Source organism: Oreochromis aureus, linkage group 5 (assembly GCF_013358895.1).
Source record: "Oreochromis aureus strain Israel breed Guangdong linkage group 5, ZZ_aureus, whole genome shotgun sequence".
Lineage (NCBI taxonomy): Eukaryota > Metazoa > Chordata > Actinopteri > Cichliformes > Cichlidae > Oreochromis > Oreochromis aureus.
In genome coordinates this window covers 19,936,613-20,176,579 of record NC_052946.1, presented here as the reverse complement: position 1 = coordinate 20,176,579, position 239,967 = coordinate 19,936,613, and the positions used below count along the sequence as shown (strand labels likewise).

The 239,967-nt window shown below is 41.3% G+C and overlaps 21 protein-coding genes and 2 long non-coding RNA genes across 42 annotated transcripts; 13 read left to right on the top strand and 10 right to left on the bottom strand.

Annotated features, from left to right (window-relative positions):
• Nucleotides 1–4,385: 4,385 nt before the first annotated feature.
• Nucleotides 4,386–10,005, bottom strand: LOC120440122 (proline-rich transmembrane protein 3-like). Of its 3 annotated transcripts, none has more exons than XM_039611817.1 (3): nucleotides 9,928–10,005; nucleotides 6,746–7,239; nucleotides 4,386–6,412 (listed from the first exon to the last, which is right to left on the bottom strand). In XM_039611817.1, the coding sequence occupies exons 2-3, from the start codon at nucleotides 7,221–7,223 to the stop codon at nucleotides 4,773–4,775; spliced, it is 2,118 nt and encodes a 705-aa protein (XP_039467751.1). In that variant the 5' UTR covers nucleotides 7,224–7,239; nucleotides 9,928–10,005; the 3' UTR covers nucleotides 4,386–4,772. The 3 variants fall into 3 exon arrangements, with proteins under 3 accessions (XP_039467751.1, XP_039467753.1, XP_039467752.1); XM_039611819.1 differs by lacking the exon at nucleotides 9,928–10,005 and adding an exon at nucleotides 8,431–8,501; XM_039611818.1 differs by lacking the exon at nucleotides 9,928–10,005 and adding an exon at nucleotides 7,882–8,101.
• LOC116336002 (glutamine-rich protein 1-like) lies at nucleotides 9,771–18,020 on the top strand. 4 transcript variants are annotated; one of them, XM_031759795.2, is made up of 12 exons: nucleotides 9,771–9,895; nucleotides 11,039–11,298; nucleotides 11,382–11,450; nucleotides 14,265–14,402; nucleotides 14,492–15,298; nucleotides 15,644–15,803; nucleotides 15,985–16,139; nucleotides 16,262–16,376; nucleotides 16,856–16,964; nucleotides 17,058–17,209; nucleotides 17,298–17,388; nucleotides 17,475–18,020. In XM_031759795.2, exons 1-12 carry the CDS (start codon nucleotides 9,889–9,891, stop codon nucleotides 17,662–17,664), a joined length of 2,253 nt encoding a protein of 750 aa, XP_031615655.1. In that variant the 5' UTR covers nucleotides 9,771–9,888; the 3' UTR covers nucleotides 17,665–18,020. The 4 variants fall into 4 exon arrangements, with proteins under 4 accessions (XP_031615655.1, XP_031615659.2, XP_031615658.1 ...); XM_031759799.2 differs by lacking the exon at nucleotides 9,771–9,895 and adding an exon at nucleotides 9,928–10,031; XM_031759798.2 differs by lacking the exon at nucleotides 9,771–9,895 and adding an exon at nucleotides 9,986–10,137.
• Nucleotides 18,021–18,829: 809 nt separating this feature from the next.
• On the bottom strand, nucleotides 18,830–22,268 carry LOC116336004 (mitochondrial RNA pseudouridine synthase rpusd4-like). Of its 2 annotated transcripts, XM_039611820.1 has the most exons (7): nucleotides 22,250–22,268; nucleotides 21,602–22,056; nucleotides 20,726–20,933; nucleotides 20,546–20,639; nucleotides 20,206–20,356; nucleotides 20,019–20,116; nucleotides 18,830–19,252 (listed from the first exon to the last, which is right to left on the bottom strand). In XM_039611820.1, exons 2-7 carry the CDS (start codon nucleotides 22,011–22,013, stop codon nucleotides 19,052–19,054), a joined length of 1,164 nt encoding a protein of 387 aa, XP_039467754.1. In that variant the 5' UTR covers nucleotides 22,014–22,056; nucleotides 22,250–22,268; the 3' UTR covers nucleotides 18,830–19,051. The 2 variants fall into 2 exon arrangements, with proteins under 2 accessions (XP_039467754.1, XP_031615660.1); XM_031759800.2 differs by lacking the exon at nucleotides 22,250–22,268 and having other exon boundaries at nucleotides 21,602–22,211.
• Nucleotides 22,269–22,377: 109 nt separating this feature from the next.
• Nucleotides 22,378–25,790, top strand: LOC116336006 (WD repeat-containing protein 82-like). The gene is made up of 9 exons (XM_031759803.2): nucleotides 22,378–22,782; nucleotides 22,920–23,020; nucleotides 23,106–23,172; nucleotides 24,273–24,372; nucleotides 24,750–24,866; nucleotides 24,969–25,124; nucleotides 25,227–25,296; nucleotides 25,372–25,514; nucleotides 25,614–25,790. The coding sequence occupies exons 1-9, from the start codon at nucleotides 22,622–22,624 to the stop codon at nucleotides 25,644–25,646; spliced, it is 948 nt and encodes a 315-aa protein (XP_031615663.1). The 5' UTR covers nucleotides 22,378–22,621; the 3' UTR covers nucleotides 25,647–25,790.
• An 11,831-nt stretch (nucleotides 25,791–37,621) lies between these two features.
• Nucleotides 37,622–38,967, top strand: LOC120440123. The gene is made up of 3 exons (XR_005612985.1): nucleotides 37,622–37,717; nucleotides 38,004–38,030; nucleotides 38,670–38,967. It is a non-coding gene; the product is annotated as an uncharacterized LOC120440123 (long non-coding RNA).
• Nucleotides 38,968–76,481: 37,514 nt separating this feature from the next.
• Nucleotides 76,482–86,860, top strand: LOC116333904 (twinfilin-2-like). The gene is made up of 11 exons (XM_039611821.1): nucleotides 76,482–78,748; nucleotides 79,538–79,615; nucleotides 79,719–79,897; nucleotides 81,187–81,282; nucleotides 81,360–81,464; nucleotides 81,546–81,560; nucleotides 81,659–81,700; nucleotides 81,815–81,940; nucleotides 82,124–82,274; nucleotides 84,123–84,244; nucleotides 84,340–86,860. The coding sequence occupies exons 1-11, from the start codon at nucleotides 78,724–78,726 to the stop codon at nucleotides 84,505–84,507; spliced, it is 1,107 nt and encodes a 368-aa protein (XP_039467755.1). The 5' UTR covers nucleotides 76,482–78,723; the 3' UTR covers nucleotides 84,508–86,860.
• Nucleotides 86,861–87,945: 1,085 nt separating this feature from the next.
• On the top strand, nucleotides 87,946–89,832 carry LOC116333855 (cytokine-inducible SH2-containing protein-like). Its single transcript, XM_031757131.2, has 3 exons — nucleotides 87,946–88,298; nucleotides 88,865–89,021; nucleotides 89,135–89,832. Exons 2-3 carry the CDS (start codon nucleotides 88,883–88,885, stop codon nucleotides 89,638–89,640), a joined length of 645 nt encoding a protein of 214 aa, XP_031612991.1. The 5' UTR covers nucleotides 87,946–88,298; nucleotides 88,865–88,882; the 3' UTR covers nucleotides 89,641–89,832.
• Nucleotides 89,833–93,535: 3,703 nt separating this feature from the next.
• On the top strand, nucleotides 93,536–98,055 carry LOC116333806 (rho-related GTP-binding protein RhoA-B). The gene is made up of 5 exons (XM_031757067.2): nucleotides 93,536–93,656; nucleotides 94,599–94,756; nucleotides 95,025–95,145; nucleotides 96,781–96,911; nucleotides 97,006–98,055. Exons 2-5 carry the CDS (start codon nucleotides 94,601–94,603, stop codon nucleotides 97,177–97,179), a joined length of 582 nt encoding a protein of 193 aa, XP_031612927.1. The 5' UTR covers nucleotides 93,536–93,656; nucleotides 94,599–94,600; the 3' UTR covers nucleotides 97,180–98,055.
• A 95-nt stretch (nucleotides 98,056–98,150) lies between these two features.
• Nucleotides 98,151–105,170, bottom strand: LOC116333804 (transmembrane protein 43). Of its 2 annotated transcripts, none has more exons than XM_031757065.2 (12): nucleotides 105,028–105,170; nucleotides 103,223–103,357; nucleotides 102,985–103,119; nucleotides 101,310–101,404; nucleotides 101,178–101,227; nucleotides 101,023–101,092; nucleotides 100,874–100,944; nucleotides 100,653–100,780; nucleotides 100,463–100,537; nucleotides 99,256–99,357; nucleotides 99,050–99,167; nucleotides 98,151–98,962 (listed from the first exon to the last, which is right to left on the bottom strand). In XM_031757065.2, exons 1-12 carry the CDS (start codon nucleotides 105,043–105,045, stop codon nucleotides 98,760–98,762), a joined length of 1,200 nt encoding a protein of 399 aa, XP_031612925.1. In that variant the 5' UTR covers nucleotides 105,046–105,170; the 3' UTR covers nucleotides 98,151–98,759. The 2 variants fall into 2 exon arrangements, with proteins under 2 accessions (XP_031612925.1, XP_031612926.1); XM_031757066.2 differs by lacking the exon at nucleotides 105,028–105,170 and adding an exon at nucleotides 104,850–105,015.
• Nucleotides 105,171–105,250: 80 nt separating this feature from the next.
• zgc:112334 (uncharacterized protein LOC619199 homolog) lies at nucleotides 105,251–109,699 on the top strand. Its single transcript, XM_031757209.2, has 12 exons — nucleotides 105,251–105,476; nucleotides 106,042–106,143; nucleotides 106,707–106,814; nucleotides 106,907–107,003; nucleotides 107,094–107,228; nucleotides 107,312–107,510; nucleotides 107,595–107,726; nucleotides 108,351–108,450; nucleotides 108,540–108,711; nucleotides 108,812–108,956; nucleotides 109,045–109,099; nucleotides 109,196–109,699. Exons 2-12 carry the CDS (start codon nucleotides 106,099–106,101, stop codon nucleotides 109,337–109,339), a joined length of 1,332 nt encoding a protein of 443 aa, XP_031613069.1. The 5' UTR covers nucleotides 105,251–105,476; nucleotides 106,042–106,098; the 3' UTR covers nucleotides 109,340–109,699.
• Nucleotides 109,700–110,224: 525 nt separating this feature from the next.
• On the bottom strand, nucleotides 110,225–115,173 carry ndufaf3 (NADH:ubiquinone oxidoreductase complex assembly factor). Its single transcript, XM_031757111.2, has 5 exons — nucleotides 115,016–115,173; nucleotides 112,862–113,057; nucleotides 112,686–112,752; nucleotides 111,218–111,318; nucleotides 110,225–111,100 (listed from the first exon to the last, which is right to left on the bottom strand). Exons 1-5 carry the CDS (start codon nucleotides 115,105–115,107, stop codon nucleotides 110,981–110,983), a joined length of 576 nt encoding a protein of 191 aa, XP_031612971.1. The 5' UTR covers nucleotides 115,108–115,173; the 3' UTR covers nucleotides 110,225–110,980.
• A 437-nt stretch (nucleotides 115,174–115,610) lies between these two features.
• Nucleotides 115,611–127,211, top strand: LOC116333885 (NCK-interacting protein with SH3 domain). Of its 2 annotated transcripts, none has more exons than XM_031757167.2 (13): nucleotides 115,611–115,921; nucleotides 116,769–116,881; nucleotides 116,965–117,175; nucleotides 119,440–119,515; nucleotides 119,652–120,256; nucleotides 122,689–122,859; nucleotides 123,353–123,439; nucleotides 124,185–124,323; nucleotides 124,421–124,501; nucleotides 124,720–124,848; nucleotides 125,052–125,141; nucleotides 125,247–125,419; nucleotides 125,661–127,211. In XM_031757167.2, the coding sequence occupies exons 1-13, from the start codon at nucleotides 115,751–115,753 to the stop codon at nucleotides 125,883–125,885; spliced, it is 2,271 nt and encodes a 756-aa protein (XP_031613027.1). In that variant the 5' UTR covers nucleotides 115,611–115,750; the 3' UTR covers nucleotides 125,886–127,211. The 2 variants fall into 2 exon arrangements, with proteins under 2 accessions (XP_031613027.1, XP_031613026.1); XM_031757166.2 differs by having other exon boundaries at nucleotides 119,649–120,256.
• Nucleotides 127,212–128,328: 1,117 nt separating this feature from the next.
• Nucleotides 128,329–143,683, top strand: LOC116333846 (mitochondrial carnitine/acylcarnitine carrier protein-like). 2 transcript variants are annotated; one of them, XM_039612651.1, is made up of 17 exons: nucleotides 128,329–128,514; nucleotides 128,590–128,703; nucleotides 131,597–131,689; nucleotides 131,789–131,916; nucleotides 132,024–132,114; nucleotides 132,281–132,398; nucleotides 134,518–134,596; nucleotides 139,919–140,178; nucleotides 140,298–140,333; nucleotides 140,407–140,546; nucleotides 140,977–141,083; nucleotides 141,747–141,900; nucleotides 142,001–142,102; nucleotides 142,200–142,274; nucleotides 142,362–142,427; nucleotides 142,555–142,693; nucleotides 143,142–143,683. In XM_039612651.1, exons 2-17 carry the CDS (start codon nucleotides 128,599–128,601, stop codon nucleotides 143,264–143,266), a joined length of 1,818 nt encoding a protein of 605 aa, XP_039468585.1. In that variant the 5' UTR covers nucleotides 128,329–128,514; nucleotides 128,590–128,598; the 3' UTR covers nucleotides 143,267–143,683. The 2 variants fall into 2 exon arrangements, with proteins under 2 accessions (XP_039468585.1, XP_031612982.1); XM_031757122.2 differs by lacking the exons at nucleotides 139,919–140,178; nucleotides 140,298–140,333; nucleotides 140,407–140,546; ... (5 more) ...; nucleotides 142,555–142,693; nucleotides 143,142–143,683 and adding exons at nucleotides 134,684–134,793; nucleotides 135,117–135,241; nucleotides 136,987–137,624 and having other exon boundaries at nucleotides 128,354–128,514; nucleotides 134,518–134,590.
• An 819-nt stretch (nucleotides 143,684–144,502) lies between these two features.
• On the bottom strand, nucleotides 144,503–161,859 carry si:ch1073-335m2.2 (msx2-interacting protein). Of its 4 annotated transcripts, none has more exons than XM_031757175.2 (15): nucleotides 161,611–161,859; nucleotides 160,210–160,524; nucleotides 157,387–157,863; nucleotides 157,078–157,232; nucleotides 156,312–156,512; nucleotides 156,014–156,165; nucleotides 155,801–155,926; nucleotides 155,575–155,688; nucleotides 155,372–155,485; nucleotides 155,154–155,254; nucleotides 147,729–154,920; nucleotides 147,326–147,391; nucleotides 147,011–147,205; nucleotides 146,772–146,930; nucleotides 144,503–145,592 (listed from the first exon to the last, which is right to left on the bottom strand). In XM_031757175.2, exons 1-15 carry the CDS (start codon nucleotides 161,691–161,693, stop codon nucleotides 145,461–145,463), a joined length of 9,582 nt encoding a protein of 3,193 aa, XP_031613035.1. In that variant the 5' UTR covers nucleotides 161,694–161,859; the 3' UTR covers nucleotides 144,503–145,460. The 4 variants fall into 4 exon arrangements, with proteins under 4 accessions (XP_031613035.1, XP_039467765.1, XP_031613036.1 ...); XM_039611831.1 differs by having other exon boundaries at nucleotides 157,387–157,860; XM_031757176.2 differs by lacking the exons at nucleotides 160,210–160,524; nucleotides 161,611–161,859 and adding an exon at nucleotides 158,596–160,183.
• Nucleotides 161,860–164,268: 2,409 nt separating this feature from the next.
• Nucleotides 164,269–170,865, bottom strand: LOC116333899 (filamin-binding LIM protein 1). Its single transcript, XM_031757186.2, has 8 exons — nucleotides 170,677–170,865; nucleotides 169,994–170,375; nucleotides 168,332–168,498; nucleotides 167,426–167,513; nucleotides 167,171–167,340; nucleotides 165,368–165,546; nucleotides 165,081–165,201; nucleotides 164,269–164,968 (listed from the first exon to the last, which is right to left on the bottom strand). Exons 2-8 carry the CDS (start codon nucleotides 170,349–170,351, stop codon nucleotides 164,858–164,860), a joined length of 1,194 nt encoding a protein of 397 aa, XP_031613046.1. The 5' UTR covers nucleotides 170,352–170,375; nucleotides 170,677–170,865; the 3' UTR covers nucleotides 164,269–164,857.
• Nucleotides 170,866–173,360: 2,495 nt separating this feature from the next.
• LOC116333918 (transmembrane protein 82-like) lies at nucleotides 173,361–176,117 on the bottom strand. Of its 3 annotated transcripts, none has more exons than XM_039612034.1 (6): nucleotides 175,987–176,117; nucleotides 175,780–175,852; nucleotides 175,502–175,694; nucleotides 174,962–175,385; nucleotides 174,517–174,701; nucleotides 173,361–174,430 (listed from the first exon to the last, which is right to left on the bottom strand). In XM_039612034.1, the coding sequence occupies exons 1-6, from the start codon at nucleotides 176,060–176,062 to the stop codon at nucleotides 174,341–174,343; spliced, it is 1,041 nt and encodes a 346-aa protein (XP_039467968.1). In that variant the 5' UTR covers nucleotides 176,063–176,117; the 3' UTR covers nucleotides 173,361–174,340. The 3 variants fall into 3 exon arrangements, with proteins under 3 accessions (XP_039467968.1, XP_039467969.1, XP_039467970.1); XM_039612035.1 differs by having other exon boundaries at nucleotides 174,968–175,385; XM_039612036.1 differs by having other exon boundaries at nucleotides 175,780–175,843; nucleotides 175,987–176,083.
• A 243-nt stretch (nucleotides 176,118–176,360) lies between these two features.
• slc25a34 (solute carrier family 25 member 34) lies at nucleotides 176,361–184,795 on the bottom strand. Its single transcript, XM_031757130.2, has 6 exons — nucleotides 184,448–184,795; nucleotides 183,290–184,052; nucleotides 179,714–179,779; nucleotides 178,088–178,240; nucleotides 177,857–177,991; nucleotides 176,361–177,555 (listed from the first exon to the last, which is right to left on the bottom strand). The coding sequence occupies exons 2-6, from the start codon at nucleotides 183,830–183,832 to the stop codon at nucleotides 177,385–177,387; spliced, it is 1,068 nt and encodes a 355-aa protein (XP_031612990.1). The 5' UTR covers nucleotides 183,833–184,052; nucleotides 184,448–184,795; the 3' UTR covers nucleotides 176,361–177,384.
• LOC120440284 lies at nucleotides 179,794–182,389 on the top strand. The gene is made up of 2 exons (XR_005613139.1): nucleotides 179,794–181,384; nucleotides 181,665–182,389. It is a non-coding gene; the product is annotated as an uncharacterized LOC120440284 (long non-coding RNA).
• A 1,159-nt stretch (nucleotides 184,796–185,954) lies between the features above and the next one.
• Nucleotides 185,955–193,020, bottom strand: fbxo42 (F-box protein 42). 2 transcript variants are annotated; one of them, XM_031757103.2, is made up of 10 exons: nucleotides 192,788–193,020; nucleotides 191,608–191,890; nucleotides 191,371–191,487; nucleotides 190,658–190,792; nucleotides 189,486–189,639; nucleotides 189,274–189,384; nucleotides 188,942–189,038; nucleotides 188,723–188,779; nucleotides 188,527–188,643; nucleotides 185,955–187,593 (listed from the first exon to the last, which is right to left on the bottom strand). In XM_031757103.2, exons 2-10 carry the CDS (start codon nucleotides 191,882–191,884, stop codon nucleotides 186,559–186,561), a joined length of 2,100 nt encoding a protein of 699 aa, XP_031612963.1. In that variant the 5' UTR covers nucleotides 191,885–191,890; nucleotides 192,788–193,020; the 3' UTR covers nucleotides 185,955–186,558. The 2 variants fall into 2 exon arrangements, with proteins under 2 accessions (XP_031612963.1, XP_031612964.1); XM_031757104.2 differs by lacking the exon at nucleotides 192,788–193,020 and adding an exon at nucleotides 192,574–192,737.
• Nucleotides 193,021–194,561: 1,541 nt separating this feature from the next.
• LOC116333858 (SUZ domain-containing protein 1-like) lies at nucleotides 194,562–199,301 on the top strand. Its single transcript, XM_031757134.2, has 4 exons — nucleotides 194,562–195,024; nucleotides 196,626–196,675; nucleotides 196,846–197,115; nucleotides 197,197–199,301. Exons 1-4 carry the CDS (start codon nucleotides 194,974–194,976, stop codon nucleotides 197,306–197,308), a joined length of 483 nt encoding a protein of 160 aa, XP_031612994.1. The 5' UTR covers nucleotides 194,562–194,973; the 3' UTR covers nucleotides 197,309–199,301.
• A 752-nt stretch (nucleotides 199,302–200,053) lies between these two features.
• On the top strand, nucleotides 200,054–206,118 carry necap2 (NECAP endocytosis associated 2). Its single transcript, XM_031757159.2, has 8 exons — nucleotides 200,054–200,215; nucleotides 200,956–201,056; nucleotides 203,178–203,282; nucleotides 203,513–203,594; nucleotides 204,034–204,142; nucleotides 204,716–204,860; nucleotides 204,963–205,047; nucleotides 205,178–206,118. Exons 1-8 carry the CDS (start codon nucleotides 200,121–200,123, stop codon nucleotides 205,221–205,223), a joined length of 768 nt encoding a protein of 255 aa, XP_031613019.1. The 5' UTR covers nucleotides 200,054–200,120; the 3' UTR covers nucleotides 205,224–206,118.
• A 1,725-nt stretch (nucleotides 206,119–207,843) lies between these two features.
• Nucleotides 207,844–233,986, top strand: LOC116333862 (rootletin). 5 transcript variants are annotated; one of them, XM_039612285.1, is made up of 37 exons: nucleotides 207,844–207,992; nucleotides 212,676–212,802; nucleotides 212,879–213,021; nucleotides 214,284–214,475; nucleotides 214,556–214,633; nucleotides 214,726–214,817; nucleotides 217,813–217,978; nucleotides 218,079–218,185; nucleotides 218,273–218,500; nucleotides 218,728–218,818; nucleotides 218,898–218,984; nucleotides 219,069–219,254; nucleotides 219,495–219,694; nucleotides 219,792–219,974; nucleotides 220,291–220,435; nucleotides 221,268–221,414; nucleotides 221,706–221,936; nucleotides 222,764–222,957; nucleotides 223,037–223,164; nucleotides 223,259–223,428; nucleotides 223,519–223,698; nucleotides 223,901–224,035; nucleotides 224,150–224,293; nucleotides 224,646–224,884; nucleotides 224,968–225,127; nucleotides 225,249–225,416; nucleotides 225,518–225,941; nucleotides 226,210–226,373; nucleotides 226,474–226,594; nucleotides 226,806–226,969; nucleotides 227,372–227,587; nucleotides 228,641–228,865; nucleotides 228,949–229,098; nucleotides 229,239–229,439; nucleotides 230,027–230,158; nucleotides 231,368–231,541; nucleotides 232,655–233,986. In XM_039612285.1, the coding sequence occupies exons 3-37, from the start codon at nucleotides 212,887–212,889 to the stop codon at nucleotides 232,751–232,753; spliced, it is 5,856 nt and encodes a 1,951-aa protein (XP_039468219.1). In that variant the 5' UTR covers nucleotides 207,844–207,992; nucleotides 212,676–212,802; nucleotides 212,879–212,886; the 3' UTR covers nucleotides 232,754–233,986. The 5 variants fall into 5 exon arrangements, with proteins under 5 accessions (XP_039468219.1, XP_039468217.1, XP_039468220.1 ...); XM_039612283.1 differs by having other exon boundaries at nucleotides 207,986–208,081; XM_039612286.1 differs by lacking the exon at nucleotides 207,844–207,992 and adding an exon at nucleotides 208,297–208,385.
• mfap2 (microfibril associated protein 2) lies at nucleotides 233,514–239,493 on the bottom strand. The gene is made up of 9 exons (XM_031757147.2): nucleotides 239,349–239,493; nucleotides 237,645–237,706; nucleotides 236,282–236,329; nucleotides 235,871–235,897; nucleotides 235,711–235,776; nucleotides 235,558–235,599; nucleotides 235,389–235,476; nucleotides 234,664–234,737; nucleotides 233,514–234,213 (listed from the first exon to the last, which is right to left on the bottom strand). The coding sequence occupies exons 2-9, from the start codon at nucleotides 237,673–237,675 to the stop codon at nucleotides 234,110–234,112; spliced, it is 480 nt and encodes a 159-aa protein (XP_031613007.1). The 5' UTR covers nucleotides 237,676–237,706; nucleotides 239,349–239,493; the 3' UTR covers nucleotides 233,514–234,109.
• Between the last annotated feature and the right edge of the window lie 474 nt (nucleotides 239,494–239,967).

Genomic DNA, 239,967 nt, shown 5'->3' with positions numbered 1-239,967 from the left:
TAAATTGTGCCAAATTTGTAAGGAAAACTTCTCTCCCAATGCCAAACAGCTTATTCTGCTACTGACTCCTGTTTGGTGTCATTTATTGGATTGGATGATTGAAGGTTGAAGGAAGAGTTTAGTAATTTATTCATTTAACAAATTGGGGCAGAACTGTGAAAGAACCATACACAGCTACAACAGCCTGGCATCATTAGCTTGGTCACACACTGCTGTGGGATGGCATCCCATTCTTCAGTCAAGTCAGCCAGTGTGATTCTGTTGGTCACGCTGGCATGAACAGCACACCCAAGCTGATCCCACAAGTGTTCAATGGGATTGAGGTCAGGACTGCAGGCAGGCTACTCCATCCCTTCCACTGCCAAAAATCTGAAGGTAGTCTCCAATCAACCCGGCTCTGTGGGAGCAAGTCATCTCAGAGGATAGAATTTAATCCCAGACTGTGGAAATGTGCGATTGCCATTGATTGGAGATCTCATCTTGATACCTCTATTGTTCTGAGAAAACCCCAAGAATCAGACGATCTCTAGGAGCTACCTCTTTGCAAGAGTGGGAAGGAAAAACATTTTACCAGGACATAACCTCAGGCAGGGGAGCGGCAGCCAGTTGGGGAGTGAGGGGAAAGAGAAAAGAATAAAGGAGAACAAAGCCAGACAAGGACCAAAACATACTACAGGAGACAAAAAAATACAGTTTAATGTCACGCAGTAGTGGTGTATAAACACAGGTTGGTGTGCAGAGGTGAGTGGAGAAGAAGTGCTCAGAGTGTCATAAGAGGTCTCACAGCAGCCTAAATCTATTGTAGCAATTGTTCAGGGTCACCTGATCCAGTCCTAAATGGTTTATTGAAAAGAAAGTTTTAAACCTAATCTTAAAAGTAAAGGTTGTGTCTGTGTCTCAAATCCAAACTAACAGCTGGTTAGAAGGGAGACGGGCCTGATAGCTGTAGGCTCTGCATTGAATTCTACATTTAAAAACTCTAGAAAGCATAAGCCTGTAGCCTGAGAGCAATGTATTCTGTTGGGATAATGTGGTTCTATGAATGTACCCTGAATGTGAGAGTAAAGATTTTAAATTCAGCTCTGGATTTAACAGGAGTCAGTGAAGAGAAGCCAATATTGGGTAAATATTGTGTCTCTTTCTATCCCTTGTTTGAGTGATGCTGCTAAACTAATAGCTAATACTAATAACATTAGTGAATCTCTGTTTCTGCATCTCATACCATCATCAGGTGAATGTTTGATTTGATATGATAAGAGCACTGTGTTACTGCCGCAGATATTAGGACAGGCAGACATGTTTATTGGTTATTAAAATTAAGACCAAGCTAAAAGACACCATATATAAGTATAATTGTCACTTGTTGTAATTTGTTTTAATTGTGCTTTTAACAATTAAAAAGCATCTTGTAGTGACAGGTTTTCGTGACTAATTGTGATTTTTTTTTTTTTTTTTTTGATGGAAAGTTAGATGTGGTTTGCAGCGCTCAACTAGAATGACTTTTGTGACACTTCTGTTGCTATAATTAAAAAATAAATAAAAACAAAAAATACAATAATTTTCTTGCGGACAGACCTGGCAGCTTGGCAGCTGTATGCTATTAAGTTAATGTAAAAAGTATTTACAGTAATTTTACTGCAGTTATAGCAAAAATGTTGCTGTATTTAATGTACTGTAACTTAAACTACAGCAACATAGTTACTGAAAATAATTTACTGTCATCCAGTTGCCAGTAAGTAATTGTAAAATGTGCAGCAACCTGTTCACAGTATACAGATGAAAGAAAGCAATCCTGCATGTTTACTTAATGTACACATTAAGGAATGCCGAAGGATAGGTGATGGACTGACTGAAAAACAAGACAAAACAGTTGAGTATGAGTGTTTCAAACAAATTCACTCCAGTTTTGGCCTCTGATGATAAAGGAAAGGGCAAAGAGGAAACACAGCAGACAGGCTGATACTCTATCTGAGCAGATGGAGCTGTGCTGGTAAGAGGTGTGGCTGAAGGATCAGGAAATACAGGCATGGCAGCCTCACAAGGAACATAATGTCATTACCTGTAAGGGTGTGGATAATAAAATGTTTGAGTCAAAGGCTTCTGAGCGGTGGCAACACTGTTGTTGACATGGTAACAGCAGTATGTTGAAGGACACAACACAGCCATCTGGTTAGTCTGAGTGTTCGGGTATTGTGGTGTGGGCTTCTGGATTACAGGTTTAAGATGCTCGGCAGTTTGAGTTTGATCCGTGGAGATACGAGCAGTTTGTTAGGGAATGGCAGAAAAGTATATTGAGAAAATACTAGAAACAGACAAGTGGGGAACTTATTGGACTTGTGATCATTTGTGGCCACAGGTATGGTTACAAAAACCACAATCGTGGAGGAGGGGCAAAAGGATGAGATGGGGTTGTGGGATGGAAAATTCCAGGTCCCACAGGGAATTGTGAGAACAGAGGAAATGGATATTGTGGATACTATGGAGAGGCAGTTCACGTCTGGGAAACAAGACATGAGGCCTAAATGAGAATGCAGGGTAGTGAGGTGCAGGCACTTCTTAGTTTACAAAGCCTGCAACAGTACCTGAGGGAAGCTACGGATGTAGTAGGGAATACCATAAACATGTGTGATAGGGAATATTTGTTGGTATGAGAACTGCGTATTGTGGAAACACTGGGAACTGAGGGTACTGAGTCTGCTGCAGGACCTGACCACTTTCACCAGGAGGTGTGATTGGTGTTGTAGTAGAGTTAATGTTGGGTAGCGAAAGGCAAGTAACCAAAAACTCACCATCCACCCATAAAGGAAGGAGTGAATATTCTTTATCCTGCAAGGAAATAAACTGAGTAAATGTTTGTTTACAATGTTTGACCACAAGAGGGCCCATCACACCTTGATCTGTGAGCACATGCATCAATTAGAGGGTGCAGTAAATGTCAACTGTCCAGAAAACTATTTAACAATAAATCCACAGATGCTACACGTGTAAACACTCCAGTAGCTTTAATATCTGATCATTAGCCATTAATCATTTTTTAAATCTAGTGAATCTAAACTCAGTATTATCAATGCATATTCAATATTCATACACTAAATGAAAAGTGTTTGATTTAGATTATTTAGAATATTACGTCTTCAGACTTTTTGATTTTATCGATGTGGTCTGCTGGGTTTTGTATGATCTATTCCAAATAAATAATTTACATTTTAAAATTAATCATTAACAAATCTTTTGTTTAAAAGTAAACAGTGAGTCAGACACAACACACTACGATTAGTTTCTTGAACATAAACTTTAATAAGACAGATGTGAGATGGTATTTAGGCTATTGAAACTTACCATGAGTCTAATTTAAGTCACTCTGATGGTCACATTTGAATGTCAGCAAAGTTTTAGGTTAAACTTCAACCACACTGCTGCAGGTGTTTGCACAGCAGCCAGTGCATCATCACCATCATCACAAAGTTTGAAAAACGGTTAAGAAACTGTCACTGCAACATACGGCAAATGGAGGCAAGGCATCACACCTTTAATTATTATATTACAGTGCTTTTGTAAAATGATTTCAAAAGTAATCTCCAGAACACCCCCCCCCCTTTTTAAACTGTTGGCCAATCATTCACTGCCATGTCAACCTGTAGTCTTTGTTGTGTATGATAAGCATGTACTGGACTAATCAGCTCTGTTATTCTGTTTTTTGTGTTTGCGTACCGCTGAGAAATACGACATTACGACATACACATTAGTGGCACTGAAAGCAGAAATAAAAAGATTAAAATATTTATGAGAAAAATAACCATCAAGTTTGGATTAAAAAGAGTTTTTTTCTTGTAAATGTACCTTTATTTCATCCTGAATTTACCACTTTTTCTCTGTACCATTTTTTTTCTTGTCAATTTATGACTTTTTAAAAATGTTGAGTTCTTCCCAATAATTCGCCCGTCACGGAGTAGCCTGTTAAAGACATTTTTTATTTTCCACTTTTTTCTAACATTGGTAGTTATATCAGTCAATTCAAGCTAAATAATAACACAACTAAATGCTACTAAGTTTAATTAATTCCCTTTTATTTGGGGTAATTACCCACACATGTCTAATATCTAATGTTTAAATTCTATTCCTTTTTTCACCTCTTCTCAAAATCTTCTGTTTCTCAGTTTTTCATCTTTAAGTAAACCAGTTTTCAGTGATCTGAACATCTACTAAAAGATTACATCCTTACACCTCCATGCTGACTGCCATTATTATGATTTGAATACAAACACACACACACACACACACACACACACATGTCGATAAAAGTAAATTTGGTATGATGGAAAACATGGTTAGCACAAAATGTATTCTTTCAATTTCTAAATTTATTGTTGATCATATTACTCATATAAATTCACATTTATTTACAAAGAAGACGGTAAAACCATCCAATCGCTGTTGGTACACTAATCAGATGCCAACAGATAAGAGATGGTAACTTGCTGAACTAAAGGTCATCTGTCCTACATACACAAATAACACTGGCATATAGAACGAAACATATTAGAACTTTATTATTATTAAATACTCATATTATTCACTAGGAGAAAACAAATCTGACTCAACAGATTTATTTAAGTGAAAGTACCATCATCTTCTCAAAAACATAAAGATCATATAAAAAGTGACAAATTTCAGGTCATACTGGCTGTATTTTTGCATTATTAAACCCACCCATGGTAAACAGCTTTTTACTAAAGGAAATATGATAGTTTATGTAAAAGCAGTTTATGTCCTTAGAGGTCTGTGATATCATCATCTGACCAGTAATGCTGATGCATCACTGCAGAGAATTCCTCTCTCATGTATGCAGCAGCTGGAGACTCACTGCTGCCATCAATTTCGGATGCAGCACTGGGTGACTGTACTGGTTCTTTGGCCTGGAAATGGTCTAGAGATGCTGAAATGGACTCTGTGTCCATCCAGCCGTAGCTGATATAAGCTGGAGGGAAGGGTTTTAGACCACCGTCTTCATCATTGGTGCCCATTGTCCATGAGGGAGGCGGAGGTGTGAACAGACTCCCTGCTACAAGCTGTCCGTGGTGAAAAGCATTGTCAATGCTGCGCCTGAGGTTAATAGGAGATGGGGGCCGCATGTCAAACTCTATAAGTGAAAGAATACACTCACGTTCACCAACTTTTTGCCACAGCAATGCCGCCTGAGAGTCCGAGCTGATACTACCAGGATCAGACTTGTGCTCTGATATTTGGGTGGATGTTCGATCGTCATATGGGGACATTGTGTTGTTGCTGACACCTGCTTTTGACAGGTTATATTTGGTCCAGTTATTTGGCATCAGATCTTCCCAGCTTTTCTCTGATTTTTTTAGTGGGACTTTCCACACAATGGATAACACCCGCTCCCAAAAGCTTTTGTCCTCCATTCTTTTGGATGACTCCACTCTGCTCTGCACATGATCACCCCTTGAGTGACCCTTAGATGGAGTCCAGAAGATCCAAGATCCCAGGACAAGCAAAGAGAATCCCCAGGCTAACTCAAGGAGTCTCGCCCAGAACTGACTGAGCCACCAGCCCCAGCCAAAGCGCCTCCAGTTTCCCAGTAGCCCATAAAGCCAGAAGAGACTATACATCTGAAGGCTGCAGCATAGCACCCCAAGGAAAGCGCACCCTGCTGTGACTCGCTTTCCACGCCTCTCGGCCCTCTGTGAAGGAGCCCACTGTGGTAAAGAGGACCTGAGAAAGGGTTGCAGATTGGAAAGGGCCTTTGTGAGGATCCCCAAGCAAAATGGGAGTCCCCAGCAGAGGGAAAGGGTCTGTAGCAAAAGAGGGACAGCAGGGGTTAAAGTTGAAGAGTATAGATCGGCTACAAATAATGCAGAGCAATGAAATATACCAAGCCCTCCAACCACCCATGGGTGCTGCAGCTTTACTGGGAAAAGTAATAAATTTAACCCTTTGAGTGTGACCAGAGCGAGAGCAAGCTGCGCCCACAGAAGAAGCTGCAGAGGAACATTATGTAGCGCTGCCAGGGTGGCATGAGACAGAATCTGACGGGTACCATAGGGGTCAAGTATGAGGAGGATGGTACGCAAAGAACCACCCATGATTAGGAAGCTATTTGCCAGGGTCAGGGTGTAACAGTGGGGCCGAGGAAGCGTACATGCTCCAGCCGTCCCCAAAACTGCCAGGGAAGCCATCAGCGAGAAAAGGCTGGCAGACCCAAAGACGTGCAATTCCCAGGCAAACGCCAGTGTGCGCCTCATGTCATCCCAGAGCAGACTGGTGCCATTAAAGTTTTTAAGAACAATACATGGGCCAACACCCAGCACACAGGGGCCTCCAGGTTCTGAAGGTTTATAATTTATCATGGAAGTAAATGCACTGGTATGGAAAGGAAGTTTAGGGCGGTCTCCACCTGAAAGACAGAGAAGATTTTATATTTTTTAATTAAAAATAATTTGATGGTGAATTTTACATACTGTTAGCCTGATTAGTAGCATAGTTGCACAGCACGCAGTGTCACAGACAGCTACATGGAACCAAAAGATCCAATATCAATCACTTTTACTTTATTTGCTTTTTAAATAGATTTCAAATTGATTTTTCATACAAAAATGTGAAAAGACAGATATAATTTTACACTGGATCTCACAGTGACCACCTGACAAATTAATGCATTTTTTTTTTTAAAAACGTAAAGTAATGCACTATGTTTGCTACTTCACTTGCATATCACAGTTTTACTTACGAGTTGGGAAGTTGTGTTTCACAGCAGAGGTATGACTCTCTGGTAAGCGCTCTGCTGTTATGTGGCCGCCTTCCAGCAGAGCTCCCTCTGAGATTACGGGTACACTGGGGTGAGTGTTTCCTGTAATTGAAGTATTAGCTTTGTCAGCTCTTTGGTCCAGAGGCCCTGAGTGGTGCAGGCTGGGTTCTGTCCCCACTATGATTCCATACCCAGAGTGGGTTTCTTTGCTCAATGGAGTGACAGTCTGATTGATGAGTTGCTGCAACTCCGTGCTGCCAACACTATACCGGCTGCCTTCTACAGGACTTTCTGATTGAAAGATTACTTCCCTGGCCAAGCTGTCCAGGCTGCTGTTGTTTCTGGCTCCACTTTGAGTTATTTGGACTGAGCCAGAGTTGGACGGTGAATGCGAAGACTGAATAAGGCTTCCAAGTGAAGAGAGGGACACGGTTAGTGTCACAAGGAGCAGACGCCCCATTTTTGACAGCCAAGATCTGTAGAGAAGAAAGAGCGAAAGCACTGAAACATGTTTCCATGCATTTAGGTTCCTAATGTCCCCAGAACCAAAATCAACAGTCTAAAAATGTGCTTTACAGTTTTTCTGAAGCTAACACAAAAGTTCAGCCATACAAGATAATGAAAAGCCCCCTTTAATAAAAAGTTCCTCTTTTGTTACCACCCTTTCACAGCAACTAAATAATCAAAAACTGCTTTGGTGAACACAAAAATATGTACTAAAGATATTTATTGATGTCAAGATGGCTAAAATTTGATTTTACCTTGAAATAAACACTGAAACACTTTCTTCACAGGCATTATGGGGAGGAAAATGATTATGAAGTTAGTGCATCATGTGTTAATGGTAGAAATATAGTTAGAACTTTGGAAAAACTGTTGACAATATGAGTCAGTCGGACCAAAAATATAAAGTAGCCATTTCAGTGATAAATCACGCATGGTAAAAATTGGTAAATGCAATTACACAAACTAGAAAATGCTGTGAATCCAGAAAAACTCTGAAAAACTGAAATATTTTACCCGTTCATAGATCAGTTGTGATTCAGGCAAACACAAGTATAAAACAGACATGACATAACATCATTCAGCTGTCAAATCGGTCTAACTCATCGGCTTACCTGTGATCAAATCTTATTTTCTGCTTTCTTTTTAGTGCATCACGGGTTGTGCTGCATCTCTGGTAAAAGTATGTCTAAAGCCTGGTTTCTGAGGTGCTACACAAGGTGCATCGCTGTGAGGCTTGAACATAGTGACTGGCGTGCTCACAACTAACTAACGGCTTATTGCACCTGCTGGTTACTTGGCAACCTTCCATCACTATGTCACTAGTAAAACAAAGGCCTGAATACCATGCCCCATTTCTGGAGAAAAAGAAGTTGAATAAATAACTCCAGTTTACTGTTTGCAGTGTTCATAAATGAGGGATTTTAAAATGAAAATCAAAGTGGTAAATTACCAACTGTTAATAACAACCTACAAGCCTTCTGTTTTGTTTTAACGGCAGCTGTTTAAAGGTAAATCCTTCTCAAAAGGATTACATTAAGATTCTTAGAGTGGCATAAAGTCACCTGCAGTGATAATGCAAAGCCAGTAAGTCACGAGCCAAGTAAGCTGTTTCATGCCAACTTACTCGTTATTTTTCCAGAGTATGCATGTGAAAGACTTACGCTTTATGATCAAATTAGGAGAGTGTTAGTCACCACTCAGATGAATCCTGTGGTTCTCTATCAATAATGGATCAGCTTTCTTTCCTCTTAACGTCCACCATGGTGATAGTGTTCGGGCTATATTTTGCTAAACAGACAGATTTTCAGAAACTAGAAGATGTTACATTTCAAATAAAGATCCACTCCATTGTGGCTTTCCTTTTTTTCCCATGAACCCTCTTAGGTCCAAGTCATCTTTGCTGACAGCCCCAGTGTAGCCTCAAACCATAAACGTAACCCTGTAGTTTGGAGAAAAGCCAGTATATATTATACTGGAAAAAATAGTTCTGTTGCATACATTAAAATAATTTTGTCCCCTTACTGCAAAGAATTTGGACGTTTTCTTTTAAAATTACATCTTCTAGGGTCATTGCTGGTGATGAGAGACCTCACAGGGTTAATTATGATAGATTTAGAATTTGGGTGTTTTAAAGTCTATAATCAGGGGTGGACACTTAACCGGACCTTATCCTTAACCCTAGATGTGTTGCCAACACCCTGGAGGATGTTAAGCAGTTAAAGAAAAATGTACACATACTGCATAAACGCTGCCATAAGAGAGCCCTTGTAGAGTCAGAGAGAGTCTGCAGCGAGTGTGGGAATTAACTCTTTCCTATCCAGTGTGTAGAGGACACAGCCTATGCACACAGCGCATCTGTCCAGGTCCACCTTAAGAAGGGCAAGAGGCAGTTTGTTGTGGAGGGAACAGGGGGAGGCCCTCAGTAGCACATGCCTGGCTCTTTAAGGCAGACTGGGGAAGTTAGAACAAGTTAAAGGCACATGCATTCATGTTTACCAAGCTTCAGGAGAACCATCCTGGAAGAAAATGTTTGTGTTTATTTAAAGTCACGCATCTTGATTTCCAGAGTCAGAGGAAATAAATTAAACAGTTAATAATAAAATAAAATAATAAATCAAAAACAGAGCTATCGTAACATAAAAACGGTTTGACTGAAAATAATAATTTTAGTAAGAAATCCCTACTAAAATATTTTAAAATTTTTTTAATCATAATTATTGAAAAAGTGATAACAAAGGCCAATTAACCACATAATGTGGCCAATATCTATCTATCTAATTTAAAACCATGCAGATCCTATTTTTCTGTAATATTAGAACAGATATTGTTCTGATAGTATGACAATGATAAGTCATTATTTTGTCATTATTTTGTCTGATTTTTTTAATTAGTCCTCAATGAAAGGAGTGGTATTGTAAAAAAAAAAAAAGTGTCTATTTATTACGATCATTCAGACTGGAGATCTGTGTTTATAGATTTTATCATTTCAATGCAAATGACCCTGTTTTAATCTGAGACACTGTGATTATCTTGCACTGCCAGACTACAGTTGACCCACCGTTACAGATGAGACATGCCCTACCTTTAACTACACAAACGTGGTTGCACTTCTTGTCCAAATGTCATGTAAGTTTTCATAACAGTGCTGCTCTTCCTACCGGGATGGGAGCTGCAGTTATCAGCCCGTTGGTTGGCAGAGCAGTGTGGAGAGCAGCCGCGTTGTTTTCGGGGCCTATACTTCCGTCATTTTATGTCTCACTTGGTAAACAGTGTGTGGGGTTTTGTGCGTGTGTCGCTGAGTGGTGTTTTTTTTGAAGATACGACGTGGGATTTCGCCGCATAAATAAACCTGCGCTTTGCTGGAAGTGGTAAACTTTTAACACAGCCCGGAGCTCAGCATGAAATAAGCAGACGTCAGAGAATCGGCCAGTGGTTAAATTTTATCTCCGTGTAATCACGGCATTGTTTTGCGGGATTGCACAGCTGCTAAAATGTGCTATGTAGCCAAGTAAATGGTATGCTGGTGGTAGCTGTTAGACGTTTATCGGCTTTTTGGTTTTAAACACCGTGCCTTGGCGGAAACAAGAGGATTTCATTTTATTTAAGGTAGCATGACAGGATCCAGAGCCGCCGAGCTAGCTCGCTAGCTAACGTTAGCACAGTGGTTAGCCAGCGAGGTGTTGCTGTATTAAATAGAGTTCGATAGCCTCTATTATGAGTAAAACTATAGTCGTATTATATAAGTTACTGCATAAATTATATTGGTATTCAACAGTGTAGAATGCAGTCGGCGGTTGCTACACAGTGAACTATCCATATGGGTTGTGGCAAAACAGCACCTAGCTAACATTGTTAAGCTAGCATGCTAACAACTAGCTGTCACATAAACTGTCAATATAATTAAACGAGGCACTATTGTTGGTGCCTTGCTTCATTACTTCATTGCTATTTAATCCAGTTAATCACTCATAGTAAACATTTAGGTTTACCTTTCAGCTAACCTGTGATTGCAGTGTTTTTTAATTGTAGGAAAAGTTGATTTAAGCAAAGCACAGTCATTGTATTAGCTCCAAGCCAAATGCATTTAACATAGTAACCCTAACGTTCCCAACCTTACTGACAAGCTTTTAAACTGCATCATTTTACTTGTATGTAAGAGAGAAAAGCTGTCTCTCATCATTTTACATGAACATTGCAAATGCAGCTTGTTTAGGATGCAATGGCTGTAACTGTGCTCTTAGAAGTTTAAAAGAAAAATCTTCTTTCCAGGTCCAGTGACGATGAACGAGCAGGAGAGTGGGGTGGTCTCCTTTGACGAATATGTGCGGCAAAAGGCCCGCACTGTGCCTCAGCACAGGATGAAGGAGTTCCTGGAGTCTCTTGCCAAGGGCCCAGAGGTGCTGCAGGAGTTCAGCCAGCAGGAAGGGGCAGCCACCAGCACAGCCATGGTGTACCATCAGCAGGGTGCCAACTGTGTTTACACAGACAGCACGGAGGTGGCAGGATCTCTCCTGGAGCTGGCCTGTCCAGTAAGACACTTTATACTGGATGTTAAATTATGTTGTTTCTGTTGTTTGGTGGTTTGCAATTACATGTACATGCTTTATAACAGGTACAGGTGACCTCAACGGAGATGTCACCCCAGCTGCATCAAGGATCTGAACAGCAGCTTCAAGTGCAGGTTAGTTTCTTCTTGTTTCAGCTACTCTTTTTATTGGTCGGATCATCTACCTCCATCTCACCCTATCCCTAGCATCCTCCTCTGTCACAGAAACTCTTAAAGTTTGCATCCACACTGCTCAACCTGAATCACATCCATCCTGGTCACTCCAAATACAAATCTGAGCATCTTCAGCTCTGTGACCTGCAGTTCCACCTTGTCTTACTGTCAGTGCCACTGTCTCCAAACTGTACATCAGAGCAGGTCTCACTACCATCTTTTCAACTCTTGTTGCTATCCTTCTGTCACAAATCAACCTGCCATTTGTCTCCATGTTACAAATTATTAGTTACTGTTTTAAAAAGCAGTGCATTATTTTTGCATTACTCCATAGCATAGCCTGATACACTGTCACACATATGAGAATGCATCTATGTTGACATTAAAAACCTGAGGCTACTAAGGATGTACCAATCCAGCTTTTTCCCTTTCTGATCTGACACCACTGCTTTGACTGAGAGTCTCTGCTGATGTACTGATTTGATCTTAGCTGCATTCCTCACTGTGAGGAAGAGATTGAAATAAGGGTGGGTGATTATAGATTCAAAATTATGTCATTATGTTTCATCAGAAACTTTGTGATAATTTTGGTGATATAGAAAAAAAACAATAGTACATTTTTTTTTAAACACTTGCAGTCAGCAGCTTTTTTTGTAAGTGTAAGTAAATGAAGTGCACTTTTTTACTGAAATGAAATTTGAAATGTGAATCTGTTAAAACAAGGTGGCAACAGCATTACATTCAGTGACTCAGCATACGTCAAATGTAATCACAAAAGTAGCCGAGGTAGCGTTTTCATGTAAATTTGTATAAAAGTATAAAATAACTGCTTAACATTTGAGTTTATCAATAACTAAAGTAGCTTAACCTCCTCAAACACCTGCGCAGTATTGTCACATAATAAACCTGAAAACATTTTTTTTTTTTTTTTACCTGGGATGTTTTATGTTGTTTTTTTTCTGGTTGAGCTGTTTAATCACCTGCAGGTGATTAATTCGGTAATTTCTACTCACCATTGGCTCTTCCTGTCGTAGTGATGCTTCGTTTGAGGCATTTGTTTACTTTTGGGTTACACATCAGCAGCTGCTAGCCTCTCCTCAAAGTTTGTCCACCTTTTGCAGGAGTGGTTTTCTGGAATATTTTTACTAAATCTATCAGAGGCTGACATGTTGCTGTTCCTCTCAGATATGCCTGGGTTTTTCTCCTAGTCCTACATTTGAAAATGTAAATGTGAGACATTGCTCTAGCAAAACCATCAAAATACGGCACCCTTATAGCACATAAAATGTGTACTGGTGTTATCTTTATCAGCTATAGATGTGAATCATTTGTATGAAATGAGGTCATACTCCACTTAAGTTTTCATAAGTTTGTAAAACAAAATAAACAGGTTATAAATTTACAGAATTTATGGTATTTATTATTGAAAAATGACAAAGGGAGGATAAATACAATGGGGAAAATAAGAAATGCATTCCTGTTCATATAATCTATTTGCACTGGACTGGAGTCATTAGGCTGCAAACTGGTGTCATTTACAGACATTCTACTTTCTTCATCGAGAATGAGACAGCTGGAGTGAAATGAACTTTAATTGAGTTGATCACATTTTAAATTATAATTATATCATAAGTTTAGTAAACACTCCTAAAAAGTGTTACACAAAACTTTCCATCTTGCATGACTGGACAGAGCATAATGAGAGTGAAAGTGAACAAGAGGAAATTAAGAGAGAGAAAGTGATAAAGTATCACTGTCATCATGCAGACTTTTCAGTCGTGTCTCACTTTGACCACAGTTTCCATTTAAATAAATGCTTCTGCAGATGTACAGATAGAAGTTGTTGGTGTAGCAGCATGAAATGCCCCCAAACCTCCTTCATGCTGTGTTAGCTGTGGCGCTAACTGCTGCTGTTATCTGGTAAAGTAAACAGAAAACATTGTAGAACTCAAAGGAATGGATCGGCTCATTGTAACCAATGCTCGATCCAGCTTTTTGGGTCAGTATTGGACTGATATCCAATCCAAATATCAAAGCAGTGCATTCTGAGAGGCTACAGTCAGGCTCACTGGAAGGAATCCCTTTCCTACTGTGTACACACAGAAGATCTTTCACTTAGTATTTAAGTATGCAGACAGAGCCAACAGGAAATGTGAAAACCACGCAAAGGAGCACTTTACAGAAAAATGTTGTGGCCACAATGATTCTCCTGTAGGAAAATGTGCAGGTGGAAATGGAGGATACAGGTCTGACTGGTTATACTGATTTGTACCATCACATTCTAGTCCTTCTGTGCAATAAAAATTAAAGTAATTTTCACATCTGCACTCCTCTAAATGTAATTAATGTAACTGGGGGAAAAGGGTGTTTGCTTTTTGTTTGCCTGTTGTGCAGATAATTAAAGACCTTGTAGCACAACCAATGAAATATCTGTTTGATTAGTAGCCGAAGTTAGAGTTCTATGAAGTATCACAAGCCAAAAAAAATGATCCATTTTCTCTCAGGATTATGGTTGCTGTTTCATGCTTGTTCAATTCACATTAATGTCATTAAACAGGATCGGTCACCTCAGACATGGGTGTATCATACTGAGACTTTAAACGTATAAACGTGAGACTCCTTATGGCTTCTGTGGTTGAATTTTGACTTTGATGACTGTTGTGCTGTTCATAGCAGAAACACACTGAAAAGTATTTCAGTGTGTTGATGATACTTCATTTCTTCAGAAGGTTGCTTACAAGTCTGTTTGTTTTTCACTCTCTCCCTCTGTGCCAGGTTCAGATCCAAGAACAGCAGGGCCAAACAGTTGGCCAGGTTCTTCAGGTGGCCTCCCCCTCTCAGCAGGACATACAGGGAATCTCAACAGCCCAGCTTGTGCAGCCGGGAGAGCTCACAGAGGAGCAGCAACAGCAGGTAGAGGATTAACTTCAGTTACGTCTATCAGGTTTTTCCATGTTTCCTCATTTTAAAAAAACAAAAAACATGTTTACTGTGTTTCACAGATTCAGGCTCAGTTGGTTGCCGCCGTAGCTGGAGGACAACAAATCCAACTGTCAAGTGGCCAACAAATCCAGTTGCAGGGAATGCAACATATTCAGCTGCCTGGGGGACAGCAAATTCAACTTCAGGCCGGCCAGCAGATTCAGTTACAGGGTGGGCAACAAATCCAGATCCAGACCATTGAGGCCATGACTCCTGCTCAGCAGCAGGACTCTATCAGGGAGGCAGAGCGGAGGCCCAGCACTATCCCCACTGTTCTCCAACCAGCCAAGAAGCGTAAGATGGATGTCCCACTAGCTGTTTCGTATGCTGTTCCACAGGGGCAGCAGGTGGCTACAGTTTTAGCCATCCCTCAAGGGCAGCAGCAAAGTTATGTGTCCCTACGACCAGATTTGCTCACAGTTGACAGTGCTCAGCTGTACAGCACTACAGGAACAATCACAGGTCCCCAAGGTGAGACCTGGACCATCCCTGTGTACTCCACTCCACAGCAGCAGGGTGTAACTCACATTGCTATACCACAGGAGACGTATAGCACAGTGCAAGTAACTACCGCCAACGGCAAGGACAAAATGTCCCCAAATTCCACATCGAGGTCTGCCGATGTGCATTCGGCCACCACTGCAACGCAGGAAGAGATCGTGCAGACCCTGTTCCCAGCACAGTTCATGAACGGGAACATTCATATCCCCGTGGCAGTGCAGACCGTAGGAGGGACATACAACACTACACAGTCAGTGCAAATATGGGACCCAAATCAACAGCAGAGTCAAGAGGAAGATGGACAAGACCAGCAGCTCCATCTGCAGGTTAGAAAAGACTCAGTCTTTACAGTTTTACTCTGGTCCTCGATGATTATGGCTGGAACTAAACTTTCCCTGTGCAAATCTAACAGAACAGAACTGATAACTGTTGCTTTGGTCATAATCATGATGGTGTTTTCAAAAGTTCATGTTTATTTTTAGTCTTTTACTGAATTAAGAATGTGAACTAGTTTAACTATGACTAGTTAATACTACTAATAGTAACAATACTTATCACACTATTATGCAGCTGAATTGCCATCATGTAATTAATAAGGTGTGTTTAACTCTGCTGCCATCTTTCTCAAAAACAACCTTTTTTAATTTTTTTATTTTGCTCTTCTACTGCAGGGTCAAGTAGCCACTGAAGCTCAGGGCGAAGTACCCACAGAGATTCTGGTTCCTGTGTGTCTAAAGCCAGAGGAAGGGCTGGAGGTTTGGCGCCTTTGGGTGAAGAGAAAAAATGCTGAACTAAGCAAACGGGAAACAACAAAGCTTGCGCCCATAGGACGTAAGTAGGCCTGTCACAGTTGTCTCAGTAACAGTGAGCTCTTGCTGAAACCAGAGGAAGTCATAACATTTTGCTGTTAGTACTCTGTGTAGTACGTACTGTTATTCTTGCTCACTGAGAAGTAAAGTCAGTTTTACACTGCCTCTCCAAACGTAGTGTTTTCTGGTATTTCTGCGTTCAGGTCGTCAGCCCCTGCGTTTTCAGGAAGATCTGGTATCCAGTGCAGTGGCGGAGTTAAACTTGGGTCTTTCCCTGATGACTCAGGAGGCACGAGGATCCGAGGAAGAACAGTTTGCTCCTGATGTCCTGTATTATGTTTTCTTGTGTATACAGAAGGTTAGTATCCCCATACTTAACCACAAAGAGGCAGGAAGAGTAAAACTAAGGCTGAAATTGCTTAATAATCTTTAAATCTTTTCTGTTTTTTTTTTTGTTTGTTTTGTTTTTTTTTTTAATAGTATCTGTCTGAAAATGGACGTGTGGATGATATTTTCAATGATCCATATTACACTCGATTTTGCGAAAGTTTACACAAAATCCTGCACGACTGGAAACCCACTATACATCCTTTAGGTAAGGCAGAATCCACAATTTTGTAATTCTTTTCGATATTCAGGCAGCATTTACATGTATGTAAACACTCAACAATGGGCATCTTTGACATTTGGGATCTCTTCTAGCATGATTGTCATAGCAACCACCATCAGTTATTCACAAGATTAAAAGAGCTCCAGTTGCCTGTTTGCATTAGCCATGCTAGCTGCACTTTACTAACCTTATACATATATAACGAGCTTATTGCTCACGGCAATGATCAGCTTCTGCATTAGCAAAATTGATTGATTAGAGGATACTGCATGTGCAATGTTATTTGATTGGCTGACACGTTGTCAGAAACAGTTAACAGCATTTCTTTGGCAAGCACGAGCTAAGCAGCAGATCGACGATTCAGCTCGGCATCACATCATCCTGTTCAACGTGACGGAGATACACTGAAGCCTGAAACACATGCATGTGAATCCTGCCTTACTCATGGTATGTTTCCCTCTTAGGTTATATCATCCCAAGTCACGTGACAGAGGAGATGCTGTGGGAGTGTAAACAGCTTGGCGCACATTCACCTTCCACATTGCTCACAACTCTAATGTATTTCAACACTAAGTGAGTAACCATTGAATGGCCTGATAGTCTTTTATCCTCTCTCTAATCTCTGAGTCGAATACCGAATATGGTACAATGTTGTATTTGTTGCAGGTATTTCCGCCTGATAACACCTGAACAGCACATGAAAGTAGCTTTCTCTAAAGTCTTAAGACACTCAAGGAAGAACCCAACTAACGCCAAGGACAAAGCAACCAGTATTCGCCTTCTCAAAGGGCAAGGCCTACACAGTGCTGGACAAAAAGGTACTCTCTTGCTCAGGTCGTGATTAGCTCAGTGTTGGATAGCAGAAATGCCCATTGTTGACCTGTTGCTGTGTACTGCGTCATTTAGGAACCGACGACATGTATGAAGAGCAGATCGAGGATCCTGCGAATCCTCTTCGTTGTCCCATCAAACTTTACGACTTTTACCTCTTCAAATGGTGAGCAGCACTTCAGCTTAGTAGGATTTATGTGATGATTACTCTTCAGTTTACACCCTCAGACACATGCTTACTTTCTTTTCCAGCCCACAGAGCGTTAAAGGACGTAACGATGCGTACTACATGACTCCAGAGCCTGTCGTTGCACCAAACAGCCCGATGTGGTACTCCTCTCAGCCCCTCACAATTCAGCAGGTGGAACAAATGCTGTCTCGCATCATCGTGGTCAGAGAGATCCAAGAGATCATCGGTGTTGTTCCAGAAAACGTGAGCTAGATTGAGGACTTGGCTCACAGGAACTTGTTCTCCAGATTGTTGACTATGCAGTATCCATCCCGACTATTATCATCGATGGCCATTAAAATAAAGTGGAACAACTTCTGAGGAGAGTATCATGATTATGCTCATCAGATTCATAAATTCTTCTCTTCTTATTATCTCTGTTTTTGGCCGGTGGGTTGGACTTCTCGTTTTCTTGGCTGCCTTTGTAAGAAACCACCTTTGTAACCTTTGAACCGGCAAGTGAGCAAGATTTTAGTCTCTTCTCAGCTGGGCAGAGATGATACACGTTCCTGTACAAAGTCAGTCTTATAAATGATTAAAAAACTGTAATCTTTTCTTTCTTAACCTCACAGGCTGTTCACGTCTTAATTCTCTAGTCCAACTAGTAATAATCTTAAGACAGTTACAGGGACCAGTGCTCACAACTTTTTTAAAAATACATTTTGGACCATGTATGATAAGTTTAAATCTGAAAAACTTGTGCCTGTTTTTCCAAAACATAATTACATGATATTGCTTGTGGAATAAGTTTAAACTCAGTCATTCACGTGGTTAAGTGCTACAGATCGGTGACAAATTGAAGGCAAAACCAGGGTGTTTCAGTAAGATGGTTGCCTGTGCTGTGCTGCCTCTTTAACGCAGCTGTAGTGAAGGACACAATTTTTCTTTATCTAGAAGATATCCTCTAAATGGGTGTTTTAACCATGTTAGTGGCCATGATGGCCCAAACACCCCCGCAGGGCACTTCTTGTTTAAGATCCGGTGACTACAGGGATCATAGCCTGTTTCATAATTTCATAGCTCAAGTATTTCAACCCCCTCCTGCATCCTGGGAGATGCCACTCGCGTCAAAACTGAAGCATTTTAACATAGGATAAATGTGAGCTGAGACGTACTCCCTCCTTAGCATAACAGAGCCACCATATACTGTTGGATCTTTCCTTTAATTTGTCACCTATAACTGTATATTGTAGTCATTCAGGAGATTTTTCTCAGGATAAAACTAACATCTGAAACACCCATCAAGGATTTTTGCCAACGTATTCCTCCATGTATGTGTGTATAGTAGGTTATTAAACAATATATGCAGATGGAATCTTTGTAGTAAGAGTCATGTCAAGCAGAAACATAATGATTACTGTCTTCTAAAAAGAAAAAGTGAGCTGTGGGTCTTTTTAATAATGACACATTTGAATGTTTCTTATTCAGTTCCATAGCATCAGTTTTTTCATAATTAACACATTCTGTTCCACATCTGTCCACTATCACACGTATCAGCGCTGTAGTTACACGACCTGGTGTCTATTCCACATTTAAATTACATTCCTGTCACAACCAGACAGGGTTGGACTGTAAAACGCTGAACAAAGCAAGGAGATGATCACGTTTGTTTTTCATCTGGGAGCGTTATATGCAGTCGGCCCAGTGTTTGGGTGAAGTATTTCGGTAGCAGGCAGGACACGTTGACGTCAACTTGGCTGCTTCCTGGCAGCGTCAGCTGTCGTGCATGTAAATGAAGAGGAAGGTGCCGAACCTTGCTCTGTTCAATTCCAAGTTTTCCCAACACACGTTCTGGTAATTTCTGTGGAAGAAAATGTATTATTTAGTCATCATTTGTGACAAAATAGAAATCAAACTGGTATACATATTAAAAAAAAAAGAGAGACTGATCATCAGCCTACCCAACTGAGGGTCAAACAAAAGCCATGACTGTAAATGTGAACAATAAAACATAGTCAAAGTGATCTGGGAGGTGCAGTCAGAAAGCCTCTCAACCCAGTGTTATAGTTAAAATTACAATTCAGTAACACAAACAACCACTATGGATATCTCAATGTCGTTCAAAGTTTTTAAAAAGTGACGATGGTTAAAAAGCATATGCACCAACATGTCAGCAGCTAACAGTGATTAAGCTGTGGATCCTTAATCACTATTCTTTATTTTTCTCTTCTGGGATTCCCAGCAAAACATGCTGAAAAGTATCTGAATCCATTCATCACATATTCTCATATTTCAAACTTCTACTTATGATAGACGCCATATTCACGCTTTTTCAGACATGTAGAAGAACCCCTTCCCGCTATCATGCCCATCTGAGCTCACGTTATGAAACGTTATGTATAGCATTCAGCTTGACATTATTATGGATTTTTTATGAATATTATGGATTTAATCACTTTTGCAGTAAAATGTTTTCCTACAAGAAATCATTGCACGTGAGAGATCTTTGAGAACATGACAAACTATGCTGTACTTTGTTCTACCTTCGGTAAGGGGTTGCTCAATAATTGAGGTCCTTTTGGAGGTCTTGCTTCATCCTGTTCTCTGTGGGACTGTAAACATCTTACCTGTGGTGCCAGTTTGCTCCAGTGGGAATATTTGTGGTCACCAAGAATGGGACACCCCAGAGCAAAGGCCATATGAACCCTCAGCTGGTGCTTCACTCCTGTGAACACAATGAAGCAGAAAAATACCGAACATGTTTCCAGGCAGGTATTTGGGATGATTTCCTTTTGTTCGCATGTGCATTCTTACCTGTAAAAGGCTGGAGCTCCACAAGGCTGCAACCGCTGCTGCTGTCCAGGACTCTGTACTTGGTCACTGCTGGATGAGCTTGGCGATGACTTCGGACTTTGGTTACACCATCACCTTCGTCGTTCAGTCTGTAAAGAGGACTCAGAGCCATCTGAAATCAAAGAAGTTGTTATGAGACTGTGGAAAATACACACCAGTATTTAAACAATAACTAGTAATTTACTCAAATGCCCTGGACAACAAACCCAAACTAATTTAATGTTTAATAAACATACTAACTACTAAGCTAAAAGCAGTGCATACAAGGATATTTACAGCAATGATACAGAAGAAGAGGCACCTTGTAGTGTGGCTGAGGACCTGTGACCTCTCTCTCTATGATGGGAATATCAATCAGACCTTCAGATGGCACAGGAACACCAACCGTGATAACCCTGAAGAGGAACAATGTAACTAACATGCAGTGGGAGTACAAGCATGTACATTATTTCATTAATCCTTATCAGCGCCCCCTACTCACCAGTACTTCCTCTCCACTTTGTTATTTCTATTCAGAGCGAGTACGTGCTCCACCACTTCATCCCTCCTGGCCAGCAGGAGAGTTCCCGTTGAGTCCTTTTCTAGACCCAGACAGGGAATGAGCTGAGAATCAGACTTCATCTTCATCCCATCCATCATTTTGGAGAGAACAGGAAGCACAGAGGTGATGGATGTGACGTCGGAGTCATCTGGGCGACAGCAGCAACATTACATTTGTGGTGCCAGTTAGACATCAGTGTGCTTCAGTGTGATATCTGACATTTTTCATGGTCATTCCAGCTGTTCTCAGTAATGATACTGCATGTCTCCTAACAATAACAATGATGATAATGATAATGATAATAATAATAATAATAATAATAATAATAATGAGCCTGTTTAAGAACACCTTAATATGTACCACAATAAAATATATAATCATATAATCACATTCATTTTGGCATGTAGACATCAATAATGGTCAAAATAGTTCAGAGTCATGATCAGAATGGGAAAGAAAGGTGATTTAAAAGACTAAATGTGGCATGACTCTTGGTGTCAGACAGGCAGGTCTGAGTATTTTATAAAGTGCTGTTATGCTGGGATTTTCCCAATCATCTTTCGGGTTCACACAGAACAGTACACACTCTGTGCCCTTTAGTACCATCGTTTAAACACCACAGTCTACCTGAATATTGTTGCTGACCATGTCCATTGTAAAACACCATATTACAAAGATCTCAAATTGGTTTTTTGAACATGACAATGAGTTGATATTTATTTTTATTTGATTTTTATTTCAAACCCAAAATAAAAACTTTTTCAAACTTCTTGTCAGTGTAATCACATTAAAGAGGACAGCCCAGTGTTGGTTTACCTGCCACAGGGACACCGTAGGGTTTGTTGACGATCACTACATCCTTGTCCTGGTACAGCACGCTTCTGTGGAGGTGTTTGGCGAGCACGTTGGGGTGCACATTTTGTAACTGTACACTGAACCGTTTCAGCTCCATCACCCTCCTCTGCTGGGCAGACATGGGAGGCGCTGTCTCTCGGGTCTTTGACTTCTCTCCTCGGATCTTACGGGCCAGGTCAACGGCTCTAAGCCGGGGTTTGTCATCTGTGTCGGAACCTGGAGTATGGTTGGCAGCGGTGCTCTGACCCCGGGCGAGGGGCGGTGTTGTCTGCGGACACTGGCGGCAGGTTGTCCGGGGTTTGACCCGACAGAAGAGCAGATCCAGGCCGGAGCTCCGGTCAAACACACGCGCTAGTCTCCCACAGCTGTTCATCACGGCACCGTGTGAAGCTCACAGACCAGACGGCGCACACGAGCTTCAAAACACAAGCATGAACTCTGAAGCTATTAAAACATTTCCGGGCCAAGCCTTTCAGAATAAAAGCATAATTTAATCCATTCATTCGAATTAAAATAATTCCGACATATTAGAAAATAAATAGATAAAACCAAGCGAAAAACGATATAACTATCCGTTTAAAATGCTCTTAAACATTAACAAATACACACTGCGTAAATGTAAAAAAGAATTCCGGTAATTTCCGCCTTTCTTTCAACGGGTGTTTTTGTTAACTACGCTTACACCGGCCGCCAGGTCACAACTGCAAAATATTGTAGCTTCTGGAAAGCACCGCCCGCCTGGGCGATGAATAAAACTAAGCCGATCATTATTTCCGGTTGTTACGATGTTGCATGTTGTCTGCTGTGGATTTTTATGGTCATAATGCAAATAAATACAAGCACCTTAGTGATCTAATGGACAGCAGATGCGCATAGCTCAACCAAACCGAAATAATTACCAGGCTTCATTAAATCTCAAACAGGAAGCTGGTGGAGTGTTTTTTCTCCTAAGGTATGCGTTCTTGGTAAAAGCCTGCAGCTATGAAGATCACAGACGGTGTGTTACGAAGTTTCAGGGTGGCCAGGACTCATCGGAAAAACGAAGAGAAGGTCAACTGCGTGGACTACAGCCCAAATGGTGAAAATGTGATAACAAGCAGCGACGATGATCGCATACTGCTGTATGACATGCGAGATGGAAAGTAAGTGGGCAGCCACTATAGACAGTATACTGTATATGATAAATAAGATCATTAACGTGCATCAGTGCTCGGTTTTCATGTCATGTCCGTACAGGTGACTGCATTGTGTTAATTTGTTGTCCTTGTGCTTTTCTCAGGTGCAAAAGCAACCTTTTCAGCAAAAAGTATGGAGTAGACCTCATCCGCTACACGCATGGAGACACAAATACAGTGGTCTACAGCTCCAACAAACTGGATGGTAAACACTTGACGCCATGCACAGCAATGCAAATACAGTTAGTGGTCCATTTGGAAAATGAAATATATTTTGGAATATTTTTTAGATACCATCAGATACCTTTCGCTCACTGACAACAAGTACATCCGATATTTCCCAGGTCACACTAAGAGGTGAGTAAAGCAAACACACAACCTTAATCAACCACAGCTGTAAACATGTAGACTGGTATTCAGCGAAAGCAGACAGTTATATAGTATGCACCCTATATGAAGACATGCCTACTAAGTAAATGGACATGCTTTTATTTACTGTAACCAGACTAAATAGAATAAAATGTAGTTCAGTGGAATTCTCATTTTCTACCTTTCTGGAGCTCTTTGTCCAATGTGCTCATAAAAATACAGAAATATACAGTCAATGGTGACTTTATTAGCTAAACCTGTTGAACTGGATTTTAGTGGAAATATCTAATCAGCCAGTGTCAGGGCAGCAACTCAATACATTTAGGCATATAGACATGGTGCAGGTGATGTGCTGAATTTCAAACTGAGCATCAGGATGGGGAACAAAGGTAATTTCAGTGACTTTAATATGGCATGGTTGCTGGTGCCAAACAGGCTGGTCTGAGTACTTCTGATACTGCTGATCTGCTGGGATGTTCCCACACAACCAACTCCAAAATTTACAGAAAATGATCTGAAAAAGAAAGAAATGTCAGTAAGCAGCACTTCTCTGGGTGAAAATGCCTTGTTGGTGACAGAGGAGAATGGCCAGACTGCTTCGATCTGAAAGGAGAGAAATAGTGACTCAAATAACCACTCGCTATAATCAAGTTATGCAGAAGAGCATCTCTGAATGCTCTCCAGACATTTCTGTGGCAGATGTGCTAAAGCAGCAGAAGATCAAGCTGGGTGCCGCTCCTGTCTGCTAAGAACAATAAACAGTGGGAACAGTTTAAATCGCTGAAATTAGACAACAGAAGAAAAACATTGCCTGATTGGATGATTCTCAATTTCTCCTGCAAGTTTGAGATGTTAGGATCAAAATTTGGATTAAACAAAGCGCTTCACTCAAATGGCCTCCAGAGTCACAGATTTCAGTCCAACAGAGCACTTTTGGATTGCAGAGGAATGGCAGATTCTCATTATGGATGTGCATAGTGTGCATTCCTGAAAAGCTTGTTCTTGTCTGTCTTTCCTTAAGGTAATTTGCATTCAATAAAACTTTGGCTCAATCCTGATCAGTTAGAACCAGTTTGTTTGTGTTTCAGGGTTACTGCTCTCTCCATGTCTCCGGTGGATAACACATTTATCTCTGGGTCGTTGGACAAGACTATCCGGATCTGGGACCTCCACTGTCAAAACTGTCAAGTAAGTAGTTTGTCAGTTGATTGGAAATTTCCATTTCTTCTGCCCTTTGTACACATTTACAAATGTGTAATAACAGCTACAGCAATAGAATACTGTGCTTTACATTGTGACACAAAGTACTGTTGATTAGTAGTCACTGAGTAGTCGTGACCACCAGAGGTCTCCAAATCTCTCTTGGATCTGGTCAGGCATAATAAATCTATGGGCAATGCCAGAAACATAACCTTGCAAAAATATAAGGAGTAAATAAACACCAAATGGAAAATAAACACATAAATATGAAAACATGTGATGCAGAAAGTGTTCATTATTGAGGACTCTTTTGCATATTTCTTGAAAGTTAAGAGTTTATGTTGCACGATCTCTCTGATTTTCAGGGTGTGATAAATCCACTGGGGACACCTCTGTGTTCGTTTGACCCTGATGGGCTGATATTTGCTGCAGGAGTGGATTCAAAGACGGTTAAACTGTACGACTTTCGTGCTTTTGACAAGGTACAGCTGAGTCCATCAAGGGTTTTCTGTTTGTGTTCACGTGCATTCTTTCCAAAAGCCTTAAATAAAATTTTTAATTATCTGACAATCTTCCCGTTGAAGGGCCCGTTTGCCTGTTTTGAAACGAGGTTTAATCGCGTTTGTGACTGGACTGGACTCAAATTCAGTAGTGATGGGAAGCAGATCCTCATATCTACAAATAAAGGGATTATTGGAGTCTTGAATGCTTTCAATGGATCTGTGCTGCACACTTTTTCCGTAAGAGACATATTGGAACACAAATACAGAATTGCATCTGTTTTTATCTTAAAATAATTATTTTTAGATTACCTGCTGAAGCCTATCTTTCCTGATTTTAAGGGCTACAACAACAGTAAAGGCATCTCACTGGAGGCCTGCTTCACACCTGACTCGCAGTTTGTCATGATTGGTAAGCTAAAAAACCTCAGACTTTAGATTTGAGCCTTTTCCTTTAAGCTTCCTGTTAACACTCTGGTTTTTCCAGGTTCAGAAGACGGGAGAGTTCATGTTTGGAGCACAGAGAGTGGAATGAAAGTGGCCGTGCTGGATGGGAAGCATCCAGGACCCATCAGTGCGCTCCAGTTCAACCCCAGATTCATGACGTTTGTTAGTGCCTGCTCTAACACGGTGAGTGCAAGCCTGTCTTACCAGTGTGTCATTGATCTCCTGCTGGAAAAACTGCTTATTGTTCTCATTTTGACTTTTTAAAATATATTTTCTCAACAGACTTTTTGGCTCCCGTGTCTTGATGACTTTTAAAGGCACCAAAGATCACCATCATGGAGTGAAGTTGGACCCTCCTTTACAAACATCGTGACCCAGGAATATTTTGGAAAAATGTTATGTTGTTTCTACCATTTTTTTTTTTAAAGATGTTTCATTAGCTTTTATTAGCCTGTTTTTTTTTTTAAAATAATAATTGTGCTTTTATTGATGGTTTTATAATAAACTGGTTTAAAGTTCTATATTAAAAAATCTTGTATTTTAAACGTTGTCCCTCATCCCTCCTCAAAAGTGCTTTTATTATTATTTTTTTTCCTATTAACCAACAATATTAGAAGTATAAAGATAAACTGACAAAAACTAACAAGTGAGAGTTTTCTCTGTCTGTGTGTGTGTGTGTGTGTGTGTGTGTGTGTGTGTGTGTGTGTGTGTGTGTGTGTGTGTGTGTGTGTTTACAAATCCCATGCTTCTTAACACTAGCTTAGATCCTTGTGGCACAAATTCAACAAGGTGCTGGAAACATTTCTTAGAGATTCTGGTCCATATTGACATGATAGCATCATACAGTTGATGAAGTTATATCAGCTGCAGTTCCATGATGTGAATCTCCCATTCCACCACATCCAGAAGACGCTACGTTGGATGTCAGTTGGAGAGGGTTTAAGCTTCATGCCATGGCACATTATCCTGCTTGAAGGAGCCATCAGAAGACTGCTACACTGTGGTGATAAAGGGATGGACGTGGGCGCAAAGTGTACCCAGAAAATGTCCTCTTCACCAGCAGCCTGGACTGTTGATACAGGGCAGGATGGATCCATGCTTTCATGTTGTTTACACCACATTCTGACTCTAGCATCTGAACATCACAGTAGAAATCGAGGCTGATCAAATCAGCCAACATTTTTCCAATCTTTTATTGTCAAAGTTTGGTGAGCCCTTGTGGACTGCGGCCTTAGTTTCCTGTTCTTGGCTGATTGAGTGCCACCTGGAGTGGTCTTCAACTAGTGCAGCCGATCTGCTGCACAAGTTTTCATGTGTTGTGCATTCAGAGATGTGTTTCTGCACATATTTGTTGTAACAAGTGGTTATTTGAGTTACTCTTGCCTTCATATCAGCTCAAAGCTGTCTCATCATTCTCCCCTGACCTCTGGCATCAACAAGGCATTTACACCAGGAGAACTAATGGATTTTTTTTTGTCTGTAAACCTTAGAGATGGTTGTGAGATTTTGAAAGCAGTTGTAAATGACTGTGACTCTGGAGATCCACAAATCAGAGGATTGGTGAGTCAATCCTCCTTCATCCTGCATGTTGTAGCAAGTTGCCCTTGATGTGAGTCTGTGAATTTTAGGTTAAAAGCACTTTGGCATAGAAAACAGCACTTGTGTGAATGATGCTTGTTGTAGTAAAAAAGCGCTTTGAGTGTTCAAATTTAGTAGAAAAGCACCTTGTAAGTACCAGTCCATTTCCTCAGCCTGTCTGAGCCTGTCTGATGCTTGATGTCATCATGTAGACTGTGTATACATGTCTAAATACATGGAATTACTGTTATGTGATTGGCTGATTAGATATTTGAATGACTTCATTCAGAATAATGAACCATTTCATCTTCTTTCTCAGGCACTGTTTCTGCAGATTTTTGTTCTGAACTATAAGGTCTGTCATCTCTCTGAAAAGTGCTTTATGTTGGACCTCAAGTTTCTTGCACCTTTTCTCTTGTTCTTTTAGTGTTTTTCTGCTTGTCTTCATGTTTTTCTTCCAGTTCTTTATTTTTCTCCTGCAGTTCTTTGTTTGCCTCACGCATGTGTTTCTTTGTTGTTCTTTGTGATGGATGGCTTGTAACTCTTCATGTCTCTTCTGTAGTCCTTGAAGTGAAGTCTGTATGTCTTTATGACTTTTCTCCTGTCATTGCTTCTGCTGCTGCATTTTGGTGTTTGCTTACTGGACTTAGTTGTAGAGTGCTTGTTATTGGCTGTTTTTGGTCACCACTTCTTGGCTTCTTCATTCTATATCTCTGCATATTTTCTCAAGTTTCTCTTTCTCTTCCTCAGGTTCATTTTTGTTGTCCTTTACTTCATTGTAAAATACTCATAGTTCTGTATTTTTTGTTTCAAAGTCTTGAAGAATGTGCTCCATCTCTCTTTGGGTTTCTTCCAGTTGTTCCTTCTCGTTTAGCAGGTCTGAATTTTCTTTGAGTGCTTTATCAATCATTTCTTGTAATGCTTCCATTTTTCCTCTGTGTCTTTGATTTTGCACTGCATCTGTTGGTGGACATATTGCATATTTCTTAGGAGGGCTTCACTGAACATTACTTTATGTTTTTTTTCTCAATGTCTTGAAGTGTGGATTGCATCTCTTGGTGTGTTGCTTCCTGTTGCGCCTTGTCTTTAGGCATTTGTGTGTTTCTTCTCAATGCTTCATCACTTGTAGGCCTTCATTTTTCTTCTCTGTGTTTTGGAGCTTGCACTCTTTTACCTCTTTCTGCAGTTTTGTACTTCTTTTAAGTGCTTCATCAAACATTACTCGCAAGCCTTCATTATTTTTCTCCATGGCTTGGAGCCTGCACTGCATCTCTTGGTGTTTTTCCTCCATATCTTAGAGCTTGTACTGCATTTCACTGTTGTTCTCTTCCAGTTGACTTTTCTCCTCTTGCATTTCTGTGGTCCTGTTCTCAATGTCTTGCTTGCTACAATTATTGAAATCTCTTTTGAGGGCTAGAAATTCACTCCAAGGAGGAGCGATGAGGTGATCCGTTTATCTTGGATGTTGTCTCTGACACATTTTGGTACCTTGATGCAACGACTCAGTAGTTTTCTATTTTATTTTATTTAGGTACAAGAATTAATGATAACAGTAATATTATCTTTAACATTACATTTATTTTTACAACAATATAACAGAAACAATAATGCAAACAGATATTTGTTTTATAATATATAATTATTAGTACTTTTTGCTGAGGACATTTTTAATGAGTATCTTTATTGTTAATGTATTTTATTATTTAATAATCAGTTTTAATTCAAATATTTATAAAAACCAGTGTATTTCATTAACCTACATAATAAAAACTGTGTAAGCCACTGGAAGTATTCTTTATTATTTTACACATCTGATGTCATTCCAGCTCATTAAATAAGAGAAACATAACACTCTTGTTCTCCATAACCTGAATACTGATGATTTTAGTAGTTTAAATGTGCTGGTATAATGTAATATAAATTCATTCAAATATGTTTTTTGTGAAAATAAATAGATATATAAACACACACACACACACACACACACACACACACACACACACACAAAACAATAACACAAAAAACATCTTAATAATCTTATACAATGTGTCATAATTGAGATGTACTTTTAGATCAGTTGTGGGTAACTGTTTTCGGTCTTCATGCTAACTTGTTATTTAAACACAAAGAAGCAAGTTTCCTTTTTAGGGTACCATATTATGACATCTTATGACTGGATGCACATTTATTTTCAGTGATCAACACATCATTATAACAGCAAATATACAATCACCGTTCAAATCTGATGAGAACAGGTAAAATGTGACGTTGGTTTAAAAGGTTTTAAAAAGGTTTTCCCGTCCTGAAGTTGTTTTGATTCCACAGCAGTAGTAAGTAGTTTCAAAGGGTCATTCATGACCGTTTGCTCTGCTTGTGTTAAAGTGGTTCCTGTGGTTTTACTGTGAAGTTCCTTAAAATAGAACATCAACCTTTACAAAGTCAGACTTTGTTCTACACAGTCACAGTAATCCGCTTCATCATGGCTGGACACCTTCTGTTTGTCATGTTCATGTGTAAGTTAAACGTCCTGTAGCTTTATGATTGAAGAGGTTCACACTGTTGGCTTTACATTTTTCATGGCTGAAATGATTCATGAAGCAAAAACTCGGGTGTGGGAGGAGTTCAGAGAGGCCATGGAAAAAGACTTTCAGACTGCCTCGAAGAGATTCTGGCAAACCGTCAGGCGTCTCAGGAGGGGAAAGCGGTGCTCTACCTGCACTGTGTATAGTGCTGGCGGAGCGCTGCTGACGTCGACTGAGAAAATTGTCAGGCGGTGGAAGGAATACTTCGAGGACCTCCTTAATCCCACTGACACGTCTTCCGAGGAGGAAGCAGAGTCTAGGGATGAGGGGAATGACCCGCCAATTTCCGGGGGCGAGGTCACTGAGGCAGTTAAACAACTCCTTGGTGGCAGAGCCCCTGGTGTTGATGAGGTCCGCCCCGAATTCCTGAAGGCTCTGGACGTTGTAGGGCTGTCCTGGTTGACACGCCTCTGCAATGTTGCGTGGAGATCAGGGGCAGTACCCCTGGATTGGCAGACCGGGGTGGTGGTCCCCATCTTTAAGAGGGGAGACCGGAGGGTGTGTTCCAACTACAGGGGATCACACTCCTCAGCCTCCTGGGAAAGTCTATGCCAGGGTGCTGGAAAGGAGAGTTCGTCCGCTAGTCGAACCTCGGATACAGGAGGAACAATGTGGTTTTCGTCCTGGTCGCGGAACACTGGACCAGCTCTTTATCCTCTCAAGGATACTCGAGGGTGCATGGGAGTTTGCCCAACCAGTCTACATGTGTTTTGTGGAATTGGAGAAGGCATTCGACCGTGTCCCTCGGGTGTCCTGTGGGAGGTGTTGCGGGAGTATGGGGTGTCTCGCCCATTGCTACGGGCCATTCGATCCCTATACAACCGTTGCAAGAGTTTGGTTCGCATTGCCGGCAATAAGTCGGACTCGTTCCCGGTGGGTGATGGGCTCCGCCAGGGCTGCCCTTTGTCACCGGTTCTGTTCATAATTTTTATGGACAGGATTTCTAGGCGCAGCCAAGTGGCGGAGGGCTTTCGCTTGGGTGGCCTCAGAATCTCATCTCTGCTTTTTATGGATGATGTGGTTCTGTTGGCTTCATCAGGTGAAGGCCTCCAGCTCGCACTGGAACGGTTCGCAGCCGAGTGTGAAGCAGCGGGAATGAGGATCAGCACCTCCAAATCTGAGGCCATGGTTCTCAGCCGGAAAAGGGTGGAGTGCCCACTCCGGGTCGGGAGGAGTTCCTGCCCCAAGTGGAGGAGTTCAAGTATCTCGGGGTCTTGTTCGCGAGTGATGGGAGAAGGGAGCCGGAGATCGACAGACGGATTGGTGCTGCGGCTGCAGTGATGCGGACGCTGCACCGGTCCGTCGTGGTGAAGAGGGAGCTGAGTGTAAAAGCGAAGCTCTCAATTTACCGAGTCGATCTCGTCCCTACCCTCACCTATGGCCACGAGCTGTGGGTAGTGACCGAAAGAACGAGATCGCGGATACAAGCGGCAGAAATGAGCTTCCTCCGAAGGGTGGCTGGCCTCTCCCTTAGAGATAGGGTGAGAAGTTCGGCCATCCGCGAGGGGCTCAGAGTAGAGCCGCTGCTCCTCCACATCGAAAGGAGCCAGTTGAGGTGGTTCGGGCATCTGACAAGGATGCCTCCTGGGCGCCTCCTGGGTGAGGTGTTCGGGCATGTCCCACCGGGAGGAGGCCCAGGGCAGACCCAGGACACGCTGGAGAGATTATATCTCTCGGCTGGCCTGGGAACGCATTGGTATTCCCCGGATAAGCTGGAGGAGGTGGCTGGGGAGAGGGAGGTCTGGGCTTCTCTGCTTAGGCTGCTGCCCCCGCGACCCGGCCTCGGATAAAGCGGATGAAGATGGATGGATGGATGGATGGATGGATGGGTTATTTTATTTTATTTTATTTATTTTATTTTGTGGTGCTTCCTTGTTTATATTTTTAACTGATAAACTAACGTGAGGAGTCCAAAACTAAAACTTTCTCAGCAGGACAATTTCCTGTGATCTTGAAAAGACAGTTTGTTTGTATTACTGAGCCATTAATACATAATAATATTAATGGTTATTAATACGTGCATTCATGATATCAACATCTTTTCTTTTCAACAGCTTTTGTTCATGAGATTCAAAACTTAATATTTATCTATGAAGAACAATCATGCAAGAATATGTATACACAATCTGGATTACATACATAAAAACACCAATATATGACTCATAAGACAGCCAGATATAAGGAATGAATGTTACAGATAAAACAGTGACCCTCTACATTTTTGATGATTCACTGTCAAAGTGACAGAGACAACACTTTGCCTGCAAAGGTTCACCCTTTAGCATAACACCAACACAGTTGGTTTCCTTTTTTTAATTATATGAAAAAAACAACAATAACAATCATAAAATAAACTTTTTCCATATTATTCTTTTAATTTGAAAGTATCTGAGCACTGAAGACTCTTAGATGTGCACATTTCTAGGAGTGAAATGACACATTTGTGACATAAAGCTACAAGACAATGTTTGTAAGTTTTTTTCTAAGATTTATTTTTGACTTTAGTGAGAGGGGAATCACATGCAGTGAATGCATCTGTATCTGCCTGACTAAAAGTAATTTTAGGATGTGATCCTCTTACTTGCAGGTGCAGAGAAACTGAACAGAGAAGAGTTTAAATATTTAAATTCTAAATATTTAAATAATTTAAATATTTAGAATTTAAATATGACAATGTAAGTGACACCTGAGGTGCAGAATATCTTTTCTGAGCTTAACTGATGCCGCAGACTTAAAGGACTGTCTGTTTTCTCCAGTCTGATGTTTATCATGTATACGCCACCATCTCTGAGGAACGAGCTACACCAGTCCCACAGGATATGACGTACAGCATGCTGCAGGCACACTGAAACATTTAAACCTTTCATACTGTGCTCTAGCAAAAACCTGAGATGCTGATGCCTTCCTGTAAACTTGAAGCAGTCTGGCCATTCTCCTCTGACATCTGGCATCAACAAGGCATTTTACCTGAGAGAATTGAAGCCCACTGGGCATTTTCTCTTCTGTGGAGTGTACAGATCAACAGTTTGAACACTACTCAGAAAGGCATGTCTGCCACCAACAACCATGCATCCTGTTCAAAATCACTCAAATCCCCTTTCTTCTCCATTCTGATTCCCATTTTGAACTTTAGTGGGTCATCTTGACTGTATAAAAAAACCTAAATGCACAGTTTCAATAATCAGTTAAACAGCGGTAATTAATAAGTATACCTAATAGCTGCACCTAATAAAGTGTCTGTTTACTGTATACAGAAAATACATTGAAAAACAACAAAGCCAGAATTAATAAACTTTAACATAATGAGAAGTGTAAACAAGAACAGAGACTATGAACATTTAACAGAATCATGTGAAGATAAACTGTTTGGCTGATATATGGTCAGGGTATTGTGGAAATTAATGCCGAATTAAAACAAAATATAATTTTACAAAGTTGTGTGTGTGTATGCAGATAGCGAGGCCTCTTACCCAGACACAGCCAAAGCAATATGCTGCAATGTACAAACACATTCATCTTATCTTTATTTCATCCTCCCTGTGGTTCTTTTTATCTCAGTGCAACATGTATAGAAATTTACGAAAAGCTGTTCTTTGTGCATCTTTGTGGCCTTAATGTGTCAGTGCTGTTGTTTCCTGTGGTTTTTAGTGTGAATGGGTTTTGAAAAGTGTATTGAAAAAGTATTGAAAAGCTTCATCATGGACAGCTGCTGTTGTCATCTTCAAGTGTCAGCCAAACCTAGGGTGAACATATTTTGATTTCCAAAAAAGAGGACACTTGGCTCAGTCATGAAGAACTTGCTTAAAGAAACATATTTAACATATTTAAACTATGCCTTCTCTGCGCGGTTAATGAATTGTGAAATAAAATATGTCATATAGGCTTTTACAAGTCAACAAGTGCAAAAAAATAACTTAAAAGCCTCTGAAATAAAATAATAAGAAAAATTACCAGTACTGGGTCGGTACCAGGTCTGGACTGGCACAAAAAAATCGGCCCACCAGGTATTATAGGAAAAGCCATAAAGCCTTTGAATGAAAACAAACGCTGTTGTGACAGTGATGCACACTGTCTTGTTGTTATATGTATGATTTCTATACATTTTAGATCAGATAAAAACTTTGGTTGTAAGATTCAGATAATTATTTATTAAAAGCTAGATATTTTAAATGAGAATAAGAAAGAAAAGTATTTCTTTGTGCCCCCCTTTCGCTGTTAATGCCCTACCTGGCTCCCTGGCAAATCTTTGCTAGACCCGCCCCTGCACAGTTACCAGCTGTCAGCTACTTAGAAAAGGATCCTGGTGTTATTTGTCTCTCAGAAACAGTTCATAACTTCCCTTCAACTCATTCATGTCACCTAAAAGGTAAACCTGTTTCTCCATCACCTGTTCAGCTCTGATGATTCAGTAAGGACATCTCCTGGTTTCATCTTCATGTTTCCCTCTCACCACATATACAAACCGACATCATGACCAGCAGCTTTTACAGCTGTGGCTCCAGCAAACATCAGCTGATACTAGAAATTAATATTAAATAAATTATAACAACAGCTGATCAAGCTTAAACGTGCTGCTGTTGTTTAGCGCGACATCCGGCAGTTTCCTCTTTCTGGCGCAAAGTGGGCGATAAACAAACACGAGAGAAAAGCCGATCAGCTGATCATTGATCAGTTTCAGGATTGAAGTAGCAACAGGAGAGAGAGGGGAGAGAATGACAGAAGAGGCAGCTGTGCAGCGTAATGACAGAATAAATCCAGCTTTGTGTCTTTTTCCATTGAAGCTGACAAACTTTGTTCCTTTTCAGCTCAATATGAAACGCGTAATATTTTCTCTGAATTCCGATTCCGTTTTTTACGGGATGGTTGGCAACAACAATAACTAACCTTATGATTAAAATAAAGTTCACTATCAGTAACATCATAGCACCCACCCAGCTGTATAGAAACTCCATCATGCTAGCTAGCACGCAGTAGGAGTTATTGTAACTGACTGTAAAAAGTCAGCACAATGGAAATAAACTCCACCTAAACTTGGTTTATATCTGACCCAGATAGACTGCAGGTCATAACTTCTTACCTGAAGTTCAGTTCACCTGACACTCGGACCGGCGGCCGCCTCGGGTCGCTCCTCCTCCTGCCTCCCCTTTCCCTCATCCACCTGGTGGCCTCTGTGAAAGCTCCGCCATTGCCCCCACCAAACAACTGACATCTGGCCAATCCACCACCTTTCATTGTTGATATCGTTACAAAAAAACCCCATCGGCCCATAAAAACGAAAAATCACCATCGGGCATACCAAGATGGCCAGTCCAGTACTGGGTCGGTACGAGGGAAATTTCTTTTGCAGTTCATCTGAAAGATGCACTTGCGCTTTAGGATCTTTTAAACATCATTAGGCGCGTTGCTGCGCGCTGTCTGTCCCGTCTGTGAGCGCAGAACAAGCGCTCACAAAGCAGCAGTTTGGGGATGACGTCACACATATGAGTCCTCTGTAGGAAAACCCGGACCCCCTGGACAGAATGTGAAAAGTGGACATGTCCGGAGAAAAGAGGACGGTTGGTTACCCTAGTCTACACGCCCAGCCTCATGTGATGACAGTACGCAGACATTTGAAAGATTTGATACGACTGACTGGCACCCACACTCCCCTCACCTAAATCCAACAGAACACCTCTAGGACATTATGTTTCAGCCCATTGATGTCCACCATCAGGTTGCACCTCAGGCTGTCCAACAGTGCCCTGGTTGAGATCTTGAAGAAGATCCAACAAGACACTATCCGTCTTCTCATTCGCAGTATGCCCCGATGTTGTCAGGCATTCTACAGCAAGATAATGGCCCAAAACATGAATCCAAGCTATGCCAGAACTACCTCAGGAAAAAAGAACAAGATGGGAAGCTTGAAAACATGGAGTGGCCAGCACAGTCTCCAGACTTAAACCCCATTTAGCTGGTTTCGGATGAACCGGACAGAAGAGTGAAAGCAAAGCAACCTACAACCTGCTATCGAACTGGAGGGTAACAGATGTCTCTGCTGTTGTACTGGCAACAAAGCCCCTGCACCCCACTTCCACCGGGTGCACCTTGATCTTCCAGCCTCTCAATGACGTACGCAAGTTTTTGGGAGTTAGACCAAAGGACGAGGTCTGGTCGCAGAGTAGTTGTTACGATCTCTGTGGGAAAAATTTGCCTCTGCCAAGTCCACTTGCATCTGCCAATCCCTGGCAACCTTCAGCGTGCCCAGGCCTGGAATTGAAGGGATAATCCTTGGCTTGTCCCCCTCCCGGACAAATGTTGATGAAAACTGCCTCCTCTTGGTTCATGAAAGGTTGAGTGTTGGTGGATTTTCTTTTGCACTCAACTTTCTCAGCTAGACACCTGAGGACCTGGTTGTGTCTCCATGTGTATCTGCCCTGAGTAAGGCTAGTCCTACAACCAACCAAGATGTGCTTGAGTGTGGCTGGGACTGTACACAGGGGGCAGGATGGGTCCTTTCCAAACCACAGCTGCAGATTTATTGGGGAAGGTAGCACATCGTATGTCGCTCAGATGATGAAACTTAGTCTATTAGACTCCATGCCCCAGATTTCACTCCATGAGAGTTTCCTCTTTTCAACACTCTCCCAATTCATCCAGTGACCCTGCTCGGCCAGCGCTACGGCTCTGGCATGTCTGGCTGTTTCCTCCTGTTGACGCACCTCCTCCACCACCATTTTTGGATGTGTGGTTACAGATGCCTGTTGCCATCGAGGTGTTACTGCTCCAAGAACAAATCCTCCTCTGCCCTGTTGGACATGACCCACCACGTCACGATGCTGAAGAGCAGATTTGGCCTGTAGCAAAGATGTGGGGTCCACTTCCTCCCCGTTGCTAGGGTGGGAGCAGTGCCTCTCACTATGGGGTCCCGGGAGTCCGTGAGTGACATCTCAAGCCTAATTTTTCCACATTTAAACTCCTCTACCAGACTAGGGATAGGCAATGACAGTATCCTGTCGCTATAGACTCTGACGCTGCTGAGGCATTTGGGAAGTCCAAGCCACTTCTTAACGTAGGAGCTCACTGGCCTCTCTAGTCGATTGGCATGATTGAGTGAGACCTCGTACATTGTCAAAGGCCACAGTAGTCTAGGTAATAACCCAAACTGGAAGCACCAGAGTTTCAGTTTCCCTGGGAGTGCAGTGTTGTTAATCTGCTTGAGGTCATTAGCCAAGTTCTGTCTTAGTTGTTCTAGTTGCCACGTATGATTGAGGTCTGCATTATACCACCGTCCCAGGCTCTTTATGGGCTTCTCTAAGACTGTTGGAATTTGTTCTCCACTGATATAGAAATATATGAGTGGAGAACAAATTCTGAAATGACAGAAATTTTGGGAGAGAGTGAGGGGAGACATGCAAGGAATGGCCTTCAGTAGATGAGGAAGTACATCAGGTCATATTTATACAGGAACAGAATAAAATTCAGATTGGTTTAATTCATGTTGCACCTGTATCTGCCTGACTGAAAATCATATTTTAGGATGTGGTTCTCTTACTTGCAGGCGCTCAGAAATAAAGCAGGGAAGAGACTGAACATGAAGACATAAGTGTGGCACGATATAAATAAAATTAAACTGAATTATTTTCAGTCACTCAAATCACCTTTCTTCATCATTCTGATGCTCGAGCTGAACTTATGCAGGTCGTCTTGATCATGTCTACATGCCTAAATGAACTGAGTTTCTTTATTTTGATTAGCTAATTAGATATTTGCATTAACAAGTGGTTGAATAGTTGTACCTAATGTAATGGCTATTTAGTGCATAAAAACAAACAAACAAAAAATCTAAAAGACAAAAAAGTAACAGCACAGAGACTATGAACCTTGACAGCTGTTGTGGAAATGAATGCAGAATTACAACAACAACATAATTACACTAAGCTTGTGTGCGTGCATGTTTTTACCTACAGAAAGCCACAGCAACAGAAATGGTGTAAAACATGCTCTCCTTTTCTTTATATCCTGTGGTTTTACCCCAGGCTAACATCTATAGGCACTTTCAAAAGCCACTGTGTGTTCACTGTGTAGCTTTGTGGTCTTTATGTGGGAGTTTCAGCACTGCTACTTCCTGTGGTTGTACTCTGTGTAAGTTCTGCAAAATGATTGATTGAGTGTATCAGTCAGGCTTCTGGACAGTTGTAGTTTTCAGCTTCATCATGTCTGGACTCCTGTTATTTGTCATCTTCGTGAGTAAGTTAAACATCCTGAAAGTTTTTGCATTTTATGTAGCAATAATTTTTGATGGCTGGTTTTCTGTTGAGTGTTTGTGCAGTGTGTGTTTGTTTTGTGTATTTGTATTTTTCTTTGAATTGAGAAAATTCAGTATGGAGTCCAAAACGAATTTCCTTGCGTTAAATTAAATTGATCTTGACTTCTCTCTGGACTCTGATACAATAAAAAAAAAGTGTCTACATTTTGTTGACATTTTTTAAAATTATTAATAAATATTTTTAGCTTTTCATTATTTTTCTCACAGTTTCCTCACCTGAGATTCAAGGACAAGGTCAGTCCACAATTTACTATTTTAATTTCAAGCTGTTCTTTAAACATTTAACATGGTTTTCTTCTAAAGAATTGCTCCTTACTGAAATCATAATTTCTCACTGTCATATTTAACAATTAGATTTTTGATAAAATGCCTCTTTACCTTTTATTGTTTAGTGTGTTTTGGACCAATGCAACAGTGATCTCAGAGACAGACTCAGTCACATTACACTGTCAGCCACCATCATCTGCTTCAATATGTTCAGGTTATTTTATACTGGGGAGCAAGAAACTATCACAGGTTTATCATGTTTACAGACAGACAGGAACTGAACTGCTGTTAGTGTCACATCAGAGGTCACCCTCTGAGGGCAAAGTGAGATGTTTTTACACTGTGCAGTATGCAGATGTGAATTCTCCCTCTTCACACAGTAACACAAACTTTGTCAGCGTACGGAGTGACAGACAGTTTCTCATTTCAGTTTAGATTAAACTCTCCTAACATTACACACAGGTATGTTAATGTAAATTATAAAACATGATGACTGAGTGTTACAGTAGGACATCTGTGAATGTCAACACTGTTTTATTATTGCACTGTTAAAACATGCAGTGTTTGAGACTGATGCTTAATGACGGTACATTGATCTTCATGCAGGTCAGAAACCAGAGATGAGTGTTCACCATTATCATGGGGAATATGTTTTCATCCTTTGCTCTCTGCCTGGATCTGTGAAAGACGATACAAGATGTAATCTGTACTTTGGAGAAGCAGGTCGTCCAGTCTTAAATCAAGCTGTCTTAAAGAAAAGCAGCACAAAAACCAGTCAGAGGTTCTGCCAGTTTGATGTCTCAGTTGCTGATTTTTTGAGACATTTACATTATGTTCAACAAAAGGATGCCAGCTGTGATTACACTTTGGAAAATGAACACAACTCTTTGTCACCTCGCAGTGATCGATACAACATGACACGTAAGTTAAAGAGAAACATAGCCTGTTTTACTGTATATGATACTACTTTTGAAATTAATAAAACATTAAATAAATAAACTGCTACTGAACGTTGAAGTTGACATAATTTTACAAAGTGTGCCTTAGTTGCTGCATAATTATTCCCTCTTTTCTTGTAATTGATCTGATTAATTTGACTGAATTCTGTTCAGTTTATTGAATTTCAGCCTGTTTGTCCATTAAAATTAAAAATTAATAGAACTGGTGGTTATAAGAGTGCAGCTGTGCCAGAAGATGTGAATAAAGTCGCAGTCCAGCTATGGTTAAATTATGAGTAAGCCATTTTGTAAGAGTTGTAAATATTAACAGTGTTGAGCATTGAGCTCAGCATGTGCTAGTGGTGAGCAAGGCTGCAGCTGAGGTTGACATGAAATCATTAATATTCTACTTGGTCACAACCCTCTGACCTCCTACACAGATCTCCTCTGTTTTTAATATTCAACCGATGCTGTCATTTCCCAAGAAGTGATAGTTTACAAAGACATACAGTGGTGTAAAAAAGTGTTTGCTACCTTCCTGTTTTTCCTATTTTTCAAACACATTTAAATATTAGACAAAGAAAACACAAGTAGTGAAAAAAAGCAGTTTCTAAATGAATGTGTTTATTATTAAAGACTGCTGTGTATTTTTGTTAATTTCCTGTTTTATAGGTGTTTTATGAAAACCACATCTCTGCAGTCACTTAGTGTTTCCTCTGGCTCTGAAAAAGATCCTGAATTTCAGGATTTCACTGAATGTTTGTAGTTCAGTTTAACAAACATGACAGTTCTGTCTGAACAGAGAATTCAAACTGTCTGGAGGGGAAAAGGAGAAAACGCAGTTAAGCGACCTGTAGAAATGGAGCAAAGGAGTTACGAGAGACTGCACAAGGAATAAGTTAGAGCTTACTTGCCACACATTTACTAGACGCTTGGGAGAGGTACTTAAGGCTGGAGATTGAAGTGGGGACAACGTGGACCCCAGGTAGCGCAGGTGAGCAGGGAGGTAGCATGGAGAGTTAGGCAGGATAGCTCCAGACTGAGAATGGCTGGGCAGTGAGGGTCGCAAACTGTCAGGAAGCAGAAGAGACGACAATCCGTGAATGTCGTGCAAATCAAAGTAGTACATAGAAGCCGGTTGATGATTTACCACTCAAGGCCGAGACAACAATCCGACACCCGAGAGCTGTCACGCTGCTCCTTAAATACCCATTTGTTTTTTTAATTCTAGATATTTTGGAGAAAGAATCACCAACAACCAAAGTGAACTCACCATGTACCATGACCACAGGTAGGACAGGCTATACATCTAAGTATCATACAGAACATTGTGAATGTTTTCTTTAGATTAAAAAAAATACTTTTTATGCATTTATGCAACACAACTGAGTCTCAGCAATCCCAGTGCTTCCAATAATACCACTCCTGTAACCCCACCATCAGGTAACTAAATCACCGATGTGGTATGTGTGACGGTAATTAATCAGAAATAGAAAAGTCTGTTAATCTGAGCCCTACAATTAGTGTGACCTGAGAGCATGGCATGAGTACAGATGATAATGTGTGATTCTGTTACGAGTGCATGAAAAATGCAAAAACACGAAAAAAGTTTTTAATGTTTCTGTTTCACTTCAGAAGTTCCAAAACTTCAAAAGCCTGAATCAAATCATACCTCACAAAAGAAAACATCAGGTAAGTAAAAACAATTCAACCATTTATAAAGTACATACTATTTTCATTATTAATATTGTAATACTGTATGTTTTAACCACATTTTTTCTATATACAATGATACAGCAGCTGTGTGTACTTTGTGCACTGATTAAATTCTCAGCATGTTAACATTTTAAGTTCATTCAGTGTGTTCACTCTGAGTTAAGCATATCCATGATTGGAAAAAGAAAGTCATCTTTAGTTGAACTCCACAACAAGGACACGTCCTAGCAATGAGTATATAAAGCACCATGTGGCCATTTTAATTCTGATAGATCTGGAGAGGATTCATCATTAAATCTGTTTGTAAATAAATACAAAACTACTGTTTTTCATCCTCACTTCTATAGAGTATTTTGTGATTTCTGAAATAAAAATGCTTAATAAGATGAACAGAAAAGCACTGCTTTAATTTTCCAAAGTAAAACCATTAATAACTTGATAAATGAAAAATAGCAGCCTTCACTGAGAGATGTTGGCTCTTACAGCCATAACAGAAATATTTTACTTTTTTACTGATAATAAGAGATAAGCAACAGTAACTGTTTTACATGTGAAAAAAAATACACATCAGCTTTCAGTCTTTAATGAGTGTCAAGTTTTATCAGAAAGGAAATCATGTTATAAATAATACATGTTGGTCAGGTGGATATAAGATATTTTAGTATGATTTTTGATGGATGGGTCATTTTAAATAAGATGTACAGATGATGTGGTAATAAAGTCTTTTCCACAGTAAGATACAGCAAATGTTTCCTGTTCAAAGAAACTGCTCACTGTCCTCAGAGTCACAGTTAGAGAGAAGTAGACTAGATATTATTCTGAGCTGATAATAAATCCACAGTATCCACTGGCTCTGTCCTTTCTTTGATCACTGAATGATAATAAAAGGTCTCATCTTAGAGACCTTTTATTAGTAGAATAACAATAATGCCATGATTCCAATAATTTCTCTTCTTGGATTAATAATTAACTCTGTCCATTTCCAAGCACCAGAGAAATACAAAGACGAGAACGATAAATATTTAACAGACATATAAAACATTTTCAGTAAAGACTCAGAGTAAAGGTGGAGGTAAAAACTAATTTTATATTTTAAAACAGGTCCCCAAATACTCCAGTTTGAAACAAAGTGGGGGATTGACTGATTAACTTATTTTGCATTTAGGGTGGAAATGCTGCAGTACTGTGACAGTAAATTTGTTTTAGTCTCAAAATGTCTTCTTTTAAAATGACTGTGTGAAAGGAAAAAACTTGTCATGTTGATTTATTTGTCTTCTTTACTCTGTTGTGAAAAACAGAATCAAGAGCGACAAAGTCAACATCTACCACAACCACAGGCAGGACATAGAGCACAGATAAATATCAATCCAGATCACTTCTTTTTTTTCACACCACTTCTTAAAATGATCTTAAACGTGTTTTGTGGATTTATGCAGCAAAACCGCAGCAAAATACTTCCCTCTCTACCACTGTGAACTCACCGTGTAACTGATGTGTTTTGTGTGACACTCGTTAATAGCACATTTAAATAGGCTGTTAGTGTCAGTCTTAGAGTCGGCGTGACCTCTGCAGTTAAAACATGTGACGATTTTTGAATGGTAAGATTGTTATGTATGCATCAAAAATTCAGACATAAGCATAAACATTTGCTAAAATGTGCTTCTGAGCAGCTGAACCATTAATTCAGCAATGTTTTTTTATCGTAATTTGTAACTTCCTGCAGGTAAAGAAAGAGCCTGTTTGTGCAAAAGCAGAGGAACTAAGTAGAGTGACAACAGTTTTTTTCTTTTTATGGCTAAAATTACAAAATGTTTACTAAAGTAATTCTGTCCTCAGAGTTCGCATCAGTTTTCCAGTTAGACACACAGTGAACATGCTCACACAGTCAGGCACAGAAGTTACATTAACTTGATTTCTATTAAAATTACGACTGTCTACTGTCTGGTCTCGATGTTATTTTGTTCCTCTGAGGTACGGGGATTTCTAAAACTGAAATAACACAGAAAAAATAAAGAAACCAACACATTTTTATCAGAGTAAAGCCTACATGTTTTCTCTTATCTGTATAACAAAAGTTGTAATCACTATTTGGATTAAATTCTCTTAACTTAATCATTGTTCATGTGACTGCTGACCAAGAAAACTAAAAGTACTGTTTTGAGTGTGACACCAAAAATAACCACCAGAGGGACACAAAGACAAGAACTATTCAGCATCTCCAGACATTTACACTCATCTTCTGTCTGCACTAAATTTACAACAATAAACAAAATACTAGAAAGGGAAAATTTCAGAAGAAATTTTATGTGTGCCTATGCCGCTGGTAATCAGTGTAGTTTGCCATTCATACAGCTACAGAGAGCAAAACTCAGCAGAGCAGCCATTCTCCACCATGAATTAAGATAAAAACAAACACCGCTCGCGCCTCACAGATGACAGCTTACAGTTTTGGGTAAAGATGAAGTGACTTTGTACAGCCCCGATTTGCAGACGCTGTGCACACAGGTTCATGAGCAGAAGTCCCATTGTACCACGGCAGACCCAACAATGTTTGCATGAACACGCTTTGAAGCATTATGTTATGGACCACTTTTCACACATGGTTGGTGTACCCAGACAGGCAGCTGTAGCTTTTCAACTCATAGCCCAACACACACCCAAAAACAGCCAAGAGAGCACAGACTTTACACCCGTGGGTCCACCTCCCCTGCAGCGGCACTGCAGACCACGCCCGACACACACATCAAACACATAAAATAAATATATATGCACTTTTGCATTCACTTTTTGTTTTTTGTTATTTTTTACACAGTGTTCTGAATGATGAACAATGGTCTACAGCCAACCTTGTGTATTATTATACAAACTTTGGTTGTAAGATTCGGATAAGCATTTAATAAAAGCTAAATATTTTATATGAGAGTAAGAAAGAAAAGTATATCTTTATGTCCACCTTTCTCTGTTAATGCCCTACCTGGCCCCTGGCAAAAGCTTTGCTAGATCCGCCCCTGCACAGTTACCAGCTGTCAGCTACACAAAAAAAAGGAGCTTGGTGTTTACAGGGAGTGCAGAATTATTAGGCAAATCAGTATTTTGTCCACATCATCCTCTTCATGCATGTTGTCTTACTCCAAGCTGTATAGGCTCGAAAGCCTACTACCAATTAAGCATATTAGGTGATGTGCATCTCTGTAATGAGAAGGGGTGTGGTCTAATGACATCAACACCCTATATCAGGTGTGCATAATTATTAGGCAACTTCCTTTCCTTTGGCAAAATGGGTCAAAAGAAGGACTTGACAGGCTCAGAAAAGTCAAAAATAGTGAGATATCTTGCAGAGGGATGCAGCAGTCTTAAAATTGCAAAGCTTCTGAAGCGTGATCATCGAACAATCAAGCGTTTCATTCAAAATAGTCAACAGGGTCGCAAGAAGCGTGTGGAAAAACCAAGGCGCAAAATAACTGCCCATGAACTGAGAAAAGTCAAGCGTGCAGCTGCCAAGATGCCACTTGCCACCAGTTTGGCCATATTTCAGAGCTGCAACATCACTGGAGTGCCCAAAAGCACAAGGTGTGCAATACTCAGAGACATGGCCAAGGTAAGAAAGGCTGAAAGACGACCACCACTGAACAAGACACACAAGCTGAAACGTCAAGACTGGGCCAAGAAATATCTCAAGACTGATTTTTCTAAGGTTTTATAGACTGATGAAATGAGAGTGAGTCTTGATGGGCCAGATGGATGGGCCCATGGCTGGATTGGTAAAGGGCAGAGAGCTCCAGTCCCACTCAGACGCCAGCAAGGTGGAGGTGGAGTACTGGTTTGGGCTGGTATCATCAAAGATGAGCTTGTGGGGCCTTTTCGGGTTGAGGATGGAGTCAAGCTCAACTCCCAGTCCTACTGCCAGTTTCTGGAAGACACCTTCTTCAAGCAGTGGTACAGGAAGAAGTCTGCATCCTTCAAGAAAAACATGATTTTCATGCAGGACAATGCTCCATCACACGCGTCCAAGTACTCCACAGCGTGGCTGGCAAGAAAGGGTATAAAAGAAGAAAAACTAATGACATGGCCTCCTTGTTCACCTGATCTGAACCCATTGAGAACCTGTGGTCCATCATCAAATGTGAGATTTACAAGGAGGAAAACAATACACCTCTCTGAACAGTGTCTGGGAGGCTGTGGTTGCTGCTGCACGCAATGTTGATGGTGAACAGATCAAAACACTGACAGAATCCATGGATGGCAGGCTTTTGAGTGTCCTTGCAAAGAAAGGTGGCTATATTGGTCGCTGATTTGCTTTGGTTTTGTTTTTGAATGTCAGAAATGTATATTTGTGAATGTGGAGATGTTATATTGGTTTCACTGGTAAAATAAATAATTGAAATGGGTATATATTTGTTTTTGTTAAGTTGCCTAATAATTATGCACAGTAATAGTCACCTGCACACACAGATATCCCCTAAAATAGCTAAAACTAAAACTACTTCCAAAACTTTCAGCTTTGATATTAATGAGTTTTTGGGTTCATTTAGAACATGGTTGTTGTTCAATAATAAAATTATTCCTCAAAAATACAACTTTGCCTAATAATTCTGCACTCCCTGTATTTGTCTGTCAAAAATAGTTCATAACTTCCTTCAACTTATTCATGTCACCTAAAGAGTAAACCTGTTTCTCCATCACCAGTTCAGCTCTGATGATTCAGTAAGGACATCTGCCGTTTTACAGCTGTAGCTCCAGCAAACATCAGCTGATACCAGAAATTAAAAGCAAATGAATTCTAACAACAGCTGATCAAGCTTAAACGTGCTGCTGTTGTTTTGCGCGATAAACAAACAAGAGAGAAACGCCGATCATTGATCAGTTTCATGACTGAAGTTTCAACAGGCGAGAGAATGACAGGGAGGCTGTCATAAAGTTCAACATGCGCACACAGCTGTATAGAAACTCCGTCGTGCTAGCTAGAACGCAGTACGAGTTATTGTAAGTGATTGAAAAAGTCAGCATTAACGAAAATAAACTACACCTAAACTCGGTTTATATCTGACCGAAATAGAGTGCAGTTCATAACTTCTTACCTGAAATTCAGTTCACCTCACGCTCCTGCCTTCGCTTTCCCTGATCCATGATTGACCACCGCGTTAGCAATCGCCTGCCCGGCCTCGTATGTCTCGTTGGCGGCATGTCCTTTCTGTCACACACCGGTGGATAGCTGCCCTCTGTTGTAGCTCCACCACCAAACAACTCAGTTATTTTTTCCACATCGACCAGCATCATCGGCCCATATAAACGAAAAATAAGTCCAGCTAAGACACAGACCCTTGCCGAGCGATCGGGCGATTAAACAAATTTTAGCCACCTCACTATCAGCCAAGCCTGGGTGCTTTTTCACGAAGGGTCGCTAGCCGCTTAGCTAGCTAGCTACGCTAGCGGCGCTAGCTAGCTAGCCAGCCGACTATCAGCAACACGTAAGAGAACTGTTGCTAAATAAACTACACCTAAACTCGGTTTATATCTGACCCAAATAGAGTGCAGGTCATAACTTCTTACCTGAAATTCAGTTCACCTCACGCTCCTGCCTTCGCTTTCCCTGATCCACGATTGACCTCCGCGTTAGCAAACACCGGTCGCCTGCCTCGTATGTCTCATTCGCGGCATATCCTTTCTGTCATACACCGGTGGATAGCTGCCCACTGTTGTAGCTCCGCGTTATAGCACCACCAAACAACTCAGTTATTTTTTCCACATCCAGCTGTAACTCCGATTCTATGCGAGCATTTGCGAGAGACCAGGAGGTGAAACGACAGAGAGAGTCCCCTCGCTATCCATTTGCAGCCAAGTGCGGCAGCTAGCTAGGTAGCCAGCTAGGTAGCCGGCTAGCTGTCAGGCAGGACCGACGTAGTCAGAGCACTGTCGCTAAATATGGGATGTCTTGATAAAACAAGCAGATATTTGAAGTTTACACACCTACATTCTCGCCTGAAAATATCTTAAAAGCTTATTTTGTGACCTAGAAACACGAATAAAAGACATATAAAAAAGCGAAGTGGTGGCCGCCATTGTTCACTCTGTAGAGGCGTGCTATGAATTGTGGGATATTGAGTTTTCCACCAAGCATTACCGTAACTTTTGAATGATTTGCGCAACCTTAAAAATTCCAAGGGCTCCTGAAAGCAGCGACGCTGTGCGCACCGTTGAAATTGTCATCATTACGGTAATCCAAATAAGGGTCGACAGGCTGTACCACTCCCGGCATACCACTAGAGAGAGCCAAGACACCACAAATGAAGTCTGTTTATTTGGCGCCAAAAGATGAATTGGCCTAAATTTGTACTAAAATATTAATATTTAAAAAACTATAAAAGTCATAAACACCAAAAGTCACAACATAATAGTCCAGCTCCAGCCGCACAAAATGATCTAACATATGTAATCCTAATGTCAAAACTGTTTGGCAGAGGAGCGCGGGAAATTTTCACTAAAATATTAATATTTAAAAACTATAAAATTCATAAACACCAAAAGTCATAGCACACCATTCCAGATCCGGCCGCACAAAATGAGGTAACATATATGAAGCTTGTCTCAAAACTGCGGGCGTGATACGTGCGAAATTTAGGCGGAAGATGGAGAATAATAATAATAAGAACTAGAAAGCGAAAATTTCAGAAGAAATTTTATGTGTGCCTATGCCGCTGCTAATCACTGTAGTTTGCCATTCATACGGCTACAGAGAGCAAAACTCAGAAGAGCAGCCATTCTCCACCATGAACTATGGTAAAACAAACACCGCTCACGCTTCACAGATGACAGCTTACAGTTTTGTGTAAAGATGAAGTTACTTTGTACAGCGCCGATTTGCAGACGCTGTGCACACAGGTTCATGAGCAGAAGTCCCATTGTACCACGGCAGACCCGACAATGTTTGCATGAACACACTTTGAAGCATTACATTATAGACCACTTTTCACACATGCATTCACTTTTTGTTTTTGTTATTTTTACACAGTGTTCTGAATTATGAACAATGGTCTACAGCCAATCCTGTGTATTATTATACAAACTTTGGTTGTGAGATTCAGATAACTATTTAATAAAAGCTAAATATTTTATATGAGAGTAAGAAAGAAAAGTATATCTTTGTGTCCACCTTTCTCTGTTAATGCCCTAGCTTCCCCCCTAAAAGCTTTGCTAGATCCGCCCCTGCACAGTTACCAGCTGTCAGCTACACAAAAAAAGGAGCTTGGTCTTTGTCTCTCAGAAACAACTCATAACTTCCTTCAACTCATTCATGTCACCTAAAGTGTAAACCTGTTTCTCCATCACCAGTTCAGCTCTGATGATTCAGTAAGGACATCTCCTGATTTCATCTTCATGCTCCAGCAAACATCAGCTGATACTAGAAATTAAAATCAAAAGAATTCTAACAACAGCTGATCAAGCTTAAACGTGCTGCTGTTGTTTAGCGCGATAAATAAGAGCGAACAGCCGATCATTGATCACTTTCATGATTGACGTTTCAACACGCGAGAGAATGACAGGGAGGCTTCGTAACGACAGAATAAATCATAATGTTTTCTCTGAATGTGGGGCGATTCCGTTTGTGCGGCACGGCAACTCTATGAACTAACCCTAATGAATAAAATAAAGTCCAACGTCAGTAACTTAGTACGCACACAGCTGTATATAAACTCCCGTGGCATTACGATTGTAAAAGGTCAACGAAAATAAATTACACCTAAACTCGGTTTATATCTGACCCAAATAGAGAGCGACCGGTGCTGACACGAGTTTCACCCGCCTCAATATAAGCCAAGCCTGGGTGCTTTTTCACGAAGGGTTGCTAGCGGCGCGAGCTAACTATGCTAGCGGCGCTAGCTAGCTAGCCGACTATCAGCAACACATAAGAGAACTGCTGCTAAATAAACTACACCTAAACTCGGTTTATATCTGACCCAAATAGAGAGCGACCGGTGCTGACACGAGTTTCACCGCCTCAATATAAGCCAAGCCTGGGTGCTTTTTCACGAAGGGTTGCTAGCGGCGCGAGCTAACTATGCTAGCGGCGCTAGCTAGCTAGCCGACTATCAGCAACACATAAGAGAACTGCTGCTAAATAAACTACACCTAAACTCGGTTTATATCTGACCCAAATAGAGTGCAGTTCATAACTTCTTACCTGAAATTCAGTTCACCTCACGCTCCTGCCTTCGCTTTCCCTGATCCATGATTGACCACCGCGTTAGCAATCGCCTGCCCGGCCTCATATGTCTCGTTGGCGGCATGTCCTTTCTGTCACACACCGTGGGTAGCTGCCCTCTGTTGTAGCTCCACCACCAAACAACTCAGTTATTTTTTCCACATCCAGCTGTAACTCCGATTCTATGCGAGCATTTGCGAGAGACCAGGGAGGTGAAACGACAGAGAGAGTCCCTCGCTATCCATTTGCAGCCAAGTGCGGCAGCTAGCTAGGTAGCCAGCTAGGTAGCCAGCTAGGTAGCCGGCTGTCAGGCAGGACCGACGTGGTCAGAGCACTGTCGCTAAATATGGGATGTCTTGATAAAACAAGCAGATATTTGAAGTTTACACACCTACATTCTCGCCTGAAAATATCTTAAAAGCTTATTTTGTGACCTAGAAACACGAATAAAAGACATATAAAAAACGAAGTGGTGGCCGCCATTGTTCACTCTGTAGAGGCGTGCTATGAATTGTGGGATATTGAGTTTTCCACCAAGCATTACCGTAACTTTTGAATGATTTGCGCAACCTTAAAAATTCCAAGGGCTCCTGAAAGCAGCAACGCTGTGCGCACCGTTGAAATTGTCATCATTACGGTAATCCAAATAAGGGTACACAGGCTGTACCACTCCCGGCATACCACTAGAGAGAGCCAACACACCACAAATGAAGTCTGTTTATTTGGCGCCAAAAGATGAATTGGCCTAAATTTGCACTAAAATATTAATATTTAAAAACTATAAAAGTTATAAACACCAAAAGTCATAACATAATAGTCCAGCTCCAGCCGCACAAAATGATCTAACATATGTAACCCTAATGTCAAAACTGTTTGGCAGAGGAGCGCGGAAAATTTTCACTAAAATATTAATATTTAAAAACTATAAAATTCATAAACACCAAAAGTCATAGCACACCATTCCAGATCCGGCCGCACAAAATGAGGTAACATATATGAAGCTTGTCTCAAAACTGCGGGGCGTGATACGTGCCGAAATTTAGGCGGAAGATGGAGAATAATAATAATAAGAACTAGAAAGCGAAAATTTCTGAAGAAATTTTATGTGTGCCTATGCCGCTGCTAATCTGTGTAGTTTGCCATTCTTACGGCTGCTTAGGGCAAAACTCAGAAGAGCAGCCATTCTCCACCATGAACTATGGTAAAAACAAACACCGCTCACACTTCACAGATGACAGCTTACAGTGTTGTGTAAAGATGAAGTTGCTTTGTACAGCCCCGATTTGCAGACGCTGTGCACAGAGGTTCATGAGCAGAAGTCCCCATTGTAGCACGGCAGACCCGACAATGTTTGCATGAACACGCTTTGAAGCATTACGTTATGGACCACTTTTCACACATGGTTGGTGTACCCACACAACCGGCTGTAGCTTTTCAACTTACACACACCCAAAAAACAGCCGAGAGAGCACAGACAACGCCCGAGAGGCGTGATTGCAGATGCCGCTCAGGTGGGTCCACCTCCCCTGCAGCGGCACTGCAGACCACGCCCCGCCACACACATCAAACACGTAAAATAAATATTTATGCACTTTCGCATTCACTTTTTGTCTTTTGTTATTTTTACACAGTGTTCTGAATGATGAGCAATGGTCTACAGCCAATCTTGTGTATTATTATACAAACTTTGGTTGTGAGATTCAGATAACTATTTAATAAAAGCTAAATATTTTATATGAGAGTAAGAAAGAAAAGTATATCTTTGTGTCCACCTTTCTCTGTTAATGGCCTACCTGGCCCCTGGCAAAAGCTTTGCTAGATCCGCCCCTGCACAGTTACCAGCTGTCAGCTACACAAAAAAGGAGCTTGCTGTTTACAGGGAGTGCAGAATTATTAGGCAAATCAGTATTTTGTCCACATCATCCTCTTCATGCATGTTGTCTTACTCCAAGCTGTATAGGCTCGAAAGCCTACTACCAATTAAGCATATTAGGTGATGTGCATCTCTGTAATGAGAAGGGGTGTGGTCTAATGACATCAACACCCTATATCAGGTGTGCATAACTATTAGGCAACTTCCTTTCCTTTGGCAAAATGGGTCAAAAGAAGGACTTGACAGGCTCAGAAGAGTCAAAAATAGTGAGATATCTTGCAGAGGGATGCAGCAGTCTTAAAATTGCAAAGCTACTGAAGCGTGATCATCGAACAATCAAGCGTTTCATTCAAAATAGTCAACAGGGTCGCAAGAAGCGTGTGGAAAAACCAAGGCGCAAAATAACTGCCCATGAACTGAGAAAAGTCAAGCGTGCAGCTGCCAAGATGCCACTTGCCACCAGTTTGGCCATATTTCAGAGTTGCAACATCACTGGAGTGCCCAAAAGCACAAGGTGTGCAATACTCAGAGACATGGCCAAGGTAAGAAAGGCTGAAAGACGACCACCACTGAACAAGACACACAAGCTGAAATGTCAAGACTGGGCCAAGAAATATCTCAAGACTGATTTTTCTAAGGTTTTATGGACTGATGAAATGAGAGTGAGTCTTGATGGGCCAGATGGATGGGCCCGTGGCTGGATTGGTAAAGGGCAGAGAGCTCCAGTCCCACTCAGACGCCAGCAAGGTGGAGGTGGAGTACTGGTTTGGGCTGGTATCATCAAAGATGAGCTTGTGGGGCCTTTTCGGGTTGAGGATGGAGTCAAGCTCAACTCCCAGTCCTACTGCCAGTTTCTGGAAGACACCTTCTTCAAGCAGTGGTACAGGAAGAAGTCTGCATCCTTCAAGAAAAACATGATTTTCATGCAGGACAATGCTCCATCACAAGCGTCCAAGTACTCCACAGCGTGGCTGGCAAGAAAGGGTATAAAAGAAGAAAAACTAATGACATGGCCTCCTCGTTCACCTGATCTGAACCCCATTGAGAACCTGTGGTCCATCATCAAATGTGAGATTTACAAGGAGGGAAAACAGTACACCTCTCTGAACAGTGTCTGGGAGGCTGTGGTTGCTGCTGCACGCAATGTTGATGGTGAACAGATCAAAACACTGACAGAATCCATGGATGGCAGGCTTTTGAGTGTCCTTGCAAAGAAAGGTGGCTATATTGGTCGCTGATTTGTTTTTGTTTTGTTTTGAATGTCAGAAATGTATATTTGTGAATGTGGAGATGTTATATTGGTTTCACTGGTAAAATAAATAATTGAAATGGGTATATATTTGTTTTTGTTAAGTTGCCTAATAATTATGCACAGTAATAGTCACCTGCACACACAGATATCCCCCTAAAATAGCTCAAACTAAAACTACTTCTTCCAAAACATTCAGCTTTGATTTAATGAGTTTTTGGGTTCATTGACAACATGGTTGTTGTTCAATAATAAAATTATTCCTCAAAAATACAACTTGCCTAATAATTCTGCACTCCCCCTGTATTTGTCTCTCAGAAACGGTTCATAACTTCCTTCAAACTCATTCATGTCACCTAAAGGATAAACCTGTTTCTCCATCACCAGTTCAGCTCTGATGATTCAGTAAGGACATCTGCCGTTTTTACAGCTGTAGCTCCAGCAAACATCAGCTGATACCAGAAATTAAAAGCAAATGAATTCTAACAACAGCTGATCAAGCTTAAACGTGCTGCTGTTGTTTTGCGCGATAAACAAACAAGAGAGAAAAGCCGATCATTGATCAGTTTCATGACTGAAGTTTGAACAGGCGAGAGAATGACAGGGGAGGCTGTCATAAAGTTCAACATCAGTAACTTAGCGGCGCACACAGCTGTATAGAAACTCCATCGTGCTAGCTACCATGCAGTACGAGTTATTATAACTGATTGTAAAAGTCAGCACAACGAAAATAAACTACAGCTAAACTCGGTTTATATCTGACCCAAATAGAGTGCAGGTCATAACTTCTTACGTGAAATTCAGTTCACCTCACGCTCCGACCGGCAGCCGCCTGCTTCTCCTGCCTTCGGTTTCCCTGATCCACGATCTACCACCGGTCGATCGGCGGTCGCCCGCCGCCTCGTTCCCGCATGTTCTTTCTGACACACACCGTGGATAGCTGCCCTCGGTTGTAGCTCGCGTCAGCGACTACCAAACAACTCAGTTATTTTTTCCACATCGACCAGCATCTGGACAATCCACCGCCTTTCACTGTTTGTACCGTTACTAAAAAAAAACCCTCATCGGCTCATAAAAACGAAAAATAAGTCCAGCTATGACCCTGAGTCAAAAGACAGCCAGCTCGGGTTAGCTAGCTACCTGTCTAGCTCTTTGCAGGCACCGAAAACATCAGAGCTAATATGGGATGTCTTGGTAACACGAGCAGATATTTGAAGTTTACATCTGGCCAATCCACCACCTTTCACTGTTTATACCGTTACTAAAATGAATAAATAAATAAATCATCGGTCCATATAAACGAAAAATAAGTCCAGCTAAAACACATACTGTCGGCGACGACCGGTGCTGACACGAGTTTCACCCGCCTCAATATAAGCCAAGCCTGGGTGCTTTTTCACGAAGGGTCGCTAGCGGTGCTAGCTAACTATGCTAGCGGCGCTAGCTAGCTAGCTAGCCAGCTATCAGCAACACATAAGAGAACTGCTGCTAAATAAACTACACCTAAACTCGGTTTATATCTGACCCAAATAGAGTGCAGGTCATAACTTCTTACCTGAAATTCAGTTCACCTCACGCTCCTGCCTTCGCTTTCCCTGATCCACGATTGACCTCCGCGTTAGCAAACACCGGTCGATCGGCGGTCGCGGCATGTCCTTTCTGTCATACACCGTGGATAGCTGCCCACTGTTGTAGCTCCGCGTTATAGCACCACCAAACAACTCAGTTATTTTTTCCACATCCAGCTGTAACTCCGATTCTGTGCGAGCATTTGCGAGAGACCGGGAGGTGAAACGACAGAGAGAGTCCCTCGCTATCCATTTGCAGCCAAGTGCGGGCAGCTAGCTAGGTAGCCGGCTAGCTGTCAGGCAGGACCAACGTCGTCAGAGCACTGTCGCTAAATATGGGATGTCTTGATAAAACAAGCAGATATTTGAAGTTTACACACCTACATTCTCGCCTGAAAATATCTTAAAAGTTTATTTTGTGACCTAGAAACACGAATAAAAGACATATAAAACGAAGTGGTGGCCGCCATTGTTCACTCTGTAGAGGCGTGCTATGAATTGTGGGATATGGAGTTTTCAACACAAGGATAAATCTTTTCGGCTGTACTACTACTCTCGGTATACCACTAGAGAGAGCCAAGACACCACAAATGAAGTCTGTTTATTTGGCGCCAAAAGATGAATTGGCCTAAATTTGTACTAAAAAAATTAATATTTAAAAACTATAAAAGTCATAAACACCAAAAGTCACAACATAATAGTCCAGCTCCAGCCGCACAAAATGATCTAACATATGTAATCCTAATGTCAAAACTGTTTGGCAGAGGAGCGCGGGAAAATTTTCACTAAAATATTAATATTTAAAAACTATAAAATTCATGAACACCAAAAGTCATAGCACACCATTCCAGATCCGGCCGCACAAAATGAGGTAACATATATGAAGCTTGTCTCAAAACTGCGGGCGTGATACGTGCGAAATTTAGGCGGAAGATGGAGAATAATAATAATAATAATAACTAGAAAGCGAAAATTTCAGAAGAAATTTTATGTGTGCCTATGCCGCTGCTAATCAGTGTAGTTTGCCATTCATACGGCTACAGAGAGCAAAACTCAGCAGAGCAGCCATTCTCCACCATGAATTATGATAAAACAAACACCGCTCGCGCCTCACAGATGACAGCTTACAGTTTTGGGTAAAAATGAGGTGACTTCAGTACAGCCCCGATTTGCAGACGCTGTGCACACAGGTTCATGAGCAGAAGTCCCATTGTATCACGGCAGACCCCGACAATGTTTGCATGAACATGCTTTGAAGCATTACGTTATGGACCACTTTTCACACATGGTTGGTGTACCCACACAGGCAGCCGTAGCTTTTCAACTCATAGCCCAACACACACCCAAAAACAGCCAAGAGAGCACAGACTTTACACCCGTGGGGGTCCACCTCCCCTGCAGCGGCACTGCAGACCACGCCCGACACACATCAAACACATAAAATAAATATGTATGCACTTTTGCATTCACTTTTTGTTTTTGTTATTTTTACATAGTGTTCTGAATGATGAACAATGGTCTACAGCCAATCTTGTGTATTATTATACAAACTTTGGTTGTAAGATTCAGATAACTATTTAATAAAAGCTAAATATTTTATACAGGGAGTGCAGAATTATTAGGCAGGCAAATGAGTATTTTGTCCACATCATCCTCTTCATGCATGTTGTCTTACTCCAAGCTGTATAGGCTCGAAAGCCTACTACCAATTAAGCATATTAGGTGATGTGCATCTCTGTAATGAGAAGGGGTATGGTCTAATGACATCAACACCCTATATCAGGTGTGCATAATTATTAGGCAACTTCCTTTCCTTTGGCAAAATGGGTCAAAAGAAGGACTTGACAGGCTCAGAAAAGTCAAAAATAGTGAGATATCTTGCAGAGGCATGCAGCAGTCTTAAAATCGCAAAGCTTCTGAAGCGTGATCATCGAACAATCAAGCGTTTCATTCAAAATAGTCAACAGGGTCGCAAGAAGCGTGTGGAAAAACCAAGGCGCAAAATAACTGCCCATGAACTGAGAAAAGTCAAGCGTGCAGCTGCCAAGATGCCACTTGCCATCAGTTTGGCCATATTTCAGAGCTGCAACATCACTGGAGTGCCCAAAAGCACAAGGTGTGCAATACTCAGAGACATGGCCAAGGTAAGAAAGGCTGAAAGACGACCACCACTGAACAAGACACACAAGCTGAAACGTCAAGACTGGGCCAAGAAATATCTCAAGACTGATTTTTCTAAGGTTTTATGGACTGATGAAATGAGAGTGAGTCTTGATGGGCCAGATGGATGGGCCCGTGGCTGGATTGGTAAAGGGCAGAGAGCTCCAGTCCCACTCAGACGCCAGCAAGGTGGAGGTGGAGTACTGGTTTGGGCTGGTATCATCAAAGGTGAGCTTGTGGGGCCTTTTCGGGTTGAGGATGGCGTCAAGCTCAACTCCCAGTCCTACTGCAAGTTTCTGGAAGACACCTTCAAGCAGTGGTACAGGAAAAAGTCTGCATCCTTCAAGAAAAACATGATTTTCATGCAGGACAATGCTCCATCACACGCCGTCCAAGTACTCCACAGCGTGGCTGGCAAGAAAGGGTTTAAAAGAAGAAAAACTAATGACATGGCCTCCTTGTTCACCTGATCTGAACCCCATTGAGAACCTGTGGTCCATCATCAAATGTGAGATTTACAAGGAGGAAAACAGTACACCTCTCTGAACAGTGTCTGGGAGGCTGTGGTTGCTGCTGCACGCAATGTTGATGGTGAACAGATCAAAACACTGACAGAATCCATGGATGGCAGGCTTTTGAGTGTCCTTGCAAAGAAAGGTGGCTATATTGGTCGCTGATTTGTTTTTGTTTTGTTTTTGAATGTCAGAAATGTATATTTGTGAATGTGGAGATGTTATATTGGTTTCACTGGTAAAAATAAAATAATTGAAATGGGTATATATTTGTTTTTGTTAAGTTGCCTAATAATTATGCACAGTAATAGTCACCTGCACACACAGATATCCCCTAAAATAGCTAAAACTAAAACAAAACTAAAACTACTTCCAAAAACATTCAGCTTTGATATTAATGAGTTTTTGGGTTCATTGAGAACATGGTTGTTGTTCAATAATAAAATTATTCCTCAAAAATACAACTTGCCTAATAATTCTGCACTCCCTGTATGAGAGTAAGAAAGAAAAGTATATCTTTGTGTCCACCTTTCTCTGTTAATGCCCTACCTGGCCCCTGGCAAAAGCTTTGCTAGATCCGCCCCTGCACAGTTACCAGCTGTCAGCTAAATAAAAAAGGAGCTTGGTGTTTATTTCTCTCAGAAACAGTTCATAACTTCCTTCAACTCATTCATGTCACCTAAAAAAAGGTAAACCTGTTTCTCCATCACCAGTTCAGCTCTGATGATTCAGTAAGGTCATCTCCTGGTTTCGACCAGCCGCTTCTACAGCTGTGGCTCCAGCAAACATCAGCTGATACTAGAAATTAAAATCAAATGAATTCTAACAACAGCTGATCAAGCTTAAACGTGCTGCTGTTGTTTAGCGCGATAAACAAACAAGAGAGAAAAGCCGATCATTGATCAGTTTCATGACTGAAGTTTGAACAGGCGAGAGAATGACAGGGAGGCTGTCATAAAGTTCAACATCGGTAACATCGGTAACTTAGCGCGCACACAGCTGTATTCACCTCACGCTCCGACCGGCAGCCGCCTGCTTCTCCTGCCTTCGGTTTCCCTGATCCACGATCTACCACCGGTCGATCGGCGGTCGCCTCGCCGCCTCGTTCCCGCATGTTCTTTCTGACACACACCGGTGGATAGCTGCCCTCGGTTGTAGCTCTGCGTCAGCGACTACCAAACAACTCAGTTATTTTTCCACATCGACCAGCAACTGGACAATCCACCGCCTTTCACTGTTTGTACCGTTACTAAAAAAAAAAAACCCTCATCGGCTCATAAAAACGAAAAATAAGTCCAGCTATGACCCTGAGTCAAAAAGACAGCCAGCTCGGGTTAGCTAGCTACCTGTCTAGCTCTTTGCAGGCACCGAAAACATCAGAGCTAATATGGGATGTCTTGGTAACACGAGCAGATATTTGAAGTTTACATCTGGCCAATCCACCACCTTTCACTGTTTATACCGTTACTAAAATGAATAAATAAATAAATCATCGGTCCATATAAACGAAAAATAAGTCCAGCTAAAACGCATACTGTCGGCGACGACCGGGTGCTGACACGAGTTTCACCCGCCTCAATATAAGCCAAGCCTGGGTGCTTTTTCACGAAGGGTCGCTAGCGGTGCTAGCTAACTATGCTAGCGGCACTAGCTAGCTAGCCGACTATCAGCAACACATAAGAGAACTGCTGCTAAATAAACTACACCTAAACTCGGTTTATATCTGACCCAAATAGAGTGCAGGTCATAACTTCTTACCTGAAATTCAGTTCACCTCACGCCCTGCCTTCGCTTTCCCTGATCCACGATTGACCTCCGCGTTAGCAAACACCGGTCGATCGGCGGTCGCGTGCATGTCCTTTCTGTCATACACCGTGGATAGCTGCCCACTGTTGTAGCTCCGCGTTATAGCACCACCAAACAACTCAGTTATTTTTTCCACATCCAGCTGTAACTCCGATTCTGTGCGAGCATTTGCGAGAGACCGGGAGGTGAAACGACAGAGAGAGTCCCTCGCTATCCATTTGCAGCCAAGTGTGGCAGCTAGCTAGGTAGCCGGCTAGCTGTCAGGCAGGACCGACGTCGTCAGAGCACTGTCGCTAAATATGGGATGTCTTGATAAAACAAGCAGATATTTGAAGTTTACACACCTACATTCTCGCCTGAAAATATCTTAAAAGTTTATTTTGTGACCTAGAAACACGAATAAAAGACATATAAAAAAGCGAAGTGGTGGCCGCCATTGTTCACTCTGTAGAGGCGTGCTATGAATTGTGGGATATGGAGTTTTCAACACAAGGATAAATCTTTTCGGCTGTACTACTCCCGGTATACCACTAGAGAGAGCCAAGACACCACAAATGAAGTCTGTTTATTTGGCGCCAAAAGATGAATTGGCCTAAATTTGTACTAAAATATTAATATTTAAAAAACTATAAAAGTCATAAACACCAAAAGTCACAACATAATAGTCCAGCTCCAGCCGCACAAAATGATCTAACATATGTAATCCTAATGTCAAAACTGTTTGGCAGAGGAGCGCGGAAAATTTTTCACTAAAATATTAATATTTAAAAACTATAAAATTCATAAACACCAAAAGTCATAGCACACCATTCCAGATCCGGCCGCACAAAATGAGGTAACATATATGAAGCTTGTCTCAAAACTGCGGGCGTGATACGTGCAAAATTTAGGCGGAAGATGGAGAATAATAATAATAACTAGAAAGCGAAAATTTCAGAAGAAATTTTATGTGTGCCTATGCCGCTGCTGAATCAGTGTAGTTTGACATTCATATGGCTACAGAGAGCAAAACTCAGAAGAGCAGCCATTCTCCACCGTGAACTATGGTAAAAAACAAACACCGCTCGCGCCTCACAGATGACAGCTTACAGTTTTGGGTAAAGATGAAGTGACTTTGCACAGCCCCGATTTGCAGATGCTGTGCACACAGGTTCATGAGCAGAAGTCCCATTGTACCACGGCAGACCCGACAATGTTTGCATGAACACTCTTTGAAGCATTACGTTATGGACCACTTTTCACACATGCTTGGTGTACCCACACAGCCGGCTGTAGCTTTTCAACTGACAGCCCGACACACACCCAAAAACAGCCGAAAGAGCACAGACTTTACGCCCGTGGGTCCACCTCCCCTGCAGCGGCACTGCAGACCACGCCCCGCCACACACATCAAACACGTAAAATAAATATTTATGCACTTTTGCATTTACTTTTTGTTTTTTGTTATTTTTACACAGTAAATGATTAACAATGGTCTACAGCCAATCTTGTGTATTATTATACAAACTTTGGTTGTAAGATGCAGATAACTATTTAATAAAAAGCTAAATATTTTATACGAGAGTAAGAAAGAAAAGTATATCTTTGTGTCCCCTTTCCTGTTAATGCCCTACCTGGCCCCTGGCAAAAGCTTTGCTAGATCCGCCCCTGCACAGTTACCAGCTGTCAGCTACACAAAAAAGGAGCTGGGTGTTTATTTGTCTCTGAGAAACAGTTCATAACTTCCTTCAACTCATTCATGTCACCTAAAGCAGGGCTCGCAAAAATTCAAAATCCCTGGTAGCCCTTCGGGAGGCACTCTTCAGTTTTTGGTAATAAATTTAAGTAGCCGAATAAAAAAAAAAAGAGGACAATTTTTTGATTGATGTTTTGTTTCCTTTACAATATTATACATTAAAGTATAATATTGTAAAGGAAACAAAACATCAATCTAAAAATATTTAAAACACAAATTACAACAACAATTTCAATCATCAACTCAAATATTTGGTTCTAATTGAACAAATTTCTATGAACTTGTAAGAACTGTACAACAGGAATCAGTCTGTGTCAGATCCTTATTTTTGACATTTCCACTGAAATCACAGGTAAGAGGCAAGTGCAACCAAGATCTAGGCCATTTGCTTTTTGAAGTTTGCAAAGACTGCTAAATTTTGCCAGTGGTAGTTCACTCTTTGCAACATAGTAGGCTGTTCTAAACAGATTTTTCAGGACTTCTTGTTATGCTTGGTTTATTTTTAGTATGCTTTTTGCAATTGGTGTTTGTTCTGGGAAAGATATTGCAGACTGGGCAATAATGCATTTCTTGCATTTGTCATGGGTTCTGATGGGGTCTTTCTTAAAATGACTGGTCCCAGTAACAAAGGCGCTTGTCGACTCAGAAATCGAGGGAAACTCACAACACACCCGGCAGAACATGAGGTTATTTAGCTCGTCGTATTCCAGCCACATAAATTCTTTAGTCCATGAAACCATAAAGCTGCGCTTTCTTTTTCCTCATAGTCTGACTTGTCATAACTTTTCCGTTTTGTGGTTGGCTTTTCTTTGGCTGCCCCTTCTTCACCCTGACCTCTCTTGTTTGGCTCTGCAGAACTAAAATACCTGCTTAAATCCATCTGCTCTTACATGCATACTTACATAACGATCAGCAATTCTCTGCGTAATCAGCCTCTATCACGTTTAAGCTTGCTGCAGGAGATTTCACTTGTCATGTTTGATAGTAAGCTAACGATTGATAAGACGATGTCAGAGGAATTGGTGTACAATTAATCTGTGACTTACCAATTAGTGCTGTCGCTCTCTACACACAGTTAGCGCAAAGTGAAAGTGAAAGCAAAAACACAAGCGCCAAATTCAAACGCGATTTCAATGTGTCACATATTGACAGTGGCTCATCGATGCCGATGACATAATTACTCAGCTACATTTGCGAAAGAATGCAAAAGCATTGACATATCTTTCCTCCCATGATAGCCCGACGGGCAGGGCTGAGATGGATTTTGGTAGCCCGATTGGAAAAATCGCTAGCCCGGGACGTCGGGGCTAGCGATTTTGCTGCGAGCCCTGTAAAGGGTAAACCTGTTTCTCCATCACCAGTTCAGCTCTGATGATTCAGTAAGGACATCTCCTGGTTTGGACCAGCCGCAAAATTAAAATCAAATGAATTCTAACAACAGCTGATCAAGCTTAAACGTGCTGCTGTTGTTTAGCGCGATAAACAAGAGCGAAAAAGCCGATCGTTGATCAGTTTCACGATTGAAGTTGCAACAGGCCAGAGAATGACAGGGGAGGCTTCATAACGACAGAATAAATCGTAATATTTTCTCTGAATGTGGGACGATTCCGCTTTGTACGGCAACTCTACGGACTAACCGTTATGAATAAAATAAAGTTCAACGTCAGTAACTTAGCGCGCACACAGCTCTATAGAAACTCCTGTGCAATTCATAACTTCTTACCTGAAATTCAGTTCACCTCACGCTCCTGCCTTAGGTTTGCCTGATCCACGATCTACCACCGGTCGATCGGCGGTCCCCTCGCCGCCTCCTATGTCTCGTTCCGCATGTTTTTCTGACACACACGGTGAGATAGCTGCTCTCTGTTGTAGCTGCGCGTTAGCCAAGACCAAACAACTCAGTTATTATTTCCACATCGAGCGGCGCTAGCTAGCGGCGCTAGCCACGCTAGCTAGTTAGCCGGCAACATCGTCAGATATAATATGGGATGTTTTGACAAAACGAGCAGATATTTGAAGTTTACACACCTACATTCTCGCCTGAAAATATCTTAAAAGTTCATTTTGTGACCTAGAAACACGAATAAAAGACGTTTAAAACGAAGAGGTGTCCGCCATTGTTGAACTCGGCAGAGGCGTGCTATGCATTATGGGATATTGAGTTTAAAAACAAGCATACAGATTTCGGCCGTACTACTCCCGGTATACCACTAGAGAGAGCCAACCCACCACAAATAAAGTCTGTTTCTATGGAAATTGGCCTAAATTTGCACTAAAATCTAAATATTTCAAAAACTATAAAAGTCATGAACACCAAAAGTGTATACCATACTAGTCCAGCTCCAGCCGCACAAAATGATCTAACATATGTAACCCTATTGTCAAAACTGTTAGGCAGAGAGGCGTGGGAAAATTTTCACTAAAATATTAATATTTAAAAAAAACTATAATAGTTATAAACACCAAAAGTCATAGCACACCATTCCTGATCCAGCCGCACAAAATGAGGTAACATATATGAAGCTTGTCTCAAAACTGCGGGCGAGATTAAGCTGCAAAATTTCAGGCGGAAACTGGAGAATAATAATAATAACTAGAAAGCGAAAATTTCAGAAGAAATTTTATGTGTGCCTATGCCGCTGCGAATCAGTGTAGTTTGACATTCATACGGCTACAGAGAGCAAAACTCAGAAGAGCAGCCATTCTCCACCGTGAACTATGGTAAAACAAACACCGCTCGCCCTCACAGATGACAGCTTACAGTTTTGGGTAAAGATGAAGTGACTTTGCACAGCCCGATTTGCAGATGCTGTGCACACAGGTTCATGAGCAGAAGTCCCATTGTACCACGGCAGACCCGACAATGTTTGCATGAACACTCTTTGAAGCATTACGTTATGGACCACTTTTCACACATGCTTGGTGTACCCACACAGCCGGCTGTAGCTTTTCAACTGACAGCCCGACACACACCCAAAAAACAGCCGAAAGAGCACAGACTTTACGCCCGTGGGTCCACCTCCCCTGCAGCGGCACTGCAGACCACGCCCGCCACACACATCAAACAAGTAAAATAAATATTTATGCACTTTTGCATTTACTTTTTGTTTTTGTTATTTTTACACAGTAAATGATTAACAATGGTCTACAGCCAAACTTGTGTATTATTATACAAACTTTGGTTGTAAGATGCAGATAACTATTTAATAAAAAGCTAAATATTTTATACGAGAGTAAGAAAGAAAAGTATATCTTTGTGTCCCCTTTCCTGTTAATGCCCTACCTGGCCCCTGGCAAAAGCTTTGCTAGATCCGCCCCTGCACAGTTACCAGCTGTCAGCTACACAAAAACAGGAGCTGGGTGTTTATTTGTCTCTGAGAAACAGTTCATAACTTCCTTCAACTCATTCATGTCACCTAAAGCAGGGCTCGCAAAATTTCAAAATCCTGGTAGCCCTTCGGGAGGCACTCTTCAGTTTTGGTAATAAATTTAAGTAGCCCGAATAAAAAAAAAAAGAGGACAATTTTTTGATTGATGTTTTGTTTCCTTTACAATATTATACATTAAAGTATAATACTGTAAAGGAAACAAAACATCAATCTAAAAATATTTAAAACACAAATTACAACAACAATTTCAATCATCAACTCAAATATTTGGTTCTAATTGAACAAATTTCTATGAACTTGTAAGAACTGTACAACAGGAATCAGTCTGTGTCAGATCCTTATTTTTGACATTTCCACTGAAATCACAGGTAAGAGGCAAGTGCAACCAAGATCTAGGCCATTTGCTTTTTGAAGTTTGCAAAGACTGCTAAATTTTGTCAGTGGTAGTTCACTCTTTGCAACATAGTAGGCTGTTCTAAACAGATTTTTCAGGACTTCTTGTTATGCTTGGTTTATTTTTAGTATGCTTTTTGCAATTGGTGTTTGTTCTGGGAAAGATATTGCAGACTGGGCAATAATGCATTTCTTGCATTTGTCATGGGTTCTGATGGGGTCTTTCTTAAAATGACTGGTCCCAGTAACAAAGGCGCTTGTCGACTCAGAAATCGAGGGAAACTCACAACACACCCGGCAGAACATGAGGTTATTTAGCTCGTCGTATTCCAGCCACATAAATTCTTTAGTCCATGAAACCATAAAGCTGCGCTTTCTTTTTCCCTCATAGTCTGATTTGTCATAACTTTTCCGTTTTGTGGTTGGCTTTTCTTTGGCTGCCCCTTCTTCACCCTGACCTCTCTTGTTTGGCTCTGCAGAACTAAAATACCTGCTTAAATCCATCTGCTCTTACATGCATATTTACATAACGATCAGCAATTCTCTGCGTAATCAGCCTCTATCACGTTTAAGCTTGCTGCAGGAGATTTCACTTGTCATGTTTGATAGTAAGCTAACGATTGATAAGACGATGTCAGAGGAAGTGGTGTGCAATTAATCTGTGACTTACCAATTAGTGCTGTCGCTCTCTACACACAGTTAGCGCAAAGTGAAAGTGAAAGCAAAAAACAGCGCAAATTCAAACGCGATTTCAATGTGTCACATATTGACAGTGGCTCATCGATGCCGATGACATAATTACTCAGCTACATTTGCGAAAGAATGCAAAAGCATTGACATATCTTTCCCTCCCATGATAGCCCGACGGGCAGGGCTGAGATGGATTTTGGTAGCCCGACTGGAAAATCGCTAGCCCGGGACGCCGGGCTAGCGATTTTGCGAGCCCTGTAAAGGGTAAACCTGTTTCTCCATCACCAGTTCAGCTCTGATGATTCAGTAAGGACATCTCCTGGTTTGGACCAGCCGCAAAATTAAAAATCAAATGAATTCTAACAACAGCTGATCAAGCTTAAACGTGCTGCTGTTGTTTAGCGCGATAAACAAGAGCTTAAAAGCCGATCGTTGATCAGTTTCACGATTGAAGTTGCAACAGGCCAGAGAATGACAGGGAGGCTTCATAACGACAGAATAAATTGTAATATTTTCTCTGAATGTGGGACGATTCCGTTTGTACGGCAACTCTACGGACTAACCGTTATGAATAAAATAAAGTTCAACGTCAGTAACTTAGCGCACACAGCTCTATAGAAACTCCTGTGCAATTCATAACTTCTTACCTGAAATTCAGTTCACCTCACGCTCCTGCCTTAGGTTTGCCTGATCCACGATCTACCACCGGTCGATCGGCGGTCCCCTCGCCGCCTCCTATGTCTCGTTCCGCATGTTTTTCTGACACACACCGTAGATAGCTGCTCTCTGTTGTAGCTGCGCGTTAGCCAAGACCAAACAACTCAGTTATTATTTCCACATCGACCAGCATCATCGGCCCATATAAACGAAAAAATAAGTCCACCTAAGACAGTCTGTTGGCGGCGAACAGGTGATGGTCAGCAGTCTCACTGAAGGCAAGCCCGGTGTGCTCGAAGGGTCGCTAGCCACGCTAGCTAGTTAGCCGGCAACATCGTCAGATATAATATGGGATGTTTTGACAAAAGCGAGCAGATATTTGAAGTTTACACACCTACATTCTCGCCTGAAAATATCTTAAAAGTTCATTTTGTGACCTAGAAACACGAATAAAAGACGTTTAAAACGAAGAGGTGTCCGCCATTGTTGAACTCGGCAGAGGCGTGCTATGCATTATGGGATATTGAGTTTAAAAACAAGCATACAGATTTCGGCCGTACTACTCCCGGTATACCACTAGAGAGAGCCAACCCACCACAAATAAAGTCTGTTTCTATGGAAATTGGCCTAAATTTGCACTAAAATCTAAATATTTCAAAAACTATAAAAGTCATGAACACCAAAAGTGTATACCATACTAGTCCAGCTCCAGCCGCACAAAATGATCTAACATATGTAACCCTATTGTCAAAACTGTTAGGCAGAGAGGCGCGGGAAAATTTTCACTAAAATATTAATATTTAAAAAACTATAATAGTTATAAACACCAAAAGTCATAGCACACCATTCCTGATCCAGCCGCACAAAATGAGGTAACATATATGAAGCTTGTCTCAAAACTGCGGGGCGAGATTCGCTGCAAAATTTCAGGCGGAAACTGGAGAATAATAATAATAATAATAATAATAAATCCGACGAATAGTAATATGTGTGCCTCTTGTCATAGGCACACATAATAATAATAATAATAAATCCGACGAATAGTAATATGTGTGCCTCTTGGCATAGGCACACATAATAAGAATAATAAATCCGACGAATAGTAATATGTGTGCCTCTTTCCATAGGCACACATAATAATAAATCCGACGAATAGTAATATGTGTGCCTCTTTCCATAGGCACACATAATAATAAATCCGACGAATAGTAATATGTGTGCCTCTTGGCATAGGCACACATAATAATAAATCCGACGAATAGTAATATGTGTGCCTCTTGGCATAGGCACACATAATTAGAATTTGGAACAAAGCGGTGGATCGACTGAGTAACTAACAATACTGCTGGGAAAGAAATAGTTAGTTATTAATGTGATAATACATTTGATTATTAGTTCAAAATGACTTGATAACTCAATCACACAATCACTATAAAAAAGTCTTTAACATTTTTTGTGTATTTATGCAGCAGAATCAAGTCTCACAACACCCAGGGCTTCCACTTCTACCAGTACTGTGGACTCACCATCAGGTAACTAAATTACTGAGGTTTTATGCATTGTAGCATTATTTAATCAGAATTTATTGATTTTTCTTTATTAATGCAATCCTCCTCAAAGCAAAGACATGGAGTTTTGGTGTAATATATTGTTGTTGTTGTTTTTAAATAAATATACTTTTATTCTAAACATTGTAGAAGAAGTCTCAAGAAAGATAAACACAAAATCGTCATTTACCTTGACCACAGGTATGACATACAATTCATGTGAATATTAAGTCCTAAACCATGCTTAATATGTTGCAGCTTTAAGTGACTGAACACAAATATACACCTCTACATACAAAGCTAACAGGCCCAAATCAATCTTCTTTTCCAAACAGATTCAAACAAGACTGATACCACAGTGAAAGTCGAAGGTAATAGAGACACTGCGTAGACATCCATAATATTACTTATACTTTCACTCATTCCACTGTTACTGCTGTAACTTTGTCAGAGAGCAAAGTATCTTGTGTTTGAGTTACAAGTGAAATTTGTTTGTGGCTTTCAAAACAGAGTCATTATGGAATTTGGCAGCAGCTGTGACAAGATATGGAATAGTTGTGGGCTTCATCCTACTGGTACTGGGGCTTCACATATTCAAAAGGAGAACTGGTGAGAAATACGTTAGTTCATGTGCTTAGACAAACTGTTTTTCAACGTTCGGGTCACACATATTGAAGCACACTAATAGTATTTTCCATTTTATTTTGCCTTCAGTGTATCAAGCAATGTCAAAACATGTCTGGCAAATATATAATTAGATTGCTTCCGAATAATCAAAATTAAAATAAAATATGAAAAAGTCTCCACCTGACATCTTCAGAATGAATAATCGGGGCATTTCAAATTTTACCTTCATGTACTATAAATGGTTACAGGTCCTTGATTTATAGAGAGGTAGGTCAAAATGTCCCAGTTTTTAACTTGTGTACATTTTTACATAATTTTTGAGGCCTCATAACTTCATAAGTCATAAATAAACATTTAACCCCTTTTAAAACCTGCCAACAACTCAGTTTTATGCCAGCTACAGGTGCCATCATCAAAACTCAACAAGCTTTTGTTAAACATAATTTTTTATATTATCTCTGAGTATGATCACTATGGAATATGTCATATCTTCAGAAGCAAATTTGCATTTATTTATTATCTAGATCTAGAGTGACAAAAACAAGCACTGGTACCCTGGATTTTGAAAATTCAATTCAATTTTCTTCACATAATATCAAATCACAACAAGTCACCTCAATGCATTTTATATTGTAAGGTAAAGACCATAAAATAATACATAGAAAACCCTGACAGTCAGATGACCACCTATAAACAACCATTTGGCAACAGTGAGAAGAAAAAAACAGGAAGAAACCTCCAGCATAACCAGGGAGGGGCAGCCATCTGCTGTGAGCAGTTGGGTGTGAGGGGAGGAAGACAGGACAAAGACATGCTGTGTAAGAGAGCCACAGATTAATAATAACTAATAATTAAATGCAGAGAGGTGTATAAACACACAGTGAGTTAAAAAACAAAACAAAACAGTGAGTGAAGAGGAAACACTGAATGCATCATGGGAATCCTCCAGCAGCCTATTTATGTATAGAACAAAAAAGCAACATCAGCAGGTTATTCTATACATTTATCTGCCAGGCAGCATTACAAAAACTATCAATCCATTTATTATGGTTTTTATTTTAGGGATCTTTTCGTTTTTCTTTTGTTACAGGTGATTTTGTACGGATGAGAACAATTAACCATGGAGGATCGGTAATCAGAACTAAATGTTTCTGTCAAATGTTACATACACTTAATTAAAACAATTAAAATACCCAGGATATAAAGGTTAATTTTTTCCTGTTGTGTTAAGTTACCGGCAGGTAATGATGGAGGCTCCAGTGTGATTCTTTCAGTACCTGGTGACAACTGTCTTACTAGTGAGCTGTGTTTTTTCTGAACCCTACCTGATACTATGTGTACTAGATGGAGGACACTTTCAATATTGTTAATTTGCTTACATCTTCATTACAAATTTATAGCATATTTAGTTATTACTGTTGACTAACTTTCAGTAACATAGTTGATTATTTTCCAGTGTATGACGAACCAAAAAAACCCAACAGAAGCTTTCATTTCCATAATATTTTACTACCTCGTGATAAGGACAGCTATATATGCGCTAAAGCCTTAAATATGCACAAACTTAGAACAGCAATATGACTTATACAGTTATAAGACAATATTTATGAACCCACTACATTTTAGAAAATTTGATAGAGAAATAGAAACTTTGTCTTGCACCATGAATGTGTGTTATTTTTTTTTATCCTGAAGGAAAGCAATAATTTTTCAATGTCATTTTCTTACCTGCAGTTGAGGAGAACATAAACTTGCAGCAGATGAAAAATGAAAATGTAAGTGAGACCTGGTATACTAATAAATATGTTTACTATTTGGCTAAGTCAATGCCACGGACTTAAAGGACTTTAACATTACTGTCTTCCTTTTCTAGTCTGACATTTACCACGTGTACGGCACCATCTCTGAGGAAACAGATGCACCAGATTCACAGGATACGATTTAGAGCCTGCTGGACGCACACTGAAACATTTTTGGTGACGTTGTCCGTAAAGTGTATTTAAAGGGATTTAATTAATTTAAGGTGGGGAAAGTTTTACAGGTAGTAGATGTATTCTTGCAAAAAGTCTTGAACTTAAATTGTTGTAGATTCTTTTTTCTAAGGATAATTGGCGTGATCATGCAGTTTTCAGCTTTTGCATTTTTAATAAATGTTTTTAGATCTTCATTATTTTGTTTTAAGTAACTGTAATTTGGAAGATGACAGTCATAACATCTGAGTCATTCCCAAACTTAGAACTATGTATACTGTTGCCATATAATAAGACTGGCTTACTTTCAAATTATCCAACTTTTCCAAAAATCCAACAATTTCTCCTTTATAGAATTGCCTAATAGACTATATGTATCTATTTTAATGGTGTCATTTGCATTTCAGATTGTGTTTTTCAACTGTTTTTAAGGTGGGATGTATTTGTTTTGTGTTAATACAAACTAAAGGGGAAACAACATATTAAACATGTATCTACAAACTGTCAACTGACAACACAAAAAGTTCTTCCAAAATCTGCCTGGAAAAGGTCAAAGGATTTAACTTCATGTCCTTTTCAGTTTTCTCTTGGTAATAAAAAACAAAATCCTGCTTTTTTTTAAGGTTATGTTGACACAGTTTGAAGTAAAGGATTTTGTCTAAATATTAAAAAAGCCAATCTTGACTTCAATCACAGGTCTCAGAAATCGTGGATTTGAATGCCCAAAAATGTATCTTCCATTTAAACTCTGTACTATTGCCATGTCACACTTTCAGGAATGGAAAACCATATCCAGTGAAACAAAAATATTTGTTTGTTTGCAAACAAAAATAAACCTACGAACTGTACTCAGTAAGAGACAGAGTTGCTATTTTATTTTGTACCTGTTGTTTCTTAATTTTTTAAATAACTTTCTGCACCTGGATACTGTGTGTTCATTACATATTTAAACATGTATCACAAACACTTGCTACTCTATTATTGATGGAGATTATACATACAACAAATCTTCCCAGACAATCAGGTAATGCACAACACTTTTCATGTTTACATGCAGCCTGAAATTCCTCTTTTAAAACATCTGTCACAACATCATAATTAAAAGTTACAGAGAGAATATTATAATGTAGCTGTCACTACTAGTACTGTGCAGCTGCTGCAGTTTGCTTGCAGGGCACACTTGGCTACAGGAGGCTACATTACACCTGGTACATTATACATTTATTGTATTGTTGTTGATGATACTTAGTAGCAACACAAGTGACAAAGTAATACAGCAACAGGGAAATAACAGGGGGAAGACCTGACATTTACATTCAGCAAATACAGATGTAATTTTCTGGTCCTGGTTTCAGTTATAGGAAATCTTACTTTCGAGTATGTAATCTTTAATTTTGCAGTTCTCATTTGTGATTACTACATAAACTACCACAGCTGTTCCAGGTCCGAACAACTTGTACAATCTTGTTAACAAAATACTACGATATTACTAATTGCTTTTTCCCTCACAAGATGTTAGTTTCCACATTATTATCTCTAGTTTCTGCCTGTTAAACACAGCGTAGTGTATGGCTGTGGCCCTATAAAACTACAATATATCAGCCTGTGTATATGTCGATCTGTGACTCTTATCTTTAATAACTTTAGCAGTTAGTCTTTTTTTACGTGCTGTGCGGCCCAGAGGCTTGTAAAAATAGGCAACATGCAACATACAACTACACCCCACTTCACCAACCAGCTGCAGTTTTTTATAACCTCACAAGACCATTTTAGGTCAAAGAATATGATGGTGAAAAAATACAGGAACAATAATGTACTGTAGCTGGTTGCTACAAATACTGCACAGCTGCTACAGTTTGCTTGCAGGGCACATTTGGCTACAGGAGGCCATAGTAGAGCTGGTTAGATCTGACCAAGGTTGAACTGTTAAAGACACTCATATATTATCCAATGTCAAGCATACATTAGGTAATATATGACAAAAAGTAATACAGATTCCACAGAAACAGGGGGATGACCTGACATTTACATTTAGAAAATACAGATGTATTTTTCTGGCAGGTCAAAAACAGATTAACAAACAGCAACTGAAAGTCCAAATCTGAAATTTCTGGGTCCAAAACCCAGAATCATTCCCTAGTGAGCCCCCACACATGACAACACTCTCTGAGGAAGCCGGCACACAAGCCCAATTTGTATACCCTTGTGATTTTCTCTGTCCCTTGTGAGCCTTGTTTCAATTATTTTGTCCTTGTTCAAATTTCAGCTTTTGTCCCTGTGGGCTCGAGGAGCTATTCCATCAAACCTACCTGTTTAAGCACCGTGGTTGGACTCATCTCTGATGGAGATGACACAGCGTACACATTGGAGGTAGAGAATTTGTTGCTCAAAAAATAAACTGACCCTAAAGATCCTTAAAACAAAAGAACCCAGATTTTATTTTATACAGTGATTATTCGGTCTTAAATGAGGATACTCCATGTTCCTTCCACCTAACATCTTATGAAATAATTTACAGCCTGGTTATAGTGACTCCTACAGTATTGTGACCTGAGAGTTGACCACTTTGTTATTTTTGAAATGCCCAATATTTTTAAAATTGGTATTTTGCATGATGACCAAAAACCATTATATTTCAGCAGGATCATTCAATTTGTACCTGTGTTTTTTTTTACCTGTATTTGTAACTGGAAATTTATTGGACTTTTCAGAAATTAAATTTATTTTTTATTTAACTTTATGAATTGCTAGAAACTGTGGTCTGTTTTTACTGTGGTCATAAAGGGACTGACACGTAGCTGTAGCCCATCTGTTCCAAGGTCCAATGCGTTGTGACTTCAGAGGTGCTCTCTGCAGCTCTTGATTGTAACAAGTGTTCAGATCATCTTGACCATGCTTGCATTACTTGACAGGCGTGCCTAACAAAGTGGCCAAGAAGTGTATACAGATTGGAACCATTTGGTTTGAATGGAAAATGTGCAAAATGGAGACACAAACACAGTGGTCTACAGCTCCAACAACCTGGATAGTCATCTCTTGCGGCCATGCATAGCACTGCAAAAACAATTAGTGGTCTATTCTGGAAAATGAAATATGATTTTAGGATTTTTTTTTCCAGATACCACTCGATACCTGTCGCTCACTGACAGCAAGTGCGTCCAATATTTTCCAGGTCGCACTAAGAGGTGAGTAAAGCAAACACACAACCTTTATCGAACATAATGGTAAACATGTAGAGTAGTATTCAGTGAAACAGACAGAGCTACGTAGTATGCACTCTATATCAAAAAAACTTACCCAGTGAATACATAAATGTATTTACTGTAAGCATTTCAATCCCAGTGGCTCCATATCAGACCAGATAGGGTAAAATTCTCACTTTCTACATTTCTGCATCTCTTAGTTCAATATGCTCATAGAAATATAAAAATATATAGTCACTGGTGACTTCATTAGGAACACCTGTTGAATGAGTTTTTAATGTAAATATCTAATCAGCGAGGATACAGTTGGACAAATGGACAACAGAAGAAAAAGTGTTACTTGGTTGGATTCTCATTTTCTGATGAACATTCAGTTCAGTTCAATTCAACTTTATTTATACAGCGCCAAATCGCAACAACAGTCACCTCAAGGTGCTCTCTATAGTAAGGTAGATCCCACAATAAGAGAAAACCCCAACAACTGGAACTGGAAGAAACCTCCAGCAGAGCTAGGCTCACGAAGGGGCTGCCATCTGCTGCGACCAGCTGGGGGGAGGAAGACAGGACATAAGACATGATGGGCTCCTTAGTAGCAAACTGATCATTAAATTCCACAGGCTACCTGCGTATTTTTGCCAATCATGCTGTTATGAATACAGTGTACTCATCTTCTGTATAGCATGCCATGTCACAAAGCTTAAATCATCTCAAACTGGTTTCTTGAACATGACACTGAACTCACTGCAGTGAAAAGGCCTTAACAGTCAAAGATTTCAGTCCAACGGAGCACTTTTGGGATGCAGAGGAATGGCATATCCTCATTATGGATAAGCAAATTCTTCTGCTCCATGTATGCATGTACAAATGTGTAATTACAGCTCCATCAATAGATGATTGTTCTTTACATTGTGACACAAAATGCTGCCTGTCAAAATACTGTTGATTAGTCGTCCCTGAGTAGTCGGCAAACAGACTTTTCTCTTTAACAGATATTTGTCCTTTGACCACCAGAGCTCTCCAAATCCCTCTAGGAATACTACAGATACTCTTGGATCTCCTCAGACATAAAAATTTACACATAATACCAGAAATGTGACCTTGCAAAAATATGAGCAGTAAATAAACACCAAATAGAAAATAATCACATAAATATGAAAACACAGAAAGTAGTCTTTATTTATGACTCTTTTGCATATTTCTTGAAAGTTAAGAGTTTATGTTTTGCACCATCACTCTTATCTTCAAGGCTTGTCAAACCTACTGGGGACACCTCTGTGTTCGTTTGACCCTGATGGGCCTTTATGTGCTCCAGAAGTGGATTCAAACACAGTTAAGCTGTAAGACTTCCATGCAGGGTTTTCTGTTTGTGTTTACCAATCTAATAGTGTTAACAAAAAGATCAGGCCTAGATGAACAGATTTATGGCGTCCCTCAACAATGATGCACCATCTGGTGGCAGATGGCTGCATCACATTTAGGACACAATAATTTTACAGCAGTGGATATCAATTAAAATTTTATTAATTAGATTAAACGACTAGTTAGTCTGGTACTGACTAGTGATAACAGTGACGATTCGTTGGCCAGTCGACTTGTTGCACACATACCTACCCTGTAGTATTGCACATTATCTTGGGTGGGTGAGTATGTGTGTGTTAGTCTGTGATTATATTATTATGAACATGTTATTACCTTTAGAGTAGTCCAAGTGTAAAACATTAACAGCCCAAACAAGAGGCAAATTAGCTGAGGCAGGTTCTTAAGAATCCCATTAAAATACCTCTGTCAGAAATCATGTTAGTTGACTCTGAACTAAGGTAGAGAGGATTCTGAGAGGCTGCCAAAGTGTCATCGTTTCCAGTCAGTGCAGCCAGCAGACCTCAGGACTCCTCAATCTCAGAAGCCTTTCAAAAAGCAAACAAAAGCAACACATGATCAATTATTAGACAATTGTTCTCTTAATCGTCTGTTAGGATCATTGTCCTGCTGCGTAACTCAAGTGAGCTTCAGCTTCATGGCACAAACTGATGGCCAGACATTCTCCCTCAGGATTTTCTGGCAGAGAGCAGAATTTATGTTCCCAATCATTAAAAGTCATCCAGGTCCGAAGCACCAAAGCAGCTCTCACCTCGAGTACCAAAGTCTTGGAAATGACTTTGGTACTGACTTTGTTTCTCAGCTGTTTCTTTAGTTTCAGGGATGATGTGTTGCTTTTTGGGATCGTTAGGCCTAATTGATTTTGTCAGACAGATTCTATTTAAGTGACTTTGTGAGTCAGCAGTTCTGGCAGTAACCAGGGCTGCGTGTGGCTAGTGACATTTGAACTTGAACTCATTATCTGCATGGATGTTTGGAGGGCCAAACTGCAGTCACTGTGTCAACTTGAGCAGGAGATTAGTATTTACTGGAACAAATATAATATACTTTCACAGACCATGGTGAAGATAGATAGTGTTTAAGCGCCAAAACAAGCCTAAACACATTCATTCAGTAAAATTTTAAGTCAAACTGTGTGGCAACTATAAGCTAAGCAGTTAGCAATAGCAAGCTAACTTCAACAAATTTAAAACAATGTTGGCTGAAATGAAACAAATTCAAACACACACTCCTTATAACTTTTTTTTACCTACCTTCCTGTTTTTTTAAAGAGAATATGATCCTCCAAAAATTGTTAAAATCTAAGCAGTTAATGTTTTTTACTCATCTTTATCTTTTCAATGACAACAGGGAACATTTGAAGCAGGCTACTTGGCATCTGCAAACCCAAGCAGTTTTTCATTGTTTCAGCAGCCTGGGTAATGTTTAGGGCACCTTTTTTGTGCCACGGACCGGTTTATGTCTGACAATATTTTCACCGGCCGGCCTTTAAGGTGTCGCGGATGAATACAACAAAATAAAACCAGTACCGGTACCAAAAAAAAGAGGATTTATTCATAACACACTAGAAAAGATCCAGGGAAACTGAGTTAACGATAAAAACATTTAAAAAATAACGATAAAAACTCTGAAAACCATGAATTTCACACCCGAGCTTCAACTCTTGCGGACCTGTACCAAGCGACTCACGGACCAGGCTCGGGGGTTGGGGACTGCTGGTTTAGGGAACTCCCTCCTTCTACTACTGAAGTAATGTCATTGTTTCCTGTATTGTTACTTGATTGAAAGTTACAGGACTAAAAAATAACCACTACAATCAACAGTAACTTAACAGTTAACAATGTTTTTTAGCTATTAAAAAAAACATATGTTCTTCATTTCCAAGCAAAGTTAACTTCTTAGTGTAAGTCAGGAAAGTATGTGTGTGTAGTTGAAGGATTTCCCCATTCACAGCATTATATTTTGGGAGAATATTTAAATGAATCATACAAGAAAGATTTAGTAATATTTGCTGCATGCAGTCCAACACAAAATTTAACCCTGAAAAAAATATGGTATTTTGGTTGTGGGATCTGTGATAGTTGAAGTTTTTTATTTATTTGAATTCAGAGGGGGAAAGAGTGCATAATCAGAAAGAGTGCATAACTGATGGATAGATGGGTCAAAGCTTTGAGCACAGTGCTAAAACTTTGTTTACTCTTTCCTGTAACTCAGTCCTCATGCTCAGTGATGAGAGCTGTCCCCTCGCTCCTCATTAATAGTACTCGAATTTTATTGAAACTAAGCAGAACTGAAATGAAGTCTGTTTCAGTGTTTTAATCTCATTTTTCTGTACACATCTCTTCATGTCTCAGCAGAGACGCAGGGACAACTCTCGATCTGACAAGAACAAATGTATCTCATTAGACAATTTATTAGGTACACTTTGCCGGTACCAGTTTGGATCAACTTTTCTTTAGAACTACATTAATTCTTTGTGTCATAGATTCAGGAAAGCGCTGCAAACATTCTTTATAGATTTTGTCCATATTGGTGTCGCACAGCTGCTGCAGTGTATTAACTGCACATACATGATGACAATCTCCCATTTCAGCACATCCCAACGGTGCTCTAATGGACAGAGATCAGGTGACTATGGAGCCCATCTGAGTACAGTGAACTCACTGTCATATTCAAGAAACCAGTTTGAGACGATTTGAGCTCTGTGACATGGTGCATTATTCTGCTGGAAGAAGGAGATGGGTACACTATTGTCATAAACGGATGGACATGGTCAGCAACAATACTCACACAGGCTTTGGCATTTAAACAAGGGTCAATAAGAAGCCCAAAGTGTGTCCAGAAAATATCTCCCATACCATTATACCACCTGCTGTAATCATTGACACAACGCAGCATGAATGTTACAGCAGAAATCAAAGCAGGCAAGACTTTTCCAAACTTCTATCGACCAATTTTGGTGAATTTGACTGAATTACAGCCTCAGTCCATATTCAGAGTTTTCTTTTCGTCCCAGAGTGATAGCTGGAGTGATCTTCTGGTGCTGTAGCCCATCTGCTTCAGGGTTCAATGTGTTGTGAGTTCAGAGATGCTCTCTGCATCTCTTGGTTGTAAAAAGTGGATCCGATCATCTTGACCATCTCTGCGAGCTTGAATGCACTGAGTCACTGCTATGTGATTAGCTGATTAGTTATTTGCTTTAATGAGTTGTTAAACAGCCATGCCAAGTTATTATGTCTGCTGTTCTCTTTCTTACTGTCTTTGGACCAGTGAAAACTCTGATATGATTCTTTTATCCCTTTCTAAGGAGTCCTTGGCCCCCAGTTTTTTATGAAACCAAGAAATAATCAAATCATAACTGGAAAGAATGTATAAACGAATCTATATACTAGTACCAATAATTCTTACTTTTAGTAAGAGTAAGAGTAAGTAAAGAGTAATAATAAAATAATAATAAGATCCCAAAACTTGCTGTTTTATAAATAAGTATTGCATTACATAAAAAATTAATTTTCCCTTTTTTTTAATCCTTCTGTTGATGTTTATTTGATGTTCATATTGGAGATTTTAGTAATTATACAGCACTATAGTAATAAGCACAGACTTAGACACACTGGGGAAACTCAGCCACACAAGGGACAGGAAGAAAAAGAGATTTAGAGACATATTCGAAAAATACAGCTAAAAAAAAGAAAAATTGTGTCCAAAAAGGCAAAATTATATAAGATGTACAAATGGTTATTATATACAGTAAAATACACAGAGATTTTTATGAGTATATAAAGTGCAGTGGGAGAAGAGACACAAGCAGACGTTCGTGTTGTTACTCATTGATCTGTGAGAGAAATGCACTCAGCTTTTTTCTGTTTTTATAAGTGGGTCATTTTTTTTGTGCACATTAAGTGTGTCTTTCTGAAGTCGAGGAGGGGGGGTGGGTACTGTGCTAAATAATGTATAGATGCTTGGGTTCTGTACTCACCACTGAGTGAATAATGGATGATCCCATCACAGGTAACCTCACAGGTACACACTTATCTTTCTCTCACCCACCTCCGTGCATGCGTGTGTGTGTGGGATGCATGTGTGGAAGGCGATACAGAGGTATTAATGTATGATAGTTTAAGCATTTAACACAGTTTTTAAGACTTAAACAGCTTTGTGTGTGTGTGTGTGTGTGTGTGTGTGTGTGTGTGTGTGTGTGTGTGTGTGTGTGTGTGTGTGTGTTACCTTAGTGAGTTTGTTAGTTCCCACATCCTTTTGTTCAGACCATTCAGGGACACTTAATGTTTGGATCTCTTCAGTTTACACCTCAGGATACTTGTGTCTTCTCATCAGAAACCTCATATTCTCATGTTTTAACACTCGAGGTTGCTTTATGTCGCTGCCCTATTCTCCCTGTTCACCCTTTCATTGGTTTTTGAAGCTAACCTTGCAGATCAAAGGCACAAAATATACTGTGAACACCTGAGGCCCCCACCCTCTAAATACTTAGTCCAGGAAACAATGTTGAAGTGTAGCGGTCAGATTCTTGCTTGGTGTCACATTTCTGTGACCAGGTGGCTGGAATTTGAGATCATGCGTCTGCTGCAGCTGATCAGCCACTTTTTGATCGAGTTATCGGTTGTTATTACATGTGGCAGCATCTGAAAATGCGGCACCGACCCCCGACGTCATGTGTGGTGGGTTTCTGCAGAGCTCTCCCGCAGGGTACAGTACAGGACAGTATGTGACCTGCGAGAGGCTCCCCCGCCGAGACTAATAAAGTTGTGGTCATCGATACGCAAAGAGTTTTAGATCAGTGGTGAGGGTGGCATATCCCCTGACAGGCACGTTATTACTCATCAGCCACAGTTCCGCAGATTGTATTTCAAGTGTTAGGAAGCTCCTGAGTCACCCTCAAGGCGTTTCTGTCACTGGTGCGCGTGGGTCCCTCCGTCTGCCATCAGCTCAGCCTACCTGCTGAGCAAGAAGAGCGAGGACACACTGTGACCTGGACCTGGTCCTTGTTGGATGAGAGGAGTGTGAAGCGGTGAAAACTTACTGCCAAAAGATGTCTCACCAAACTGGAATTATTGGTAAGTTGTTTATTTTTTTAAATGTAAACTGTGCATTTAAGTTTTATCCCAGTTGTCCCTGAGGTCAGTTTGAAAAGCTTTTTAAATGCTTTTTTTATTAACAGACTCTGAGCTACACTGCTGCTAATAGCACATCTTCACAGGTCCACTGATGTTTTCCTGCAAAAAAATGAAAGATTGTTCTCAAGGGACCGCTTAGCATCCTCAGGCTAATTTATCCTGTGTTATTATAAAAGTATGTGCTCACATTTTTAATCTGTTTTGAGTCATTTAAAACGTTTCTTCACCTTTGTGATGTCAGTGCTAACAATGTTTAGCACATTCAGGCTCTTATAGTTTGATCTCATGGATACATTGCTTTTTATGTGTGTTATGGCTTTTGGTAATCGGAGCATGAAGGGGGGCCGGCTGACGGAAGCGAACCTCTCTCACCTTTCTCACCTGATCTTGCATCATTAATGAGAGCGCTGTGTTTGGTAACCATGGCGAGAGAGAAGGAGAGGACATAACAAACAGCCAAAGTTTGAGTTTTCTGTGATGACGCTCAATCCTTAGGCTTTCCGAATTGGGGGATTGATCAACGATGGTCGATCAGATCCTTTAGTGATTCTTGGAGGGCACATGTTAGCTCTCTGAGTCACTGCAGGTGATGGTGTGACCATCTGGCAGTGGATCAAATTTTCTCCCTGAACTAGAGTTTCAGGTTGTTACTTGGTCAGCTCTGTCTCACTGGCTTTCAACCACCCATCCTCAGTTTTGACTTGTCTGCCTTATATCTGGTTACTTAAGCAACATCTGAGCTGAAAGATTTTTTGGCCCGAGCGAGGGGAGGTGCCATCAGAATCCTGAAGATTATCATCAGAAACGGTAAAAATGTAATATTTGTGGCATTTTACAGTATTTGATATAAGTGAGCTTTCATTAAACATCTCCAAATCTTGACTTTGTTCACTTTTTTTTCTCTCTGCAGAGGAATTGGTGCTACATTCATACAAAGAGCCAGCCCGGAGCTGGGACAAGGATTACGATCAGTTCCTGCTTCCTCTGCTCACGCCTCTGGAGCCTTGCTACATCCTCTACCGCCTGGACTCCAAGAACGCGCAGGGTTATGAATGGATCTTCATTGCATGGTCACCTGACCAATCACCAGTATGTGTGCAGCACATTTAAGAAACCATCACTGTAGGCTGACATAAAAGTAGGACAGTGTCCTGTGGAAGAGTTAAACTAACTTCATGTTCAGTGGCAAAAATGTCTTAATATTAGTTTAAGTTGAGGCTAAAGTCAGATTGTGCTTATTGTTAGTGAACACACATTGAAAATAGAGTTTTATAAATATAATTTAAGATCAGTAACATATCTGATGTGTTGTTGCCTTCTCCAAAAAATATTAGAATCAGAGATATTATGTTTTTTTAGTTTGTTTTTACATTTTGTTTTCAATTCAGTTTTATTTAAGGTAGTTAACAGCAATTTATTTCTTGACTCTAAATTAAAAAGGAAAAAAACGGCTAACTATCTGATTTTATTCTCATTTTAGCGATTAAACTCAAACTATTATCTTTTATATATGTACAAATAATCATCTTTACATAACAATTTCTGTCCGATTTAATGTGATCGTGCTTTTGAGCCAAGATCTTAAACTCAAATTTAAACTGAACACAGAAAGACTTTGTTGCAAACTCATGCAAAAACAGCCTCTGCACATGCTGAACATAACCATTTGAAATACACAAAATTGTAGGTTATTATCCCAAAATTATGATATAATAAAAGGTTGGTATATTTTGTCTTATGGATGTGATTTTTTTCCAGTGGCAGAAACAAGCTTCCATACATAGACAGGATGTGTGCTACAGTACCCACACTAGTACTTCGGAGTGCTGCAGGAAATGTTTCATTTTTATCTTAATTTTTTTTAAATTTTCTAATAATTAATCATAATAAAAAAAAATGTTAACAAAATAATCAAATAAAAATAATATGATAATAATAACAAAAATCACACATGCCAATGCAGGACCTCTCACCCACATTAACTCTGATGAAAACAATACAATGGAAAAGAGTTTGATCCCTGTCCTTGCTAGTGTTAGTCATACAGATCCTCAGTGAATCAGAAACTCATGTTTCTAACAATTTAACTAGAACTTGTTAGAAAAAAAACAATTATAATGTCATTTTATTATTGTGTGACAATAAAAATGACACCGTTTAGTAATGGATTTCTTTTTTTTTAATTACAAATTGTAATCAAACTCAGTTATACAGGCTTTTTTTCCCCACTCACAAATACAAATATCCAAAACACTGCCGGTTGATATTTGGCTGAAACAGGGGTGTACTTTATTTTTAAAAAGAACCACTGCTACAGAAAACCAGTCCTAACTGTGTAAAGTTTTTTATGTCGCTGTGTCCGTCCTGGTGTTCTCCAGGTGAGGCAGAAGATGGTGTATGCAGCGACTCGTGCCACACTGAAGAAAGAGTTTGGAGGAGGTCACATCAAAGACGAAGTGTTTGGCACGGTGGAGGTCAGCATGGTTCTTCCTGCATGATAACTGATGGCCTGCCACTCACAACCAACCCATCAGTGTCTCTGTGTTTCTAGGACGACGTGTGTTTCCAGGGATACCTGCGCCACAGGTCCTCCTGCTCCTCCCCAGCTCCTCTCACAGCAGCTGAGCAGGAGTTACAACGAATTAAAATCACAGAGGTACAGACAGGCTGTCAAAGCTATATGACTCTTATAGTTAGTGAGTTATCTGTGCTCATCCTGTGTGTTTTTTCCTTGCAGGATAAAGTTGTGTGGGTATGTTGATTTTGTTTTCATTATGATAAAAGAAGTCAGGTATGTTTATGTTAAAACTTTATTGTTTAGTGATTTCAATACTGTTTTTCTGTCTCCAGGATGAACGCAGACGAATTGGGACTCCGACAGCGAGAGCAAGGGTTTGTGAAGTCTTGGGCAAAGACGTAGACTGTTTTTTGATTTTGTTTTTTTGGCTGATTTCGTTGCATTTCATGTGAGGAAGAAGCAGTGCAAATGTTTTCCCTCCCCTGCAGGTAACTATGGAGTTTGGCTTGGACAAACGGGCACAGACTCTTCAGGGTCTTGCGTTTCCTTTACAAGAAGAGGCCAAACGAGCTTTGCAACAACTCAAGTATAAACGCATCAACTACATCCAGCTGGTGAGCCCCCATAGAAAATATTTATAGCTCATTAAACAGTGAATATTTACATGTATACAGTAAAAAGTATACAACATATATTTTATAATACCATCTAAGGGTGTGTTTTTGCCAGTGTAACTGACTGCACATGACTTGACTCCTCAAAAATAATTACATTTGCTTGCGTATGTTGTGTTGCAGAGGCTGGATGTAGACAGAGAGACCATCGAGCTGGTTCACACTAAACCTACAGAAATCCACGAACTTCCCTACAGGATTCCCACAGATACACCTAGATACCACTTTTTCATCTTCAAACATTCCCATCAGGGCCAGCAGGAGGAAGCTCTGGGTCAGTAAAAACTCACTGAGTTCCCTATTCATCACACACTGTCTGTGACTTGCAAAGCACTAATATGATGCTATAAAAGTGAAGGGAAATCAGGGCAATGTATCTTACAGAGTTCACACATATTGTTTTAACTATCATCACCTCCACTTTTTTCAGGGTGTTAGTCTCTCCTAACTTCTTCTCATTCTTGTTGATTGACATGTGGGTTTCCAACCACAAGTTTGACTGTCCATAAAGACTGGCTATAGCTACTGTGACATCATCCATTGGTTTGGGGACCATTATTTTTAAGCTTTGAGGTCATCCAGGGGAATTTCTTTTAGCTAACACTAGCAAGTTTAGTTAGGCCTCAGTCACACAGGTCTAGAGACTGGTCAGTAACCCCACTGGCAAACTCCAGGAGGCTTGGGAAAAATGCATACTCTCCGACTGGTTGGTTGCTGGGTAAAATTGGTCGCAAAGTGGGTGCTACCTAAAAATCTCCTTGTGATTGCTTTGGTCCCCCATAGTTTGCATGAAAGATGCCAACTCATCTACAACCACTACCTATATTCCAGATTGATTGATTAATTGATTGAGTTTAAACACGAAAAATAAAAATTAAAAAAGAATTAACAAGTGTGCACTGTACACATATAAAAAAGGGCACTGAATTGCCACCAACAACACTGCACCACTCAGTTTATTCACCTCACAAATAAGTGTTTTTATAGATACTGACAAATCACATTTGCTGTGTAACGTGAACTCTGCAGTGTCCTCAAGTCTGGGGGGGATTTTATCATCTTTCACCTTGTTGTTTGGTTCTGTTGTTTATGTTCTCTGCTTTCACTGGCCTGATTTCCAGCAGCAGGCAGCTGTGAGGAAGCTCTGATAAATCCAGCACCAATCAGCAGACACAAACAGTTAGAATTATCAACATTGATGACCCAGCTAAAGATATAGCAGCTATTTCTGTCAGTGGCTGGGCCAAAAAGCTAAAAAGATTTGAGTGTTTACTTGGACTTGACTAGTCCAGTCTCCATAACAGCTCCAAATGAATGCCTGTTTTGTTCCAGTACACGTGTAAATGAATTACCACTGACAGTGACAGAGGAGATATGAGCTTGTGTGTCTCCTTTTCATGTAAAACTTATTTAAAGACATTGTTTGTTGTATATAATCAGCTGCTGAGCCGTTAATCTAGTTTGAACCTTTTGTACAAGTGATTTTTATTCTAAACAAATGAGCTGAAGACAGCTGGAATTATTCCGTTAATTAGCCTCATATGTGCTTAATTATAGGATGTTCCAGTAGGATTTACAATATGTAATGTTTGCAGCTGACTAGGTCCGTGTCTCTTTTTACGTAAGACCCACTATGGTCTTGTGCATTTTCATGTCAGGAATGATGCTTATGTACAAATGACGAAATCAGAGTTTGCACTAGAAGTATCATTTCTCAAGGATAATTTTTTAAGTAACTGTTTTTCTACTCTTGGACCAATAAAACAAGGTATCCTTAATATGGTCACATCTTAAAAAAAAAAAAACCAGCTTTGGCCGTGAGAACAGAAGCTCCACACACCAAACCTTCTGTTTGCAAGAGCCAGCCAATCACAATTAAGGCAGCCTTAAAGAGACAGGAGCTAAAACTTGTTTCAGATAGCTGATATTCCACAAGTCCTAGTTTATGATCAATACGAATTATTTTGAACTGAGAATCGCACTACTCTAGTTACTCTAGTAGCGTCCAGCGGTAAAAATATGAGCACAGTGCGTCCTCTGTAACAGAAAGTAGTGAAGTAACTATTGGAGCTGATTGTGTGAGGCAGAAAATATCAACAGATCAACTTCATCTTTGTTTCAGTGTTTATATACTCGATGCCTGGGTACACCTGTAGCATCAAGGAGCGGATGTTATACTCCAGCTGTAAGAACAGGCTACTGGACGAGGTGGAGAGAGACTACCAGCTGGAAGTCACCAAAAAGGTACAGCTCTTCCACAGAGATGGTGACAAATAATCTGTTGTACCACTGTCACTGTGTAAACTGTCTAATAAAGTCTACTCTCCATACGTGCTTAGATGGAGATAGACAGTGGTGATGGTCTGACAGAAGACTTCCTGTATGAGGAGGTCCACCCCATGGAGCACACTTTAAAGCAGGCATTCGTCAAGCCCCGTGGACCGGGAGGGAAAAGGGGCAACAAACGCCTCATCAAGGGTGCAGGAGAAAACGGGGAAGAAAATTAAACATTACACACATTTGCATAACACAAGCACACAACACGATATCTAAGAATTTACTTGTTATTTGATTTGAATTTATTCATGTCTAATTTCTTAATCTAATCAGTTTTTTTAAGGGGATGCATCATCATCATGAAACTGTAAATTCTTGTTAAAAGTCATTTAAATCATGTGGCAGATGTTATAAAACTTACACTCCATTGTAAGTTTTCACTGTGCAGCCTCATCTCTGTGTAATGCTCTAAAAATAGACAACAGCAACATACAATACCATGTAAAAGTCTTGGGCCACAAGTCATTTCTTTAGATTTTGGTTGAAGGAGTCAGGCTTTCTGCAGGTCTTTTTTCTTTCAACACTGACTGCTTTTTCAATTATTTTGAGTCCAGTCCTTGACCATTTTCAGGAGATTTTTTTTAACTTATTTGTTAAGACTCTTAACACTGACCTATGAATCATTTGAATCATTCTAATATATAATTAAAAAAAACTTAAGGGGTAAAACAGATTTGTTTTACAACAACAAAGAACTAATTTCTTTAGTTCAAATCTATGAAAGATGCCAGCTTAACAGGCATAAAGCAATCTGATTCTCAAATATCTTGGCTTATCTCAACATGGTGGGCAGTGTGTCTGTAAAAACTCTGATAAAGCGGGACAAGTGGGGGATAAATGTGGCTTAAAAACTACTTTAAAACTATCAACAGCAGATGATGATTCTCTGAAATTCATGTCCTGAAGAAGTGGGGAAAAATCCAACAAAGACCTGAAACATGACCTGAGAAATGCATCTGGCCCTTCAGCTAACCTGTTCACTAAAACCTCATTACAAAGGCTCTCAGTGGAGGGATGGCCATCAAGAAAGCATTCTTAAGGAAGGGACACAGGGAGAAACATATGGCACATTACACAAGAACTGGACAAAATCAGTGACAACAGGTCTAATGGAGTGATGAATTTAAATTTAATATTTTGTTCAAATCATCAATACGTAGTACTAATAATGAATAGCATTATGTTTATTGTTATTCAACATGCATAATGAAATTGGATGCAACAGATGTAGAGAGGAGGTCGGGAGAGAAGTACAACAGCTAAGGGTCTGCAGCCATCTGTAAAACATGGTGGAGGCTCTGTCATGGTTCAGATGTGTATTTCAACCAATGGTGTTATAGATCTTGTCAAAATGAATCCCAGAAACACTGGAGATGCAGTAAAAGCATACCTCGATAGAAAAACACACAGTGGATCACTGTCAGTCATGGATTGGCCTCCCCACAGCCCACACCTGAAAATTATTAAAGCAGTGTGAGATAATGTTGACAAAGAACAGAACAAACGTCAGCCAACAGAGAAAAAAGCTGAATGTCCTTCAGAACTATTTCTGAAGACTACTTGAGGAAAATACAGAAAAGAAAATATGAGAGTTTAGACTGTGCTGAACAATGTGGAAGTTGGTCACACCAAAGCTCATTATAATTACACAGACTTTGTTTTTGCCTTATATACACCATTTCTATGTACGATTGCACGTGTTTCAAATTTAGATACACCGATTTCCAAGCAAAATATAAAGAAAAGAGACTCGAGACTTTTACACAGTACTCTAACTGTTGGGGGTAGCCTCTCTGACATTGGTCATTTGACTTCAAAGTCTGAGCTGCTGCCATCTTGTTTTATAGAGTTTTTAAAAATCTAGATGTGTCAGTCTGAGAGGATATTCCACACTCATCTGATCGACTAATTTGTCGATCACAGGGTAACTACTCCCTACAGCATACTCTGCTTTATCGCCTGTTTTTCTCTGAGCAACGTGTAGTTTCAAAGCTTACTGTAAACTAGCAATCAAGATCAAAATCTCATCAGTGGCTGCAGATCAAGAGAGCAGTGAGGTCATTTTCTCATTCGGCTCTCTGTCGCCCCCTGCTGACCATTAGAAACAGTACAGACTATAATGAGCTGCCAGTTAAACCATATCCGTGTTGTTGCATACAGTATGAACTGGACTGCTCTGCTGGTCTCCAGAATACAGCTGGAGGGTTAAGGGTTAAAATTTTCTCTTACTCTTCACTCTTCTCCAGCCTTTTTCTTTCCATCTTTTTTTAATCGCCTGACTAATAATTAGTTCAGCTCATCAAGATCTGTGGGGGAAGTTACATTAATTTTTTTGCTTCAGGGTGGAGTATCCTTTACAGTACACTACCCAGGCATGCGCTGTGCCCACAGTCCACGCTTTAGCAGACACAAACTCATCCACATTATTTACAGTTGCCTTCATCAGTGACCTGATTGAGTTCTGACTAGGATCAGATGAGGGCTGTTCTTTTACAATGGTTCTACAATAAAATATTTTCTGTATTTTCTAGTGTGTGTGTCCTCATTTCTTTCCCTCTAATTGTGCACATGTGTTGGTGATAAAAGTCATGCGGCAAGCAGCAGCAGGGGTCACGGTTCAGCAGCAGAGGTCAGCTGGTTGTATGTGTATGTGTGCAGCATGTGTGCATGTGTGTGTGCGTGTGTGTTGGTGTTTTCCGGGAATGCGCTCTACTCGGAAGCCTTCAGCTGTGTGTTCTGCTGCTTTTGTATCTCATGGGAAACTGAGTTGATTTGAGCTTGTTTTCTTGGAAAACTGGTTCAGAGCTGAATAGCAGCTTTCATGAGGTCATTATCTCTGTACATGGAAACTCTGGGGTACATTAGGATGAACCTGTTTGAAGACATACTAATTTTAAGCACATTGGTTTATCTGCAAGAGAGAAAGGCGCCACACCTAATTTTCTTCATGATAACATAACACATTTAGTACAGAAATAAAGAGCAGAGGAATTAAATACTAACATGCTGCACAGTTTGGATTACTAGATAATATTCACCGAGTGTCATACAATAAGATAATAACTACAGTCTGCACACTTAAAGTCGTTATTGCATAATATCACAGTCGTGTGCAGAATAATTCTAGATAAACAATATTTCCTTCGAACATGACAGCAGTACTTATCAAACCCAGCATGGTTACCTGAACATTACCGGAAGCTTTCAAAATAAGAGGTTAATAAGTGTATTACAAAATACACTTAATGCTGGCACAGTGTATGGTTTCATGAAATCGTGTAAGTCAGTTAGTAAGTCAGATATACAAACAAATATGTGTTTTTCTAAATAAAGAAAAGAAAACGTCAGTGGCGGAAACAAACTTCTATAACTGTTATTTCTGAGATTTTATTTAATCTGGACCTCAGTGTTAAAAAAATTAACTAATTATAACAATAAAAATGAATCAAAACTAAATGAAAACGAAAACTAAATCCTGAAGCCGTGACAGCAAACAATGCGCTCGTCAGCTCGTTGCGGTTCCGCTGCCATTCATTCATTTAGTTAAAAGAGCTGAGCGGTTCTCTTACATCTTATTTTGAAAGGTGTGGCGGAAGTTGTGCTTATTGACGGAGTCCGATGTAGCGGTTGCCAGCAGCGGGCGGCTCTTGTGTCCCTGCGGGCGTTGAAACACAAAACCTTTCTTGGAAACAGATTCCGGGAACCTCGGTGAGTCCGGCTGAACCGAGCTGCTGTCTCCTCTGCGCCTCACTCAGGGAGGGGAGCGCTTCAATCGCACATCCAGCGCTCAGCACGCTTATACATATTTGAATCATTTTAGAGGACTGAAGCGAAAACTTTGGAGGAACGTTTATTATTTTATTTTTTTCTCGCTGTCAGCCCCTCTGCTTGGGTCCTTAAATACTCACTGCAGGGCTGTTTTCACGCTGGTTTCAATCCTTATGGTTTTTCCTGATTTGAGGTAAGATCATTTCTAATATGATTTCGGTAATTATGCGGTATGCATGATTCTTATGACACTCTTTATGTTACAAAGTAAGGTACAAAATAAGATGAAGACGCGACTTAGTATGAACTGGCGCAGTATAAATAAAGCTCGATTCAGCGTAACTGAATTGGCACATTTATTTGAGTTGTGTGTGTGTGTGTGTGTGTGTGTGTGTGTGTGTGTGTGTGTGTGTGTGTGTGTGTGTGTGTGTGTGTGTAAATATAGATGGGTGTCTTTTTTAACCCTGCGGTGAGGGGACCCTGTTTGTAACCTTAGAGGGAGGCTTCACTGTAAATAAGCACAAAGTTGTTCTGACTGGTCGCTTTTCCCGTTGTCCTGATGGGAATGGTCACTTTCATCATTATTATGCTTTCATCTGTGGGGTGGTGGAGTGTCGACAGATCTCCAACCAGTTAACACTTCTGGGAGATTTGGGACAGACATATTTGACATAAGCAACTCAATCCGCATTAATTAAGGGAATATCTTTCAGATGATCTCTTAGTTAATTTTCCTACATGTCATCATCGTCTCCACAGGTGCGCTGTCGGTCAGCAATGGTTGCTCGGGCGGTGACCATTTTCCATCATGAGGAACAAAGAAAGTCATCCTGCTCGGATCCTGCGCCTCCATCCTGGGACCCAGCAGATGACCTCCGCTGCATCACCACCACCTTCCAGTATCTGCAGACTTCTGGTACGCCAGCCGCCTGATTTTATTTCACATTTAAACACTTCCAGATTCAATGTCCATGTGGCTATTGAAAAACAAAACAAAAACACTAATAACTAAACTGTCTTTTTCCCCAGGTTGGTACTGGGGTCCCATCTCAGCGAGTAAAGCTCGGGAAGCTCTCCTCACAAAGTCTGAAGGCACATTCCTGGTGCGGGACAGCAGCCATCCACAGTACATGCTGGCTCTGTCAGTGAAGACTCGCTGTGGACCTACCAGCGTGCGTATAGAGTACAGCAAGGGCTGTTTCTGGCTAGACTCTGTCTCCCCTGGCCTGCCTCAGCTGCAGTCCTTCCCAGATGTTCCTAGCCTTATACAGCACTACACCAGCTCAGGCCACGCAGCACAGGACCAGACATCCAGTGACATTCACCCCCAAATGGAACCTGACCCTTCCCAGCACGCAGCTAAAGACAGTGGAGTACCCCTGAAGCTGAAGCACCCGCTTCACAAACTAGAGGTTTTCCCTTCTTTGCAGCACCTGACACGCCTCGCCATCAACAGGCACACAAACTGCCCCAACCAGCTGCCCCTCCCAAAGCCTCTGCTCTTCTACTTGCAGGACTATCCTTTCTCGATATAATACCTGCCCCTCAGAGACAGGACAATCAGACTGGAACATGGTCGCGCCGTTGAGCGCATACTGTGAATCGGGGACTCTTTGATATATTTATGTATAATAAACCACTCTTGACCTCACTGCTCATGAATGAGCTTATTCTTACTGCACTGCCGCTGGTATTCTTCAATAAATATTCAATTATTTACTGTGAAATGTGCAATGCCAATATGTGTTGTTTTCTTTCCTTCTTTCTTTTTTTTAATTTTGTGGCCCAGTAGGAAGAAAGCAGCTCCTAAACCAGCTGTTTCGAGTGTTCTTCAATAAGGCAGCCTCCACTTATAAATAATAAATCAGTGAAGAAAACAGCTACTCTGTGCTTTGATGCTCTAGCAGAGATGACAGGAACAATTTGGGGTTTCATAGCTTAACAAAAACTGTTTTTCTCTAAGCCCAGTGGAAGAGATTAAAACTCCAAAATATACACAAACAGATGTGTAAACTGCAAAAAGAGACAAAACAACATGTGAGACACATAAAGGAACCACGCAGAGTCTGTACCCAGAGTCCCGCCGTTCTGCTATAAATTCAGTGTGTGCATATAATGTAATGTGTACTTCTTTAATGTTCACAATCCTGACAGAAATCTGACATCTTTCATTTCCAGAAAGGAAACACAAACAAATCAAAGCTCTTCAACAAATGCAAAAGCCAACAAAGAGGGACTGTTTGTAGCTTGTAGAAGAGGATTATAAATACCATTTCTGAGAATTAAATCTCGGAAATGTTTGTTTTTCCAACTGTTGTGTGTTTGTGTGTCTTTCCCTCCCTCCCCTCTTCTGAATTACTGGTCACTTGAGCACACCGATAAATGAGGTATTACTGTTTTCATGGAAGCGCATCTGAGTTCGTTTCCACGAGTTGGAACTGAGCAGCGCAGAAAAAGCCTCTTATCGGGATTAGAGTAAGCGCTGCAGTTATTAATACACTGCTGCACTGCCAGCTCGCTCTCTGTTTGTGTGCCTTTCTGCTCCAACCTGCAGCCGAAAGGCTTAAATCATTTCTCAAGCCACAGTTAAATGATCGGGATAAGCAGAACAAAATCTCTATCGAGATCACATTTATATTTATCAGAATGACGCTCTTTCATTAGGATTTACTGCAATATTAAATGAAGCCATATGCCATTTAAGAGCTATATGCTGACACAGAAGGAGAGCTCAGGTTGAAGTAAATGTTGCAGCACCTCAGTGTAAAAATACTCCATTAAAATTTAAAATTCTATTTAAGTAGTGACTAAAGTAAATGAACTTAAAGGATCAGATACATTAATACTCATGATACAGATAAGTCATGTAAAATGCTCTGTAAACAGTATATTCTACAGTAAATTCTTACTGGCAGCTGTAAACACTTTTTACAGCAAAGAAACCTTCTGTAAATGCTGTAATTGCATTTACAATAAAGTTGCTGTAATTGGATTTTACAGTAATTTTTCTGTAATTTCTATATGCAGTAAAATTACTGTGATTGAATAAAGATCAGACTTCTACTATACTGTACTCTAAAATCCTTAAATCAGACTTTATAAGATGCTCATGTTTTTTGTAGTCTTTACAAAAGTGTATAACAGCGTGAACACAGTGCTGTCATGGAAAAATGAGACTTCATATCCACTGACATGAGAGCATTGATGGGCTGAACTTTATCTCTGGATCTCAAAGCTGTGAAGCAGATTTATTAGAAGTGATCGTATCACAGAAAACATTTTGGCACGTCACCCTTGGAGAACTCCATTTTTCCTGCTTCAGTTTCACGCTGTCAGGCTAACGGCGCCTGTAGCCTATTGAAAAGGATATTTAGTCGATCCATTGACTTTCATGTCGCGCACGCCTAAAATAGTTTAGGATTATTTAAAAATGCTGCAGCATTACCTATCAAAAATCAGTTAGCACACTAAATCCAGTTAATATTCCAGAAACAAAACTGAAACCCAGCAATTGATTTTTACTCGAAATCCAACAAAGTTAGATTTTTTCTAAGACTGATAAGGATACTGATATTTGATTATTTGAAAATTATGATATTCTGAAATATCAGCTTATATTATTTTCATTTCAGACTCACAAAAAATAAACAGATTTCCACAATGCTTGTCATGTGTAGTTATTATTTACTCATTATATACCCTGATTATTCTCCACTGCAGACATGAACACAGACAGCTGGAGACCCGACAGCCAACCAGCCATTATTTATTATATTTCTCTGAAGTCCACTTAAAAGTCCATGGCCTTGGGTGCATGCATAGTTGATGCGCTGTAATATAAACAAAAAACAGGCAGGCACGTAGACAACCACACTGACCCTCGTACTCACAGTCTGATGATGAAATTTACGTCACGCTGACCCTAGTGGACTCATGGACATGGAAAGTGTAATCCCGGCCTTACTCTTTGCCCCACTGCTCGGATCATTTTGTTGTCATTGTTTGCAGACTTCAAAACAGGTGTTTCCAACAGGAAGTTACCTCTGGTGGACAAACTATGAAACATCAACACTCAGAACCGGGTTGAAGGGTGTTTCTCTTGTCTGTCCTTTAATTTTTACAGTTTATCTATCTGCCATTATACATGCGAATACTGATAGATGGGTAATATCAATCAGTCGAGCTCGAAACCAAACCCCAAGGTTACCTTATTGGGCAGTGAACTGCTTTCACTGTTTTTGGCTCCTGCCTTTAGGGGTCGCCACAGTGGCTCATCTGGATCCATCTCACCTCATTCCCAGGATCCTCCTGTGTCATCCCAACCCTCTGCATATCCACCTTGACTATATCGATGATATGTGTGTGATCACTCTCTCTTTTCTTCCTGCCTCACATTTCCATATTCATTATGTTATGGAGTACAATATATTCACTATCCCCCCTTTGCACATGTCCAGAGTATCTCAGCCTTACCTCTAACTTTGTTTCCAAAGTGCTCAATCTCAGCTGTCCCTCTGACGTACTCATTTCTGATATTGCTCATCCATAAATACATAAAAGAGGTAGAGAGAAAATCCATGCAATATAAACTAATACACAGTTTTTATTTTACTCCCTCTAAACTTCATAGAATGAGTGTAACGTCCAACGACCTATGTTGGACCTGTAAACTAGACATGCAAACATTAGCACATGCTACTTGGAAATATAAGCAGGTATATCCCTTTCAGAAGTTCAGATATGGATAAATTTGATAACACCCTTATCACCAAAATTATGTGTATTGGTAGGCCAATCAGTCCCACCCGCAGCATTGAAATACAATTTTGCGGTGATGAAAGTAAGGGCAATCACAGTTGCAAGGATTCTTAGTGCATGAAAAGACACATCCTCCTCAAACTTCAAATATTGGACGAATTTTAAAAATTGTATCACATGAAAGAAAAATGTAAGGAGTTGATGATGATAATGACAACTCAGGCAGATCTTTGTAATAAAATGTTATTGACAATGTTGATGTTGCAGTTTGAAGACATAATTGCAGGTTTGAGTGTCAGTTCCTGCTTTTCTATTCCTATCACTCTGTCCCTACAGTCATGCAGTTATAATCAGTGGACTAATTGAAAATTTTATAATGATGCTGTCTGGTCAAGTTTAATATAGAAAATGTAAATTTCAATAACAGAAAGTAAAATACGAAAAAAACAATAAGAATATGGTACTCTGTCCCACCTTATATATAACATGCGTGTTTAATCTAATATATAAAAAGCTCTAAATTAAAAGAAAAATGTGTTATTTTTTGTTGCTGTGTACAAGTATTGATTAAAACTGTGATATTATTATTATTGTTGTTGCTGTTATTATTATTAGTAGTAGTATTATTATTGAGAATTATGTTGTTGTACTGTAGTGCATTGCTGTGCTGTCCCCACCCCCTCACTTCCCTCCTGTTAATCCTTCAGCAGCGGCACACAGTAAAGAAGCAGCGGCGGAAGCTAACAAAGCACTACTTGGGCTTCATTTGAGTAGATTTTAAACTAATAACTTGGTGAGTTGGAAATATTTTTGAGAATCCTGTAGCTGTTATATTTTCTAACACTTATTTTGGGTAATTATACTATTGTTCTCACTATAAATCTGTGTATCTTCACCAATATTTCTCCTAGCCTAGCTAGTGAGCTAACGGACCGATAAAGTCGTATAGACTTCCGTTATGCTAAGCTAAGTCTAGCTATCTAGCCTAGCTGGCTAAACCGGTGCCGGTTTGTTACTGAAAGGAGAAGCAACGATTCCGGCTCAGCAGCTAGAAACAAACCACAAACACAACCTGAGTACATTATATCACACGTGTTGTACGCATTCACTGTAGCACCTCCGACTAATATCGTAAACATTCAAATTGAGCTTACAGGACACACACATCCGGCTAAGCTAACGCTCGGTGATTAGCTAGCTTCAGTAAACACAACATCCTCCTAGACTAAATCTGGGTCAAACACCACTGCGGGGTCCTAGTTATATTTTGCTGACATACATTTACATGTTAATACGGCCAATGTTCTTATAGTGATGGAATAAGTGTTTGACGGGATATGTATGTGTATTTTTTTGTTCGAGCTTGATGCCGGGGTGGGTCAGAGACACCGGAGCGGAAACGTAACATCACGGTAGAGGGCTTCACTGTATGACTCTTAATTTGTAAGACAGCTATGTCGCGATGGGCCCTTCACAGTATATACAGTATGGCTGATCAGTGGACCATGAAAACCCGTGATGGTGATGATATTGTCGCAGAAAGCTGTACAGTTAGCCCCGGTGTTATTTTGTTTGGGCTTTGCCATTACAGCTTAAGGTTGCTGGCAGTTCATCGTTTATCACAGGCATAGTGTTAGAAAGTTGCACAATGCTTCAGTGTAATAAAATAAAGTTACCCACTCTGATATAGACACGTTCACGTGTTTTAATCATTTTCTATCTCTTTTTCCTGAAGCTATGGCAGCAATCAGGAAAAAGCTGGTCATAGTGGGAGATGGAGCCTGTGGGAAGACCTGTTTGCTCATCGTGTTCAGTAAGGACCAATTTCCAGAAGTCTACGTGCCCACAGTGTTTGAGAACTACGTTGCTGACATTGAAGTTGATAGCAAACAGGTAAGCAGCATTTATTTCTTCCCAGAATCGGTGTTATGTAACTGTAGGACTCTAGTGGCTGCACTCATGTAATGCTAAACCTATAGACCAGGGTGGGCAGTTAATTTTCCCAGAAGACCGACGTGTAAGATCTAGTCTAACCTGCACAAGTTTAAATTATTGAGCAGATTGAGTTCAGCTTATTGGCAAAATTAATTGTCTGACCTGCCCACCTACTATCAACTGTGCACTGCTCGAAGATATTTCAGCTTCTAAACACTTTTGGCAGGTCGAGTTAGCACTCTGGGATACAGCAGGTCAAGAGGACTATGACAGACTACGTCCACTCTCCTATCCAGACACTGATGTCATTCTCATGTGTTTCTCCATTGACAGCCCTGACAGTCTTGGTAAGTAAAAACAGAGGAGACTCCGCAATGTTGCAGCACGTTTTTAACTTTAAATTATTATGACCAAACCACCAAAGGCTTTGTGGGAGGGGAGGTTTGGTAGGTAGAGTGTTCGCCCCATGATCAGAAGGTCGGGGGTTCAAATCCACTGAACGGCTACCCTGATCAAGGTACCATCCCTACACACTGCTCCCTGGGCGCTGGATTGGTGGCTGCCCACTGCTTCACTGAGTGAATGGGTGCAGAGAGTAATTTCCCAACAGGGGATTATTGCAAAAAAAAAAAAAAGGTTTATAGAAGGCTCACCTTGACTTAAAAGCTCTGGAGCTCATTTTGAAATCTGAAACTCTTATGTGGGCCACTTCTTTGTGTTTTCATTGGTGGTTAAAGATGATTTTTGAACATCTTCTAGTTACTTCCACCATCTAGTTACCCCTACTCTATTAAAGGTCTTTCCCTTGTGTAGCACATAAAAGACAAATTCAGGATTCAAATATTGGCGTGAAAATTCAGAGAAAAATGTTTTTACTTCCCATTTGTTTGTTTTATCAGATCAGCTTCTCTTTTAAATGTAAATGTTTAAATGCAAGGGTTTCCATAAAAAAACTGTATCAGAAATAAGATGGTAATACAGAAGAGGGAGGAGTTATGCACTATATTATTACCATATATATATATTTGCTGCATTTCGTTGCCCTGTACCTGTGCATGTGCAATGACAATAAAGTTGAATTCTATTCTATTTAACAGTAGCAGCTGCGTTTTGAACCAGTACCAGGGTAAGAAGGAGTATTGACAATAATGTCACAGTAATCTTGCCAGGAATAAGACGAAGAGTACTAGATGCTACAGGATACTTATAGCTGCTCCTTTCATTCACATGGGGTCACCACAGCGGGTAGCCCCGCATGTTTGATTTGGCAGATTCACTGGATGTCTTTCCTGATGAATGTGTAAACCATAACACTATGGAGCCACTATTTTTAAAAAACTATATGTATATATTTATTGTAAATAATGGCTTGAGCACTTGCAGTGCCATTGGTAATGAGAAAAGAGAGTTTTTCACTGTAAAAAGACTGATGGAAATTCTTGAGATTTGGTCATAGCTTTAGTAATCTAATATTAAGAATGAGAAACATAGAAAACAGCTGTTGGACACGGAGTCATGTTATTACAGTCTCCCACCATGAGTCTCTGTTTGCTCTCCTCTGTACATCACAGTGGACGCACATTTATCATGTGATCTGTACCATTACAACACCTTGCCCTCAAGTTTCTCCCTCTAAAGTATCTACTCCTCTTTATTCAAGTTCACGCCACCTTATCTCGCATACAGTCCAGAGATGCAACTTTTACAAGTTAAAAGAAAAGTCACTGATAGTGATTTTGGTCATACACTAACTGTTTAAGACAAATAATCGTTTAATTTCTGCTTGCTGCCAAATATCAGCATTTTATTTATTTTTGCATTGTTTGCACAGAACAACATGTTAAACATCCTCTTAGCCTGTAGGAGTCTGTGATCATTAGAGTTTTCCTGCTGGGTTACAGAGCAACAGTAATCCATTAGGAAAATAATCAACAGCCATGTGTCTCTGCTTTGAATGCTGCTATATTTGTCTCCTTATTCAGAGAACATCCCTGAGAAGTGGACCCCTGAGGTGAAACACTTCTGTCCTAATGTTCCCATTATACTGGTGGGAAACAAAAAGGATCTGCGTAATGATGAGCACACTCGGAGGGAACTTGCCAAAATGAAGCAGGTAAAACTTAACGCCCTGAGCAAGAAAACAAACAAACTTTGTCAGTAAAAGATTTTTTCCTAACATTGCTTCTTGATCTTTATATTTATTTTAGGAACCCGTTAAACCTGAGGATGGGCGGGACATGGCTAACAGGATTGGTGCCTTTGGATACATGGAGTGCTCTGCAAAAACAAAGGATGGTGTGAGGGAAGTATTCGAGATGGCTACCAGGGCTGCACTACAGGCCAGGCGGGGAAAGAAGAGCAATAAATGCGTCCTACTGTAAAAGGAGGCATGAGGACTGCTTCCTGGAGGGGGAAAGAAGGAGAATTAGGTCAAACCTACCCCCCAAACACACCCACCCAAAAGACTGTTCTCCCCAGTTTTTACTAAAGGTGTAATGCTTTTACTTTTCTTTTCTTTTCTTTCTTTATTTGTTTTTGGTCTTAAGCAAAACTAGTCAGGTTCTGTCAGTATTCAACTTTGAAGTTATGGAAAATACTTTTTTTTGTACTTAAGCAAAAGTAAATTTGCCATAATAATCAAACTTCCTTTATCCACACATTCTGTGTAATTAAAAAGGTCAGCGGGGGAACCGTGGTGTCAGCCTGCCAATTGCAGTTAAGTGCTTAAGCCCTGCGAGCTGATCAGAGGAATGTTTCCACAGCCAACTAGGGTTGAAGTACCTGCTCACTGTGACCCGTAGTCCTTTAATTATTGACAAACTAATGCACACACAGTCAAAATTTGTTTGTGTGCTTCATAAACAAATCTGCATTATGATCACATGCACAATGCGAGACTGGAAAATCTTTTTGCTAAAATGCAAATGGAAACTTAGTGTTTTGTGTAATAAATTACTTTGTAAGAATCTGGATAACTTGCATCACTTGATTGAACACAGAATTAAACTGAACTAATGAATTAAAGCCCTACCTAGGGACAGAATTCAACTTTATGCAATAGTGAGGAAAATTGAAGGCCAGTCTATGCTTTAGGCTCCTCAGCTTATGGTGAACATTATGGATTGGGTTGAGCCTGAGTGCACACAAGCTTGTCAATGAATCCCGTTAATAGTTGTTAAAAACTGACAGCCAAGATGTTTACTGATCAGGACAGTGAATGTGAAAAATAAACCTGCCCAGGCTTTCTGGGGGTCAAACTGCCTCTACCATCACTTTTTGTTCAAAGCACATATCGGTAATCATCTGTAGTTGAAGGTGATCTTTTTTCCTGAATGGAAACATGAGCCAAAAGCAGTTTCAAACTTTTACTCAACATTTAAAGCGAACAACAGAGAACCGCACTTCTTTGGTGTGTTTTCAGTTTTACATGTAAGAACTGAATTTTTGATTACAAATAATTTTTGTTACTATTAAACCTACTGAGCTTTATATTAAAGCTATGTAAACAGTGAAAACAGAGGTATTTAACAAATATACAGTTAAACAGTTCATTAGATGCACATAGCTAAAACTACTGCAGTCTCACTTAGCAGTGTATTAATTCCAACCTTAATAACGCAAAGTTCTGAAGAGTGTTGAGCACTGTTTTGTGCAGGACTTTTGGATTCGACTGCATTTATTTTTAACTGGGTGAAAAACATTCAAGCTAAAAAAAACAACAACAACAAACATATAATGGAAGGAACAACTTTGGTGAAGTAAAAATTAATATATTGGAGTGAAACTGATGCATCCTGGATTAAATCTATTTAACCAAAATAAAACAAACCCAATACACTGTTTGTTTAAATCAACAACAACCCTTTGGGCAGGCTGTAACAAACTGGAAAAAGAAAAAAAAATGGCAGCACAAAACATCTGCAGCCCACCATCAGAAAATCTATAATCATCAGTTCAATAGTCATGCGTTCTTCTTGGCGGGAAGTCCTGAGCGGGCGAGAAACATCGGAAGAACAGCCAGCGCTCCTAGAGCTACTGCCACCAATGGTCGGTAAAAAAACCAGCCAACCCCAATAACGATAAGAGACAGCGAGCTGGAGACGCACAAGGCGAAGATCTTCAGTCCAATGGACACGAGCTCTCTAAGGACAGGAACCCAGTCCACTGCAGGAACACGGCACACAGGAAGTATGAATAATAGAAGCAAGGAAGGATGAAACTCACAACTTTACAGCAGCAGAGTTAATTTACCCAGAGTGTAGATGATTTGCATGCTCAGCTGGATACCAAGGAACATGAGGGCCCAACCTGCAGCCCGGAGTCCCCAAGTCTTCATGCTGTTAAACTGGTGCTCCCTCGCAAACACCTCCTACAGATAACACAGAAATACGCTTTACCCAGATAGACACACAGAAAGAGAATTTAAACCAACAAATGGAAATGAAGCCCACGCTGACCTCCGCAGAGAGCTCCTCCAGATAAAGGATCTCCAGAGTGTCTCCTGATTTGGTTTTAAATGGCAGCAGCTGCTCCCCTCTCTGCATGGCTACAATACTGACCTGAAAAACAGCAGCATGTGAAGCAGAGCTGTAGAGACTTAGTTTTAATCTAATATAAATAAATAAATGAGCAACTCTTTTGACAATATTTGTTCCTGCTCATATTTCATGGTAAACTGAACATTTGTTTGTTTTGGGCTTTGGGTTGGAATATAATAAACGGCACATTTGGCTGAAGAAAATAAATCTTTTTCCACAACAAAACAACTGTTTTTAATAATCCCATAAATGTGAGCAGCATGCCAAAGGAGACCAGAACTGTCCTCATGTTGATCTACTAAACTGTGTCAAAAAAACTGCTGTGAAAAGTTTTACCACGATTATTTGGTACTGTGTAAATTTACTAATTTAACAGTATAGTACATTCTATACATGTTTACAGTTACAGTTTTTTAGTTAATATGCAGTTTTATATTAGTACATGGGGTTTTTTTTAGATCAAAACAATCAAGAAAATATCCCATGTCATTCTGTTATGGATAAAACTTAAAAACAATACTAAGTTTCCAGAACTTAAAGACAAATTTTTCATTTTTTTTTCTATTCAAAGTCCAACAAAATATTCTAATACCTACTCACAAACAGTGAATGTTTATAATACTTTATCAAGTATTTGATTATCCAAATTCTATTTGTATTAATAATAATTTAAAACACTACTTAAACTGATTTTTATGCAAGTTAATGATAAAATATTTGATTATTGAATGTTATAAATAGCAACATAAGAACATCATGTAGATTGTGACCACAGACTGTACATAAAAGATGAGCATAGCTGTAGTGATGTCAACCTCAGGAATAAGGGTTAGAGTTTACTGAGAATACTGCATGCTCATGACTGTTCTACTGAAGATTTGATGTTAGCAACTGAGACCATAAACCTATTAGGAAAATATTTACTGGGTAACAGTGAAATGAAAAGTGGGGTCCCTCTTCCATAAACTTCTACACAATCAGACTTTGTTTTTAACCAGGAGTCTGAATTCACTAAATTCACTTTTCAGATCCAGAAGCTACATCAGTCTCCTATAAACAGACTACGGTCAAGACCCAGTGGAAATGTAGGCAGAGAATGTGTTGATGGGTCATTTGTAGCTTGTACCGTTTGAGCAGGGCCGTGGCGTGAGTTGTCACTGCTCAGTCCAGCGAAGGAGAACCTCACCCGCACGTCACCCACCTCATGAATTCAAACAAATTCAAAGTCAACAACTGTGGAACGCATAACATGTAACAGAGTGCAACACTGATTATATGCGAGATTATATGTGAGGCGTTCACAACTAGATGCTCACCTCTGGCCTGCGTGGATTTGTAGTATGATAGAAGTAGTCATCATGAATAGAGAGAAAAGGGTCCAAGTTAAAGACGGGAAAATCCCCCAAACTCAGTGTCTGGAAGTTATTTATCTGCTCCACCAGGCCTGAGGATAACCAGGAAATTAACCGAGTAGTAAAATCCAAACACATGAAACACAGCATCTGTGTAGTGCCTGTGTGTTTGCTTAGACACAAACCTTTAGACAGAATCAACGGTCCAGTTCGGACTTCAGGAGACACCACCATCACACTCTCCACAGCCATGGCACTGAAACACAGACTGAAGTGAGGATGGACTGGATGCACACACAAACACAAGTTGATCATATCAAATATGTTTTAGTACCTCGGGTTCTGGTGACCAATCTCCTTATCAAAATTACGACTGTTCACCAACTCTGACTTCCACTCAGTGTCTACAAAAAAGGAGTTATAACCTCTTTACACAGGCTGTGCTGTTACCAAAGATTACAGACTGCAAAAAAGAAAAATTAAACTCACTGTAGGTGTATGTCGTTTCTGTTTTGGTTTCACCGTTCTCCTGGTAATCCCTGAATTAAAACGTACAGTCAGCTGCATTCTAGCCAACATGTCCACACCCAGTCCCACCCTGAGTGCTGACAACAGTGTTACCTGCTCTCATGGTACTCCACCCACTGATACATCTCCACCTGCCGCTTCAGCTTCACTGCATGCACCACCACTTTGTAGTTGGGGTCATACAGGGGCTGCACAGACACAGACACATGAATATTTAACAGCAAAAGCAACAAACCATACGAAAACACTTATCTGAAGACAACAACATTTCCACATCTACTACTACTAATAACTATCAGCTGATGGTGCATACAAATTCTTAATGCTTAAGCATGACAATGTCAAAGTTTGACAATGTAGCAGCACAATAATGCATTAATATAAACACAAATGAAAGAATACAACTGAAACTATATGAAGCTTCAGTATACAGATTAAAAAATAAAAAATTTGCAGAATCAAAACAAGGAAGCCAACTGGTGGCACATTTATGTCCACAAAAAATAAATTAAAAATGGAATTAAATACTAGCAAAAATATTTATATGTTGTACAACTCCTGAGGTCGTGTATTAATTTAACATAGATAAATACAACACTATTTCTCACTGAGTCTCGCTCAAGATGACCTTCTTTTGTCCTCCTCTGCAATGATACGAGGGTAAACACTGCCAGATAACAGGCACCACCACCTGTTTATCTAAACAAACTAACTAAGGCAGCCCTGAACTTTTTAGACATCACCCGACAGAGATGCACGTGAGAAGGCAAACAGCCAGTGCAGAAACTCTTTAACCCGGCAGCTCCATGGAACAAAGTCTATGTGATGTCCAATAGGATCCATGTGAGAACAACACATGTAATCGGTCACCGAGTTCAGAGTGAGTGAGTGGTTGTCTGCCCGGGCTGATTCCTCACCTAAACTGAAAGGAGTATGTCCCGACCCGATTCCCCCAACATTGCTCAGTTCTCTGTAATGGATCGATGGATGCATGTTCTTTTATCAAATGTACGTACAAAGGTTATAAGATTTCTATTACATATTTACACAAATATGTAAAATTAGCTGTAGGTTAAAAAAATAGCTAACTGAAATAACAATGAAAACTAGAAAAAAAAAAACTAAAGCCAACTAAAATAAAAATAAAACATCTTCCAGAACTGTCCTTAGTTTTAGTCTACTTGTCAGTTTGGTAAAATCTGTTATCACAGAGTGCCTGATGAGGCATGAACACACATGTTGAGTTAGACTCTGGATGACATGACTGAGAGTCAACAAAGTGTTGTCTTTGTGTAATCCCTGCTCTGATTTTAATTCATCAAATGAAAAGATTAAAAACACTTCTAATCAGGAACTGATAAGAAGTGCGTAGCTCAAGTAAATACAGAATGATGGAAGTCCTTAAAATATCTGGATGTTTGATATCTGAACACCGTTTTGAAGGCCTACAGAAACCATAATTTTAGGGGTAGGGGACTCTAAAATTATACAGAAGGCACAAGTTTTGAAGTGCATCTTCCCCTGGAATTTTGTCATGCAAATCTGTGACAGTCGGGCTGAAGGCATTTGAAGGCTCCAGACAAATATCCTCCATATCATAATAAGTAAAAGACTGAAACTAATACAGAACCTTTGAAACGCTCTGTAAACTAACAGAAACTAAACTCAATTTTTAAAAAAGCCAAAACATAATAACAAATATACACATCAGGGACTCCGACACATACACGCTAGGACAGAATAATGTTCAAAATACAGGCGAGCTCACCTCTGCAGTATGCAGCTTCGCAGACAGGTGAACTAAACGGCCGTTATTTTGTGCATCGAAGCTGATATAGGGCCCCAGTGATACAACCTGGGAGAGACCTTCATCCAGGGAAGTTGCTGTTTGCAGAGCCCGTCCCTGCACAAAGAAACCGTTACAGAGACAGAGTGCTGTCTTTAGTCTGCTGTTAAATTATCGTGACCATGATGATCTGAGCTGCTTAGAAGGAACTGTTTCCTACCTCATTGGTGAAGAGAACATAAATTGAGAGGAAAAACAGTCCTACACCAACAACTGCTCCTCCTGTAGTTTCACTTAAACGCTCCAGAAACCCAGGGTTGGACTTTGCAGACACACGCTTGTGTTGGTCTGGAAACTGGAAAAACATAAGAACAACCTAAATAAACATGACATCAACAATTAAATCTATAGAAGAAATACAAGTGACAGAACCAAGCTTTGGTTTCTGATTAGTGTGTAGTTATTTTCTATAGTCAATCTTTAGTAATGACATGACCATAACAAGACATAACCAGTAACTTAACAATAAACTGTCTTTTTGGTTTATATATAATAATACACCAGGTGTTTATCAGAAAACACATGATGAATGATGAAAACACATGAATCTTAGAAAGCGAAGACACACATTCCTCTGATCGATTTATTACGACTAATCCGGTGAATGTACCAGCCAACTGCAGTTCTGGTGAGTAGTTTATATCCACTCATCATGGACATGAATGTAATTTTGGGCTTTCTGCTATGTATTTGAACTGTTCTGTTTCGAGGATGTAATCATTGTACAACATACATCTTTACTGACTTTAAAAAAAACAAGGATTGGGTGCACAAAGTTGGAATTTATTTGGGATTTTCTCTACAAGGTCAAAATATATACATAAACCCCCACTAATATTTGGTTAAATGTCTCTTAGCGTGTTGCACCTCAACTAGACACTTTTGATAACTCAATAAGTTTGTTATAATTCTGGCTAGGAATTTGACCATGCGTTTTGACAAAATTGGTAGAATTCATTTGAAACAGTCGGTTACCTGGCATGGACACGGTTTTTAAGCATAGACCGCAAATAGGGTTTAAGTTGCGGCTTTTAGGAGGCTATTTCATGAGATTAATATTAGCCTGCTTTATCCATTCCAAACAGTCTTTGATGTCTGCTTAAGATCATGCAACTGTGTCCAAGTTTAAACCATCTAACTGTTGATTTGAGGTAAAGGTAGCCCTCCTCCTTTATTATTCCATGTACTTTGAACCAGTACTGCTCGCAGCAAAATTTGTTGTTTAGAAAGGACTTCAAGAGGCCTTCTTAAGTTGTGTAAATCTGCAATTCTTCTTCTTAGATGATCATTGAGTTCCCCTTTCTTCTCAGTACTGGTCAATCCAATGACTGCTGTCCATTTTATGCTGAGAAACTAGCAGTTGTAGGTGATCTTGATTACCAATGTAAAGTTAATAGGCCCTGGTTTATCAATTTAACAGACACTGAAGAACCTTCAGCATCACTTACTAAAATACAGTGAGTGTATATTTATACTTGCGCCTGTAGAAAATCTAAATTATTTTCACGCTTGTGCACGCAGTTCTTGTTTTTAAAGTCAGCAAAGGTGTATGTTGTACAATCACTCCACCCTGGGGAAAAAAAAGGGTAGTTCAAAGAAATCATTAAAAGCCCAAAATTACTATGACGTTCATGCCCACGATTAGTGGATGTAAACTGCTGGCAGACCACATGCCTGTGGTCCCATGTCCCATCATGACTTAGGCGTGAAAGTGACACGCCCCTTTTACACTTCCTAATCTAATATTTATGTCTGGACGAAAAAATTAAGACTAAACGGCGACTCACCGCTGTTGCCATTGTACGTACTCAATTAAAGCATTAGAAATGATTCGTCAGATCAAACTGACTGGAAAAACGCGGCAGTTGAGGTGCTAACGCTGCAGCAAAGTTAACTGCACACCTAAATCCGGAAGGAGTTTACATTTTTAAAGTAGAACCAAAGACCATTATACGAGCCACCTACTGTCTGTGCTGAAGACATTTCTCTACTTTCTCGACCGTCAACTTTCAAGGAACACGAAGATGCTAGCTACCTTAAACTGACACGCCAACTGCCAGTAAGCTTTCACTTTTACTCTGGAGTATCCCGAAACTCGCCCAGAGAGGCGGACTTTGTGAGACAATATAAACTGTGGTTCCCGCCCAACTCACCGGTTGCTCAAGTGATATTAATCAATTGCTTTAAAAAAAAAAAAAAAAAACCTTCCCGGCACCGACCCGGAAATCTTTTTCTCGAGGCTTCATGGGAAATGCAGTTTTTGTGACAATTAATAATAGAGACGCGAGAAAGAAAAAAATACTAGAAATGTATTAGATATATATTGATATTTAATTTGTTTTAACAGTTCAGAGGAATTATTGTATTGCAAAGAAAAACAAGCAGGCTCACTGAAACCCACATACAGCATAAAGGTAAATATTTAAAAATATTTATTGTATTTTAGTTTTATACAGTCTTTGCAAAATCATGAAACTTCATAGGTGGATGTTGTTCATATTATGACACCTAGTGGTGATAAACCAAAGTACCTCAAGAATATGCTAATTTGTACTTTTTCTCCACCACCTGACATTTAGTTTCATTTCAAATTATAACCACAACAGCGTATCATTAACAAATATAGCTGTTTGTTTGTTGCTTGGTTGTGTTACGGGTTGCAATCCTATTACAAGAAAGCAGCATACTCTTTTTCCTTCAATAATATAATTTGTTTAACAAAATAAACAAACAACAGAAAAACAGGCACAGTAATTTGAAAATGTGGCTTGGTATCAATACAACAGTGTGCTATATATTACATGTTTAATAATACCTCAATCTGCAGTGACTGACAAACTCATAGAGCCAATCTCTCTCTCTCACACACACACACACACACTGCAAAGATGGGTCTTAAGAGGATTATTGCAAAGGGGAACACCAAGCAATTGGTCTCACCTATCATCATCACACCTGTTTCTGTCTTACTACACACAGACCCACACTCATAGACTGTGACAGGCTGCAGGAGCACAGGACTGGGACTCAGTGAGGATGGAGCAAGAATATGATATTATTGTGCTTGGAACTGGACTGAAGGTACGGAATTTATATTTATTGTAAAATCTAAAATCAAATAATATCTCATGAATCTCTATGATTCTGTTGGTTAACTGGATTTTACGCCTACTTTATTGTCACTCAGAATACAAAGCTTGAATCCCATGAACTAAGCAAGCCATCTTTTGTCATGTGGTCTTAGGTGGAAATGTTCTGAGCTGACCAAAACCAGAAACCCCGCAGTGACCAAGATATATATTTTCTGCAAGGTGCTAAAAAAATGATGCCTCACAACTTACCAAAATAATTCTCAAGCTGAGGCACGGTCCTTTTACTGAGCACTTACAATCATCACTTCTTTCATTTCCTCTCTTCGCTCTTGATTGAATAAGTAATTATAAAGTCTGTGAGTGAGTAGAGTTTCTGCCACGTTTTGTCGCTTTTACTAATGATCCACATGCAGACTTGTTAAGCTCTTGCTGGCTGCTAAAGGGGATTAATGGCAATTACCTCATTAGTCTAGTCCTGATCTGCATACCTTAAACTACCAGCTGCTGATTCGGACACATTTGCCCCTCTGTTTTCTTCCTCATCTCTTTCAGGAATGCATCCTCTCTGGTTTAATGACTCTAAGTGGGAAAAAGGTTCTCCACATTGATAAGAATCCTTATTATGGAGGAGAGAGTGCATCCATTTCTCCCCTTGAGGAGGTGCATGCAAACAAATACAAAACACATGAGCATGCATGCATGTATCTTCATTTGAACACTGCTGATAATAAGGTGTTTCCCTTTATTTGCAGCTGTACAAGAAGTTTAAGACTCCTGGTCCTCCAAAATCGATGGGCAGAGGGAAAGAGTGGAATGTTGACCTCATCCCCAAATTTTTTCTTTCCACCGGTGAAAGTTTACTGTTTGTTAGCAGTTGTCTTGCTGATTGTTTTGATATAAATGAGCATGCTTTAATTTTTGGGTGCTGTGTTTTTGCAGGTCAGATGGTAAAAATCTTGTTGCACACCGAGGTTACTCGGTATCTGGACTTTAAAGTTGTGGAAGGCAGCTACGTATACAAAGGAGGAAAAGTGCACAAAGTCCCCGCCAGTGAAAAAGACGCAGATGCTTCAGGTGACAGATCAAGTCATTCCACTTTTTAAGACAAGTTTCCAGACGGCCATACCTTTATAACGCTGAAATATACACATTTTCAGATCTGATGGGCATGTTCGACAAGAGGAGGTTCAAGAAGCTGCTGCTCTTTGCTCTGAACTTTGACATAAGAAACCCTCGCACCCACCATGATGTGGATCCTCACAAAACGACCACAAGGGAATTGTTCCATCGCTACGACCTGGGACTTGATGTCATAGAGTTTATAGGTCACGCCATAGCCTTGCACAACAGTGAGAGGTCAGTTATAGGAACTTAAGTGAAACAGCACTGAAAACAGATTAGTAGGCATGATTTAAACCTATCCACCTGCCGTCCTCGCAGTTACCTGGACCGGCCCTGTGTGGAAACCATCAGTCGGATCAGGCTGTACTGCGATTCGCTGTCCTGTCGAAACACCAGTCCGTACCTCTACCCACTGTATGGTCTCGGGGAGATACCACAGGGTTTTGCCAGGTCAGGTTCTCGCTAGTTCTTTGATTTATGTTCATCAATAGTTTAATTCGACTTCTCTAGGATTCAGTGCAAATATATCATCATCAGCCTCGAGCAAGCATGGCTTTAGTGGATCTTCTTCCACTGAAAGTTAAAAGTGGCCCTTTTTTTAAATTTCCAACTCCATATTATCAGTCAGTCAGTCAGTCAGCATGATTCACAATTCAAAATAAATCTTATTTATCCTATACCGAGCCCCTCAGTTCATCCTTTAACAAAGGCTCCCTTCCACGTCCCTTTAAGAAAGCTTTCTTCTGATTGGTTGCTCCTTGCAAACAAAAGGTTTGACAGCAAGTGGGTGGGGCTTACCTTCTCAAAGCTAAAGCTGCGTACCTGAAATGATCACATTAGGGAAATCCAGTCTTAATGACAACATTCAGAGTCAAGAGTGGGAAAAACTTTATAAAACCAAATGTTCAGAGATGCTGATGTCTTTCTTTTAAACTTCTCTCATGTTTAATGTGAGCATTTGCCATTATAGCACTTTTTAGTACACATAAAGAAAAGCATAATAAAAGCTGTTTAAAGGAAACGTTCATACATTCATGCTTGCACTTATAAGATCCAGTCCTCTTGGTGTTTCAGACTGAATGCAGAGCATGGAGGAACGTTCCTGCTGAACAGGGCAGTGGATGAAATTGTGATGGATAGTGGCAAAGTGAAAGCTGTGAAATCCGAGGGGAAGGTGGAGTAGACAAAATTAAGCCCTGCAGTCACTGTCCAGGACAGCATTTGCACTCTCACTGATGTGGTCTTTTTTTTCTCTCCTAACAGCTGTTCCACTGCAAACAGTTAATCTGTGATCCCAGCTATGTTCCCAATCGAGTGAGGAAGGTGGGGCGCGTTGTTAGGGCGATCTGTTTACTAAATCATCCAGTTAAACACACTCATGACACCAGCTCCTGTCAGATCATCATCCCTCAAACTCAGCTTAACAGGAAGTCAGGTACTAAGTTATACTACCACAATATCTAACATGTACAAAGTTGAACCGTCTGACCTGCTATTCCTGGATTTGCTCCTCTACTACTTCCTCCTCCATGCAGACATTTATATATCTGTGGTGTCCTTTGCGCACAACGTGGCCTCAGATGGGATGTACATCGCCACAGTCAGCACAACTGCAGAAACCAGCAACCCAGAGAAAGAAGTGCAGCCAGGACTCGAGCTCCTCGAACCCATCGTGCACAAGTTAGTGACACTCTGAAGACTTAAATCTTACAGTTTGTGTTTTTGTGGTGTGATTTAATTTGATGCAATTCCTTCTTGTTGAATTCAGATTTGTGTCTGTCAGCAATCTGCTAGTTCCAAATGAAGATGGAAAAAAGAGTCAGGTAATGATGGGGTTTCCCCCAAAACTAAAACAATAACACGACTGAAAATGGGATGGCGGCCTTAATTTTTTTTTTAAATGTCTTCTGTCCTTTCAGATATTTGTGTCCCGCTCGTATGACGGAACAAACCACTTTGAGACTGAGTGTGAGGACATCAAAGACATGTACCAGCGGCTCACAGGGACAGAGCTCAGCTTTGCAGGATCTCGGCACCAGTCTCATAACTCTGATGACGACTGAGGACGGCTTGATGTCAGCAGCTGGGAGACTGTAAATGTATGTGGCGTATAATCATCATTCATGGATGATTATATGCCACAGCTGTAAAGCAGAGGGTGTGATGTAGGGTGTAGACTGAACTGAGAGTGTGCTACGTAACTGCCTGACGTCTCTTTTGCCTCTTAATTTGTTTGCTGTAATTTCTCTCTCGTGTGAAAATCTGCTAAGTAATGATGTTGCTATTGTGTTATGAGGGAAGGTAATACATCAATATGACTTTTCTGCTGGATAGTTTTTACATTGGTTGTTTACACCAGAGTGAAACTTTATTTTATATTACTTATCAAGTTATATTGAATAAAATCAGAAAATGTTGTTAAAGTATTGAATCTAGTGTCTACCTTCACATTCAATGTTTGTTTGCTCTTCAAGTTCAATTATGTATGGCTGAATCATTTCTGCATAAGGAAAAGAGGTCGCCTAACTGGATGTCAAAGTTCATTAGATAGATTGTTTTTTTTTAAGTGTTGATCAGTGAGTGTGTTTATGAGCTGCAACAGGCAGCTTGTGAGCGATGAGGGTTTAAGTGTTCAGCCTGATGCTGGGCATCTTCATGATTAGCGATGAATCACACTGATGTGTAAAGGATTACTGGACTCTCTTATCTGTGGGGCTTATGTGTGAGAAGGACAAAGCCAATAAATTAAGTGCTGCACAAACAGCTCGTCAGCGGCAGCGTGCTGGAGGCAGAGGACGGACAGACGCACGGAGTAAAGAGGCTTATCCAAATGAAGGACACTGGCCACCAGCACCTCTGGTAGCCATATTAAAACCATTTCTTTAACATACAATACCCTTTAACTGCTGCCCAGATCACATTCAAAATGAAAACACTGCATGCTGAGGTGGTCTTACTACTGATTTATTGTAAAACATAAAAATACATTACACTTGTGCTGCAGTATGTAAAGCATTTATATTTTTATACAAGCAAAACTTGTGTTTATTTATAAGAACATGCTCACACTTTATTACAGTCTAATTCTGGTTTCCTTGACTTGAGTCTTCTTTTAACCTCATGCACACAGAGCTATATGCAGCTATAAGCAGAATTACAACAGTGATGTGAGACATTTTTATGTGCAACCACACGCTGACTGAAATGTGTGACAGGAAATCCAAGATCAGCATTCACTGGTACACAAACCTCACAGAGATCACTGGGTGAAGGTGGCTGCTACTGTGCTCATTTACAGCTCTGTATTTATAGACTGTCAGATAGTTATGTTACACTGGGCCTTTGTGCAGCCCTCAGCTGTATGAATTAAGCTTTTAGCATTTTAGCTCCTCACCCTTGAGCTAGCTTCTCCTGACTGGCTGATCCTTCCAAGCAGGTTTGAACAGCCAGAGGTGTGCGCCTTAGGTGACCACATTAAGGGTATCAGCTCCCACTGACATCATCCAGAGACAAAGTTTAAAAAGGAGTTTTAAATGAACATCCTCCGGTACGACACTATAAATGTCAGGAAAAGCGTAAAAGAGTCACTTAACTTTGCCTATAAGGAAATAAGTGTTGTAATAAAGTGTTGGAGCTTGTTACTACTGTAGCTTTGTGCACAGGTAGATCATCAGTGAACTGCTGACCATCTGCAGTGATCACTTCTACATGTTGTTGTTGTTCCCTTGGACTTCAAGTGCTGTGCTGGGTGATGGAGGGATCAGGCCGGCAGCTACAATTCTTCGCTCGCTCATTAGGAAGTTGAAGGTTGCACACGCGTTCGGCTGCAAATCAGAATAAAAGAATGAAAAAAGACATAAAAAGAGAAAATAAGAAGTATTTCAGTGTTTGTTAGCGCATGCCATGCTGTCAGAAAGAGAACAGGATCACTTGTATTTTACCGTGTCCTGCACCTCCACAGAGATGCCTTTACGCTTCAGAAGTGCGAGCACCGAGGGGTCGATTCGTTCCAGTCGTGCGCCTGTGCCCAGCACGAGAATCTCTTCACAAACCAGGAAGAACAGACAATGAGGCAGATAAATTCCCATTCAATGAGGGTCCAATAAAACCAATTAAAAAACCGGTAAAGAAATTATACCAAAATTTAATGGGGACATCATTTTGAATAGCGTTGATGACAAAATGAGAAATAAAATTCCAGCGGACACATAGTGCAACTCTGGCAAGGACATTAATGTACCTCACTCACTGGAACACAAATGATTCTCATGTACAAAGACTGAGCTGAAACAGACTGAGCGCGCTCGCTGCCCGACTGTTAAAACAGGCAGACACATGAACAGACGTTTGCCAAAAGGGGAGCGACTGTGCCAACAGTGTGGTGGAGCCATTATACAAACGGAGCTGCACTTTCTCACTGCCACGGCTCAGTTTCTCACACTTTCACAAGTGTTTCCACATACAGATGGTTAGTGGTGCTGACTAAAGAGCCAGAGCAGACTTTCAAGACTGGAACCATGACAAATATCCCAGCAAGTGTTTTGTTCTTTTTAATAACTGTTGACTGACTCACTTTTCTCAGTATTTAGTCTTGGTTAAAAACTAGCTTAGGAAAAAAATATCAAACAAACAAAACATCTGATAGTTTTGCTTCGAAACTGTTGGTCATGACATTTTAATTCAAAGCCTTCATGATGCAGACGGTTTAACAGGTCCAGTCCTCAATTGGTTTTCATCACAATGATGAACTTTATCTTACAATCTAAAGTGACCTGAGGTGACTGTTGTTGTTGGCTGTATAAATAAAACTGAATTGTATTGAATCATAGCTAAAGGGTAGAACTTTTATGTTTCAATTAGTAGTTTTGAAAAACTGGAACCAGGGGTTCCTCAGGGGTCTGCCCTTGGTTCTTTACCTCTTTAACCTTTAAATGTCCCTGCATGGTTCCATCTTTAAAAAAAACAACGACAACATAATATTTTCTATCATTCTTATGCAAATGGTACACGGTTGTACCTATCATTTCACTCTGATGATAATTTTACTCTGGAAATTTACTAAATGTTTAGAAACTTTTAAAACTAAACAGATGATGTGGTAATATTTGTTGTTGGTTCAGAAAATCAGAGATAGAAGATTTGTTCACATTAATCATCTCTGTGTCTGAAATACCTCAAACAAATCAGAAACCACGGCATCATTTTGCAATGAACTCAGCTTTGACAATCACGTCAAGGTTACCAGGACTGCTTTCTACCACTTAAAAAATTCTCATCTTAAACGGACTCTGTGAAATTGGTCCATACTTTCATATCAAGCAAGTTCGATTATTGTAACGCTCAATTTGCAGAATTGACAAAATCATCAGTCATCTGTATATTGGTCTGCTTTAGTGCGTATATTGGTACCTATTTTTGGTTCAAGCATGTGGAAGAGTGAAACACTTTCTTCTGTGATGTCTTTCGAACTTCCAATCTGCAGAGAGAGAAAAAACACACAGATATAGTTGTTAAAATAAACTACAAAAAAAGAGAATTTCATAAACTTTCACAAACTGCAAGGACAGACTGGAAAGCACTTTCACCTTCCACTGCAGGATAGCAGGAGGCAGCATGGCACAAGGCCCAAACACCCTGTTTCCATCGATATTGAATCCTGCAGAATTGTAGCTGTGGATGAGGACCCCATTGTCTACGTCCTTCTGCATGACAGAGACTGTGGTGCGCTGGTACAACTCATCATCAGAGGGTTCCAGTCTATGACCTCGGGACAGAAATGGGCTAAAGAAAGAAAACAAAACCCCCCACAGCAAATTAGAACCAGAACCATAAACAGTAGCAATCGTTTTCTATAGTACTGAAAAACTATGGGTGTGAAACAGTCTATGATATAATCTCTGCACATTCGCCACCACTTTAAATTTCAAAAAACAGGCTGCACCATGGAGCTGCTGCCCAACGGCCCACTTTACACGCCAACCCACTGATAAGGATGTGAGCCAAAAGCTTTAGGCCTCGTTCTGCAGCCAGGAGCCAAAATATCTGCTCATCTAAGGAGCTGCAGCAAATGTTAGCCTGCTGTCACACTTTCTTTCCAGGCTATAGCAGAAAACTGAGCTAGATCAGCACTTCTTTGATTCTGAGCTTCTCTGGTCAGATGGAGTCTCACCAGCTGCTTTTAGCAGTGCGACTGGCAATATAAGCCTGGGAAACAGCATGTATGACAGGTAGGTATGAGATAGTAATAGATGAGAGGTATGCTGCCTCTGTTGTGTGGAGTGGAGCGGGTGTGATGGGTTGTCCACGAGCAGTTTCTTCAGTGACCTCCTGTCCCTCACTGACTCAGACAGCTCCAGATTCTGACCAATGATGGTTCCAGCCTTGTGAATTTGTTTGTTGATCCTGCTGGCATATCTGGCACTAACGCTGCCAGCAGGCAACAGGCTGGGAGAAGAGCTCCAGCATGCTGTTGTACACATTGATCGTACCCATCTTGTAGAAAACATCAGTGTTGGCCCACCATATGATGAACAAACGCAATAAATAAATAAGAAGAATCTCAAATTTAAACCTGGGTGAACTGCAGGTTAGGTTGATCTAAATTTCCCCATCAGCTGCATAGTTACACTCAAGTCAAATGGCTTTATTGTCATTTCAATCATGTGTACTGGTACAGTACACAGTGAAGCGAGACAATGTTCCTCCAAGACCATGGTGCTACATATGACAGACAATCAACACATTTTACATAATAAACCCATTACATAAAGTGCAAGTGTGCAAAAATTACAAAAAAAGGAGCAAAGACAGTGAAACATCATCATCATCACCACCACATCCCAAAAGTGCTCTAATGGACTGAGATCTGGTGACTGTGATGTTTAAATGATGCTCAGCAGGGCAGCAGGTGGCCTAAAGTATGCCAGGTTCGACATGCTGTGTACTCACAGATGCCTTTTTGCATACCTCGGCTGCAGTGAGTGGTTATTTCTATCAACCACAATAAGTTGGCCATTCTCCTACAACCTCTGACATAAAGAAGGGATTTTTATCCAGAGAACTTCTAGTCACAGGATTTTTTTTTTTCTGGACTGTTCTTTGTAAACCTTAGAAACGGCTGTGTGGGAAACTCCCAGTAGATCAGCAGTTTAGCCTGACATTCTGACACCAAGTCACCTTTCCTCTCCATTCTGGTGCTCAGGTTGAACTTCAGGTTCAGGCTTCATGCTGTATAACTATAAAATATGCTGCCCTGTGATACCAAATGAAAGGTCCTATAAAGCAGTCAGTTCACTGATGACAACAGCTTGCATAATTTCTATTACCTTTTTTAAATCATTTTAGGCATGACAAACATTAAGCTGCTAAGCTTCTTTAATATGAGGATTTGATCTTTTACCTTATATATCAGATGGTTTGCGGGATAAAACAAACTTCTTAAAGAAACTTGGTGACTACTTGGTGTAGTACGTTTGTATATACACTACTATGTGTGCTCATAAATACTTTGATACTGTAAGTTAATGAGGTCATTCTGCTTAAATTACGCTTTTTCATGGAACGGCGATTTGCAAAATGACAAGACTGATGCTGCATAGTGACAATAACTTATTTTTTATGGAGACTTCTGCAGCAAATGCAGGTATTTCATCAAGGTTTCACGACTACAGAGGGAGAAGGAACGTTGAAATATAGGAACTTAATTGAAACGTGAGCCTGAAAACGAAACACCGCCCTACCTCGAGAAAGCGGGCACCGCTCTGGAGGAGAACAGAAAGCCCTGGGTTGATTTCTGAAGGAGAAATCTGGCAAAAACCGCGGCAGTGGCCATGTTAACAGAGAAATGACCCAACCGGTGACAAGCTGGGGAGCATAGATCAGTGTAACACCAGGCACTCATTTCCGGTGCTGTGTAACGCAAAGTCGAACCATCTTTAATTTATTCCTTTTTTTTAAAATTTATTCTTTAAAAAATATCGCCTTATCTTGTTTACATCACGCATTTAAGTTAATCAGATGCACAATAATAATAATAATACGTACTGAACAAAGGGGGGTGAAATGAACGGAATAAAGGCTAACTGTTGGTTACATACGCATGAACGTAACTCTTATGTAAAAGTCTAGATATTAAAATATTAATGTCATTTTTATTTCAGTTTTTGTCGCCTATATGTCGGGTGTTATCCGTATTTAGCTGAAATTTCAATAAAGTTGATGTAAAATAAAATACCGAGTCAGCTCTGTCTTTGATTAAAATGTCTGGGGGGCGTGTTCGGTGGGGTGTTACAGCGCCCCCCTACGGTGTTTACGACAACAGTCGGGTCAGATGATCCGAGCTGCATTGTAAATAGACATGCCTTCGTAAATCAGCCCCAGCAGAGCAGATTTCGGCACTCGGGCACCGCTTATCTTCAGATAACCCTTCTCTGCCGTTATCGGGTCGTTTCGCTATCTTAAAGTGTTATTAAAGTATGTACCGGTCTTTGTACGCCTTCCGATCCTCGGAGCCCAACTCGCTGCACTTCGCGGCCGGAGAAAGCTTCCTAATCCTGGAGAGGAGCAACAAACACTGGTGGCTGGGGTCCCGCTGCAGCTCGGGGGAAACCGGCTACATCCCCGCCTCGTATATCGAAAAAATCCAGGTAAAAACAACGTTTGCGATGCTCACTTTTCCTGGTTTCAGTGAATGGCATCAGTGACCGAGCTGCACCCTGGGGTGACGTGAAATCCAGGGAATGCGTAGTAAAGCGGTTGAATTGATGAGATCAGACGGATTCAGTGTACCGCTATATGTGCTGCAGTGCAAGACATGTTGAGGATGTCAGGGTGGGGGAATGCATGCTTGCGAAATAATAAGCCATAAATTATTGCGAAGGTTGCAGTATGTAGGGACATGGATGGCTTTTTTCCCCCTCCCTGCACTGCAGCTGCTGACTGCGACAGAGAGGAGCTTGCAGGAGGATGGGACAGGAAAAGAGTCAGGAAAGGATGAAATATAAGAGGATGACAAGGGGAAATACTGAGTAAGGATGAGAGAGCGCAGATTCAAGGCCACCACCTCTGCCACACAGAGCCATTGTTTCTGCTCAGATTAACTAATCTCCTCCTGTGACTGTGTATCATTTTTATGCTGAGGAATTTCTGCTCTCTCATTGTTTTCAAAAGTAGCTGCTCCCTCCACATAACTTTGGTTCCCTCTCAGTCACACCCAGATGAGCTCAGCAGTCTCCAGACTCATAGTGAACTTGTCAGAGCATGTTATTTAAAAAAGTGTATCACAGGAGAGGAGCGCTGGCTCCTGTAATTAATGACATTGGCCTGAATGTGCAGCCTCAGTGAGCATGTGTGACTCTGGTTAAAAGGCTGTTTATGTTAGATAACCGTCCCAGTTTGTCTCAGCCTCAGAGCCATATGGCTTGCCCAGTTTTGATCATTTTGTATGCCACTTAATATTTCATTCAGTATATCCCCCACGTCTCTCTCTGCCAGGCTCCGGAGCAAGATGAGGTACTGCAGTCCATCGACAGAGCGATCGAAGGAATCCACAATGTGGCCTTAAAGAATGGAGGCAAATACAATCTGGAGCAGCGGGATGTTCTGCAGTGAGTGAAGCTCTTTATGGAGATGGTACAGCTCAGTGTTTCTCTGTGCGCTGTGTTTGAATCGCTGCCCTCCTCTGTCACAGAAAGCTCATCCATCACAGAAAGGAGACCCTCGCTCGGCGAAGTTCCTCCTCCGCCAGTCACAAACAGGGCCTCCCATCTTCCAGCAGTGAGATATCGCTCAGTCAAACCCCTCCTCCACCCAATGGCCTTAGCAGAGACTATCAACGACAGGGAAGCGTGCCGTTATCAGGAAGCATGGACAGTATGCAAGGACAACAGGGTTTTTATCAGGTAACAAGCTCGTGCAGTTTTTCTTACCTCGTGCTCAGATTAATCTGTTATTATAAATGCGAATTATTAACATGAAAAAGCCTCGGTGCACGCAAGAGGTGCAGGGCGTAGCAATCAATCTGATATATACATATAAATATTTTAGTTTATTACTGTCTGCTCAGCTGGGATGCTGCTCTGGTGCATGTGCTGCAAAAAGGAGTTTAAAGAGTGGAGTCAGAGCCGCTCTGTGCCTGTCGGGTCGCATTTCTAAACAATGTTCTGAAAAAAACTGAAGAAAAGTTTCATACTGGTGTTTTTTTATCATACAGCACTGTGCAAAAGTCTTGAGCCACTCCTCATTTCTTTATATTTTGCTTTCAAGAAGTCAGACGAAGTTTTTTAAGTGGTCTTAAGCAATAGTTCTCCAGGCTGTCTGAAGGTCTTTTAGAGTTTCTCTTTGGACATTTGCTGTTTTGTTTTGTTTTTTTACTTATTTTCAGTTCAGTCCTTTTACCTGGACACTGACTGTGAATCATTCAAGCATAAAAAAGGCACCTAACTCAAGGGATGAACCACTGTTGTGTCTACATAAAACAGACAACACAGGAAAGAACCAGTTAGTGTGTATTTAATAAATATGAGGAAACTGGACAGGTGAAGCATAAAAGAGGAAGTGTCAGGTATTTTTATTATTATTTTTTTTATTATCTACAGCTGATGAACAGTATTTAAAAGTCATGGCCAACAGAAATGCAGCAAAGACCTGACACAGCACCTGAACGAGGCATCTGGCCCTGCAGTTGATCCATCAAAAATCAGTGGCAACAGCTGAGGGAGCGATGAATCCAAATTCAGACTCAACATTACTGAAGCAGTGTGCGATCACTTTGACAGAATGAAATAAAAGGCAGCCAACGTCCAAAAAAGAACTCTGAATGTCCTTCAAGAAGCCTGGAGAACTATTCCTGAAGACTGCTTAAAGAAACTAGAAGGAAGTTTGACTAAGAGAGTTCAGGCTGTGCTGAAGAGGCGGCTGTAGCTCAGGACGTAGAGCAGGTCTTCTGCTAATAGGAAGGTCGGTGGTTCAGTCTGCATGCCAGATATCCTTGGGCAAGATACTAACCCTGAGTTGCTCTGTGATGCCTTCATGGGAGTATGAATTTGTGTGAATGTTAGACAGAAAGCACTTAACTGTAGAAAAAAGTGCTTGTATGAATGGGTGTGAATGGGTCTGTGAGGCATGTTGTATAAAGCAGTGTGAGTGCTCAGGTAGCAGAAAAAGTATAAGAACCATGATACCAAATATTGACTTTCAAGCGCATTTCAAGCACATAACAAATGAGGCGTTCCTCAAGACTTTTTGCATTATAATGTGTGTCCCAGCACCGATCTGTTTGTGAAAGGCGACGATATTGGCCAGAGTGTAAATGAGTTTTCATGAAGCTCAGACAGCAGGTTGATCTGCTCATTGGTTCCTCCACAGCGTGACCTGCTTTCACTGTCTGTCTTGATTTTATGGACAACATTTTTTTAACCCAGCAATTTTTTATTGTTTTTGTTAGTATAATTGTAAGTACACTTCTTTGTGATTGTGCCATTAATCTTCTTTAGTATGTGCTGTTCAGGTTTCACTGAAATGTGGGAGCTTTGTTTGTGAGCCTGTTTTTTTTTTTTTGTTGTTGTTGTTGTTTTTGCTACTAGTTGGTAATTACTGTGTAATTAAATGTACTAATAATCGACAACATGTTAATACCAATAAACCGCATTAGTTACTTACTTTTATTATGTTCTGCTCCTTTTCTCATGCAGTGCCTCACCATCTGTTCATGGATAAACTTTGCTGTAAACAGATTTTTGTGAGGCATGTCTGCATGTGCAAAGATAAGCAGCAACATGAATCTGGATCTTTCTCCTCTGTGGAGAAAAGATGAAATGAAGTCAATTTGAGAATAAGAATAATCTGTGCACAAAAGAAAATATCACCACATCAAAAAAACACATTTTTAATCTAATTTTGTAGAAAAATAGTTGCCAGAAAAATAGTTGGCAGTCATTTAGTTTGCACCGCTGGGTGTGCAAAAGAAGGAACGTGAATACATTTTTTCTGTGGATATTTTTGAGTGTTTGATGAGATTATTTTACCAAACAGTGAGTGAATCTAAAAAGATTAGTTCTCTGAGCTCAATGTTAATGCTGAGCTGTGGAAGTTAAGTCTCCATCAGCCAGCTGTGCTCCTCCTGAACCACGAGCTTAATGTTTCTCGTCTCTGTCCCTTCCTTCAGGTGCCACCTCAGGCCCGGCGTGCTGCTCCGATCACTCCGCCTCCCCCTGAAAAGCAGAGGAACCACCGGCGTCCAGGTGCCTTTAAGCCCTGCACTCGTCACCTAAAAGCAGATTACGCTCTCGGTGTTTTCGCTCCTGCAGCTCTATTCTTAGTCATTCCTGTTTGCGCTCTCCTTTCTGTAACTGGAGCTCTCTCCCTCTCTCTCAGCAGAGCCAGAGGTCCCCTCCAGAGTGTCCTCTCTTCCCTCGTCCCCTGCTCCCTCCCTCTCGATCAGCACCACCTCCATAGACACGGGCTCCTCCCTCTCTCCGATCTCCTCTGAAGTCAGTCTGCCAAGTATTTCCAGCACCCCTCCTCCTCCCGTGCCGTCCCGTGTCAAGCCCCCCGCGCCGCCTCCGGACCTGATGCCCTCTGACTCGTCTCCTCAGCCGGCTCCTGCAAAGAAAAGCCCCGCACCACAGCCCCCCCAGCCTACCCCACCCTCCCAGCGCAACACCCCTCCACAGCCTGCTGCTCCTGCTTCTCCTGCTGCTCCTGCTTCTCCTGCTGCTCCTGCTGCTGAGGAGGACCAGCGGGAGCCTGAGTGGCCCGTCGCCCCCCCGTCTGTCGCTGAAAACCCTCCTGGCAGCTCCTCGACCTCTGAGTTGGTTCCCATGACCATTGGAGCTGAACTGATCGAGCTGGTGCGAAAGAACACGGGCTTGAGCTACGAGCTGTCGCGGGTCGCCGTCGGCGTGGTGGTCGCCCATCTGCAGACCGCTTTGCCGCAGGCCTCCTCCGCTTTGGAGCAAGTCCTCATCTCGTTGGTGGGCAAGGTCAGATTTGTTTTCATCGCATGGCGTGGCTCCAGCACGCTGGCGCCCGGCCAGTTTAAGAGCAGAACGCCGGAGTCGTTTAGAGTTTCAGCTCCCTCTGCATTTAGCAGCGAGGGCAGTTCACACAGTATCACTCACTCATCTTTAGATGCAAGTGTCACGTCACGCTTTTCTGTTTCCACTGCTGTCAGATGGAGATTGTGGTGGAGTGGGTAATGTGACCCCAAATCCCAGTAGCTGCCAGCTTGTGGCTCCATCCTGTGTTTACACGCTGACATGTGCGCACACATCCTGTCGAAGAGCTCGAATAGTCTGCGGTCTCTTCAGGGTGTTTTAATATGTAAGACACTCAACTTAGAGCTAAGAGGGAGCTGGAAAAGGAAAGAAGAAGTTCAAACAAAAACTAAATGAGAGTCAGCCACAGTTTTAAACAGCCTGCCTTGTGTTGCTATGGCAACTCCGAACTCTCAGGGCGTGAGTAGGGTGCTGTCCTGTGGTGTTTGGCAGCGGATCAGCTGGGCTCAAGGGGGTGGAGCCTTCGTGGGTCTGGTTTGTTCTACTGCATGGCTTTGATTGTGATCCTGATCGGGAATTCCAGAATTCCAGGAAGCAGGTTTAACAAACTCTGAATCAAACTTTTAAATCTGAGATGGGAAACTTGAGTTCTCAGTTCCAGAAAATCTTATCAGTCAGTATGTTCACCCCAAGTTAAGCACGTGCAGGATTCACCATGGCAACAGGTAGATGAAGAGCGTCCAATAGAATCCAGTGGAATGTTAATTTGTGCCGATGCGGACCTTGATGAAGAAAGAGCAGGAGCAGAGAAATGATTCAGTGTCAACGCCCAACTTAAATGTTCATGATAGAAGTATTAAAGCCTCAGATATCATTATTCAGCTGAGAGGCACGAAGAAAGTGGCAGACGAGACGCAGCTCATGTACCTTTGAAATCAGGAAGACTGATTTTGATGATTTGCAGTTGAAAGGATCTCAGGGTTTAAAGTAAATATTGTTAGATTTTTTTTATTGTTCTCAGCGGCGTTTAAAATCTTTTCTTCCAGCCTGTCATCTGTTTTATGATGAAATGCTGCCACAAAGGTTCAGACTGGCTGCAGCCTGGATTCAAAAACCCACTTTAAACCACATTTCTTCCAGTTTTGGAGTCTCAGCGCATCAGTGCACAATCTTGACTCAAATATTTGTATAAACTGTAACAAGATGCCATCTGTGAGCTGTGATATGAGCTTTGATGTGGACCGTGTGAGTGAGGAAATGAAACTGAATGTCAGACAGATGTTTCAGGTTCAGCAAAGGAGGGAGGAGAGGGGAGGGGAGGGGAGGGAGCAGACACTGGTTAGATTCAGAGTTAGCTCAGAGTTAAGTCTCATGCTGTATCAAAAAAACGAACACAGCGTTTTCACTAAACCTGCTTCCTGGACCAGGACTCACGCCCGTGCCATTACCACGGGGGGGATGGAGGTCAGTGCTGGTAAAATCCAGATAAATACCAGTTTAATTCATGTTGGCTTTAATGCTTTCTTAATGAACTGCAGAGGACAGCCTCTTTATAAGGTCTGGAAAACAACCGTCAATGTGCCCAGCTGTGCTGCCCGCACACATCCAAGATAATCATCATCATCTTCATCGGCTTCTTCTTTTAGGGGTCACCACAGCAGGTCATCTGCCTTCCTATCATCCTCCTCTGGCACACCAACCCTCTGCACGTCCTCCTTCAATACATCTTCTCTGAGGTCTTCCTCTTTTCTTCAGTGTCTTTTTCCCGGCGTATCCACTCTCTCTCCTCTGCACATGTCCAAACCATCTCTCTTGCCTCTATTTTTGTCTCCAAACCGACCTGAGCTGCCCCTCCGATGGACTCGTTTCTAATCCCGCTTACTTCCAACTCTGCCACCTCCAGCTCCGCCCTGTGTGTTTCCGTTAGCACACATCCGAGATGATTAACACAAACACCAAGAAAAACCTCTGGTCTTCTCCTTTAAAGCTGCTCTGATAAATGTTTTTATATTTAAGGATGACATAACTAATAATTGTTTGGAGATATGTAATAGTGATTGTTTTCTTTGTTTTACAGCGCAGTGGGGAATAGTTTTTATTTGGGTGTTTTTAGTCAAAACGTTCCAGTAAATTCTTTGCTCGTGTGTCTCTGATCAAAAGGAAGAAGGAGGTTTCTCTTTGGAAGGTTTCAAACGCAGTGAAACGATTAGAAAATAAATGTTTTTCTCTCTTCATGGAGAGAAAACATGAGAGCGAAAGCTAGGTGACCTGAAATACAACTCCAGACGTCCACTAAACAGAAAACAAAAGTGTTGTTTTGTCTGTCCTTTAACGTGAACCTGTGTGAGCCTGTGTGTTCGCTGTAACGGGTTAAACAAACACAGGTGTGTGCTGATGTTTCTTATCCGTCCCTGTAGGACCTGAGTGCAGCGCTGCCACAGGGCCAGGTGTGCCACGATGAACAGCGGCTGGAGGTGATCTTCAGCGACCTCGCCCGTCACCGGGACGACTCCCAGCAGCGTAGCTGGGCGCTTCATGAAGATCACGCTCTCATCGCCTGCTACCTCGAGGAGCTGCTGAAGATACTGGTATGCGTTTCTGTTAAACATGCCAATGAGATTCATTTATAAAACTGTAACAAGCAAGAAGAAGAAGAGCAAACTTCCGAGGAAACTGGAAGGAAGTGGATTTAGGTCAGGAGAGGGAAGCTTTTCAACATGTTTTTACATACCTAGTAGACAGGACTGATCTGTTGTTATGATTGTGATGTGAACATTTCCTCTGTGATAAGCCTGTGATGCAAACTCAGGACGCGTCCAGATGTTGTGTAGTAAATACCAGACGCGTCTGATAGGATCAGAGCGGCTCAGACGGCTCCCAAATCCAGCGACGCACTTAAAGACTGAATCTGGAACCGCTTCAGGCTGCTGAATGAGCTTTGTTGGCAGTTTGCGCTGAGCCACAGTGGGATGCCCAGATGAGCTGTTAATGGCGCTCCTGTGATGTGTGGGAGTCTGATTGTTTGGGGATTATGAAGTTTCATTGTTATGTAATGCGGCTGCCTTTGCTTTGTGTCCTCAGACCGATGCAGATCCAGAGGTGTGTAAGAGGATGTGCAAGGCCAACGACTTTGAGAACGTGCTGTCCCTGGTTTCCTATTATCAGATGGTGAGATGTGATGTGAACACAACAAAGGATTTGATGTTTGACTCATATAAAATAAAGCAACAGCGGTAAAATGTCGTGATGCCTCAGAAAGAACTGTGGCAAATATTGTGTGTTTGACATTTTTCATATTTGTGGTCAGAAGTTACATCGAATGTCATCGTAATTTTGGGCTTTTAATTATTTATTTGAATAAGAACTGGGTTCAATAAGTTTGAATTTATTTAGTATTTTCTCTGATCCAGAGAAGGTCAAAAGTATAGATACACCTCTGTAATCTTTTAATAAGCGGTGCTGAAGGTCCCACAGTGCTTTTTATCTTGAAAAGACCAAGGCCTAATAACGTGATTGTATCATGACTGATACGACTGGTAGTTTCTCTTTGCCAGCGTTAAAATGGATTCGTTTGACAGCGTTCGACAACCTAAAAGTTGAGCCCATGCCAGGAACCAACCAGTTTAAATGAACTTTATCAATTTTTCCAAGAAGAAGAGCCCAGAGTTGTTCCAGAAGCTTTTTGATGGCTTGCAAAAGTGTCCGATCTGTGCTGTACAATCATCTGACTCTGGACCAACAGTTCAAAGAAACCATTAAAAGCCCAAAATCACCACGATGTTTGTGTTTGTGTAGTTCGATATCTCTGTGTGAAGCATCTGTCAGAGCCTCCCTGTGACCTGACCTCAGTCAGAGCTTTACTATTGTTGTGCATGCTGTGTGATGATCGTGGCTCGTTGTCGCCTTCGTGCAGGAGCACCGTGTGTCTTTGCGGCTGTTGCTGCTCAAAGTTTTCGGGGCGATGTGCAGCCTGGATGCTGCTCTCATCTCCGCCATTCTCAACTCCATCCTCCCCATGGAGCTGGCAAGGGATCTTCAGACTGACATACAAGGTGAAAATGTCATTGTAGTTCCTCTTGTTCTGTAGCTCAGTTAAAGTTAGCCACGTTAGTCTGATTCACTCATTTTTTAAAACTGTTTTTCCTTCAGAGCACCAGAAGATGTGCTACACAGCTTTGCTACTAACTATGATATTCTCAATGGGAGAGCAGGTTCCATATCATCACTACGGTATGTCCGCTCTCTGATCATTGGATGAATCTGCTGTGTTGACACAGAGCAGTGCTTTGAGTTCAGCTTCCTGGCTGTGCTTTTGTCACTGTTTCCAGCACATTATGAGAGGCTTATTCAAGCTAAACACATCAAGAAGTTTGACACGTGTGATTTAAAAGCTCAGCCTAAAGGCTATTGTGTGCAGTAATAAAAAACTGGACTCTCCCTGCTTGCAGAACACTTGAATGCCGAGTTTGTTCAGTTTCTGCTGGGTGTGGTGGAGGACGGGCATCCCTCTGATCCCACAGAGCAGCTGCCTGACATCTTCCTGAACCTCGTGCTTTCCTTCAACTTGCACCACACAGGTGAGAACAGCCTCCACAGACGCTTTTATCAGCGTTTTTATACAAATCATAGCAGGAAACTGAAGGAGTTGGTTTTATTTGTAATTATAACAAATGGAGCAAGGCCATAATCTCAGTGTTCTCATGGATCATTTTTACCTTGAAATGGGTTTATGTAGAAAAGAGTTTAATAGCTGTTTGTGCTGCATGCTTGTGTCAACCAGTTCCCAACAACAACGTGATCATGAGTGAACTGAAGCAGAAAAACGTCAAGATCCTCACAGAGAAAGTGCTGCTGCTCCTGAACAGAGGCGGTAAAAGAAACTATTTTTGGGAGCATCCTCACTTTTATCCTTCATAAATATTCTTCATACTTCTTCTTTTTTTTTTACATTTTTCATTTCCTTTCCCGCCCCCAGACGACCCCGTGTGCATGTTCAAACACACTCCGCCTGCACCGCACTCGGTGCTCAAGTTCCTGCAGGATGTTTTTGCCAGCCGAGAGACTGCCGACATCTTCTACCGCAGCGACATGATGGTGATGATCGACATTGCCGTTCGACAGATATCTGACCTTTCACCTGGTGACAAGGTGGGACACTGAAAGCTGCTGATGTAATTAAGTTGCTTATAAGGAAGTGGGCTTTAGTGGGCCCTGGAAAGAGAGAGAGAGAGGGCTGATTCTGTTGTTTGCTTGTTTGGGTTACAGATTCAAAGGCAAAACTTTTAAGTAAAACTGTTAAACAAAAGGGGGAAATGATATTTCAGGGATGAAATGCAACCGTATTTGTCAGACACATGAACATTTTCTCTCCTTGTCCCTCCCTGTGAAGCTGCGGATGGAGTATCTCTCCCTCATGCACTCCATAATGCGCTCGACGGACTACCTCGAGCACCGGCACCGCCTGTCGGATCTGCAGGGGACGCTGCAGAGGATTCTCAGGGAGGAGGAAGATCCCGGCGAGGATGAAGGGAGCGCTACGGCGAAACAGATGGATAAGCTGATCGTGCAGCAGATCTACAAGGAGTTCCCGCAGATCTGCGAGAACCAGGACTAACCGGTGCCAGTATCACAAACTGTAGTCTGCTCCCAGCTACTGCGGTGAGGTACGGTAAAGATTAAAAGACGAAGAGCGGACGTTTGAAGACGACTCGTACCCCGCGCCGGCCCGTGCTGAGAGAAGCCGGTGTTTACTCCAGTGCTGCAGCGTGCGTGGGATGCTGAGTGTTATTTGAATAATGAGTGTGTGTGAGAGTGTGTGAGTGTTTAAGAAGGAAGAAATCTGACAAATGCACAAAAGGTTTGTGCCATATTTGGTGAATTAGTAAGTGGCCAATCCTTGAAGCTCTTCTCAAAGCGAATCCTTAGCAATAATGTCCTTGTGAAGCTTACGTGGACTAACTGCATGCACCTAAAAGTATTCTTAAAATTAACTGACTAATAACCACAGATAAACTCTATTCTAACCAAACTGACTGCAGTTTACAGATCTATAGCAGGAAGGCAAATCAGTGCTTACGGTAGATGATTTGAGGCCACAGCTTCAGCGTGGCGAGAAAGCTTTGAACCTTTACGTGCTTCCCTTTTAGTGGGACCAAACTACTGTGTGTTACTGAGAGCGATATTTTCTCCACAGATCACTGCACTCTTAAAACTGACTTCCTCTTTCATTCATATCCTTCATCCTAATTTAAGACGAGTAGAACAACTTGAGCAGGTTTACTTCTCTGGCGAGAAAAGCACAGTCTGACTCGCGCGTTGCCGATGCTAAGCTTTTTGCTGAGTAAGCTGCTGCTGCTGCTGCTTATTATCGAGTCTCTCTTCTTGCTCTGGTACTTTCCACGCACTTTTCAGCTTTTCGCTCTGTACCCGCAAAAGCGAAGCTCGTCAAGCATCACGCCTCATCGACCGTTTACGGCTTCTGTGCTGCAGTAAAGCAAAATTCTGACAACTCGCTTGTGAGCTGTGGCAGGAGTGTTATTACATTATCAGTGTTGTTGATTTCCAGTTTCTCATGTTCATGCTTAAAGTCAAGGATAAGAACTGTAATGCAGGGCATTTATTTGATCTCATTGTGGTTTAAATACTTTCATACCTTCCCCCTGATTGTTTTTTCCCTCCTCTAAACACTGTAGTGATGATGTTGTTCATTTTTACCTGACTTTTAATCCCTGGCATTGCTTCTCCTGACACGATCCAGAAGTGATATCAGACTTTTAGTGTGAGTGTTTCATTCTCTGATTGACTGTGTGTGTCTCTTTACAGTGTATGTGCGTTCCTTTGTGCGCGTGCGAGTGTTGAACATCTCCATGATTCACTTTGTCTGCAAATGTGCTGCGGCTGTGTTATAATGAAACTAATAAAGCTCTATTTTAACAGTGAACTGTATTTTTGAGAGCGTGATTGCAGGGCAGAATATCCTCATTCACAGTCTTCACTGCACTAACAACACAGCAAATGTGAAAGTCAGATTTGGCTGTTTGTTTGTTTTATTCTGAGTTCAGAATCATTTTCTTCTTTTATTTATTTTAAATTTATTGTATTCAATTTATTTTAAACATTATTGCACGACTAAGGTGTTGGAAACATTGCTCTGAGATGTTGCTCCATACTGACGTGACGGCATCGCAGAGTTGCAGCAGATTTGTCACATCGGTGTTGACAATCTCCCGTTTCATCACATCCTCAAGGAGCTCTGTTGGATGCATCTGGTGACTCTGGAGGCCATTTGAGTTCAGTGAAATATTCCTGTTCAAAAAACCAGTTTGAGATGATTTTAGCTTTGCGGCATGATGATCCTGCTAGAAGCAGCCACTGGATGATGGGCACACTGTGGTGACAGAAGGATGGATATGGTCAGTAACAATACCCAGCCAGGCTGTGGTGTTTAAACGATGCTCAGTTGGCACAAAGGGATCCAAAATGTGCAAAGAAAATACCCCCCTACACTGTTACACCTTTCATGCTTTCATTATATTCTGACTCACTCACACACTCACTTTCTCTTTTTCAGGCCACACTCTGTTTCTTCCCCATTCTCACACTCTGTTTGAACTTCAGCAGGTCATTTTGATCATGCCCACAGGCATAAATAGACTGAGTTGCAGCCATGTGATTAGCTGATTAGCTAATAGTTGAATTAAGGAGCATCTGAACACTTGTACCTAATGAAGTGGCAGGTGAGTGCACATGCTCTTAGAAAACACATTTATCATATTTGAGACTCCAACACGTCTCAAATACACGGCAAGTGTATCATTTGATGCATGAGTTTTTGAGACTTTTACATCATCAGTGTGAAAAACCGAAATAAATTGTACATTTAAAATACATTTTAAGTAATAAATAGCAAACATTACACTCAAATTTTGTCAGAAGATTCACTGAACACTTTTTAAAAGCCATTTTCTGACAATTATTTCTTTAAAGGGTTACAAAGATGTCAGGAGCTTGAATAATGGACGGCAGAGGGCAGGAGTACTTGTTTGCATCGACTAGTCAGTCTGATAAAAACCAGTAGAAGAAGAATGCTCAACATTTCCGCCGGACAGCAAACAGAAACGCACAGGAGTGCAGCGGTGTTGCAGTCAGATCGGTCCGGGTAAAGTGGGTCAAAGGTCCAGCAGACCGGAGCGGCTTCAGCTCTCGCAGATATCCGTTTCTCTCCCCGAGGAAAGACCGAGCAGGTGAGGTGTTCGCGGCTGGCTCCGGCACCTCTGTGTTTCCTCTGCGCTTCATTCATTCCGCTTTCCTTCCTGCAGACTGTAAACATGTCCAAGCAGCCGCAGCCGATCAGCCCGCTGAAGAACTTCTTCGCTGGAGGCTTTGGAGGGGTTTGCCTGGTCTTCGCCGGACACCCACTGGACACGATCAAAGTAAACAGTAAACAGCTGCGTGGGTTTATTTGCCACTGTGCCGCATCTATTAGACTCACAGCAAGGGTGTGAGGTGTATGGGACACTTTGTGCAGGCCTCGGGGGTGTTAGTGAAACACAACCGTGAGTTCAGTGTGAGTGTTTCTGCAGCTCAGAGATTACCTTTGACCCACTTTCAGGCTGTGAAGTGACTCAGCTCACCTGGACACATGCAGGAGAGCTGTCACTGCGTCAGACACTCAAGATCAGATCAATACTGCTGATAAATCAATCAAGCCTGTGTGCTGTCCAGTTTCAGCCTCCATCAAGGCATGGCGTGACACATCTGCATCTGGTGTTTTGCTTCTTGTTGTGATTCCTTGTCTGCACACTGTGGCTAAATACTGGGGGTTTTGTTACTCACAACACTTAAAAGTGTCACTACTTCATGATCTGTTGAAGCTATTCAAAAGTGGAAAAAACCAAGTGCTACACCTCAGACTTACAGGTCTAAGCTAGCATGAAAATGTGGAAAATTCATGACAGTACAAAAAACACCAAACAAGGCTTGGAAATGTCATAAATTAAGAATAGAATAGAATAATCCTTTAATTGTCCCACAAGGGGAAATTTGGTTGTAACAGCAGCCAAAAAGACACATATACAAACAAACAGTACACAGGACACAGAACAGAAACATACACAATTTTTCTTACATATTTACATTAAGGACAATGGTTACTATATACAGAGAGTACTGTACAGTTATTAAATTAAATAAAAATAACTACAGAAATTAAGCTTTAGCTCCTATGATGGGCTGATGTCGAGAGGGTAGCTGCCTCCTCCCCTATGATAGCTGGGGTGTGTATCTCTTTACGGTGTATGTGCGTTCGTTTGTGCGCGTGTGAACCGTGAACGTCTCCATAAATCAGTGACAGCCCACCTCCATCCTTCCAGGTGAGCTGAGTCACTTCACAGCCTGAAAGTGGGTCAAAGGTCATCTCTGAGCTGCAGAAACACTCTTGCACCCTTTAATTGGATAAGTGGTTCTTGCAGCGGTATTGCTGTCACCTCACAGTAGGTGAAGGTGCTGGGTCTGAAGCCCGGCCAGCGTGGATTTCCTCCAAGAGCTCAGCTCCTGAAGACATGCATGTTAGGTTAATTAGTGATTCTGCACTGGCCGTGGAGGGGAAGTAGATAAAGTGTTTAAAGTGTACAGAACAAGGTGATGTTAACCTGTGACTTGTAGTCTAAAGACTAGAAAAGCGCTATATAAATGTGAGTGCATTACATTACAAAATGGATTATCAGTTAAAATCGAAAAAAGTAATGCGTACATATCTAACATTCAGATTCTGATCTGAATGAAAAATCTCAAACTGCCCCAAACTTGCATTTAAATTCAGTGGAAACATCCTGTATGTAAAGTATGTAGAAGAAAAATTCCACCCATTGCATGTCCTCCGTTATGCTGTAAATATTTTGGATGTACACTCCTCTCTTTCATAAAATACATGTTTCCAGGTAAAATGGGTCCTTAGGGAAGTTCCTTTCTACTCCAACATGCTATTTTTGGCTGCTCCTTTATTCACGAGGGGCCGTCACAGCAGGTAGCTTCACATGTTTGGCTTGGAGGCGGTCCCAGCTGTCACAGGCAGAGAAGGGGGGCATACATGGGACAGGCTGTCGCAGGGGTAACACATTCACACCTATGGGCAGTTTAGAGTATCTAAGTAACCAAACATGCATGTTTTGGGGAGAAAAACACACAAGCTCCACATAGAAAAGACCCACACCCCCTCTTATTCAAGAGTTCACACCACAGCGCTACCCTGTCCCAAGTGTTTTTACCAAACAATCCCACACAGACCCTGATGGAGTCCTCAGGGGTAACTCGGGCTTCTTGCCCAAGAATACTTTGACAAGCAGTCGAGGAGAGCCACAAATATACAAATTAGACTTATTCACATAACCTGTTTCTATAATGAAAATAAACAATCACTAAAAAGCAAAACCTTTCATTATATATACCGTCACCGCGCAGAAGCTGACGTATATGTCGATAACCTTCTGAAGTCTCTTCCAACTATGAGGTCCATGTTCCCTGTTCTGTAGTCACGAATGGGAAAGGCAGGTCAAAGGCAGGGTTTCACTTGATAAATGGCATGGTAATTTATTAAGAATGGTTTTGTAAACAGGAGACACTGGAGTTGTTGTGTTTTTGTTTTTTTTTTTTTCTCTCAGGGTGGCGTCAACCCGACTTCCCCATACAGGATAGAGTGACCGGTACTGAAACCGTCTCCAGTGTTAAATCCAAGTCCTGAGATTGTGATACCCAGCAGAGCTCCTCATGCAGATTACATTTGCATATTCAAAAACTGGTCAGACCTGCTGCTAAACCAGAGCCGCTGCTTTTTTTCTAAAACTAAACCCAACTGAGCTTTCAGCTTCCTCATCGGCTCCTTTTAAAGTAAACAAGGCAATTTGAATATTTCAGCTCCCGTTACCATCACGATAGTAAACCAGCACATCTAAGTTACCCGGGGTTTGGTGACGTTTAGTGTTAACTGGCTTTAGTTGAAGGATAAGTCTAATCAGGCCCTTTTTAAATAGCTAAAATAATCAGATTTGAAGTTAGGCAGGGCTTTTTCAGTAGAGGGCGCTGTTCCAGCTGAGTGCACAGTGTCAAACTGCAGCCAGGTGAAGAATATGATGTGAAGAAGAAAAGAAAAGAGCATGTTTCCATGGAAACCTCAGGTTATTTGCCTGTTTATCCAGTTTTATCAATGATTATATTCATCCCAAAGATCTTTACTGGGGTTATTATCAGGACTTTGTGCAGGTTTCTGGACTCGGACGTGCTCGTGCTGTAAAATCGCACACTTCACATCCTTTTCTCCCTCTCTCTCAGGTGCGTTTACAAACTCAACCAAAACCCAAACCTGGAGAGAGCCTCCTGTATGCTGGGACCATAGACTGCTTTAAAAAAACTTTAGCCAAAGAGGTGAGCATGCACACTGATGTAAACTCTGGCATTTATTAACTAAAATATTGTTTTTGAGTCCTCAAACTGATGTTTCCTCCTCCTCGTCTTCCTTTACAGGGTATTAAAGGACTCTATAAAGGAATGGCAGCCCCCATAATCGGAGTCACCCCCATGTTTGCTGTCTGTTTCTTTGGGTTTGGGCTGGGAAAGAAACTGCAACAGAGAACTCCCGATGATATCCTTACGTAGGTGATTGCTTTGTTACAGGTGGCGACAGTTTGGCTTGATGCTGTCAGACGCTCTGTGGTCGATATCTGAGAGTATATCCGCCCCGTTCTCTTGTCTCCTGCAGGTATCCACAGCTGTTTGCTGCTGGGATGTTGTCTGGCGTGTTCACCACAGCCATCATGGCTCCTGGAGAGCGCATCAAATGTCTCCTGCAGGTCAGAGGTTAAACATGCGTCTGATTGCTCTCACTTTGTTACCTGAGTAGTTGATTCCACGTGTGGAAACACACCTGGTTTTTCCTTCAGCTCCTCCTGTCAAAGGTTAGAAGTTATTATTTGGAACAAATCTTCAGTAAGTGTAAAATTATGCGTGTGTTTGCAGATTCAGGCTTCCACGGGGGAGTTGAAGTATGCAGGACCCATGGACTGCGTCAAACAGCTGTACAGAGAGGCTGGAATCAGGGGAGTCTACAAAGGCACCGCTCTGACCCTCATGAGAGGTGCTGCTTTACTTAAATATCCATTATTTGCTCTTTTTTTGTTAGTAGATCAAATATCATTAACACTTGATGTCATGTCTTCACCAAGTTTCTGCTTGCATTTAGTTTTACTAACCAAACCCTTGGAGGCCTGACAAACATGCTCATGTAACCTTTCCCAAGATGTTTTTAAAGCTATTTTAAGTCCTCCATTGTTAATGTCGCTGTGTTTGCTGCCACATTGTTGCATTGACCAGCACCACCATCAGATAAACTCATACCACATGACATTGAATGAGTGAAATGGATGTTTTTGCTTTGCCAGCAAGAACAAAGTGGCTTTAGCTGTTCTGTCACACTGTGTGCATCTATCCACTCATCCACACAACATTAAAACCACCTTCCCAGTACTGTGTAAGATCAGATTGACTTTATTTATCCCAAGGTTGGGAGATTCCTTTGTTAGAGCCGATGAAAAAGCATAAATGGAAAACATAAGAAGAATGGTATGAAGCCATGTAACCAGGAAAAGTAAAACTTTTGAGATTTAGGAGAGCGTTCTGGCCAAGAAGGACAACAGGACAATCATAAGATGCATAAATTAGTAGCACATATACATCCAAATCCAGTTAAGTAAAAGCTAAATATATATATTTTAAGGATAGCTGCATGGGCAGAGATCACCCTCACTCACTTCTGATGCAAATCCAGTCATTTTGTTCTAAGAGCAAGCCTGAAACATGACGGAAAGCGCTAGAAAAGAGCTTCAAGGGTTTCTCTATGTAAGCTTTTCTTGGGTAAAGAGTTCATATGGATGCCACTCAAAAAAACACAATTTTGGAGATCCAAAGTCAAACTTTTTGGATATTATCTCAAAATTCTGCTGTTATTTTCTCAGTTTGAGTTGGTAAGTTTTTCACTTGGCAAAAAAACAAGATCTTTGTACGGTAGAAACAAGATTCTATAGCATAATAAGGTAAAAACGTATCAGAACGATTACAATACACAATAAATTAAATAAAAGTATCAATGGGGTGGGGGTGTCCCGTGGTGTCTTCCACTGAGACGTAGGCCTTTGATGCTTCGGGTCCTGTGGGTTGAGGGGTGGGGTATCTGTGGGTCAGGATTGTTTGGGCGCGGTCCACGGATCCTTGATGGGGTTGTGGTCTGGGCGGTTTGCAGGATTTGGGCTCTCTGTTGTGCATTGTTTATAGTGTGGTGAAGCGCATTGTCCTGCTGGGTGTTGGTCTGCGACAGTGTTTAGATGGGTCGCGTTTGAATGCCGACACTCTATGCATGAGATACTTGTGGAGCAGCTCGAGACCACGTTAGCTGCTAACTCACACGAAACTGTCAGCAGCAGCTGAGTCTCGCCGTGAGTGACACAGGCACCATGTTTTCATGAGGAAGAACAAACCAGCGCACGTGAGGACGTGGAATTAAAAAAACAAACATGTTATGGACTGAATCAATTTTGATGCTTTAAAAAATGATCTGCAAACACAAGAAACTATTTTCTTGACTTGTGCTGCAGAAGTGGTTCATAATGCTGTGCTGTCCTTTTATTCTTTTACCTTAACCTGCTTTTTTTTTTTAAAGTTACTTCTGTATTCAAGTTCAGTGAAACTCATTCTGATTGTCGTCATGTCTGTGATGTGTAAAGATGGAAACCATCATTTCGATGTGTAGGTTAATCTTCATGTAAAGTCTTCCCCCTTGGACGGCTGCTCTATTCTGAACTGAGTGCTTCTCATGTTTCAGGCCTGCTTCCAAAACTTAATGACTGGATATGCATGAGAAGTCAGTGAGGGCTAAACGGCTGACTAGGGCTACCCTCAAAGAAACCCTGGGATCTGTTCTGGTGATGGTCAAACCACATCTGAGGGGTCAAAACTGAGTTAAACAGCTCTTACAGGCTATCAGAAAAGTTCAAACACTTGATCTTTAAATGAAAGTCATTATGACTTTAATCCACTTAATTATATATATTGGGTAAAGTACACATATTTAAGTTGTTTGGGGTGTTAAAATGGAAAATTCTGAAGTTCAAACAGTGTGTGTGTGTGTGTGTGTGTGTGTGTGTGTGTGTGTGTGTTGTCTTTTTTTGTATTTGTGTGTGTATGTTTGTTTCGTAACTCAGATGTTCCAGCCAGTGGGATGTACTTCATGTCTTATGAATGGTTGAAGAATCTCCTCACACCTGCAGGAAAAAGGTTAATATTTGCTCTGCCCTGCAGCATTTGGAGCTGTGTGTTTATATAAAACAGGCCGTCTGAGCGCTTGGACCTGTTCTCTTGTCTTCGCAGCCATAACGAGCTCAGTATTCCCAGCGTGCTGTTTGCAGGAGGGATGGCCGGCATCTTTAACTGGGCTGTTGCTATTCCCCCCGACGTACTCAAGTCTCGTTTCCAGACAGGTTGGTGTTTGTGATCGGTATCCATCCTGGTTTAATGTTGCAGATTTTAGAGGGCAGATTTTTCAATTCTGCTGATTTATAGTTGAAGATTTTTGCACCTTTTGTATTTTAAAATGATCTTCAGTTTAATTCTGTTCAGTGATTTCTGTTTTTCTTTTTAATTCATGCTTAATCAAAGGATGCTTTGTAGCCAGTGGAAAGTTTGAAGCTGATTTTTCCATTAGTCAGAAAAACTGAAGACGAATCCTGTTTCTCTGTCTGCTCCCTGAGTTTCTCCTTGTATAATTGTCTGTGACTGAGTTAATAAAGTGTGTTTCTCTCAGCTCCTGAAGGGAAGTATCCCAACGGTTTCCGTGATGTCCTGCGGGAGCTGATCAGAGAGGAGGGCGTGGCCTCTCTGTATAAGGGCTTCAACGCTGTCATGCTTCGAGCTTTCCCTGCAAACGCGGTGAGTCTGCTTCACTTATTCTTCAGCTCTTTTCCACACTGAGGTACATTCAAATTTTCTGAAGGGGCAGCAGGTTGATTTGGCAGATTTTTTTTTCCCCCCCATTCCCCAAAAGCATTTGTGTCTCCTTCCACAATCCAACCGGGGATCTTTCGCTAACTAGGCTTACAAATGTGTAAACCACCCCACTAAGCATCATGGGCCATGAAAAAGTCACTTTGATTTTTAAGAAATTGAGATTTTATGCAAATAAAGTAAATCTTGTCTCAAGCATATCTGCAGTACTCGTATAAAACAACAATAACATCTGAGGGTTTCTTGTCGATGGGACAGTGTAGGGACGACTGTTTGGCCATATTTGGCTGCTCTGATAGGACAAGATCACGCCTCTGCCGCCAAAGAACCTCAGAGGGAAGGCATGATCGATGCAAAGAGATAAATTTCACTGGAACAGAAATAAAGTGATAAAAAAATGTAGAACAGCCAGTTTGTGCGTGCTACTCTTGTTTGTGCCTTTCAGCCTTCTGGAGAGGCGAAGTGACAGCAAGCAAAAGCTGAAGCAGTCAAAGCAATGAGAAGTTTTCACTGCAGCCACTGTTTGTGCTTCTCATGCAGCTCGTTTGATCTTAGTAAATCGTGGTGAACTCCTCCGTCACTCCCTTTCCTGTTCGGGCTCCCCGTGGAGCCGTGACCTGTTTTTCAGGACAACTCCACACAAGCACATCTGCTGCATACCCAAAGTCCCTCACTCCTCATACACATTCATAAACACGTTGCCATCAGTCTGGTTGTTTAGTTCAAGGATGAGGGCTGTTTTTGTTTGTTTGTTTGTTTGTTTGTTTGTTTTGTTTGTTTTGTTTGTTTGTTTTGTTTTGTTTTTTTAAATTCTTATTTATTTGTTTTTTACCCCTCAGCTGTAAAAGGTTGATGGGGGACATCCAAGTTTGTGAATGCGATAACTGTGATAAACTGACAAGTTTGTATCTGAGTGACCTCAATCTCAAGGTCAGAGGTCAAATTTTCTGAAAACACTGTGAATGTGATAACTCAAGAACAAGGTGACGAAGGATTTTGAAACTGATAGCATAGATGTGTCCACTGGGAGGCTGAGGTGGTTGCCAGTATTTTTCTACATATCAGCCTACTGCATCGTTTTAAATCCAGTTTACAGTTTAACTCTTGGACCATAAACAAAGCCCAGATTCACTGTATTCATTTCCAAAACAGCAAATCTGCAAACTATCTGCCTACTGGCATCTTTAAAGATGATTAATTGGCACATTTTATCTCCTACATAGAGAAAAAAAGTCTGGATTCGAATTGTTCATATTTTGTTTGTGATGTTTGTTGGGCTGTTAGAAGATGAAAAACCAGGAACTTTTCTGTCTTCTAATTGTTTAGTTATTACTTGTAGTATGAATAGCCGTTGGGGAGGTCCTTATCAGCAGGAAAAGTTGTAAAAGTTATGAAAATAGAGTTAAAGTTTACACCTTCCTTCACATTTTCCACTGCCAACAAGTATCGGCTTACATGCAGATGACTGCTAAAAAAGTGACACCACTTTAAAGTACACAGTAAGCGTCTGGTGTTAATTTCAACAGGGGAAGCACAGCGAGTCTCACTGTTCCACATAAAAACAACACAAATAAAAGCCAGCTGATTATTTCTGCGTGTCTGTTGTGAGCTTTACTTCCTCCCCGCTTCGTAGACTAAACAGTTTTTGTTTCTCGTCTTTTTGTTACCAGGCTTGTTTCTTAGGATTTGAGCTCGCAATGAAGTTCCTGAACTGGTTGGCACCAAACCTGTGACGGAGGCTCGGCGTCGCCTCGTTTGTGATCCCTGGGAAACGCACGCACGAATCTGAAGAGATTTTAAAGATTTTCTAACTTTTTGATTGTTTCTGAAACATTTTGGTACGGTGCAACACGAGGATGGTTCAGACCTGCTGAGAGTTGATTGCAGAAATGTTGTGATGGCCTGGCTGTAACCATGCCAACACACAACACACACACACACACACACACTCAGTCGAATGTTCTCACTCCTTTTGTTTTACTTATTTTTTTAATTGAGTTTTTATATTTAAAAAAAACGGAGTGAAGTGAACATGTGCCTTACCTTTTGTCTGCGAGCTGGTGGACGTATCAGGGAAAAGGTGCATTCTCTCGTGCTTTGTGTGCCGGGCTCTCAGCAGTACACGCCTCTGAACTGTCTGCATCCTGTACGGTCACGCTTCACTCAGTGATCGATAACACAACCTTCACTTTCTGTCTGACTAATGTGAAATTATAGAAGTAGGCATAATAGCTGTGATCGAACAGCACATGAATGGCATCATCTGTAAAAATAAATAAATAAATCAGAATCCATAAACAGAAAAAAATTCCTGCTGTTTTTTTGTTTGGTTTCTTTCTGTCATGTCTCCTGTTTTTTGTCCAGTTTTTAACAGTTCAGTGTATGATTACTGTAGTTGGAGATGATGGAAAAGCTCCAACTGCATTCGTCCTGTCTGCATGTCCTCATTCAGGCTGGCAGCATATCATCAATTTCAAATAATCCTAAACAAAAAGTTTAGATATTTTGCGTTTTTTGAGTTTTAGAGACAAAGGAAACCAACTTTTGTGCATTCAGATTAAAATAATCCAGGGTCTTATTGTCAAATTGTTGCTAGACTCTTAGTAGACATTTTTGTACATACAAATATGACTAGAATTATTGTGGTTTGATTTTCCCCTTTTCTTTTTTTGTGGTTAGTGTGGCTGTGCACACGTATGTAACTCTTCTTCGGTCACCATAGCCTTAGAGTTCAAATTTAAAAAAAACAAAAGTCATGGATGAAAACGGACATTTGCCAGTGTGCGGACAGATTTGTTAGAAGTCAAATGAAAAACGTCCTTTTTTTGTTTCTATTTATACTCAGGTTTGCTGCTTTTAAAGTGTTCTGGGTAGCTTTATAGCCACTCTGTGTCAGAGTGGTCTTGTATATGCTAATAGATATTTTTTTTGGAACGAAAGCAACATGGTTGGTTAAAAAAAATAAGGGTATGCACTCACTGAAAGGAGGGGGGGGGGCTACTTTTATGTCTTTAAAATACATAAATACATACGAATCATTTTTTGTCTCATTTATACCTAAAAGTTGTCTTTGTTTACTTAGAAGAGATAATGATACAATAAATAGTTGCATGCAGTAACATTTAAACACGAGGGCGGGGGGAGAAGAGGTCGAGCAGCCTCAGCAGAATAACAAAAGGCGGGTTTAGGGTCACCTGATGGAGCCAGAAGTGTGAACTTTCTAACAAAGAAAAGTTTAAGCTTAATGTCAAAAGCAGGGAGGCTCCAGTGGATCAAAAAATGTTTCCCTGCTTTTCATAATTTTGCTCTAACAAACATCATGGTGCTGCTTCAGCTACATGTTCAGCCATGAACATGTAGTTCATGGCTGAACAAAAACAAAGCACAAATATAAATGACTTATAATCACTGACACAAAAGTAAACAAGTAAAAAAAATATTAAAGTATTATAAATCATCTTAATTAGTAATTGAAGGTTTTTCTTTGCAGTACCTGCTGCTTTATGTGTAAGATTCACCATCTGAAATAAGTTTTGACCTTTTTGCGACAGGCGCGCCCACAATCACGGTCCTCAACTTAAAGTGTATTTCTTCCTGGAGTAGAAACTCCTTGAGCCAGAAATGGCTGCACAAAGTGCCAGATCAAAATGTAAACAATGATTTGCCTTATTGTCTTCAACAGCTGCAGAGTCCCTTTAAGAGGTTAGAATAAAAATAAAAACCTCAGGCGTTTTTTTCCAAAAATAAAGTCAGTGTAACTCTAAATATGAGTTTCCCTTCTTCCTTCATCCATTTAAGTTATACATGCAAAAAGTTCCCTTTTGTTTGAGGCATATTACCAAAACCATTTTGTACCATAACAGGGTTATATGTTTGTGCCGTGATACAAAAGGAGGACAGGAAGAGGAAGATCATAAGATCATCAGAAGATCGGAATCATGTATCTTGTAGAATACAATAGTCAGTGTTGTAAAAGGAGGACAGGAGCAGAAGATCATAAGATCCTCAGACGATCAGATATCAACCTCCACCCCCCCACAAACACCCTAGCCCCATCACCCGGGGAGCAGAGGAGCACAAAAGGCTAATCAGTGCGTGTGAGGACACTTGCATTGAAGTTATTTTGTACTGTGATAGTTACATTTTATTTTCCAGCGAAGTACTGCGTTCTTCATAACTGTGCTATATATTTATGAATATAAATATAGACATTTGGACGTGAACACCAGCCTGATTTCCAGGATTAACCGTTAAAATCACTCTGCGTGTGTTGTTTCTTTGCCAGATCATCGTGCTCTGAGGCTTGATCCAGTCGACAGCCTTTAATTACATGTGATGTGAAAAGGCCTGGTCAATACTTTCCGACAGGCTGTACTAAATAAAAGAATCAATACAGGGCAGACTGGGAAAGGAGGAGGAGGAGGAGGAGGAGGTGGAGTCATTATGCTCCAGTAATGATGCTTCAGACAGAAAGTGTGTTTATCACATGCTGATGCTGCGTTTTGTTATTCCTGCCATCGTAAACTGAGGTTAATGGAAAAGAAGCTCTTATAGACTTTTTTTTTTTCCTCCATTAAAGCTCCTGACCTGAATGATGAGCACTGTAGAGATACCAGCTGGTTTGAAAGAACTGCTGCAGGGATACACGGTGGAAGTGCTTCGTCGCAGGCCTCCCAACTTGGCCGAGTTTGCCGTGCAGCATTTCACACGTATTCTGGAGAGCCAAAGAAATGACCAGCAAGCCAAGATACCCAGCACTGAGCCTGTGCAGAAAGAAGTCACTTTTGAATCAGACACAGATGAACCCAACAAACATGAGGAAGAGGAGGAGGAGGAGGAAGAGGAGGAACCGGTCCCCGTTAGTGAGTATCACACTATTAACACTGTTACGATCACTTCTGGAGCTGTTACAGTGAAGTGTGCTATGCCCGAGCTTTAAAAACACTCAGTGTAACGCTCTGACCTCTCTCTCTCTCTGCAGAGCGCCCCTCTGGAAAAACCAATCGCAGAACTGCAGGTCAGTAAGTGGAACAGAGTGAGTCAATGTGGCTACATGACTCCAGTTTGTTCATTTGTTTGTCTCGCTGTAGTTTGTGCAGAGGCGTACAACCCAGATGATGATGAGGATGATGACACAGAGCCTCGGGTTGTGAATCCCAAAACAGACGAGCAGCGTCACCGGCTTCAGGACGCGTGCAGAGACATTTTACTGTTCAAGACATTAGAGCAGGTACAGCAGCTTAAATCAGGTTTTAAAAGAAGACGTGGTCCCCCTTGTGATGATCACAGACAGAGACCTGCAGGAACAATGCCTGCAAGACCAGAAAGTGCTGCAGACCACAGCACTCACGTTTTAATGTCTTTTTACTGCCTTCCTGTAGGTGACAAAGGGACTTTATTTTAAAATAATGCAAAAGTTTACTGCAGCTTTCAGTTCTTTCAAATCAAGTTTGGCTTTAGCTCTCTATAACCTCGCTTCACGTCCTACGCTGTGCCTGCCCTTTACCATGCTCTCTGAAGTATTCTTCAATTTAAGCTTAAGCTCCACTTTTTAAAAATATTTTTATATATATTGTATATCTGCTCCCAATGCCTTTTTAAATATGCATTCTTAATTTTTTTTCATAAAAAGAAACCTGTCTCGCTTGGTTTTCCTCCAGGAGCAGTTCTCTGAGGTTTTAGACGCCATGTTTGAAGTGTTGGTCAAACCTCAGGATCACATCATAGACCAAGGAGATGATGGGGACAATTTCTACGTCATAGAGAAGTGAGAAAGGGTTACCTTCTTTTCAGTATTTAAACTAAACCTGCTCAAATCAATTTAAGTTATAATGCCAAGTCACAAGAAAGCACTTTATTTTATAAGGTGTAAAACTTACAATATTACAGACAAAATCACAACTGTCAGACAACAACCTGTGAGCAAGCACCTGGCAAAACTCTATTTTAACAGGAAGAAACCTCCGGCAGAACCAGGCTCAGGGACAGGCAGCCACCAGTTGGGGGTGAGGGGAGGAAGAGAGGATAAGAAACACTGTGGAAGAGAGCCACAAATTAGTAATAATTAGATTAATCCTGAATCCAAACTGGGAACTGGTTTCACAGAAGAGGAGTGCAAAAGCTGAAGCCTCTGCCTCCCATTCGTCTTTTAAATATCATATGAACCACAATTAAGTCAACAGTCTGAGAATGAAGCACTCTAAGGTGTGATATGGTACTATGAGGTCTTTAAGATAAGATAGGGCCTGATTATTCAACATGTATGCTATGCCTTCTTAATGATAGTACCTAATGTATACTATATGCATAATGTAAACAGAATTGGTCCTAGTGCAGAACCCTGTGGAACTCCATAATTAACTAGTATGTAAAGAGAACTCCCCATTCACATCTGCTCCCTCTCTTTCTCTCTCTGTCCAATCACTTCCAGAGGTGTGTACGATATTTTTGTACAGAAGGACGGTGTGAGCATTTGTGTTGGAAAGTATGACAACAAGGGCAGTTTTGGAGAGCTGGCTCTCATGTACAACACGCCTCGAGCCGCCACAATCGTGGCGACGCAGGACGGCGCCCTGTGGGGCCTGGTGAGTCTGACAGAAGAAGATGACCTTCATCGTCCTTTGCATCATGCTGTGTGTGACAGAGTGTGTGAAACAGGCTGTTCTATTGTTGCTTCCCTTTCAGGATCGAGCCACATTTCACAGACTGATTGTGAAAAATAACGCGAAGAAGAGGAGGATGTACGAGGCCTTCATTGAATGTGTTCCTCTTCTGAAATCTCTTGAGGTTTGCTGACGCACAGACCGCATTTAAAAAGAAGACAACAGGATATAAGAACATAGCCAACTTTTATTCTAAGTTTATTTCACCTGTTTTGTTTTAGGTTTCTGAGAGAATGAAGATTGTTGATGTTCTGGGAGCTCGAGCATTCAAAGATGGAGACCGCATAATTACACAGGTATAGGCCTGCTTTATCTTTGGTTGTTTTTATATTGAGAACACTTTAGTTAAACTCAGTCTTTTCTGCTGCTTTTTCTTTTTGCAGGGTGATAAAGCAGATTGTTTCTACATTGTGGAAACAGGAGAAGTGAAGATAATGATTAAAAGCAAAGTAAGCACACTAATATTGCCAAGCCTCTTAATTAATCCTGTTTTATCTGTTAATTTTTTAATATTTGCGTTAAGTTTTACTGTATGTCTCAGATGTATGTAATGCCTGACAGGTTTCTTTGTTGCAGACAAAGGCGGGCCAGCAGGATAACGCCGAAGTGGAGGTGGCTCGCTGCTCTAGAGGGCAGTACTTTGGGGAGCTGGCGCTGGTCACCAACAAACCTCGTGCAGCAACAGTTTACGCTGTGGGAGAAACCAAATGTTTAGGTACATTAAATGCCCATAGATGCTGGTAATGTTACTTCAATTAATTGAGTTTAGCAGGCATTTATTTATGCACAGCTCTCTTAAGGTCCCATCACAGCAACTTTACAATACTTTGGTATACAGACAAGTTCATGGTCAACTGAGTGACTGCAAGGTGCTCAAGCCCTGTGGCTGAAAACACAAGCCACAGGGCTTGAGCAAGATTGTATGAGGCACTTGCGCTGATAAGCTGTGCTTAGCAGCGCCTGGCTGCTATTTACTTAATACTCTATGCCTGTGGAAACAGTGAGTTTTCACAGTGTGTGACGGTTTGAGTTCTGTGAAATCGTACTTTTTCCAAATATGACTTGGAAGAATGATGCATCAGCCTGACACATATGTACCATGTAAAACAAAAATAAGAAAATGTCTGTGACATGATTTAAAATGTGTTTTTTTTTCCTTCCAGTAATTGACATCCAGGCTTTTGAGCGTTTGCTGGGTCCCTGCATTGACATCATGAAGAGAAACATCTCCCAGTATGAAGATCAGCTGGTGGCGCTGTTTGGCTCCAGTGATGATTTGAAACAATAGGACACATTTAAAGGTGCCAGTGTTTTATAAATCAAAAATAGAACCAGTGCATGTGATACTTTTATCTTCCCCTCGAGGTAAATACGGCCGCCTCAATTTGAAGTCATGTTTTGTTTTTGTTTTTTTAATGTGTTTAAGTCTAAGATTCGTCATTTTTCATGTGTGATGATCTCAATACTTAGTCCAAGCAAAATTTGATGGATAAAATAAGTCAAGATTCAGTCAACTGTCACACGAACAACCCATCACACTGCAGCCTGGCTTGCCGTTCATCCCTGTGTTGGTCTGATTGACATGACCATACAGGACACATCCCAATAAGGAAATACATGTAAATAAGTACATGAAGGTAAATTCACTGCTTTCTGAACCACTCTTGATGTTATTAGTAACACTGTGTATTTGCTATGCCACAATATAGCATTAAAAAGATGGGAAAACTTCTTCTTCACTTTGTTTTTTTTTAAACTCCGTTATTTTCAGCATATAATCAGATTAACAGGTGGAAAAAGTTGCTGTACAATTGTTATTTTGAGGGATCCCCCCCTCTGTTCACTCAATTGAACAGTGAATATTAGAAAAGTAGGGAGAGATAGTGGGGGATGGTGTGAAACCAAATTAAATTATTTGATTAAACAATAATTCAAATTTTTCTTGGCCTTCAGACAATAATTCTGAATGATACAGGCCAAAAAATAATTCTAATTTAAAAGAAAAACAAACCTTAGAATAAATCAACTTAACCTTAAATTATTTAATTCTTCATATACCCCAAATTTGCATTTACTCTAGATTTCAGCTCCTGCGGGGCATAGATTTTCATTTAGTGAGCTCTTTTTTTTGCATTTTCTGTGTAATTGAGCTCATTGTTCAATTTAATTTTTCATTTTTCATCTTTCTGAGCCTTTTTTGTACTGCAATGTGATATATTCATTTTACTAATCTTGTTCTGTGTGTCATTTAGCTCATATATCCAACCTGTTTCTAAACAGGAATGCATCTTCCAACTCAACACTGATAAATGAAGTGTTAAAAATGAGCAGCCAAAAAACACAATTTCAGTCTCAGAGTTGTGATTAAAACTTCAAATTTACTCGTCCGCACCTCTAAAGTTTTAGGTTGTTTTTATGTCATGAAGTGCAAATGAACCCCAAAAAAACAAACTCTTGATTTCTTCAGTATTAGAAGAAAGTGAAACTCTGCAACCAAACTGAACTGAAAAAAAAAATACACATCTTAGATATCCATGTTTTCTGGAGTTTATTTGAGTTACAAAATATGAAGTGCCATTAGCAGACTCCACTCACATGAGCTTGCCAACCTTCTTCTGTTACAAGTATTTACACCCAAAAATTAAGAATCTGTCCATCTACATTTCCACACTCTGTGTTCTGGTCGACCCAGAGTCCCAGTCTCTCTGTTAAGCTGTCCACGTTGGGTCCATTTTTTTTTAATTCCTTTTAAATATTTAAAATATTTACAAAGTCCCATGTTCAAAAACTCCCAAATCAAACTGTAGCTTGTTCAATGCAAAGGCAGGTGACAGAGGGGTAAACTGCTTCAGTAGTGTGAGAACATGAGCAGAGCTGGTGGAGTTAAAGGAGCTGTTAAACGAACAAAGTCTTCTACAGGGTCACCAAAGTTTTACAAGTTAATCCTCCTTCCTCTAAAGAAAAGGCCTGGGCGAGGAAGTCTGTACAGAATTATTTAAAATTACATGATGAAATGTCTGATCTGTTGCTGAGGAACCTCAAAGATCCTCATTTCTGAACCAATATCAATGAGGACAGATGAAAGAAACAGGCCCCTCAGAGAGTCGTTCAACAACCATCCTTTTTTTTTTTTCTTCCTTCTTCTTCAGAGCATCTCCGAATATTAAAATAAAACTCCAATAAATAGAAATACAGCAGAGAAATGGTCAAGTAAGACTCATTCTGGTTTGATCCATCCCTGAGTTCTTTTGAGAAGGACAAATATACCAGACAGGAGTGACGAGAGAGGGGGGAAAAACATAAAAACAAAAATAAAAGCAAAAAAAAAAAAAAAAAAGACTGATGAGGAAAGAAGAAACAAAAATTTGTTGATAGGACTTATCCTACACATTCCCACTGTGTCCAGGAAAAAAACAGGAAAAATATTCCTCTGGCTTCCTGAGGCTCATCAACGAGAAGATCCATCCTCCCAGCAGTGGACTTCACACAGAGGTGATGACGATCATGAGATGTGGCGAGATGCTTGAAATCCTGTTGAGAAGGTCGGGGGCGAGCTGGGATAAGTGGCTCTCTGAAAACTGGCATGGAGGGAAAATCTGAAGGACATAGGCGGGCTGGAAAGTACAGAGACACATATCAGTTACATGGATATACTGAGATGGGCATGACTTTTTAATATTCAAAAATGTCATTCAGTAACAAAGAATTCAAATAGATTTTCTGTCTCAAAGAGCGAGTGTGGGACTCAGTCCCCAGGTGGGCAGAGAAGTGGGCCACAAAAGTTTATTTTTTAAAATTAAATCTATTTACAAAAATTACTCAGTCTTGTAAGAATTTCAAAATCTATATCTATTTTTTGAAAATCACACTTGTTTTACAGACGCTGTCATAATTGATCAAACAACAAAGAGATCCACAGGATAAAATTCTTAGAGAATAAGTCAAATAGATATTTTTTCCATTAAAGTTCTAAATGACAGCAAAATTTTGTATGAAATAAAAAAACAATAAAACCCCAAAAAGAAATAGTTCTAGGCTAGAGGATGAACTATTATTGCCAGAAGGTTGCTGTAATAAAATAAACAGCCAGTGAAAAAACAAACAAACAAAAAACGACAACAACAACAAAATAAAAGAAACAAAAAACCTGGTACGAACTACCGGGTGTTAGACTTGTGAAGTGTGTACTAGAGATGCCGGTTTATTAAAATGAGAAGAAAACCTGTGCACTTCAACTTAAGGTACTTCATTCAATAGTAGTACCTTCTACTGTACCTTCAGATACTAAATGAAAAAAGTACTGTGCAAACAACATCAGGTAAAGATAGCATGGCACAGGTCATGTGATCAGTCACTTCAGAGCGGTGTGGGTCTGATAAGGACCATCCCTACAATAAATATGTTTCCGGGCCTGTGAAAGTCCCATGCAAGTTATGCATATAGACAAATGCACTTCCAAAGAAGCTTTAACCCTTTACTATGTGGTAAAGACTCCACAAGCACTCTGGCCAAATAAATGTATCCCATCCATCCTGTAGAACCAGTTCTGTGTTTAAGATGAAGTCATCAAATGGTATTGAAGATCAGAAGATTATAAGCATCACAACCTGTTTGTTTTCTCTGTGCTGCATACTCCAGGAAAAGGAAAAAAAAAAAATTAGGGAAGATTAAACCAACGGCCTGATATGCAGCTGAGAAACCCCTTCTGTGTTTAATACACATAAACCAGCCTTTAAAGTGTTGTATAAGCCACATCAGACAGATAATTAATTATTAAAACATTGATGACTCACCTGATTGGAACCTGGGTTGGGGATGTTGATAATACCAGCAGCCAACTTTGTCTGCAAGTAATTGATGAACGCTGCCTTAAGAGCTTGGGTCTGGTTCAGGACGTCATCTTGATCTCGTCCACAAGGCAGAGCAAGGAGGAGACAGTAGTCTGTGTCTCCCTGTGGAAAGCAAAAGGTTCATGTTATTAGCAGACAGAAACTTGCTTAAAACAGGGAAGTAAAGCAAAAATCGCACGTACTGTCATTCTTCTGGCTACACTCTCCAGTTGTGAAGCCTCCAGTCTCATCCTCTGGACAATTCTAAGCAATGCACCTCCTTCTTGTAGGGGCAGTGATCGATGAGCCAAAGCTTTGTTGCCACAGACGAAATGCAGCTGGACTGCAGCTGTGTCGTTTTTAAGTGCAAGCAACCCTTGCCACACAATAGGGTATTTCTATTTAAATGAGACAAAAAACAAAATAAAGACAAAAACAAAAATAACAAACGTATGAGACGAGGCCAGCTTTTGCTCAGACCAACCACCTTGTTTAACCTGTGGGGAGATTCGCCTTACCGTGAGTAACTGCACCATATTAACAGGCTGTGTCATCTTGCCATCTTTTGCCTGGTGGTCCGCACCCTAAAAATTCAAGAAAACACAATTAAGAACAACAGTACAACCCTGAAACTAATCTTCACTTTAAAAATGTTTTCTTTTAAGGTTCAGTTTTCTTTCCTTTAGTTATTATTTTAATTCATAATTATTCTGAAACCTGCAGTTCATGACAATGTTAAACTGCTTTCTTATATTAAATGACAGGTTTTCCATGTAATCCACAGCCATTATGAGGCACTTGCTGTCATTAACCTGTGCTTTTATTGTATAAACCAACTGCTAGTTATGCACGTCTTTTGTACCAACACAGATTTGTCAATACTGATTATGTTGAATGGCATTTTAAGCATCATGCACTCACCGCAGCAGGTGTGACATTCATTGGCGGCTGGGTAAGTCCAACAGCAGACGCTTCAGGCATTTGAGAATGGATTCCTCTCGGGTTTGAGTACATCCCCGGGTAGTCTGTGAATGAACCACTAGGTCCAGGTGGCATCAGCTGAACCCTCTGGGGAGATGCCATTGCTTGTCCGGATTGTCTGATTCCCATCATTCCATCCTTAGGAAGTGGAGAGTGGGCCCTCTTTGCCTCTAAAGACTTTGTTATATCCTTATCGGACACACCTTTAGACAAAGCATGTGCTCTTGGAGATAGAGAGGTCTCCTGAATGTGTCCAGAATGAGAGTCTGCGGTTGAACGATCCCCCTGTTGATGCAAAAGAACACGCATGTCTCTCTGTGCTATGTATGTTTTGTCCAAATGGCTACTATTCCGCAAACTCCCACGTGGATCGGGCTGCAGAGTGTCCAGCTTCAGCTGTGCAGGAGATGGTCTGCCTGTCTGGTGGAAGTGTCTTGATTCTTCCTGTTCCCCCTCATGACTCCGCAAAGAACCTGGGTTTACTTTGAGAACCTTGTCTCTGCCAACAGCCTGAGGTGAGGTAGGCCGTGGCTGCATGGCACCAGACCAAGGGGAGCTGAGCGACTCATTGTGTATGCCGTAGCTCATCACAGAAAGAGGTGGAGTATTGACTCTGACATCTCCCTGGACCAGATGCCCCACTTGAATTGACTGAGTAACACAATGTGGAGACATTCGTCCCAAGCCTCCAGGCACACTATGAGGTGGCATGATAACAGACTGCTCGGGATGATGCACGCCAGCAATAAACTGTTGCATGGCAGGATGGCTAGTGGATAACATACCTGGAATACCCTTGGGTGATGAGGAACCAATGGGTGAAGAGACAAATTGAGAGTGTGGGTGGCCTGACTTACGTGGAGACCGTGGTTCCTGCTTGACCCCACCGAGATGTGAAGGAGTTCTATCACTAAAACCTACGTGGTTTCCAGGTGGAGAGGGCAAATGGGGGCTTATTGCAGGGCTTACGGCAGAGGTCCAAGGCGGTTTGGTTCCATCTGTACCATGAGGATCAGCACTATCCATTTTCTTTGGATGTTTTAAAGGCATGTAATCTTGATGGTAACCTATTACCTGCTGGTTGCTTGGTGGCAGACGCTTCACTACTCCTTGAGGTCCAGATTGGTAATCCATATTTTGAAAACCAGTGTTTTCTTGTTTAATTGAAGACAATCCTGACTGATGTTTACTGGGATGCCCATGATCCGTCTGTGATGAAGGCCCTTTTTGAAGCCCTGACTGGGAATACAAATCCTGCTTGGGCATGGATACCAGTTGCTGAGATTCCATCTCACTTGGTGTTGCTGATGGGATCTGACTTATCTTTGCACTAATTCGCTGGGGTCCCTCTGTTTTTTGACCCGAATGGCTCAATACCACCACTCCTTCAGATGTATTTACTCTCAGACCTGGGCAAGATCCAGTGCTAAGAGTGGGGCTCTCAATAATGAAGCGTGTAGCATTTCCTCCTTCATCACCAGCAGGCAGCCCAGGGTATGACCCAGCATCATCTTTGCTGGGCCTATAAGTTGGTTTGGCTATAGGCATGTCAACAATGTTCATGTTCACCTTGTCCTCAGGCTCAGAAGGATTGCAAACACGGCTGATAACAGATGTGGCAGTGGATGCAATAACAGAGATCACAGACTTTGTCTCAGGAGTCGTTTGTGGAGGTCTAACAATAGGTGGGGCAGAATGCACTGATATTTTACTATCAGACAGTGATGACTTGTTTGACACAATGGCTGTGAGCTGAGAATTACTTTCAGATAGGTTCTGATCTCGAAGGTTTGGCAGATTACTTGAAACAGAACTGCTGCTTGTCAGTGAACTAGTTTTATGTTTGATTAAAATCTGTCTCAAGTCACTTGTGCCATGATCAATATCCTTGTTTTCAGACTCTGATGGTAAAGGCTGGTTTTCCTTGGTTGGTAATGGCATGATCGGTAAGGAAGAGGCACTGGTATCTTTAGACTGGTGGCGCCAGTCTGGTGGAGAAACAGGATTTCTGCTTGTTTGAATGGGTCTGACATTTGGCTTGTTAGCGTGTGGTGACAGAGAAGGGGAGTTGCACTCAGATGGCAAGTGCTGTGGCTTTGTGCATATTGGACTCTTGGACAGCGGGCAAAGAGGCTTAAAATGCTGAATGTGTTCTTCTGAAGATGACTCTGTCTCTGTGTTTACATCTGTAGCTTTGACTGCTGAGGCTTCAGGTTCTGTCTTCCAAGTAGCAGGAGTAATAACTGCTGTAGTTGCTGCAGCAGCAGGTGTCTCAGAAACAACCTTTGCATCAGAAGCTGTACTATCTGCTAATGGGGTTGCCGGTTCCTCAGGTAACAAATGTCCATCTTTCAAATCCTTTCTTACTTGCTTCTGGCTTTTAGAGCGTTTAAGTGTTCTAGGTCTTCCCTTGGGGCCCTTTTTGGGTGTGTTTGGGAAAGTGGGTTCCTCCTGCACAGAGGATGTATTTGTTTCATCTTCCTTAATGTGCTGAACCAAGTCTTGAATCTCAGGTTCTGAGACTACATCTAGATTTGCTGGAGGTGCCTGGGTTATTGAATCAATAGCAGCCATCAGTTCTGACTCACTGGCAGAATTAGATGGTTTTTCTTCCTCTGGGTCACTTTTTACATCTGTATGGGGGACAGGTGGTGTTGGTTCTGTTGGAAAGGTTGGATCTGTTAGTTTAGCAATGTTCTCCACAGCTTGCTCCAGTTCCAGCTCCTGTGAAATTACACTTTTTGATGTTCCCAGGAGCTCCGTTTGGTCTGAAGCTGTATTTTCATTTTCTTCATTGCTGGAGCCTCCTGTGTTAGCATTTGTGCACTTTAAAACCTGTTCACTGTGGTCACCATGTCTAAGCCTTTTTGAAGAGTCTTCTGGAGTCCCAGGCTCTTCTTCTCCTAACTGAAGAAGGTCTTTCACCTCTGTTGCATGCAGTCTGATTTTGAGGTTCTTGAGGACTGGTGACTTTGAATTCCTTGCTTTTCCTCTAAGAGTTTTCTCTTTTTCTGACATGGTTTTCTCTTCCAGGTTGGCGGCATCTGTCTCTTTTCCATTTGATTTGTCATCATGTACCTTTTCATGGAGAACATCTTTACCTTTGGCCAATTCTATGCCTTGTTTGACCATCTCCTCTTTCTTTTCATCACTTTTCAGTGATGGCTCTTCTTTACCTGAAACTGATGACTCTTGCAAAGGCGAGGTATCTTCATACGTGAAATCATTTTCCTGACCATTATCATCAGCTGCCTCAGTTTTGTCCCCCTTCCTTGTTGATCCAGATCCTAGGGATGTGGGCATCTGATTTGATGAACCCTTTGTGTCATAAGGTGGCGTTCTCCCTTTTGACATTCTTGGAATACGTTCACCACTTTCTGATTCATTTGAATCCGTGTCTTTACCATCCAGTTTAGATTTTTCTACTTTAGCAGTTGCACTATCATCACCTTGCCTGCGATTCTTGGGAGGGCGGCCACGTTTATTTGCATGTGTTGGAGCTGGTGGATCTGGTTCAGTATTTTGTTGTATGGCATCTTTGTCTGTACCACGTTTTCGGGCAGAGCGTGGCGACTCCACATCCTTTCCGGAACGAACTGGTATATCATCTTCAAATGGGGTGGCATAGACGGATTTAACGTTTCTTCGTCTTGCTCTGCTTACTGGCATGCTGTGCTCAGAGGTATCGGGATCTGATCCATGGATTGGAGATTTGCCTGTGGACCTCGACTCACCTCTCGGGGATGAACCACGTTTCAGCTTCTCTCTGTCAATGCGCTCACTCTTGCGTGTTGCTTGTTTCTCAATACCTGGTGCAGATGCTACAGGAACAGAAGCAACTTGTGCAAGAGATTTATACTTCTTATTTTTTATTTCTTTTGTTTTATTTTCTTTCTGAGATAAGACTGGTTCATCATTTCTTTCACTGTCAACTGGTACCTGTACTTTACCAGCTTGAGATTTTATGTCACCTTCATTTTCTGATCCTAGTTTACACGTGGATGGAGTCTCTTTCTTGGATACTTCCAACTGCTCAACAAGACTAGGCTGTACTGGACTACTGGCTACAGGTACTTCTGGTTGTGTTGCCTCAGGATCCAGCTCTGGTTCAGAATTGCTAACAAGCTCATCGTGAGACTCGTGGCAAGGTTCTGTGAATGGAGGTTTTACATCCTCAATAACAATATCCAGCTTTGCCTCAGCTGGAGAATGTCTATCTCTATTCAATGAATAGTTGGGTTCAGATGCTGTAATGGGTACAGGCAGAGAATCTGACGTCTCAATTGGTGGGTGCTGCATGGAAACAACATGTTCCTGATCCGTTTCTTGTTCCTTTTTGACAGACACAGGAAGACATGGATCATGGGGTGGGTTTAGCAAAACACATATGTCATCAGATGGAGGAACGTCTTTGATCACAGTTTGAGTGACAGAAGTTGGTTCGAGTTTGGGTTCAGGAACTACATTTTCAGCAGGGCTGATTGGTTTAATTTCTGCCTCTGTGGTAGTTTCTGTTGTTTCAGGTGACTGCAGAGGTTGTTGCTCTTGAACAGGAGCTTTTTCTACTTTGTTTTCATTTGTGGGTATAGTGTCTTCTTTTGCCTCCTGCAGCTGCTGAGTTTTATTTTTCTGTTGCTGTAGTCGTGTTAGTTCCAAAAAACGACTATGGAAAAGGACAACAGGTCCTGAGTCAAGTTCACCATCTCCTGCTGCTTGCTGACTGTTTTGCTCAGGTTCCTCATGCTTGCGTTCCAGGTGCTGAAGTCGTCTCGAGTCCAGCTCAAAGACAGCACTGTGAAGGAATCGGGAGGCAAATAGCTCCCTGCGTTCTTGTTCCTCTGGCTTAGGTTCCTCTTTCCTGTCATCAAGTTTATCTTCTGATCCAATTCGACTCTTTTTCTTTTTCATATACCAGGAAGGTGTTGGTCTTGGTGCTGCTTCCACCTTTTCAGTGTCTTTTCTGTTGCGCAAGTTTACAAAGTGAGGATCGTAGTCTAAAAATGACCAGTTATCTTCTCTGGAAGATGACAGAGATTTTGCACGCTCAAGCAGAGCCTTTGTGTCAGGTGTGATAGTCTGGTCAAGTGCAAAGGAGTAGAATTTATTCTTCTCAAGCTGTGCTTGTTTAGGGTCTGAAACTCTTGGTCTTTCAGAAAAAGGCATAGATGTGGAGGGCACAGGAGAGTGGGGTTTGGGCTCTCTGTCCTCTTCGGAGTCGGATCGTACTTCCCCAGGCTCCAAGTCACGACAAATAGCGTATTCCAAACGTTTGCGATTGTGAATGTTTTTATTTGTATTTCGAGAAAAGTTCAGGTCAGGTAACAAGCCTTGTTTAACTCTGCTCTCCCATCTCTTTTGCTTCTCGTCTTCCACACTGAGTAAAGGAGTACCTGTCTTGTTAACGTGTGTGTTATGTGTCCTTTTGACTAATAGCTCCAGATCTGAGTGAGATTTTTCATCATTTCGGCTCAACTCTTTCTGAGGAGGATCCGCAAAGTCCTCATCTGGAGGATTTGAGAAATGTCCTGGAGGGGAGCTGGTGTTCCAGTCAAGATCTTCACTTTTTTGTTTAAAGCTCCTGTAAACACGCTCTCTCTTTATCCCTGACTCGGGGTCAATCTGGTCTGGTTTCTTTAATTTGTGGGACGGAAAATTATCTGTGACATCCTCAGGGGGTTTACCAACTTCATGCACGAGGCTCCGATGCTCCAAGTCCTCTGTTTCAGTTCCTTGGGGACTAGCTGGTTTGTCAGTTTTCTCAGACTCGCGCTGCTGTTGCTGCTGATGCAAACGCCTGTTTAGCTCCATCTGTTTGCGATAACTTTGAGAGGTATCAATGTCAATGTGGTCTTCTTTATTCTTGGCACTTTTGTTAATTTCAGAATTTTGACCAATTTTTACAGAAGCATGGTGGTCTGGTTCTCTTGTACTGTTTTGGTCTGCAATACCCTCTTGTGAAAATCGTCTGGAGGAAGGGTGCCCTAGATGTTGTCTGGACTCCAGTGGGTCCAAAGATCCCTCTGATTTCTCTCTTGGTACTTTAAGATCCTCTTGACCATCTTTTGGAGTTCCACTTTTTTCAGCTTTGGGTCTTGAATCTTTCCTCTGGGAATCTTTGTGTTTGTCTGTATCCAGTTCTTTCAAATATGTTGTACTTGCACCAAAGTCAGAAGACTGATTACCATCCTCCTCCTCATGCCTGCTTCTCTTCTGACGAGCAGTCCTTCCTGCTCCAGAGTCACCAAACCGCCTTTTTCTTGCAGCACGGCGATCCAAATCTACTGCAGAATCTTTTCCATCAGTTTCAGACTTAACATGTTTCTTGAGTCGATTCCTTCCATCCAAGTCTGAACCATCACTTTTACTCAGAGGGTCAGATCGTTCATTTTTTACTAACAGAGTACTAGTAAGAAGTTCACCATCCCCTTTACATTTCTGTTTTTCATGGACATCCTGGTCTGATCCTCTTCCTCTTCCAGACCCTCCATCGAAACCAGTCTCAGGCTCTGTTTCAGGTAATGGGTTTGATGGGGATTGCCCCTTTGGTTTTCTTGATTTGATCTTTTCAGCTTTGTCGCCTTTCTCTTTCCGTTTTGCACGTTTGGTTTTCTCAGTTCCAGATAAACGATCTGACTGACTGCTCTTCTCGCTCTTGGAGGGATGTTCTAGCAGGGTCTTTTCAGATTTATCAAAATGTGGTGGTGACACTGAACTCACGCTGTCACTTCGTTCAGAGGATTGGCTGTAAACTCGTCGTTCTGAGTCTCTAGGAACCCGCTCAGATGCTGAAGGTGATACTGTTGGACTAATAGGTCGCCTTGGATGGGAAGGGCTCCACCTGCTGCGATCAGCTTCAAAACGCTCTCGCTCCCTTTCTCGTTCCCTTTGAATATATGTGTACTTCCGGATGTCTTGCTCAAAGGGGTCTCTGTAATCCCTGTAGTCTCTTGGGTCTTCATGATAGCGTGGGTCAAAATGATCCCCTTGATAATGTTCAAGTTCAGGAAACCGGTCTCTGCTGCGGGCAGCATACTCTCTTCGAGTGTCCTCTGTATAGAGGCCAGGGGTTCGTATATTCTCATAGTAAGCCCTTTCTGCTGCAAATTCATGATACGGAGCTCTGCGATCCTCTCTGTAGAGTTAAGGAGAGAACACAAAGTGTAAAGTAATGAATTTTGCTAACCTAAATAATTAATTTGCAATTGAAATATTGTCACCAATGGAAGAGAGATTCAAAATATCACCACTTTCACTAGCAGCAAACATTTTCTATCTGCTTAATTTAAAAAAAAAAAAAAAAAAAGGCAAATAAAGTCATTAAACAGAAACAACAACTGTATTCAGATAGCAATACTGGTCGTTTACCGTCGTTCAGGAGGGATTTCATAGAAGTCTCTAATGTCTTGACCGGATGCCTGCATGGATCTGTAGAAAGCCATCTGACTCTCTTGACTTGCAAAATCCACCTATCATAAGTGAATAAAACACAAAAAGATTTTAAAAAAAAGGGGGGCAAAAAACATTAGGATTACATTTTATTAGTTAAACCAGTAATTTTCATTTCACCTTCACTTGATTTTTACCTTTATTTTATTGCCACCAATCTTCCAACCTTTGGTCTCTCTTACAGCTGTCTGAGCAAAGTCGGTGTTGTTGTACAAGATGAGGGCCATCCCCTTCAATCTATCAAACACCACCTACAAAAAAGAAAAAATGAAAATCAGATTTATGGGAGTACTAAAATCAAAAGTATCAAATCTTAAGGAAGAGAAAAACATCACCTTACCTTAACTACATGTCCGTAGCGACAGAAATGCCGCGTGAGGTATTGCTCTGTAATATTGGCTGATAACCCATCAAGCCAAACACATGTTGTAGGCATACTCTTTCCAAAACCGAGCTGAAAGGATATAGATATTATATAGATATTATAAACACACTAATCTATAATTTTGAAAATATACACATACACAGATGAGAAATGGTAAGATTGCTTAGTGTACAAACACTACCTTTAGTCTGTTGGCTCCCAGATACTCTCCATCCATCTTCTTTATAGCCTTGCAAACACTGGCAATATCAGAATACTGGACAAAGGCATACTGGGGAACTCCGTTTACTTTCTTGATGTCAATGTCCTTGAGACAAAAAGAGAGCAAATACAAAATGTTAAACGTAAAATATACAAACTTACTTGTGTAATTCAAAGTCAGAAGGATGCTTACCACAATTTCACCAAAGCGCTGGAAAATGTCAAGAAGCTGTTGGTAACTGGTGGTCTTCTCCAGGTTCCCTATAAACAGTGTCCTTGTGGCCTTCGGATGGAATTCATCTATTCGCCCATCCAAAGGCCTGAACTCATTTTCACTTTCTGTTTCTGGAGGAAGAAATGGATTTATCATTAATATTACTCATATGCTATTTGAATTTTGGTTCAAGCCTGCGGAGGGTATTAATGTGTCCGCAAACCTGCCATATTTATCAGAAAAAATACAAATTTCTGTGACTTTTGTTGCAACCTACCTGGTCCATTCCAGGCAGTGACTTCAATAAGCATGCCGAAAAACAGCTTTCCTTTAGAGACACTAAGGGCTTTTTCTTGATCCTCTTGTTGTCTGAAGAATACCAACCCATAGCGGTCTTCTGATGTTCCATGGATCTGTACTGAAGTCACTTTCCCATGTTTCTTGAATTCATGGAAAAGTCCATCTTTCAAACTTGTGTCTGCATTGGAAAACAGAATTACTACTGCACTACTAAAAACAACAGAATTCCCAACGACTTAAAGAAGAAATGACTCCCACTTTAATCTGTTGATATGAAGAGACTTTCATTTTAGTTTAAATTATTTTTATTTCACAGCTTAGTTTGGTTTACGTGCCACGAGCATGTTAAATGTGTAATTAAAAATAAAATTATAAAACATCTGTATGTGTGGCTTCAGCTTTCAGAAACAATAACTAATAAAGTGATCAATCTCTGTCACCACAAATCTATACAATGCCCTGCAGCAAACAGTAAAGGAAATAGTAACTTTATTCCATTAAACAACCACTCTTTACCATCAGAAACTCACTTTTACAGGAGCCCAAAATAAAGTTTTTAAACAAGGCTACATTTAACTACCTGCAAATTTGATGAGATTCATGTTTCAGATCATGTTGCCTGTAGGAAATGTACTTTCTAATGCCATTGAAGCAAAAACAAATTCAAGGATATGGCAAGGTTATTCAGCAGAGAAAAGACTTAACTTGGTCCACTGAGAGGTAGACGAACATTAAAAACTCACCTGTTGAGCGTACTGGTAGATTTTGCACTTTAATCCCAAAGCTCCTACGGGGCTCTTCAGAGTCAAGCGCCATAGAGGACTGAGGTGGTGCATGTGTAGCTGATGACTGAACAGAACGAGCCTGCGATCCATCACTTGAGCTGCTGTTTGAATCACTGTCAATGAAAGGGGAAAACAATTAGAAACTTCTGTTTACACAAGTCTGAGTAAACAGACTATTTACAAATTGTCCAGCAATAATCCCAATGCTTCGTCCATGGACAAATATTCATCCATCATTTGTAGATTAAAAAAGAAAAAAATTCCCACCTGCCACTGCCTGTGCTGCTTGTGCTGCTGACTGAATCAGAGCTTGAAGATCTGCTGTGAGATCGAGACCTCGGACCTCTCCCAGGGGACAAAGGGGCTTTTTTAGGGGAATGAGGAGTTTTGGGGGGTTGCCCCGTGGTCCGCTGAGGGGAGGGATGCCTTGACTGTGAGGAGTGAGACGATCGACTCCGACGGTGATGGTAAGTCCGATCGACACGCCGTCCTCTGTCATCTCGGTACAGGTCACGTCGTGAAGAGTTAGTAAGAGTAAAAGGGTCTCGGATTCTAGAGTCAAAGTGTGGGTCTGACGCCTCAAAGCTTCCCCCAACAGAACTGCTGCCCGGGCCAGCAGCAGTAAACACAGAGCGCTCGCGGTAATAATCGGCGTTGTAGTGACGCTGTCTGTCAAAAGTACCACTGCGGTCATGGTGTCCATATGGGCTGTGATCATACGCACGTTCACGGCTTTCTGAGCTACTGTAAATTAAGAACAGGACAGACATGAAAATAAAAACTATTAATGAGACTCTTACCAAAAAAAGGAAAATCAGCATTTTCACTTAAAAATTCACTACAGCAATAAATGGCCCAAATACTAGCACTGTCTGTAAAAACTCAAAACAAAAAAAACAAACAGATGACATCTGTCACACTTCTCCAAATCTAAGCCAGAACAAATCTAGTAATCTATACATCTATGATGTAAATTCACAAACAGTCACAGGAAAACAAGCTTCCCAAAACCTTTCAGAAGAACTTTATTTCAGATTTAAGCTATGTTGCTCTTAGTCTCCAATTGTTTTTACTGGCACAGCAATAAACACTGAGGTCTATGGTCACCTGAGGTGTTCAGGGGAGCTGATTTCTGAGGTTGACTGTTCATGAATTATTATGAATATGGGGAGAAAATAAAAATCTACATAAAACATTTCTCCCAAGTATTCAAGTGGACATTTGTTCTAATGATCTATGTGGTATGGAGATTTAAAATGCCATGCAGGGTTTGGATCAGTGCATGAACTGTAAATAATACTTTATAAAATTAAAAAAAAAAAAAAAAAAGGAAGCAAATGCATACATTTCATAAAATTTACTTTTTTTGTAGCTTTTAAGTAATGACTTTCCCTAAAAGCAGTGCAAAACTATGATTAAACAAAGCACGAAGGAAGATTAGGAAATAAAGTATGCAGAGGGCAGAGAAATACCAACCTTTTAGAAAAGAAGTTACCGAAACTAATCCAAATAAAATCTAGGTGGTCAGAATGTGAGAGACCTAGGCAAAAACGCTTCACGTATTCTCGCATTGTATGTTATGTTCATGTACTGAGGACCAGGCCAGTAGATTGTTGACGTATAATCCACAGTTAGGCTTATTTAATTGTCTTCACTGGATGGAAAAAAGGAAGAAAAAAAAATACACAGAAATGGACCTTTATGAGTTTTGCAACATGTAGAAAAAAAAAAAATCATAGGAACATAAAACCTCAATAAATAAATATGGAATAAAAAAAATGTTTTAAAAAGATGATGAGCTTCAGGGTAATCGGCACATTCCAGGTTGACTACTCAGTAAGTTGGAGCCTGAGAGAAAAAATACATCCAATGGGATCGGTCTCGTTTTGCAGTAATTTTTTTTTAAGTTTTATACTGGCAAGGGGAAAAAATATTCCATGGGTTAATGTTAAGTTATTTCACATCACGCAGGTTAGTAGACTCCAGACACGTATCAGAGTAAATAAAATCCTCCTGGACTGGTGGGCAGGATACAACTCCATAATCAGTGGATGTCATCTTTGTTTAGTGTCATGTTACTTAAAAAATGTCTTCAGCTTCCTCTAAGATACTCAGAGTGCTTTTTCCTGATTGAGGTCTCAAACTGCTACATCCATACTTGAGTAATCCAAATGAATGGCAGCTACACCTATCCACATCAGTACATCCAGCACAGGGTATCATATTGCGTACATCCAGGGGGTTACATCCCAACTATCCACTCTTCATGTCTTCATGGCAAAAGCAAGAATAGCTCCACAAACTTTGTTGGTGGCCAGGTGGTTGGATCCTCTATGTTCTTGTGAAATCTTCTTGGTGCAGGGTCCATATGTGGGACAAAATCTGTTTTTGATTAAGTTAATCTCATCCTAACATGACAGTGATACCTTGGAACTACACCAGTCTTTCTTGTTATGTGTAATGACTGTAAGGTTTCTTCCATCCACTCGGCCAAAAGTTAAATCCAGAACAGGCTGTATCCACAAGTGCAAAGCGCAAAAAAAAGAAAAAGAAAAAGAAAAAGTAATGAACAGTCCAACAATTAGTCGTTGCCTTGAGGAAAAAAGCGATATCCCACGATGGAAGATTTCTTCAAGTGAGTGTATAGCTGTACAGATTCTTCCAAAAAACGTGTATCCATAACAGTGATGTACTTCCAGCTTCAAGTGATTCCAGATATTTTTTTTTTTAATTAAAGATAGATTCCATGTTGATTATAAAAAATATCCGCAAGCTCCCCAAGGTAGACTCCCACAAATGTAATAAATCCACAACTCACCAGGATATTCCACACAGATGTAATATCCACATCAGATGTCAAACTCTCAATATATAGTTACCTTACCAAATGATAATGTGTAGTTAATTTACTTAGATCCAATGGGCAAGGCGAGTCAAATAGGATGAAAAGTGGAACGATCCCTAGATTACCTTTGTGTAACCCCTTGAGGCATCAATCCCTTACGGATACCCCCCACTATGTGTTTAGGTTTAACACCTGTGTGATACCTAGATTTCCCTGGATTCGAAGGGGACGCCGTGTCCACTTACCCATCTATTCTCCGTTCATAACGTCCCTCTCTGGAGTGAAGGGACACAGGTGGCCCAAACACTGGACCAACCGTTCCCCTAGAGAATCCTGTAACATCTCGACTGCTCGAGGGAGAGCTGTCTTCCAGGCCCCGAACAGCACTTGGGACTGACCCGGGTTCATTGTAGTCAGTCCGAAGGTCTCTATCTCCCATCTTGTTGACAGCATTGTGAGCCTTCTGTGCACTTTTGATATCCACAAAATCCACAAAGGCTGCAACACCCCCCTCTGAACCGCGTTTTCGCAGAACTTTAACACTCTCCACACGGCCATACCTGAAATGGAGACAAAGAGGAAATTACATATACACCAGCCAAGAATAGAGAATGTGCCAGTTTTTAATCAGCAAGCTGGCAAATGGCATTGACTTTGAAGGCAGGACATTATAACAAACCAAAGGCCACAAATCAGAGGTGAACTCCTCGAACTTACAGTGCTAACAACCGATTATACTGGATGATCACATTTGGGAATACTTGGGTAAAGAGGAAGCTCTAAGCAGTAAAGTATTGATGACGTTTCTATAGGACGTAGGATATGTAAAAACGCAGTATGCTCAAACAGCAGACCACTACCAGGGGCGTGCAACAATAAATCCCATTAGCAGGGATGTTTGTTTTCCAACTATTTATTCAAGTAGTGTTTACGCCGCGTAGCAAGAGATTAGACACCTAGTGTTAGCTAGAAACCTGCAAATGACTTATATGACCCCCGGAAGGCAGTTTGTGGCGTTGGTTTGTTTTACATTTAAGCGCCAAAGGGCAGCAAAACTTGGTTTGCAGTTTACAATTTCACAAATTAACCCCAACAACACCGACTAACTTAGCTTAGTTTAAGCGGCTGCACTTATGAGAGCGGGCGTGAGGCAGCTCTCGTCACTGATCGTAAATTTCCTTCGCTTAGCGATCGGTATATAATACTCCGACGACCAGATAAACAACAGAGTGTGAGGTTTTTCCAATGGCTAAACTAACCGAATGCATTTAATGGTACTATGTGGTTAACGATAGCTGCCGATAGGCTTGTACACATCGTGAAAACGTCTCGACTTCCCACAAAATGGTTGGTTGGGTGGAAGCTTGGTGGCTAGCGAATCCAGCTAATTGCTCCTTGGCGTTCACAAAAGTTCGAGAAATGTTATAAATCGCTCGTCTTGACGCCCGAGCTGCTCTGCTTCACATATTTGACTTCAATTTCCATCACCACGCTACCAATAATGCACATTCAGGACACGAGAAATACCAATACTAGTAAAACTTGAAATGCTAACATTAGCTGTGTTAGCATTGATAGCAGCCGTCTATCCGTCGTAATGTTAGTGAGACAGCTAGCGCGCGCTGTTTGGAAAACACGTAACCTACCGTTTAAAATGCTCCACGATTTTCTCCTCTCGAACGTGTTCGGGTAAATTTCCCACCCAGAGGTGTCTGGTTTCCCGAACCATCTTGCGCTACTCTTTCCCCCTCCACACACATATGATCTCGCACGTTTCTAATCCCTGCCGGTCGGAGGTCCGCCTGAACAAAATGAACGACCTGGGCCCAATGGCCCTGCTAACCGCTTAGCTTTGGCTGCTGCGTCCTCGATCTGTTTTGCGTGGACGTGCACCAACCTCGCTCTGGGTGATTTTGGTTGCGAGACGCGCGTCCCCGCGATTGCTGTGAAGCAGACGGCAAGCAGCAGGCGATTTTCTCCCAGGGGGGATCAAGCCGTGGAAAAGATTAATTAAAACAGCGAAAAGTCGATTTTTTAATCACTTTAAAGCGTTTATTTAAAATTTTGTAACAGTTGCTGACTTGTTGAATTAAAGTTGAACGAATTCTGTAATAACTACTATGTGAAATAGAAAGGCACTCTTTGCAGCGCTGTATCGCTCTGACAAGCCGACAAATAGGCAGATAAAGGCAGTGAAAAAATACAATCTGCTTTACAATACAACGCCTTGTGAGTCCCATGCAGTCAATGTTTTTCCAATTATTATTGGTGTGTTCAGTGCAAACAAGGGCAATGCTTAAATGAATAAATCAATTTTATCTTATCTTAATCAAACTACTGTTTTGACCGTAAAAGGCCCAGAGGGTGCCAGCAGAGGAAGTACTGCATGAGGAAGTCAGTACTGGCAGAGAAATATGCGAGGGTGGTCCTGGACATGTATGAGGACAGCGAGACACTGTGCTGCGGGAGTGACAGATGGGTTCAAAGTGGGGGTGGGATTACATCGGGGTCTTCTTGTTTGCTGTGGTGATGGAGAGGTTAGGTAGGAGTCTCAGTGGACTATGATGTTTGCAGACAACACTGTGATCCATAGTGAGACTAGGTAGCAAGTGGAAGAGAGCCTGTAGAGGTGGAGGTATGCTCTGGTGTCAAACAGATTGAGATCCCCTAGCTCATCTCTGTCCAAAAGTGGACTAAAACTTAACACCCAGCCTTTTTATGGGAAAAATTATATAGAGCATTAAAACAGAGTTTATCTATATGTGATTTTGCTAATAGTTAATCATGCTTAATTCTAATCAAATTCTAATCAAGAATAAACCTAATCTATATGATGAGTAAGAAAATGTAGTTTGAGTAATGAAATGATTTTGATGCTGACTATTTCACCTAGATTCTGGGAGCGTTGTTATGACTGTGCATGTCCTTGGCTCTGTGTGTGAGTGAGAGCACTACGTAAACAGTGTGTAAAAGTCTCCAGCTCGTCACTGTGCATTATTTTGAATAAAAGAAATGATATTAAGTATGTTGTCATTGATAAATACATTCATAATGATAAAAAGTATATTCACATGTAATGTGATTTTTAATTTTGCCTTAAATTATGTGGCTAAAAAGTCAGAAAGAGGGATAGAAACAACAGCATGGGCCTCACAGAGCAAGTCATTGCTGCCTTCTGCAAGCAGGTACTCACAATAAACTCTAAGCAGGCACTAAACATTGCTGATCCGTGTGCAATAACCACATTAAGTGGAATATCCCCCTAAAGTGCAAAGTGCAACAGCTAAAATACCTCTAATGTACCTCTTTTATGTCATGTCTGTCTATTCCACCACCTACCTGTACCACTGTTAAAGCTGCTCTTATTTATTTATGATAGTGTAGAATATATTCTTGTTATTCTTTTGTTATATGACTGTAGTATGACCGTTTATTTGTCTGTATAAGCCAAGTTCAGCTGTGCTTCAAATTTCATTTGATTCAAATGAATTGGAAGACTTTGTATGGAGCACTGCTTCCTTATTGAATTATATCGACAGAAATAAGTGTGCCAGTGGTCAGAAGAATGAAGAATGCAAAAAGAGGAGGTGCTCAAGAAACTACCTGGTACCAGACCCACCTGGCCTTTTTGACGGCCACGTCTGGCCCATGTACCTGAAACATCATTCCTCTCAAGATCAATATTAGAAATCAGGATTAGCTCAGAGTACATTAATTAGTAGTATAGGTAGTATAATTCAAGTGATTTGATTATTATTATTTGATTCATCTTTTGCTTTGCTCCTACTAAAAATAGGAGTAAAACTATTTTTATAAAATATCCTGCATTCAAAAAGTCTCAATTGTGGACATTCCATTTTTAAACTTTTGTGAAACAGTAAAGGTAAAAATTGTGTAAAAATATTGGACCTAGTTGAGGGTTCTTATAGGTTACTCTAGCCTTAAAACTTAAGAGATCCTTGAGGTCTATTTTTCAGCTGCTTGTGGCAGATGGTTGTCCTCTCTGAGCCTGGTTCTGCTGGAGGTTTCTTCCTGTTAAAAGGGTGTTTTTCCTTCCCACTGTCACCATCACATCTGATTGTTGGGCTTTTCTCTCTAATATTGTACGGTCATCATCTTACAATAAAAAGCACATTGAGGTGACTGCTGTTGTTATTTTGCTCTATATAAATAAAACTGAACTGAACTGAATAGCTGTTGTTGATACCTGCAACGTTACAACGTATTGTACCCCCTGATTAAAAAGTGAAGAAAGTGAAGTGAAAGCGAAGTGATAAACAGAAACAAAAATGACAAAATTTTTTCATAAAACAATTTAATACATGTGTACGCACAGAGATATGAATTACCGCAAGTCATTTTGAGATAGTAACGATAAATAAAGCAATTTCACTGGAATCCGAATGAGACTTTGATACTGTGCCGGATAACTTTGTTTTATTAAGGCAGAAGACAATGTTAAAAACAGTCTGCCTGACGATTACTTCTTACTTGTTAGTGGTTTGGCTGTTTGGTTTGATGATGTAGATGCAGTTTGAAGGTGACTAGAGATAAAATATATTAGATTAATTTTCTATCATTTGTTTCAAGTTAAAGTTGATTATTTATGTTTGTATGATGACTGAGAAACAGCATAGTGACTGGGGTTCCATTTATTCTCGTACATTTTTTGTAAAGTGAGTTGCAGGAATATAATTGTTGCTTTTGTAGACTGTATTAAGTGCAAAATGATGAAAAAAAGAAGATAATCTTCAGAAAGCATGATATACTGTAAAAATATAGTTTTTCTCTAGTGAAAGAAGCATTTAAGGCATTTGTACATTCATTCTAAAGGCACATGCACAGTCTCCCATCTCTTTTTTCAGTTTTTTCTTGCTTGCTGTTCACGTGGGATTAGTGCTGACCAGAAGCCAGGTTCAGGTGACAGGGCTTACAAAGCATCTTCCCGTCTAAAGGATAGCAGCCATGCTCGTTCGGTTCAGGAGACAGCTGGATGGCGCAGACCTGCACACAATATGAAAAAACTTATTGCTGGTACTAAACTAATATCTGTCTCTGTGTTTGTATCCTTGCCAATGTGTCTGTGTAATGAAATGTTTGCACACAAAACACCAACCTCACATCTGTAGCAGTTCTCATGGTAGGAACGCCCCAGACATTCAACTGTATAGCTGTCAGTACCATCTTCTTGTGGAATGATAAGCTGGTTGCAGGCACTGCACTTTGGAGCGTATTTCCTTTACAATGTTAGATAAAAAAAGAAAAAGTTTATTACACTTTTAGGCAAATAGGTGGTTTATAATGCAACAGAAGCATTGTAATGACATGTCAAATTAAGTTGAACACAACTGTATATATTGATCCTTTACATAAACCCTTCTAGTAGTTTTTTTCCCTTCGTACCTGTAATAGTCCTGAAGGCAGTAAACTTCTCCAACTTCTCCCTGGGCAAAAGCCTGCTCTCCAATTTGCCTCTTACATGTTGTGCAGGTGAAACAAGAAAGATGGTACGCTCGCTCGAGTGCACGGATTATGTGATCTGTGATAGCCTCTCCACATGCCCAGCAGAGCTCCAAACTGGCCTAAGACATGGACAAAGATACACCGTTAATTACCTTAAAAATGTACGTTTTAATCTGCTTTTTTTTTTGCATTGTGTCTGTTTCTGAAAATGTTTGAGGCATCAAATAGTGCAAGTTTAGCAAGTCTGGTTGTTTTTATGAAAACATGAACCTGGACATCTAATTATTTGTCTTCTCTCAGACCCCCCTGCCCTCTGCATATTTCACTCATCACATGTGATAATTTCAAATGCTTAAACATTTATTTACATGTTGTAAGTATGAAAATCCCATCTGATCTGAATTGTTGGTCCAGTTTAGGGCTCACGATGAGGGGCAAACATGCAAACACATCCGTCTGCATGTGGCTGTTTTATTGCTCTTCAGTCTGTTGTAACACATCACAATGACAGATTTATCTAGCGTTTTGTGGGATTTTATGAAAATCTGGAGCCATTTTTGTTTGAAAGAAACTTTGATTTAACTTGACTTTCTCCGGCTTTCTGGATTCCCTCTCTTACCCACTGTTTTAAGGATACAGGTGTATCACTATGCATGCTCAGTAACTCTGCTGGTTGATTAAATGGTAAATGGACTGATTCTTATATAGCGCTTTTCTACTCTCCCGGAGTACTCAAAGCGCTCTATACAACATATCGCATTCACCCAATCACACCCATTCATACAAGCACTTTTTATCTGTACTTAGTGCTTTTTCTAACTACATTCACACACATTCATACTCCGATGGATGCATCGGAGAGCAACTTGGGGTTAGTATCTTGCCCAAGGATACTTGACATGCAGACTGGAGGAGCCAAGGATCGAACCACCAACCTTCCGATTAATAGGTGACCTGCTCTACCTCCTGAGCTACAGCCACCCCAAAGCTACAGCCACCCCATTAGAGAATCAGTGGTCTCAAGTTGACTGGAGAGGAAACAGAGCAGGGAAATGGTTGCTTTAGCAATGAAGAACTTGGAAATGAATTCGTCTTCATGTATAGTTTTAATGAATGTAGTGAAGAAAGGCATTCTACTTGAATGGGGCAGCTGTGTCCAGCAGGTAGAGCAGGTTGTCTACTAACTGTAGGGTGGTGGTGGTTTGATCTCCAGCTCTCGATGCATTCATCACAGTGTGAATGTTAGACAGAGAGCACTCAGGCTTAGAAAAAATGGGTGTGTGTGTGAATGGGTGAATGAGGCTTGTAGTATGAAGAGTAGGAAGGCGCTGTATAAGAAGCATTTACCAGTCCTGTGAAACATTACATTGAGCTTAAAACATGCATGCACAAATGCAAAGAAAATCCCAAACATGGTTATGAGCCTTTTTTAACCACCTGAGACTCTGTGTCCTCATATGGGGATAGTACATTTTGGGCTTTCTGCACTTTATGCTTCATTCTGCTCAATATTTCAACACTTTAAAAATATTCAGAAGCATTGATGTATTATGCTGTAAAATAAACCAATAAAAAAAATCCTTTCTGTTCAACGATGACGTTTAGTTTTTCTACTCATCATGTCCAGCTAATCTCAAACAGCTAGAAGAAACAAAAGATGCACCCCAAAGAAGAGCTCAGGTTTCAGGAGATTAAAGTTTGCATGTATATTCACAGCTTGGTTAACACCCTGTATTGCACTACCTGGTAACAGTCTTCGCAGAGCGGGATCCCGGCCTTGTTGTAGTACTGTTTACCAGCCAGGGGAATGTGACAAGATCTACACTGGAAGCAGCCATCATGGTAAGTCCTGTTTAAGGCCTCTATCGCAGGTTCAGAAGGAGCCACCGGCTTTCGACAGAAGCCGCACAGATCTGCATTGTGCACACACAAAGTCAAAGCAGGTTATAATAATGTGGCACGCAGAGTGGCAAAGTGTATAAACAGAGATCAGGTTACCTTTGCTCTCTTTGTCTTGGCTGTTTTGGTGGATCCTGTGGATTTGGTCATCTGGGATTAACCCACTAGATGGTGTTCTTGCTTTCACCTTAAATGTAAAGCGCATTATTAAACTGACAAGTTGAGTTTCGCCTACAGAGGTGAACCGCATAATTTAGCAGCGCTTGAGTTTGAACACATACGGGTGTTGTTTAAAAGTGGCTCTGAATGCGACAGGCATAAAAACACCAGCATTATCCACAGCACATCATCAGGACCAAGGCAAACAAACATTTTAATTTCACTGTGGTTTTAAGGTTTGGTTTAAAATGAGTGGTGAATACTATTTTTTTAATACTTCAAACATACCAGTGCAATTCTACAGATTATTTCTAACCCTTTTCACCAGTCACATAAAGACTTTACCTTTTTTTGTGTAAAGACCTGCTGGTGATTCAAAAGACGAGTTGTTGAGTTTAAGCGTTTCAGCCTTTATTCAGTCAGTAAAATTCTCAGAAACTGGAGAGGAAGAAAATAATTTAGCTGTCAACCCCCCACCGCCACTCACCCCACCCAACTGATCTTTGTCTACACAGACATGGAGCAATAAAGTTTTTGTTTATCTACGGGAGCAGTTTGGAAGTTGATGATTTTGTGAAAGCAAGTGTGCACACTTTTAGTAAGATGGTCATATAAGAGCCCTGTTCTTTCTGTTTTGGTGATGGCGCTTTACAGCCACTGTGAAAAGCTTGTGGAAAAGCTGTGGAAAGCTAATCATTCATTGTACACAAAATAAATAGTCATGTGTTTAAAATGTTTGAAACCATTTTTTTTAAAAGGAAATTTGGCATCATGTTTTTGAAGCCGCAAACTGGAAGATTTTAAGTGTCATTTGTTATAGTGACACTGTAAGATAAGTCTGCATACCTCTGGGTTGTAAACTGGCTGCTGGCCTGGGGTCACGGGGTGGGGGAAAGACTCTTGGGCTGGAGGAGGTGGTGGAAGTGCTGATTCTTCAGAGAGCAACTCTCCCGGACATAGAGGCGGTGCATCAGAGGGAGGGGGAGGAGGAGGAGGAGGAGGAGGGAAAAGCTCTGTTTGGCACGAGAACACAGTTTTAGGTGATTTTGTACCAGCATAGACAGCTGATTTCAAAAAACAGACTAATGACAAATTAGATGTCTAATCACATGTAGTAATTGGATCTGATGCGCTGTGCTGACATAAATTTGGTCTACTTGTCCTTTTAAAGTACATGTTAAAATCGAGACCCCCATGGCCCTGCACTAATTTTATTCTGGATCGTTCATCGACCTCCTCGTTGATACTGCATTCTGCACAGTGACTTTTTGTTCACTGGTTCAGGTGTTATATGCTTGATAGAAGATATGCAGGACATGCATTTTACCTTAAGTTCAAGTGTATCCGTATACTGTATATTTCCAGCCCCTGATGTCGTTGTCATTGAGTTTGACACTCTTGCTTTAGTAACGTTTGTCTAACGATAAAATATTTGTGTCCTGATGGGAGTTGTCTCTTCCAGGAAGACACTGTCCTTATCCACGGGGCAGGAGGGTGTAAAACATGGTTTGATGAATCATGGTTTATGGCCTACACATTCACCTTATGTCATCCCAATTCCATATCTCCATGAGAACCACCATCATAAAAAATAAATAAATAAAAATTGGGAACATCTTTTAGGAGAATCTGTTTATCCCTTCAGTATAAGTCAAAGACTTGGAGGATCAATGCCAAGGAGAGCTGCAGCTGTTCTGGGGGCTCATGATGACTGAAAACCTTACCAAAGCACATGGGCTCAGTTTCCCAGACATGAATTAAGCCTTGAAACATTTCTGGGGAGATCCTCATTGATTTTTTTCTTTAAGTCTAGGACAAGGCTCAATCCCTGTCTGGGAAACTGGCTGGTAATGTTAGCTGTTCCTTTAATTTGTCACCTGTCTCACCTGTCTATACACATACACATGGTGACAGCCTGCTCTGTGTGTGTGTGTGTGTGTGTGTGTGTGTGTGTGTGTGTGTGTGTGTGTGTGTGTGTGTGTGTGTGTGTGTGTGTGTGTGTGCGTCACAAAGCAGAGAATCACTTTACACCCACATGAGTGAGTTTCCGTAGATTTACCATGATCTTCCTAAAATAATCTCGCCTCACAATGAACAAGTTAAAAATGTTTATAATCCTTGCAGCTGGACTGAGAGTGGACTTGTTGCCTCTTCTTTCTTTTAATGTGTTTTCTATACACACAGAAAGTGATGCAGTCAGAGGCTTCTGGTTTTTTTAAAACTTCATACTCAAAGATAGAGTTCATCTTCAGACTCATCGTCTTCAGCCTGAACTTTCACTGACTCCAGTGATAGAAAACTGAGTTAATTTAAGAAAACTTTTTGGGCTCTTTTAAAAGTCTTTTAGATGTATAGAATCAATACTTTACATTTTGTGATCAGATATTTTGAAATGCAGGTCAGGAAATACATAAATTCTCATTTAGATCTGGGCCATTTTCTAATATTTTATAGATAGTCTATATAACTATGGAAAAAAATAACAATAAACAGCAATACAATAAATACCTGATGAACTCCTCTGGTCATTTTTTTCTTGAAGCTGTGTTTTGCCTGGTTCACGTTTGGGGGGGTTGTGGCTCTGTGGGCCTGAAACCAGGGCCGAGGACCCCGCATTAGTCAAGCCTTTGCTCTTTAGGCTGCCATAAGACTCTGACGGCAGTGACTTGTCCTCTCTGCTGTGCCTGAGGGCAGGTATGCTGTCACCTGGGCTGACTCTTACAGCAGGATGCTGTTTCTCTCTAGCCGGGGCACTGTGGGCTTGAAGGGCGGGCTGCTGCTGTGGGGTCACGGTGGCTCGGTGAGGAGAAGCCAGAGTGATGAAGACAGAAGAAACCACCCTTTTTGGTGGAGCTGCTGATGCCATGACTGTACAAAAGTCTCACACAGCCTGAAAGGAAGACAGAAGAATAAACTCATGACTGCTTGCGACAGAGAGAAACACAGCATAAACCACAGACTCAGTTTGTAATATCAAACAACACTAAACTACAAGAACAGAACTCATACTGAAGACAAAACAGACATTTATTTCCTATCATGTTGATCTAATTTAATCTAGGTATAGTTGCACAGCTGTATTCACCCGCTTACAGCTCTCATTAACCATAATGAATGGTCCTAGAGTCAGAAAGCACAAATGTGAATCATCTGTATGCTGTAAAACCACTCACACAGGCTGTGTCACATACCTGGAAGAAAATGTGCTTTCTCTTTGCTTCTTTCTTCTTTCCCGTTCTATATCTCCCAAATCTCTGGTTTATTTTCCCTCCTATGAGCTGCCTCTGAGAGAAGACTTTACTCCGGTAGAGAGGGGCTGCTATCTGCAGAAGGCCACTCCTTTTCCTTCTGTACCTCCCTCCGTCAGTCGACCCCTCCTCCTCCTTCTCTGGCTGAATGACAACACCGCCTCCCTCCCGACCGTAAAAGGTGAACAGTTAATCTCGGACAAAGTGCAGTAAAAGACATGACACATTCATCTACTATGAAAACTTGGCAGGCTGCACACACACGCACACACAGACAAGAGTGCATGCACGTAGACACACACCCACACTGAGTTATGCAACATGTGTGCACTCATACCGAAATCACACAGCCTTTTTTTGTTGTTGTTTTTTTAACAAATGCAATACACGGTGCCATAAAGTTCCTCATAAGGTTTTTACCCAGAAGCAAGCAGGCAGTCAGACACACACACACACACACACACACACACACACACACACACACACACACACACACACACACACACACACACACACACACACACACACACACACACAAGCAAACTCCCAGTTCTTTATCTCTCTGCATGCCAGCAGGATGTGACTGTACCTGCCTTTTCCAGCAAATTTCTATCTCAAACTGCCCTCTTTTTCTCCCCTGCGCAGTTCTGCCTCATTGTTCTGTCAGCTTTATTTTCCCTACCTCCCTGGTTGAGTCTGCCTCCCTTTTTTCTTCTCCCTCTTTCCTTCGTCCCTTCCCCCACAACATTATATCACTTAAGCCCTGACTCTCTATCAGTGTCTCATGGCATTGCTTCCATTTGGGACGCACAGAGCAGAAAACACTGTCCGATAATAGGTGCTGGACTTCATCGGGAGCTTTTGTGTTTAGCTTTCCAGGACCAGCGGCATTACGGTGCAGTGAATCAGGGCATTGTGCAAGAGGAGATGTTGGTGTATTAGGAGAAGGGGGGCGGGGGGGTAGAGTGATGTCTGTGGGAGCTATGAAGAAGTGCTTTGTTGTGTTTGCTGTTCCCCATCACAGTCAGTCTTAGTAATATCAGATGTGCTGATCAGCAAATATTATGATTACTCTCTTGAGCCAAAGCGTGTCAGGTCCCTCCTAAAAGTCAAACAGGAAGATGGAGCGAGAGACCGAGCACTGAATAAAACATTCCTGATTGATATGGGTCAGCCTGGAAGAAGAGCGGGAGAGGGAGGAATGTGCAGAGAGGGTTAACAGGAGATGGCGATGCGGAGAGTGATGGGGGTCTCTGTTGTTCCAGCTCTGTGGAAAGGAATGCTGCAGTGATGTCACGGCTGCAGGAGGGAGCATGCCTACTGATGACACAATCCCCAGACCTCCACGCTCCGCCCTCCAACAGCCCAAATCCTCATTAGACCCTCTGAACCTCCTCGCTGCTTTCAGCAGCTTGACTTTTCAATTTAATCACCAACACCACAGTATCGTTTTTGTGCTTATGTGTTTTTACGGGGGTGGATTTTGCAGAACAGCAACAAAAGCTGAAAAGAATGAAAGGAAGTGAAAGGAACAGGAAGAAACACGGCAGATGGGAAAAAACAATAGCATGGTCACAAATACACTTTACACGCACACTGACTTTGTAAGTATTGAGGCAGAAAAGTCAAGCTTTTACTCAGTAAAGATTACTTTCATAAAATCTAAATGATGTTATGGGAGAGACAAAAAAACGAAGCAGGAGACGGCAGCATAATCGGGCTGTTAGTCCTGAAGGGTAAAGCTTCAAAACAGCTGATTCCTACAGTATTCACATTAATCCAGTTGCATATAGTTTTCTATCACCACCTCCTATCTGTCTTCTTCTCTCTCTCTCTTTCTCTCCTTCGACAACTCTAGTTTGCGATGTAGGATTGTTTTGTTTCCAGATTTTTAAAAATCACTCCAGATTAACAGAACTCTGATCTGACATTTGTGTTTGGAGTGCTTGTTTAACTTTCTGAGGCCTAAGTTGTAACTGACAGTGACCCTAACTTTATGGAATGAATATGGTGGCCTTAGACTCATAAAAGTCTTGGTTCACCCTCATTTTCTTCATAATTTGCTTCCAAGGAGCTAGACCTTTATTTTTAGTGGTCTTGAGCAATGTCTCGCCAGGCTTTCTGAAAGTATTTCAAAGTTTTTCTTTGGCCATTGGCTGCTTTTTCACTCATTTTCAGCCTAATCTTTGTACCTGACCATCTTCACAGGATTTTTAAAAATCTGTTAAACCACTGAACCTATAACTCATTCAAATACTGAAAAGACACCTTACTCAAGGAATGAAGCAGTGTTGTGTTTACACATAACAGATAACTTAGCAAAAAAAAAAAATCTTTAGGCACTTGTTTGACAGACATAAAAAAAATTTTTTTGTTTGTTTGTTTTTATTTTAACCAATAAGGTGACTTCCAAAGAGCTATTAGCTGAGCTCTTGGGATATCTCAACACTGTGTGTGGTGTGTACTTGAAACGTCTGAGGAAACTGGACAAGTGTCAGGTCTAAAAACTATTTGAGCAGCACTGTATTTCCATGTTTGTTTGCACATTTCAATAAATTGCTTCACCCATTTTTCATTGTCCTAACAAAATCTAAAGAAACAAGATGTGACTCAATAGTTTTGCATGTATATATATTTTTTAATTGTACTTCAAAGTCTTGGTAATCAGAGGACAAAACTTGCACATTCATTCTTACTAGCACACACTGATTACTATTTAAACTAGTTAACCTCACTGGGTTAATGCCCTGATTACAGCCATCCTTTAATAAACACATCAACAGTTTCTCTTCAGTTCATTTAACAATAAAATATAAATAACTGAATATTTTATGAAAAAAATCACAGTAAACTTCACTGAAACATTATTGAATTATAATAAATGAGCTGTAACTAATCAGTACTTCTACTGTTCTCCAAAGTAGTGTGATCAGAAAAGTGGCAAACGCTTCTCTGTTATAGTAACGAGCACTTTTATTGTTTCAGTCTCTGACCACAGCAAACAGCATTTTATTTTAAATATGCAGTATATTTCATCAGTATCCTGCTCATCCACAGTCCCCATCCTGCTTTACATCACTAGATTACTTAAATTGTTGTACAGATGTGTCTCAGTGTTGAAGACCATCATCCTGAATACATCATTTCTGTTATGCTGCTTGGAAATCTTTTCAGATATCTGGCTTCCATCATTTAAAACAGAGTATGGGTGGCACAGTGGTTTAGTGGTTACCACTGTTGCCTCTCTTTATGTGGAGTTTACATGTTCTGTGCCTGTGTTGGTTCTCTCTGGATTCTTCCCACAGTCCGAAGACAAGCAAGTAGGTCTCTCTGTGTTATCTTTGTGATAGACTGGCAAGCTGTCCGCCTCTCCCCCCATAAAAGCTGGGACAGACTCCAGCTCCCACACAAGCCTGACTTGGATTAGTGAAAAAAGAATAAATGGCTGGACATTAAATATTAAATCAGCTTATTTTTTATATTATTTCTGTTTAATATAAGACCCCAAAACAGCAAGAAGTCAATTAAAGCCTTTAAGAGTACTAAGTACAATTTTCCATTGACACACAGTCAATGATAATCATTGTGGTGGAGTTTGGGTGCACCGTTATCTGCCACGTGATGATGTTTTAATTGTGGTTCTTTTGTGACTGGAGCGCTCGTCACATCTGCTCAAGCTTGATTCCTCTTCTTCTTCCTGAAAAGGAAACATGAGAATTCAACCTCCTGTCATGTTATTTTCACGACTACAGCAACTAAAACAAAATGAGGCAAAGACCAGACCTTTAGCAAAGCCTGCAGAAGATCCCAAGAAGGCAACAGACAGACTGCTTCTCCCAGAAACGCGATGAGGATTTGAAACACATCAGACCAGTATCCCATTGCAAGCATTAGGACCAGCAAGGCTCCCAGCCGCATAACTACAGAGTGCAGGAGGGCCGCTGTGCCCGTCTGCCGATGCTCGTCCTCTGCAAGTACAGACAGAAAAGTTACACATGATGCCAAAAAGCCTTGGCCTTGTGCTTACTGATTTTATAGGCTGTGTTTTTGCCATCAAATCTAAATTTTTAATTTATATATACTGCTTTTTACATTTATAGGGCTTCATTTCATCACTTATGGTCTACCTTTATTTCTAAAATCCATATAATATTATTTAAATCGATTTAACTATTTTAATTATTACTTTGCTGAGGATTAATTAAGTTCCACTCTCAGCAGTACTGACCATCACCTTGAATATACACGAGCAACATAATGTAACAGAGTGTCAGCAGAGTCCAGAACTTCATAGCATCCTTCTGGGACAGGAAGTGGTCATAAACCGTAGCGGTGGAAGCAACACTTGCTACAGCAAAAGCCAAGACAACCGCTCTTTGCAGTGAAGCCAGTATGGTGTGTCCGGAGGTTAGAAGAGTGATGCACTTCCCACAGTAATGTTTAGTGCTGTGCAGCGGGTAGAGTCTGGCCACATGGTTCCACAGACTGTGGCTCAAGCTTGCCAGTTTCCAGCTGAGAGCAGCTGCCAGAAATAAGCTGAGGAAGCTGTGTGGAGCCCCCTGTTGGAGGAAGATCAGAGTACCGGTGAGGCTACAACCCAGGGAGAACTGGCTCTGGATTAGGATCATGTCTAGACCTCTGCCGCTGGCATCCTGCATTGAGAGACGTGGATTAGAAATGTGTAATGAAAGAACATTCTAAAGCTGATACATGCAAGCATAAAGCAATGCATAAATATAGCTGCAGTATTTGTTTAGGAGGAGCTCACCAGACCAGCTGACGCCCAGGTAGAAACAGCCCTGAGGGAAAACTCCAGCACTATCAGGGAGAAAACCCTCGAGCCCATCAGAGAGAGGACAACAGTCAGAATCCAGAACTGGAGGGCTGATCTCCAGTTTCCTCTCAGAGGAGTGATCAGTGAGGAGGACCTGGGTTTGCTTCCATTTCCAGAGTCAGAATCACTGTGTGCAGAGAAAAAACAGTAACTCCAACGCTCCCGAAAATCAAGCCATGCTTTCCCTTTTTCCTTTCAAAGGGTGAACTCACTTGCAATTTTGAACAAAATTGTAAACTCTCAGCAGGTTGTACAGCACTGATATTCCACATGCACCTATGAGCCCTTTAAAAAAACACACACACACACACACACACACACACACACACACACAACCAAAAATAAGCCAGTAAAGAGGAGACATGACAATCAAAAGTGCCGAGAATTTAACCATAATCGGATAAAACAGGTTTTCAGACCTTGAAGAAAGCAGTCAAATGGTTTTGAATCAAAAGGTGTCCATCCAGTGGTTCCCAGGATCAAGGAGAGAAACATCTTTATGATGTTCTTGTGACGTTTCAGCAATAACACTCAAAGTGGTGCTACAAACGAATCACTTAGCCCTTATTTCTTCCAGCTGATCAGGTTTTAGTAAGCTCCATCCACCCAAAGGTCCAAAGGTGAAACGTGATATGGCTTCAGCTTTCAGTCCAATCAGTTCTTGATGAAAGGGGTTTCAAAACCTTTAACCCCAGTCAATTAAATCATTTCAAAGAAACAAAAAACACCACAGATTACAATGGTATTCCAAAGATTCACCACCTATCCAGAGAATAAAAACAAACCAGACAGGTTTCTTACAAAAAAATCTTTATTAGGACTGTTCATTGCTTTTAAAGTTTTAAGTACCAGTAGGTTAAATTTCTGCACATACAAAATTGAAATTACAAATGTCATTCTTGGCTTTAGTTACAGTCAGTTCAAGTCAGTGAATTTAAAAAAAGAAAATCCCATCAGGTTTTTTTTTTTTTTTTTAAATAGAACAGACAAGGCATCTAGACAGTGTAATAAACATGGCAAACAATTGTTTGCTTTAACGATGAAGACTTGTTCTTCAGGTTGACCGCACTCACACACTGATGAGTTAACAAGCAAATTCCTACGAGACTTAAGCTTGAGGTATAAAGAAACCCTGATCAATAAATTTATACACTCCAGACATATTTTTAGAGAAAGATGTCTTCCAGTGTGTGCATAACATGCCCGTCTTGATTAAGTGCTTCAAGTGTTCATTTTCTGTGCTAGATGGGAGAGAAAAGCTTGTACTTAAAGCAATAGTTTGACATTTTGCTCATGTTTCTTTCTGGAAAAGAGTAAGATGAGATGTTTGATATGGCACCCAGTGTGTGTTGGTTAAATATAAAGCCACAGCCAGCAGGCATGTGCTTAGCTTAGCATAAAGACTAAAAATGAAAGGCAACAGCTAGCTTGTCAGAGCTACCAGCAGCTATCAGTGCCTCTAAAATTTACCAGCATTTTATATTAGTTCTGCGTGTTCAATAAAAAGTGTTGAAACAACAGTTTGTTATTTTATATGCAATTATTATGCTTCTAAAGGGTTACCATTTACTATTTTATTAACTTTGCCCAGAGCTAGCTGTTTTTATGCTAAGTTAACCAGATGCTAGCTTCATATTAACCATAAAAACATCCATGAATCCTCTCATTTCACTCTCAGAAAGAAAAGTAAATAAGTATACTTCCCAAAATGTGTCACAGTTGCTTTAAATTCAGTGCTTCATTAACTGAGAGAGCACTCTGACAGCTGTAGCAGAGCCCAGTTGTGCTTTCGGTGTGCAAGTATGGGTGCTTCAGCTCTACTTGTCCTTCACTGCTTGTTGCCTCATCAGATCCCAGAACAGCATGCTGAGCACCGTGTGCGGGGCCAGTCGCAGGAACACGGGGCCCATGCCTTTATACAAACCCAGCAGGCCCTCCGCTCTGCACACCTTCAGCATGCAGTCTGAAAATCCATGATACAGACGCCCCTACAAAACAGATGTAAAAACCACAGCAAGTCTTTAGTGAACTGAAACAAACTGAGTTCCTTTATTGTCACTGTACACAGCACAATAAGATTCAAAGGCAGTTTCTCCTTAAATACATACCTAATATAAGAAAAAAATGAAATAATCTATCTATAAAAATATATAAATTAGATGATAAAGATCAATACAAATATATAATATAAATGAAATGATTTCATATTGCTTTTTTTTAATGACAGTGCTTTTTTTTAGATTGTGAAACTAATGAGTATGAGGACAACTGTGTTGAAGACAGACTCACTCTACGCAACTCATCCACCGGCTGGTTGTAGAGCCGAGTACTAATGACATCAAATGGTGTCATGGTAATGGCCACAGCAACTCCACTGACTGCAGCTGCCATCAAAACTGCGAGCCAGCTGTTTGGACTGAACCACTGAAAGGACACAAAGAAAGATGATCCGACTTTCAGCGGATGGCAGCAGCTTGGTCACATATGACATAAAACTTTTGGCTGTTTAGATAACATTACCTGAGAATGTGATACCCATTCCTTGGCTGAGGTGAAGGTAGCCAGCTGAGCAGCTGATCCCACCATGACTCGAGGCACAGCCCCATTCACACCCCTCCAAAGACCAATTAAACCTTCTTTTCGATAGATGGTAACAAAGGCATCAGATACTCCCTGAAATAGAGGAAAACAAAGGGACTGGTGAGTAGAGGGTACAGATAATAACACTTAAAAACCAGGTAACATTTTATAATACGGCTTGCAACTAAGGGTGTAATTCCCCTGTAATTAAATATTCGTAATTGCCTACAAATATTCAAAGGTAGGTACACTAGAATAAGAGGGAAACAAGTCAGGTTTTTACAGGAAAAAAAATTATTCTGTAAGTTAATTCTTTATTTATTCTTTATTTAAAATCTCTTTTACTAAAATTTGTGAGCAAGAATTTGTGAAAACGAATACCTTAGTAAAAGTATTTGTCTAAAGCCAGAAATAAAGGTAATAATATTCAGGCAAAACATTCAGGCAGCCTGAAGTAACTTCATGCAAACCATTTAAAATTACCTTGAATACATTAAGTCAGACCAGCTCTTTCCATTTTTGTTTATTCTGCAGCTGATTTAAGGAGGAATTAGCTGCAAATTTGAACATAGAACCCTTTCTGATCAATCTTCATGGAGAAGATGGAGCTGTATTTATTAACCTTTGATAATGCATTCACTTTGGCACTGTTTTTGATAGATATATAGAGATATATATGTATCTCGAGGGAGAGAGAGAGAGAGAGAGAGAGAGAGAGAGAGAGAGAGAGAGAGAGAGAGAGAGAGAGAGTTTAATGAACCTTCTGACTAATTTAAAAAAATAATTTAATATCAATTAGCATATTTTAGTTTTAATTTGCTAGCTCTGGCATTTTGGACAGCTTTTATCCTGGTTTTGGTAGTTTCAGTAATCGCCTTAGTTGTTGTCTTTGCATGATGAAGGCAAATAATTTAACCCATCTTTTAACCACATGATGCATCTTCTGATATGGTTGTTTGAGAAATGAGAAGCCGCTTACTACAGCTAAACCATATTAATTACTGCAGTAAATATCCAGTGGAAGGCTCTTACTGGTTTGCTTAAGTAAATATAGGTGGAGCCTTTTTCTTTTGGCCGGGCAGATTATATGATCTGATACTTAAAGTGCAGACATGTGCTGTTTAAACAGCATGCGTCTGCAGTTCTACTGTGCTTCTATATAATTTAAGTTATACTTTTAGTTTTATACTTTCACCACACTGCATTTTAGAGAAAAAATATTAAATACACGTCAAATACAAGTTTTATCCATTTTTTGTTACATAATGTTCCTGATAAGCAGTGTTTATAATTACCATTTTCACTCTTCTCCTCAGGTGCCAACAATTAATGTTTTTATTATCAGCTTTCTATCTTGGTATGTCATATTAATGGGAGTGTTATGGGCTTCGAATTTTAATTACCAAATGAACACCTGATTAAAAAAAGACAATTATTATACTATAGCACATAGTTTGCACCATCTTGGCCAGTTATTGTATTTTAATACACCTGTACTGACATCATTAAACATTGAAACAGCTGGTAAGCTTTTCTTGTGTTTTATGTGAAACGTGTCCGTCTTACAAGGTGGTTATGCTGGTGACCTACTGCAATGGCTGCCACAGTCTGAGCCTGCAGATGGGTTTTCACCTATGAAGAAAACACAGCAAGCAAGTTTTAAAAAACATTCAGGCTTATGGTTTGTTTTCAGCAGCAAGCTTCACTTAATGCTTTGCTGAAACAGAGTTCAAAGTGCACAGAGCACCAGACTTGTCACCAAGTCATTTGTTAGAATGAGTTGTGTAAGGATACCCGATAACCAGGAGGGAGGGAGGAGTTACACAACATGCAGATTGTCAGGAGCTGGTCAAATACAGATGATTCATTTGCACTTTCCTTGTAAAGGAAGTTTTTTTCTGCTTGTGAAATCATGACACATTTCATGTAAAACGAAAACATCTACATAAAAAAGGAGAAGAAGACTCATCGTTTCCTTCTTGATCTCAGATGTGGTGTCAGTAAAATAACCTTCACTGCCTTCCAGCAGCACACAGAAGGACCCACAACATACTATATATGTTTGGCAGCAGCAGGCAGAAAGAAAAACATTCAGGATATATTTAGTGACCGTGATATAAATACGTCATCAGACAGTATCGTCTTTCCATGACGGTCCAGAAAGCTTAGATGGACTGGCAGCTGAAGCAGAAAAACAACAAAAACAGTGGTACAGTTGTAGAAATGCAGAGGACATAAATCAAGAGATGGTGAAGTTTGATGCTGGTGTGAAAGTGATGTTTTTTTGGAGAGGATGTAGACGGACTGCTAACAAAAATGCACACTCGGATTTAAGCTGGAGATCATACTGCATTTTGAAGACTTTCTAAATGACCTAGATCTATGACTTTACGCCAAACATCTATGTGGTCTAGGCAAAAACAGCTCGAAGACCTTTGAGGTGTCTTTGAAAACGGTCTGGGGTCTCTTTCTTTGGCCTTCAGTTCAAATGCAGACAGATGTCTGGTTTGTATTTTAGCTTCTCTTTTCTTTCAAGTTCATTTCATTTTACTGTCCTTTCATAAAGCCACTGTAATTTATTTCCCCCCTCTTTAACTTTCCATTTAGTCACATTTTGTCAAGTTAGTCTGAAAGCGTTGCTGGTCTCTCACTAACCAGATTCCACCACACGATTTCAGAGGGGAATTTCCAAAGTTAGTCTTTTTGGAACATAATTCCCTAGTTGTATAATTATTCTGCTGCAGACGTTCAGGAAGGAAACAAAGGGTGGAGGGTGGGGGTAGATTTTATACTGGAAATACTGGAAAAACAATAACTTTGGAAGAATTTCACATAATTTCAAACACGAGCTCCTAGAAGTTTGAATTTTCTTCGAATAAACTTTACAGTATATTGTACACAAATGCCAGCAGACTTGATCCACAATTTTTGCCTTGCAGGAAAAGAATCTTTGTGGGGTCTCTATGAGAAAAAACAATTATTACAGCAACCGAAAATTGCTCCAATATAGACTTACTAGCCACTTCAAGTACACCTTGCTAGTACTGGGCTGCAAACCTGTTTTGCCTTCTGAAGTGTCTTCATTCTTCCTTCTTGCACTGCAGGAAGCAGGCATAAGAAGATGTGCACACTGTGGTCATAAAGGGATGGACAAGAGAAGCAACAACACGCAGGCAGGCTGTGGTGTTTAAATGATGCCCAGTTGGTATATCCTCCACACCATTACATCACCACCAGGTAGGATGGATCCACGCCTTCATGTTGTTTGCATTAAATTCTGACCCTACCATCTGAACATTGCAGCAGAAATGGAGTCTCAAAGACAAGGCAATGTTTTTTCAGTCTTCTGTCATTCAGTTTTGATAAACTTGTGTGAATTGTATCCCCAGAGATGCTCTTGTGCATATTTTGGGTTTAAAAAGTGGCTATTTGAGCTACTGTTGCCTTCCCATCGGCTCAAACCAGTCTCCATTTTCACACAGAGAACTACAGCTCACTGGATTTTTTTTTTTCCCAGACCATTCTCTGTAAAGTCAAAAGACGACTATGTGGGAAAATCCCAGCAGATCAGCAGTACTCAGACCAGCTCGTCTGACAACAACAACATTCAAAGTCATGTAAATCACCTTTCTTATAATGCTGAGGATCAGTTTGAACTTCACTCGGTCATCTGAACCACGTCTACACATACAGACCATGATGTAGTTGAATGTTGAATGTGATTATTCCTTTAATGTAGAAATATCCTGTTGTGTAATTAGGAAGTGAGCACAAAGGTTGGGAGTTCACTTTTGTCTCTTCTTTTTTAAATCTGTGGGTGAGTAGATGGTAAATATTTGTCTCTCTCCCTCTCTCCTCTTCTCCCCCATATATGTAATTTAAAATCATCACATACATTGACAATGTATGTGATTCTGTTTGTTTTTGGTTTGTTTTGTTTTGTGCTAATAATGAATAAGAACTGTTGAATATCAAAAAAAAGAGAGAAATATCCTGTTGTAACATATTTCTTGTGTTCACGGAAAATCCTTTGTGTTACACTGTGATACAAGTTTAGGAGTGTGTTGTTTTTTTTGCTGCGGATCACAGTTTAACAATGAGTGACCTAGTTAGTTCCTGGCGATTTGTCATCCAGGCCACACATCTAGTGGGAGATCTGATGCTTCTGTTACTTCTGCTTTAACGTGATTAGAACAAACTGTTTTCAGTCACTTTGAATAAAAAGGTTTCAGTGAGGTTTCAGTTTCCCGTGAGGTTTGGTCTTTGAGCTACTGAACACACAGACCTACACTGTACAAAAAATACTGATGTAGCAGCCAAGTCTTTGTAAAATATTTATATTTTAAAATTCACAAAGACTAGGCGCACAAGAGGAGAGATATAGAGCATGCCACAAATCACTATTTTCAGAAAGATTAAATAAATCTTTGAGATTACAAGCTTAACACCAGGGAATAAAAAGGATTTAAGAAAGTGCCACACATGAAGCAAACATGATTGTTTCTTCTCTTAATTCTCTCATATTTGGCGTCAGATGCCCAGACCACCTCAGCATTGGATGGATGGATTTGGCATTTTCTTTTCATATGTTGAGACTGTACAGATTTGTCTTTAAAAATCATTAATGCAAAAGATCCTAGAAAGTAAATTCATTTACATTAATGCATATTGTAGTGGGGATGCTCACAGGTAGACACTTCATTTGAATTAAAAGAGTCACAAAAAACACTGAACCAAAAAAAAAAAAAAATCAGATAGAAGTGATTTTAATGAAGGGCTCAAGCACAAAAGCCAAATCAGTGGCAGACCACTAAAGGAGTTTATGTCTATGGAGCTTCATGTTTTATTGAAATACCTTCCTCTGGAAACAATGACTATAGAACAGGGGTGTTGAACTCCAGGCCTCGAGGGCCGGTGTCCTGCAGGTTTAAGATGTATCCTTGATCCAGTACAGCTGATTTAAATGGCTAAATGACCTCCTAAACATGTCTTGATTTCTCCAGAGGCCTGGTAATGAACTAATCATTTGATTCAGGTGTGTTGGCCCAGGGTGAGCTCTAAAACCTGCAGGACATTGGCCCTCGAGGCCGACACCTGTGCTATAGAAGATACTATAAAAAGGAGAAACTTTAGTAAACTTACCAGATAGGCAGGAGAAGCTATGAAGGCACCCAGAGCTCCAGCACCTGCCCCTGACAGCAGACTCCCCCCGTGGAAAGAGGTGATCCCCAGAGCTTCACAGTAGGAGTATGAGCCCAGCCTCATGCCATTCATCACACCCTGGTAGATGAGCCCGACTGATAGCCCCTTCTGCAGGCCCCGTAGCCCATCCGTGCGGCCCACCACCCAGAGCGCCTGCAGGACCCCACGGTAGTGTCTCTGATAGGATCCTCGAGCGCGAAGCTCCCCCTGTAGCTGCAGACGTGTTTTCACCACCTCCAGAGGATTGGTGAACACACAGGCTGCGCAGCAGGCAAGAGCGCCCAGGGCAAAGTCCAGTGGAGGCCAGACTGCAGGAGGCGGCGGCAAGGGGCCAAAGACCCCACAGGGGACTGTCGACACAGTGGGTGACATCCTCTGGGAAGGCTGTGGAGCAAACACAGACTCTTCGGACGAGGTTTTCAGCAGCTGAGTGCTACTCATCGCTGAGAAGTGATCTTCACAGTTTGCCTTAACAGTTCTCATGATGGCTTTCCTCCCCTTGCCTCAGTGTGCTAGGGAGCGGGGAAAGCGCTGTACTTGGTAGAGTACAGTAAAGTCAGAGACAGAAGCTACCAACTCCTGCGATTACTCATTTAACATCTGCTTTGCACTTTTGTCCTGTGACGTTGCAGGCTCACGGTGTCCTCCTGCACTCACTTTCATTAACTTTCTTCACCGTCATTCTGTTCTAATGAGGCACCAACTGCAAGAGATCATGCAAACATTTTAAGTAAGCTTCAGGTATGCCACCCAAATCCAGCCTTGCAAGTCAGGAGAGTGACTCTCCTTTTTTTTCCAGGAAAGAAAAAGCTGTCAGATAGATTTAGATTCCTTCTCTCAGGACAAACATTGTAAAAGCCTCTCTCTTGTTCTTTGACTCTGGGAGCTTTCGGCACACTTAAGTTCATTCATTCAATACTACAACTGAACCAGAAACAGATTTAAGAGTAAACACACCAGATAATCTGACATTCATAAAACATACAAGCACACAAAAATGCTCAGAACAAGTATCAGAGACAGCCACGTGGAAATATAAAACTTCTCTGAGAGTCTTTTTCTGTGGTTATAAAAATCTTACTTGATAATCACACTCACAGTTTTCATTGATCCCGTGCAGCTCCATTCTTCCTCTCTGCTCCATTATTGTAAACATGTGTCTCAGCACATTCATTGTCACAGTCCCCTCCTTCTGATTCTGGTCAGAGCCAATAACGTTTCAGGCCTTTGTGCCACCTCACCATTTCCCTGAGTGCGCACGAATGGGTTGGCTGTGCTGTGAACTGCCCCTGCTCTGGTCCTATAGGAGCTCTCTGGGTAAAAGGTTATTGTTGGTCAGAGAGAAGGAGAGGTAAAGCGTAAGAGGCCCGGGAGAGCAAATGCTGAGAGTGATCTATCAAAACAAGGTTAAGCTGCTAAAGCCCGCATGGATAATCTTGGAAGCAAAACAAAGGGACGTGCACTGCTTTTACTTTTGCGCTTCTTCCATCTTATATTTATCTTTTTATTTGTTTTAGAAAGTTTTTCAGCATTCAGATTTATTTAGTAAAGAGGAAAACTGATGTGGTTGATCGCTTTAAAATCGATGAACCCTCTGAAAAAGAAAAGAAAATGGGCCGTACGTGCTAATTGGAGAAAGCTTTAAATCAATTATCCGCACTTTTTTTGTGCTGTATGACAAAAAATCAGCCACTAGAGGTCGCCTTTTTGTAAAGTTCAGATCAGAAGCAACAACACCTGAGGTGGATCCAAGTTCCCTGTCCATCTTAATGAACCACCTGCCACCTTTAGTAATTTTTGGACCTTTTGTTTACATTAGTTTATGCAGCTGTCAGAGAGCTGCAGCCTTCTTATTATAAAGGCTAAGAAGGGCCATAATTTAGAGGTTGTGATATAAAACCCACCTTATTTAGATTTGAAACCACTACTGAATTAATGTTGAAATGTATATCACTATGTTTTTTTGTGCACCCAACAGACACTTTATTAAGTACACCTTGCTTGTACTGGGCTAGACCCCTTTTTCCCTCTTTTGCCTTTATCACCTTTGATATCAGGCAGGATGGATCCATCCTTTCATGTTGTTTGCACCAAATTAAAGCCCTACTAATCTTAATGTCCCAGCGTAAGCCCACAGTCAAGAGGCCAGGTAGTGTTTTTTTCCAATTTTGTATTGTCCATTTTTCCAAGTCCATGCAAACTTGTGCCTCTTCTTGGTTGACAGGAGTGATGCTCAGTGTGGTCATATGGTGCTGTAGCCCATCTGCTTTAAGATTTGTGCATTCAGAGATGCTCTTATGCATTCATCATGTGTAATCAGTGGCTATTTGAATTACTGTTGCCTGCCTATCAATAGAGGAAATAAAAGTTAAAGATTCTAATTTTGACTTGACTTCTATTTAAAGTGAAGAGGTATTTAACTATTAGAAAAAAAATTAAACTTCATATTAATGGTTTCAGCCGTTTCCTTAGGTTTGTGTAACTTCAAAGTTTGATGACAACTGCTGAAATGATCGAAAGCTTCAACACAACTATGACTGCAAGCTGAGCTTGTTTAAGCTACAACAGCAGCAATGTTTAAAGACAAACAAGAATTTTGAGACTGTTACTGAGCAGACATGGAGGCCTTTATTGTTTAACTATATTCATAGTACAGTGCCACATCTCTCATCCACTGTAGCCCCCGTCACACACATTAGTCAACAACTTTTAACCACCATCGTGCACACACACACACACACACACACACACACACACACACACTGTTTTCAATGTAAACATTGCAGGCTTAAAGAGTGATACAAAAAGCAGGTAGTCAGACGGTTTCTGTCAACAGCGTCCGCTCTTCCAGACGTACTCTAAGGGTTCAGAGGATGATGACACAAAAAATAAAAATTTTCTGGTTGTTCTTCTAGGGAACAACAACAACAACAAAAAAAGTCAGATTTTCTCGCATCACTGTGGTCTCAAACTCACACACACACACAGGATTCTCATTCAAGCAAATGGTTTTATCAAAGTGTACTTAAAGTGTTTTCTTTTGAATGCTTGCAGTAGGCAGAAGGGGGAATAGTGAATTTCTGAAGTGAAACATCTAGCAATGATTATGTTCTTTATTCATAATCCTTCCTACAGGAAAAAGGCCTTGTGTGTCAGTTCCCTTGTGTGGTCACAGGATGAACATCTTCTCAATCCCGTCTGGAGCTGCATTACCTTTTAGCGCGTACAAAGTACAAGGCGTTGGTTTTAGGGTAGTATTTCACATTCTGTTTTTTGTCCATGAGGCCCCCAAAGATGATGAGCTCTCCCCTGCCCTGTACCACAGTGTGAAGGCTGGTCTCCGGTGGTCCTGTGACTGCAGGTGGAGTCCCGTTCCCATAAACTCTCCAAGACACTACCCCGGCAGACTTGGCTCGGGACACATCCAGCACGTACATCTGCATGGGCTTGCAGTTGAGAGACTGGTACAGAGGTTTGCCTACGTTCAGGCTCTGCGGCGGATGATGACCGAGACGCCTCGCAATAGGCGGGATAGCATGTCCATCGGCTCCAGCCGCCTGAGGAGGACTGGAGGATGATGATGGAGGGGTTCCTGGAGGACCTGCTCCACCTCCAGGAGAAGGCCCCTGTGTCTGAAGGGAAGACGATGATGATGAAGAAGGTAAAGATGAGGAAGATTTGTTTTTCACTGCCTCCAGCCCTCGTCGTAAGGCAGCAGGGGACACTGCACCTGGTGGGGTGCATGGGGAGCCTGAGGGAGGCGTATGCAGGCCGTTGGTGCTGGGGACCTCAGGATGGTGAGCAGCAGAGGGGGGAGACTCCCATCCATAGTCAGTGGAGGAAGGCAGGTGAGGACGAGAGGGAGGAGATGCAGCCTGGGCTGGGCTGGTCCGGGGGGAAGGGGAGGATCCATTTAATAAGGGAGGAAGAGGAGGGCTTTCTGGGCCTTGTGAAGGAGACGGCTGCTGAGAGGAGGACGGGCTCCCGTCTCTGGCACCACCTCTTGCTGAAGGCCGAGGTCTCAGAGTGCCCCATCGGCCATTTACACATGGAGCCTCTTCAACAGCTCCCAGAACAACACCAGCAGCACCGCTCCGAACGGGAGACTGAGAGCGCAGGGAAGGAGGTTCAGGGCCCAGAGGGGCAGGCGTGGCACTTATGGGGGAGGGCCGAGAGTTAAGACTTGGGCTTAGCGGTGCCCGCCCAGACGGAGCCTGTGAGAAGACCACCACACACTGGCCCACCTTGTGTGTAAAAAAACAAGTTGGGAAGAAGAAGCATTAGTGAACACGGTTTACAAATATTCACAAAACTCAGGAGTGTACTATAAAGAGACATACTGGGTTAGGGAGGTATTTTGAAGGTAAAGTCAAAGATTGACTTTGTTTTTTTTTGTTTGTTTTTTTTAACCTGGTCTCAAATGTTACCTGGTCACAACAGTACCTTAAGATGAAGGCAGAACTGACCAGGGAAGGTTTGTTTTAGAGTTTTTAATTAATTAAAATGACACAACTTTAACCAATTACTTTCAAGGTAACATGTTCCAAGTGTCATATAGATTATCTTAAACGTACACCGATCAGGCATAACAATATGACCACCTGCCTAATACTGTGTTGGTCCCACATTTGCCCTGACCCACCCACAGGCATGGACTCCACTACACCTATCCTTTAAGTCTTGTAAGCTGTAAGGAGGGTCTCCATGGGTTGGATGTGTTTGTCCAACACATCGCACAGATGCTCGATTGGATTGAGATCTGGGGAATTTGGGGAGCAAGTTAAAACCTCAAACTCGCCTTTTAGCTCCACAAACCATTCCTGACCCATTCTTCCTTTGTGGCAGGGGTGGATGGGGGTCAGCATGAACACATTGACTGGTCTGCAGCTATATAGCCCCATACACACAAGTTGTGATGCTCTGTGTATCCTGACAACTTTGTCAGAACCTGCATCAGTGACCATAATGTTATGCACGATCAGTGTATGTTATATATGCAACCTACAGACCGAAACACTGAATTCATTCAGTTGGTGATTTAGAAAAATCAGGAGCAGGAACAATTCCATGGAGGGTTATATATATGCCTGCCTGCCTAGCCAAGGAAGAAACCTAGCTATGGCGAACGTGCTTTGTAACACACACCTTTAATTGATGGCTAAGTCACACACACTCACCCTACATGCTGGGTGACACCACAGCTCTGGGGCTCCATGGTCCTCGTTTTCCACCTGCAGCTGCTGCCACCTCCATGGTAGTGCATCCATGTGGAGAAGCCAGGCATCTTTAAGAAGCTATGATTAGGGCAAAAAAGATCAGTTCTCATGTTTCAAGGATCTGTTTTGATACTGGAAAGAACGAATAAAAACTTACTGCATTCGGACCACCACAGCCTCCCAAGATGAGCAGCGTCTGATCGTCAATCACAATCTAATGAGTAAACATTTGAAGAGCATCATTTATTTCACATATAAAACATAGATGGACTTTTCTGGCACCTTTAGTAAATGCACAAAGAGACAAGTCAAAGTCAAAACTTCCACAGGACTGTTAAAATGATTAAGCATCCCTGTTTAAATACTGAAGCCTTACTTGTGACTGGCCTCCTCGTGGGTGTGGTGATGGTCCAGATATGGGCGGTTTGGACCAGGACCACTGCTCCAGGTCGAGAACCCACACTTCATTACTCCTGTCATAACCAAAAGAGGACCAGTGGAAATTTTCATTCAGTAATACATCCCTGTTCATAACATCTAAATCTAAAGGGATTAGTAACCTACATTGAAATATAATTCCTGAGAGTCGAGTGTGGGAAGATTTACTGTACTTGGGAACAGTGATTGCTGCCGTCTAAGAGCATTTCAACACAATCTGTGCAACACATTGTTTCAGATGTAATTTCATTAGAAATAAAACCTTCTTACATCTGACGTGCTCCTAAAGATCCCCCGAACACTATCATGTTGTTTCCTATTACAGATGAAGAATGGCCTGCCATAGGTGGAGGTCCATGTGTCGTTACTATACAGTTCCACCTGAGACATCAGAGGAAAGCATATTGAAAAAGAAGACAATAATAATGAAATGTTTAAATTAGTTCAAATTTGGCCACCATGTGTCAGTCACTCCTTCTCACCAGTTCTTTGAAGGAGAGTAGGTGTGGATTTCATCAAAAAAACGTTCTGGTTGGTGTAGTGGATAAGGGCTGGGGCGAGTCCATCCCCCAAACAGCACTAACAGATCTTTGTGCATAACTAGAGTCGCTCCAGCTTTAGGAGATGGATAAGAGCCTGTTTAAAGGAAATAAATACAATAATTATTGGAAAATAAGTATGCCAGATTTTAAATAAGTCATCAATTACACATACATATTAGAAACTGTTTCCTCTTTGTTTTAACTAATACACTGTATAATTAGCTCTGCTATTAAGCATGTGACTATTGTTCTCTCTAGCATGTCCTGCTGAATATGGGTGACTGGTCTTCAAAGATGTTTGACAGTGAAAGAGTGGAGTTTGACCCAAACCGTGATCCTCAAAAATGAGATGTTATACCTCAAGGATGTAGCATTAATTATACAATAATTACATTTAGGAACATAAAACATAAATATAAATATAAACCGGCAGATCTGTAACCTAAACTCATCCAAACCTCTTGTGGTCCCCAAAACAATTTACCTGGTGTTTCAACATGAAAAATCAGTTTTAAGATTAAAAACATGTTAAGGTAATGAGAATTATGGGAGTAGTAATTATGAAAAAATTGGCACCATGGATGGGATTAACAGTCTTGTTAAACTTTGTGCTGTGGCGGGGACACTTTAAATGGCCATTAAAAACATGTTGAACTGTTTACTACACTCTATAAACCAAGGCAGAACCATTATGTTGCCATAGCAATACATCAAATAGGTAGGTTGCACTTTAGAGACTGGTTTGAGAATTATCCCCCTCCCCCACCCACCCAAATCAACTGTAACCAGACAACTATGTTGGATATCTAGTTAAACCAAACTATAACTAACTACCCAAATGTATCTAAAAATCATAGCTTGTCTTGAGCCCAGTTCCCCAGATTGAAAGTCTGACCCAGTCACATTTTCACCCAGATGTTGCTGGCTTTTTCTCTTTATACTATCTCACTCCACTTCCTACAAGCCTTTTCTCAGAGAGCCAACTCAACCTTTCAAGGAAACTGTCCCCACACAGCTCCCCTTACATAAGAAGCTACTTGTTTCCAGAACAGTTGTAAACAGGGGTACAACCTCTGATTTGTGTTGTTCTTACCAGCCTGTGAAATTGTTACCTGAGGCCAAAGGGCGGATCCACTCCTTGCTGTTGAGGTCAAGTCTCCATAGGTCATTGAAGGCAGCATTGCAGCTACTCTGAGTGCAACCCCCAAACACATACATGGACTGATTTGAGTCATAATAACATGCACCTGCAACCCGCAAGAAGAGAGAATAAATACCCAGTGTGTATAATTGAAGTCTCTGCACACAATGCGTTAAGGATCATCTTGTTCTTTATGAGATGGCACCAACAGCTTGTCTGACACTACATTTAAACCACTGTAATCAGTATTAAAAGGGTTTATATTTGTATTACTCCAAGTGGCCTATTATGACAGTGACATAGCACAAATCAGCATTTTAAGATTTCAAACAAAGATGAAAGAACATTTCGCTTCAAATGCAGCTGGTGAAGAAAGAAAATGAAAAAAATGAAGTTGCTAATAGTCTATTTTAAGACCAGCAGTAGTCCATACATGGATTAAATGTCTGATACTGCTCTTTTCATGAGTCACTAATCTACCACAGACTAAAAGCCCTTTTTAATTGCTGTACATTAAACTTATAATCTGATCCATACCTTAAATTACATCCAAACATTTAGAGGCTTCAGATCCATAAAAATGAAGTGGCATTTTATTTTGACTTGTAGGAAATAGACACACCAACCTATAAGTGGGACAAAATGCTTTTGACATGAAGCATGGTAAAAGGGTCATATACTAACTGTGTGAAAAGCGCTGAGTGATGGGAGTTCCCGGATATGGGTATGTGCGACTTTCCCACTGGATATTACCCTCCTGGACAGCTCTCAAAAATCCATGGTAACACTGATAGGCAACACCTAGTTAGCAGAGAGTGTTTAAGAAACAGAAGGCAGAAAAAGCAGAGAAAGCAGATTCTAAGCAAAGATAAACAAGCATCCACCTTATGATTAAATATTATGCAAACATGAGCGGCGTACCTTTAATGAGACGGTACCACTGCTTACAAACGAGTGCAGCGGTCTTGTGCTCCTGGTAAGGAGAGAGGAAGGACAGAATATACTCTAGAACTTCCTCCGGCAGCTCCACCATTGTCCTCCCTTCTCCTTTGGCACCACTGTCCATGTTCCCTTCTTGACAGGAGGACCCCATCTTTGCTTCCACTTCCTCCGTTATCCCAGCAGGCTCTGAACCTTCATCCTCTGTATCCATGGCAACATGTCCTCCTCCATCTTCATTGTCAGGGGAACGGGACATTATTGTCTGTTGAGACATTGGGAGACATGCTATTGATGCTAAGGAGACTGTTTTGAATGAACTAGATTTAACTGTGCTCTATACATTCTTACTGGAATCCCCATTTTACACATGCCTGTATGATTGAGTCACTCAGCCTAAACACAGCGAGGCTTTAAATTGGAAGAGATCTGCTCCTAGCCAAGAAACCCAATGACACTGCAAAGCTGCAATCAGCATAAAATTAGCGCTCGACGACCTTAAGTGTGATATCCACTGTTTAGAACAGGTGGAGTCCTTTCTTTGAGTATCTGGTCTGTCCACACAGGACGTTTCAGTTATATCTATAGCTACACCTAATTAGCTGCCGTTAGCCATCACATTATAATGCAATACTGGGTAGCTAATGCTAAGTATCGCCTAAAGCTAACTCACGCTATTAGGGGAAGTAACGCCATATTTCATAAGGCTAGATTAGCTTTGATTTTTGCTACAAACTGCAATTTATCCAACTTACCAACCGGCTAATGGTACCGTATTGTGACCAAGAAAAAATATTTTGTGCTAGCTTTGGCTAACGCTAGTCAACTTGTCATGAGCATCCACGCTAACGTTAGCTAACAGAAAAAGAACATTTTGGCTAGCGGTGTCAAAGAAAAGGTGCATTTTCTCGACAACACCTCTGCTTTACAGAGTATAAAATCGCTCACTTCTTAGCTGTCTTGTCGACACGACATCCTCTCAGGTCAGCAGCCTTATCTAGTGTTACCACCCTCCTAACTGACGAGCTAGTCGAAACCTTCAGTCTTCTGCTAATAATCTTTGCTAACGCTAGCTCAACCACAGGCTATGTGTAATGTCAGTTTCCCTCTTTATTATACGCTGTCAGCTTCACGCGGTGACTACGGCAGATTTGTCTGGTACCGTTGTTTAAGACGTATTCTTTTCAGGGCTCTGAGTGTGAAGGTTTCCTCTCCTCCTCCTCCCCGTTATCAGCTCCAAAGATTCCTCTGCAGCCTCCAAACAGTCGCCATCTTCCGCTGTGAACAGCGACCTCCTCCGCAGCTCAGCGACGCTCCGGTAGCCGCTAACCGTCTGTGGTACCAGGGTGGGTCCTCAGCTCAGCCCCAAACAGCCGCCCTGGGCAACACGCTGTGTGTGACCGTTGTATGGAAGCCTTTTTCAGCCATTCAATTATTATTTTCTTTTTTAAAAATTAAAAGCTAAGCTGAAATTTCGAGTAATTAAGTAAGAAAATGGAGATGAAAAGGGCAGTTTATTGCCAAATTTTAGTTGTTTTCACAGCTTTCCAGTTGCTAGAGGCTGTAATAGTGTTGAGTTAAGATTTGAATTCTGCTTTAAAAAAAATTAAATAAAAGTTTCTTTTTGCTGAATTTACATTTATGAAATGTTGCAGTTAGAATGGAAACCATGTTTTCCTGAACTTGAGCTTTAATTTTATTTATTTGTTTTGTTTTTTTCCTGCTGGTACTGGCTGGTCTGAAGGTTCAACAGACCCATTTTTCAGTCTAGCTTTCCCCTGTGCATCTTTACACAGGATGAAATTTTTCTGTGGGCTCGGGAAAGAACAACTCGTCCCACGCATCTGTAAAAAAGAATTCTCTCCCCCAGGGTTTATACTGTTCACTCCAATGCAAGAGTTTGGCAGTCTTCGCAATCTGGGAAGCTTAGTGTTTTCCACCACCTATTGTATCTTGTATTTATTTAAAACAGTGAAAGGATAACATGTGTCCTGTTGTTGTGAGTAGAAAAATACATTTATATCACCAAAATACTAACATTTCTGTATTAGTGATAAACACATGTAACCTGAATTCTTTTATCCTTCACAATTCACAATTAAACCTTTTGCATCTAAGGTACAATTACAGTCACTGAATTACATTAAAAAATCTGTCATAGGAAGCTAAAGATCTGTCATAGAAAACAGTTGATACCATTCTCTGTCAGTCGAAGGTAAGGGCATAACTATGCAGCAGTACTTATGCTGTCTTGGGTCAGCATTAGTACTGCTGTCAAGGCAAAGTGCTGAATCATCCAATGAATAAAGAAATTGGCCTGCTCTTGTCTCAAGGTGATTTGGGGCGTATTTTAAAGATATTAGGTGTGGAAATGTCTGCCTTTTCTTGAATGTAATGGAAATAAATGTTTTATCATGTTCTGTTTTCTTCAAAAGAATGAAACAGGAGATGGGTGTAGTTTAATAAAAGAGAAAATAGTTCCTATGTTCAAACAAAGAAGCAAACAAAACTTTACCAAAAGCAGTCTGCTCTTGGCTGATGAGGCTTTGATTGATGTATTTATTGAGACTTTGGATGTCTATAAGGTTGTGAGTCACTGTTATCATAAAGTTCTTTTTATTGTTATGTATGTACTTTTCTTCCCAAAACTTCCCAAAATACAATATTAATTAATAAAGACTGAAACTAAGACTATAACTAAAAGAAGCTGAACTAAAACTAAACACTTTAAAAAAGATAAAAACTAAAACAAGCAAACTCACCCTGGAAACTAACTGAAATGAAACAGAATTAAAAGCAAAAAAGTCCAAAAGATATAAAAATAAAAGTAATTATGAATTACAAAATTATAATAACAGTGGTACAGACGCCTTCATTTGTTAAACAACCACTCCATTTGGAGGCAGCCTGTGGTTGACGTTACCTGTAACTGACGTTATGACGTCATTTCCCTTCTTCGATTTGACGGTTAAACTTGAGAGGTGTAGTGAAGCTAAGTATTAAAGCATTGCAGGAACAGCTGTTTATAAAAATATAACGTCCAAGGGTGTTTGTTTTCCGTGTGAGCAGCAGCGGTGGCCTGGGTCCATTTACTGAGGATCTAAAACAGCAGACAGCTGGTGGGGTTTACTCCGAGTGGAGCTTTAAGCTAGCAGGCTAACACGAGGCCGGGGTAAAGGTTTGGGAATTTGTTTATCCAACTGTTATCTGATCATAAAAAGGGACCCAGTGGCGGAGCTCCCTGTGGTTTGTACTTGAGCGCTTGCCGTCGTCTCATGCCCACTGTGGGGTACATTTAGTCGGTGAAGCGAAGAGAGCCAACCAGCCACCCAGCAGTCCCGTCTAAACATGGAGGATGAAGAGGTTGCAGAAAGCTGGGAAGAGGCGGCGGACAGTGGGGTGAGAGACGCTAACATTGCACACATACTGTGCTAAACAGGGATGTAACTGCACCCCGGCGTTAGTCTGACAGCCATCCAGGCACAGTGCAAGAGCTGTCGATAGAGCAGAGGCTTCCTGTGCCCAAAAACATTAGCGGTTTTTTATTTTCAGCCGAACTTCCTGGTTGAGTCTTGCAGGCCGTGCTGACACGGGACTGAGCCCAACTTCACATCATTTAATTTATCCAACTGTGGGAAAATCTGAGTAACGTCCTTGTAGAAACAATATCGTAACATGTTCAGCTTTTCCCTGCAGCCCCCCCACTGTGCCCTGAAATGAACCGTGACAGCACCCTCGCAGTCTAGTGTGTGCCACTGATTGTAGAAAACAGTCCTTTATAAACAGCCGCTGGTTTGTACACATACACATTTTTCTTTGTGTTTCCAGAAAAATGAAAACTGCTAGATTTGATTGTGCTAAAGTGTAATGTGTCACTTGTGATCTAATTTGAGGTTCTCTGCAATAGCACCTGACTAAGTGTCCTCGAAACACTGAGTTTGTGACTGTAGGGGTGTTAAATTAGTTTAGTGGCTTTTTTTTTTTTTTTTTAAGTTTTTGTTTTTATCAGCTAAACACTACATATGGATCTCAGCTTTATTGGTAAGCATTTTCTTGTCTCGCTGAGAAGAGTTATCTGCCCCCTTTTGCATATTTGTTACACTCACATAGAGTGTAATTGAGATCAAATTAATTTTTAATATTAGACATATTCAGAGCTGGAGTTGCTTGTGTATTTTGGATCATTGTCTTGCTGCATAATCGAAGTGAGTTTGAGCTTCAGGGCATGAACTGATGGCGGGACATTCTCCTTCAGTCTTCCATGTTTGTTATGTTCATTTTAGGAAACGCTGTTAGTTTTATGGCAGATGTAACAGGACTCAAACCTTCCAAAAACTGAACTTTGGTCTCTACAGTCCACAGAATATTTTCCCAAAAGTCTTGGGGATCGTCAAGATATTTTTAGGCAAATGTGAGATGAGCCTCTTTGCATTCTTTTTGGTCAGCAGTCATTTTTGGGGCAATTAGGTCACAATCGAAACTGCAAGACAACATATATGTGCATATATTAAGAATATCTTTAGGTTCTCCTGTACTGTTAAATACACATCCAAATTTCAGTTATCTCCTGTGCACCAACATGTTTTGGATATTTTCACATTTGTGTACTATATCATCTGGTTATGTATGTATTTAGATAATTTATAATAATTATCATACTGCCAACAAAAAGCTAGAACACAGTGCGCATTTACTATAGCAACAAAGACTTTCCCAGCATAAGTTATTTGATCAATGGCATGTGAGGCTGTCTTTGGTAATGAAGGTTTAATAAAGTCTGAAATGCACAGAAAAGTTTTACCTGCTGTGCTGCTGCGTTTGGTTGTCACTTAAGAGTGATCGTAGTAGGGTAACTGAGCCAGGATTGGAATGATATCCGGTCCAAATACCTGATAGGTGTATCTCTACAATGTGAACATGTTTGGTTTACAGGATGATGTGAGGACAAAAGTAGAAATCAAGTTAATTATTGTATATATGTATTATATTTCCTCCTTCAGGAAATTGAGAGAAGACTTGAGGCAAAGCTGAAAATAAATCAGGAAGCAAAGTAAGTAACCAGAAGACAAAGCTACTACTTTCTGCTTCTTTTTTCCCCAACAATATCTTTGTGAATATTTTTTTTTAAACTTTAATAGCAAGATTAAAACTAAGGAAATGAAATTAACTTAAAAGATGCCCAGACCTCTTCAAACACTAATGGTTTTCTCATCTTTGCAGGAAGTCCAATTTGAAATCAGCCAGTTCACCTGTACGAACTGCTGTCGTAGTCCAAGATGACTCTCTCCCAGCAGCACCACCACCTCAAATCCGAATTTTAAAGCGCCCTACAAATAACGGCAACACAGGAAACCCCGCTGCCTCGTCGCGTCCCGCTCAGCAGATGAAGTCTCTGGCCCAGAGAGAGGCAGAGTATGCAGAAGCCCGAAGGAGGATTTTGGGTAGTGCTTCTTCAGAAGAGACGCCTCAGGACAATCAGTGCCAGGACAGGTGAGTTGTAATGTCTGCAAAATCAACTGTGACGACAAAATGTTTTGTAATGTATTCTAATTTTTCTCATACTATTATTAGGCCAGCTTGTATGAGTGCGCAGCAACCACTGGAACCAGTTCGTTCAAACAACCATGTGATCCGTCAACCCAACGGCCCGGATGGCACCTCAGGCTTCCGACTGTGCAGATAGGCAGGAGCTGCTTGATTCAAGACACGGCTGTCTTCCCGAGAGGGCACAGAGGGTGGCAGTGAGGAGTGTTGTGTGTGGTATGAAGAGCAGAGCGGTGGGACGAAATAAAATTTGACAGACGTTAGACATTTGAAGATGTAGCATGGATTTAGATGAACTTCTCCACCCTCTCTCTTCTCTGCTTACTGGTGTGGTCTTTGCCTTTTGCCTTGTCTTTTCCCTCTGTGGAAGCTTACAAGGGGCTGGCAGAGATCAGCCAAAGATCCGAAATCCTTTGTGTTCCACACTGTGAGCAGGCTTTCGCCTCACATTCCTACACACTGTGTTACTTTGACCTACCATGAGGTGCCCTATGATTTTAGGTCTGATTGGCCGGCCGAGTGCCAGGACATCGGGTGTCTGTCTCTTCAGGGAGAATACGGAGAGCTTGCAGATTTGTGGGACCTCCCCAGAAAAGGCAAGCACACGAGGTGGCCTTTCCACTGATGAAGCGTGGGTCATGGCTGGGTATCCACCGGGGTACTGGCCTTAATTTGTCGGGTTCAGTTGGAATGAAATGCTTGATGGTGCCATAAATCTATTGCGTGTTCAGCAGCTTGATTGAGCAGCGATAAAAAATTGTACTGATGGAGCCTTTTGGTGCCTAGCAGTGTGCTTTTAATACTGTAGTCGATGGCAGTGGCTCAGGCCACAAGTGTCCACAATCCTCTGTAAGGCACGAGTGGCCCTTAAAGAAATGCCCGGTGGGCACACAGCCTGTGGCCAAAAAGAATAGAGCTGAAGGACAGTATCACTAAATCTAAGCTTATCTAAGCAATAATGATGAAATTACTCCCTTTTTTTCTTTCTCTTTTAAAATGTTGCCCATTTTCTGTGCTGTTTCTTTTTGTTCACATTTGGTTTTAAACAGTTCATATTGTTCATGTGTTTCATTTCTGACACATAGTACGTATAAGTCAGGTGATCTGTAGTGTGTAAGAGCCTAGAAGATGTAGTCTGCATAGTCGTGTCATATTCAGTTGTATCTAATTGGCAGAAGTCATGAACTGAAAGTTTAAAGTGTGTAGAAAAAAAAAAAAAAGTTCCTTTGCTGTTTCGGAGCAGCTCAGCTCTGGAGTTGATGATGGATGATGATTTTGGTGGGTTTTCATACCAGCTGCAGTTTGCTGATTTATTACCTACGGTTAAGAGTTGTATTAATTATTCTGAAATAATTATTTCAAGCCCAGCCTAGATTGGGATATCATCTAAAGCTTTGTGTTGGCAAATATTGTTGCAGGGCCAGGAAACCTGAAAGAAAATGGTGTTCTTTACCCAATATCATCTTACAATGTGGTCTGCTTGTTTGGGACCAATTTAAAATAAGAGTTTGCCTGCAATAACATGATAGTATAGGCAAATCCTGATGAATAACCAGTGCTGACACTTGTAGTAAACAGTACATGAGCCTGCGGCAGGTTTTCAACCTTTCCACGCTGTTATGCCTTAAAAGATAAACAATCCTTGGTCTCCATCACACGCTCTCCAGCGGGTAGTGCTCATACATATTTGGAGCTTTCTGTGAAAGGTTATTTATGTCACAAGTAAACTGTAGCACAGCACAGGAGCACATTTATCAACATGGCTGGAAGTGTTGCATTTGTGCCACTTATTCCTGCTTCAAAAAGTAGAAGTTTTTGTTTTAGGAGATTATCTACAATGAAAAGGAGGACATTTGGACCTACAACATCTAGATGACGTGCTACTAATACAGCGTTCCCAGGGATCCTATTCAATTATTGTAACAAGATGTGTTTCTAATCAGTTTAAATTGAAAAGGAGAAATAGTCATCCTGTACCTGTGTGACCTACCCATGATGCTTTGCTGAAGTCATTCATAGCCACCTGTCTAGTGTGAAGCTCATTTTATGTCATCATTGTTTTGAAGCTTTAGGGGAAAAAAGCTCATTAAATTTGAATACCCTTTAATAAACACACTCAGCGGTACAACTTGCTTCATGTGTTGTTATTTTAGATTACGCAGTAGTCTTGCATATGCTGCTCAGAATAATTAAGGGGGCACTGGATCAGCACAGTCTAAGATGGACTTCAGGGACATCAGTCTGCGTGTGAGGAGGCATCAACAATCCATGATCAGATCCATGATCTGTTTATAACTATCCACTGCATCCTGTGAACTTTAGGCAACAAACATGTGACTTTTTCTGCTCTAGCCTTTCACCCTCAATGGAAAAACAACCCACATGAAAATAATTTGCTACTATGACTATCCCCATGGTGACAAATGAATCTAATCTAATATTAGAGGGAATGTAGGAAACTTTGCTTAACACTTAAAAGATTGGGTCACCAGTTTGTCTTCAAACAATCACTGAAAAAAGTTTAGTTTGCTGTAATATTTCCCATTTGTACTGGGCATGAAGAGATGAAAGTGATTTTTAGGACAAACCTCACATAATGCATATTTTGTGTTATTTAGTACTGTGTAGTAATGTATCAGGAAGGAAATCCATGAATTCACTGGCTTCTAGAAAGGACAGAAATACGATTTGTATCATTTTTTATAAGAAGAGAATAATTTCAGTGTTCTTATGGAAAACTTCCTGTTCTTTCTCTATTTATATACATTATACTGTAGGCTATTGTAAGTTCTCATTGACAGACTGTGACGTACTCTTTAGGCGCTTATACATCCTGGCCAGAGGTGGCGCTGTTAGGGTCCGGTCAGCCTGGTTCAGCAGGACAGAGCCGAACAGGCAAAAGGTCCATTGAAAGTCGGAAGTTGGTTTTTGGGTTAGTGAAACTTGACAAGATGGCAGAAGACAACAGCTACGAGTCAATGCTCTGTGTAAAGCCAGAGGTCCATGTTTACCGGATCCCGCCGCGGGCCTCTAACCGCGGATATCGGTAGGTGCTAATGTTTTTAACTGACGAGAGCAGCCAGACGTTTGATAGCGGGCTAATTTTGCAGAGATGCGCCAATTATCGGACAGCAAGTTTTTCAGGATAGTTTGTTAGGTTTTTTGTCATTCGATTACTGGTTTTACGGGTAGCCAATTTTTTTTTTAAATAAATGTCATTGTGGCCAATATTTTGATAATTAGATGGACATTTCCGAGACAAATGAGTGTCGGCAAGTAAACTGGTGAACTGAGCTATTTCGAAACAGCACTTCGCAGCTGTATCAGCTCACGGAAATGGGACATCAACATCCTGTCGTCTTACCTGTGACTTGCACCTGTTGGCATTTAAGTTTACTTCACACGTCGCTGACACGCAGATGAAACGCTGTAGCTTAAGTCTGATTGGCCGGCCAAAGTATTGATTTTAAGTGTCTGTCCAATAATAGATAGTTTGAAATGTGTCGTTTGTTTTAGTGGAGTCACGTCTTTGCTCCTAAACAATTTGTTGGAAACATCTTCTTACAGTTTAAATGCTGTAGACACAACAGTTAAAAACTACATTTTAATGGCTTTAACATCTTTAAGAATAGATAGAGCTCGTCATGTCTCATTTTAGTCTGACTCGAAGCTTTCATTTCCCTTCCTCCTCCATCAAAAGTAGCAGCTGGCAGTGACTGGGTCAGCTGTTTTCATAGAGGATTACACCACTTTCACAAGTAGTTATGTGTTTCCTGTTTTTTCTAGTGCTGCAGACTGGAAGCTGGATGAACCTGCGTGGAGTGGAAGGATGAAAATAACTGCCAAAGGAAAGATGGCCTACATTAAGTTGGAGGATAAAAATACAGGTGGGCAGAAAAAGCACTGCTTTAATTAGTGAAGTTACAAAGAAGACTAAGAAGAAGAAACAAAAATGGTAGTAAACCCAAAACTAGATTGTAGTAACTAGTTAACAGTTAGGTTTGTGTCTTCGTAGTTGTGTCTTACAATCTGTTGACGGTTTAAATATGTGGTTCAAAACCAGTATTTAAAGTGGGATTTGGCAAAGAGGATCTGGTAAAGTGTAACAGCATGATTCACTTAGAAAGGAGTCACATAGGCACTATAGTTTTCTATGCTGAGGTCCTGTAGGTTGTTTTCATTGCGAATAGGCTGTGATTAGCTGACCTGTCCTGCTTTGGCTCTGACGTCTTCTGCTCTTAGTGGATTTAGCCAACTGCATTTGACGATATACACTTGTGGTCACAAGTTCACGTACATCATGAGTGTTAATGTCATGATAATCTGGGACATTTAATGATTTCTTTGAACTGTTCTTGTTCCAGGGTGGAATGGTCACACAGTATACATCCTTAATTACTTTAAAAAACAACATTTGGATGCGCAAGCTTGAATATAATTAGAATTCTTTTAAATATGTACATGCACCCCTACTAATATTTGGTTAAATGTCTCTTAGCAAGTTGCACCTCGACCAGATGCTTTTGATAGTCATCAACAAGCTCCTGGTATAATTCTGGTTGAACACTTACTTGGCAGAATTGGTGGAGTTCATTTAAGTATAGTCCACAACATTTCAATAGGCTTGGCCTTGGGGCTTTGGGAAAATCATTCCAGAAGCTTAATGTTAGCCTGCTTTACCAATTCCAAAACCAGTTTTGATGTGTGTTTGGGAACATTGTCCTGTTGGAACACCCAACTATGTTCAAGTTTCGACCCTCCGGAAAGAAGGGTGGAAACTTGATCTGATCTGAAGTGATCCGAGATGAAGTTGAAGCATTTGGAGGTAGTCCTCTGTCTTCATTATTCCATCCACTTTGTGCAATGTACTGGTATCACTGGCAGAAGAACAGCTCCCGAAGATGATGCTACAACCACAGTGTTTGACAGCTGGTATAATGTTCTCAGTTTAAAAGTCTCAGCTTTACTCTTTCTAAACTCTTGTCATTGTGACCAAACAGCTCAGTCTTTATCTCATCTGACCCCAAAACCTTTCTCCAGAAGGCATTTTACTTGTCCATGTGAGGAATTGCAAATTTCAGTCGAGTTTGAAAGTGCTGATTTTGGAGTAGGGGCTTCTTTCTTGGTCGGCGCCCTCTCCGTGGTGATGTAAAAGTGGTTTCACTATGGACAGCGATGCTGGTGTTCCAGCAGATGTCAATTCATGGCACGCTTGAATATTGGGGCTTTGTGGGTTTTTCCTGAACATCCTCACCAATTTCCTCTCATCTGAGGGTGAAAGGTTCGTTCTTCTTTCAGTCCTTGGAAGAAGAAGTGGTGACACATCCAAAAAAAACTATTCAATTGCACTTGTTTAGTAGAGACCTTCCTAATGTGTGTAAATTTAGAATCCTCACATCTTTGCTGAGTTCTTTGGACTTTCCCATTATTCTGAGTATTGGTCAATACAATGAGTCTATAAAGGTCTATGTTGTACAATCATTACCCCCTGGAAATGGAACAAGTCAAATAAACCATTAAAAGCCATAATTACTGTGACGTTCATGGCCACAATGAATGTGTGTGCAACCTTCTGACCATAGCTGTGTGAACAGATGTTACTGACTATCACGGTTGCTTTGCGACCTGTAGCCAATGAGTGTCAAAAATGCAAAGAAGTAGGTCCTGTTATTCAGAACTAGCTTGTGTCTTTGAACTATTTTACTTAGATTAACTTTGTCTTTGTTGGGCACTGAGATATAAAGCTGCACGTATAGAACCACAAATTACATCCAGCAAAAATAGTTTAAAGGGTTTTGGGAATACATTAAAACATTTTGCAGTTTCAGTGATTGTTACCAGGTCAACCTTTTACATTACAGCATGACATATTGTTACAGGGTTATCAAAGCTCCTTTTCAGAAACCTTGCTGTCTTCTTTTGTCTTATTCAGTCATCTCAACTTGACACCTTGTTGGTAACAGAAAAAAACCCTGGGGCTTTGTTTGGTGTAAATTTGCTCTTTGCAGGAGAGCTGTTTGCACAAGCTCCAGTCGAACAGTATCCAGGTTGTGTCGTGGAAGCAGTAACAGACTCCAGCAGGTATTTTGTGATCCGGATAGAGGATGGCAACGGTAAGACAAAGTATTTGGAACGGCATCTTTTGTTTCATTAAGGGCATGCTCCACATTTTGTTGAGCTTGACTTAATCTCAGTATTTGTTTTGTACAACTTAACTTTTGTAATCTCATAGTCCCAGTTTCCTGTAAACTGTGTGCCCTGTAGTATGTGTGTTGTGATTTATAGATGTAAGGTTGAACCCGTGTGAACTAACTGTATAAATATCTCCCCCCCCCCCTTAAAGGACGTCATGCTTTTATTGGTCTGGGTTTTGCTGATCGTGGAGACTCATTTGACTTTAATGTCGCTTTACAAGACCATTTTAAGTAAGTCGCCGTCTATTATGTTATGCTTTTTATTTTAATTTTATTATCCAGTTTGGGCCAAGCTTTAGGTTTATTTGAGTCTAGAAAGTTTTGGTATTCAGAGGAGTTCCCACATCATCACCCCTCTACTGCCGTGCTTCACAGTTCAACTGAGGTGTTTGATCTGTTGTTTTTGGGGGTTTTGCCACACAGCTCCAGCAGACATTGTTCCAGAGGTCTTGGGGTTTGTTTAGATGCAACTTTACAAACCCAAGCTGTGTTACTAAGTTCTTTTTAAAGGGAAGAGGCTTTCTGACATGTCTGACATTTTAACCCTTTTTCAATGAAAGGGTTCAAATGTAACTAGAAGCATCTTAACTTCTAGTCTAATTTTTGTTTATGTGTATCAATAACCAGATTGATTTAGCAATAATAATTATTCTGCTTTCGATTTTTAAAGATGGGTGAAACAAGAAGGTGAGCTCGCAAAACTGGAAGCTTCTCAGAGCGCAGCACCTAAACTGGACCTGAGCTTCAAAGAGGGACAGACCATCAAAATCAGCATTGGGGTGAGCACACAGCGGAACATTACAGATTGGATGATGACACGACAGGTTTCCCGGGGATTTTAAAAAGTTAAATTCATTAACATAAATGAGTATCAAACCTCAGCTAATTATAAAACCAAACCTCAGCATTCAAACAGGCTTTTAAAGCACTGTAGGGGAAAAAGTCACCACTCTGACTGTCAGCCCAGATTAAGGTAGCAGGACAAGTGCACACTACTTTTTAGGTTTTTCTTTTGTCAGTAAGTCATGTTTGCATGAGCGGTTCTTGAGAAAGCTGGCTATTCTGCACTGTCACATTTTTGTCTCACACATTCAGCGAATGTCAGATTTCAGATTAGTTTCTAGATTATTTCCAGTCTTTAGGAATCAAAGCTGCTCAATTAAATGAAAAATCATAAAATAGATTATTTAACTCTGTGTCTTTTAAGAAAAATAGTACTTGTTGTACCTCACAGACTCCTGTGTTACCAAACAGATAAAACGGTTTTACTACTTTGGTTAATCAAAGTTTGAACCTTGCACAACTGAGTGCCTAAGATGTCAAATACTTAAAAACATGACTCTCTGTTACAGAACATCAAGAAGAAGGACGCAGGTGGTGCCAAACCACGGCCCATGGCGGGTGGCCTGCTCCCGCCTCCACCTGGAGCAAAGGCTGGAGGTATCCTGCCACCTCCGGGAGGAGCACAAACAGTCCCACTTGCACAGGCGAACACCGGTGATCACGATGCTTCTCAACCGCAGCAGCTTTTTACACAAATGCGTGCTAACCGTAACGATGCGTGCACTGACACGGATTTCTTTTTGTCTCCAAATCCAGATCCTCTTCTAGACTTCGGCTCGCCCGTTCCTGCACCCCAGCCCAGCTCCGACGTGTGGGGAGATTTCACATCCGCGGGTTCCAAGTAAGACGTCACCTACACCTCTGTGTGCCTCAGCGTTACATCCATCCATCTTTGTTTGATTTTCTTTATTTTATTTCTGTGTGTGTGTTCATCAATCTCCCATCCTTTACCCCACCCCTCTCATCCACAGCTCCAGTACAGATGCTGTCAAGTCAGGATGGGTGCAGTTTAGTTGAGCTGTAAGAAAACGTGCAGACACTCAGGTTCCAAACATTCCACGGACAGGACGATTGTGGCGAAAGATTTATAATTTTTCAAAAAAGAAAGTAAGAGGGGAACTGTTAGGAGACTCATTTGCTGCACTTACTCTCACTCCCTCTGACCAGCACACTCTGGAAGAACAAACTTTAAAATGTGTATATTTTTACAATCTCCTGTTTCCCCACACTCTGCTATGCAGTAGGATCGATATTTTTAAATAGTCGGTTAACCACTGAAGTGTAAATGAAGTGTCCGAAAAGGTCGTCTCTTCACACTAACTTGATCAGCTGTTTCTCTATAGCTTTAAATCAGATGTTCCCATGTTTTCATCTTCAATCTGTCTATAATTATGAGTAGATTTGATTGGGCCTATGTGCTCTTGCGCTGTCCTTTAATGGTCTGATTTCACCAGCACCGTTCAGCTAAAGATTTTTTGTTTTTTGGTGGACATTTGAGAAAATAGTTTTAATGTCCCTGTTTTGTTTAGCTGTTTACAAAAATATGTTGTTTTTCGGCTTATAGCTACTCTCATCTTTCTGATTCTTCTTTTAGTACACCTGTTGAAGCTTTATTGATCATTTATAATTAGTTTTACATTAACTTTCCTACCCTCTCATTATTTTTTTAATCGTATGTCAGGGGGAAAAAAGTCATTTCTGTCTGTCGTTCAAAGCGTCGACGTGTCTTGTTGGTGTGTTTGTCCTTCGTGTGTCTTTGCCTCACGTTTTAAATTGTGCCTTTTACCCAGCTGAAACTTCCTTACCCCTGTTGGCAGTTGCATCGACTGTTTGATTAAGTGCCTTCCTGAAAAAAGTATATTGTATAAAATATAAACCTATGTCTTCTTGTAAATAAACTATATATATTTCAGTGGTCTTGAGTTTTTGATTTTAAATAGGAAGGTTGGTGGTTCAATCTCTGGCTGCTCCAGTCACAGAGCCTGTGAATGACACGTGCTGTATAAAGTGCTTTGGGTAAACAAGTAGAGTAGAAAGGTGCTTTATCGATGAAGTCGAGACCGCTGTCAGGGTTAGGGTTAGTTGTATAATTTTCAAGGTCTACAATCAAGAAGCGCTTTCATGTGTGTAAACAGAGGATTTACATTAAGCTCCAAACCACTGTTTACACTCGAGAGCAGGAAGGACAGATAAGACTTTACCAGAAAACGCATAAAAGAACCCACACAGAGCTGAAAATGGATAAATCACGAGACGGATGAAGCCAAGATTAACTTCTGTCAGAATGACGGGAAGGAAAAAAAAAAAAACATGGACCAAATTTACAGACACCAAACTGAAACAGATTCAGCTGAAAAACATTTAGACTTCAGACGTTTAACGTTTCCTGTGAAGTAAGTGTGATCGGGATTTATTTACTAGGCTACAGGTGTCTAATATCAGTTCATTAATACAGTTAGGCACAGCACATGTTTTAGAAATGTTCTGGCAGCCTGAGCTACTGATTAAAGTAAACATGAGGTTGCTGTGCAAAGAAGTGGAGACTCAGGAATTATTGGTTTTTCTAACAAAGTCAGAATAATGGATTCGTACGGAGGCTTCTTTCTGCCATTGTAACAAGAATGGGGTGGGTCACAATTTCAATTTCATAACTTGTAATAAAATGAAAATCCTGAGGATTCACCTTGTATACATTTAAATTTCTCCCTGAAGGTGAAGTACTTAACAACAACCAAGCTTTATTCGTCACATACACAATCATACAGAGTACAACATGCAGTGAAATGCTTGTGTCCAAACGGACAGGCTGCAGACATGGCCGCACCATCTCAGGGCTTGGTTTTAGCATGGGGGGGGTCTACCCAGGACCCTTACTGGATACTACCGGGAGGCAGGAATCGAACTTGCAACTCCTGCTCCAAAGGTCTGCAGTCTTACAACTACGCTATCCAGCTGCTTGTTATTTTATATGTATTTATTTTTGTTATTAATTAGTAAATGAATGGATAGATTGGATTTTAGATATTATTTTGATGCTTTTAAAAGATAAATGTCTCTCATTTTGTTCACTGAAAATTTTTATTTAAAATATTTTATTTAAAAATAATATTATTTTTATTAAATATATGGCAAATTGGATATGATTGGATGTTAAATATTAAAAATGTCTTATTATCTTGTTCATTTAAGATGATTATTTAAAAGAAGTTATTCAAAAATGATAATTCAATTCATTTTTTAAATTAAGCATTGGATATGATGATATGACTGGATTTTAGATACTTAAAAGTGTTATTTTGTTCACTTAAAATTATTATTTATAAGCTATTTTGAAATAAAATAATGAAGTGTATCGATTCTTTAATTTAACATTGGATGAATGTATATGTTCGGATTTTAGATATTATTTGAAAGATAAACATCTACATCACTAAAAATATTTCAGTTTTTACATATTTCACACTTCAAACATACACATACTTTCTTTTTTTTCTTTTTTTTTTTAAGATACTCGTTTATTTGAGTGAATAACAGCGTTTATTGACGTGTTTCATTCAAAATGCCAGCGCGTTATGGAGCTCGATGTGATCATATGATAGACCCGCCGCTGATCTGTATGAACTGGAAGTCCCTCCCCGGAAAAAGCATGGAGAAGATTTCGAAACAAGGCGACCCTGCGTGCAGGGAGCCGACGGTCCGTTTGTAAGTGCCGGGATGAGCTTCGTGTCTGCTTTTGCTGTGTAAAAAGCCCACGCAGAGGAAAAATGGAGAGACGGCAGGAAAACGGTGAGCAGACCGAGCAGCCGAGGAGAGCTGTTTATCAGACAGGGAAGCGGATGTTTTCACTGCTAAAGCTGCAGCAAACACGACATGATGTAGGTGTAGATGGTGTTTATATTCAGCCTCTTGTTTCCACAGCAGTCACGATCTCCTCCTCTGATGCTTGGGGGCGAAAAAGTCTCCGTTTAGTTTTGGTTGGATGCTGCGCGGCTTAACGTGCAACCATCTCCCTCCTCCAACTCCTCAGACTTTTGAAAACTTGGGCGTGTCTTTGTGGATGTCGGTGGTTTCTGCGCTTAAAGAGGATGTTGGCGATGAATCGTTGGCCATGTTCTCCTTTATATGCACATAATAAAAGAGAAGCGCAGAGGGATCTGCTCAGGAAATCAGTGATTTAAGGTCGGTGCAGAAGAAGTCCCGTTTGTTTAACGTGTGGCGAAGAGCGGACAGTTTGGGGGTGTGTTCGCATTTGGAGATTCAGGATGAACAATTGCGCAGATCGACAGATTTTTAAGGTTTGATTTCACTAAAGTCAGTACCAGTTATTTCCTGTCACACCAGTAGGGGGCGCCAAAGACATGAATAAGTTTAAACGGAACTTTTCATTTCTGGGAAATGAAAATCTTTCATTTATTTCAGATTAGAATACTTTTTAGGTTTTACACCAGTCACTTTATTAGGTACACCCTGCTTGTGCGGGACCCCTCGCCTTTAGAGCTGTTTTAATTCTTGGTGATCTTAGCTGACAGCAGCGTCTCCTGTCTCCTTCTGCATGTCTTGGTTGGAACAAGTGGTTAATGGAGGTACTGTTGCCTTCCTGTCATTCACCTCCAAGCTCTGGCATCAATGAGGCATCTTCTCCCAGAGAACTGCTGCTCATTGGATATTTTCTCTTTTTAAATTCCAGGGATGGTTTTAAGGGAAAATCCCAGGAGATCAAAAGTTTCTGTCGCCACATCCAAAGTCACTTTAATCACCGTTGTTCCCCGTTCTGATGCTCCGTTTGAACATCAGCAGGTCGTCTTGACCGTGTCTATGTGGCTCAATAAACTGAATTACTGTCATGTGGCTGATTAGACATTTGCCTTAAAAAGGTGTGCCTAATGAAGTGGTCGGTGAACTGGTGTCGGGCGTGACAGCATTACTGATGATGTCACAACACTAGCATCAGTTTTTTGTTGTTTATTCTTGTAAGTTTAAATTTAAGTCATTCAGACATTTAAGTCAGCATTCACCAAAGTCATTATAGTTCAATGAAACTGTGGTTAAAAAAATAAAATAACATTTTAGTTAAAGGAAGTAAAATCAAAGCTAGAGATTTTTTTGAGGGGGAAAAACCATCTGGAACAATGTTATTACCGTGTTATTACAGTCTACCGAGCCTCGGGATGTCTAACACACTGAATCAACATCCTTTGGGAAGTGCTGTTTGTATTGCAACATCTATTCAGAACTTCTGAAAAACATGCCCCTATCAAATACTCTTAAAATTATAATAATTAATTTACAAAATTAAAATTAAGAGTCAAATTACTAAAAACTAAACTAAACAAAAAGACCAACTCTGAAATCTAACTCAAACTAAACTGGATTGAAAATAGAAAAACTCAGAAACTTGGGGAAAAAATCCCTGTAATAATAATAAAACTGTAATAACTTTGAGTTTTAATGTTTATTCTTGTAAGTCCTTTTGTATTGGGGCTTTTTAAGGACATTTAATCTGGTAGTACCTGCTCCCCCAGGGCCCTGTGTGGTTTCAGGGGAGGGATGGGAATGTGTACTGTAAGAGAAAGTACTCACAAGCATAGAAATGCAAATGTGAGTGTGAGCGGGAGAGGTGGGTTAAGGCAGGGTGGGGGGTCTGGTATTGACACAATGATCCTCTTGTCTGTAACCTTGACAATTCAAACACCACACAGTGCAGCACACACCCCGTCATCTTCAATGCCTGTGTCACAAAGCAAACAACAAAGCAGATGCTTTGTTTAGCTTTCTGCTAAAGTTGCTAATGTATTAAAATTAAAAACGTTTAATCGCTAAAAGAAGAAGAAGGAGAAGCAGAAAACAAAGTCAAGTGTAAAGATACGAAATATTTGTGATTTTTAAAACTATCTTTGGAAACCACCGAATTCTTCCCATTACAGCTGCGTGAATGTAAAGATATAATAATGGAGAAGATGTCACCTCTTTGCTCCCCCAAAATTCCTGAACAGGAACAACAACCTTCCCACAGAAAATATTTATCAGAAATGAATAAAGTGAAGAAAATTGTGGATACACCATACTGATGTTGTTACAATTCGCGTATTCAGTGGGAAAACATTTCGTCACTCATCCAAGTGACTAAAATAAATAAATAAATAAAATAAAGTAGATCTGCAAAACAGTACTTTAGTAAAGTATTTGAGTAATAGTACTAACTGTGTGCATGCTGTCATCCAGTGCACGCTGTGGGTTTTACAGTATTCTAGTCTGATTGCATTGGTGGGAGGGGGGTATCAGTAAGATTCAGTCATGCTGCCCCCTCTGGATGTACCCCTGCCCTTCAGAAATGAAGAAGTACCCCAAACCTGAAAGGAGTACTAGTTTTACACTAGTGTAAAGCTACATCAAGATAACATTTTATACCTTCCCTTTTTTGTTTTAGCAAACACGTATTCATAGTTTCATGAAGCAGATCCAAACTGTGATGATAGTCATCACCCTAACACCAAAAATACTGAACAGCACTCAAAGGAAAACTGAAACTGACTGAGGCAGCATGTGTGGTTTTGTCTTGACTTGTCCAAACACATTTTTAAAACTACTGACCTTAAATATGTTTTATGTCGTGTTTAGACTACTTCACTGCATTTCAGAGGAAAATATGAAACCCTTATACTCCCATTTAAGTGACAGTCACAACTTTTCAAAGATATATAAAAAAGTCACACACACATCCATGTGCAGAGCACTTAACATGTAAAAGTATAATACAAGTGTAAACGGATAGATGTGATCCTTACTGTGTCATTAAAACTAAGAAGTAGCCCAAATTACCTGGATTAATAATAATGATAATAATAATAATAATAATAATAATAATAATAATATGATTGCAGTGAGAAGATGTTGTTTGTTATAACTGCTTCTTTGGCTGGCAATAATTTTGTACTTTTAAGTAACCCCTTAAGCTGGAGGATATTTTAAAAAAAAATTTTTTTTAGATATTAATTTGAAAAGATCCTTAAAATCACTCAGTAACAGCTGCACTGCTGCACTGCCACTATTTATGCTTAATCGAAACAGGAAATTAGAGAGTAAATTCCAGCGCTTTGGTAGACACTTATGCTCTGTTGTTTTTTGTTTGTTTGTTTTTGCTTTTTAAACCCTCATATTCAAAAAGTGATTGCTGCTGTTTCTGTGGTTGTTTCTTTTCTTCTTTTTTTTTAAAGTCCATCATCTTTGCTTGTATTGGTAAATAGACTGTAGTCAACATGATTTATGAAAGGCTCATATACAAAATATAGAAATGACCTGCTTTGCAAGTATCCTCATGTTATGGTAGCTATTCTGCATTGTAATGGACCCAGCCCCTTTTTCACCACTTAAAGTGTATTTTAGAAATGTCTGCTCCGCTCTTGGACAGGTCACTCTGAAAGAACTTTTTAGTCTTAATGAGACCTTTGACCTGGATAAATAAAGGCTATATAAAGGTTACCTAAATGAGAGAGATGTTCACAGATTTTAGGTCAACAAGTCAGTTATAACAGACGGTCTGTGTTTTTGGCAGATGATCACTTTTTGGCACGACGCCGTAAAGGAGTTTAAAGATATCTGCTGCTTCTCTCGGTGGGCTCAGAGTGCCGTAATTATTTGAATCAATATTAACGTACTGACGTCACAAAAATCAGGTTAATATTTCGGTATCTTCTCCTCTCAACTGCGAGGCTCGAGAGTAGCTGGATATCAGTGACGTGTGGAGGGCTCTGAATGTGAGAAGTGGGAGTGTGGTGATAGTGGTGGAGGTGGTGGAGGTGGGGGTGTGCATTTTAAAACCTGCTAATCCTGCTGTCCTCAATCTCTGCCTCCCGGAGGAAGAGGAGGAGGCGACGGGACGGACGCGCACTGCTCCTCTGCGACCAAACTTTGTCGCCTCATACCAAATAAGCAGCTGAGGCTCACAACTGTTTCTTTTTCCCGCTCCTGCTGCAAAGCAACAGACCATCGCTGACACCGTGAAGACGTAGCATTTATTCGGAGTTAATCCTGTTACCCGGAGGATTTTAAATACCTGCCGGTGCGATGAGCGCTGCGGAAAACTCCGCAGAAAGCGACTCCAGCAGTAAACTGGAGTCTGTGATCCAGGTGAGGCTCGCCGGACCCGCTCCAGCTCACTTGATCATTTCATCAAATGACGCAGGTGTGGGGCAAATAATAGCGGCTCATCTGGGGCGTGCATGCGCTTGTTTGTGTTTGGGAGCAGTTTTGTGTATCCATTGCGCAGCAGTCGTGGTCCTGTGCCTGTAGTGGCACCGTTGGGTTTGTGGAGCTTTTCAGACACATTATTGTGATCACTCAGTTTCTGTCATGTGTTGTGATTTTCTGTGTTTATAGCCTTATTTCATATTTTCTCAGCTCTGTGTTGCTGATCTTTCTCTAAACGTCACAAACTAAATACAAACGGCTGTGCCTGTCCTCCTCCACCAGAGGCTGGAGGAGAGCGTTCTGTCTGAGGAGAAGAGGCTGACAGTCCGGGGTCCTTCACCTGATGCCCCCCCTACATGTCTGCCAGCACGAGTGCGAGAGATTGTGACAAAGAACCTCAGCGACAACGGTGAGTTGCCACAGTCCTCTGTCCCTCACACCAAATCAGTGCCGTCTTTGCCTGACTTTGGCTTTTCTGTGAGCAGCAGGGGCCATGTCCTCGGTCATGTCCCTCCAGGAGGAGAACCGAGTACTGCAGGGGGAACTGGCGAGGTTGGAGGACCTGCTGGCACACAGCAGAGCCGACCGAGACGAGCTCGCCATCAAGTACGGTGCAATCAGTGAGAGGGTAAGGCAAGTCTCCAGGATGCCTGCAAACAGCGCTTAGTGGTCAGATTGGTAGAATAGGTTGAGAGGTGGATGGAATCATTATAGCCTGTTAATCTCTTGCGACAAGTTCAGAAAGATTTATGTCAAACACTCCTCAGGTGCTCTGGCTTTACACACATTTAAAGCTGAGGACCGTGCCACATTCCCTTTTCCTCATTTATGTGTTTTTTTTGGGTCCTTCCTTTGTCTGAGATTTGCTCGTCTCCCAGGTGATGGGGGCTGGAATCAACTGAAGTGGAATGTTGCCATGGCGTCTGTCACCCTGGGTGACTGTAAACAGGGGCTTCAGTGGCGAGGGGAGATGCAGTGTTGGGTGGGTGGGTGAGTTGGGTGCTACAGCTCATTTGTGGTGGGTTGAACATTACAAAAGGAATAACTGCAGCCTGCTTCCTAAAGCATGAAGAAATTGTGCTGGAGATCTTCCAAAGGAATCTTTTCTCTTTAAAGAATAAATACATTTATATATGTATATTTTACTCTTGTAGGCTGTTGAGATGCCTGCTGCTTTAATGTCACACATAAAACAACCAGTTTAAAGGAGAGTGTCCACCGTTTATAACTTAATGGACTCATTTCAAAAGTGTATTTAAAGCAATAACTGGTCTGCACTTTGGGATACAGACGCTCTGTAGTACTGAGCAGCTGGAATATATGTTCATATGTTAGTCAGCTTTCTCACCCTGACTCACCCTGTGCTGCTCAAAGTGCCAAAAAATGATTTATAAACTCAGCAGATGTGCCTCTGTCCAGATGTCACGATCAGGTTACACAAAATAATCCACAAACCTTCTTGTGAAGAGTTTCATTTAAGAGTGAACATCTATGCAGCATAGAAAGAAAGATATGGCTGAAAACAAAGTTAGTAGTTCTTAAGTACTATGACCTCCATTTATGTAGTTTAAATGTAGTATTTTCCTTCATTTTATGCATTCATGAGAGGTTTAACAGGAAATGATCAGGATGTGTTTTGTACCAGTGCCATCAGTGTACGCACAAGCTGTCCAGAACAGCTGTTAAATGGTGAGATGGTTTGGGGAAATTCTGTTTTTAAAGTCTGGAAAATAGTTCCCATCTCAAGTACTTAGCTCGTTGGGACTTACAGAACACGTACACAGGTATTTTTGGATGCAGTCCAAACTTGGCAGTGCCATGCAGATCTGCCATGAAGAAGTGTGAAATTAAACCCGATCCCTTGCCTCTTACCTTTGATCAAAACCACAGCTGGAGCAGGCGCTGCGTTTTGAAACAGGGGATGGGGACCACGATTCACCAGAGTCACGCAGCCTGGCTCAGCAGAATGTGGATTTGCGCAGAAGGCTGGACGAGGAACAGGCGGCCTACAAGCGCAAACTCACCGCATACCAGGAGGGGCAGCAGAGGCAGGCGCAGCTCGTGCAGAAGTTGCAGGCCAAGGTGCGTCTGTTTTATTTCCCTCTTCTCCTAATTTGTTATTGATGAGGTGTGACTACTGGTGTTATTTCCTGCTGCTTCAGGTGCTTCAGTATAAAAAGAGGTGTGGTGATCTGGAGCAGGCGCTGCAGGAGAAGTCATCAGAGTTGGAGAAAAACAGTGTAGGTGACCTCGAGTTTACTGTAAACATAAGGAAGCCGATTTTTATGCACAGAGTAAAAATAATATGTCCAATGTAATCTTTTGATTTTAGGGTCACAGCGAAACATCGAATGGTCGCCATCAAGATGAAGCAAGCAGCAACCTGGAGGATGCTTTAATCCGCCTGGAGGAAGAACAACAAAGGTGATGCATCATGACAGAAGAGACATAAAATGATTTAGCTGCAAACCTGTAACATACTCAGACTGTTGAAAAGTATCAGTGCAGCCAAACCAGAGATAACTCAGAGAATATTCAATATTATTTATATAGTGCCAAATCAGAACAACTTAGAGGTGCTTTATATTATAGGGTAAAGCTCCTGCAATATTAGAGAGAAAAACCCAACAATCAAGCGGAGTAAGCATCTGGTTAGACACCATTTTATTAAGATTTTTAGGGTTCAGTACAATAACCTCAGTTTTATCTGAAATTAGAAGCAGAAGAGGTCATCCAGATCTTTGTGCCTTTAAGACATTCACACAGTTTAACTAATTGGTGTGTGTTATCTGGCTTCATGGATAGATAAAGCTGTGTGTCGTCTGCATGAAAATGAAAACGTATGCTATGCCTTGGCTAAGGGAAGCATGTAAATTGTAAACAGAATTGGTCCTAGCACTGAACCCTGTGGAACTCCATAATTAACCTTAGAGTGTGAAGAGGACTCTCCATTTACATGAACAAATTGGAGTCTATGAGACTGATATGATTCTAGCCACTGCAGCACAGTACCTGTAATACCTACAACGTGCTCTAATCTCTGTAGTAAAATAATGTACAATATTAAGCTATCAAATCAGAATCATTCGTAACCTTCACTACAGCTGTTTCTGTGCTGTGACGAGCTCTGAAACCTGACTGAAACTCTTCAAATAAGCCATTCCTCTGCAGATGATAGTTAGCTGTTTTACCACTACTATTTCAAGAGTTTTTGAGATAAAAGTTAGGTTGGAAATTGGCCTATAATTTGTTAGTAATGGTTTAATAAGTGTCATTGTAAAGAGTTGTGGCACGTAGCCCATAAATAGAAACAGAAACATTAAAACCTGCACTAACACCATTTTTTGTATTTCAAACTTTTTTCTTTCTTTTTTTTTTAGCAAAGTCTAAGAGGAAATTATTTAACTGGTATTTATATAACACGTTTACACTGTGACCCACATTTATGACAGCTGTGGTTGTGGGGATAGAGTGAGATGTCTGCTAATCAGAGGGTCAGGGTTCAGTCCCAGTGTTGAAATGTGTCTAAATTAGTGTGTGATAAAGCTAGGTAAAGCTGCTTTTGTCTGCTCCTTTATTCACAAGGAAGCAGCTTAGCAGGTTTCTACGCATGTCTCATTAGGCAGATTTGTTACACCAGACGCCTGTCCTTAACCCAAAATGACTTGTGGCTCCTCCTGGGATCAAACCAGGGACCGCTGCACTATAGAGGCACTGTGTGTGTCTGTGTGATTGTTAAAAAGTGTTTAAGAGAGCGGGGACAAAAAGCTGTATTAATGTAAATGTGGCCTATGATGTAACAGCACTTTGAGTAGTATGAGCAGAAGACCACTGTATCAGTCTATTTACCACAAGCATTCATACAGTGCTTTATTCTGTGCACTTCAAGCGTGTTGTCTATCGCACTCACGCTTCAGTGGCTGTATCCAGGACAGTTTTCGGTTCATTTCATCATCTTGCCCACATCTTGCCTTCCAATTATTAGTTGAACCTCCTGAGCCACAGCTAGGGTTGCACTGACTCTACAATGCTCTCAGTGCAACTTCAGTACTGGCAGTTTTGTGGGAGAATTTTATTTATTTAACTTAAATTCAGCAAGGTCGTCCTCTGAGATTAAATTCTGCTTTTGACCATAACACAAAATCAAGGTTAGGAGTAGCAGTCGTAATCTTTAATTTCATAGCTTTCTATCAGAGTTTTGACCTCTCTCAGGAAAGAACAAGAACAAGAAGAAGCTATGGAGTTTAGCTTCACTATCCTCGAGCAAATATAAAGACTATGGCAGAAGACAGAGGTCTGATAACTCAGCATCACCAGATTTCGTTTTCTAACTGTGCTGTGAATGTACATCTGCTGATGCCTCAGTCTGATTGTGTCATTCCTGGGATCATCGGGTGATTTGAATCCTCCAACGTCACACACCCTCCTCCAGGTGACCCCACTGGGGCTGATGAGTCTCCGGCACATGTCCACACAGCTGGCTGCTCTGACCCCGTGGCTCACCTCTTCTGAGCCACAGCTGTCATGAGGCTCTCTTTGATGGCTCTCCTCTTCTTCACTCATTGAATCGCCAAACTGCTGAAGCCTCTGGCCAAAGAACAGGCCACAAATCCCCTCTACCCCAATTCAAATGGCTCTCCATCTCAACTACTGACAACTGCTGACCAGCTCCGTGTGCTTAGAGAGCTTCCTTTGGAAAACTTTGTCTAAGCAATCTTCCAATGGGACTGTTAGCTTGAGCAACATAACTTGCTTAGTGGATTCACCAACAGCTGCCAGTTTCAACCTGATGCTGATGATCAGGGAACATCACACTATGATAGCTCCCTTTGACGCTGCAAATAAATGGATATGGATTTATTACTTTAATTTTACATATGCAACAGTCTTTAAAACATGAATTTAATGAACTTGTTTTGTTTTGTTATTGTAAGGATCGATGGACAGAATTGATATGGATGGTATTGCACTCATGCAGGAACAGCGTATTTCCATGGCCTATGTATAGCAGATATGAATAGTTATCTAACTGCCAACATAAGCTGTTGGCCAGTTAGTCCACTGAGTTTTTTTTTAACTCTTTTTATTTAGGGACTGAAGATTTTTGTGAGACATTTTTGCACTTGCAGCTAAAACTATTTTTACAGGAATGAGTCATGAGCTCATCTGTGCTCCGTTGTAATTTGACTTAAACTTTTACACAAAAAACATAGGAAATATGAGAATGAGCAGCCTTTCTTTAAAACCACACAGACTCTAGTTAAGGAGGCTTTCATGAATTCGGTCATGTATTATACCAAACAGACCTGCAGACCTGATCAATCTTCTCATTTGCATTTTATTTAACCACTTTCTTTGTAAACAGCTCCAGCCTGAACTGCGTGTGTTATATTTGAGTGTTTTCATGTTGTGACTTCAGGAGCAGCAGTCTGTCTGCAGTGAATGCAATGCTGAGAGAGCAGTTGGAGCAGGCTGGTTTGGCCAACGAGGCTCTCAGCCAGGACATCCGCAGGCTCACTGCTGATTGGACAAAAGCCAGAGAGGAGCTAGAGCAAAAGGAGTCTGACTGGAGGAGAGAAGAAGAGGTGGGAGAGGGATGCTTCCCAAATTAGTAAAGCAAATTCAGGAAAGTATAAATTCAGAATAATCATTACTTGTTTTAATTTCCTCTGTCCTCCTGTTCAGTCTTTCCACAGCTACTTCAGCAGCGAGCACAGCCGACTGCTGACACTGTGGCGACAAGTGGTCGGGTTCAAGAGGCATGTCTGCGAAATGAAGAGCGCCACTGAAAGGTAAACTTTCTTCTCCTCAGTCTTATTTTATCTTTTGACTCGTGTTTTGTCTCTCACTCCTCCTCGCCTCTCTCCAATCTCCCGCAGGGACCTGTCAGATATGCGTAATGAGCTGGCTCGGACGTCCCACTCTGCTCAGGTGTCCTGGGCCGGTCTGTGTGCCACGCTGCAAAGTCGGGAGGGAGGAGCAGTTCTGGCTCTGGAGCAGGAGAAAGGTCTGAGGGTTCAGCTGGAGCAGCAGCTGAGAGGTCGAGTGGCAGAGATGATGAGCTTTCAGAGCAGGATGGACGCAGAGAGAAGCGAGCTCAACGTCAGGTCAGGGTGCCGAGCCGTCCTGCAGCCTTACAGTCGTATAAGTTGTTTTTAATCGAGCTGTCCAACAGGACGAGCTAGTTTAGTAAAAGTCCCCATCATGTAACAGCTGGAAGACTTCCAGCACTTTTCATTTAAAACAACAAGAACTGACTCAATGTGCAAAACTAAAGGTTCTTTTTACCGTCCGCGAGAGTTTAATTTCATATTGTTTTCGTTCTCATTTTTAGGTTGTCAGATTTGGTGCGAGAAGGGGAGAGACTAAAGGGACAAATTGAAGAGCGCAACAGAGAAATTGTGACACTATCGAGGAAGCTCGAGGTGAGACACCAGTCACGGAGGCCATAATGGTTTCTTACTGGTCCGTTTCATGTGCTTCATGTGAATCATTTCCCTTCAGGAGCAGAGCGGCAGTGATGAGACTGACATGCAGATGATGAGGACTCACACTGAGACGCTGTTAGACACACTGCGGGACATCGCTCAGGTAAACAACACACACATTTTTACATCAGCTGATTTCTCAGTGGGAACCCAGATGGAAGGGCTTCATTTTAACCTGCGTTTACAGACGGTTTCAGCAGACGGAGAGTCGTCATCGTCAGAAGCGGATCAGGACAATTCTGGGGCTCTGATTCGTGACTCTTTCCCTCGAAGGCCGTCCTCTCCCACTCGACCCTCCTCGCTGTCTCCTCTCCCGGAGGCGGCGCTGTCTGCTCTCCGCTCTGCAGTCACAAACAAGACACTCCAGCTGCAGGTGACATGTTAATCTATAAACACAAAGGACCGCACACAAACATGGACGGCTCTGACAGAGGTCACCGATTTTATTTGCCCCCCTTTTCTGTTTAAGACAAGCTAAATGACTTAAAAATCAATGAAGCTCAGACATTAAGTGCTAAAATCTGTGGTGAGACTTTAAAGTCTTTCATGTCGTAGGTGCTGTAGCCTTGTAACATCATCATCATTCCCTCCACTTGTCCGGTTGTGTTTGCAGGATGTTCGAAGCCGTCTGCTCTCTGCTCAGTCGTCTGTGCAGCAGTTACGAAAACAGCTTTCCGAGTCCGAGTCGGCTAAAAGAGACGCAGAACAGAGAAGCCAAACTCTGCAGCGGGAGAGGGACGCCGCTCAGAGAGAGAGAGAGGCCGCGGTGCGAGAACGGGACCGTGTGAAGCAGGAGAGAGACACGCTGGCCAGGTTTGCCAAACTTCACTTACAAAACCAACAGTGTATTTATCCTCAACTCTGCATTATATTCTCACATGCACACACACACATGTCGTGAATGTTGTAGCGAGAAGGTGAACCTGGAGAAGAATGTGCAGGCGGCGCAGAGCAGCAGCCAGCTCCTGCAGATGGACTGCGAGAAGCTCCAGCTGACCGTGGCATCCGTGCAGCGAGAGCGAGACCACGAGAGGGAGGAGAAGGAGGCTGCCGTGCAGGAGAGAGACCGGGCAAAGGCAGAGACGCTGAGGATGTAAGCTGGCTAATTCGTAGAGATTAAGTGAATGTGATGTGGGCACTAATCCACACGCTGCACATGCTCACAGTGTGCCATTCAAAAGATCTACATCAGCTTCCTCTACATAAGCATCTCAGTCATTAACAAACTCCTCCCTGTACAGCTCCAACATCTCATTTACAGCTTTTGTGTAAAAGTTTGACTCTATTCACAGCTATTGTGCTGTCCAGTCATCCCTTCCTGCAATAGAACAATAAGCTGCACACACTAACAGATACACACCAAGAGTCCTGCCTGGTTTTCAGTGAACAACACATGTTGCCTCAAACAGACAGAAGCAGTTGGATCAGAGCGAGAGTCGAGCCTCTGCTCAGCGAGGCGAGTTGTCTGCAGTGAGGGAGACTCACCAGCAGGGGGAGGTTCAGAGGCAGCTGCTGGAGCAAGAAAAAACTCAGCTGTCTGAGGCGCTGGCTCGGGTAAGAAAATGGTAATAGTCTGTGTATTTGTCAGAGGTGAAGTGCTACTAGAGTACTGCAGAGTGCAAGGGAGCGACACTGCCACTTTTTTGTTTTGGATGTATATTTTTGAGAGGAAATTAAAGTTAGTCTATTAAAATTCAGGTGTCAGTTTCAGGGTTTTTCATGCGAGAAAGTTAATGAAGGCAAAACGAGTGGTGGAAGTGTTCATGATATTAAGGTGCAGATTTAGTAGCAGTGTCCCAAAAACAATAATGTATGCTTCTTTCAGCGCTAAATTTAGTGTTCGACTGTGTGCTGCAAATATCAGTAAATCAAGTATTTTAAATATTTTCCTTCTGATATTTTGTGAAAAGGAAAATCCTACAAATACATTTGCATTAAGGTCAGCCACTAAACAACCTGCAGTATCTACGGCTTTCAGCTCCAAAACTGATGCTGCACGTCTTCAGACAGCAGCTTTGTAACGCCAAAACAGGGAGTTATACAGTTATTTTTGCAGCTGACCTCATAAATGTATTTTTAGGAGTTTCCCTTTCGAAGCGCTGACTGTACAACTGTACATGTCATCTGTGACACAGATTTCAGGTTTTTGAATAGTTGGTCATGAAGCAGCACTCCTCTGGATGACTCCTGCCTCCACCTGAGCTGTCCAATGTAATTAAAACTCAGAAGACTTTATGTTTTTAAGTTTAGTCAGACATTTTATTCAGTTATTCTTGAAAACTTTCAGATAAACTTGTGGTACAGTCGGCCGACTGATGCGCTCGGCTGCTTAAACAAATAGCACCTGGTCTCTCTAACTGTGTTTGACCCTGATTTTTCCCTCCAGGCTGAGAGCAAAAACACGGAGCTCTCTCTGCTGCTTAACAAGCTCCAGTCTGAGGATGCAGCTCTCAGAGACTCTCTGGCAAAGATGGGCAGCATGAACGAGGGTCTGGCACAGGACAAAGCAGCCCTGAACACCTACATCCTCAAGGTAAGGGAGCTGCAGTGCTATTTAAAACCTCCAAATATGTAGTTTCAAGCCCATTTGATATGAAATGCTCTTGTGTCTCTGTGGACGAGGGTTAATGCCAGTGTAAACAGAATAATGTAGTTGTTTTTAGATTCAAATTCAGGTGTTGCCAAACTGTGATTGGTGTGCGTCATCACCCATTTCCATCCCAGCCGAGTAAAATAAAACAATGTAAAATAAACAAACCTGTTCTAGATTTTAAAAGAGGTTTTGAGGCCTTTAATGTGACTCGCTCTCACCTCTGTGTCTAAGCTCGAGGAGGAGAAAGCCGTCCTGCAGGTTCAGAAACGCGACGCTGAGCAGGAAAAGCTGACCATCAGAGATGAGCTGGTCCGGCTGGAGCAGGACAGGCTCGAGCTGGAGTCCGCCCGCATCACTCTGCAGCAGTCGTTGCAGGACGCCGAGCTAAGCCGCGTGGGGATCGAGGCTGAGCTCCAGAGCCTCAGGGCTGAGAGGCTTAAGCTGCAGGAGAAAGTCACCCAGGTACAACTACACATTACATCATTTCCACTCTGAGAGCACTTTATACATGCCTTAAATGATGAATGTTGCATTCCTGTCCACATTGTGTTGTAAATAAGAGAACACAGGAAGAGATTTCCTGTTTGGAAAACACCAGTATTTTACCAAAGCTTGGTGAAAAAGCAGTTGAAGCAAACAGAATTCAAAATCTGGCATTTTAACTATGACTGTTCATTTTTTTAAACCCCAAAACACGAATTTAAAATATTTAAAACACCCATTTTGGCCCATGTTGTTTGCAACATGGGCCAAAAGCATTATTTTGAATGAGCCCAAAATAAAGGCAGATAATACGACCACATGGCTGATTTCAGGCCTCGGTTATTTTTAAAACACATTTAAAAATGGAAAGGAAAGTTTTTAAATCAGACAAACTGTTGGTTAAACTTTTGAACCCAGAAGAAAGCAGCAGAGGAGAGACGTGTGTCCGGTGTGTGCAGGTCTGTTTTTGCAAGGTTGATGAGAGACCGCTCACATATGACACCCACGACACGCAGTACCTTTTCTGTTTTTGAATCATCATGTACTTCACAGTAATTATAAATAAAAGTGGGGCTTGATATAAACCATGAGGCTGTCTGATAAACAGTGTGAAGATGTTTCAGCTCCTCTCTTTTTAAGGCTTTTTAAAGCCGTCCTCTGATTGGCTGAACTTTGCAAACAGAGCTGTGGGCCTTAAATGACAATGACAAATACATAACAGAAACTGGGTGTTTATAGGACTCTGAAGTCTGAGCTTTTGGCTCACAGGGGATACTTAACTGACCTCATAATTTTGTACTTGACAGCTTTGTGGCGAGGTGACCTCTTTGGGTTCTGAGTTAAGTCTCGCTAGAGGAGAGGGCCAGAGGAACGAGGTGGCCTTGGAGGAGGTCGGCCGCAGTCAGGCAGAGCTGGCCCGGGACAAAGCGGCCCTCGTGGTTCAGCTGACAGCATCTGAGAGGGAGAACGCCATGCTGTCTGAGGAACTGGCTGCTTTCAGGCATGTTTGGTTTCAGACTTGGTTAATTACTGAAAAGTGCTCAGCGCACGTGTGTGTAAGTTGTGGTTGTAACCTGCAGGTCGGAGCGCGAGTCCCTGGAGACCAGCCTGTTCGAAGTGCAGCAGCAGCTCGTTCAGGTGGAAACTCGCAGAGAGCAGCTGGAGACAGAAAACCAAACCCTCAGAGTCCGCTGTGAGACGGCTGCAGGTGAGAGGAGACGTTGGTTTTTATAGTTAAAGATAATAAAAGTTGGTCAATAACAGGAAAGTGTTATATTTGTTTTCCTGATTGTGATTTCCAGCTGAACTGAGGCGCGTTCGCTCAGACGGGGAGATTGCGTTGGCCCAGGCTGAGCGGGAGAAGCAGACTCTGAGTCAGACTTTAAATGCGGCACAGCTGGAGGCGCAGCAGGCCTTGCGCAAGGCCTCCTCTGAGCATCAGGAGGAGGTGGAGAGACTGGTGTCAGAAAAGGTGAGTGGGTTCAGTGGACCACTGTTACTTTAAATGCTATTTGTATGAATGTTTTTACACTTGGATGACTGTCATCATGGTGTTTTGCAGGAAGTTGTGCGGCACAGCTTGCTGATGGAGCATGATGTCACGCTGAGAAAGGTCAGGCAGGAGATGGAGGATCAGCTCAGCAGAGCAAAGAGAGAAAAAGAGGAGCTGCAGGATGAAATGCGGACTCTGCAGCACGATAGAGATCAGTGTCTCCTCCAGGCTGAGACAGAGAAACAACAGGTCTGATCCCGGCCTGAGAAAGTATTCAGCATCTAGAGCTGTATTTATACATCAGATAGCATGTGTCATTTAAATCTTTGGTTTAAAACAGATTTCTTAAAGTAATTCCTTTGTTATAAATGCCAGCATGGCTCAGGCTGTCCCTTCCCCCCCCTTTTTAAACTTTGTTTTAGTGTTAACCAGACATTTTCTGTCCTCCCAGGCTCTTTCTTTGAAGGAAGCAGAGAAGACGGTTTTGTCTGAGCGGGTTTCCGGTCTGCAGGCTGAACTGTCAGCTGCAGCCCTCGAGACCGAGCGAGTGGCCAGAGAAGCAGCTCATTACAAAGAGCAGGAACAGGTAACGGGAGGAATCGTGGAGGGTTTCACTTCCTGTCCTGATTTGTGTTTTGTTGCTGTTGTCGAGGCACGAATGAAAGATTAACTACAGCATCACCCTGTTTGTTTTCCTCAGATCAGAGTCGGCGCTCTGACCAGCGAGGTGCTGGAGCTTCGCTCTCAGCTGGAGGATGCAGCTTCCGCTCGTGAGAGGGAGCTCCACAGTCTACAAGAGACCTGTACTGATCTCCGCTCGCGTGCTGACATCGCTCTCAAAGAGGTAGATCATCCTCTACAAGAGGCAAAATGCATAATATCAGATACCAACATACTAACATATACCTGGTTTCCACTGACGTGCCGGAGCAGGTATGACTTGATGGCCCACATTTGAACAGATTTGAGAAACAAGAAGTTAGAAAATAAATTTCTATAAGAAGAAGATCAAAGTGAGGAGAATCTGCCACTGACCATCAGTGGTTCCAACTTTTTGGCATCTGTGGAAGTGGTTGTAGATATGGGCAGAGGTCAAATATGAAAACATAAAACTGTTTAATTAATTTGTTTTCATGCTGCAAAAAAAGAAAATGTTCTGTCCAGTGACCTCATTTCATCTGATTTTCACCCACCAGCTGGAGCAGTGCAGAGCCGCCCTCTCAGCCGCCGAGGAGAGCCGAGATCAGCTGAGGCGGGACTTGTTGGAGACTGAACGCCGCCTGAACCAAACTCAGGACTCAGCAGAGAGCTACAGGAGAGAGGGCACAGAGCTGCGCCGTGGCTTCAGTGATGTCACCAAGGAGAGAGAGGCTCTCAGCCAATCAAATACTTACCTGAGAGAAACTCTGCGAAGTGCAGAAACTGAAAGGATCAGGTATGCATGAGATTGGCAAAGTATCCAAGGATAGAGACACAGTGTAGATGAGATGTGTAAGCAGTGTGTGTGTGCTTTGTCAGTGTGAAGCGACAATGTGAGGAGAAGGAGCAAAAGCTGTCTGTGCTGGAGGAGAATTTGTCTTCCACTCAGAAGGAGGTGACAGAGCTGCGGAGCTGCCTGAGAGAAGTTGAGAGGTCACGACTGGAGGCTCGGCGAGAGCTGCAGGAGCTCCGCAGACAGGTCAGACATGCAGTCATCTCTCCCTCACGCCTGGGCAGCACACGGAGCAGAACCTGGGAAATATGTTTCACACAGTTTTGCCTCTAAATGTCATCTCAAGAGGTATTTTCCTTCCTTCCAGCTGAAGGTCCTGGATGGAGAGAAGGAGCAGAAAGAGAGGGAGGTGGCAGAGCTGCAGACTCGCCTGTCACTGGAGGAGCAAAGAGACGAGGAGAGAGGAAAAGAGGTTTTCACCCTCAAACAGAAGCTGGCTGAAAGCGAAACAGCCAGAGAGTCCCTCAAGAAAGAAGTGAGGATGGAGCAAAGTGAAGAAATTTCCAGCTCTTTGTTAATCTTGCTGTCTTCAGTGCGTCACTGCTGTCTCTTCTGTCTTTTTTTATGTTAATGCAGCTTTCCGTGACTCAGAAGCGTCTGCTTGAGTCTGAGTCGGGTTGGCGCAGCTGCGAGAGAGAGCTGACCACTCAGCTGCAGGAGGCTCGGAGCTGCGAGAAGAAGCTCCAGGACGAAGCTAAGAACTTGTCCCTGCGCGCTCAGACAGCCCAGGACTCCGCCGCTCACTGCAGCCTGCAGCTGAGCGAGGCGCAGGGCCGGCTCGCCGCCACCGAGTCGGAGCTGACCCGAGCCGAAGCCACGAGGAGGGACCTGGAGTTTCGTCTGAGCAGCCTCCAGTCGGCGCTGACGCGGACGCTGGGCATTGGAGCGAGTGGCAGAGGACCCAGGGGGAGGAGCCCAGGAGGGAGCTCCACATCACCTGGCAGCATGTCACGCCACCACAGCGTCTCACCTCTGCGCTCCTCGCTGTCGCCTCCTAAAGGTGAGAAGCAAACACGAGGCCTTTGTTTCATTATTGTTGCAAAGTTTATTTAGCTCTGAGACAGGAAGTTTCATCACTCTGATAAAAAATGACTCCAAGACTCTTCAAATTTTAGCATAATTATAGAAACAAATTACTGCTTACTGACACCCATAACAAATAACACGAGGAATCACTTTTTGCTGGTCTTGTCTCTGCAGCATTATGGGAACCCTCCTTCACTCCTTCAGCTATCGCAGCATAACATCTTTCTGTTTCTCCTGTACAGAAATTCGAGGAAGCACCCCTGACAACACTTTAGGCTCAGGCGCAGTATCTCCTGAGAGAGGGGACACACCGGTGCCTCTTCCTCAGTCAGAGCTGGACTCCGAGACTGTGCGAAGCGGTCTCAGAGACTTCCTCCAAGAGCTGCGTGATGCACAGAAAGAGAGGGTAATGGGGCTGCGCGGCACGAAAATGAAAGTACATAATAACTCAAGGATAATCTCTTTGTTTGTGTAGCTCAAGTCTTTGTTTATTGCTAATTTTGAAGGATGATGTCCATTGCCGGCTGGGGGCCGTGCAGCGGGAGCTGGAGGAGCTGAAGGTGGAACGGGACTCTGTTCTGAGTCGACTCACTCAGCTGCAGTACTCCATGCAGGAGTACCAAGAAGGTTAGAGAGTTTACCCAAGTTGTTTAGAAAGAAGGAGATTTTAGATGAGCTCAGGGAAACGTTTCTCTTTCAACAGTCTGCTTGTGTCAAACTCTGAAATAACCTTCATCTGCACAATGAAGGCAAGCTGCCCAAAACCCATTTCTGAGTAGAGTTAAAATTAAGTCCGATAATCTACTGCAGGCTGTGTTGTTTGGATGTCTCATTATAGGGAAGCGTGGACTGGATGAGCGCCTCACCACCACCCAGATTTTGCTCCAGCAGCAAGAGGAGGCGGTGAGGAGAGGAGACAGAGAGCGGCGAGCTCTCAGCGACCGGGTGAAGGATTTAGAGCGAGCGCTGCAGGCCTCTGAGACGGATAAGAAGCACATACAGGTACTCCATGTTTTTGTTGTCACTCACACAGCAGTGATCCCAGCTCGGCTACAGTCAACATATGGTAGCGCAACAGAAGGACAATAACTGGAAGCGTGCACCGTCGACAAATGTAATAACAACAGATGCTGGCGCATGCTCAGTGTTGCACCACCTGTGGTGTTCCCTGCCAGCTCGCCATATGTTTGTTTTTAATACCAGCACCTTTCAAAATGATTCACCTTCTGGGCTGTGTGTACTACTGAGTGAATCTTTTATCTGTTGTGTTTTTTAGAACAAACGTATTGAGAAGTCAAGGAGATTATTGAGCTGTGGCTCCTCTCTGTTTCTAATTGTCTGTTCAAACATAAGCAAAGTGAATGTAGACTTAATATGACCCCTCTCCTCCATCCGTCTCTGCAGGATCAGTTAAATAAGCAGCGTGCTACCGAGATCCGTCTGGAGGTGGAGAGGAAGCGCCTGCGGGAGGCGCTAGAGGCAGCTGAAGCTCGAGCCACCAGGGTGGAGCTGGGGAGGCGCAGTCTGGAGGGGGAGCTGCAGAGACTCAAGCTGAGCCTGGGAGACCGAGAGGCTGAGAGTCAGGCCTCCCAGGAGCGCCACGACTCTCTCGTCAAACAGGTACAGATACAGAGCCGATTATTTATGACTCATGATCAGCTTAATGCGATTATTTGGGCCTGAGAATTTCCTTCTAATACAGGAGATTTAATGTCACTGACCAGCTGATGAACATACATTTAATTATGATTTAATGATATTATTTTAAATGTATTTATTCTTATAGTCTGCCATTTAGCCAGACTGATGTACACTATAGTGTTTACATATACAAATAAAACAAAGACTTAAATACAAAAACATCAGAATTAAAAACTTAAAATCTAAAGAAACAAAGCAGTCAGCATCACTAAAAGTTACCTTGAATTCATAAAAGTCTCATTAACTAAATAAAAGAGATATAAGATGGATTTAGATTAACAGATTTTACAGAAAACTCACAAAGAAATCTTAGAAACAGTGCTGCTCTGTCTCCTCAACCATAGTCGACATCAGGTGAGATCTGCAGCTTCTTTGCAGCTTGCTGACCTGCAGTCGTGCAGCCGGGGCTGATGTCCTGGAGATAGAAAGCCTTGCTGTGGGAGGCAGATTTAAAGAAAAGCTTTGTGCATGGTTTGTTTCCTTTGGAGCTGATTGATGGGCTGATAGAGAGGAGCAGCCACACTCCTGAATGAAAAGTTTAATCCTTATTTCCTAATTAAAAGCTGTTTACAGTATAACTCGTGTCATAATTATTCTATAGACATTACTGTTGCAAGGGCAATAAAACATAAATACTTAACAGCGTTCAGTGTATATAGGACTGCGCTGGTTCCTGAACCGTGGATATGTGAAAAATAGTTTCAGTTAATCCACCACTCACTCCTGGTTTCTGTTTCAAAGGGAACATTATTAGTTGTAGTGATTATTCACTAAAATAAAAGCATTATGCATTAGATCAGTCTACACTGTGGCTACAAACAACACAGCAGCTGCACTTTATAGTTGCCGTCCTGGTCCCTGCACTACATTTGACAAAAAGCAGCAGTGAAATCAGCACTGAAATCTCCCTTTGTTTAAAAAAAATCAGTTTTTGTTTGTTTTGGCCTGAAACTGGTTTTGTACTAATTGCAGGTTACTGAAGGAGAAGCCCGCGTGGCTCTGCTGCAGAGAGAGGTGGAGATGCTGAGCCAGGCTCTGCTCAAATCTCAGGAAGGTGAAACTTTACTCAGAGAAAAAATCACTTCTCTCAACCAGACGATCCAGGAGGCGGCGGCCCTTCAGAGCAGCACGCAGGGTCGCATGGCTGCCCTGCAGAAGACGCTCAGCATGGCTGAACAGGACAGAAGGCTCCTGCAGGTGAGAGAGAGAGAAAACAAAGGGCTTCAAACAGCGTGGCTCAGATGTGAATGTTGACGTGAGGATTATTCTGTGCCGTTAAGGAACAAATGGATGCATCCCGAGCTTCATTAGCTGAGGCGAGGAGAAACACGGCCAACCTCACTGAGCGCGTGCAGAGCCTGCAGAGCGAGCTGACCGAGAGTGAGCTGCGGCGAGAAGAAGTAGAGTCTGAGCTGAAGAGCACTCAGGAGGTTAGAGACAAACAGATCACCAGAAACACTCGTCCACCTGCAGGGCTGCCGATCTGAAGCTGCGACAGTAAAAGAGTAGACTCTGCACAATGCAGAACTCAGGCCGGTGTTCTTGATAGATTTCTGTCTTCCTCCGTCAGGCTCTGCGTCAGCGCTCAGCCAGTCTTGCGGAGGCTCAGCGCAGCGCCCAGTCGGCTCAGACAGAGCGGGCCGCTGTAGAGGAGCGGCTACGTGCGCTGCAAAGAGCAGTCGCCATGCTGGAGACGGAGAAAAAAGATGCAGAGAGGCAGGCTGCGAGGCTGGAGAAAGACAAGAACGCACTGAGGAACACACTGGACAAGGTCAGCGCTGTGTCAACACGTGTTTGTTTCTTTGTTTGTTTTCTTTGTGACCTTTTGACCTTAAAGATATTTGATTTATATGCCAGTTAAGATTCAAAGTGGCCTGCAGAGACTTATAGCTACACCACACACGCTGATGCATTAAAATTACTTTCAAATAAAATATTAAAGCAGCCTGAGAGAAATAAAATGTTAAAAATGTCAGATAAGTACGAGCTCCTCTACAAAATTGCCTCCAAGCAAATTCTAATTGTATGATATAATTTAGATAAATCATTATAAAAACATGAAAAGTTGATTCTTGTAGTATTCTAATAAATGTTTACTGTTTACTTCCCTTCATTTAAAAAAGTGTTTCCAGAACTTACTGAGAAATTCTGAATAAGAGATGACATTTACACACACATAAAGTGTTTCCTTTGTCTCTTAAACTATAGAACTGCACAAAAACACTGCTCACATACTGTGTTCACCATCTTGGATGAGTGTTTTAGCAAAATATGTCACGTCACCACACGAGCATGCGTTCCTGTTTTGGATGGCATGCTTCGCCGTTGTTACATGTCCATGGTTACATTTTTCATCAGGTTGAACGTCAGAAGCTGAAGTCTGAGGAGGGCACGATGCGGCTGTCTGCAGAGAAGAGTCGCCTGGATCGCTCTCTGAACACAACCGAGCAGGAGCTGCAGGAAGCACAGCAGCAGATACTGATGCTGCAGGTAGGGAACGGCCGCTGATGGAGGCAAACTGCTGCTGAATCCTGCTGAAAGATTTTGTTTACTTAGCTGTGGCTGGACACGTCTACTGGAAGTGAGGATTTGTGCAGAGAGAGCGGGCGAGAAGAAGCCAAGCAGATGTTTCACAGTGAGAAAAGAAACCTGAGTTCTCGACTTTTTGACTTGAGCCATGAGCTTAAAAAGAGTTTTAAATGATTTTTTTAACATGCAAAGGTGACATAAATGTATAATAATCTACATTTTTTTCTCTTGGATGTAAAAAACAAGAGATCAGTTTTAATGTTATATTGTAAAGTTTAAGTCCATAAAGTGACATCTGAGTCATTTTCACAGATAACCAAACGATTGGACCAAAGCCATGAGATAGTTTTGGGAAAGCTTCATTTTAATGATGCTAAAGTCTTAACTATGCTTTTCTATTTACCACAGAAATGCCAAAAACAAGCAAATAAATTAAGCTGCAGCGGGTTTTGGAGGAATTTTGAAACGCTCATTAAAGTTGTTTATTTCAGGTCGGTTTAACATTTCAGACCTCTCCTCTTTTCTCCTCATTCAGCCAAATTTTTCCCAAGCTGCAGAAATGTGTCTTAACCGTCGCAGTAAATCCCAAAGCTTTAACGTTCGCTGCAGTTTTAAAGACTGTGAGGCTAACGGCCGTGTTTGGAGTCATTTTTTGTTGCGTATTCTTCGATTGCTGAAGTCTTAAAAAGAGGAAAACACTTTGTGTTGTGTGACCTGATTCCTGCTGGAGGTTTGTTTGCATGAGCCATCACTGATTTGGTGGAGGACTTTTAAAGTCCCAGGTGTCACCAGATACCAGATAGTTTATTTCTTTTAACTTACTTAAACTTTATCAGGTTCACAGATCTGGAATTAGAGTTGGACGTGACTTTATTAGACTATTATTTATGTGACGTCTTCTTTCATTAGGATGATTCACTTTTCCCGCATTTTGTCACACACAGCTTGTCGTTGACCTTGTTGGACAGCTGTTTTACATGTTCTTAGACAGGCTCTAGTTCACTGCAGTGCCTCCAATCACAATGCTTTATTATGTGTTTTTTTTTTTTACTCTGTTGTAACTCCGTCCATAAAACTCCAGTCATGTTTGGCTTTCCTCCAGACGTTCTGTTCCTCTCCTTTTACATTTGGTTGTCTTCCCGTGTGTGTGTGTGTGTGTTTCATGAGTAGACACAGCTGGCTGAGATGGAGCAGTCTCACAGTTTGTGCGAGAGTTTGGTGAGGAAGCGCGAGGAGGCCCAGCGGGAGGCGGAGAGGCTGAGGACGAGCTTTCGGGATATCGAACGGACGCTGGGCACTAGAGAGCGCGCTCACCGGCACAGAGTCAAAGGGCTGGAGGAGCAGGTGCTCAAACTGTGCTGTGTTAAAAGCTTTTTTTCTCTTTTTTTACCAAGTTCACCTGGAGACACACCTGATGCTGGTGTTCCTGTTGCTTTAAACAAAGTGGTTCAGAATATATATAACTTAAATGTTACTCAGCTGGATCCAAGTTTCATTGCGTATAATAGATATGATGGATCATATCTGTGGGCACGGACACGTCTGTGTTTCTTTCAACATCAATAACGTTGCTTCAAGACAATCAGCACAACTGATTAATCAGTCTCATTGTTTTTTACAGGAAAAAAAACAAATAAAATGTTAGTGCTTGGACTTTTTCACCAAAACTTCATCTTAAAATGTTGTGTAAACACAGATGGAACAACATGATCATTAGTATGTTGAGGTGGGAAGTGACAAAAGTACAAATATCTGTTATTTCTGCTTCTTACTTTTTAAAAACGGGCACGCTATTTTATGTTTAAAGCATCAGAGGGACGTTTTTGTTTCCCAGCACAGCGCGACTTCAAAACAAGAAGGAAGCAAAAACATATGGTTTATGAGTCATTTTTTGCACTATACTCGGTAAGTTAAGTTAAATTAAATTAAAAAGTAAGTAAGTAAATACAGAAGCGGTATTGGTGATACAGGTGCATCACTTCCTGAGCAGCTTTTCTGGTGTGGAAGTGTTCCTGAGCCCATGGAGTGATTGATGATTGATGCCTGAAGGCCCGAAGATCACGGATCACACAGATTCCTCCAGATTCTTCGAATGTTTTGATGATATTATGTGCCGCAGATGATATTTGAAGGTTTATGTTGAGGAACATCACATTTGCACTACATGCATTTGCAGACTGGTGAACCTCTGCCCATCTTCACTTCTGAAACGCTCTTTTTATACCCAGTCACATTAATAACCTGTTACTAATTAACCTAATCAGCTGCAAAAAAGTTCCTCCAGCTGTTTCTTTTTAGCATCACTTAATTTTCCAGCCTTTTGTTACTGCCTTCAAAACCCCACTCTTCTGTCCACGTCTGTAACCTGCAGACTGGATTTAAGATTGAATCATTTCATCAGTTTTAAAAAATTACATGTTTAACTTCTGTCTTTTGTCACCTTTATCATTACTGCAGGTGTCTACTCTAAAGGAGCAGCTTCAGCATGAGATGAAGCGGCGGCAGCCGTCTCTTCCATCCTCCGTGGTGTCGGCAGGGAACCGAGACACAGCTTGAAACCAGAAACACCAGCGGGAAACTCCACTCATCTTGAATGTCTCATAGCAACAACGCTACTCCACAGTTACTGTACTGTTTCAAAGATGTTTTATTTTGTGGCAGAGAATGAACACTATTGTAATTTTGAAGCCTTCTATTTTTTTCATCGCGGCACAAGAGAGAGGAGGCGGAGCATTACGATTCAGCCAGCTGTGCTGAAAACACCAGCGGCCAGCCTGATTACTGGCAGCCATCTGCACTCGATCTTTGTCCAGCATCTTCCCAAATTTCTTGTTCTTATTCAAGAATCACCACAGGACTCTCCTCCAGACAGGCTGGAATGAAAATCTGCAGATTCCTCCACGTTCATGTGAACAGATGAGGACAGAAAGGGAGGACTTGACTACGCAAACGTGCCAGGAAACAAACCAACTGAGCATAATGAAGGAATTGTACTGTATGTTCTCTCTGAAACAGATTTTACTGATTATCTAATATATATATATTTAGACACTATTTTACCACTGAAGACTGAGTGCTGCAGTATGATGGTGCAGTTTTTTTTATTAGGTTAGTTTTACTGCTTTTTACTTTATGTATAAATACTGACACTGGTGATTAATAAGGGCAGAGTCACTCGTTTGGACAAAGGGAAGCCATGTTTCCTGGAAAATAAACTTGGCTGTGGGTTCTAACTCATGTCTGCTCATTAATACACTTCAACACGCTGAGCTGCAGCCGGGAATCACACCTGAGTCAATGACACGCTGATCAGCTGTAGTAAAAAAACAAAACAAAGTTTATTTTTTTTCTCAGTCTCTATAGTGACAGTTTTACAAAGCAGTAGTACAGAGGTCATTTGTGAGGTCACTCCTCACTACCTGTTTCATCACATATCTCATGATCTTCGATAGCGAGACAGCTGGCGGCTGGATATCGATTAGTTTTGTCTGATGTCAGTGCACTGCGGCCACCATTGATGAGCTGATCATGACAATGACTGCTTTTCAACACAAATACAGTAACGTACCAGTAAACACGGGGCGATTAATGTGATACAATATGCAAAAAAAGAAAAATAGAGGATGTTCTGTGGCTTTATGTGCACCTCTAAAAGTTTTATAGCACCAGTGATTTATACAGTCATCAACATCCTTTGGATTATACGTATCCTTACACACAGGATCTAGTGAGCAAACACACACGTGGAACATTTTAGACAAAGAGAAACATGCTGAAATGCAGCAGTGCTTTTTTGCACAGGGGTAGTGGGGGTGTACAGAGGGAGAGGAGGGAGGGAGGAGGGCAAAGTAAGACAACGTGATGAGGGAGGTGAAAAAGCGGCAGTATCTGGGCGGGTGGTGTCCCTGATCATCAGCAGCTACCGCAGCTCTTCCCACAGCTTCCTCCTATTGATGCACACTGGCCACTCAGCGCCGCCACTCCACAGCGAGAAAACTGATCACGACACAGGTCCGCTAAACACACACAAACATGAACACACACAAACACAAGCACACAGACACACACGGAAAAGTCAGTTCAAATGAATCTCATGATTCTTTCTCATATGAGCTATTGTCCAACACAGACAATTAAAATCATTAGAAAGTTATTTTCTATAAGCAGCTTGTAGAAAATTTTACATAACAAGCCAAATTTATACCATCACTTTAAAATTTGTGGGGTTTTTTGCATGTGTTTCTCTTTCATTTATATTTACATGCCTTTGAAGATTTGGTTTTATTGATTAATTTATTAACCTGCCAGGGACTGCAGATGAAAATTAGCCTGTTCAGCTAAACCTGGCATATTTACAGGATGGGTTTAAGTGCTTGTGTTAATTAATATACACTGCCTCTTTTAAATTAGTAGAAACATAAAATATCAAGGAGTAAATGCATGAACACAGATTACGCGAATCCCACCTCTGAGCAGCTCCTCGTGTGCGCACACAGTCCTCACGCAGACCTCCTTGTTGATGACGTACACCCGCCGCAAACTGAACAAAAACACATGCAGAGGTGACACGTGCGGGGCCAGGAGCAGCTCACAGTCATCATGTCGGTCTTATCAGTCACAACTGCATCTACAGGCAACAGTCTATAGCCGATCTATACCGATTCAAATCCACCGTTGCCTGTTTAGTGAGACACTGCACTTCATGGTGTTTCCTCATTACTGCTGAAGTTTATTTTGAGTCAGCACCACATACAAACTCAGAGGAACTAAATGAGGGTTGATCCACAGCCGGATATTGTTCCCAACAAGTACACTATTTAGTCCTGTTTGAACTGAATAATGGAGTCTTTGAAATGATTGCTGAGAACAGGCCGTACAATCTTTATCCGGTAAGTTCTTGGAGAGGCAAAGAGAGCAGTTTGGCTCCTGGTTGCCTTTTTGTTAGACACCTTGAGACATCTGCATCGTATAAAACCTCATGTTTTGGATCTGCATAAATGCACTGTAGTTCCAGCACATTGTTAACATCAGAATTAGCTGTGCTTCAGTGATATTTACATTAGAATAACAGACCAAAACTAGCACAGTGCCCATGAGGTAAATATCCATTCATCAAGAGGAAATGAAGCCATGCAATCTTACTCCTAATCACTGCTTTCTGTTGCTATTCTGCTCCCTTAGAAGTACTTACCTGTAGAAACAGAGGCTGTTGAGGCATTGCTTGCATGGTTTGTGAACTGAGTAGAGTCTGGTGCAGAGGTACTGCTCCTCTCTGCAATCTGGGAATCAAACAACAGAATCATTTCTCTACTCTATGTAAAACAACTGGTTTTCTGTTCTCGTCTCTCCGAATCACTTACCGAGAGGTCCAGGCTCCGTGGGCTCCGTCAGGAATTCGGGATCTGTTTTTTTCAAATAGTATGAGACATGTGGCAATCTGCATTCATTCATTCAATCGTGACAGCACTGGGAGTAAATCTGTGACTGACGGGAGGAGAGCTAAGCAGACGTACCTGATTTTCCAGGACGGATCACGGGGTTGAGCTGAACCTGCTGCTGATAGCCTCCGCGAGGAGGGTCTAAATAAGAGGATGGAGAAATTTTCCCACTTATACACTTGACATAACATTTAGAAAATGAGGAAACTGAAAAAAAGAAAAGTAAATGTCTCACCTGTAGTGTACTCATACTCTTGGAATTCTTAAAACATGCAAGAGATAAAAATGTTTCATAAGATCAACTGTTAGTTAAAAAACCCCACAGAAAGCACTGCACCATATAACGTGAACCACCTGCACGAGTTCACAAGCTTGTGAGTCAGTAATCATGACTTCATACGCAAGATGTTTAAAAATAATAAGATGCAGACTGGTCAAAGTGCTATTTACACTGCATTGCAGTTGCTATGTGAATGACAAACATATGAATCAGGAGAAAGACAGAGAGAGAGGGGGAGGGCGAACTCCTTGAGGGTGGGTGATACAGCAGAGGATAACGAGGAATTGAGAACAGATGTGGAGAGCTCTGATGTAAACCGATGCTGAGCAGGAACAATGTAGGCCAATATTCTATTAATTAACTTACCGTTAAAGATATATGGATCCTGGTACTGGGGCTGGCTGAACAGCACAACTGTTGACATCGTAGACCAATAGAGGAATCACAAAGACGGAGTGATGAGAGAAGTGCAGTCGGTGAAACACAAATAGCTCTATCACTGGTGTTTTCTAAGTCTTTTAAGATCACGCTCATCTCCTTTAATAAGGCAGTTATGAAGTATGAAACGTTACAAATGCTGGAAGTGCAATCGCACCTGATAATTATGTGGTTTTTACATATTCAAACGCTAGCTAGCACTACTGCAGGACCATTATTGCGAATGACAAGTCACAATCACTTCAAGCTCGGGAACGTGGAGAGAAAGACCGCACATGGCGTGAGGGGTTCGGGCAGGAAGCCTTTCTGCTTAAGCCTAACCAATAGTGAGTGAACACTGAGAAGAATAACACCATTACACCACTACCAGCAGCCTGAATAGGGGATTCATTGCATTCATGTTGGTTATGCCAAATTCTGACCCTACCCTCAGACTCCTCACACCAGGCAGCGTTTTCCGATCTTCTCTTGGCTAATTTTGTGAGAAGTCTAGTCTCAGCTTCACGTTCAAAGTCACCTATCTTTCTCATTCTGATGCTCGGTTTCAACTTCAGCAGGTCGTCTTGGCCATGACTACACGCCTAGATCCACTGGGTTGCCGCCATTTGATTGGCTGATTAAACATTTTGGTTCAAGCTGTGGAACAGGTGTACTTAAAAAATGGCAAGTGAGACTTTCTGCTGCTGTATCTCACTATTATTCAGAACAGCATACATGTTATCTTTGCAGCTTTTTCTCAGTTTGTTGCTATTCGAGGAATAGTGAACATGTGTGTCGCCCTTAAAATTTTTTTGATCTTTGTTTTTTACAGTGGGCAGCAATTTTCTGTTAAAGTTTGAAAAGTTTCGGGAGGTTTTCGGCATTTTTGGTCGAGAGGAAGGAGTGTGTGGGACTAAACTGGACAACGGTGATAACAGGTGCTGTTGGGCTGTTTTGTTGTTGAGGTCTGAATATGAAATGAATACAGGAATAAATAAAGGAATAGTTTGACATTTTTTTTAAATGTTGGTAGGGCTTTGTTGTTACCCTTAGACTGAACTATTTATCTGTCATTTAATCTTATTTAAGTTGTTGATCGAGGAGCTTTTCATGCATGATACAGACATGAGAATCCAACACGTTCTCACTCCCAAAGTGTAACATTTCATCTCCTTACCTAACTTGAAGCAAGAAAGCAAATAAATCTATTATAACAAAATGTCCAAACATTTAATATTGAGCCTTTGATGTTACAGAGAACATATTTGTTTTTTAAGCTGTTTCAGCTCATAGAGGCCTGTGGTGCAGTTACCTGGCATGCAGAGTAGCAGGAGGACTCTCATGGTCGCTCTGGGAGGTAGACTGACTTTAATACTGGAGGGAAAATGAGAGTATTAATCAGAACAAAACAACATGAGGGGGATAAAGTGCTCAGTGCTGGACACTGCTTTGGTCTCCTTCTCTTTCCCCCGTCCTCCGTCACCTTTCCACCCCCCCTACTTCTGCCCCCCTTAAGCCATCATCCCCACTGTGACCAACACCACCACCTCCTCCACCGGGGAACTGTGGCAGCAAGAATGTGGCACGTCTTCCTCAGAACAAACTTTGTGTTTTACAGCTTTTCCTCGCTGCAGCACACAGTCCGCATTCCAGGAAAAGAAACAGAGGACCCCTCGACCCCACCCCACACTCTTTCTCTCTGGGTTTTCTTCATCCCTCCCTCTTTATACCTCCTCATCCTTCATTTCCCTTCTGTCGCTCTTACTGGTCATTTCCTCCAGCCCCCCCACCTCATTTTCCCCCTTTTCTTTCTTCTTTACCCCACCAAGCAACAGAGCTTTTTTTAAATGTGGATATTAAAAAACAATGACTGGTGTTGTTGCAAAAAAAAAAAAAAAAAAAAAACCCCACTCTGAATCCGTTAGTGACATTCATGAAGTCACACTGTTACATACAGTAAAACTCATTACCTTACACTGACTAAAGTACTTTTCCACTTCGTGGAAAGTATGAATGCTCCTCCTCCACAGCTGCTGCTGCACTGTGGGCCACTTCATGCACTAAACCTGATTGTGTGGTTCATACACAAAACCCACTCTTTTCTTTTCTCCTCCCTTTGTGTGTGTGTGTGTGTGTGTGTGTGTGTGTGTGTGTGTGTGTGTGTGTGTGTAACTAAATGCAGATTTTCTAGGTCACATTTGGACACAAAATCTGTGAGTAAAACACTTTTTGCACAAGTTGTGCATGCATGCCAAGCAATTTGTGCATCTTTGTGTAACACTATAACACACACACACACACACATGCAGTTCTTGGTGTGCATCACAGTGGCTTTCGGAAACCATATGTTTTCACAGCACACATCTGGGAGCCATTAGCCCCCGCTCTCCCAGTTACAGACCCCCCCCCACATACACACAAAAAAAAAAACACAATCAGGAGATGCTCTGCTGTCATCCATTTTTGCACAATTTGTTTTTTTGTTTTGTTTTTTTATATATATTTATAGTTTAAAAAGGGAACAGTAATGAATCATTTCTGCATATGCCCTCATCGACCCCTATTCTCTGGAAGCAGCTCAATTTTCCCCCCACTCAATGACAGAGAGAGGCTGGAGAGAGGGTTTAGTTTTCACCCTCTCACCAGTGCCATCGCTGCAGTCCCTCCTCCTCCTCCCTCTTCTTCTCTCCAGTGAAAACACAGGACCACATGTCAATTCTCAACAGCCATTAATATACACCCAGAATATCCTCGGCTATTTTTGGTTTGCATTAAGCAGCCTGATAAGCGCCAGGAATGCTTTGAAGTCCTTTCAGGACTCACCGCACTGCATGAAGTCTGTGCACAAAAAAATGTCTCCTGATTTTTTTCCCCTCCTCCATAACCTTCAGCATAAATGCAGTTTAGATCAGGTTAAGTCTATAACTAATTTCATACGTGCATTTAGTAATAATAATAAAAAAGAAACAAGAAAGTCAAACTAAACCAGTCATGCGACTTTTTTCAGAGATCTTACCCAACTTTGACTCAATTCGCTCCGACTTTCTCCTGCTCTCATGTGTCCTGTGAGTGCAGGAGGACTTCCAGCGCCACATTGTACCACCCCGCATCTGCAGTCTCCTCCCCGGTCCAGCCCCGGACTCCAGCAACGACCAGCACCAACCCTGTCAGTGAAGAGCTATAAACTCTATGAAAGTATGAAATCGAAGGGTAAGATCACGTGATCCGTAGTGCTAATTTCCAGCTCCGTGTTTTATTCTTATGCTTCCAGGATAGTTTAGCATAATTTACAGTTCAAAATAATCCTCATTTTTCTTAATATGAGCCCTGGTGCAGCCCTTTCATGTAGTTCATCTACTGCTTGAAACAAGACTTTTAGCTATCTTCCCATATAATTTTTTAGATGGCTTTCTTCTGATTGGCTGGCCTTTGCAAACAGAAGGTCTGGTCAGCGGGTGGGTGGGGCTTCTGTGCTCACAGTCTGTGATGTCCTCCTTTCACTGATAAAACAATATAAAGTGACAAAAGTACCAAAAAAACTGTCTGAGAATTTCACCCAGAGCAACTAATTGTTTATACACTTGAACCTTTGGCAATCTTTAATGCACATGTGAGCACACAAATGTACAGTATAA

Coding starts and splice junctions, on each gene's coding strand:
- LOC120440122 (XM_039611817.1), bottom strand. CDS start 7,223: ATGGGGCGTCTGCTCCTTGTGACACTAACCGTGTCCCTCTCTTCACTT. Junction 6,413..6,745: donor GAAACACAACTTCCCAACTC/GTAAGTAAAACT, acceptor TCTGTCTTTCAG/GTGGAGACCGCCCTAAACTT.
- LOC116336002 (XM_031759799.2), top strand. CDS start 9,932: ATGGGAGCTGCAGTTATCAGCCCGTTGGTTGGCAGAGCAGTGTGGAGA. Junction 11,299..11,381: donor TCCTGGAGCTGGCCTGTCCA/GTAAGACACTTT, acceptor GCTTTATAACAG/GTACAGGTGACCTCAACGGA. Junction 15,299..15,643: donor ACCAGCAGCTCCATCTGCAG/GTTAGAAAAGAC, acceptor CTTCTACTGCAG/GGTCAAGTAGCCACTGAAGC.
- LOC116336004 (XM_039611820.1), bottom strand. CDS start 22,013: ATGAACAGCTGTGGGAGACTAGCGCGTGTGTTTGACCGGAGCTCCGGC. Junction 20,357..20,545: donor GTCCTCAGCCACACTACAAG/GTGCCTCTTCTT, acceptor CTTTGATTTCAG/ATGGCTCTGAGTCCTCTTTA. Junction 19,253..20,018: donor GGAGCAAACTGGCACCACAG/GTAAGATGTTTA, acceptor TTTCTTCCACAG/AAATTACCAGAACGTGTGTT.
- LOC116336006 (XM_031759803.2), top strand. CDS start 22,622: ATGAAGATCACAGACGGTGTGTTACGAAGTTTCAGGGTGGCCAGGACT. Junction 23,173..24,272: donor TTCCCAGGTCACACTAAGAG/GTGAGTAAAGCA, acceptor TTTGTGTTTCAG/GGTTACTGCTCTCTCCATGT. Junction 25,297..25,371: donor CTCGCAGTTTGTCATGATTG/GTAAGCTAAAAA, acceptor TGGTTTTTCCAG/GTTCAGAAGACGGGAGAGTT.
- LOC116333904 (XM_039611821.1), top strand. CDS start 78,724: ATGTCTCACCAAACTGGAATTATTG. Junction 81,283..81,359: donor AAGTGTTTGGCACGGTGGAG/GTCAGCATGGTT, acceptor CTGTGTTTCTAG/GACGACGTGTGTTTCCAGGG. Junction 84,245..84,339: donor AGCTGGAAGTCACCAAAAAG/GTACAGCTCTTC, acceptor ATACGTGCTTAG/ATGGAGATAGACAGTGGTGA.
- LOC116333855 (XM_031757131.2), top strand. CDS start 88,883: ATGGTTGCTCGGGCGGTGACCATTTTCCATCATGAGGAACAAAGAAAG. Junction 89,022..89,134: donor CCAGTATCTGCAGACTTCTG/GTACGCCAGCCG, acceptor CTTTTTCCCCAG/GTTGGTACTGGGGTCCCATC.
- LOC116333806 (XM_031757067.2), top strand. CDS start 94,601: ATGGCAGCAATCAGGAAAAAGCTGGTCATAGTGGGAGATGGAGCCTGT. Junction 94,757..95,024: donor TTGAAGTTGATAGCAAACAG/GTAAGCAGCATT, acceptor CACTTTTGGCAG/GTCGAGTTAGCACTCTGGGA. Junction 96,912..97,005: donor AACTTGCCAAAATGAAGCAG/GTAAAACTTAAC, acceptor TATTTATTTTAG/GAACCCGTTAAACCTGAGGA.
- LOC116333804 (XM_031757065.2), bottom strand. Junction 101,093..101,177: donor AGAAACGACATACACCTACA/GTGAGTTTAATT, acceptor CCTTTTTTGTAG/ACACTGAGTGGAAGTCAGAG. Junction 100,538..100,652: donor CAAATCCACGCAGGCCAGAG/GTGAGCATCTAG, acceptor TGAATTCATGAG/GTGGGTGACGTGCGGGTGAG.
- zgc:112334 (XM_031757209.2), top strand. CDS start 106,099: ATGGAGCAAGAATATGATATTATTGTGCTTGGAACTGGACTGAAG. Junction 106,815..106,906: donor CCATTTCTCCCCTTGAGGAG/GTGCATGCAAAC, acceptor CTTTATTTGCAG/CTGTACAAGAAGTTTAAGAC. Junction 109,100..109,195: donor AAGATGGAAAAAAGAGTCAG/GTAATGATGGGG, acceptor CTGTCCTTTCAG/ATATTTGTGTCCCGCTCGTA.
- ndufaf3 (XM_031757111.2), bottom strand. CDS start 115,107: ATGGCCACTGCCGCGGTTTTTGCCAGATTTCTCCTTCAGAAATCAACC. Junction 113,058..115,015: donor GCGGTGCCCGCTTTCTCGAG/GTAGGGCGGTGT, acceptor TTCTTTCTTTAG/CCCATTTCTGTCCCGAGGTC. Junction 112,753..112,861: donor CTGCTATCCTGCAGTGGAAG/GTGAAAGTGCTT, acceptor CTCTCTCTGCAG/ATTGGAAGTTCGAAAGACAT.
- LOC116333885 (XM_031757166.2), top strand. CDS start 115,751: ATGTACCGGTCTTTGTACGCCTTCCGATCCTCGGAGCCCAACTCGCTG. Junction 122,860..123,352: donor AGGAGCTGCTGAAGATACTG/GTATGCGTTTCT, acceptor TTGTGTCCTCAG/ACCGATGCAGATCCAGAGGT. Junction 124,324..124,420: donor TCTTCAGACTGACATACAAG/GTGAAAATGTCA, acceptor TTTTTCCTTCAG/AGCACCAGAAGATGTGCTAC.
- LOC116333846 (XM_039612651.1), top strand. CDS start 128,599: ATGTCCAAGCAGCCGCAGCCGATCAGCCCGCTGAAGAACTTCTTCGCT. Junction 128,704..131,596: donor ACCCACTGGACACGATCAAA/GTAAACAGTAAA, acceptor CCTCTCTCTCAG/GTGCGTTTACAAACTCAACC. Junction 131,690..131,788: donor AAAAAACTTTAGCCAAAGAG/GTGAGCATGCAC, acceptor CTTCCTTTACAG/GGTATTAAAGGACTCTATAA.
- si:ch1073-335m2.2 (XM_031757175.2), bottom strand. CDS start 161,693: ATGGTTCGGGAAACCAGACACCTCTGGGTGGGAAATTTACCCGAACAC. Junction 157,864..160,209: donor TATGAACGGAGAATAGATGG/GTAAGTGGACAC, acceptor CTTAATTTACAG/TAGCTCAGAAAGCCGTGAAC. Junction 154,921..155,153: donor GAAATCCCTCCTGAACGACG/GTAAACGACCAG, acceptor TTAACTCTACAG/AGAGGATCGCAGAGCTCCGT.
- LOC116333899 (XM_031757186.2), bottom strand. CDS start 170,351: ATGGCATCAGCAGCTCCACCAAAAAGGGTGGTTTCTTCTGTCTTCATC. Junction 165,547..167,170: donor TCTGCGAAGACTGTTACCAG/GTAGTGCAATAC, acceptor TCCATGTCTTAG/GCCAGTTTGGAGCTCTGCTG. Junction 165,202..165,367: donor TGCCTTCAGGACTATTACAG/GTACGAAGGGAA, acceptor AACATTGTAAAG/GAAATACGCTCCAAAGTGCA.
- LOC116333918 (XM_039612034.1), bottom strand. CDS start 176,062: ATGTTTCTCTCCTTGATCCTGGGAACCACTGGATGGACACCTTTTGAT. Junction 175,695..175,779: donor AATTTTGTTCAAAATTGCAA/GTGAGTTCACCC, acceptor CTCTGCACACAG/TGATTCTGACTCTGGAAATG. Junction 175,386..175,501: donor CCTGGGCGTCAGCTGGTCTG/GTGAGCTCCTCC, acceptor CTCTCAATGCAG/GATGCCAGCGGCAGAGGTCT.
- slc25a34 (XM_031757130.2), bottom strand. CDS start 183,832: ATGAGAACTGTTAAGGCAAACTGTGAAGATCACTTCTCAGCGATGAGT. Junction 178,241..179,713: donor GTCACCAGCATAACCACCTT/GTAAGACGGACA, acceptor CCTCTATTTCAG/GGAGTATCTGATGCCTTTGT. Junction 177,556..177,856: donor CGGTGGATGAGTTGCGTAGA/GTGAGTCTGTCT, acceptor TCTGTTTTGTAG/GGGCGTCTGTATCATGGATT.
- fbxo42 (XM_031757103.2), bottom strand. CDS start 191,884: ATGTCCCGTTCCCCTGACAATGAAGATGGAGGAGGACATGTTGCCATG. Junction 190,793..191,370: donor CACTCAGCGCTTTTCACACA/GTTAGTATATGA, acceptor TGCGGGTTGCAG/GTGCATGTTATTATGACTCA. Junction 189,385..189,485: donor TACTCTCCTTCAAAGAACTG/GTGAGAAGGAGT, acceptor CTGATGTCTCAG/GTGGAACTGTATAGTAACGA.
- LOC116333858 (XM_031757134.2), top strand. CDS start 194,974: ATGGAGGATGAAGAGGTTGCAGAAAGCTGGGAAGAGGCGGCGGACAGT. Junction 195,025..196,625: donor AAGAGGCGGCGGACAGTGGG/GTGAGAGACGCT, acceptor TTCCTCCTTCAG/GAAATTGAGAGAAGACTTGA. Junction 197,116..197,196: donor GACAATCAGTGCCAGGACAG/GTGAGTTGTAAT, acceptor TACTATTATTAG/GCCAGCTTGTATGAGTGCGC.
- necap2 (XM_031757159.2), top strand. CDS start 200,121: ATGGCAGAAGACAACAGCTACGAGTCAATGCTCTGTGTAAAGCCAGAG. Junction 204,143..204,715: donor CCATCAAAATCAGCATTGGG/GTGAGCACACAG, acceptor TCTCTGTTACAG/AACATCAAGAAGAAGGACGC. Junction 205,048..205,177: donor TTCACATCCGCGGGTTCCAA/GTAAGACGTCAC, acceptor TCTCATCCACAG/CTCCAGTACAGATGCTGTCA.
- LOC116333862 (XM_031757139.2), top strand. CDS start 212,271: ATGAGCGCTGCGGAAAACTCCGCAGAAAGCGACTCCAGCAGTAAACTG. Junction 214,476..214,555: donor TGCAGAAGTTGCAGGCCAAG/GTGCGTCTGTTT, acceptor CTGCTGCTTCAG/GTGCTTCAGTATAAAAAGAG. Junction 214,634..214,725: donor CAGAGTTGGAGAAAAACAGT/GTAGGTGACCTC, acceptor TTTTGATTTTAG/GGTCACAGCGAAACATCGAA.
- mfap2 (XM_031757147.2), bottom strand. CDS start 237,675: ATGAGAGTCCTCCTGCTACTCTGCATGCCAG. Junction 235,777..235,870: donor AGAGTATGAGTACACTACAG/GTGAGACATTTA, acceptor CCTCTTATTTAG/ACCCTCCTCGCGGAGGCTAT. Junction 235,477..235,557: donor CACGGAGCCTGGACCTCTCG/GTAAGTGATTCG, acceptor TTTGATTCCCAG/ATTGCAGAGAGGAGCAGTAC.